The sequence below is a fragment of the Acinonyx jubatus genome, chromosome D1 (assembly GCF_027475565.1).
Source record: "Acinonyx jubatus isolate Ajub_Pintada_27869175 chromosome D1, VMU_Ajub_asm_v1.0, whole genome shotgun sequence".
NCBI lineage: Eukaryota > Metazoa > Chordata > Mammalia > Carnivora > Felidae > Acinonyx > Acinonyx jubatus.
The window spans coordinates 19,122,658-19,411,015 of record NC_069390.1 but is presented as its reverse complement, the minus strand read 5'-3'; the positions used below and the strand labels follow the sequence as shown (position 1 = coordinate 19,411,015).

General features: G+C 40.8%; 2 protein-coding genes and 1 long non-coding RNA gene across 6 annotated transcripts; 2 read left to right on the top strand and 1 right to left on the bottom strand.

Annotated features, from left to right (window-relative positions):
* The first annotated feature begins 64,813 nt into the window (after positions 1–64,813).
* Positions 64,814–91,534, top strand: API5 (apoptosis inhibitor 5). Of its 2 annotated transcripts, none has more exons than XM_015075705.3 (14): positions 64,814–65,030; positions 72,007–72,168; positions 73,320–73,413; positions 73,891–73,956; positions 74,881–75,032; positions 76,415–76,621; positions 77,323–77,427; positions 78,337–78,426; positions 79,737–79,918; positions 81,090–81,183; positions 82,154–82,210; positions 84,363–84,439; positions 84,946–85,082; positions 89,398–91,534. In XM_015075705.3, the coding sequence occupies exons 1-14, from the start codon at positions 64,962–64,964 to the stop codon at positions 89,478–89,480; spliced, it is 1,575 nt and encodes a 524-aa protein (XP_014931191.1). In that variant the 5' UTR covers positions 64,814–64,961; the 3' UTR covers positions 89,481–91,534. The 2 variants fall into 2 exon arrangements, with proteins under 2 accessions (XP_014931191.1, XP_014931192.1); XM_015075706.3 differs by having other exon boundaries at positions 64,815–65,030; positions 89,403–91,534.
* An 8,846-nt stretch (positions 91,535–100,380) lies between these two features.
* On the top strand, positions 100,381–225,626 carry TTC17 (tetratricopeptide repeat domain 17). 3 transcript variants are annotated; one of them, XM_027072856.2, is made up of 25 exons: positions 100,381–100,573; positions 123,555–123,644; positions 129,333–129,502; positions 130,153–130,264; positions 130,516–130,647; positions 132,699–132,808; positions 133,442–133,586; positions 134,066–134,205; positions 135,618–135,778; positions 137,696–137,808; positions 139,605–139,751; positions 141,819–141,934; positions 142,091–142,256; positions 143,449–143,526; positions 143,662–143,886; positions 154,185–154,371; positions 174,009–174,179; positions 184,914–185,173; positions 185,618–185,771; positions 192,498–192,618; positions 194,784–194,943; positions 196,091–196,174; positions 220,214–220,333; positions 222,202–222,345; positions 224,458–225,626. In XM_027072856.2, exons 1-25 carry the CDS (start codon positions 100,415–100,417, stop codon positions 224,587–224,589), a joined length of 3,597 nt encoding a protein of 1,198 aa, XP_026928657.1. In that variant the 5' UTR covers positions 100,381–100,414; the 3' UTR covers positions 224,590–225,626. The 3 variants fall into 3 exon arrangements, with proteins under 3 accessions (XP_026928657.1, XP_026928658.1, XP_053059255.1); XM_027072857.2 differs by lacking the exon at positions 174,009–174,179; XM_053203280.1 differs by lacking the exons at positions 220,214–220,333; positions 222,202–222,345; positions 224,458–225,626 and adding an exon at positions 197,406–199,627.
* Positions 225,627–236,787: 11,161 nt separating this feature from the next.
* Positions 236,788–245,292, bottom strand: LOC113603493 (uncharacterized). Its single transcript, XR_003425094.2, has 3 exons — positions 245,106–245,292; positions 241,806–241,875; positions 236,788–239,155 (listed from the first exon to the last, which is right to left on the bottom strand). It is a non-coding gene; the product is annotated as an uncharacterized LOC113603493 (long non-coding RNA).
* Positions 245,293–288,358: the final 43,066 nt, after the last annotated feature.

Below are 288,358 nucleotides of genomic sequence, written 5' to 3'. Positions count from 1 at the left end.
TGTACCACCATCTGCCATGTGTACCTTATTTTATTTTTTATTTATTTTCTAACTCCTCCCTGCTTCCAACTTGAATATAAATTCTATGGAGGCAGAATTTTCTGTAAATTTTGTTTATGCCTGTATCTCTAGAGCTAGAACAGTACCTATGACATAGTAAATGTTCAATGACTATTTGTTGAATGAATAAACTAATCATCTATCAGTGAATAAATAAATGAATGATATATTTGGTGTAAATTGGTCTGAGGATTTTTTTTAATGGAATACCAGGCAGAATAGGAGTCTGGAAACCTGGGAGAAATGATTGGAGAAAGAATCTGAAAAGTAGAAAAGAGAGCTAAAAAGCTCTATTCTCATCTTAAGTGAGGTTTTTTTTCCCCAACATTTTGTAAAATCACCTGAAAAAAAAATCAGTCTTGATACATTAGGGAAAATATATAACTATCTTCAAAAGACATGACCTATTACAACTGAATTGTCTCCTCTCAAGTATGGGACTGGATGAGTGTATTTTAACATTGTTTCCTTCAAGTGATACATGCATTAATCATTTTCTCTCCCCACTACTTCCTCTAGATTTGTATGTTTGCCTATGAATGTGTCCCCTTGCTCATTTAATTTTCCATTTTTATTCCTTTCTTCTGCTTTCCTAAGTCTTCCCTTCAACCTCTCAAGCCAAAGACACCCACCCAGACCTAAAATTATGAAGGTTCCACAGAAAGCACAACCAAAACAGCCAACAAATAAAAGAAGTCTGTGTATTCTATTTATAGAATTTTGGAAGAGGGTCATTAGAAGCATAAAAACCCTTTAATCCAAGACATTATTTTCAGCAAAGCTGTCACTGTTTCAAAACTTTTAGCTCCCAAATTAAATTTAAAAACACTGTGGGGAGCCTGGGTGGTTCAGTCAGTTGAGCGTCCGACTTCGGCTCAGGTCATGATCTCATCGTTCATGAGTTTGAGCCCTGCATGGGGCTCTGTGCTGACAGCTCAGAGCCTGGAGCCTGCTTCGGATTCTGTGTCTCCCTCTCTCTCTGCCCCTTCCCTGTTCATGCTCTGTCTCTCTCAAAGGTGAATAAACGTTAAAAAAAATTTTTTTTAATTTAAAAACACTGAATACTTCCTATGGCTTTATGTAAATTCATATTATTTAGGTCAATTTTCAAGTTTTAAAATAATAATATATTCCCCATATGTGTGTGTTTTAAAGCTTTCCATGTTATTTAATGTAATTTTATTATGCCTTAGAGTCATGTGTTTCCCACGGGTGTTCCAGGTTCAGGCTCAGCCCTCATCGCTTTATCTATGCTTCAGAGAGTGCTATGGCATTAGAAAAACCTTATATGCTAATATCAAAGACTGGAATGGAGGTTATCGGACTAAGGGGGAGGGGAAAATGGGGAGTTATTAAATAGCAGGCATAAAGTTCCCATTGAGTAAGATCTAGACACCAGCTGTACAATACTGCACCTATAGTCAACAATAATGTACATGTAACTTTTGTTAAAAGGATAGGTCCCAGGTTAAGTACTTTTATCACAATAAAAAATTTTAAATTTTTTTTAATGTTTTTATTTATTTTTGAGACAGAGACAGAGCATGAGCAGGGGAAGGGGCAGAGAGAGAGGGAGACACAGAATCTGAAACAGGATCCAGGCTCTGAGCTGTCAGCACAGAGCCCAACATGGGGCAGGAACTCACAGACCGTGAGATCATGACCTGAGCTGAAGTCGGATGCTCAACAAACTGAGCCACCCAGGTGCCCCACAATAAAAAATTTTAAAAGAAGATATCCATACACTGATTAATTCCCTAACATTTAACTCTAAATCTGACCTCTACCTCTGAGTGCCTGGCTCATATCTCCTTGCCCCCTGGACATCTTCACTCAAATATGTATGTAATAAACAGATTAAATTTTTTTATGTTTTATTTGTTTTTGAGAAAGAGTGAGACAGAATGTGAGCAGGAGAGCGGCAGAGAGAGAAGGAGACACAAATCTGAGCAGGCTCCAGACTCCCAACTGTCAGCACAGAGCCCCACGCAGGGCTCAAACCCACAAACTATGAGATCATGACCTGAGCTGAAGTTGGACACTCAACTGGCTGAGCCACTTAGTCGCCTCATTATGTAATAAGCAACTTATCAACCCCCATCAAAATAACACCAGCATTCTCCACAGAGCTAGAACAAATAATCCTAGAATTTATATGGAACCAGAAAAGACCCCGAATAGCCAAAGCATCTTGAAAAAGAAAACCAAAGCTGGAGGCCTCACAATTCCAGACTTCAAGCTGTATTGCAAAGCTGTAATCATCAAGACAATATGGTACTGGCACAAAAACAGACACTCAGATCAATGGAACAGAATAGAGAACCCAGAAAGGGACCCACAATTGTATGGTCAACTAATCTTTGACAAAGCAGGAAAGAATATCCAATGGGATAAAGACAGTCTCCTCAGCAAATGGAGTTGGGAAAACTAGACAACAACATGCAGAAGAATAAATCTGGACCACTTTCATACACCATACACAAAAATAAACTCAAAATGGATGAAAGATGTAAATACAAGACAGGAGGCCACCAAAAGACAGAAGAAAAAACAGGCAAAATCCTCTTTGACTTTGGCCACAGCAACTTCTTATTTGACATGTCTCCAGAGGCAAGGGAAACAAAAGCAAAATGAACTATTGGGACCTCATCAAGATAAAAAGCTTCTGTACAGGGTATTTATCCAAAGGATACAAGAGTGCTGTTTCAAAGGGGCACACACACCCCAATGTTTATAGCATCACTATTGACAATAACCAAAGTATGGAAAAAGCCCAAATGTCTATCAGCTGATGAATGGCTAAAGAAGATGTGGCATATATATACAATGGAATATTACTTGGCAATTTTAAAAAATGAAATCCTGCCATTTACAACAACATGGATGGCCCTAGAATGTATTGTGCTGAGCAAATAAGTCATTCAGAGAAAGAGAAATACCATATGATCTCACTCATATGTGGAATTTAAGATACAGAACAGATGGACATAAGGGAAGGGAAGCAAAAATAATACAAAAACAGAGAGGAGGATTCCTGGGCGGCTCAATCAGTTGAGCATCCAACTCCAGCTCAGGTCATGATCTCATGGTTCACGATTTCAAGCCCTGCATTAAGCTCTCTGCTGACAGCTCAGAGCCTGGACCCCGCTTCTAATTCTGTGTCTCCCTCTTTCTCTGCCCCTCCCCCATTCATGCTCTGTCTCTCTCTCTCTCAAAAATAAATTTTAAAAAAATATTAAAATTAAAAAAAAAACAGAGAGGAAAACAAACCATTAGAGACTCTTAAATACAAAGAACAAAATGAAGGTTGCTGGAGGGGTGTTGGGTGGGGGGATGGGCTAAATGGGCAAGAGGTATTAAGGAGGACATTTGTTGGGATGAGCACTGGGGGTTATAAGTACGTGATGAATCACTAAATTCTATTCCTGAAATCATTATTACACTACATGTTAACTAACTTGGATTTAAATTAAAACTAAATAAATAAATCTATAAATCCATCCCATGGTATACTTTTAAGGTTTTACCGTCTTAATATTTACTACATTTTGGGTCCTGCAGGAAACTGCCTCCTAAAAGCAGAAAAGAAGATTTATAATCTGAATAGATTAGAGTTTCATAAAGCACAATGAAGCATGCAAGGGGCTCTATCAAAAACCATAAATAAGCCACCATGCTTGTATTATGCAGTCAATTCCCTGTTTTTCATGTAAGGAAGGAAACAGAAGGAGACAGTCCAAAAGAGTGAGTAATCTAAAAAAAAAAAAAAAAAAAAAAAAAAAAAAAACCCAACAACAAAAAACCCTTAGATTTATCTTGACATTTGCACTGAATTCAATTGTATATGATAGCCAGAGAAAGGGATTTTTAATGTATTTTTCATATAAAAATCAGATTCTGGACAATCAGCCTGACCATGGCCCTTTTCTGTATCATTTCCCACACAAAGACTAAGCAGACCCTCAATGAGGTTGATTCAAAAAGAGCAGTGTAAAGCTTCACTCATTCAAAATTTCCCAACAACAGATACAATTTCATGCATTGATAAAATCTGCATGCAAAAGGTGAAAATGGAGTGAATATGGAAATATCAATAGAGCAACTAATTGGACCACCTCAGATAAATTAAAACATATGTAACTAAAACATATATAGTGAAGATTTGGGTACGTTGTGCTTTGGTGATAATTCACAGTATTAGTTTTGCAAAGACAGAAGGCCTAGCAACAAAAATCATGTTAGTATGGTCTAAAACCCAAAAAGAATGTCCATGAGAACACAGCCCCATGAAGTACTTACATTGGGCATTGCATTGATAACTGGAGACAGAGGGCATTTCAGTCAGCCCCATGGAGACCTCTAAATTCTAGACCTATATTTGGAAATTCCTAAAAAATACAGTCTAATGTTTTCTTCAGACTCGCAGAAACTAAGGCTCCATAACCCAAAAAATCTATCCCAAGTAAAACACAAGCCATCTTCAGGCTGTAGAATATTGCTTGTAAAATATGGTCTCAATTATTCCCTTCCCTGTATCCACATTTCTTGCAATGTCACTTTGCAGATCCTTCTATCAAGAGGTAGAATTTATTTCCTCACCCCCTCCAATCAGGACTGCCCTTGTGACTTGCTTTGAGCAACAGAATGTGGCAGAAAAGACTATTTACAAGTTACAGAGCCTAAACCTTAAGAAGCCTTGTAGCTTCCATACTGTCTCAAAATCTTGTCCACTAGTCATGTGAACAAACCTAGGATTGGATACTATAGGATGACAGTCCACATGAAGCAGAGATAAACTATCCCCACTGAGCCAATGCTAGCTAACCAGCCACAGGACAATCTGAAGTTAATTAAAATAAAAGATTGAGGGGCGCCTGGGTGGCGCAGTCGGTTAAGCGTCCGGCTTCAGCCAGGTCACGATCTCGCGGTCCATGAGTTCGAGCCCCGCGTCAGGCTCTGGGCTGATGGCTCGGGGCCTGGAGCCTGTTTCCGATTCTGTGTCTCCCTCTCTCTCTGCCCCTCCCCCGTTCATGCTCTGTCTCTCTCTGTCCCAAAAATAAATAAAAACGTGAAAAAAAAATTTAAAAAAATAAAAAAAATAAAAGATTGAGCCCATCAGAGAACAGAAAAGCCTAGCCCAAATTTCCAACCAACGGAATTATAAGGCAAATAAATGATTGTTGTTTTAAGGCAGTATGTTTTGGGATCATTTGTTACACAGCAAAAGCTAACTGATACACCATCCCAGGAATAGATGTTTGAAATACAAGCTTCAACTGGCAACATCAATGACCCTGGGTTTGGAGGAGGATTTCTGGTGAAGGACTGACCCTTGAGATTAAAGCAAGGGAGTTCTTAAGGTGGGGTGAGTAACACCAAGGTCTACCATCACTTTCTGAGCCTCCATATAGCACTTCACCTCATAACATAGTAATCATCACAGGGCACCAGATTTTTACAGTTTTCCTACATTCATTAAATGGCTACAGTGAACAGCTATTGTGCTTTTACCAAGAGATAGAGCCCAAATTCTGTCATCTCCAGCAAAGTGGCTTCTCCCACTTCAAAATACTTCACAGGCTTGTAGAAATTTCCAAAGCAAGACTTGACTGACCCACAGCTAACAGCATACTCAAAGGTGAAAAACTGAGAGCTTTCTCCCTAAGATCAAGAACAAGACAATATCTACTCTGACCGCTTTTGTTCAACATAGTACTGGAAGTCCTAGCCACAGTAATCAGACAACAACAAAATACAGCTACATTGAACAAAATACAGCTACTTTATAAGGAATAAGTAAAGGAATAAGTAAAGGAATAAGTAAAGGAATAAGTAAAACTTTCATTCTTTGCATATGATGTGATACCATATATAAAGGTCTAAAAACTCCACCAAAAAACTACTAGAACTGATAAATGAATTCAGTAAGGTCACAGGATACAAAACCAATGTACAGAAATTCATTGCATTTCTATACACTCATAATGAAGTAAAAGAAAGACAAATTAAGAAAGTAATCAATCCCATTTACAACTGCATCAAAAATAATAAAATACCTGGGAATATATATAACCAAGGAATTGAAAGACCAGTACTCTGAAACTATAAAACACTGATGAAAAGAATTGAAGACAATACAAACAAATGGAAAGATATTGCATGCTTGTGCATTGAAAAAACAACTATTGTTAACATGCCCATACTACCCAAAGCAATCTATACATTCAATGTTTTTCCTATCAAAAAGCAGCAGCATTTTTCATAGAGCTAGAACAAACAATCCTAAAAGTTTTATGGAACCACAAAAGACCCCGAATAGTCAAAACAATCTAGTAAAAGAAAAAGTTGGATGTATGGCAATTACAGACTTCAAGTTATATTACAAAGCTGTACTAATCAAAACAGAATGGTACCGGCACAAAAGTAGATACATAGATCAGTAGAACAGAATAGAAAATCTGGAAATGAACCTAAAACTATATGGTCAATTAATCTTTGACAAAGCAGGAAAGAATATCCAATGGGAAAAAGACTGTCTCTTCAACAAATGGTATTAGGAAAACTGGACAGCAATGAATGAAAGAATGAAATTGGACCACTTTATTACACCATACACAAAAATAAATTCAAATGTATTAAAGACTTAAATATGAGACGTGAAAACATAAAAATCCTGGGTGAGAACACAGGCAGTAACTTCTTTGACATAGGTCATAGCAACTTCTAGTTACGTCTCCTGAGACAAGGGAAACAAAACATATGTAAACTACTGGGACTACATCAAAATAAAATCTTCTGCATAGCAAAGGAAACAATAAAACTAAAAAGCAACCTATGTAATGGGATAAAATATTTGCAAATGACATATCCAATGAAGGATTAGTGTCCAAAATATATAAGAACTTATCAAGCTCAACACCCAAAGAAACAACCCAATTAAAAATGGGCAGAAGACATGAACAGACATTTCTCCAAAGAAGACATACAGATGGCCAACACATTACAAGATCCTCAACATCATTTATCATCAAGGAAATGCAAATCAAAACTACAATGAGATATCACCTCACAGCTGTCAGAATGGCTAAAATCAACAGCACAAGAAACACTATGTGTTGGTGAGGATGTGCAGAAAGGGGAGCCCTCTTGTACTACTGGTGGGCATACAAACTGGCGCAGCCATTCTGGAAAATAGTATGGAGGTTCCTCAAAAAATTAAAAATAGAACTACCCTATAATCCAGCAATTGTACTACTAGGTATTTACCCAAAGAATACAAAAATACTAATTCAAAGGGATACATGCACCCCGAGGTTTATAGCAGCATTATCTACAATAGCCAAATTATAGAAACCACTCAAGTGTCCATCAGCTGATGAATGGATAGAAAAGATGTGGTTTATATATACAATGGAATATCACTCAGCCATAAAAGAATGAAATCTTATCATTTCCAACAACATGGATGCAGCTAAAGAGTATAATGCCAACTGAAATGAGTCAGAGAAAAAAATACCATATGATTTCACTCAAATGTGGAATTTAAGAAATGAAACAAATGAACAAAGGGGGAAAAAAACCAAGATTGACAAACCAAGAAACAGACTCCTAACTGTAGAGAACAAATTGATGGTTACCAGAGGGGAGGTGGCGGGGCAGGGTGGGGGGGGAGGTGGGGGAATAGGTGAAGGGGATTAAGAGCACACTTATCATGATGAGCACTCAGCAATGTATAGAATTGTTGAATCACTATATTATACACTTGAAACTAATATAACACTGTATGCTAATTACACTAGAATTAAAATAAAAATGTAATAATATTTTTTAAAAAGACTGAAGACCTCTGGGTCTCCCACATATCAGTCTCTCTCACATTGCGACTAATTTCCTTACTCTTTAGATTTGAGGGCAACAAGTACCAGGAAATATGTGAGGACCCAGAATTACCTCTGGGAATTGATCTAAAATGACCAAATTGTTGGGGTGCCTGGGTGGCCCAGTCGGTTAAGCATCCAACTTTAGTTCAGGTCATGAACTCATGGTCCATGAGTTCGAGCCCCATGTTGGGCTCTGTGTCTGAGCCTAGAGCCTGCTCCCGATTCTGGATTCTGTGTCTCCCTCTCTCTCTGCCCCTCCCCCACTCATGCTCGCTCTCGCTCTCTCTCTCTCTCTCTCTCTCTCTCTCAAATAAATAAATAAATAAATAAATGGATATTTTAAAAAAACTTTTTTAATGACCAAATTGTTTTCATCTTTACTTAAATCTTCATCTGTAGATTCCATCAAGAGACTGAAATTTAGTATGACAGTAGTGACACTTCACAAAACCATTTCTTACAGCAATATATTTGTCTTTTAAGTTACAATTAAAAAAGAACCATCAGAGGCCAACAAAAGCCTTTGCCACCTCTTATAGGCAGCAGACCACACAAAAGTACAAGACATTGTTTCTGTTTATTTAAAAAGAAAATTGGGACTCCTGGGTGGCTCAGTTGGTTAAGCATCCAACTTTGGCTCAGGTCATGGTCTCAGTTTGTGGGTCTGAGCCCTGCATTGAGCTCTGTGCTGGCAGCTCAGAGCCTGGAGACTGCTTCCAATTCTGTGTCTCCCTCCCTGTCTCTCTCTGTCCCTCCCTTACTGTGCTCTCTCTCTCAAAAATAAACATTTTATAAATAAATACTCTGGATCCATTGAGAACTGCTGGACTTAATATTCAGTATCAGAGGACCTAGGCAAAAACGAGCTGATGCTCGCAAAGGGATACCAGGAAGCAGTATCCTGAGAGGAAAGAGAATTCACTTTGGTTTAGAAGTGATCCTTGGAGGGGTGGGGCACAGAAGTTTGGGGGAAAGTACTGAATGGAGCAAATGCCCAGAAAGATAAGCTTAGAGGAGACTTAACACAGGAACATGTAGGATGAGGCACAATTGTTAGAACAAAAATCAGTTCAACCAAAAGTTCTGGGTTGGTCATTTCTAGTCTAGTTTCACAAGCAGAGGAAAAAAAAAATGGACAGCTGAAGGAAGAAGTAAGACTCTTTCTCTTTTAGTCCTTAAAAAAAGGAATACACCATATCCCTCTCCCCTCAGACATGACAGTGGTTAGGGCTTTGCTCCCCTCTCTCCAGTCCTCATGCTCCAGAGACAATGGACACAAAAGCCACCATTCCCAAGGCTACCTGCAACCTCCAGCCCACTCTGGTCCTGGACCTGCCAGGAGAGAAAGAGCTTAAAGCTAATAGTTCTTGGATAAAAGCAGTTTGATGAAAAGGAGGAAACAGCAAGGGGGCTCTGTGGTCAATATCAGGCCTTTGGAGACATAAAGACAATGTGCACTTGACCTTTGGGTGGTTGTCCCAGCTCCTTCCTTATCTGAGCACTAGGTCTCACCTGCTGCCTCCCAGTTAATACATCATAAGAGCTCTCTGCTCAGGAGAGACAATAAAAACAGTCATCTCCTCTCGACAGTATTCTTTCTATCTTGCACTCCTCTGTCGGTATTCTCTCTCCTGCTGCTCCCTCTGAGGCACAAGAGTTTAATTTTGGGGGCTGAAGAGAGAAATTCCCATTTTATGGGAATACCTACACAGAACCTGAGGGCAACACAATACATACCATGACCAGTTAACTCAGTTGATTAGCTGAGTTTTGTGGTTAGATCCCAGGGATAACGAACACCAAGGAATAGAGGGTAGTCCCCCAGACAGGCTGGCACATACTATCACCCCAGCACTTACCTTGGGGGTGTTAGTGTAGGAGACCCAGTGCTCATCCAACCTAACGGTGAGAAAGTGAATCAACCAACATGTCGCAGGGACAGCAAGCCCGGTGTGCCATCCACTTGAAGAACAGCTTGCTGTTACAAGGTATCATATTTCTTTTCCCCATTCAGAAATCATACCCTTCTCTACCAATGAGAAAGTTGTGAGACTTTACCCAATTGGAGACCTGATTTACTTCTACCTATTATTTTCTGAAAAATTCCCCTTAGAAGCCTTGAGAATGTGTCACTACAAACAGCATACTTTCAAAACAGCAATACTGGTCTTGCCTGCAAATCCAACATGAGAAGCCCACAGAAATAGGTCTCCTTGGGGATATTCTCTCAGAAAGGAAGTTGAAGAAGCTCTCAGATCATTTCCTTCCAATGCAAGCCACGTGGGTATGGCAACAGCACTAAGTGCCCAGATGTGGGTGTGGCTGTGTGCTTAAAGCTCTTTTTTTTTTCTTATTTATTTTGAGAGAGAGAGAGAGAGAGAGCACATGAGCAGGGGAGGGGCAAATAAAGAAGGAGAGAGAGAATCCCAGGTAGGCTCCGCACTGTCAGTGCATGGAGCCAGATGTGGGGCTCAAACTCACAAACCACAAGATCATGACATGTGCCGAAACCAAGAGTCAACTGCTTGACCGACTGAGCCACCCTAGTGCCCCAAAGCTCTTTTTTTAAACCCACATTTCTATATCCATTGGCTACTTGTCTTAACTTTTCCCTCTGTGATTTTATATATATTGCAAAAGTCAGCCACAATTTTCTAAGTACTAGTCCCTGTTTGTTGCATTTGGCCAGACCTCCCTGATGTTCTCTCCATCTATCTAACAGCTCCCTATGCAGCACCTACTGTATACCTCCTAGTGCACTAAGGCTTTATTTATAGTTATCGCATTTAATCCACAAATCGTTATAGCACACGAAATTATCCACTTTTCACAAAAGAGTTCAGAGAGGATGAGTGGCTTGCCTGAGGTCATAGAGTAAGAAAGAATGGAGGTCAGGACTCAAAACTGGATCCTGAGCCAAATGCTTAATGACTGTGCTCTATAATTCTTTAATTCTTTCACCTGCTAAATGAATCTATCCTATCCCTGAAGGCTTCCAGAGCCCACTGCCTGCCTCTGTCAAGACTGGCTATTGTCATCCCAGGAAATCACGATGGCAGCACTTGCTAAAAGGTATTACCTCTCGTTCAAAGTCTTCTAAGCTACTCTGACATGATGTCCAGGAACAGAAATCAAATGTGTCCTCTCTTCCTAATGTCCACTACTCTCCTATGAGAGTAGCACCTACTAATAGGTACACCAGTTGGGGTCTGGATCATTCAGTGGTCAGGATTAAAATAGCAATGCCACCATTTACTTATGTGGCTTTGGGCAGGCTCTTTTGCTCTGTTTCCTTATATGGAAAGGGGACAATTACATTGCCCCACTTCCTGCAAGGACAGTTTAAGGTGATTAAAGGAAACAATACAGATGAGGTGTTTAGTTGAGATAGCACCTGACACTAAGGTTTAGTAAATGGAACTCAGGTACTTTTGTACTGGGGTTAGGAGGCAATATTTTTACATACAGCAAATCAGATGTGCAGAAAAAAGACATTAGTTCACTTTCCTTTACTGGATATTAAGTACCCTCATCTGACCCCACACCATTTATGACTGAGGAGATAATAGTGCAGGAGTTTCTGCCATCTCTGTTTTCTCCTTTTTAATCTCTGTTAAAGTATGGAAATAGAAATATAGAACGAGATCCATTTTGGGGTGGCTGGGTGGCTCAGTTGGTTAAATGTCCAACTCCAGCTCAGGTCATGATCTCACAGTCCAAGAGCTCGGGCCCCATGTCAGGCTCTGTGCCGACAGCTCGGAGCCTGGAGCCTGCTTCAGATTCGGTGTCTCTCTCTCTCTCTCTGCCCTTCCTCACTCACACTCTGTTTCTGTTTCTCTCTTTCTCAAAAATAAAATACCATTAACAAATTTTTTTAAAGAAATGAGATCGATTTCATTTTTGTCAGATTGGCAAACTTTCAGCATTATGGGTACCACAAGCATTATGGAAGATGTGGGAAAATGGAAACCCCCTTTCATGGCTGAAAAAAGTATAAATTGGTAAAATAACCATGAAGAGTAACCCTCCCCCATGTCATTCCAACCCAACTCTTCTTGAATCTGTTTGAGCATCACTCGTCTTCAACACTTAGAATGTACCTGGAGTTATTCTATAAATGTATATACAAAAGTTCTACTATTCATTCTATCACACAATTTTTATCCATTATAATTCACTGGATGGTAATTTGTAACACGATGGATGATCGTCGGATTTAATCCAACACTGGATTACAAGTGTAATCTAAAATTACATTGAACTTTTAAATCTTAGTTCCTTAGAAGTTTGGTGTTTAATTTTTAAATCTAAGAATGACTAACCTTTTGGAAATAACTTCTAATACATATTAGCAAAGATTCAAATAGATGAATTAATTTCTCAATACAATGCCTACATTCTCTCACAAAATTGTATGCCATTGCCTGTAAGAGACTCTAGACAGCTGATCAAGTTCTCAAATAACCCTTCTTTGGGTCCTTGTTGAATGTCAGTGGTATAGGCAGAGTAGTAACTTCAATATAGTCATGACTTGCTACGTTTTGTGAAACAGAGCCGGTAAAAGTGAATTCTAGCAGAAGAAAGTCTTTAAGCTCCCTCTCCCAGGCTCCAGGGAACTAAGCAGCAGAGTTATCATTTAATATAAAATGCCAAAATGAGCAACATTAAATACTTTCTCATCCACACAGTATAGTATAATGTTTAAGAGCGTGAGCTCTGGGGCAAGACAGCCTGAGTTCAAATGCTGACTACATCCATTACTAGCTCTGTGAACATGGGGTAAATTACACCCCTGTGGTTCAGTATCTCAAAATGAAGGTATTAATGGTACCAACCTCATAGGATCTTTAAGAAGTAATCAGGATGACCATGAAAAGCACTTAGGGCAGTGGCTGACTAGCAATTAATGGTAGCTATTTTTACTATCCATACCTTCTTCCTGATATTTTTCTGAGGAGGTGAACTGCTCATGAATTATGAAGCAAGCTGGCCTCAAATAAGAACCCACAAAAGTAAAAGAACTGAATGCTTAAGAAAAGTTTCAGGAAAGGGGCACCTAGGTGGTTCAGGTGGCTAAGCATCCAACTCTTGGCTTCAGCTCAGGTCATGATCTCACAGTTCATGAGTTCAAGCCCTATATCAGGTTCCATGTTGCCAGTGCGGAGTCTGCTTCTGATTCTCTCTCTGTCTCTCTCTCTCTCTCCCTCTCTCTCTGTCCCTCCCCTGCTCACACTCTCTCTCTCAAAATAAATAAATAAAATTTTTTAAAGTTTCAGGAAATATAAACTACATGTAAGTAGGCATTTGAATCACTTCATTGATACTTACTATGTAGTTTAAAATACTGCTATTGGGGCGCCTGGGTGGCTCAGTCGGTTGAGCGTCCGACTTCAGCTCAGGTCACAATCTCGCGGCCCATGAGTTCGAGCCCCACGTCAGGCTCTGGGCTGATGGCCCAGAGCCTGGAGCCTGCTGCCGACTCTGTGTCTCCCTCTCTCTCTGCCCTCCCCCGTTCATGCTCTGTCTCTCTCTGTCTCAAAAATAAATAAATGTTAAAAAAAATTTTTTAAATAAATAAATAAAAATAAAATATTGCTATTGAAGTCTAGAAAAAGCAAAATTCTAGACTACAGCTCCAGTTTGAAAAATTCTAAGCAAGTAGTTCTGGGATTCTAAATGTGGTCAAAGTAAAAAGAATACTGGACTAAGAGCTCAAAAAACAATATTCTTGTTCTAGATCTACCATTACCTTCCGTATATCCTTGAATAAACTGTTTTAACTCTTGGAATCTCAGCTGCCTCATCTAGGACATGAGAATAATAATAATAATCCAAGTATTATATACTGCATATCTATGTACATGTATGTATAACTTTGTTGTTGTACAGGTAAAAGAGATACTGTGTGTAAAAGGTTAATACATTGCAAAATGCTATGCAAATTTGAGTTATTCATTACTATTTACTCTTAGAATCTTTCTTTGCCTGGGTTTCCCCCTTAAAAAACCTAGAGCTAAGGTTTATTTGTGTGCACAGTTTACTTGGAAATATTATCCCCAGGAAGAGGAAGAAATCATGGATAGAGGAAATGAAGTAAAATTAAAAGAAAGATTAAGGGTGTGTTATTGAGTTGGCCACCAACTGGATCCACCAGGACCTTCCTGGATACCTACCAAGGTGCATCTCAGGACCATACACCAGGAAAATAAAGAGGATTTTATTTATCAGTTTCTGTTTCCCATTGCTCATGGGAGGTGCCACGGGGCATTGAATACTTCAATTTGATAGTTGCATCTGTTCTGATTGGTGACCACCATCATGATGTCAAAGAGGTCCATGGCAAGAAGTGAGGGGTGGGGAGTGCTTGAGTTGGCTCTACCTAACCTGGTCTATGTCTGCACAGAACTGGTTGCCACACAATGGTTGGAATAAAAGGCTTGGGATAATTTGAAGTGGTGTGTACACAAGGGATGTGCTGCAGAGCCCTATGGAAAGATGGTAGCCCTTATTATCCCTCTCTTAGGATAACAAAGAAAAGCAAGCATAGTCACTCTGCAGTTTGGAGGGCAGAGTTCTAAATTACTTTTGTTTCTTGTCTTGCAGCCAGATAGATGTTCACCTGATCCCGTTTTACCAAATCTCTGCTGACCTCCCTCACTTCTTCTCTTCCCGGTGCCCCAACCTAAAGCTACAAGATAAAAACTTAATGTATAATCCATAGTTCAAAAATTTTTACAAAGGAGCTCAAAGCTGGATGGCTTGTGTATGCATAATGAAATGAAAAATATAATTGGAAGGTTTGATGGCTGCATGGGCACAATTTCTTATCTTCCCAACTGTGATGGGGAGATAATTCAGCCATTTTGAACTGCCATTCTGATGTAGTCAATCTTGATCTATAGTCAGATAAGTGATACACAAATTGGTATTTAGATGGCTTTGCTCGCCACATTTGAAAAACATTCTCAATGGACAGTGTCACAGAAAGGAAAAGAGTACCAAATTCCCTTGTTGTCAGGTACGCAAGCGTTCCTTTTCTTGCTCTGGCACATATAGCTAAGAGATCTTAATCTCGCTAAGCCTATATTTTCTCATCTGTAAGAACGGAGTATTGAAATTTATGCCACAGAGTCATAGCAAAGATTAGAAATTAAAGATGATGTATATTCTCAACTAAAACTATGCCTAGAAAATAGGAAACATTCAATACATAGCCATTATTATTATCAATACCATTTATTGTTATTAATCTTTACATTTCTGATGCTTCTTACAGAAAATGCTTCCAGCTCCAAATTTGAGAGCAGTGGCAAGCCAGAGGGAAAAGTCATATCTATCCACCAAAGAGACCCTCCAGCTCAGTGGTGTATTTGCCAGGCACAGAATTCAGTCCATTCAAGACACATTTATTGAGCAACTACTCTGGGCTACACACTGTGCTAAGTGCTGTGGAAAATACAGATATGGCTAAGGTTCACATTTGATGAGCAGACACCCAGTCTTATCTCTCTTATTGTTTACTTAATTTTTCCTTTCAATTTACCCTCTTAGTTTTTCTATTTTAGCTACATTCTAAGAAATGATAATCATGAAATAATAAATTTGATACAACAGTTACACATTTTTATAACACAGTTTACCCTATTAATAAGTAGTGCTCAGCTTTGCGCTATGTTAAAAAGAGAGCATTATAAAAACCACATATTTGGAAACATGAACCTAGTATGTTGCCAAGCAGACAGATTTGCCAACTGGAAACCAGGTGAATAGATGAATGAATACATCAATCTATCACCTCTGAGTTTGACTCTAGTAAGAACCTAGCCAGGAGATGGAGGGTCTCGGCCTGGCTTCTGAAATTCCTTCCTGCGCTAATTATTTTGTTCATTAAACGAATCAATCAATCGATCCCATGCCTGCATCCAGAGCAAGCTGCAAGAAAAGAATAGAACTGGCTTCTGAAATTCCTGATGTGGTCACATGGACAAACTGTTTGAAAGGAAAGAGACATTTGTAATCCCCAGGCAGTAGTTTAAGAGTGCCTTTTTTGGCTGCATCTAGAGTTGCAAGAACATCCCTCCCCTCATGGCCCATTAGATTCCAAGAAACGTTGAAGAGTCTGGCAACTGCCTTTCACTTGATCTTTGCTTCCCTCAAAGGAAGGAAAGTGCTTTTAGGCTGAGCTCTAATGGAACTGGAATCCATCTCTGCTTTGGTCATTTTAGTTACTACCCCTTACTGAACTCTCTCAAATCCAACCATTGCCTGAGCTGTGGGCTGAGCATTCACACAGGAGAGGAGGGGGTGGGGGCGGGTGTAGGGATACAGATTCATTACTTCCTGCACAACACATTCCATGTCATGTATACTGTCAGTCTCAGTGTTAAAATTACATGGTGGGTTTTTTTTTTCCTTTTGCTCACAATGTATGTTTATTACTTAGGGCCAGATCTAAAAACTGCATGTTCTAGTACAGTGGAAATATCATGATTGTTAGAATTCAGGAAAAAAAAACAAAATTTTAATTCACATTTTGCCACTTACTCCTTGTGAGATCTTCAGTAAACAATGAATCTAAGCGAACTTCGATTTTACCTGCATAAAAGGAGCACAGCAGGATTTAATCACCCAACATGTTTCAATGTGAAAACCTAAGTCTGGGAATTTTTCCTCCTTTATTTTGTTTCATTAATAGTGGCACAGCCCAATCAAGAGATGAGGCTAATCATGGTCAATAGACACATGAAAAGATGTTCAGCATCACTCATCATCAGGGAAATGCAAATCAAAACTACAACAAGATACCACTCACACCTGTCAGAATGACTAAAATCAAAAACACAAGAAACAACAAATGTTGGCGAGGAGAAAACGGAACCCTCTTGCACTCTTGGTGGGAATGCAAACTGGCGCAGCCACTGTGGAAGACGGTATGGAGGTTTTTCAAAAAATCAAAAGTAGAACTACCCTACAATCCAATAATCACACTACTGTCTATTTACTCAACGAATACAAAAACATGAATTCAAAAGGATATATCCTCCCATATGTTTATTGCAACATTATTATAGCCACATTATGGAAGCAGCCCAAGAGTCCATAAACAGATGAACAGATAAAGAAGATGTGGTATATAAATGCAATGGAATATTACTCAGTCATAAAAAAAGAATGAAATCTTGCCATTTGCAACAATATGGATGGATCTACAGAGTATAATGCTAAGTGAAATAAGCCAGTCAAAGAAGGAAAAATACCATATGATTTCACTCACATGTGGAATTTAAGAAACAAACGAACAAAAGAAAAAAAAAAAAGAGACAAGCCAAAAAACAGACTCTTAAATATAGAGAACAGATGGTTACCAAAGGGGGTGGGAGAAGGTGGGGAGATGTGTGAAATAGGTGAAGGGTATTAAGAATACACTTGTCATGATGAACACTGAGTAATGTATGGCTGAAACTAATACAACACTGTATGCTAACTACACTGGAATCAAAATTTTGAAAAAACTAAAAGCCAAAAAAAAAGAGAAGAAAGGACAACCCACTCCCTCTCTAAATCCTATCTTCTCCAGAAAAAAATAATATCTTTCATCTAGGGGAGATGACAAAGAGTCTAGGTTGTTTTGCTTTTTTTTAAGATTGAAGGGTTTCCCCCCGCCCGCCTAGGTATTAATGATTTGGGATGCTCACAATTGTGCATGAAATTGGAAGAGAGAGAATGTGTGTTTTTCCCATTGGGGAATGGTGAGAACTTGGAGGGAGATGAGAGAGGGAACACACTGGATATGGGTAGTTTGCTGTGGCTGGATCTGATACTGAAGAGTTTTCCAAAAAGCTTCTCCTGCATTCCCACTACCCATCCCAATACACAAACAAGGGGTATGGTCTGAAAGCCCAGGAGCCATATTGGATTCAGTATTTGCCAGGCAACCCCCTCACTTTTACTCAACAGAGAGCTTCTCATTATGTGCACACCAAAGCCAGCCTCTAAGGAGGAGGAATTTTGTTCCATCTGTAGCAGCCCCTTGCCTGGTGACCACCCAATAGGAATGATGGATGACCATTTCCACATGAATTTATTCTGCAGGTGTCCACATATCCTCTGCAGGTAGACGGCTCTTCACAAAGTTTTAATAGTGCCAAGTGTATTAGAAAGGAAACTCACCTTAGTTTTATGAGAATCGTTAGTAAACATTATTACTGCAACATGTGGATAATGCTAAAGTTTAAATAAGTTAATTAGACAAGGCATACAAGATCTGTTCGATGGCTCTTCTTCCTTTTTATCTGCCCGTTTTCTATTCTGAGTTTTTCCATGGCCAAGGAAACTATTAAATTCAACACATCTATCTCCCCAATAGTAAGTGATTTCAGATAACCAATACCTTTTTCTCTTTAGTTGGAGAAAAGCCAACCCTAGTAATCTCAGGAGTGAAACTCTAGCATAGTTTGTTTACAAAGGTGAAAGTAAAGTATGTCCAAGAAATTTTTTTCCATTTTTGATTCATTAGAATATAATAGCAACACTTCAAACTGTGTTGGTGTTAGGACAGAGTGCATCCTCCAGGAGGAAAAAATGGAGTATGTTTAAATATTCATTGAAATCTTCCCAAACTACTCTTGACTTTCTTCATTACAAAGGGATGGGAGAAGTATAGGAGTTTGGGGGATGGCTCAAATGAGAAAAAACACACAGTAAGACTCTGGATTTAATATTTGAGGATAATACAGAAGGTCCTGAACGTGTAATAACTCTTATGGCCATTCAGCAGAATGTGAATCATGGGTCACAAAGCTGGTGTTCTGGACCAAGTCATTTAGTGGGTGAGCTTAATTGATCATCTAGCCTCTGCATCTCAAGGCCACCACTCTTTTTTTCTGTATTCAGTGACTGATGGAGCTATAAAAGAAAAATATTGCTTGGTGACAAGAAAGCCAACTACTAGTGTTGATGCTGGAAAGAGAAACCTGAGAAAGCAATGAATGAGTCAGAAAGTAGAACCTGTGAACAAATTTAAAAGTAAGCGAAGCTGGTATCAATTGCAAACCAGAGATTCAGGTATTCTAGAAATGTGATTTTAAAACTTAATTTCTGGAGCACCAGGGTGGCTCAGTTGGTTAAGTGTCTGAGTTTGGCTCAGGTAACGATCTCACAGTTCATGAGTTCAAGCCCCATGACATGCTGAGGTCTTTCCATCTCTTTGGGTTCTACTCAGAAGAGAGGAGCATGGTCCATTGTACAATTGGCTTGGTTCTTCATATCCCCCTGTAGTCATGCCTTTTGCAGTTCCTCCAGTAGACTGTATTTCTCTGCCCTTTGATTATGATTTGGTCACATGACTTTTCTTAAATAATTGAATGAGATAAAAGGGACATTGTGTCCATTCCAAGCATAGGCTTTAAGAGGCTTTGCATGTTTCCATTCATTCTCTTACACCTCTGCTATAGCCCTAAGTATATACCCAGGCTAGACCACTGGCCTGAGGAGGAAGAGAAACATGAGGAGCAGAGTCAAGCTTCTCCAGTGAGCCCAGGCTAGATCATCTGATCCCAGCCAACACCCAAACACTGAGTAAAAAGCCCCAGCTGAAATCAACACAACCACCTAACCAAAACAAATCCATATCACCCACTTCCCAGCCAACCCACAGATGCATGAGGTAAGTAAATTCTCATTATTTGGGGGTACTTTGTCACAATATTAGTTAACAAATATAATACTAGATTTCCTCTCACTGGACACAACTCTTATCTTACCTACAGGATTTTTTTGCCCCAGAACTCAGCAAAGGGTGCACAAGGTGCAGTGTCCCCCAAAATGCCATTTTCTATCCGCTTCTCTCCAACCTTCTTTCTCTATTTCCAGAGGTCTTGTCTAGGCTGTGGCCAGAAGTTTTGCCCTCACTCATTATTTAGTTCCCTCAAGACTTAGATTCTGTTTTAACTGCATTCTGTTGGATCAGTCCTTCACTAAGGTAATAAGCATCAAGTACATTATCTGAATGCAAGGGGGGGACGAGTGACAGGGAGGGACATCTAGGGATATAAGAAATGAAAGATGAAGGGGAAAATCTCTCTTAATATTTCAAAATAGTGCCAAATCACATTTGCAATGATAGAATTTGCCAGTATGGGACTTTTACAATGGCTTAGAGCCCTCAAAGTGTCCATACGTATTGAACTTCTGAAAAGATGGTCCCCTCTTTCATACCAGGCAAACTTAGAGGCTCTCTCATTTTAAAAGATTCCTCCCTCACCAAGAGATAGCAGACAGAGCTTAATTTCAGAGACACTGGAAGTGTCCTCAGTCCAGAAATATCCTCCCACTCACTATATTTAGAGCCTGAAATTTCTTGATTATACTTTCATCCTTTTGTGTCTCTATTATATTTTTTTCCTTCAAGAATCTTAGGGTAATGATAATGTCTCAAGCCTTTAGGAAAGAGTAAACCCCGCTGTAGTACTAGACAGGGCATTGTCTGAGGTCAAGAGACCCCGTTGTGGGTCTGTAACTGACCAGCAGGACAATATACCTGATGTCAGTCCATTTTTGGGGTCTCAGATTCCCTATCTATAAAATGAAGGGCAAGGATTACTGCTCCTTATAATTCTAAACACCACTGAGTTCTAAAACACGGTGACTCACAAGACAACTGAAGAGCAATGCCTTTGAGAGAAGAAAACAGGATAGGTGAAAAAGAGGGGGCAGTGCAGGGAGTATGGGACAAGAGAAGGCAGGATTCAGGAAGGCTTTGTGAAAAGGGAAGCCAGAAGGCCTCCACAGTCAAGCTTTGTCTATTTCCTGATTTCGTCAAGGCTGCTTCACCTCTCCCGTATCCATTCCCTGTCTCTAGCTGCAAAAACAGGTGCAACCAGAGACCCAGATGGATGGCTTTACATGTGCCACCTATTCTACTGGCATCTCCAACTCCCCTGCACCCGCCTTTCCACCGCACCCTGGCCACTCTCATATCCTCTGTGGCCTGTATATCATCTTTATAGGCTCAGGTACTAAAAACCAGGAAGTTATTAAAGCCTACGTCTGGCAATTCCACTGAACTTGACAGATCATTAAGAAGATTCATTCTAAATACATTCAGATCAGCTCTGGCACCTTCCCCAGGACTGAAAGATAGGCTATAGTCACACAGGGCAGAGGAAAGCCAGCTATGTCATATCAGCCCCACTTTGCCTCTAAGACTGTCAGGGACCTCAGTTGGGTTTCTTTGGCATACAATTCCAAGAGCAAGGAGTGGAACTGTAAATCCTGGTAGCCAGCCCTCTCATCATGGTGCATTTCTTTTCCAAAGATGACTTTGAAGTTATGTGTATTTTCATATGGCTTATTTCTTTTTTGCCCATAATTGACATTAATTTGCTGTCAGTTCTATGTCATTTCTCAAATTGATGTTTTAGTACTATTTTTCTTTTGAGAGTGTGTCTTGATTTCTCATATAAACCCCTTTATATCAAATGTAAACAGAAGTCAAGATGATGAGCAAAGCCAATAGGTTTTAAAAACCATCTATTCCAGTGGTGTTCTGCCTGATATATATAGGGCACTCAATATTTTTTGAATGAATGAATGAATGAATGAACAAATGGACATTTACTCTGAGTGAGATCTTAGGTAGACATTCCTATCAGTTACTACTGCATTAGAAGCAACTGCAAACATATCAGTGTCATACAATTAAACATTTATTGTTCACATGTGTCTGGCTATGCCTCATGTGTCTCACTCTGGAGAGTGGAGAGTGGAAGCTTGAGGAGCAGCAGCTTCCTGGCACATATTATTCCTGTGGCTGACTTTGAAAGCTCCCAGTGGGGTGAGCAGAAAAAGCAATGCCTCACCTCTGCTCAGACATGGCACCTTGTTACTTGTGCTCGTATCTGATCAGTCAGAGTAAATTATACAACCAAGCTCAACATCAGTGTGTGGGTAAGTCTTCTCCACTGGGGGCAGAAAAAGAAAGGAAAGGAATGCTTACCTCCCACCAAATCATCTAAGCTATCAGAGACTCCAAATATAAAATAGAAGCAACTATGGCTGCCCTAGTTGGTGGTCAGGACAAGCCAGCCCAGATCTTCTCTGGAAACCTTGGTTTCTCTCTCCTGCCTTCCATGGTGGTTTCTGGGGTATTTCATCAGGAATCAAGACTCCACAGGGGGTGCCTGGGTGGCTCAGTCGGTTAAGCATCCAACTTCAGCTCAGGTCATGATCTCACGGTTCATGAGTTGTAGCCTCACATTGGGCTCTCTATCAGTGTGAAGCCAACTTTGGATCCTCTGTCTCCTTCTTTCTGTCCCTCCCCCTCTCATCCTCACTCTCTCTCTCAAAAATAAATAAATGTTAAAAAAATTTTAATAGACTCTACAGGACACAACCTTAAAATAAAAGCAAGTGCTTACATTTGTCCTAGAAATGATACCAAAGTACCAGGTTCATAAGTGGAAAGGAAATTCTAGAATGAGACAAGAGAATAAGCAAAAGACGGTTTCTAGTGTGTGTGTTTTATTTTTAGCATTTGTCCCTAATACCAATTACCATCCTTAGTCCATGGTAGGTGCTCATTAATTAATGTTTGACAAAAATGAATAAAAATCATAGTGAAGACACAGACTCAGCCTAGCTGAACAGAATGGTATGTAAAATATTCAGCTGGGTTTCAACTTAAATTTATCATCAAACACCTTTGGTACTTCATCCCAAAGGCTGTCAATGGAGTCAATGTAAGTAGGACTCTCAAGATACAGGTGGATTGAATCTTACACAGGAACCATGACTTGGAAGGCAAGAACCTCATACCTAGTTTGTCTGGCAAGAGCAGAGCTGGTTTCCAGGATCCTGAAATGCACTGAGAAATTGCTAAAAAGATGCTGAGGCACAAGTGAAAGACATAAACATACCCATTATACATTTCATCCTTATGAAGCAACTAACCCAGATCCGAAATCTTAATCCAACCCTTCCACCATTCCAGATATTGCCTTTTGACCTCAGGGCTCCTGGGCTGGCTGACCCACTTTCTAAACTACTTAGCAACTGCTCAGGAAAGTGTTCATGTAAGCAGACCAAAGGGCCATAAACTTCATGATCAGCCCACTCTTCCTAGGTATAATAACTAGTAGCAATGAGGCTGGCTAAATTTACTACTATTGAGATGATTTCCAGGTAAGAGGAGTCATTGCTATAGAATTTCCCTCCTGGTTGCACCGATGCAGCTTTTAAAATCTGGACTATTTCCCCGCATCCAAATGGGGCCACTTATAGTTTATCATCCGCTGATAGGAAAAGTTATCTGCACAGCTGTGGATCCACATTAGTTATGCTCTGAGCAGGACAACACTGTAAATTATTTGCAATATGCTGGAACTCAACACAGACTGAGTTTATAAATATGATATTAAACTCTTAAGAGGGAGTTTCAGACCTTTTATAAAGCCATTAATTTTTAAAGTGGTTTAGAAGTCCAAATTAGCAGCTGAGGGTGAGTGCCAGCTTCCAAAAACAGATGGCAATGGCTTTTCTAAAAGCAACAAGATCCTGAGATCAAATAGGAAGATCAGGACTGGGATGCCTTTTGGAAATCTATTTCAAAGTTCTGAATAATGAGTAAGATTCAAAGTCCTTCTCCTGGAGGCTTCCCTGACTGCCCTCAGTCCAGTCTGAAATTCCTTCTGAACCTCTATTACACTTGCCGCATGCTGACTCATTTTAAAACTAATCACATACAACGTTGCATTATATATAGCATTTCATTTCTCTTATTTATATCTTATTATATTCCCTGACTGCATACTAAAATACCACATGACTAAGATGCTTCTGCTTACTATAAAATCTTCAAGAAATATATTACCTGGAAAGAAAAGTCCCCCATAGTTTGACCTCACAATGGTAACCACTGTTAACCAGTTGGTACAGAGTTTTTCCAATATTATTTTTGGTCCACGTAGTGAAATATATGCATTTTTAAGCAGAAATAATAAAATTGATACTATATTATGACTTTCTTTTTTCATGTTTCCCCACAATACATACATTGGAAACTCCCTGAAGGCAGAGATTAGTAAATTATTTATTCCACACTTATTAAACATCTACTATATTTAGGGGCTACCATATGGAAAAATGAATAAAGCAAAATGACTCAAATTGAAGGAGTTTGCCTAACTTGCCAAAAAAAAAAAAAAAGCATGAAAAATAATTACTATAAAACAATGTCACATGGGCAGTAATGTAGGTTTCCATAAAGTGCCATGAAGAATGCTTTTGGTCTACCTACAGCAAGAAAGGACATACCTCTGTCTAATTTGACCACCTACAAAGAGACTTATTTGGATCAGGACTCAGCTCTGGACTCCTCTCTACATGCCCATACCTGGAAATATCAGCTCTAACTGATTTCTTGGAGACAGTTGGTGTACAGTTCATTGAACCCTTCTCTTGTCCTCTTGGCTGACCACACTGGCATGAAAGTGGAATATATCACTACACACCTGAATCTAATTTTGTGGGATTCCAGGATTCTGAAGGTGAATGCATTTCAACAAGAAGGATATCACTGAAACCACATCCTGCGCTTCCCTGCCACCAGCCTACCATCCAACCCTTCCTAGACGTGTGATCTGGTCAGGTTACTTCCAATCTCCAAGCCTCAGCTTCCTCCTGTAAAGTGAGACTAATCATGCCACTTCACACCCTAAGAGAAAAATATATGCTCGCCTTAATTCTGATGGTTAAATAAGAGAATATATATGACAGCTCACAGCTTTTATAATGCTTGCTCAGTAACTGCTAAGGTAATGGGTATATAAAATAGGCAGGACCCAGGGAATGTAATCAGCAACTTTATTTTATTGTTCATCCCAATATCCTTTTAGAAAGCTCTGGATAAAATTTCAAGTAGATCCCATGACACTCCTGCTTACTCCAGGGAGTCCTAGGGTTATATTAAGCTGTAAACACAGTCTCAACTCAATAATTCTAAAGTGGAATATTCTAAACTCCAAACCCAATTTAATGATGAATCTCCCTTCCTCAGCTGGGCTGAATGCAAACTACCCACTTTCAGTGAAAAGGGGTTGTGGTCTTTTTTTTTTTTTTTTAACGTTTATTTATTTTTGAGACAGAGACAGACAGAGCAAGAACAGGGAGGGGCAGAGAGAGAGGGAGACACAGAATCGGAAACAGGCTCTGAGCTGTCAGCACAGAGCCTGACGCAGGGCTGGAACTCACAGACCGCGAGATCGTGACCTGAGCCGAAGTCGGACGCTTAACCGACTGAGCCACCCAGGCGCCCCTGGGTTGTGGTCTTTCTTATCACCTTCTCTACACTGCACTTCCAACCTATTTCTTCTTGATCATTAAGGTTTCCGGCTTCCCCACAGTGGTGCTGGAGGGTTGGGAGGTGGAGGGTAGAAGCAGGGAAGCTGGGAGATGTTAGTGGAGGGTAGGCATGCTTCCACGTGACTGGCATGTGTACTTCAGATAGTTCTGTTCTCTTGGAGCCTTTAAACCTGGCTTTCTCTTGTAGGTGCTTTTCACTCATTCTTTAGAGACCCCCAATATCACCTTGATCTACACCAGAGCTCTCAACCTTAGCACTATTGACATTTGGGTCTGAATAAGTCATTGTTGTGGAAAGCTTCTCTATGCATCAGACTATGTTTAGCAACCTCCTTGCCCTCTGGACCCTAAATGCCAGTAGCATCTCCCCCCAGCTGTAAACAAGGATGTCTCCAGACATTGCTAAATGTCTGCTGGAAAGCAAAATCACCCCTGGTTGAGAACCACTGATCTAGGCAAATATACTCTATCCAAGCAGTCTGAAATGCTCCCTGTGCTATCCCACGAATCCAGCAACCACTTCAGCTTCCTTTCCATCAAAGCACAGTTGCCCTTGAGGGGGCCTTTTTTTTTTTGGCTAGATCTAAGGTGACTCTTGTACCTGCTCTCTTGCATGCAAAGTCCACATTCAGTCCATGGGGTGGACACTCCTACATGGTTTTCTTTTTAAAACTTCCAGATTATATGCCAGTCACAAAGTACAACAAGTTTCCAGACTACATTATCAAAGCACTCACTGCTTAACCTCTCATACTCTGAATTTGCTGGGTAAGATTGAGGCAGACTTTAATCCAGTGTGCCCTCCAACCATGGAAAACACGTACCAAGCTCCTCCAGATGGTCCCATTGAAGTCTCCTGCCCTAGAAGCAGGCACTCCACTATAGTCTCTACTTTGGAGAACATGCTCTAAGAAAACAATCCTTAGAAAGTATTTTCCCATCTTTATTCAATATCCTTGTATGCCCTCAATCTGGTGATATCTAAATTATCTTCTAGGACCTCTACTTTGAACTTTCTACTGTTTGCTCTATATCACAACCTATTTTGGTGACAGAAGGCTATCTTATCTCATTACTCCGATCAGAACTCCCAGTTTAACATCCTTTTGTATTGGTATCATGTCTTCCATCTTTCTTTTCTAATCAACCCCAGAGGCTGCATAATGATGGTAAGAAAATACCTAAATCTGTATTAGTTATCTCTTGCTGAACTAACAAACCACCCAAAGCCAATGGCTAAAAACGGTAAGCATTTATTATTGCTCATGGGTCTATTGGTCAGCTGAGTAGCCCTTTTGGCCCCAGTTGGACACACTAATGTATCCATGGATAGCTATGGGCTGGGTATGCAGCTCTGTGGATCCTGGCTTTGGTTTCTCACACATTTGGGGAATCAACCAAATATCAGAACTTGTCAAGGATAGCCTTGGTTGTGGAGGCAGGGGTCCAGGAGGGCACACAAGCTCTCTTGAGGCCCAGGCTTGGATCAGCACACTGTCACATCTCTGTTCTATTGACTAAAGCAAAGCACAAGACCAGCCCAAATTCAAGGGATGGGAAAACAGACTCCATCTCTTGATGAGAGGAGTTTCCTGGTCTCATTGCAAAGGGTATAGATGTAAGGATATGTAAAGAATTGGAGCCATTTCCAATGTGTATGGTGGAGAATCTTAACTATCCATCTACTCTCCATTCTTCCATAGTAATAGAACTGCAGCCAGCCACATAGATTCTATTTCTCAGTCTCTTCTTACAGATATATGTAGCACGGGTGACTAAATTCTTGCCATGGACTGAGTTTTCACCAATGTAATGTGAACAGAAGTGATGTATGCCACTTAAGGTATCTGGAAATGTTTGCTGGGAGGCCCTATTCCACCTTCTCATCAGCTGCAATCTCAATGTAGCAACAACCTAGCATCATTTATGCAGCTGATGACAATGTCTCAGGGGGTAAAGGAGTAATGACTTGCAAGAAGCTTGGGATTTCAAATGACCAAGATAAGCAGAACTTTCTCCCTGACCTGAATTATTCACATCAGGAATGTTGTATGAAGGAGGAATAGACTTTTTTTGTTCTTTTAACTGCTCTGTCAGATCTCTTGGTTATAGCAGCCTACCCTCTCCTAACCAACACACTGGGGCAACTGAAGTTATGGTCTCCATTCATTTAGAAAACTGGGTCAAAAGACACTTCACTCTGGTATTTTGTAGAAAGGACCCAAAGTCAGTCCTAAGACCCTCCATGACCCAAGGCTTAAGGGAGGAAAATAAAAACGATCTGAATATTTTTTAGGTTGATTTGGGTTAGGAAGGCATCAAGGAGTAAATACCTCTGTCAAAACTTTATAATTATATCCATTTATATAGAAGCTGGTATTTTTCTCATCTGATGAATCCATAGCATGGATCTTTAACCTTTGCCTGAAGTATTTTTGATTATGATTGCTAGGGCTTCATAGCACTACAGCATTGAAATTCTGACATCATAAATCACTGGTGCAGGGTCTGCCGTTCGCTATACTTTCCTCCCAGCTGGAATCTCGGAAACTGACTTCAAGAGTGATCAAATAGAGCTTCCAAATTAAGAGGTACATCATTATTGAGCTTGAGGGGAGCCTGGCAACTAAAGAGTAGGATCACGTTGTTCCTATATTTTTAAAATCTTCAAATAACTCCTAATCTAAAATCTTGAACAAGGGCTACCAGGTCCTGAGTGATCTAGCTCTTTGCTGTCACAGTCTCATCTCATCCACCTGCCCCCTTACTTGCTTCCTGCCTTTGTTCCTGCCTCACCGGCATTTTCCCTATCTCTCTACTGCACTAGATTTTCTTCTAGACTTCTCTCTGCCTGGATGGTCCTGTTCGTACTTCAGATCAAAGCTGCAGTGTCCATTCCTCAGGGAAGTGTTCCTTGAACCTGAGACTAGAATAGAGACCTCATTTTACACTCTCATGGGACCCTTCATAGCGCTACCACAATTATAGCTAAACAGGTATCTCTTTAATGTTGAATACTGGATTAACGGTCCCTAGCGGGCAGGAAATGCATCCGCTTTCTTTACATGCTATCCCAGCATGTAACATAGTACTGCAGACCCTCAATAAATATTGAATGGGTGAAGACATAAATAAATGAATGGGGGGGGGGGTGTCAGGAAGAGAAGGAAAGAGAAGAGAAATAGACAGATATGGAAAGGGGGATAGGCAGAGAGGATCAGCCTGTATGAGTGATACTCATATCAATGAGAATGGGGAGGTGGGGGGATACACCCTCCTCTCCCAGTTCCCAGAACAGTCATAACACCTCCTCTCCATGTCCAACTAGTAATTTCAGATGTCAGGCAACTCAATTCATTCTCTGTGGAGAGACACAGCCTTGATGAATGGGAATATACCTCACCGCACATTCCCTTGTAATAGCAAACACAGTGAATTGAATCAGCAGCCTGGGCTTAGGGACAAATTGCATTTGGAAATTGTATTTATGTATCAAAAAACTAATTACTGCCAAGTTCCACCTCAATAGTACTTGATGATTTCATTATTGGATCTAATTGCACTTCTATTCAGGGTAAGAGTTTACTGTCTTTTAATTGATAATGGAAATTGAAGATACAAAAATGTGAATGGCTACAAGGCCTCTTTCTTTAGCTAATTTCTGGCCCATGGAAAACAAAATAGCCTTTTCCACTCTCAGGCCAAAAATGCAAATATTTATTTTCAGTTTATCCATGTTTGGTGGTCTTTTAAGGTCTCCTGACCTTGAAAGATTAGACCTAACAGTTTGTACCCACATTTAGGAATACAAGTAAATGGTATAGCTTTCAAATCTGAGGTACTCATTTTCACAAAACCACAAATGGCTTATCCCTACAAACATCTACCATTCTTCCTCTGATATAAGAGGTGAGGCAATGGTGGACACATTTCTTTATAACCACTTGGAGAGTGGGTTGGAGCCACTGACCCCAGACTCAGGGCTGCTCTATCCTCAGCTAGGATGGAAGAAGCTCTTGGCTAGTCCCATGGGGTCCCCAGCAGGAGAGCTGAGACAGGATACTTCACCAAACCTGGGAGTTGCAGGGTCTCCTGTGTCCCATTTGGTCCTGCCACATTTGAATGAAGTAAAGCACTAGATTTTCTCTGCTTACCTTGTTTCTGATTTGTCATTTTATCGAGTAGCAAAGAAGGCTGCCAGTTAGTAGCCTGAAGCAGAAGAAAGAACCTGAACTCTCAAAATTTGACAGGAATGTCCTCATCTTGGCCTATACCCAGAAAGAACGAACTTCTCTGTCTCAATGATGGATTTTGATTTAAAAAAAAAAAACAGAAGAAGAAGAAAAGAACCAAGGCATCATCACACAAGACTCTGGGGGTATTTTCAAGATGGTGGCCTTCCTGTCACCTCCATCCAAGGAGCAAATGTTTTGCTGTTGTGTTTCTCTGTTATAACCAAGGCCCTCGATTATTCCCTGACTTCTCACCTCTTTACCTCTTATGAGTGCCTCTATTTGGCTTGTGTCTCTTCAGCCCGAGGAGAATGCATTCAGTCAGTTAGAGAATGAGAGTGTGTGACCACAGTGTGTGGAGACCCAAGGACCCACAGGCAGCTAGAGGACAAGGGCAAGCTCCTCATTAGGAAGTGGCGTTTTGTGGGGCTTCCACTCATTAGACAAGTGTTTAATATGCTGTACTTCCTGGTTCCATCCCATGCTTCTCTCTCAGCAGAGCAACTGAAGTGTTCTCGGACTCTAACTGTGTCTCTCTCTCAGTCTTGGTTGTTTTCTGTTTTAAATTTCTTCCTTATTCTCATTTTTCCTCCCCATCTCCCTGTCCCCACTCTCTCTGTCTCTATCTCTTTTTGTCTCTCTTGGTCTGTGATTCTCCCATCTCTCTTCCTGTCTCCATCTGTGTCTCTACTTGCCTCTCTTACACTTGCCTCTCTTACACTTCTCTCAAGCAGTGGAAAACCGAAGCCCAGACCTTCTTGCCAGTTCCTGCGGAGCTGCCTTTCCCCAGCCCCTGACATCTCCACAAGTTAATGCTTGTGGCCCCACCTCCCCCTTCTCCCTAGAAATCTCCCAGAACCAGCTCCCATCTTCCCTGGGCCCACTCCACCCCTGCTCCACAAATTTCTAGCTTTTCATAATGGTTGCTCCCTATGACCTTTATTGGTCCCTCCTGATGGCTACTGCCCAGCGGCTCGCACTTCCTCTGCTAATCTTCCCGCACAACCTCTCCAACATTCCCTTCTTTACCTACTTCATGGAGTAACTCACCCAGGTGCCCAGTGCTCAGCCTTTCTCAAGAAGACTGAGCAAAACATGGAGCAACACGAAATCATTCCAGTGCAAGGTAAATATGTGCATGTCTAACCTCCATTTTTAGTAAGATTGCTCCATTGCTCTTGGCCAATTCAAATAAGGAACTGCCAAAAGCCATACCCATTTTGTAAAGGAGAGATTACGCTGCACAATCCCTGCAGTGCCTATTTGAAAACATCTCCTTTGCACTTTTGTAAAAAGGATGTATTCATTCATCCTACAGACTTTTACTGAAGACTACAGCTACATACTTGTACACAGTACCATTGACGTAAAAATAAAAAACCAGGCTCCCTGACCTCAACAGGCCATGATCCATCACACCCACCCCTTATTTAATGATTCCAATTCACTCCTGAAAATCCTGCACTACATGAAGAATCACTAAATAAAACAATACCTTTATTCATTTCAATGGAAAAAATTGAAAATATTTCATTCTGACCGATGATATCCAAACAATTTACACAGAATAAATCATTTGAGGGACACCTGGAAGCTCAGTCAGTTAAGCATCTGACTCTTGGTTTTGGCTCAGGTCATGGTCTCACGGTTTGTGGATTTGAACCCTGCACTGGGTTCTGTGCTGATGTTGCAGGGCCTGCTTGGAATTCATTCTCATTCTCATTCCCTCTCTCTCTCTCTCTCTCTCTCTCTCTCTCTCTCTCTCTTTCTCTCTGTCTTGTGTTAATTCTCTCTCTCTTTCTCAAAATAAATAAATAAACCTTTAAAAAAGAATAATATATCAGTTGAAACAATAAAATGGTACATCTTTGCCTGTAATGCTGGAATATCACTCCATATAGCATTTGTTAGTGTGTTTTAAGATTTAAAAAAAAGAGTCATTATACCAAAAACAAGAATCAGTGTTCAAAAAGCAGAGTAACATTTCAAGAGCTGTTATAGTAAACAGTCTCCAGCTGAACAGCTTTCTTGTGACATGAGCCTAAGGGCTAGTAGCTCTGAAGCAGAGTGGGGGATACGAGGAGAAATGGGCAGTGACGGATATGCAGGTCAAGCTCCAACTTACCTGAAAAGTAGGCTCATCCCAACTAAGACAAATTGCTTCACAAAGGCAGGAACATCATTAGCCCCAGAAAGTTGAGTACCAAACCACAAAAAAATAAAGAATACCCCTGCCCCAAGAGACCTGTCAGCCACACTCACCTATTTCATTTGGCCTACCCAGGATCACATGTTGTAGCCCTAATCCTACACAATTAAGTATCAAATGAAACCATCAGTCATAAGGAAGACTGGATGAGAAAGTGTGCACAACACTGGAACTCTATTTCTCCTAAAGTAAATGGTATTGCATCCTTGCATAAGATACAATAAGTTGCATTACTGTTCTAGAGTCAAATGTATTTGTCTCAGAAATGAGGACCTCTGCTAGCCTATGAGGTGCTTTGGGGAAATTTTGAGAATGTTGTCCAGTTTGGGAAAATCAAGGTAAATCTATAGTTCATGATATAGAACAATGACCAACATGTAGTGTTGAATGAAGAATAAAAAACAAGCTGTGGAAATAGAGGACAAGCATGACTTATGCACACATAAATATACGCTTGCTTTTACTTAAAGTGATCTTGGATAGGTAACACAAGAAATTGTTCACAGTTGTTAGTCCTAAAGGGTACGATGGACAGTTAAGGGGTAAGAAGGAAGTCTTGCTTTTTTCTTAATAAGCTACCTTTACATCAGAGACACTTTTTCTTTTAAAGTTTATTTATCTATTTTGAGACAGTGTATGTGTGGATGGCACAGAGAGAGAGAGACAAAGACAGAGACAGAGAGAGAATCCCAAGCAGGCTCTGCACTGTCCATGCAGGGCCCGATGCAGGGCTCGATCTCATGAACCATGAGGTAATGACCCCAGCCAAGATCAATGGTTGGATGCTTAACTGACTGAGCCACCCAGGCACCCCAGGAGAAAGTCTTTTACTTTTATTTTATATCCCCTGCAACTGTTTGAATTTTATCAGAAGCATTGCTTACTTTTAGGATAAAAAGGAGATTTAAAACATTTGAATTCAGCTCAAAATATAGAGGAAATTCTGTTAATCCTGAAAATTCCAGGCCATTCTCTAGATATGTGGTTATTTCAGGGTCCACAGCAATGCTGGGAGCGTTCCCATTGGGGTCCCTTTTACACTTGGGATTTTCCTCGGTGCTCTCCCCTCTATGTTCCAGCTTTGTCCATCCTCCTCAGCTTTGCCTGGTGAAAGGGGCATCCAGATTTACCCTGTCTGTGAAATCACTTGAGGGTTTTTCCAAATAACAGCTCTCTCTCCTAGATATTAATTAAGAAGCCCTGCTGCGGTTTCACTATTATAATGTCCAAACAGAAAAGCCGAACTTCTTTGACTCCACAGACACCAATAAAAGCGTCTCTGAGGAGATTTAACATAAGCAAAGAAAATTCATTTGGAAAGGTGAAGCCCATCAGTCAGCAGGAAGCTCCAAATCCCACAGCTGGTACATGTCAGTTGCTGACCTCCACAGTAATACTATCTGTTTCTGTTAAAGGTGAACTAAAATCCATCAGGCTGGGCTCTCAGGGCCTCAGTTCACATCAGTGACCTGTGCTGATGCCTCTCAAGGTGAATCTGTTTTTTCATCATCCCCTCTATTCCAGTGTCTCCATCTCCGAAATGGGGGTGCCTATTTTTGCCTCTGCTGCCTCTAGGGTGAGAAAAAAATCGATCAAGGATGACCAAAACCAATATAATACAACAAAGTAATCCCAGCTATTATAACTTGAAAACTCAGCAGGGCCTCCACATCACTTGAGAAAACTATTTTATATGTTTATACAAATCACAACATCTGTCACACTCCCCTAATTTTTAAATCAGATCACTGTCAAATCCAAACAGCAAAGATATTTTTTTTAAATAAGACCATTTTGGGGGCACCTGGGTGGCTCAGTTGGTTGAGCATCCGACTTCAGCTCAGGTCATGATCTCACACTCCGTGAGTTCAAGCCCTGCATCGGGCTCTGTGCTGACACCTCAGAGCCTGGAGCCTGTTTCAGATTCTGTGTCTCCCTCTCTCTCTGCCCCTCCACTGCTCATGCTCTGTCTCTCTGTCTCTCTCTCTGTCTCTCTCTGTCTCTGTCTCTCTCTCTCTCTCACACACACACACACAAACATAAAAATGTTTTAAAAATAAAATAAAATAAGACCATTTTTAGCTTTATCATACCTTGGGGTCTCTTTACCTCATAGTAGTTCAGTTTTTCCTTCAAAGACCTCAGTCTTCCCTGAGGATATTCATTCAGATCAACTTCAAATTGATTGACCTTTTTTAAATGTATACATTACACACACACACACACACACACACACACACACACACACTGGAAGGCCCTCTCCAAATACTGAAAAGAATTGGATTTAGATTATCATGTAGGAAAGAAAAAAGAGGTTTTAGAAATTACCCAAACTAGAGATCTAGTTCTGAAAAAGTTGACGAAATAGACTAGGAAGGACCACCCTCACATGCAAATACATGTAGCCTAGCTCCAACTCCAACTGATATTAGCCACCTACAGGAAAGAGTGGAAAGAGCACAGGCTTTGGCAAAGGAATGAAGCTGGTTCTACTACTTGTTAGTTCTTTGGTTTGGGGCAAGTGCTTCATCTCCCATCTTTAGATTTCTCTTTCATTAAATGGGGATTTTAATATCTCCTTTACAGACCTGTCTTGAGAATTAATAAAACATACATAATGGGTACTAAGGAGGACACTTGTTGGGGTGAGCACTGGGTGTTACATGTAAGTGACAAATGGCTAAATTCTACTCCTGAAACCAATATTATGCTATATGTTAACTAACTAGAATTTAAATAAAAATTTTGGGGGAAAAATGAAATAAAACATATGTAAAGTACTTAGCACAGTCCCTAGCATAAGGGAGACACTCAGGATGTGTTAACTATTCTCATTCTCTGTCCTGTGCAATGGCAAGAGAAGAAAAGAATAAAAATAGTCCTGGCCCTCAGAGGTCTCACCACTTATAAGAGAAACTTCCTCCCCAGTCCTTTCTGGTATAAGGAAATAGTAAGTCACACCTAGATCACCTAGATTGGGGACGTTAACATCTCATCTGCTTCCAGCTCACAAACACAGCGAAATCAGACACGCACAAGAGAGGATCAGAAAACAAGGAAAGCTTTTCCAAGGAAAACTGGGGCCAGCCCTGAAAGGCAAAACTGCATTACACCAATTATTCCTGATCCAGGCTGAGGTGTCTGGGTGCACTGAATAATTAGAGGCTGCCCCAGTCTTTGCACTGACATGACTGGTGCTATTTAATGTAATTACATTACAGTAAAATGATGAGTTTTCCCATAATTGGTAGTTACAGCATAATTGTGACTACACAGAATATTAACACCCTAATTGCCAGAGCCTTCCAAAAATTGTTAGCTAAGTAAATGTTTCCCTTCTCTCTGGGCAGCGAAATGAGAGAACTGGTACTTCCTAGGATAGCCTATCACATCTGCCCTTTTGTTTCTTCCTACACCAGTCCCCTCAGACCCTTCCAGGGATCCTCCTTCTCCTCCGGCAAGGACACAAAGTGATGCAACCTTCTACCTTCCTTCTGTATTAAAATAAGCTCTGCCAACTGGCAAACATCTGATAAGAGTCATTTCATTGACAAGGATTACAGCAAGCACCTAAACTCATTGGGAGGCAGGCCTAGTTCAGTCCCAGCTTGCCCACCTTATCTCCGTGTGCCTTTGGCAATCATGTGACCTAACTAAGTCTTAGTTTCCTCACCTGTAAAATAGAGATTATGCCACCTACCTCCTGGTACTCATGTAGCGAGTAAATGAGTTAGAGCACATAGCATGCACTTATGAAATGATAATTGAACTTGAGGGTGATTTACCAATCAAAACTAATAGGATGTTGGTCCAGGATTATTTCCACTTTTTTGTGGTAAAACAGATACCTTGAATTAAATCAGTCAATCATTATTCAACAAGCAGGTAAAGTATTTGAGGAAGTAGAACAATTTTTCCAAAACTTCATAAGTCCCATAATAGTTTCTGGCCACGTAAGAGGTGGGACAGCATGACACATTAATGCACATACCACAAACCCATAAATCTCAACGCTGCCAATTTCTAGCCGTGTGACCTTGGGTAAGCGACTTAACTCATCTGTGTTACTATACATCTCCACCTGCAAAAGAGAAATACTAACTGTACTGAACTCCTAGGGTTGTTATGAGGATCATGTATATTAAAACATATAAAACTAACAGTCGCTGGCACCTTGTAAGCACCAAGTGTTGATGTTACTATGATTATTATTCTATTGACTGCTGATCAAATTGTGCATTCTTCGATGAATGGGATAAAATAATCACTGGCACCAGAACATCCCCTTGCATAGGGGGCTTATAACCATAACTGGGTGGTAATACGCACAAAGGATGAACAAACTCAGCAGTAAAGAATATATTTTTTTAATTTTTTAAGTGTTTATTTATTTTTGAGAGACAGAGAGACAGAGTACAGGCAGGGGAGGGGCAGAGAGAGAAGGAGACACAGAATCTGAAGCGGGCTCCAGGCTCTGAGCAGTCAGCACAGAGCCTGATGCAGGGCTCGAACCCACAAACCACAAGATCACAACCTGAGCTGAAGTCAGACGCTTAACCGACTGAGCCACGCAGGCATCACAAGAGTATATTATTATTTTTAAATTCAAGGATTGGATTAATCAGGCTGTAGTAGGGTATATATATTTATGCTTCTTCCTTTGAAATTTGACCAGTCCTATGAGATGCTTTCAACTGGAATTTTTCTTTTTGCCTTATATTTTTGTCAACTTCTATTGCCTTGTATTTTGAAAGGAGGTTGGAAATACTGAAAAAAACAGAAATTTGTTTCATGTCATCTCAGAATGAATATTGAGGGGAAGATCCACATGAAATAGAATTCATTACATAAGAGGGTGATCCCTAATAGTGAGATTGCTATCATTTCACCTACATAGCACTGGCTTCCTGGTGGGAACGTTATTCCCTGCCCATCCTCCCCACATAAAAGCTCTAACCATGAGGTTTATATAAGAATAGCCACATTCTTCCAGATCCCAACCCCACAACCACTAATATTTGGTCCTGGATCAGGCCCTGACCTAAGCAGGGTCAATAATAGTACCTTATCCACTGGCTACAGCTGATTGGCTCAAGAGAGGCCATCTGACTCTCCCATCACCCCAATCAGGCACCCTTCTAATGACTGAGGTCAGAGATTGTGTGATTATGTCCTGTCCAAAAGTAAGAGCTATAAGACACAAAACAGAGCTATTGGTAACAAAGGTTCCCTTCCATGTGGAGGAAAAAAAAAGAGGAAAAAGAAGCAGTCTCCAGTGGGAAAAAATGCAGGAGACACCATGAAAAGCAGTGAAAGAGCTAGTGATGTTCTGGTCCTTCTTCTAGTCCTCCCCATATCCCAGATTTCTAAGACCTGGTGAGCCAATCTCCCTTAGATTCCATGGGCTAATGAACTTTCCTTCCTGACAAGTTGTATTTCTGTCTCTTGCATCCAAAAGAGCTCTGATATGCCCCTAAATCCTGGGAAAAAGCATATTGGCATCTTTAAAAATCGCAAGTAGCTGAGCTTTGACACCCACACCAAAAACCTTTGCAATTTCTTTCACAAAGGGAAAGAAGAGACGGGTTGTGTGGTGTAGTGAATAAAGCAAGAAACAGGAAGAGTCGCAGTCTTTGGAGACCTTTCTCTACCATTACCTAGGTATAGACCTGTTAGCCTTTTTAAGTGAGAACTTCCCATTTACAAAATAAGAGGGTTGGATTACAAGATTTCTAAGACCCATCCAAACCCCTAAATCCTAGTTTTCAGTTTTGTTTCTCTAAATTAATTGCATCTAAACTGTCAGGATTTACTAGTGTTTGTCTAGCAGAAGTTGTTTTTCAAAACTTCTTTTCATTCTCCTTTTGGTAGTCTGGAAGCTTATGTTATCATTTGAGCCACTAAATTTCCCCGCTCTCAACCTTTCTTCAGTGAAGTCCAACACTTCTTGGAAGCTGACTGGAAGGTTACAGCTAGGAAAGCTGAGAAAGAGGATTAACAACAGTTGCTCATTGGTGCGGTAAGGCTAATGAAGAAACAGTGTGTGGTGATCATTTCTCTGAAGAGCAGTTTAACCTTGGGGAGGATTGCACCAATGGTGGCTGAAGACACTGGTCCATTTGAGAAAGGGTTGCAGGAATTAGCCTAGGGTTACACTCACTGACAGAGAGACCCTTAAGTAAAGGCACTTGGAATTTGTTCAAGCCAATCTGTGGGGAGCAGATGTCACCAGGAGCTCAGGGCTGGGATGTGAGCCAAGGTCAGGGAAGAAGTCAGGAAAACCCTACCTAGCAACAGATCTGCAGAGCCAGTGGCCATGTCTGTTGTAAGCATGGAGCGCTTCCTTCCATCCACTGCTGCCAGCTTTGCTGTATCGGAGAAGAATTGGAAGCTAGATGATCAGATAAAAAATGCCTACCAAGCTGATAGCAGCCTTGCCTGCCGTGTCTGAGATGGCATGCTCAGTCACTGTGGCGTATTTTCTCGAGCCTCCTAATGACAGAAGGAAGTTCCTAATGAAGTTATTGCTCTGCTGACTGAATTAATGATTTCCAGTTCCAGTGCATGTAAACACACCGTATTCAAAGCGCTCACATGTGAACTGAGGCAGCACTGTGGAGACATTGAGTCCACAGTGAACTCTTCACAGGTAGCAAAGTGCTGGGAGAAAACAGGGCTAACCAAGGGGAACCGGCTACGGTTGCCGGAACACTCTAAGCCCGGTGAAGTTATTTCTGATTGGGAAAAGGGAGAAGGGAAAGAAGAGGATGAGAACTACATTTAAAGACAGGAAGGAAGGTAATAGGGGCAAATAAAGCCATCCACGTCCCCAGTGGGCAGCCCCTTCCATCTCCTACACCCAATGTCATCCCTTCGGCCACCTTCAGCTCCACTCTTTTTTTAAAATGTTTGTTTATTTTGAGAGAGAGAAAGAGAGGAAGAGAGAATCCCTAGCAGGTTCTGCACTGGCAGTGCAGGGCCAGATGCGGGCTTGAACTCATGAGCTGTGAGATCATGACCCAAGCTGAAATCAAGAGTCAGACGCCTAAACGACTGATCTACCCAGGTGCCTCTCAGCTCCACTCTTCATCACAAATCCCAAATGTTAAAGTTATACCGGTTGCCCAGGGGAGAGCCTCATACTATGATAAAATATGTTGGAGAGAGAGGAAAAAAAATAATCTTTTTTCTGAATGTGCTTTTTAAAGCCATCACAGGGCAGGCATCTTTAGAGGTGACAAGCTCACCTGCAGCCTCGCAGGGTTCACAGCGAGGATGACACACACAAGCCAGTCTCGGAGGTGACAGGCTGCATCCCACTTCCTGTGGCTGCCGCTGCTGTCATCTGCATCTGAGTTAGTCAGGGACCCAGTGCGCAGCGGGTCCCCGGAGCAGAACGGCTGCCAAATTACAGAGCAAGGAGCACTCGGGTGGTGGGAGGGGGAGGAAGGAGGAAGCTAACTAATAGCTTGCAAGCATACCTTCTAAAAAGCGTGTTAACCAAACAAGCTGCCATCCCTTAATCCCTCCCACTCCTGACTGAATGTACACTAATTGAAAATTAAGTTTTCAATTTGAAGCCATTTTCTAATTCTGTCTCATTCAGGAGCAGTTAGAGCCCCGGTGTTTTGCTCAATTCCCAGTGTGCTTTTCATGAGTTCCTTCAGGAAGCTGACAAAGGAGTCTTGTCAAACACGTTACTGACAGCAGCGGGTGGGAAGGTTTGTATACAAGGAGTCATCTTGGAAGCTAAAGAAAGCCAGGCCAGGGCCAGGCTAAAGATTCTGCCAAGTGAAAGACACTTTCCCCTGCCTTTCCCCTCTCCTTCTTCCTACAGTTAAACTGTACTTGCAACCTGGCAAAGGGGACCTTCCCACTAACCACTGTCCTGTCCCCAGTGTGTTAGGAAAGCCTCCCAATAAGACCAGAAGCTCCCTGAGGGCAAGTTCTCCAAACTCCAAGGGCCATTGACCTTGATCTCCACGGAGGAACAGAATGAACCTACGTTTATAAAAGGAGAGCAAATTGTCATAGTAAATAGTGAAAAACAGGTTTGTCAGCGGCGTTCTGTAAAAAATTGAAGTTATAAAACTTGATTTATTTTTTGCTTATATTTAACAAAATTGAGGTCATTATTATTCCATAGCAAATAATAAATCATGTATTGATTCCTGTTGCATGATTTTCCCCACATAATCGTATGCTTGCACAATAGGGTATTCTTGATTTCATGTTTAACTTTCACAACAAGAGCAAAGAGAGTCATTTTTGGAAAACACAAAGTGGTCCTCAGTTTTCCAAGGGACTCTCTTAAGCATTTGATATGCTAAGCATTCTCTCTTGAAGAACCTCAGGCATTCTTACCTTTGTCTCCGGCTTCAATTTTTTTTTTTTTTTAACATTTTTGAGAGAGAGAGAGAGACAGAGTGCAAACAGGGGAGGGGCAGAGAGGAAGACACAGAATCAGAGCAGGCTCCAGGCGAGCTATCAGCACAGAGCCCAACGCGGGCCCCTAACCCACAAACCGTGAGATCATGACCTGAGCTGAAGTCGGACGCTCAGACGAGTCACCCAGGTGCCCCAACCACTGCAGTTTTTCCGTGGTTCTTCCCAGTCCTGTTTTGCCAAACAGCATGCATGAGATTCAGACAGCCTTCCAAAATCGATTCCATTGACTTCACAAAATCCTACATCTTTTGCAGTATTTCCAGTTTCACTTTGCAACTGATTTACATTGAATTGCAGTTATCAGATGTTTACCCTTCGTAAATCATCAGGAGCCTGACAACCACCCACAAGGACGCCGGGTGATATAAGGGGATAGAGGCTAGGGCTAATAGGGAAGGATGCCTGCCTGGGAACTGCTTTCAGAGGTGAGTTCATTCGTGGATATTTTCACTCACAAAGCCTTTTCCATGCAATTTCATAGGACAGGACCCCATGATTTCCTAAGAAACTCAGATATCTGCCATGGATTTCTACCAAGCAATGATTTGAAAATAATCCGATTCTAATGAATGATTGGGCTACAAGGAAGAAGGAAGGAGGCTTTGTTTGGGAGCTTAATTAATGAAATCTTCCCAAAGCATCAGTATAGGTAAACTATGTTAAATGACATAATCTTTATACCCCTTTCTCAAAGTCTTGGGCAAGTAAAAATCACATATGCCTTGATTTAAATGTAGGTCTGAAATGTAAATGTTGTGATTAATTGGGACTTGAGTGACAAAATGGAATGCAGGAGAAGATGGAATCTTGGGGACAGAAGGAAATGAGAGAATAACATGCATGAATTTGCAAGCCTGGGGCTTGAGTAATTTGGGGATGGATCAGGGATGCTCGGTGCAGTAGCTCAAAAAAGCATGAGATAAAAGTAAAAAGAGAGGAGGAAATTATAAGCCCAGACTGGAGAAAAAAAGGAAAACAAAGATTCAAGGAGTTAAGATATCAATTCACCTTGCCAGGCAGGGACTAGGACCCCAGCTATTAAAAGTGCTATCACAGGGAGAAAATCAGTGGTTTGTGGTCTGAGTGCTTTAGAGAACGTACTTTCAACAAGGAACTTGAGAGTTACACTTGCTTCCCCACCAGATCATTGTGGTTCAGAGACTGACTTAACCATTGCCATGGCCACAAATAAGTGATCCAATTGTCTGACCTTCTGCACCTTGGTAACAAAATGAGGGTGTCACTCTGCATTTCAAAGAGTTTTTGAGGGCTACAATTAATTTTATGTTATTTTATACACACACACACAATCATACCCTAGTCTTTCACTACGTGTAGCTAGTTATAATGATAATAATAGGGATGGGGCCAAGGTGTACCCAACCAACCTGAAGACAGGCAGGTGGAACTGTGTTAGGCTAATGGAACAACAGTTACTAATCCCTGATCCTGTGAGAGAGCAGACTTTGCTGTCTATACAAATGACTGAGTAACAAGCACTGAGACATGGGCTGTCACCGTGAAAGCAAAAAGAGCCTGTAGCAGTCCAGAGTGGAGGCAGAATGAAGCATTCCAGGTCTGCATACACTCTGAGAGGTGTCCAGTAGCAATGAAGGAGCAGCTTCCCCTGGGTGTGGCCAAGACGGTCCCAGTCCAGGAACAGTCAGTGTGTATGGGAAAAACTTGGACATTCTTGACAAGATTAATGGCAGGAAAAATAAGACCTAATTGCAGTACCAAATCAAGGAAAAGGCAGGAGGACTGGGAGATTAATTCCTGGCTCCTTGAAAATAATAACAACATCAATCCAATACATGGGCACTCATGTCAAATAGGGTCCCCTAGAAGCAGAACCTGAGGCAGGACTTCAGATGCATTGGACACATTAAGGCCATGCTCTCAGGAAGGACCTGTAAGGGACTAAACATTAGGAAAAAGCTGAGATAAAGTCTCAGATAAAGTCTAGCCTTGGTCAGCGACCCAGGGAGATCAACGTCCCAGGCATCTCCAACAAGGCGGTTCCTACAGCCAGGAGAACTCTCCATAGAAGGCCACTGGTGTAAGCTGTTAACAACGGATGAGAATGGGTGCACCAGCTGGCAAAGGGATCCAGGAAGAACAATAGTTTCTACTATAATATCATTCTAGGTGGGTGCTTTAGGTGCATTGATTCATGATAATCTCCTAGGAGAGTCATCTGGCTTACAGAGGAGAAAGGGGAGGCTCAGTTACTCTAAGTAACTTGCTTTAAGTCACCCAGCTTATATAAACAGAGCCAGGATTTGAACTCTGGCACTTTAATTCTGGAACCCACATGCCTAGCCACTATTCTATCTTACGAGATGCTGTTATAGAATGAATTACATCCCCCCCGCCCCAAGAAAAAGATGTTGAAGTCCTAACCCCCCAGTGCCTTAGAATGTAACCTTAGAATGGATAAGGGAGCATTGCAGATGAAATTAGTTAAGATGAGATCATACTAGAGTAGGGTGGGCCCTTTATCCAAAATGACTGATGCCCTTGTAAGAAGAGAAAACACAGACACATGTGGAAAGAATGCTAAGTGAAGACAGAGGCAGACATTGGAAATGTGCAGCCAAGGAATGCCAAGGATTACCGGCAAACCACCAGAAGTGGGGAAAACGTGATGAATTCTCCCTGACAGGTTTCAGAGGGAGTATGGCCCTGAGGATGCCTTGATTTTATACTTTGAGCCTCCAGAACTAGGAAAGAATGCATTCCTGTTGTTTTAAGCCTTCTGGTTTGTGGACCCTGTGGCCACCCCGGAAACTAATACAGACACGAAGAGAAGAAAGCAAACGTTGGGGAAGAAACTGTTCTGATATAATTACTAATTTTAGCTCAAAAAATGATTTACTCAAGAGTACATTATAAGTACAAGCAACTGTTTTTAAATGATGCATATACAAGGAATTTACACAACCCTCGAGAAATTAAGCTATAGTATTTAAGCTCTCCAGCTTGGAGTCATACTGGTTTGTGTTACAATTCCAGATCAGTCATGCATTTAGCAGGGGCACGACCGTGGGCCAGTGCACTGACCTCTCTGCTCTTCGGTTATTCATTTGTGAATGGTGACAATGATAGTACCCTCTCCTAGAATTACCAGGAGGATTTCATGAGATGACACATTTAATAAAGCACATGATCTGATACATGGTGAGGACCGAACATTAGCTCTTATTTCTATTACAGTAATCCTTTCCTTATCCGTGGAAGATACATTCCAAGACCCCCAGCAGATGCCTAAAACCGTGGATGTATCCAACCGTATGTAGACCATGTTTTTTCCTATATGTACATACCTATGATAACTTTTAACTTATAAATTAGTCACAGTAAGGAATGAAAAACAATGACTAATACAAAAATAGGACAATTTTGACAATATACAGTTGACTCTTGAAAAACATGGGGGTTAGGGGTGCCAATCCCTGCACAGTGGAAAATCCACGTATAACTTTTGAACACTCCAAAACCTAACTAGTAATAAATAGCTACTGTTGACCAGAAGCCTTACTGGTAACACAGTCACTTAGCACATATTCTGCATGTTTTCTGTATTATATACTATATTCTTATAATAAAGCAAGCTACAGAAAAGAAAATGTTAAGAAAATTATAAGGAAGAGAACATACATTTACGGTACTGTACTTATAAAAAAAAAATAAAATTGCCTGCATGTGGACCCAGGCAGTTCAAATTCGTGTTGTTCAAGGGTCAACTATACTGTAATAAAACTTATATGAGTGTGGTCTCTCTCTCTCCCAAAATCTTTTTTTAATGTTTTACTTTTTTGTATTTATTTTTTTTAACATACAATTTGTTGTCAAATTGTTTTCCATACAACACCCAGTGATCATCCCAACAGGTGCCTTCCTCAATGTGTTTTATTTATTTTTGAGAGAGAGAGAGAGAGACAGAGCGTGAGTCGGGGAGGGGCAGAGAGACGGAGACAAAATCAGAGGCAAGCTCCAAGCACAGCGGTACTCGAACCCGTGAACCGCAAATCATGGCCTGAGCTGAAGTCGGCCCGCTTAACCGACCGAGCCACCCAGGCGCCCCTCCCAATATTTTATCTTACATACTCACCCTTCTTGGGATGCTGTGAGATGAAAAAAGGTCTACGTGATAAGAAGTGAGGGGAAGGATATGGCCTGTGACGCGGTGTTAGGCTGCTATTAACCTTCTGATGATTGGTCAGAAGGAGGACCACGTGCTTCCGGACTGCCCTTTGACCCCAGGGAATGGAATCTGCAGAAAGCGAAACCGCAGATAAGGCGGAACTGCTGGTGCCTTGAAATCCAATCACCGTGGGCTCGGGACACCTGAGCTCCCGTCTCATCTCGGTTCTACTCGTGGATACACGGGCACCGCTCGGGCTCCTTCCCTCAGCTGTACGTGGAGTTCAGCTGAAGTACTGTTGGAAAAGTAAAGCAATCAAATAGGACGATACATATAAATGTCCTTTGGGAGTAATAACCCTCTTTGTAAATATGACACATGATGAAAATGCTAGCTAATTATTCTCCCCTGAATTAAAGAGAACTAATTATGGGCTGGCAGGAGGAATCCTTTTCTTCTCAAACTTGAATGAGTGTAGAGTTACCTGCATTGCTTGTTAAAATGCAGATTCTGGGGGCGCCTGGTTGGCTCAGGTCATGATCTTACTGTTCCTCAGTTTGAGCCCAGCATCGGGCTCTATGCTGACAGCTCAGAGCCTGGAGTCTGCTTCGGATTCTGTGCCTCCCTCTCTCTCCACCCCTCCCCTGTTCACACTGTCTCTCTCTCTCTCCAAAATAAATACACTTTAAAAAAAAATTTTTTTTTTTTAATGCAGATTCTGATTCACCAGGTCTGGGATGAGGCCTGACATTCTGCATTTCTAAGAAGCTTCCAGGGGGTGCCCATGGTGCGCATCCAAAGTTCATGGAGATAGAAAGATGCCTTGCAAAATACCATGAGATTTGCCAGTCAGGTGGGGTTCACCGCTTAACCATTAGGACTTCCAGTCTGCTGGAAGATAATTTACCCTCTTTCTGGTAACAAGATAGAAGGTCTTTTGTTACAAATATAAATTTTGTACGTGTACTTGCTGTATTGGGGATAAAAATCACCAGAAGAGCTCTAGAGAAGTCCCTCTGGGGTGAAGATGAAAGCCTGTTTGTGCCCTGAGGGGTGCTTAATGCTTCCCAAGGGAGGCCCCAAAGTCTGGATTGTTTCAACCACTCCCAACGGCCCCTTCCACAACGCAGCCTGTACTAGGGATGAGGAGTAAATGCTGGATAAAGAACAATGATGGAGGTTTATTGCCACCTACTGGATTAAGAAAGAAAAGAATATAGCAAAATATTTCATTGATTCCAGTTCTCACACCTGATCTGAAAAGGGCCAAAAAGAGGGGTGTATTGTAGAACTGCAAAAGACCTTGGAGACTGTAGGTTCAACCCTCTGATCCCTGAGTTCAACCCTGAAGCATAAACCATGTAGGACTGAGGACTGTTTCCTCAGTCTCTTTGCCAGGTCCCAGAACAATAACAGCCATAATTCAGGGAGGGCTTAATATGGGCATCCAGGGGCATTATTTATATTATCTCAATCCTTACAACAGCCTTCAAGTTAAAGAGTATTGTTATCACCACTTATGCAGAGGCAGAAACTGAGGCTTGGGGAAGTTGAATTTATTTAAAATCACCAGTATTAGTAGGAGACTGGACGTAAACCAGGTCTATTTGCCTACAAAGGCTGAAAACCTTAACTGGTAAGCTAAAGTCGGGCACAGGGCCAACTGGCACTCAGCCTTCCTGATTGTGTGAGAAACACGCAGTCATTAAAGTAAAGAGACAGGCTGCCTCTTCTGTTCTCCTGCATGTTCCCCCATCATCCACAAAACACGTCCTCCACCTTTGTTCTTAGAAAGACTTCAAAGTTTAGGCTCCTTTGTGCTGATCAGCTAGCCACCGAATCATCCATTCTTTCTCTATCCTAGAATGCATACTCCACTGTATTAGTTTCCTAGGGTAGTCAGAACAAAGTACCATGACCTGGATGGCTTAAACAACAGAAATTTGTTTTCTCTAAGTTCTGGAGCCTAGAGGTCTGACATCAAGGCACCAGCAGGACCACGCTCCCTCTGAAACTGTAGGGGAGAATCCTTCTCCACTCTTTGCTAGCTCCTGGTTTTGCAGGCAACTGTTGGCATACCTTTGCTCACAGATCTGTCACTCCAATGTGTGCCTCCACCTTCACATGACCATCTTCCCTGTGCATCTGTGTGTCTCTTCTCCTTTTCTTCCTTATAAGGATAGCAGTCACACCAGATTGAGGGCCCATACTACTCTAGTATAACTTCATCTTAACCAATTACATCTGCCACAACTTATTTCCAAATAAGATCACATTCTGAGGTTCTGAGAAGGACATGAATGGGAGATGGGGGGGACACTATTCAACCCAGTATTTCAACCCTAGTGGTTTTTGAGTATGACCACTGAAGTCCAACCTCCTGAATTCAAATCCTGGCTCCAGCCCTAACTACTTGTGTGACTGGGGACAAGCTACCTAACCTTGTTAAACCTCAGTTTCCTCACCTATAAAATGGGCATGATAATTATCTCCATCTCATAGAGTTATTATGAAGATTAAGAGTTAATACATATATGGTAACTCTCAGAACCTGACAGCGTGATATAATTTCTAGAGCCCAGTTGCCCGGGACTTAAACTTTGGCTTTGCTGCTTACTAGCTGTATAAGTCTTGGGCAAGTTATTCAGCCCCTCTATTCACAGCATCCTCATTTGTAAATTGAGTGGTGCTGATGGTGATGATAATTGTACCTACCCATGTAGAGGGGAGAGGTTACAAATACTTAAAGAGTTAGAATACTTGGCATATAATAAATGCTCAGGAAATGTTACCTAGCTAGGATCATCTCCCTCAGAGTTCTGTTGAAGGATTAAATTATGTAATTCAGTTAGATCCTGGGTTTCAGTATATGCTCAATGAATCATGATGATGATGATGATGATGATGATGATGGTAAGAAGGAGGAGGAGAAGAATTATTTACACTAGGTCCATAGGAAAGAGAGAGAGAGAGAGCTGGAGCCTTAGGGCAGAGAGACTCCATGGGAAAATGGGAAGATCTCAGTTCTCTGATTTTAACTCAAAGGTAAGGATTATGAATGTAACTGAGTTTATACCTGGTGGCCTAATTGAGTCTCCAGACTGTTAACTTCCTAGGGTGACATCTCTGTTCCCTTCCCTCCAATATAAGCCCAAGAGCCCTGCCATGTTCCTGCCTCCTGGTCTACCTCCTGGGTTCTCTCTCCTTTGTGTAATGAGTGATACAATCTCTCCAGCTCCTCCATTCTTTGGGGTCCTTGCCATAAAGCCCAGTTTCCTTCCCAATTTGAGAGCTGATTCCTAACCACTGGGGAAAAAAAGTAAAATGCAACAAGTTAGGATAGTGACAAGTGTTCCTTATTTTTCTACATTACCCCAGACACAGTCCAATGTCTTTTGTTTCAGATTCTGACTCCCCCTCTTAGACGATGCCTGCAAATCTAATTGTCTCTTTTCCTCTCTTTCCTGAAGATGGCACTCACCAAACCTCTGGCTAGCCCAGACCCCAAGACTTCCTATATGCATAGGCCCACTGGTGCATTCATTCATTTGAAACATATTTATCCAGCCCTTTCCAAGGGCACATGCTATGCCAGGCTCTGAGGATGCAGCAGTGAACACTGAACCATCTAGAGCTCTGCTGCCTAATAAGACAGCCAATAACTAAATGTGGCTGTTTCAATTTAAAGTAATTAAAATGAAATAAAATTTAGAATTTAATTCTCAGTTTCACTAGTCACATTTCAAGTACTCAAAAACTACAAGTGACTCTTGGCTACCATATTGGACAGTATGGATATAGTACATTTCCATCATTGCAAAAAGTTCTATTGGCAGATGCTGGTCTAGAAGAGGAGAGAGACACTGAACTAATGTACAAATAAATGAATTAAATAATTGCTTCTCTCAGCATCTCCAGAAAAGAGGACATAAATCTTAAATAGCCTCTGACTTAATACTTAAGTTGTGCCCAATGCTCCTCCTGGGCCTTCTTAAGCCATGGGGATTCTGAGAGGGAGTAGAAGGGGGTGCCATTTCTTGCATGCCTCTTCCCTGCCTGGACTGTGAACCTACAGAAATGTGACAGTACTATGACAATAATGTCTGCATGCTTACAACCAAGGCAGCAAAAACTGAGAGAAGTCATACTGGAGAGAAGTCAAACAGAGCTAGTAAACATTGGAGCCAAGATTTGGACACGAATTCGACTCAGACCTTAGGCTGCCTCCAGAAGGGTAAGGCCACCAAGAAGAGGCAGAAGGCACATGCACAGAGAATCCTGGGGTGACTCTGGAATCCAGTCGTCCAATATTCTCATTTTTTGCGATCCATCAGAGGGCAAACCTTCTCGGGATTCACAGCCTAGGAAATCTGAATTCTAGTAACTGTAACTTGGCAATTCTTTAGCCTTTCTATCCCTATCCCTCAGTCTTCTCGGTTTTATTTTATTGTTTTTAGCGAGGTAGAATTGATGTATACAACATTACATTTGTTTCAGCTGTACAACATAATAAATCAATACTTAATAGTCAATGGCATTGCAATAGCATTGTAAAGTGACAGATGGTAGCTGCAGAGCATGATGTGTGGACTTATCAAATCACAATGTTGTACACCTGAAACTAATGTAACATTGGGTGTCAACTCTACCTCAATAAAAATATATATATCTGTATACATTGAGAAATGATCACCACAATAATTCTACTTAACATCTGTCACCATACATGGTGACACATTTTTTTCTCGTGATGAGAACATTTAAGATCCACTCTCTTAGCAACTTTCAAATATGCAATACAGTATTATTAACTACAGTCACAACGCTGTACATGTTATATGTCCCCAGGACTTATTTATTTTATAACTGGAAGTTTGTACCTTTTGAAAACAACGCTTCACCTATTTTGCCTCACCCTCTAACCCCTGCCTCTGACAGTCACCAATCTGTTATCTGTAGGTATGAACTTTATTTCTTAGATTTCACATATAAGTCAGATCATATGATATTTGTCTTTCACCATCTCATTTTTCAAATGAAGGAGAATAGTACTGCTTATGTTACCGGGTCTTATGAGTTCTTTTAAACTGAGTTATAATTGACAAGACATTGAAAGTGTACAATGTGATCATTTGTGTACATATGTATTGTGAAAGGATTGTCCCTATAAAGGTAATTAACACATCCATCACCTCACATATTTACTTGTGTGTGTATGTGTGTGTGTGTGTGTGTGTGTGTGTGTGTGTGAGAGAGAGAGAGAGAGAGAGAACATTATGGGTTTTAAATGAAGCAAACTTTACAAATCACTTAGCACACTATCTGGCACACAGTAAGCACTCAGTTGTCATTATTACATAATGATCGGGGAGCCAGTAGAATGTGGAGGTCAAAGCTCTAAGCCAGACAACCTGATCTAAATAGCTGGTTTGCCCAGCCAGCACTAGCTTGTAACTGGGGAAATTGCTTATCCTCATTTGTAAATTAGGGATAACAATACCTTTTTTAAAGGGTTGTGGTAAGGATAATGAGATAATTTATGTAAAGAACTTGGCATAGTAACTTCCTGGGCACACAGTAACTTCTCAATAACTGGTAGGTATTAATACTGTTAATACAGGACAGAGGAAAGAAGGGAAAGAGGCCATCAGCCCCCCTAGCAGCAGGAGCCTCAAGAATAGAGGGTGAGCGCCATCTAGTGGTCTCCAACTAAAAGCCAGCACAGCAAACAGTCAAGCCAAAGGCACCAGACTTCATTTCTAACTTCCTATTCCCAGGTAAGATCTTCTAGCCTCTCCCCACCACCTTCTGAAAGTCGTGGCCATGTCCTAGGGACTGATACAGGAGTGGAGGGGGTGGGGGGAAAGCAAAGCAAAACAGAGAGTTTGCTAAAGCCTTCTGGGCCACCATAGTGAAATGCTCAAAGCCCATGAACTGTGGCTGTCAGGAAGCTTCTGAAAGCACTTGCAGCATCAGGGATGAAGTTAACAGAGTTCAGAAGTTAAGCTGCATCTCAGCTGCCTTCTTTGTCCCACAATGTCGTGGTCTTGCTCCTTTTTCCCAATGTACAACTTCCTCATTCCTGCAAAGCAGCATCCTGCCTGGGAAAGAGCACCCCACAGACCTGAGTTCAAGCCCCAACTCTGCCCTCAACTAGCTCTGAACTTCAGGAAAGTCACTTAATCTCACTACACATCAAGTTCCTACTCTGGAAAATGGATCGGTACTTCCCAGTGGGATGGGCATCGGCTCTGATAGGAAACAGAGCTGGGTTCGTGTACTGAGCACCAACGTGGCTTTTCTGAACTTCCAATTTTCTCTTCTGAACTTTCTCTTCCACCAGATGCAACAAATAATTCCAGCCCTGATGAGCTGCTAAGAACATTACATGAACTAAAAGCTTGACATATAGAAGGCACTACACGTATCACAGCGGTCTTCATTTGTTATTCTATAGATTTGTTGTGAGGTTTGAATGAAGTGATGTACATGACAGTCCGTAGCAGTATGCCTGGCACACAATAGAAGCTGTATGTTGTAGACATTGATGTGTTGTAGACCCAAATCACCCCCAAAACCTTCAGCACAGAGTGGCGACAGCCGAATAGCCCCTGAAATATGTTCTCAACCAAAGATGGCAGCCTTGCCCAAAGTCACACCCCTTACTGGGGGTGGCCCCCACCCAGTGACAGCCAATTGGTCGGATGCCCCAGACCTTTGTTGCAGCTGAACCACACCCCAACTTCTCCCTCTGTGTGCTCTTGTTTCCTCCTGTCCCCACAACTGTGGAGCCAGGGAACACTTTCCAGTGAACTTGTGTCATGTAAATCTTCTCAGTACGCTTCTTGGGGATTTGCCTGCAACACTTAAATGTTAGTTATTTCTTATACTCCTCATGCCCCTGCCTCTTCCTTCCAGACATGTAAACTGAGGATATGGAACAAGGATGGAGACAAGGGTACTTGTCTCTCACCACTTCATTGGGCAAGAATGAAGAAAACTGGGACATTAAAAGAATACCTAATACCTCAAACTCACTTCCCCCTTAAATTGAAATTAATTATTACTGAGTTACGTAGTCCCCAAATTTTTAGGCAAATAACTGAGTTAGAGAGGTGAGAACTCTTCAGAAAATAATATAAATATTCCACAAAAATTTATAGAATGCAGAAACGCTGTTGAATTGACTGACAGTGAGTTAATAATTATAGTAGCTACAATTTACTGAATATTTAGTACGTACCAGGCACTGTGATAAATATTTTACCTGGATTATGTCATTTAATCATCACAAAAATCATAAAGGTAAATGCCATTATTATCACCATTTTATAACCGAGTTAACTTGGGCTTAGAGTATTAAATGATTTGCCCAAGGTCATGTAGTTATTAAATGGATGGGAGGCAGGATTTGCTTCTGGGCAGCTTGACTCCAGAATCAGCACTCTTAAATGCCAGATACACTGCCAACTAGCACTGAAATAATAACAGGACAGCTTTTCTATTTCCTTGATGGTTAACCCTTCGTTACGCAATAATTCTGATTTTTGAAAACCATTACTTAGAGTTCTAGGAATTCTAGCAGAAATTCCAGGAAATCTGAGGGCTTCTGAGCAATGTGTGGATTGTGGGTCAGAAGCCACCATTTTAAGGGGACAGCTGAGTCTTTCTAATGACAAGAGGAGACTATGAGGCTAGGACACTTCTATTATATTACCTTCAGCTGCCTCTGATTCAGCTTGAAGTCATTTTGCTCAGACTTGATGGGGCCTTGGGGGCCCGGGGCAGGGAGAGAGTCTGCTCCACTCATTTGGAACTTAGGAGCCGGCACCTTCCACAACCATTTCTTTTTAGCCCTCTTATAAACCTTTCAACAGGGAAGCTAAAAACACAGCTTGCTGACTTTCTAATTTTCCAAGGTCCAGGCCTGAGAAATGAGGGCATTCCACCCCATGGAGCCATCAGGAATGAAGTCATAGCAGTGGAATGTTCCCAGGAACAAGGACACCTGGAAGAAGGAGAAGAGTATGGGGGGGGGGGGGGGGGAGGGTTGTTTCCGTTATTTACTGCAGCAAAACAAACTGTCCCAAACCGAGTGGCCAAAAACAGGGCCAGTAAACCATAGTCCACGGGCCAAATTCAGCTTGCCACATGTTTTTGAAAATAAAGTTTTCGTGGAAGACAGCCACATCTCTTTGATTATATATTTTCTGTGGCTGCTTTCGCACTGTAAAGGCAGAGTTGAGCCATTGTGCCAGAAATTGTATGAAATCCTAAACTACTTACTATCTGGCCCTTTCCAGGAAAGGTTTGCTGACTACTGACCTACCATAATAATTTTCTACATCTCACAATTCTATGCTTCATGTCATTCTGCTGCTGCTGTCCTGGGCTCACTCAGGCAACATCATTCAGCTCCAGGGTGAGCTGGGGGTTGGGCTCAGCTGACACAGCCATGATAACTGAGCTTTTCTCTGACTGTGGTCCTTCAGCCTGAAGAAGGCTGGACTACGTTCCCCCATGTGCTGGTGGAACTAGCCTGGTGCATAAGTGCTCATCAAACCTCTGCTCTGCTCGCCTCGTGCCCGTTGGTGTTCCTTCAGACACAGCAAGTCACGTGAGCAAGCCCAGGGTTAATGTGGAAGGTCATTATCCAGGGTGTGAATACTGGAAGGCATGTTCCTTGGGAGCCACCAAGGTAATCATGTATCACATTGGCATTCAATATTTTTTGTCAAAGAAATAAGTGCAGTAGGGCTGGCTGGAGGATAGAGTTTATTCACCCACTCATTCCACAAAGATTTAATAGGCCCCTACCATTTGCCAAGCCTGATCTGAGTGATTGCATGTGCCTGACAATTTGTCTAGGAGTCAGTTGCTGATATATTTTTCACAAAAGCCAAACTTGTGTTGATTCTTATGAAGTGAAGATATATTGAGCTTTTATGTTTTATACAGCATGGAAGCATTTTAATGTACCCCATGAATATTCAGTTCAGTGTAGATAAAATGCCCCCCCCCAAAAGGAACTCAAAATAATTATACCTTTATTGTGTCCAGTTTGTGAAATGAAACCACAGGTAAGGCGAGTGAAGTGTGAGTTTCTCCGCTTGCTTCCATGAGGTATAGCCTGGGTCGTATTGATCTCAGAACACAAGCTCTTGATAGGGGTTTAGTTTCCCTTATGGTAGTGCCCCTCCAGAGGGAAGGGTCCCAGACTGGATGGCCAGAGTTCTAGATTCTCATCCTGTTCTACCAGCCCCTCACTTGGTCTTAAGGTAATGAAGTCAAGATCAATTTTTCACCAAACACGAACGCGGTTTGCCAATATCTGCTTTGGGGCACAAGCAAAGTTTGTACTTCTCTGCTCCTTGTGGTTAGATATAGCCATGTCACTTGCTCTAGCCAATGAAATATGAGAGGAAGTGACTGTCCCTTCTGGGTGGAAGTATTAAATTTCCAGGGCTCAATTCCACCACACTCTTATCCTGCTGCGGCGACTTTTGACAGCACATATAGAGTGAAACACTGAACCATCATATGCAGGCTGAACACCCTAAAAAGTCATCCAAACCTACATCATATAGGCAATGATACTGGAATAGTGTTGTATGGTGACAGATGGTAGCTACACGTGTGGTGAGCATAACACACAGAGATCTTGAATCACGATGTTGTACACCTGAAACTAACACAACACTGGGTGTCATCTACACTCCAATAAAAAGTTACCCAAACCCTCAAAAGACATTGTACGGGCAACCAATCTGTCTTTCCTGTTTTAAGCCAGGGAGATCCCAGAGATGTTTGTTGTTACAACATAATAAGACCTCCCCTAACAAAACCAGGCTTCTTAATAATAGCACCGCCTCTGTTTGGGAAACATATTCCTAATGTGCTGTTGGTGCACAGGAGGAGAATTTATTAGACGCTCAAGCAACAAAAGATAAGCTAAACATCTATGCGTGAGATGGGGAAAGAAACTCTTTTGCTCTAGAGAGTGAGATACAGGAAAGGAAGGAAAGCAGTAACTTATAAGATGATGGAACTCTGAGTGCTAATGTCACCCCTCCTTGTGATCTCCAAGTCTTCAATAAGGTGGACTTTAAATCTCTATGAATGCTTCATAAGAATGGAATGGTTCTTATCACTTATTAGTATGCTTTTGTTTATTGTTCATTTGTTTGCTTGTGGGTTTTTGTTTGTTTTTGTGAAAGCCAGTGAAGGGCTGAGTTTCAAGACACAGGCTGACACAGGGAAGGATAGACAGCCCGGTCCATCACTACACACAGACTAGAGGCAGAGAGGGCCATACAGTAAAAATACAAGCCTCCGGGAATCCAAAGAACTCCCAGCACTTCAGCAACAATAGCTAACACGAAGTGCTCACCACATGTCAGGCAAGGATGTAAGCATTTTACACTGAGCTGTTTAAATCCCCATAATATTACCTTTAAGTTCAGAACTATTGTTATCCTCATTTTACAAAGAAACTGAGACACTGAAAAGTTAAAGTCGGCATGCAAATAGCTCCCCCTTCTGGACCACTCTCCAAACGACTGGCCCCTTCTCCTGTAGATCTTAAGACAAATGTTTTGTCTTCACCGGCACTATCCCCAAGCACAATATCTGCCTATGTCATTCCATATCACAGCACCTGTCACAATCTGTGGCAATTTTTATTTGTGTTTTTAATTTATGTATTGTTTTCCTCCCTTCATCTCTTTGCACATAGTAGGCCTGTTTTGATTAATGAATGGAGAACATGGAGGAAATAGAGAAGCACAGAATCTGCTCATTCTCCATGAAGGGAAAGCAAATGGAGGGAAGAGTTTTTCTCATCAGCTTCAGTCGGTTGCTGCAATGGCAAAAGGTGGGGAAGACACAAGACTGCAGAATCTAAGAACTTACGTTCTGAAGTCAGATGGATCTGAGCTTGAATCTCACTTCTGTCACCAATCAAGGTGAGTAAACTTGGAAATTCATGTAACCTCCTGATTTCTCTGATATGGCACAGAATTAAGCGTATACTTCACAAACCAGGAGGGAAAAAGGGAGATCCCACGTGGAAAGCACTCAGCATAAAGCATAGAGAAAACACTTAATATGTGAGGTGTCACTTTTGTCATTGTCACTACCATTATTATGAAAAGCACTTGCTGCGTCATCTCAGCTACTCTCCTTCCCTCTCTCACATGCTCTCCATCCTCTGAGACCCCACAGGGCTAACAATCAATCCAAGCTAGGAAGGTGGGATCAGCCCTAGGCTCCACTACACCTTTATCACTGTTAATTCACAAACTGTTAAATGTCCTAATGATCAAGAATAAAATGCCATATGATCCAATAATTCCACTACTGGGTATTTACCCAGAGAAAATGAAACACTAATTCGAAAAGATATATGCAGGGTACCTGGGTGGCTTAGTTAGTTAAGTGTCTGACTCTTGATTTCAGCTCAGGTCATAATCTCGTGGTTCGTGAGATTAAGCCCCACCCACATCATGCTCTGGGCTGACAGCATGGAGCCTGCTTGGGATTCTCTCTCCCTTTCTCTCTGCCCCTCCCCGACTGGCACTCTATCTCAAAATAAATAAATAAACTTTTAAAAAAAAGAAAATAGGGGCACCTGGGTGGCTCAGTCAGTTGAGCTTCTGACTTCAGCTCAGGTTCATGGTTCGAGCCCCACATTTTATTCAGCACTGACAGCTCAGAGCCTGGAGCCTGCTTTGGATTCCATCTCTCTCTCTCTCTCTCTCTCTCTCTCTCTCTCTCTCTCACACACACAAATAAACGTTTTTTTTTAAAAAAAGAAAACATATATGCACCATTTTGTTTATTGCAGCGTTGTGTGTGTGTGTGTGTGTATATATATATATATGTATATATATATATATATACACCCATATATAAAATTGAATATTACTCAGCCATAATAAAGGATGAGATCTTGCCATTTGTGACAACATGGATGGACCTAGAGGGTATTATGCTTACTGAAATAAGTCAGACTGAGCAAGGCAAATACTACATGATTTCACTAATGTGTGCAATCTAAAAAACAAAACAAATAAACAAAAAGCAGAATCATATCTATAACTTCAGAGAACAACCTGTTGATTCCCAATGGGAAGGGGGAAGGGGATAAGTAAAATGGGCAAAAGGGAGCAGGAGATGTAGGCTTCCAGTTATGGAACAAATTAGTCATGGGAATAAAGGACACAGCATAGGGAATATAGTCAATGATACTGTAATAGCACCATGTGATGACAGACAGATGACAGCTACACTTGTGATGAGAATACAACGGTATAAAGATGTCGAATCACTATGTCATACTCCTGAAACTAATGGAAGCTTATGTAACTAATATCAACTATATTCAAATGAAAAAAAATTTTTAACTTAAAAAAAAAGAGTGGACTCTATTTATGAAACATTTCGTACTGTATAAAGTGCATACAAAGTCTTTTGAAGAAGGTGCCATACTTCAGACAAAATGAACTTTCTTTAGCATAGGGAAAAATTCTCAATTGTTTTCACAAACTCCACATTTAAGAAATCTAGAGCAAATTTCCAGAGCTTGTAGCACTTTGCAACACAAAGGGTTCAAATGGAAGGCTTTTTCAAAAGTATAAAATAGGTAGAGCCAGCTGTTAACAACTTAAGCATAGGCTGAAATTCCTTAAAATAAAACAAGTTGTTCATCCTCACAGTACTTTTTTGTCTTTTCAGTCTTCACAACACATTAATGTAGGAATTCCTCTTACCTTAAGATAGAAAAAGAAGGCTGAGGCAGTAAAATTAACTGAGTGATTGGCCAAGAAGATTTAATAATAAAAACTGCTGCCATTAACCTCTCTTGGTCTTACTTAACTTAAGCCTCAACACCTTCATTTAGGAGTGAAATGCCCGGGGGCACGTTACAGAGAAACACTCAAAATATGGTACCAGTTATTATTAGCATTATTATTATTAGGCTGTCTTTATGTGACAGGTTCTGGGCAATATGCTTTCATTTTAACCTCACAGCAACCCTCTGATGTGGAATAATTATTATTCCCATTTCAAGATGAGAACACTGAGTTTTGTAACAGTTTAGTAACTTGCTGAAACTCACAGGGGTAGAAATGTTATTGGTCCCCTCTGTCCAGTTTCCTATCCAGGGCAGTTAACCCCTTTTGGTGTCTCCTTCTCAATTGCCCTTCTATAGCAGGGATCATATTGGGCAACATCTGGGCCTGCAATGGATGGCAGACAGTGGAAGGAAGTGAGTTGACCCTCAGCAGATTGCCCATCCACAACTTTTTTCCAGGTAAACAACCCAACATTTTCCTCTGGCTGTTATCTCCCTCTTGGTTAGTGCTTAGGAACCCAGTCTGAGTTCCTGGGCTTTGTCACACAATGGGTCCTCAACTAATGTTTGCATAATCAACTGGGTAAGTCCTGTGATGGTTAATTTCACTTGTCAACTTGACTGAGTCAAGAGGTGCCCAGATATTTATTTAGTCAAACTTTATTCTGGGTGTATCTGCAAGGGTGTTTTTGAATGAGATTAACATTGTAATCAACAGAATAAGGTAGATTGCCCTCCACAATATGGATGGGCCTCATCTAATCAGTTAAAGGCCTGAACAGAAGTAAAAAAAAAAAAAATTCCTACCTCAAGTAAGAAAAAATTTCTCCAGCAGACTGCTTCAGGACTGGAGCTGCACTGTTAGCTCCCCCGAGCCTCCGTCTGCCAGGCAACACTGCAGAGTTGGGCTTGCCAGCCTCTGTAACCGCATGAGCCAATTCCTTATAACACATCTCTTTCTATGTGTACATATTCTATTGTTCCTGTTTCTCTGGAGAATTCTGACTAATACAAGCTCACCACAGTTCTAGGAAAAGGAAGTCACCTTTGGTTGTCATCCTCTCAACATGAGGACAGAGAGAAAAAGAACCACTGACCCATGACTTACAGGAAGAAAAAACACCTTTATTGACTATCACTTTAAGAATCCCCTCCATATTGGGGGTGCCTGGGTGGCTCAGTTGGTTAAGCATCTGACTTCAGCTCAGGTCATGATCCCCCGGTTCATGGGTTCAAGTCCTTCATCCGGCTCTGTGCTGACAGCTCAGAGCCTGGAGCCTGCTTTGGATTGTATCTCCCTCTGTCTCTCTGTCCCTCCCGTGCTCATGCTCTGTCTCTCTCTGTCTCTTTCCGTCTCTCTCTCTCCCAAAAATAAATAAACATTAACAAAAAAATTTTTTAAAGAATCACTTATGCACTGGGGCACCTGGGTGACTCAGTTAGTTGAGAATCCAACTCTTTTTTTTTTTAAGTTTATTTACTTATTTTGATAGCTAATGGGGGAGGGGCAGAGAAAGAGGAAGAGAGAGGATCCCAAACAGGCTCCACACTGTCAGCACAGGGCTTGAACTCAAAAGCCATGAGATCATGACATGAGTCAAAACCAAGAGTCGAATGCTTAACTTACTGAGCTACCCAGGTGCCCTGAACATCTGACTCTTGATTTCAGCTCAGGTCATAATCTCATGGTCATGGGATCAAGCTCCATGTCGTGCTCCATGCTGACTATGAAGCCTGCTTGAGATTCTCTCTCTCCCTCTGCCCCCTCCCCCATGTGTGCTCTCTCTCTCTCTCTCTCTCTCAAATAAAAATAAATAAATACAAGCATCTCTTACTCATCGAGCAAGCAGCCCAGACAGAACCAGGGCTGTCTGACTCCCAGGCATCTGTTCTTAACCCCTTATAGTGGGTCGAATGGTGGTTCCCAAAATGGTATGTCCACTTCCTAATCCCCAGAACCTGTGCATGTGATTTTATTTGGAAAAGAGGGTCTTTGTAGATGTAATGAAGTTAAGGATCTCAAGATGAGATAACCCTGGATTATCTGGGTGGGCCCTAAATCCCATAACAAGTGCCTTATAAGGGACACACAGGAGAGATTTGATAAGCAACAGAAAGTCTTGTCTATTATTTTAAGCCACCAAGTTTATGGTCATTTATTAATACAGTCACAGGAAACTAATACACACTTGTTTCTAATATTGGGAATATAATCACAGGGAGCAAATTGACCTCCAGAGAGCAACTTGCAGTGACCAAGGATCATCCATTCTTGAAACATAAATGAAGAGATCTTAAAATGGTACAAGGGAAGGGGGCTAACATTGACTGGGTACATCCTGTTGGCCTGGCACCGTGCTAGGCACTGACCTCTATCTTGCATTTAATCTTGACCACAACCTTATAAAGTAGATTTTACTAATAAGTATGCAAATCTTCCCTGACAGGGCCCAAACTGGATTAGGAGGATGTGCTTTGATAAAGAACTGTAAGACTCTAGACATACCTTAACACATCTAAGAAATAAACACATTTAACCAAGAGGCAGTTAGGTGTCGTAGTTAGGGGTACAGCTATTAGAGCCAGAATGTCTGGATATAAACCTCAAAACTCCTACTCACCATCTATGTGACCCTGCTCAGGTATTTAACCTCTCTGTGCATTGGTTTCTGCACCTCTTAAATCAGGATAATGCTGGAAGCTGCCTTAAATAATGTTGCTGTAAGTTAAAGCATGTAAAGCATTTAGAATGAAGTCTGGCAGATAGCAGCCACTCCATAAGGTTTCACTATTACTGTAGCACACACGCTATTAAGCACGCAGTAAACACTCAATGGATATTTGCTATTATTATCATCATGAGTTCAATTAAGACCTCGCTAGACCCTAATCTTTCTCTGATATTTTGAGGGAACCATGATCCTTTTTTCTGCGAGAATTAAAAAGACCTCCTTGGAGATGGAAATTGGATTAAAATAAAAGCTCTCAGAACATAGGCTCTCAGACAGATCCAAAGTACAAGGCATATAAAGTAATAGCAGGGGAGGGGGGCGGTTCTTTAAGCCTTTCAACATATATTTAATAGAGAATTACACCCAACCGCAAAATTACAGAATAAAGAGATTCAAACATAGTCTCAGCACTGGCAATGTCACATCTCACTAGAGCAAATGCGCTGATTGTTAGGTAGGTAGGTGAGGGAAGGGGTAGGTAAGCAGAAAGAGTGAACAGTTTTCCTAAAAATAAAATAAAATAATGAAAATAAAAACAAAGTAAAAAACTCCTACTGCCAAGAAATATGTAGGCGCACTTGCCATACTATGATAAACTGGTCAGAAAAGTTTGAATTCATTTGTTTATTCCTTAGCCCATTCCTTCAGTTATTTAACATTTACTGCCCAATAATAAATAGTTTCAAGTTTTATTGTCTCATGGTAGTGTATGCAAACAACTGCAATACAGGCTGGAAAGAATTGAGTGTTGTAGAGGAACAATAAAAGGAAAGAGATGTTCACCGCAAATTTGCAGGCGAAGTGTTAAATCAGACAACTGTCCACATCTCTTTGCGTCCCTCTAAGGCTAATTTCAGACTGTGTCATCAGTCACATGCCACAGTGTCAGCCTATGAAAACCTTCCCTTGGCTGGTTGTGCTGTACATTGATGTTATTGCTTTGTTGTAAACCAAATGCATTTTATTTATGTGTTTTGTTTATCATTTCTCTCCCTCTACCAGAATGTAAGCTTCCTGCCTGCTTGACTTGGTTGCATTCTAAAACAGTACTGGCTCATAAGAGGCGTTCGATAAATACTTGCAGAACAGTAAGCCGAAAAAACACAACCTCTATTCAAGCGCTCAGCTTGATAGAATGGAATGCAGATGGCCTTCAAACATTCCCATTGATAGAGGATGCCATTGCAAGTCCCCCAAAAGGAGATCAGCACCCTCCTCACCTCTCCCTTCTCTGGGAAAAATCCCAGCCTCCTCCATCTGTACATATGGGCCCCTGGAAACTGTGTTTCCTTTGTATGACGTTGCATTCTTGGTCTTAACCGATTGGACCAAAGCAGATATGTCACCTAAGCTGAGCCAATTCAATTTTCTTTTCTGGGACTTATTTTGCCTTTGTAAGAAGAGAGGGAGTTCAACAAAATGACCTCTGAACCCACTAACAGATCCCATGGCAAAGAGAGAGAGTATATGTAAAATTACAAAACTCATTTTAGAAAAGCTGGACATGATAGAAAAGCATAAAGAAAGAAATAAAAATCACCCATTTATGAGAGTTTATAGTAATGAAAACTGGGAAACAGCCTAGATTCCCCCAAAGAAATAGATAAATAAACTATGGTACATCAATACTAGGTGCTACTCTCATGGAAAGATCTACAGAACATATGTTAAATAACTAAAACAAGGCACAGAACAAAATTTGCAATGTATTACTATTTACATATATATATATATATTTAGAACTATGTATTATACATAAAGGTATATAAGAATATAAACCATACTGGTAGCCATAATTTTCTCTGGAGAAGAGAGATGTGAAGAGGAACTTCCAGTTTTCATGTGAAATATTTTTGTAGTATTTGAATGTAGTATGACAGTACCCTATTCTTATATTACCTTGTTTAAAGGACAAAACTTAAAATTATGAAAAGATACTCAGTAAGCAGAGTCAACTGAGACTGGAGACAAGGAAATCTTTTAGGAAGCTGTGCTTCTAAACTTGAATGTGAGGTGATGGGGCCTGAATTTGGGCAGAAGGAATGATGAGAGGGGTGCCTGGGTCGCTCAGCGGGTTGAGTGTCTGACTCTCAGTTCTGGCTCAGGTCATGATCTCACAGTGCGTGAGTTCAAGCCCCATGTCCTGCTCTGCACTGACAGCGTGGAGGCTCCTTGGGATTCTCAGTCTCCCTCTCTCTCTGCCTCTCTCTCACGAGCTCTCTCTCTCTCTCAAAATAAATAAACTAACATTAAAAAAAAAGAAATGGTGAGAGAGATAAATCTGTGACAGATTTCAGGTGTAGAGGTGAGACTTCTGATTGGTTGAATATAGTGGGGTGGGGGAGGGAGAGTGTTTGGGAATGAGTGGCAATGAGTGGCAATATACTTTTTTTTTTTTAACGTTTATTTTTGAGACAGAGAGAGACAGAGCATGAATGGGGGAGGGGCAGAGAGAGAGGGAGACACAGAATCTGAAACAGGCTCCAGGCTCTGAGCTGTCAGCACAGGGCCCGAAGCAGGGCTCGAATTCACGGACGGCGAGATCATGACCTGAGCCGAAGTCAGATGGATACTTAACTGACTGAGCCATCCAGGCACCCCATGCAATATACTTTCATGTAAAGAGCATGGGCTTTGGAATTCGGCCATCAAGGCCCAAAGCTCAACTCAGCCCTTTACCAACTTAAGGGACATTGGACGACTTAGTTCACATCTCAGTGTCTCAGTTTGCCCCTTTGTAAACGGAGATGATGATACTATTTCCTAGCTCATAGGGCTTTTGTCAATCAGTTCATGTAAAGTGCTTAGAACCTTGTCATTGCTCGGTATATGTTGGCTATTATTAGAATGACTCCTGTTAGTATCATCACCACCATTATCATCAACATTTTCTTCATTAGGGCCAATTCCAGGCCTTAGCTCAGGGGACTAGCTGGAAATAGGGGAAAATACAAAATGATTTAAAGCATTCTCCAAGAGTGAGAGTCAGAGAGGAATAAGGAAACCAAGAAGAGCTCACAAGCCTGATTACTGTGTCTTGCGAATAGGCTGCACTGGGAAGGGAAAGACATCGTGCTGAATAAAACTGCCAGGAAAGTTAGATAAGATTAGGTTTGAAGAAACTTATATGATTAGCTATATTTTAAAGCAGAGGACCACTGATTGAATCTCTTTTTCTTTTTTTTTTTTTTTGCTTTATGTTTAAAATCTTAGATATGCAAAAAACTAGAGACATAGAAATACACATCATGTATATATTAGCATATTCTAATTGTAATGAATTAAAGCATGAAGCCAAAGCAAAACATGAACATGCATAGCCTCACTTCCTGCCCCTGACCCCTTTCTCTACTTTTACACATATACCCAACACTACAGCGAATACTTAACTTGAAGGATGTCATCAAAATACACTTTTATTATTGTCTTCCATTATCTCTTCAAAATTTATTTTTGAGGTGGAGTAATCTCTGGCCCTAGAAAGAAATTCTGGCAGACCCATGACTTTTCTGCTCACTCTTAGTTAAGAGATACTCCTCAGTTCAAAAATTAAAATGTCCATTCCAACACGTGAACCCAACTCCAAGTCTAATTTGCAATCACATCTTCTCTGTCCCACATGGGGCCTCCTTCCTATCTTGCCCTTCTGCTTCTCATCCCTGACTAAAGGGAAGGTGGTTTCTGAGCCCTCCTGGGCAAAGGGGGAGTGAGAAGAGGGGAGAAATTAGTACATGAGAAACATCTTGAATTGTGCAGTACTCCAGACATTCTCTGGCCTGGTAGAGACCAGGTCTTCCACATGGGCCACTTTGTGGGACGCCCATGAGGTGCTAAGCTGTTCTCAATCACCACCTACTTTCTGCCGCCCCTGACTCTTGTCATGGGGCTTTCTCACCCTCAGGCAGAAGACCCCTGGAGCAGGACTTTGAATGGATCTATTATCTCTCTCTGTTATGGCCCACAGTTGGTACAAGGAATCACTCCAACCCCCTTCCTCCATCCAGCAAAATCTGGGAATGTTACACGTGTAGGTCCCAACATGGACACCTCCACTCTGCTGCCACAGGAAACTCAAACTTTTTCAGGCATGCTCAGGCACCGCTCTTTTGCGTCTCCCAACTACAGGCACCACATCTCAGGCTCCTGAGAATAGACCCAGGCTTCAGGGAAGGAGGTAACAACTTCCTTAAGCTACTCACATTGCTAAGTACACCTCTACCAGAAACAAAACAAAACCTCACCAATTCCTCTCCTTTACTCCATAATCCTTTTTTTTTTTTTCTTAATGTCTATTCACTTTTCAGAAAGAGAGTGTGAGCGGGGGAGGGGCAGAGAGAAAGAGGGGGATTGAGGATCAAAAGCAGGCTCTGCACTGACGGAGCCAGATGTGGGGCTCGCACTCATGAACCATGAGATCACCACCTGAGCTGATGTCAGATGCTCAACTGACTGAGCCACTCAGGCGCAGGCGCCCCTCCTTTTAGATATGCTTTATCTGAGTCGGAGTAAAAGAGCCAGGGAATGTTTTGTAACCATTGGCTGTGTATATTCTGCACCAATTGATCTGGCTTTGAAATTTACTGTCTATTATAGTTTAATGTTTCAACCCTGAAGCTCTCCCATCCCTCATTCTACTTTTCTCCCTTTAAGATCAATTTTCTGGATGATGGGAGATCTTTTAAGAACAGAAACGCACCTTTCTGTTTTCCTCTGTTCCCCGCCAAGAGCTCCTCGCCAGGCACAATCCTTCAAAGGAGCCCGAGCTAATTTAATCATCATTGCCGCTTTTTGCACCGCCAAGCGTTAGAGGGCGCTAGAATCTCAGACTGTGATTGGCGCTCAATGAAGGCCGCTCCCGGCGCGCAGATCTTTACGTAAACGTTGGGGGCGGAGCCGCCCTGAGCGCGGTGACTGGCGGCGGCACTGGCGGCAGCTGGAGGCGTAATAGTGCGGGTCGCGGGCTTGGAGAAGTTAAGAGGCGGCGGTGGCGCCGGGGACGACGACGACAGTAGGAGCGGGCCCTGGGCTTGTCGCTCACCATGCCGACCGTAGAAGAGCTTTATCGCAACTATGGCATCCTAGCCGACGCTACGGAGCAAGTTGGCCAGGTAAGTCCCCGAGAGGCCTGCAGGGCCCGGCGCTCCGCGGCCTCTCGAAGGCGCTCCCCGGGCCGGGCGGGGGCTCCTGCTTCGCCCTCCCGCGGACTCCCAGCGGCGCCCGCTGTTTGGTCTCGATGGGCCCCAGTGGGAGTGTAGACGCCCGCTTCGCCGGGGAGAGCGCGGGTCCCGGTCCCAGGTTATTTCTCTGCCTCCCTTGACCAGCCTTTTCTCACCGTGGCGTTTCCTAACTCAGCCTCGCCAGCCCCCCGTTAATTGTCGTCCCGAGCCTTGCCCCGCATATTGCTTTAAGTCTTTCTTCTTTGCGGTGGACTTCAGCCCGTCGGAAGATTAAGATTGAGAGTTCTCGAGAGGTTAGAAATGTCTTTCTCGAAGCAAAACAAACAAACAAACAAAAAACTTGCTATTAATTTAGGAAGAGTGTTTAGCGGACAGAAGTTTGTGAAAACAGAAGAGGGGCCCTTTTACCCAGATTTTAACAAGGACTTACGATTTCGTTTATTCAGTACATTTTTGAGCGCCAGGTGCTGTGCCGGGCGCTGGAGGTACAAGACAGAAAGTTACTGGTGCTCTCCGGAATGTATCTTTAGTGAGGTAGACTACGGATAAATAAGAAAGATAGGTCCGCCACCACCCCCAGCCCCCCCCCCCCATTGAAAAGTGTAGTACAGAAAATATAACAGAATCGTGCAGTGGCAGTGGGGAGGGGCGGGGAAGAGTGCAGCTTTAAATAGAGTTGTCTGGCAAGAGCTCTCCGCAGTGTTTGCCTCAAGACACACAGTTTCCGCAGTGTTGAATTTTTATGCAGGCTTCTTTGTGAGTTTTCAAGTACTGGAGTACATTGAACTTAAGGAGTTGGGGGTTGTGTGTGTGTTTTCTTAGGAAAAGAACCAGGCTCTCCCAGAAGTAATCTTGGTCATTGTCGTTAGAAATTCTATGCGTATCTTTTCAGTACTTAGAACTTAATGTTATTCATCTGCTTACCCATCCCATGGAGTAAGAAGTGGAAGATCCTGTATATAGTCTACTAACGTTATCAAGGCTGTGGCAGCCCCTCCCAGCCCCTTTTTCTGGACATGTGTAATTCAGGTAAATCTTTTTAGAGCTAAACAACAATAAAGTTGTGCTGTCAGGACCTTAGTTAATCTTTATCTAGAATTGTAAATTTACCAGTTTGAAGTACTAGATCATTTTCCTTCGGTACATATTTCCATTTCAGTAGCAAATTTTGACATCATCAGTCAGTGAGAAATATACTGTGTGTTGTAGACAAATATAGAGTGGGTGTTAGGTCAATACTGAGGGAGAAATTTTCTACTGGTTAAGACAAGATTGGGAAAACTATGATCAGTCATATTTTGATTTTGTTGTTCCTAGAAAGATGTGGTAGTGAAGATACTCTCATTCATTGTGACGGAGTTGAGGGAGATTGTAGCAAATTGTTGTCCCAAAAACTGATTTTGTTGCAGATCAGCAGAGGAGATGGGGTAAAACCTACAACAGTGATTCTCAGTTTGTAGAAGCTGCTCTCCCAAAGAGGTATATCAGGAATTTTTTAGGGAAACTTAGAAACTATATACACAGTCCAGTCCCGTTCCCCCAGCCTCATTCTTTGCTGGTAGCAAACAGTTGACCGCCATCTACTATGCTAGGGCAAACAGAAGTCAAACTGGAATTTATATATTCGCTGTGAATGATTGAGAGTTGCTCACATTTTTCTCTTAATGCCATCTTTAATCTCTTAAATATATGTACATATTTATTTATTTTGAGAGACAGCACATGGGGAGGTGGGGGACAGGGGCAGAGAGATAGGATCCCAAGCAGGCTCTGTGCTCACAGCACAGGCTTGATCACCTGACATGTGGCTTGATCCCAGGAACGGTGAGGTCATGACCTGAACTGAAATCAAGAGTCAGACCCTTAACCAACTGAGCCACCCAGGCGCCCCTAATGTCATCTGTAGTTTTAAATACCAGGTAAGATTGAGAGTTCTCCCTCAAGAGGTCAAAAATGTCTTTCTCAAAGTAAAAGTCTGCTTTTAATTTAGGAAGAGTGCTTAGGAGACAGAAGTTTGTGAAAAACAGAAGAGGGGTTTTTTTTTTTTCATGCAGACTTTAATGAACGCCCACAGTCTCATTTATTCAGTACATTTTTTCAGTGCCTACCATGTACCAAAAACACTGTGCCAGGTGCTAAAATTTTAGCAGGATTCCTTAGCACAGTGGGAGCTCAGTACCTTCATGACACTGTAGTGACAGCTGTCAGGCAGCTATTTGAGACGAAAAGCCCTGTGCATAATTAGGTGTAGGGATTTTCTCAGCCTCAAATAGTGAATTCTGGAAGGACTGAAGCTCGACTGAACCATAATGGCTACTAAGTCTGCTCTACTGTATAATAACTTCAACCTTTAGAGAAAATTCCTAAAACTTCTCACCAAAAAAGATAGTGGGTTTCACGACCCTGCATGTGAATTTTAACTAAAAGCAAGAGGCAACTTAATGGAAGGAACACCACTGACAGTTCTTTAAGGAGAGAAAGTCTTTACATTCTTAATGTAGCAAAGCCTGACTTTCATGTTAACTTAGGAGGTTTACAGTCAAGGGTTAAGGTATGCTGGCAGGTACCTATGTGGACATTTCGGAGACCATATATGAGTTTTTAGTCTAGAAATTCCTTCTAACATTTATGTTCGTTTTCATCCTTTGCCAAAGAGCTGAGAACCATAGTTGCTTTTGCTGCTGCCGCTGAGGGGAGTACCCTCTTCTCTACTGTCAGAGAGTAATGCTCTCTGAATACATCAGGAAAAACACAAGTCCTCCGAGGTTTTCAGCTAATTTTCTCCAAACAGATTATTCTCTTGATGAACCTCCTTGGCACTGTGTATTCATTTATAGTACTTCATATTTGTATTTTATTTCATGTGAGGGCTTTTCTTATTCCCTTATTAAATTATAAAGTCTTGAGGTTAAGGGTTAAATTGTCTTTATTTTTTTTTTCTCCTTGCACTGTACCTTCTACTTCAGTAGACATTTTTTCTTTAAAGTTGAAGAAATACATTAAAAGAGAGAACAGATCTAATTAATTGTATATAACTGTATAATTATATAAGGTTAATAATTATACAACTAATATATGTCCTACAATCACATATAAATGTAATTATTGTTATGTGTGTATATATACATGAAACAAAAACCTGTTTACAAGGATTATCTCTTGGGAATGAAGGTGAGAACTTTATACACTCACACATCATATATGTGAACCATGAGCATGTGTTTTCTAATAAGCAAACTTCAAGTGAGAAATTCTAAGTGATGTATTATTTAACACCTGAAAACATTTCCCTCCTTTTTTGTACCTGCTATTCAGCTTCCCTTCCCCCCACTCTGCCTCTGCTACTCCTTCAGGTCTCCTTGCTCTGCTGAGTGTTCCTCTACCTCCCTAACCCCCTTTCCACTGTGCTCTGGCCATAATAAAGTAAGGTGTTGTCCATTAGTATTTTACATTTGTTTCTAATTTTTCCGAATTTACTTAATTTTTAAATGTAGATATTTAGTTTTGTATTATGTAGTCAAAAACTTTTTTAAGTTAAAAAAATACCAAATATCTGTGAAGGGACTGGGGCGGTTAGGCTGAGCTAATAAGATCAATATAATGCCTGAACCCTGATTTCTCCTTTGTTCTCTTAAACGGGAGTACACTGGCTCTACAGAGTGGAAAAGCATAAGCTTGATTGACTTCTATTTCATGAAATACCACTCTTTTGGTGCCTTTTTTCCCTATGATTAAGCTAAAAAACACAGACCAAGTTCATACTCCTTCAAAAATCTGTAAAAAGTTGGGTGATGACAGATGGTGACTACACCTATTGTCATGAGCATTGAGTGATACGTAGAATTGTCGAATCACTGTGTTGTACATCTATCTGTCAACTATACTTCAATAAGAAAGTGTTAATTTTGTGTTACAAACTAGATTTATTCATTGAGGAAGAAGTAATAATATAGCTTTGCATATCCATTTTATTTTTATGTCATACTTGAGAAATATGTTTGTTGAAACTATAAACTTCTCTAAAATAATTCTTTCTTGCTTAGAAGCTGCATCCTGGTCCCAAACAAACATGGCTTTACCTGGCATGTAACTGATCACTTACATATATTGGTTGTGTTTTGACAATCACTATCACAGACTTTTTATTTTAGAAGGTATATGCTGAATGTGGGTCTACCTGTAGCCTTTTATTTTTACTTGAAAATATTGTAGTTTGCTTTTTTTTAATTGTATATTAAAGGCATACACAAATGGTTTTAGGAATGTATTCAAACATTTACAATTAAAACTTGTTAGTATCACAGTTATCTAGCAGAACTATGCAGTTGTAGTGGAAGAGAAAAAATAAGCCGTGGTGTGTAGTACTTGGAATACTTTATTATGGTTACAGTCCACCTGTCACTGAATCACTGCGATCACTGAGAACATCGCTTCTATTGTGTTTCCTACTTTGAAAACCAGAAGTAATAACTACTTTAGGGAGATTCTGTAAAAAGTCTTGTCCCTATGCTACAGTTAAAAGACAAAGAGCTGGCAGTAGAACATTTTATTTTGTATTACATAAAGGGTAATGAGTTTGAAGTCTATTAGTAACGTTTATAGAAATTATTTGATATGGGGCGCCTGGGTGGCTCAGTCGGTTAAGTGTCCATCCTCAGCCAGATCATGATCTCATAGCTCGTGGGTTTGAGCCCTGCGTCGGGCTCTGTGCTGACAGCTCAGAGCCTGGAGCCTGCTTTGGATTCTGTGTTTCCCTCTCTCTCTGCCCCTGAGCCGAAGTCAGCCGCTTAACCAACTGAGCCACCCAGGCGCCCCGGTAGATTTGATTTCTAATTTGAATTTGTAAAAATATTTTAACTTTCCAAAGAACTTTCTCTGTTTGGGATGCTGCATCTCCATTAACATGCCTATATGGAGCCTATATTTAGGACTCAAATTTTGCCTTTGGTGGTCCTAAATCTGGCAAACTTTCTTTCTCTCTTGCTTTCTTGACTAAGATCTCAGAACTTAAAGAAGCTTCATATTAGGCACAGATCTTGACTTTAGAGCCTGTCAGAACTGTGTTCAAGTCTGGATCTGCTACTTGTCTAGCTATGAAGCTCTGGGCAAATTATTTCACTTTCTGAGCCTTGGTTTCCTCGTCTGAAAAATAGGCATAGTGGTAACCCACAGTACCCCACTCACTGGTTTACTGTGAGGCATGCACACAAGGCATTTCTCAGTACCTGGTAGGCTTTCAGTAAATGTCGCTAATGATTCCTTTTTATTCTATTCCAGATGCTTTTTTTCCTTGACAAAAGGATGGTTTGAAGTAAGGTTTCTTCATTTAATTTCAGACAATGTAAGGAGTTTCCTCAAAAGTCTTTAGAAGTAAAGCTTTGTTTGAGTTAAAGGAAATTGGACTGTGATACCCTGTAAAAAGTAAGGATGTCAGAACTGTTTAAAACTTTGATTTTATGAAGTCTGTCTAGAAGACATGAGGCAAACCACAGGAATGTGAATGGTAGAGAAGTTAGCCATAATTTTTCAAACCTTTGCAATAAAAAGTATGTAATATACTTTTGAAGTAGTAACTCCTGAAGACTGATTTTGTTCCTGCATTTTATGAGGAAACGAACCTAATTCAGAGAAATTTTTTTTATTTAGGAGTTGGTGTTATGTTTAAGATACTAAAATTTGTCAATCACTTGATGGAATTTTATGTTTTTTAGAACTAATTTTTAGAATTTATGTTTTTTAGATAGGTGGCAATTTATGAACTTCTAAAGTTACCTAGTATTTTTTGTAGAATATATTAAAACCCGTACCTTTAAAAGATCTAATCGTGACCATAGCCTTTTGACATGAGAACACTTTTAAAAGTCCTTGGGATTCTACTGTACCTTAATAACTTTGTATTTTGCTTTATTTATTTTAACGTAGTATTGTCCATAAAAAAGAGTTACTATAGAACTAAAGTTTATTGGATGTTTATTGGCTATTCTACTTTTGAAGGCATGAGGTATCTGAAGCACTTCGAGCATTGCTGTGAACAGAGTAAACACTATGCCATATACACATTAGGTGTCATTACTATAATGTTTACTGTTGTGCAGTAATTAGAAGTTTTACCCGTATGTCCAAACAGAAGATGTATCTAGAGTCTCAGTGTTTATTACTCTCATTTGCCAGTTTGTTCACTGTCATTTAATAAAAGAACTGGTTTGAAGGCAAGTGTGTTAGGGGGATTGGGAACTTGTTGACTCTTCAATGATGAGTATCTGAGGGAGAGCGCTTCTGAAGTTTTTGGTTTTTTGTTTTTAATAAGGAAACAAATGAGCTTTGAATGTATTGTTGTAGTAAAAAGTTAAATATGTGACATTAGAATCTGTCTTAATCCAAAATTGACTATCTAGAATGAATTACTGTTTTCATATCATAAAAATATGAGGCTAGGGAAAAAAAAGCTTCCTAACCTTTCTGTTACTGCTTAATTTTCAAGATTGTATTCTCTCCCTATTCACCAAGGTGCTAATTGAAAACATAAGTATGATTATGTAAATGTAACACAATTCTTTGAAAATTCTACAATATTCATTATAGTTTCTAGCCATGATACAGTCACAAGATTGGGGTCAGTAATCACTAGAGTGAAGTTGATGCATCTACAGACTTACTTGCTTTTTCTATTTAAAATTCAAGTTGTCAGTCTCTCTTCCCCAACTGATGAATAATGCGTGGGGGGTGGGGGGGGGGCAGGGAAGAAGATGTTAGAAAAGTAGGTGTCCAATTTAAGCAGTAAAACTGCAAAAATAAGTCCAATTTTTTAGCCTGAGTAAAATTTTAGTAATATAAAGCAGACTTGAACAAGTTTGTTTAGCTTCCCATCTTTAAAAAATTGTTTCTTCTGTTTTATTCTTTCTTTCAGCATAAAGATGCCTATCAAGTGATACTAGATGGTGTGAAAGGTGGTACGAAGGAAAAAAGATTAGCAGCTCAGTTTATTCCGAAATTCTTTAAGCATTTTCCAGAATTGGCTGATTCTGCTATCAATGCACAGTTGGATCTCTGTGAGGATGAAGACGTATCAGTGAGTGTATGATTGATGCTTTTCAGCGAGCTTTCAGATGTCTCACTTGCCGTTCTCAGACACTTTCTGTGTGTAGCTAATGGAACTGACGTAGCGGTGGTATCAGTGCCCAGGAAGTCCTGCAGTGTGTTTTGGTGTGATGCCATGCTGAGGCTTAAGCCTACGTGTGAGAAAATATTTTCTCTCTTTCACCAACTTTCAACTGTGAAAAATGCGTAGAATCAGGAAATATTTTGTTTTGCTTATCGTTATCCACTGTAAAAATGGGTTGTGGCTCACATTTTTTCATAGATTGTTATACATTGTGCACATGAAATTAGACTAATGTTAGTTTTTAATCAATTTATACTTGCTTAGATATTTAAAATATTAAGTATTAGATCGTATAGTTTGAACACCCCTAAATCTGGTGCATAGCAGAAAAATAATTGGTCTGTGTAATAATTACATATGATTACTAGAATAAGAAAAAATAGTTTTTCCTTGGAACGGAATTATATTAGCATATCTGGCTGCTGATACAGATTCCTAAGAACTTTCAACTATTACCTCCTGGCTTTTCAGATGCAGTTAGTGAATCGCCAACATTCCATGCACAATTTGCTACATATAACTCCTCCATTTTTTTTAAACTACGCGCCCCCCCCAAAATACAACTAAAACTTAAAGTAATAAACAAGCCAAGACCACATATTTGGAATTAAGTACGTAGTATATATTCACAAATGTTGTGTTAAGTAGTCAGTAGGGAAATTTTAAAGTAAATAGAGGTACTGGATATGACTTTGCCTCTCCAGGGTACTGCAGTATATGCCCAAAGGTAGTAAAAATGCAACAGTTAACATGTAATCAGTGTATAAACTGTTGTTTATGATCTCAGATCTGTCTGCTCCAGTCAGTTAATTGTACTTAGCATCCCTTTTACTTAGCATCCCTTTTCACCACATTTTGTTTTAGTGATTCTGTGAAGCTCGAATATTAAATTGGAGCAAATTATTTCTAAAACTGCAAGAAGCCTCATGTTTTATATTTTGGTGACTCATGCCCCTAATTATGGTTTCTCTCCAGTTTTAGTTTTCTTTAAAGATTGGGGTTGTTGTTTTTATTGATGATAGTATTTGGTTAATTTTTTTGTTTGAAATCATATTCAGATTCGACGGCAAGCAATTAAAGAGCTGCCTCAGTTTGCCACCGGAGAAAATCTTCCCAGAGTGGCAGATATACTAACCCAACTTCTGCAGACAGGTAAGAAATTTTATTATTACCCTCTTATCTAAATGTAACTTCCCTTTGAAATTTAGCTTTTTTGTTTTCCTTTTTGGCTGAAGGTACTACTTTTGATAGAAATTAAAATTCTTCTTTTCATTCAGTAGTTTGAAGCTTATTGTGATTATCTAATTCCTGGTGTTGTTTTGTTTTTAATTCTGTTCATAAAGACATAGTGACTGGATTCTTTTGGGAATTTTGATGCATTGTGATTTTTTGCCCCAGTTTCCTGTAGCTTTTTAATTGTACTATCTTAATGTAAAAGCTTTCCTGGTGTGAGATCAGGTTTTTCTACCTTTATAGGGAAGATGTATTTTCTTGGTAGTTGAGAAGAATGCTTAGTTATATGTCTCCTCTCAATGTAATCTGTGAGAAACTACGTTGAATCTTAGGTTTGAAAATGCAGCAAATATTTTTCATTCCTTTTATACATTGTACTATTTTTTCTCCATCCAGATGATTCTGCGGAATTTAACTTAGTGAACAATGCCCTGTTAAGTATATTTAAGATGGATGCAAAAGGTAAGCCCACCACTTGTTCTGAATTGTGCTTGATGTGTTAAAAAAAAAAAAAAAAAGTTGGGGAGCGTGGCATTCCTTATTAAGGATAAAATCAGATTCATCCAGAGATCTATTTCATAAAAGTTCTGAGTGTTCTTTAAAAAAGCTGCTTAGCACAAGATATTTGTGACGTGAAAAACCTAGCAGAAGTAATTGCAAAAACACATCAGACTTTTCCATTAGAAATCTGTTGGAGGGGTGCTTGGTGGCTTAGGCAGTTAAGTTGTCCGACTTCGACTCAGGTCTTGATCTCATGGTTTGTGGGTTCAAGCCTCATGTCGGGCTCTTCGTTGACAGTGCAGAGCCTGCTTGGGATTCTCTCTCTCTCTTTCTCCCTCTCTTTCTCTCTCAAAAATAAATTAATACATAAAATTTAAAAAGTTGTTGAAAACTCCCTTTGCCACATTAAAGAAATTCTCCAAAATGCCTGGGTTTATTATTAATGATTAAAAAGTCATTCTTTTTTTTTTTTTTTTTAATGTTTATTTTTGAGAGAGAGAGAGAGTGTACACACAAGTCGGGTAGGGCCAGAGAAAGAGGGAGACACAGAATCTGAAGCAGGCTGTCAGCACAGAGCCTGACACCGGGCTCGAACCCACGAACCATGAGAATATGACCTGAGCCAAAGTCGGATGCTCAACCAACTGAGCCACTCAGGAGCCCCCAGAAAAGAAAGTCATTCTTAAACGGATTCTGAGTCCATGAACAAAGCATCTGATTACTGTTACGGTTGGGGTATAGAAATTTCAAACTAATTTAGCCAGAAACAGTCATATTCAGGATGCTTATTAACTCACTGGAAAATAAATACTGTTAAATGAGTTAAACAGAGAAACTTCATTACAATATAGAATTGATTTGCTACACAACTATTTTGTTTTGCAGGGACTTTAGGTGGCTTGTTTAGCCAAATACTTCAGGGAGAGGACATTGTTAGAGAACGAGCAATCAAATTCCTTTCTACAAAACTTAAGACTTTACCAGATGAGGTTTTAACAAAGGAAGTAGAGGAACTTATACTAACTGAATCCAAAAAGGTAAGCTTCAGTCATCATTTAACAGGACTCCTGTAAAGCAAAAGAACATATTTCAAATTGTAGTATTCATTAATGTCTGTAGCTTTTGTATAAAATGATACATCCCATTAGAACCACTAAAGAATGTCAAGCTTTTCTTATATTGTATTTTGCACTTTGGTCACCAGTAATGATGAATTGGCATATTGATTTAAAGGGATGTGGTCACAGTTAAATCTTTCATGGGGTATCCTCAAAATTTATGCATTCTTCAGGACTCTGTACAAGTAATTTCTTTCAGGAAATTTTACCTAATTTTTACCCCCTCCCCAATTTTAGGATATTCTCCTCTAGTGTTCTGGATCATTTCAAAATGAAAGTGAAACACATTGAAGTGCCTGTTTTCTCATCTTACCCCATGACACTGTAAGCTCAGGAGACCATGTTTATTTGTGCTCCTGGCGTCTAGCATAGTTAGAGACGCTAAGATTCACAAGATGTGTCATAGCTAACTTTGCACTCATAAAGTGCCAAAGTTTGGAGATCATTATTTTTATATATATGTTGAGGAAAATTCAAATTTTTCTCTAACAGCACCACTCCCTTGCTTACTGATGAGATTTCTTCAGTGAGAGCGAAAGGAGCAGCTCTCCAGCTGGGAATATCAGTATCTGCTCCAGCTAGTAATCTGGTGGAGTATGTAAGGATTGCTTGTTTCTTCAGTCAGTGAACATAAAGACTTAGACCCACTCATATGGAGCACTCAAGACTTGCATGGTCTCAGATTTTGTATACAGTTGCCATATTAATGTGAGCGAGCTGCTTTTATTTATTTATTTTTAAAGATTTTATTTTTTTAAGTAATCTCTACACCCAGAATGGGGCTCAAACTTACAACCCCAAGATCAAGAGTCGCATGCTCTACTGGCTGAGCCAGCCAGGTGCGCCAAGCTGCTTTTAAATTCAGGAAACTGAATCTGATTTGACAGCTGACTATAGAATTTTCAGGGTTTTTTTCCCTCTTACCACCCCACCCCCTGCCCCGGTGAAGAGCCTTTTTAGATATTCTTTTCTTAGCTATTCTCCTATGAAATTTTAATGCCACAGATATACTATATCTATTTATGCACTGTTTGTATATCTGTGCTTCGTACATAAAGAAGAAAAATTTTCCGAGAACCACATTTTGCCCCTCTGGAGACAGTGTTGTGCCCTGTTGAGAATGCATGATGTATTCTAAAGCTAAATTTGACTGAAGCTAGAAGCTGTCCTCTCATCAGTATTTCAGAAATATTAGCAATCCAACTTTAGTAACTGAAATAAATTTGCTACAGTTTCAATATTGATCTTTCTTTCCCATTCAAGTGATAACAATACTGTTATTCTGAATTGTCTCTTTGCAGGTCCTAGAAGATGTTACTGGTGAAGAATTTGTCCTGTTTATGAAGATACTATCTGGGTTAAAAAGCTTACAGACAGTGAGTGGAAGACAGCAACTCGTAGAGTTGGTGGCTGAACAGGCTGACCTGGAACAAACCTTCAATCCCTCCGATCCTGACTGTGTGGACAGGCTCTTACAGTGCACTCGGCAGGCAGTACCCCTCTTCTCTGTGAGCTCTTTGTTTTACATAGTTGATATTTTGATTACTCTATTAGCGTATATTTCTATGGATTCTCACTTGAGGGTTCTCCTCAAACCTTTGCATATAAGTAGTAACAGTGGAGTGAATATTTACTGGGTGGGGTTGATGAGAGCCCCGAACAGCCAGAAATTTCTTTAAAGTCTTGCTTAGAGACTTTTTAAAGGTCGAGAGCATTTTGCGTCATAGTTTATGGTTTGGCTGAGTTTCTAAACCATTTGGTTTAGTAATTTAGCTTTTTTTTTTTCTTAAATTTTGTAACAGATTGTTGTTATAGGTAAATACGCTCTTTATCTCTGGCTTTGTGCTTCTCTGCTCATGAGTCTTCTAGGATGTGCATAGAGTAGTTTGAAAAACACAATTTAAAGGACTCTTCCTTTTTTGCAAAATGTACAGTCTGAAATTCAACACTAAAATATCCCCTAAAATTTGACCTGAGCATTAAGGAAGAGTTTGAAAGTCTGCAGATGTCCCAGTGCTCCAGATGACTTGGTTACGAAGTGTGTATTGTCACAAGGTTATTCCTGGAGTGCTCTGGGGTGTGCACTGTGTTGTAACTACACTGCTTGATGCTGTGGTGCTCAGCATTTTTTGAATGACATTCTGTTATTACATTTGAAGGAATATTCCCCCCCTTCTTTGACAACTCCGTGTTCTTTGTATTTTTGCAGAAAAATGTGCATTCCACAAGGTTTGTGACTTATTTCTGTGAGCAGGTTCTCCCTAACCTCAGTTCCTTGACTACCCCAGTGGAGGGCCTCGATATACAGTTGGAGGTAGGAGAAAATGTCTGCTGTTAGTACTGAAAAGACATTCTCATATTCTAACATAAATATAAACCACTAACTTCGAGATCTGATTTCTAAGAGAGTAAAGTTGTGATGGCTAGCTAGTAATCTATACCAGGATTAATCACTTAGGAATGCTTTATGGATTTAATGAAAGTTTGCTGCATTGGGAAAGCACTGCCTATAATGTTCATGATACTATCTTTGTAGCCTTAATACTTTTAAATAAGGTATTTAATTCATGATTGCTCCTCTCTGTATCTATAATCGATAGAGCCAGATTTAAACAGACTAACACAAAATATCTTTTATCCCTTCTCCAATATAATTGACAGCTCTCTCCTTTGTATCTCAACTGTAATGTACATTCATATTTTTTTCCCCACAACACATATAACATTTACATTTATTTATCTCTCCACATTTAACTGATGCTTCTCTATATCCCCAGAATCTGTTGTGGAGTCTGATTCTGGAAGGCACTTAATAATTGTTGAATTAAGCTGAAATAATGGAAATGTATATGCCATTCTCCTCTTAGGTTTTTAGGCTAGAGAACAGTCCTACTGTGTACTGTCACTATCATTTGCTTCAGATGTCCTGGGTTTGGCTTATTAGACTGAGATGGAGTACAAGACAGGTGGACCCCAAGAATAGTGGCAACTACCAGTGCTTTGAGTTAGTGTCCAGAGACTAAATTTCATAGCAAACAGGGCCCACTCTAAATATTCGTAAGTAATTCTTTGCTGTTAAGAGTTCTTCCTCGGTGTTTCTTCATAGTACAATATTAAGCTGTAACAGAAAGCAGCCTTAAAAGTTACCTAGAATCATTCTTACTTTACAGCCCTTGCCCATTCAAAAAAAATAATACTAATAGCAGTGAATTGTGTGTTTTAGGTATTGAAACTATTGGCAGAGATGAGTTCATTTTGTGGTGACATGGAAAAACTAGAAACAAATTTAAGGAAACTGTTTGACAAGTTATTGGTAAGAGCTTTTTTCTTTCTTTATGGCGTAGTCAGTATATAGTGTGGTGTAATTTCTAGAGAATCAGCTTTTGAAATTCAGATTAGGTAGAATAATTCTAGCAAGTGTTTTTTAGTTGCTCAGGCCACATGTTATCTACTTTTAAAAGAAAATCTTTGACATCTCTTCTGTTGTTGATATTTTGCATAAAAGATAATACAGGATTTATATAGTAGGTCTTTCTGTTATTCCTTTATCAAAATTTTTTCACATTTGCTCCAGGTCACCATCCAGGTCGCTGCCCAAGGCCAAGTAGCTTTAGCAGCCAGGAAGTAAGGTCATTTAAGTCATAATTGTGGAGAAAATAGGCCACCTGATAAAATCATTATCAGCATCACCAAGTGATTTTCTTGTTGGATGTGAACAATTGTGTAACTGACACAGTGAGTGATAAACATCAGACGTGTAGTATAAATGGACTCATCCCACATCCCGTGCTCTCTCTTCCAGACCTGTAACACCTGCTGGGGTGTTATAGCACTCATATTGAATGCCTTTGGCAGTACTTGGAATGTGAGAGTCAAACAGTGTGGGATAATGTTCAGAAAAGATTTTTGGAATTAGCATAGTAAAGTGATTAAAAACATCAATTTTGTGAGGCACCTGGGTGGCTCGGTTGAGTGTCCAACTCAATTTCAGCTCAGGTCATGATCTCACGATTCCTAAGTTCGAGCCCTGCATCAGGCTCTGTGTTGACATTGTGGAGCCTGCTTGGGATTCTTCCTCTCTCTTTGCCCCTCCCCTGCCTGTGCTCTCTCTGTCTCTCAAAATAAATAAATAACTTAAAAAATATATCAATTTTCAGTGGCAAACTTAGATTGAATCCTGACTCTTCAGCTGACTATTTCATCATAGAAAAATTATCTAAGCTCTCAGAATTTCATTTCCTTCATTAGCATAAGTGCCTAATAAATGTTAGCTACTTCATTGTCAGCAGTAACAGCAGCAGCTATGACAGGTTAACATAGAGAGTTGACAGGCTGGATCATTGATCTAATAGGTAAAAGGGATATCTTACCTAAATTTCTGATGTTGGCAGTTTTTAACACTTCATGCCTTAAAAGGGTGCAGCTATGACAGGTTAACATGGAGAGTTGACAAGCTGGATCATTGATCTAAAAGGTAAAAGGGACATCTTAACCTAAATTTTTGATCTTGGCAGTTTTTAATGCTTCATGCCTTAAAAGCATGCCCTTCATTTACCTCATTATATGTTAATAATTAGAGCATTTCCAGTAGATTGCAAACATGTTTGTATTTCCATCTCTTAGGAATACATGCCTCTCCCTCCGGAAGAAGCAGAAAACGGGGAGAATGCTGGTAATGAAGAACCCAAGCTACAGTTCAGTTATGTGGAGTGTTTGTTGTACAGCTTCCACCAGTTGGGCCGAAAACTTCCAGATTTCTTAACAGCCAAATTGAATGCAGAAAAGCTCAAAGATTTCAAAATTAGGTGATGTATGATTGAAGTGGTCCAATCCCTGGCAAAAATGATAGCTATCTTGACACTCCCTTGGTTTTGTTTTTGTTTTACAAGAGTTCTCTCTCCACCCTGCTTTACCCCAGTAGAACAAAATAAAACAGGAATGTATACAAACCGGTGGCATAACATATCCACATAGGAGGAAAGAACTTTTTCTAAAACGGACTCTAGGTATCCTTACTTGCTTTATGATCCCCAGCAGATTCCCAGTCTCTCTAACTGCCCACATTTTCCTCAGCAGTTACATTAAATGATAAAGCACCTGCCTTGTGGAGTTGTGGGAATATTAGACAGTGAATGGAAACCTTGGCACACGCGGGTACCCCATAACCTGGAGCTGCTATTGTTGATGTCTTAGAGTGTTCCGGAGGAGCACCACCGGAGAAATCTTAAGTGATTATCATGAAGACACTTTGTATTGAATCATTTTATTAACAGCTTCACATCTTATAATTTGAAATGCTTGTCCACTGTATCATCTGTTACTGTCCTCTACTCTTGGGTAAGGCAGAGGTTTAGTACTTGGTGAAGCATTTGAGAAGCAGCAACATGTTAAGAAATTACTCCGAAAATTAAATAATGCCAAGTTGTTAAGTGGAGTTCCTAGAAGTCAGCAGGTGGGGCTACGTACTGCCTCTCTCCATGTATTTGGGAACAAACTTGAAAAGGGAGTTACTTAGGACCCTTTGAGATTTACATGAGTTTGTAATAAATTCTCAGATCTGCAGTTTTGTTATACTTTTAACTGGACCTTGAGGTGTAAACAGGTCAAACACTGTCCCTTGTTTGCAGATAAAAACATAGAGATTAAGTGATTTGTCTAAGGTCACTTGACCTTCAGTTGGCCAGTGAAAGAGTAGAACCCAGGCCACCTGATCCTAATCCATGCTCCTGAATGGTTCACTGACCATGCCTTGCAGGTAACATAAAGAGCACAGTGCTACAAATCTTACTCTTGCCAGGTTGAGTGTGGATTTATTACCATTTTTGATAAAGGAGGACTGCTTTTATTTCACTTATTTATGTATCTTTTGGGATCATGTATTGATAACTTAAAAATTAGCTATAGTGTAAGATTCTATGAGTTTAAAAACAAAGTTGAAGTTGTGATTTGCTAAGTAACCAGTACTTCTTTATTTAGGCTGCAGTACTTTGCCCGGGGTCTGCAGGTTTATATCAGACAACTTCGCTTGGCTCTGCAGGGTAAAACAGGCGAAGCCTTAAAAACAGAAGAGGTAAGAAGAGTGGATCACATCTTATAAGGAAATTTTTTTATTATAGCCAGAATGTATTACAAATTCAGGCTCAGGGGCACCTGGGTGGCCTAGTCGGTTGAGCATCTGACTCTATTTTGGCTCCGGTCATGATCCCAGGGTTGTGGGATTGAGCCTCGCGTTAGGCTCTGCTTAAGATCCTGTCACTCTCCCCTCTGCCCTGCATGCGCGCGTGCGCGCACACACACACACACACACACACGCTCTCTAAAAAAAAAAATTCAGACTCAATTCATATGTTGAAATGTAACAGGTAATACAAGTCTATGTTGAAGATCCCATGTTAGAAGATTGTCTGCAGATTCAGTTATTTACTAAGTTATATTTTCATATGTTTATCCTTGTTGAAATGTTTTGTTGAACGTTTCCAAGTTTGTGAACAGTGCTACCAAACTTAGATACATACCAGTCTTTTGCTAGGGTCTCATTAGCACATTTTGTTCAAATATTTGATTGACATTTGTGATATTTAAAATTTTACCTTTTTGATAACCAAATACCAATTTACATTGAAAAAAAGATTAAATTGCCAGTTCTACCCCAGACTGTATGTGTATGTGGCGGGGATTTTTGGATTTCTCTGATTTCACCTATTTTGATAAATCTTCACCCCAATCCTAATGAAATATTTTAAGTTTTCATTATGTTTTCATCTAACTTAAACTGATGATTTTTAAAACAACTCCTATGCACATATGACCTGCCCCTCACTCATTTTTTCAGATAAATGGTAGAAAACACTTCAGTGTTCTAACCTATAAAGGGAATATAAAGATTATTTGCTTTCTTTGCCATCTCTGCACTGGTTTAGATTAAAAAAAAACAGGAATGAGAAGAAATGATTCTGAAAGAGAATTGCTCTAGTTCTATATGGGAATGGAATATACATCATAAAAGTTATTGGCACTTTAATTTTGTTTTCCTTTTGCAGAACAAGATTAAAGTTGTTGCATTGAAAATAACCAATAATATCAATGTTTTAATCAAGGTAAGTCTTCCTTTCTTACCCAGTCCTCCACTAGAAAGCTAGTGCAAGAGGTTTTATCCATCTGTCTTTAGGTCTATTATGGTACACTGTTAAAGGGAAATGCCATTGTGTTCTAGATATTTGGTCTTTTAAAACTTTACGCTTTTTACAATACCAAGTGACATTTCTATAACTATTATGAAGTCATACATCGTTTTATTTAAAAGCTACTGCAGAGGAAGACGTGCAGATTTTCTCTGGCCCAAAGCATTGGAGCAAATACATTTAGATTTAGAAACTTCACTGACTTAAGTTCTGGTGGTCTTAATGTTGTGTCCTTTCACATGGCCAGTAAAATTCTGCTTTGCTTATTCTAAGCATGGACAAGTCTGTGTGGCACCTGAGATGTTTCCCTATGGTTCTTTTCTGTTAACTTATCTATGCAATAAATTAAGAGCTGTCTGTACTGTAGACTAAGGTGTACCTTACCATTAAGCCATAAATACCCTTCAGTCCTATTTACCCTCCCCAAGCATCCATAAACCTAAACAAAAGACAACCTGAGAAAAAAAAAGAATCACAACAAAGTAACCATCATTTGTTCCTACAAGTTAACTTTCTTGTTAGCCAGCTGGGAAAAAGAAATATTTGTTAACAGAGCACAAACCTGACAGTAACAAATTAAGACTAGTGGTATACCTTAACACCAATCTGGTAAAGATCTCATGGAATAAATACTTTTTTATCAGAGGAGAGGGAAACTTTTCAGAGAAAGCAACAGGGAGACATTGAAGGATGAGTATCATGGTGTCAACACTCTCATCTCCTAAGGAAATTATTATAACAGCCACCACTTATTTCGAACCTTAAATACAAATAATAATTTCAAATAGTGAATTCATATATTAAATGTGAGACTTTTGAGAAGTAATTTATATACATCTCTGTAAGTTTAAGGTATACAGTATGGTTGGTAGACCTGTATGGTGAAATGATGACCACGGATAGATTCAGCCAACATCCATTTTCTCATATGGATTACAGCAAAATCCCTTTCTTATGCTAAATCATATGCTAAATTGGTCCAGCTAGAAATCTCAGGCATTTTTAATTCAAAGGACTTTACATTGACTAATTCCTTACATTTACCTGGCGTGGTGGATTTAAGGTTTATATAGTAGGATGTGGTCTTTTGTAGTATATTTAACTATGGAAGTAAGTCAATTTACTTTTATCATATTTTACCTACATATAAAATATGTAGGTAAAAAATAAATTAAAAAATGATTTTGACACGTAAAAATCAGAGTAAAGCTGGTAAGAAATGTTAGGTAAAATACTAAGAATAAATATATTTAGAAATGTATCCAAGTTACGTGAGGGTATCATGAGGTTAGATTATTTCAGTTCTGGATTGCTTTAACATTTAAATTCAGCAAACATTTGCATTATTACATGTTGATAATTTCGTATTTAAATCTTGGGGGTTTTTCCTTCATTGGTAATTTGGAGACATTTAAGAAGAAAAACATGGGGCGCCTGGGTGGCTCAATCGGTTGGGCGTCCGACTTCGGCTCAGGTCACGATCTCACGGTCCATGAGTTCGAGCCCCGCATCGGGCTCTGGGCTGATGGCTCAGAGCCTGGAGCCTGTTTCAGATTCTGTGTCTCCCTCTCTCTGACCCTCCCCCATTCATGCTCTGTCTCTCTCTGTCTCAAAAATAAACGTTAAAAAAAAAAAAAGGAAAACATGATTAGCCAGGCCTTTAGTTTTGTTCTAATTTTGAAATGTATAAAAGTCTGCAAAAGCAAATGCAGGCTGTACCATTTTTTTCCATGAAAGCACCTTGGTGACTGCCTCTGTGCAAAAGAAGTGCTTATTTATTTACTTTGTTTATTAGAGTTGATAACATTTTATTCTAGAACTCAAAATAATCATCATTTAGAAAAGACTTAGCTACAGTTTCTGAAGTGATGTACACAAAATAACATTAATGAAGTGTAATAGATGGAATTTTAAAAAATTGTTTACTTTTTCTGTTGCAGCTTTTCTTAGGTAAGCAAGAAGGATAGATTAAAGTTTCCTCTCCTCAGTTGTGTCTTTAAGATATCTCCACATTACTTACCCTCACCACCAAATATGTTACAAATCTTGTCTCATTTTGTCTTTTCAGGATCTCTTCCACATTCCTCCTTCTTATAAAAGCACAGTAACATTATCCTGGAAACCTGTACAGAAGGTGGAAATTGGGTAAGATATATTTAAAAGAGATTTGAGTGTTCTAATATTTATGATTTATAAATATGAAAATCTCTGACTTTGGATATTATATTTACTGTACAAAATGGTACCTTATTAAACAATCTTAGTAAGATGTTAAAATATGACAATTAGAAGCATGACTTAAAATATAAAGTCTGATTGCAGTATAAACTGGTGGAATACATCGCTGGAATGTTCAGGCTTCTCTGTACTCCTGTGGCATAACGAGACTTCTGACAAGTTTTATAAACTGAGTCCCTTGCCTGTATAGTTCTTGAAGCTACATATTCCAGATTATTTTAAAGCCTTGTAAATGCCTTTTGCCATTGTTGCATAATTAAGGCACAATTAATTTGATGACATCAGAACATTATATCCCTTTTTCTGATGTGACTATCATCTTTAGGATGTCTTTTGACCAATATGCTAAATTACATGTGTGTTAATGGCCTCTGGTAATAGAATTTTTTTTATTGCCCTTCTTACTGTTACAGGCAGAAGAGAGCCAATGAAGATACAACTTCTGGTTCACCACCGAAGAAATCTCCAGCAGGACCAAAAAGGGATGCCAGGCAGATTTATAATCCTCCTAGTGGGAAATATAGCAGCAATTTGAGCAACTTTAATTATGGTGAGCGTTTCCGTTTGGGTACAAGTAATATGAGAAGTTAGGCAGAAATTGTGTTGTACTTGGTTTTACTTATTAATTGTATGTAGTAATATATATAATGGCTCTTTCCAGTGACTTTTCTGAGTTAGCTTGGGGAACTAGAGCTACTGGGGAAACGAGCTACCCCATTCCTTTATAACTCTCTCTTGTAGACTTACTGAATTAAGCATACAACACTAAGAACTTGGAAAAGAAAAATATTCCTCTTGTATTCAGAGGAGGGAACCAAAAAAAAGGAAGTTGACATGAACCATCCATTCCTCGTTTTCCCTGTTGTAACTTCAGGGCAAGACATTCTGTGCATTCTCCCTCAAGGGTAGATACAGCTTCTAGCAGATATGATGATATTAATGATCCTTCTTGGACCTTATCTGCCTACTGCTTGTCCTTCCCATCTTCTTAACTACTATGGAAGAAGTCCTAGTAGTGGAGTCAGATGTTAATGTATCACCGGCAAGGAAGATGTGTCCCATTGTGGTCTCTCCCCACTGCCCAGGGTGCAGTTTCCCTGTTAGCTTTAGCCACTGGTGCCAGGAGAGCTTCCCTCTAGTCCATTCTCTCCCAGTGCTGTGGAAGAAGAGCAGTCTGTTCCATATTGACTTGTATCCTCATAGATCCTTTCAAAGAAGAATGGATGAAAACATTCACTGAGTCACCTCCTTAATCTTGTTTAAGAAGACGAATCTTAATAATACTGGCAACCAAATGTAATTAGGATTGGTCTTATTTACCAGTCAGAATTAATTCTGCAGTAATTATCTTTAAAAAAGTACATTGTGAAACATGTAACTCTATAATTGTTTCCAAGGTGAGATAATTCTGACATTAAAGTCTTCCCACAGTAGCTAAATTCCTTTGAGCAAACAGCTTACAGAAAGGTGTTTTTTTTAGACTGTGAAATGAACCCTTCTATTTGTCAGACTCCGGCAAATTTAGTGTAGGAAAGATCACTGAACTCTTACTACGTAAATGTGCATCTCTTAGCCTCTTCTCTTACTAGAAAACTAGGGATAACAGAGCTCTTAAAAACTTCAAATAAGAGGGGGAAAATACCCTCAAGAATATTTGTGCAGACATTTTGTAAATGGAAAGGATTCTGTTACTTCATCGCAACAAAGATCGTCTTCTATTGTTTGTATGATTTGTGGTGTCTTTCAGAATTATTCTTAAAATCCACTGTTACCTCAGATACTATCTTCATTTGACTTAAATGAAAGTAATCAAGAGCTATGGCAATACATAGAGAATTGTATTCCTTTTCACTTGGGCAAATGAGTTACTCTTGAGTTGCTTTGAGGATTCTGCCCTGTGAAACTCACTGCCTGTTTGATGGGGAGAATCAGATGACATAATGCATGTGGAAAAGAGATGTGAAAAATGCAGAGCCTTAGATTATGATTTTTTTTTCACTATCAGTGTGAAAAAAGTCTCTGAGTCACTTACAACCTCAGTTGTACCATAGTCCTCAGAGTAATATGGGCAAAACAAGCATTCCTGTTAATTGTGTTTTGTGTCTGGTATTATAGCCCCTGAATGTTCCTAAAGGGGTCAACCTTGTCGTTGGGGTGCTGGTCATAAACAGAACTACAAAGAAACTAAACTCTCATCTTTTTTTAGAAAGTAGTAGCCAAATTTCTGCCAGCATTTTAGATTTCAAGAGTTGAATGTTAACAGGTTATAGGTATTCTCGTAGTAGCAATTTCAAGAGTTTTCTTGGCTTTCTTTCACCCATTCCATTGAAAACAGTTCTTGATACTACAGATGAGATTTGGTGGGCCTATCTACCTCAAGTTTTTTCCCACCTTTTTTATGTCCTTCCCTTAGGGAACTGAAAAAAGAAGCATGTTGTATTTTTTTTTTTTCTGGGATGTCACTGTTGCCTCAGAATTGGAGGGGAGAACATGTTTTATTTTCTTAATGCCTTCTAATACATAGTTTGTTAACCACCATAATTCCACTTTCCTGTGTCAGCCACACTCTTGTTTTATTTTTCGAAAGGCTGGTTAGATGGCTTTTTTTTAAGTCATGTATGCTGAGGGGTTAGGAAATTGACTCCTTTTGGTTATTAGAGAACCAAGTAGTATTAATACTTATTACCTTATTACATTGAAAGAAATAGGCTGTGATAGGCCTGAACTTGTTCATCATAGAAGAGGAACCAGAATTGCAATTGTTCTTTGAGTCTAGGCAGGAATATGTAGCCATTTTTTTCCTTATCCAAGTTTATCACTTTACTAACCAAGGTCTCTTATTTGCTTTATAAACATTAACTCAATTCAACTTCTTGGTGCATTTTTTAATCAAATTATTTATAAACACCTGCCCACGTTTGGTTTTCCCTCCTGGACATATTTGCTCCGTAACCTAGAAGTACTAAGCATGATATATTTTGTGACTTGTGTCCTGCATATTTTACATTTTTAGAATGTAAAAATAACTTTTAAATCATAATTGTAGCTGGGAGCAGTGGTTTTTTTAAGTTAGTAATGTAAGCTTGAAACCACTTAAGAAATCATGCAAATGCAGAATGGTGCCTCAGGATAAAGCTCTTCAAAAAAAAAAAAAAAAAAACAACCTTTTTTTTTTTTTTTTTTTTGGAGCCTCTGAACTGTGTAGAAATGGCTACATCCATTGCAGGTCAAAAAGAAATAGTATAGACAAGATAACCATGTCAAACAGTATCTTCATACAATGTATGTAATATCCTCATTAGATACGGCTGAATAACAGAGGGCAAGTAACCTAGTTCTGCACATTAAAATTGATTGAAAAACAGTTGAAAGGGTGAGTTTTAGTAGTCAGTTTACACGGAATAATGATACCTATGAAGATAATTTCTTAAGTGTGTTGTTAAATTAACTGAGAAATGAAGGTTTTATAATGAGCACGATAGGGGGAAAATGTGCCTACATCTGCATAGATGAGGCCAAGTCTTAGAAATGCTGGAGTTACAGCATACATAAGGGTTGCTATACAACCTGATGCACTCGTTGCATTTCTGGGAGAGTCTTACTTACCCCCAGACCACCTCTGATTTTCTCAGTATGTTCAGGGAATAACCAACATGGTGGTTTCATTTAAATGGCTTTCAAACTGATCAGCTCAGAAAAATGGGTTGGGGCAGGAAAGATGACTTTGAAACAGATTCCATGCTATTACACATGTAAATGTTGGCTAAGCTGGGGAATGATCCAGTTAGTTTTCTAACTCAGAGAGTTGCTGGAGGAAAAAAAAAGACATCAAAACATTACCCAAATAAGGTATCTATATTTCTAGCCTTAATAGCAAAAAAAAAAAAAAAAAAAAAAATGGATTGCAATATAGACTTAATAGGAATTTTTCAAGCATCCATCCAACATTATGGATCCAAAATGGCAACACCTGGTGGTTTTCATTGCTCCTAACAAGACTGCTGCAGTGAGGAAGTTTGAAGGTTCAGTGAAGAGATTTGATTTCTGGAATTAGAAGTTTGAGACTCATGACTCATTTATGTATAATCTAAAGTTCAACCTTGCTGATAACTTCAATCAGTTTTCTTCACTAGAGGATTCCTTTAAGGATTATTTCTCTGGAACTATAAAAGAGACTAACCAATGAATCAAAGACTCATTCTACTGTATGACACAAGTGACTTGATTTTTTAGCAAGATAAGCTTAATTTACATTAATAATCTGAATACTGTATACAAATCACCTTTTGGGCAGCTCATGTTAGCTGATAAAGTAGTGAGAAAAGCTGTTGGCATTTATATCAGCATTTTTGTGAGTCCAGGTGCTTGAAATACCGCAACCAAAACAAATTGCCTGTCCACTGCATTTCAAAGGTACATTTTTCAGTCTAGGTTAATTTGTCAAAATTGATCATTGATAACTTAAGCTATTTTGTTTGCACTCATGGCACTAGCTTTTGAAGGCCAGTGGCATTTTTGTTAATTCCATATTAAGTATAGAATTTTTAATAGTTTAATTATCTTCAGTAGTGATAGGCACACCAATAACTAAGAAATGTAGTTACAACATTATCACTTTGAAATATCTAGTTTTTGGGTACATTTAACTGAGTACCTACTTTGGATAGATTTGGCACCTTGCCATCGTGCATTAGTATGTATGTTGCTCTGGTTTATGTACACATTGAATTTGTAGATGAGCAGAATACCAGCGCTGCTTTTATAGAGTCTGCTGCTACACACAGAGCTACGAGCTACATTTCTTCTGCATTTGCTGTACCATGAAGTCCTGAGCAAGACCTAAACCCTTGTTCGCTTTTTCGTAGAGCAGAGAGGAGCCTTCAGGGGAAGTAGAGGTGGCCGAGGTTGGGGAGCACGAGGAAATCGTAGTCGGGGAAGACTCTACTGAATAAGACATCACATTCTTCAGCATTGTCATGAGCTTAATATACTTAAATTCTACTACTCATTGGATTGCCGGGGATGTCCCTTTAAAAGGACTGCTGCCTTCAGCTAAAAACTTAATGTTCTTTATACCTTTGTATGTATGATCTACTTTTGTAACAGACCATGGTTGTGTCCAAGGTAAAAACCACAGTGATATTTTTGGATGCTTTGTTCACAATCTTGACTTGTTTTTGCAATATCATTATTACTCAAAATTCATATTGTGAATCTTTTACTTTTAACATCTTGGTAATTTGTTATTGAAAGCTATTCGAGTCTAAAATGTAATGAAATTCAGTCCATTTCTGGTAACTGGTAAAGATGATCAGTTGAAAGTTTACGGATTTCCTCTACCCTCTGTCTTTTTTTTTTCTTTTGCCCAATATATGGAGAAGAATAATGGTCAATCTTAACATTTTATTTTCATTGTTTTTTTAAATAAAGCTGCTAGGCATTTCCTACCTAGTGTTATAAAAGCAAAATACTTAACAGCTTTCTTAAAATGTAAAAATGACATTACATTTTTAGGAGGAAGTAAGTTACTTTGCACTGCTTACTTAACTCTTCTCCATATGTTGCGATACTAACTTTTGACTATGGGATCTTACTATTTGAATAGAAATGTGTATGTATAATATACATACATACATAAGCATATGTGTGTGTGTGTATATATGTATATACACACACATGCTGTGAAACTTGACTACGCAACATAAATCATTTTTTAAAATTCCTGGAACGGGTAGTCTTTGACACGGTGATGATCCTTTTAAGAATGAATCCATTATTAACTTGTTACCTAGGTTTTCCTCCCAGTAGTGAGGGATTTTGAGTCAGTTGCACTTACATGATTATTGTTATTTAAAACTAAAAATAAACAAAGGCTGCATTTTCAAAGATAAATTTGGAGATCCCTGCTGGAGAAATACAGCCAAAATATTGAATCAGATGTACATATAGGTTTCTACAGGATGAGACAGAATAATTTAGAATTGGGGGATTTAATAACCAGGGCAACCCAGGAAAAGTGACTTGAAAACATGGTGTACCAATAAGTAAGGGATGCTCTCTCGGTTTGCTTTTGCCACTTTCAAGATTTTAACTTCTCAGGTTATTAATCAAAATTATTGTATAAGTTAGCTAATAGAATCTTTAGGTTAAAACAACAGACGGGGGGTTTGTGGAGTGTTTAATGTCATGGGCATTTTTAGTAGCATAGGCCCTTTGCTCTGCATTTGAATGTTTTATATCTTTTTGTTCCACAGTTAATCTTCCCTCCCCCAAGCTTGCTATTCAGATTCAATGCCTGAATGACATTTTCTAGTAGTTTGACATATTTTTTGAGGAATAGTTTGTGATTCCAATGCAGGTGTCTTCATTATTGTTACCTCTACATTGGGGAAAAGGCAAAACCCCTTTGTTAGAATTACTGCACATGTTTATGGGAAAAATATTTTTTTTAAAGACTAGAATGATACAAGTGAGCAAAAGAAGTTGGTCAGCTTGACTATGGAGTGGTGGCAATAATCTCTAAAACATTCCAAAAGACTCTGAGCTGAACCTAAGCTCCCTTGGAATCTGAACAGACATAGGAACAAGGAATTGCATTTGAAAACTGTGACCAGATAGTCTGGACCTCAGAGGCATCAGCCAGTGGCCTAAAGCCATTTCAAGTACAGAAACTATTGGGACTACAGCTATATAAATTTGAACATTAAGTGTAACTTTTCCTCTTTTTCTTTTTTAAAGCATATTTGTAAACTCAAAGCTGAGCAGAAATAACTTTACTTTCTCAAGTTTGACACCGAGTCGATTATGTTCCTTCCTTTGCCACCTCATTGTTCCCTTACCTTTCCTAAGGCAATAGTGCACAACATAGGTTATTTTTGCTTCAGAAATTGAATGAAAAACTTCATGCCATGAATTTTTTTCTTTTGCAAGACACCTGTTATCACCCTGTTCAAATGTAAATGTTCCCTTATGCTTTTGAAATAAATTTCCTTTTGTAATTTTGTTTTGTGTCTTGATGTGTTATGATTATGTAACTTAAGATTCCTGGATATCCATTATTGATTGCTTTTATTTTGCCAAGCAATCAATACTGCCAAGCAGTGTGTTAGACTGAAAATACAAAGATGGACAAGTTGGCTCTGCCTTCAAGGAGTTCAGTCTTGCAAGTTATCTTTAATTTTCATCCTTTGAGGTTTATGTTTAAGAACTCACATACTTCTGAAAAAAAAGGATTTGGTCATTTTTATTGAAGTAAAACAGATACATTCTTGCCAAAACATTGTGAAATAACTAATTATCATCTTCAAGTTAATATGTAAAGTAAGTCAGAATGGCTTCATTTGACGGCCAGCCTTTAGTAAAAGTCTTCCTGAAGTAGAATGGTTAGGAGTGTTTTTTTTTTTTTTTTTTTTTTTTTAACATTTATTCATTTTTGAAAGGCAGAGAGAGAGCGCAAATGGGGGAGGGGCAGAGAGAGAGGGAGACACAGAAACAGAAGCAGGCTCCATGCTCCAAGCAATCAGCACAGAGCCTGACACAGGGCTTTAACTCACAAACCATGAGATCATGACCTGAGCCGAAGTCGGCCACTTAACCGACTGAGCCACCCAGACGCCCCTGTTAGGAGTGTTTTAAAGCCAAAATTTAAATGGATCAGAACGAGATATCTAAATTCCCTTGATGATCACAGCCAGTCCTGTAGCTTTAGTACCACCTACATGCTGAGGACTGCCAAATTTCTTTGTCCATCATTTCTTGCCTGGAGTTTCATGGTAGCCTTCTAACTGATCTCCCTGCTCTTACACTGGATTCTTGACAGCCTGTTCTAAACATGACAGCAGAGATCCACTCCTACTTGAAGCTGTTCAGTGGCTCATTTCAGAATACAAATTTTAAAAATGCCATGGCTTTTCATCCCTGACCTCAGCTGCTGTCCTTCCTCTCCATCACTCTGCCCCAGTCACCTAGCTTCCTGCAGCCTAGGCAGACACACCTGCCTTAGGATTTTTGCACTAGCTACTCTTTCCCTTCTATCTGCTTGTCTAATTCCATCTCCTTCAAATCCTCAAAAGATCACCTTCTCAAGGAACATGATATATTGCAATGCCCCTTTTCTATCCTGCCAAGACTCCAAATCCCACTTAACCCTGCTGCATGTTCTTTAGAGCATTTGCCAACTTCTAACATACTATATAGTTTACTTGCATGTTGTTTACTCTGTCTTCTCCTGATAGAATGGAATGTGGCTAAAATGCCACAAAGGGAAAGATTTTTGCATTTTGCTCACTGATAATCACGACTACCTAAAACAGTGCTTGGCACATGGTAAGCTTTCGATAAAAAGTCAAAGGCAGTGTTTCAGGCTCTGGAACATAGTAATGAACAAGAGAGGCAAACTGCTGGGAGTTCACATTCTAGTACACAGAGCCTGATAAATAGGCTGATTTCAGAGATTAGTAGTATGAAAATGCTGAAGCATTCTAATGTGACAATGTGTAAGAGCTAACATGGAAAGAATGGTTAGGAAAAGTCTGTAAAGAATTAATTTGAGCCAAGACCTGGGTGATGATTTGGAGCCAGGCTAGTGAAGATCTCAAGGAAAAGCATTTGAGATGGAGGCAACAAAAACCACAGAACACTTGGCTTTAAGAATGCCAGGCTGTGCTAAAAACAAAAAAGTGGGTTGGGTGCTATCCCAAAGCTTTTAGTTCCTAGTTTCAATCCCTGGGCTCCTAAATTCCTCATCTATGATAATGAACTACTTTCAATGACTCAGAGGGCACCGTACTCTTTCTGATACTGAGGCATGTTTCCCCGGTCAAGAAAATCATTGTTACCCACCCCCCACTCCACCCCTATTCATCCAGTTAATGGATTCATCCTTCAGACCCCACTAGATTCCATTCTGCTTTGGAAGCCTTTCCTCCCAAGGTGTGTACAGGACCATGCACCTGTGTGCTCCCTAAGCACACTATCTTCTCCCGTGTTAGAAACTATAGGAGGAACTCAAAGCAGTTCTGGTCAGGTGGGAAAAAATGAGATTCAATTCTAGCAAGTGTGATGGAAACTAAAACTTAGACCAATGAAATCTAATTTATCAAAAAACCTAAGAAATTGTAGATTGATTCCTAGTTGTACATTTATTAGGTAAAACTAATGCAATCAGAAGTAAGAAAATCCAGTAAAATTCTGGTCATAGAGAGTTGATAATAGAAACAAGATTTCAGGGGCGCCTGTGTGGCCCAGTCGGCTGAGCCATCCAACTTTGGCCAAGGTCACGATCTCACAGTTCATGGGTTTGAGCCCCGTGTCGGGCTCTGTGCCAACAGCTCAGAGCCTGGAGCCTGCTTCAGATTCTGTGTCTCCCTCACTCTGCCCCTCCCCTGTTTGTGCTCTGTCTCTCTCTGTAAAAATAAATAAACATTAAAAAAAAAAAATCTGAGATAAGGCCTAGATACACAGATACTAGATGTAGCTCCAGTTAGTATTCCTCAAGAAATTTATCAGAAAAGGAACAGAGAACAAATAAAAAATGAGGAAATGGTATTCCAATGAGGAAAAACTAAAATTTAACTTTCTATAAAGTGATAAGATCAAAAAGCCCAAACTCACAAAAGGTTTTAATAGAATGAACTTGAGTTTCATCATAAAATGAGGATATTAATTGTATGGAACCAGAAAAACCCCAAATAGCCAAAAGCAATCCTGAAAAAGAAAACCAAAGCTGCAAGCATCACAATTCTGGACCTCAAGCTGTATTACAAAGCTGTAATCAAGACAGTATGGTACTGGCACAAAAACAGACACTCAGATCAATGGAACAGAATAGAAAACCGAGAAATGGCCCCATAAACGTATGGCCAACTAATCTTTGACAAAGCAGGAAAGAATATCCAGTGGAATGAAGACAGTCTCTTCAGCAAATGGTGGGAAAACTAGACAGCGACATGCAGAAGAATGAACCTGGCCCACTTTCTTACACCATACACAAAAATAAACTCAAAATGGATGAAAGACCTAGACGTAAGACAGGAAACCATCAAAATCCTCGAGGAGAAAGCAGGCAAAAACCTCTTTGACCGCGACTGCAGTAAGTGTCTTACTCAACATGTTTCTGGAGGCAAGGGAAACAAAAGCAAAAGTGAACTATTGTAACTTCATCAAGATAAAAAGCTGCACAGCAAAGGAAACAATCAGCAAAACTAAAAGGCAACCTATGAAATGGGAGAAGATATTTGCAAATGACATATCAGATAAAGCGTTAGTATCCAAAATGTATAAAGAACTTATCAAACTCAACTCCCCAAAAAACAAATAATCCAGTGAAGAAATGGGCAAAAGACATGAATAGACACTAACAGACACATGAAAAAATGCTCAACATCACTCATCATCAGGGATGATGTATGATGATCACATACTAATCAGTGATCAAAAAGAATGAAATCTTGCCATCTGCAACAACATGGATGGAACCAGAGTGTATTATATGCTAAGCGAAATTAGAGAAAGACAAATATCATGACTTCACTCATATGTGGAATTTAAGATACAAGACAGATGAACATAAAGGAAAGGTAGCAAAAATAATATAAAAACAGGGAGGGGGACAAAACATAAGAGACTGTTAAATACAGAAAATAAACTGAGGGTGCTGGAGGGGCTTGGGGTGGGGGGATGGACTAAATGGGCAAGGGGCATTAAGGAGGACACTTGTTGGGATGAGCACTGGATATTATATATAGGGGATGAGTCACTGGATTCTACTCCTGAAATCATTTTTGCACTATATGGTAACTAACTTGGATGTAAATTAAAATAAAAATAAATTTTAAAAAATGAGGATATTGAAATTTGAGTGTATGTGGTAGTAAAAACGGGGGGTGGGGACAGGTATGACCTTTAGCTACTTACAGAATGAATAGACAATACAGTTACTCCACAGAAACTGTCCTCCCCAAATATATTAACAGCTGTAAGGCTTTTGATAAATTAATGTCTGGGAAGTCTGTATCTGGAAAATTCTTTTGGGGCTGACCATCATGCTATCCTCAGAGCAGCCCTGGTGTCACTGTGAATTAGAATCCTTGGCTGACTAGACATTTGGTCTCATCCATAGTAGTCCTCATGCTTCAGACTGCTTGATCTACTTGGCAAACTATTTCTAAATGAAATTATTATATTTAGTTACTCTCTGCTTTCCCTTTGTAAACTGTGTTCACTTTGCATATAGCTGTTGGAAAGATATACCTCCACAGCCCTCCCTGCCATAACTAGCCTCCCTCCCTATCCACCTTTTCAACTTCTGTCAATTCAAAATCCCTCTAAAGGAATTAACTATATGCAAAGTAAGCTGCCAATAATTCCTTCCATATCTGCTTGAACATAATGCTTCACTTATCAAGATGAGTCTATTTCCTTTTCCCTTCGAATCTGAGCTACCCTTATTCCCTTCTCTGACCAGTAGAATGCAGAAGAGACACTTCCCAGTTCTGGGTCTGGCCCTCAAGGAGCCTGGCCACCATGTCAGAAGCCTCTCTAACTATCCTGAGAGACAACCCAGCCACTCCAAGCCATTTCAGCCACTCCAGCTAAAGCACTAGATATGTATGTGGAGTCATTCTGGGACAGCCCCCGCTGAGGTCCCAGCTGAGTGCAGTCTTATGAGTGACCCCAGCCAAGCAGGAGAAGAAACACCCAGATGAGTCTACCCAACAAACTATGAAATATAATAAATCATGTTTTAAAGTTAAACATTTAAGCCACTACAATTTAAGTTGGTTTTCCATGAAGCAAAAGATAATTAACAGAATTTAAACCAGAATGTTAATTCTCTCAGTTATATTTATATTCTATATTTTCTCTAAGGAATAAACAGTATGGAGATTCTCTGCAACTTTCAGTTAAAATGGCCCAAAGGAGGAAATGATCCAGAAAGTTCATTTTATCACTGTCCAATTCCTGGCTTCAAAAATTCTATAGAGATAATAAATAAAAGTCAAACTAACCAAGGGTTTTGGAAGATAAAAATATATTTGTACAGGAAATGCTTCCTGCTATCGTATGCTAAGAATGTATAATTAATTGAACAAAGAATTACTCGCAAGTTTAGCTGTTCAAAATTTACAAAGTACCACCAAAACAAACATACAGGCAAGTATCTCTGGTGAACATAGATGCAAAAATCCTCAACAAAATGCAAGCTGCATTCAAAAATACATTAAAAGAATCATTCACCTTGGTCAAGTGGCATTTATTCCAGGGATGCAAGGATGGTTCAATATTTGCACATCAATCAATGTGATACACCACAATGACAAAAGAAAGGATAAAAATCATATGACATCTCAATAAATACAGAAAAAGCATTTGACAAAATTTAACATCTATTCATGATAACTCTCAACAAGGTGGATTTAGAGGGAACACACCTCAACATAATAACAGCCATATATGAAAAATCCACAGCTAACATCATATTCAATGGTGAAAAACAGAGCTTTTCCTCTATGATCAGGAACAAGAACAAGGATATCCACTCTCACCACTTTTATTCAACATAGTACTGGAAGTCCTAGCCACAGCACTCAGACAAAAAAAATAAATGCATCCAAATTGTTAAGGAAGAAGTTAAACTGTCACTATTTGCAGATGACATGATACTATACATAGGAAACCCTAAGGACTCCACCAAAAAACTATTAGAAGTAAAAAATGAAGTCAGTAAAGTTGCAGGATACATAAAAAACCAATTGTGTTTCAATTGCTAATAATTAAATAGCAGGAAGAGATATTAAGAAAACAATTCCATTTTACAATTGCTCCAAAAAGAATAAAATACCAAGGAATAAACTTAATCAAGGAAGTGAAAGACCTTACTCTAAAAACTATAAAACACTGATGAAAGAAATTGAAAATGACACAAACAAATGGCAAGATATTCCATGCTTAGGGACTGGAAGAACAAATATTGTTAAAATGTCCATACTACCCAAAGCAATCTACAGATTCAATGCAATCCCTATCAAAACACCAACAATCTTCTTCACAGAACTAAAACAATTAATACTAAAATTTATGTGGAACCACAAAAGACCTCAAGTAGCCAAAGAAATCTTGAGAAAGAAGAACAAAACTGGAGGTATCACAACCCCAAATATCAAGATATACTACAAAGCTGCAGTAATTAAAACCATATGACACTAGCACAAAAATAGACATATAGATCAACAGAACAAAACAGAGAGCCCAGAAACAAAGCCATGCTTATCTGGTCAAGTAATCTACAACAAAGGAAGCAAGAATATACAATGGGGAAAGTACAGTCTCTTCAATAAATGGTGCTGGGAAAACTGGACAGCTACATGCAAAAGAATGAAACTGGAGCACTATTTAGTTAGTTGGTTAGTTAGTTAGTCAGTCAGTCAGTCAGTCAGTCAGTTAGTTAGTTAGTTAGACACAGCAAGAGCGAGTGCTAGTGGGGGAGAGAGAGAGAGAGAGAAAATTCCAAGCAGGATCTGCACTGTCAGTGCATGGGGCTCGAACTCACAAATCATGAGATCATAACCTGAGCTGAAGGCAGACACTTAACCAACTGAGCCACCCAGGTGCCCCTGGACCACTTTCCTACATAGAAACAAACTCAGAATGGATTAAAAACCTAAATATAAGACCTAAAACTATAAAACTCCTAGAAGAAAATATAGGCAGTAATTTCTTGGACATTGGTCTTATCAATATTTTTCTAGATACGTCTCCTAAGGCAAGGGAAATAAAGCAAAAATAAAGTACTGGGATTGCACCCAAAAAAACCCCAAAAAACAAAAAAAAAAAAACAAAAAAAAATTGTGCACAGTAAAGGAACCATCAACAAAATGAAAAGGCAGCCTGAATGAGAGAAGATATTTGCAAGTGATATATCTGATAAGGCATTAATAGCCAAAATATACAAATAACTTACACAACTCAACACCAGAAAACCCCAAAATAAATAATCTGATTTTAAAATGAGCAGAGGACTTGAATAGACATTTTTCTTCCAAAAAGACATACAGATGACCAACAGACACATAAAAAGATGCTCAACATTACTAATTATCAGGGAAATGTAAATCAAAACTACAATGAGATACTACATTACACCTGTCAGAATGACTAGAATCAAAAAGACAACAAGTGTTGGCAAGGATGTGGAGCAAAAGGAACACTTGTGCACTGTTGTTGGGAATGTAAATTGGTGCATCCACACATGGAAGTTCCTCAAAAAATTAAAAATAGAAATAGCATACAATCCAGTAATTTCACTACTGGGAAATTATCCAAAGAAAACAAAAACACAAATTTGAAAAGATATATGTACCCTTATGTTCTATTGCTGTATTATTTACAATAGCCAAGATACAAAAGCAACCCGAATGTCCATGGATAGATGAACAGATAAAGAGATAAAGAATATGTAGTACACACACACACACACACACACACACACACACACAGGAATACTCAGGAATAATACATCCTGTATTTCAATTGTTAACCTGTCAATATTCCACTAGCTTGCACATTGCTCAGTGGTCAGATCTCCATGCCCACTGTCTAGCAGAGTACTAGACAAAAAAGCAGATAAGCCACACATTTTTAGGGAGATGCATGTTCATTACTGCAACCGTCTAAGAAAACCTACTTTCAGAAGGAACTAAAAACCAATGCTGTGGTCATTGCTTCCATAGTATGAAGTTATATTTAAACACTTGGCAATTATTTTTGTTTTCCAGCAATATGCCAAAGTAGGGAAGTGGTCAGGCAAAATTCTCACCCTCCTTTTCCCAAAGAGAAAACCGAAAGCTTAATGAACCTACAAAGCTAGAAGGCAGCCCTGAAATACCTAAAACAACATATCTAACTAGAAGCGAGAAGGCAGGCTAGTCGCTTGGCCCCACGTTGGTTCACTAGTGGGAAGTGCTTCTTAACGTACATACCAGTGCCCTGGGACTCTTGCTGAAAGGTAGAATCTGATGGGGAGGGGTGGAAGAGCCAAGAATGTGCATTTCTAATAAACTGCCCGGTGATGCCAATGCTGTTTGGGTCTCCAGATCTCGACTTCCAGCCTAGACCTGAGGTAGCCACTACCCACATATGGCTCTTAAGCCCCGAAATCTCGCTAGCCTGAAATTACCTGAGCTCTAGATCTAAAATACACACCTATTCCCACGACTAAGTAGAAAAAATATCTCAGTAACTTGTACAGATTTCATATTGAACTAATACTATATTACATATAATGGGTTAAATAAAATGTGTTATTTCACTGTCTTTGTTTAAAAATTTGTATGTGGCTTGAGGCTTACGTACTTATACTGAAGAGCGCTGCCCTTGACTGACAACCAGTCCCAACTCTGAAGCTTCTACTGTTAAGAGACTTGAAGAATAAAAGAGAATCCATCTCTTCCCTTAGGCGTTTTCAAAGCATACCTTTTATTTCCCAACTATATTGCACAACCAGGAATTAAAATGAAATAAAGCGAAAACCAAGATTTTATTAAGAATATAGATCAATATATACACACAGACATACACACTCTGTACGTATTCTCTGAATCCTGTTATTTCAATTCAGACTCCACCTAGAACACTACTTTTATCTCCCTCTGGTTCCCACCCCACGAGATCGTATCGCGTACAGGAAAACAATAACAAAAACGCGGTCTCCGACCTAAAGCCAAACCCGGCTGCCCCGGTAGCCCAAACCGAGGCTGAAAAAGCCGGTCGTCAGCGGGCAGCGCCCCCTGGGCTCCACCTCCTCCAGCGCCGACCTCCCCAAGATGGCGGGCGGCGGGGGCCCGCTTCCGCTTCCGGTGTGAGCAGCCGGGCCGGGGGGGCAAGATGGCGGCGGCAGTAGGGGTCCGCGGCCGGTGCGAGCTGCCGCCTTGCTCCGGCCCAGGCTGGCTCCTCAGTCTTTCCGCCTTGCTGAGTGTGGCGGCTCGAGGGGCCTTCGCCACCACGCACTGGGTCGTCACGGAGGACGGGAAGATCCAGCAGCAGGTAGCGGCCATAGGCGTCCCTCTCCGCCCGCGCCCGCCCTCGCCCCGGGGGATTCCCAGGTCCGGCCCCTGGCTATTTGGCTCCACGCGGCCCCGCCCCCAGCCTACCTTCCCACGGTCCGGGCGCTAGGGCCCGAGCGACCCCGACGCTGAGACCCGGCGTCGCCCCCCTCCCCATTTGTTCTCTGGCCCTCGCCTCAGACGCCTGCAAGTTCTCAGCCTTCCACCCCTGGGGCAGCGTGCCGCGTGGGAAGAGTCGCCCGGCTGTGGGGGTCGGACTCTGGGGACATCTTGTTGTGCTTGGGCTTTAGAAACCGCAGATTCATTATCCTTGCCTCTGGTTCCTCTCGGGCCCACCACGCGTCACCAGCCCTCCCTGAAGAAGTAGAAAGCAGGTGGCAGCGCCCGGCTGTGCGCGAGTCCCAGGGCGGTGACAGCTTCGGCACCCCTAGGCAGTGGGTCATCTAATGCTTCCTACCCCAGTCTCCTCTTGCAGTGCTGGAATTCGTGTCGGGACGAGGTGGTTTCAGCTTGTACCGTTACCCAGGTCAACAGGGGCTCTTTAGGGACAACATACACCTTCCTTCCGAAGGAATGCTTGAAGATGCCTCTGGTGGCGTTGCCTGCATCTTTTCGGCTGTAACTGCCCTCGTTTCCCAGTGTACTTTGCATTGTTTCTTTACCTAGTTCCTGTAACCCGGCCCCGCAAGGAGGATGTGCGATTTCCTGGATTCTTGTGTGTCCGTCCGAACTAATTCCTCAGAGGAGGGACTGCTTTTCTTACATAACTTTATGATTGCCTACATTTTGTGAATGCCGCTGATCCCTAAACAGTACGTGCGTGTGCTCGGCTGCAGAATCTTGGTAAACTTAATGACTTCCAACACTTGAGAGCAATCCTGAAAAGTCCAGCAAACATTTAGGAAGTGAATTGTGTGCCCCATGCAGTCTGGCCCCTTGATCTCAAGTGTATTAACCGTCATCGTGTGAAATTATGGACCTTTCGATTGTGTGTCATGAATGATGATAGGAACACAGCGCAAGGTTTACCTTTGTATGAAGTGGGGTTCTCGTTTAGATTTGCCTTGTGATGGCAAATTTTACCTCGTGTAACGAGTGAGTAAAACAATGTAAAATCGGCGTTGGTATTGTTCAGTGGTTTTTAAGTATGTCTGAGAAAAGACTAACTTCTTATTGGGCACTCTTTTTCTCTACACCAACTTACATTGGAAAAGATTTCCTTTTCATGGCCATACCATTTGAGATTTAAAAGATAGGTGTGCATTTCAGAAACTCTAGAAAGCACTGCAAGTTTATTTCTTTCACAAAAGATCAGAAATCTTATGGGAGTCCTGGCTGCTACCCCCACCCCCTTTTATTTCCTGATGATAATTTTCCTTGAGGCCCTCATGAAGGGATACATGGAATTAAGTCACTCCTGCCGCAATTTGGGGAGCCCATCTCCTATTGGCTCTTCTGCAATATTGTTTTTGGCCACAGCTATTTATACACTATGACATTGACTTCTCCTTCCCATTTTGGTGTCCTGCCTCTCAGCCTAGGAAGTGGCCCATCTGAAAAGTGAAAGCTGGTAGAAATGCATTATTTGCTGAACATTGCAATGTGAAAGTAGCACCTGATTTGTTTTTTTAACAACAAAAAAACCCCAAATTCTTTCTTTTTTGCACATTGGATACTTATGTTTCAGTGGGGGAAAGGTAGAGGTTTCTGTAACTTGCCTCAGAAAGGGACAAATTTGAACAGTCTTTTGGAAATTTGCCAAGTCACTCCTGCAGTAAGCAGTAAGCTTAAGGTTAGGAAAGCAAGATTTCTTTACTATAAGCTTTTAACAGTTGTCTTTTTCAGTGAATTTGTCCAATACTTTGCTACATAACATTTACAATGTTAAGTTCATACAACCACAAAATTTTATACCAGAAGACATAAAGCTGGTGTCTTCAGCGTAACAAGAAGAGGCTAGGGAAGGAAAGTTGGATTTAATCTGAAGGAAAAGCAACATTTATAAGTAAAGTAAGAGAGTTGAATACATGATCATCTTCTGAGTGCCACTCGGATAGCTGGGTATATTACCTATGCTTTCCTTCCTGGCAATATTTCAAATGCGGGCAGAATCCAAAACTCAATTTAGATTGTGATGAATTATCACATTTGCATATGCTTATTAAAGAACTGAAAGATCCCTTTAGTATATGGATTTGGGTGTACTGCAGATCTATTCATATGTTCAGCAACAATTAATTAAAAGCTTAATATATATATATATTATATTGTGTCCTAACTGACATACCATATTCCTTGCTACTTGTTTTTGGTTATAATATCTAAATGAGAGCAGAAGTGTGATTTTAGCTTTAAAGTGGTCTAATATCAGGGAGAGGGCTAAGGGTAAACTGAAATGGCAACTTTAGAATATTAGCATGGCGAATACCTTTTGAAACTCTGCCTGATATTTAAACTTGTCCAAATTAGATAGGTCATTGTTTTCCATAGTGAACGTGGAGAAGTACTTATGAATTAAAAATCTGAATTGCCCCAAATACAGACTTACATAGGGATATTTTCCATCACTGTAAAATTGTAAGTACAGTAAGCAGGTCTTCCCAGGAGAAGAGAACAGTTGTTTGGTTTTTCTATTTCAAGCCTTAGCAAATGATAAAGATAGACACCCACAAGTTACAACTACAAACTTGTGAACACACAAATACATTGGAAGACCTGGCCCTGAAAAGGGATTGAAATGGGGCTTCAGTCACAGCAAGGAGGCAGCCATTCTTCCAGGCAGGGTCCTCCCAGTCAGAACTGTGGTCACTTCTGGCAGGAGCAAGTGGTGAGCTCTCAGCATGGCATGTTAGGGAATCATTCCTTTCCACAATCCCTGTCTCAGCTGGGAAGCATACCTTATATGTTTTTAGGTTCCATGTTTACTGAGCTGCCACTAAATTCCAGGAGCATTGCTCAGGGAATCCTTAGCTGGGATGTGAAGAGAATGTTCTAGAGTCTGAGTTCCTTTCCCACTGCAGTTGGGATAGTTAAGAAGAGGTGCTCCTCTTCTCTTCACCTTTATGCTTTTCTCCCAGCTTTGGGCTTTGGCATACCTCTGATCCCCTTGTGTCCCCTGTACCTGAAAATTTTTCTTTATTTAAGCAAGAGTACTTGGGGTCCATGGACTTAAGGAGTGGGCTGTTATAATCTCATTACTTGGAGCATCTACAGAGTAATCAGGTCAATGGATCCTTTGGTTGGCTTCACTGTGAAGAATAGGCTTTGAGATAAATTTGTGGTTTTTTTCATTTCCTTTTTTTAAAAAAATTTTTTTAACATTTATTTTTGAGAGAGAGAGTGCGTGCACGCGAGAGCATGGAAGGGGCAGAGAGAGAGACAGACACAGAATCCAAAGCAGGCTCCAGGCTCTGAGCTGTCACCACAGAGCCTGACATGGGGCTCAAACTCACAAACTGCAAGATCATGACCTGAGCCGAAGTTGGGTGTTTAACTGACTGAGCCACCCAGGTGCCTCTCTTTTTTTTGTTTTTTTTTTCCTAGTATGGCAATATTTATTTTTCTGATTTTGTCAAAATTGTCTGGAGAGTCACTTGAAGATTAAATTCAATTTTGTGAATTAGCCTAAGAGCCTAACCATAATGTATCACATCATTACTGTGGAAAAACCAATATTCCATGTTCTGAATTACCAGCTAACAAATGAACTCCTGAAATGTTACCAGTTTGTCTTAGACTTATTAAATCAAGAAGTTGTACTTCTAAAAATAGGTGGGGGAGGGGAAAGGGGCACCCAGGTGTCTCAGTCGACTCTTGACTTCAGCTTAGGTCTTGATCTCAGGGTCATGACTTCAAGCCCCACATTGGTCTCCATGTATGAAGCCTACTTAACAAAAAAAAAAAAAAGAAGTTGTACTTCTAGCACTGGGGTTCATGGCCCCTGGATATTCTCTGTCTTCATAAGTGGAGGTCTAAAACTTTAAGTAAATGAAGAGTATAATTGTTATCAACTCTCATAACATTATAATATTTCTTAGCTACCGACTGTTTCCTTCTCAAATCTTAGAACAATAGTACTTTAGGAAAAAATTCTTAAAGGGTATATGGTACAACTCATAGGAGAGAAAGTTACCCACAGTCACATAACTGATGAGTGGCATTTAGTGATAGCAGTAAGTAAAAATCTGCAGTAACATGCAAGTGAGCACTTTGTACTCGGTAAGTTTGAAGTGCTTTCCCCCCCCTTTCATAATACCTACCAATGAAGAAATAGAAAGAAAAGTAAAAAATGGGAATAATGAAGTAAAAGTCTTCTCTTTTCCAGTTTGCTTTACCTCTGCAGAATGTTTTGTGATGACTTTAAATTGGGGGTGGGTGGAGAAGCGTCAAAAATAGTTGTGATGTAATTTGGGGGTTATTTCATCATTTTGCCTTCTATCAAGCAAATGCTTTAAAGTACAGATCCTTTTAACTGCTTAGAACAAATGAAGTTTCTGACAAAGCTGACGATCTGAAACCTAGCAACTTTGGCATAAGAAGTGTTTGATAAGCAGTAATATTTCAGCAACTATGACCTGAGCAAGAGCTGTCAGGTTTAGTTGGACAAACAGACTAAATCTTTATCTATTGGTCTTTAATAGCTTATAAGTGAAGGAGTGGCTTGATTTGGGTATTAAGTAATTGGTTAGTCTGGGAGAGGGCATCTGGATGATACTATGAAGCTGACAGGTTTATTTCAGTGCTTTTCAACACTGAGCCCATCTTTTTATCATAGAGCTTTGCTTCTGTGTTTATATACTTCAGGAATTTACTTGGATCTGAGAGGTCATGGTTGTTTCTTCACTAACTTGCTAGGTACCTGCTAAACCTTTGTAATTTGTCCTAGACGTTGACATCAAAGTGATTCTCACTCAATCCTTTTTTTTTCCACTTCCTACTATTCTATTATCTTATAAATTCCCAGGGGTTAACTCTGTTTATACTATAGAGTAGGTAATAGCTTATAAGTATACAGAGGTAAATTATAACTTTAAATACTTTTCCCAATTACTTATTAAACAAGTATTTACTGACAGCTTATTTTTCACCAGCCCACTGTGCTTTGATGGATAGGCTGTTTTCCAATGGCTACCGTGACACGAAATTCTCATTTTTCATTGGGGGTCAGCAGAGTACAGCTCCTTCTTAACCTTTTTTTTTTTTTTTTTCTTTTCTTTTTTCCAGCTTTTCTTCCTCCACTCATCTTCTAGATCAGTGGTTCTCAAACTTTACCTTACACAAAAATAATCTGGGGTACTTGCTTAAAATACAGGTTCCTAGGCCACTAAAGTGTCTGAACCAGTAAAGCCAAGAATTCCACATTTTTACCAAATCCCTCAGGAGATCGTGATACAGATGGATCACAGATCATTCTGAGAAGTTCAACTTTATTGCTTTACCTCCAGCTTCTGTTTCCGCATTCTCTTTTTACTCTTTACATATACCTGGGCAATCCTATCTTTTCTCAGGACTTAAGTTACCACATATGTGCTGAGAATAGCCACATTTCTTTTTGTAAGTCAGATTTTTTCCTCCAGGGTTATAGATTCAGGACCTCTAATAAGCTTTGAATTCCATGTGAATGTCCTCTAGGTACTTCAAGCTTAATATGATCAAATCTAAACTCATTTTTACCCTACCTAAAACTGTGACATGCCCTGTTTTCCCAAACTGAACAAAAGACCCCACCATTCACCATCCACCCATTTGCCCATGTCAGAAATCTAGTTGTTTCCTATATTCTTTACCAAAATCTTTCCATTTTACTTTCTAATTATATCTTCTTCCCATAGTCACTGCTGTGACTCCAATTCAAGCCACCTGATTCTTGCCACAGCTTTCTAACTGCTCTCCTTTCTCTAGTCTTGTCCTGCTTCCAACCCATTCTCCCCAGTGCAGTTAGACTCAGCTTTTAAAACTTTCTTTGTTTTGGGGCACCTGGGTGTTTTGGGGCACCTGGGGCTCAGTTGGTTGAGCATCTAACTCTTGATCTCAGCTCAGGTCATGATCCTAGAGTCGTGGGATCAAGCCCTGCATCCAGCTTTGTGCTGAGCATAGAGCCTGCTTGATTCTCTGTCTGTCCTTCCCTCTCTCTTCCTCTCTGCCCCCTCTCCTTTGTGTGTATGCTCTCAATCGCTCTAAAGTAAAAATAAATAAAACTTTTGTTTAATTAAAAATTTGAATTACAGAAGGAATGCATGGCATTCTCAAAAGTAAATGTCTAACATTATGGGGGTATTTAAAATAATAAAGTGAAGTCTTCCCACCTCTCCCCATTCTCACTTCTCAAGGAAAATTGCCTTTAAATCGTTTGGTGCATATCCCAGGACATGGTCTTTCTTTAATGTGTCTTGTGATCTGGCCCCTCCTTCTCTCTAGCTTATCTTTGTTCATTCTTCAGTGCCCCACTTTCACCCCCAGAATACACATACATAACACTTGGCCATATTTAACTTTGGTCAGTGCCCTCAGATGTGCTCTGTTCTCACTTGCTTCTGGGCCTTTGCACATGTTCTTTCCCTGAAATGCTGACTGTCCTAATCTGGCTAACTCAGTACTCTTCACAACTTAAACATCACTTCCACAGGGAAGCTTCTAATGCCCAAATTTAAACAAGCTGTTCTTTCTATGTGCTTTTATAGTGTCTGGTATTCCCTTATGAAGGCATTTACCATGCCATATTGTGTCCATTTACTAATGTAAATACCCTACTAGACTCCTACATGCCCCATGAAGGGAGAAGCCATACCCATTTTCTCTGCACCTCCTGCATCTCTCATGCTAAATCCCATAGGCTGCAATAGTATCTATTGAATGGATGACATAAGGAAGTATGAAAACTGGTTCCTGCCTCTCAGGAATTTACCACTGTCCGAATGAAGCCTCACACTGCTTACTAATGTGATAGTCATTTTGGAAGCTAACCTACAGGAGGCCTCAGACTCCTGGAAGATCTTTATTTATTTATTAATACTTATTCATATTTGAGAGACAGAGAGCATGAGCAGGGAAGGGGCAGAGAGAGGGAGACATAGAATCTGAAGCAGGCTCCAGGCTCTGAGTTGTCAGCACAGAGCCCGAGCCCGACGCAGGGCTTGAACTCACAAACTGCGAGATCATGACCTGAGCCAAAGTCGGACGCTCAACTGACTGAGCCACCCAGGTGCCCCTCCTGGAAGATCTTTAAAGCTCCGAATAACCCATCAGTGAGTCAGCCATTGGGCCTTCAGATAAAGTGCTATATGCACATGAGAAGAGCCTTACTCAGAGATCACTGTTGGCCTGTCTTCTCTGGTCAGGTTGTGTATGCAAAGGAAATCATCCTCTTTGTCACTGATGTTACATCTAAAAGGTCAGCTTTATTTTTCAGGCACTGAGAAGTATGGAGAAGTGACAAGAGACAAGGAAGAAAAAACAAGAAAAATCATCAGGAAGGGCAGAGGCAAGATGGATGAGAAATGGCAGCTGCATTGTTGAGGGGGGATTAGGGTCAGCTGTGGGGTTTGGCAGTTGTTGCAGTTTAGAAGCAGCTTGGGTGGAAATGGACAGAAGGGACCCTGACAGTGAGGAATAGGAGGGCTTGCCAGCAGGTCAGGTCAAAAATGAGAACAGCTTTGCGCTCCAGTGTGTAGGGGCATGTGTGAGCCCTACCTGCATCTCCGTGAGACTCTGTGATGGCAAAAGCAAGGGGAATTCTGTAGGGTGGCTCTTTACAGCCAGGCACTTCATTTGGTTTTTTTTTCTTTGTTTTATTTTTTAACATAATATAATTTATTGTCAAATTGGTTTCCATACAACACTCAGTGCTCATCCCAAGAAGCGCCCTCCTCCCTGCCCATCACCCACTTTCCCCTCTCCCCCACCCCCCATCTACCCTTAGTTTGTTCTCAGTCCTTAAGTGTCTCTTAGGGTTTGCCTCCCTCCCTCTCTGTATCTCAGTGTGGTTTTGATTTGTATTTCCATGATGAGGAGGGACGTTGAGCATCTTTTCATGTGCTTGTTGGCCATCTGGATATCTTCTTTAGAAAAGTGTCTATTCATGTCTTCTGCCCATTTCTTCACTGTATTATTTGTTTTTCAGGTGTGGAGTTTGGTGAGTTCTTTATAGATTTTAGATGCTAGCCCTTTATTTGATATGTCATTTGCAAATATCTTTTCCCATTCCAGTTGATTGTTTTGTTGATTGTTTCCTTTGCAGTGCAGAAGCTTTTTATCTTGATGAGGTCCCATAGTTCATTTTTGCTGATAATTCCCTTGCCTTTGGAGATGTGTCAAGTAAGAAATTGCTGCAGCTGAGGTCAGAGAGGTTTTTTTCCTGCTTTCTCCTCTAGGGTTTTGATGGTTTCCTGTCTCACATTCAGGTCCTTCATCCATTTTGAGTTTATTTTTGTGTATGGTGTATTAAAGTGGTCTAGTTTCATTCTTCTGCATGTTGTACAGCCAGGCACTTCTTGAAAATTGTGCTCATGGGCTTCCCCCCCCCCTTTTTTTTAAGTTTGTTTATTTGTTCGAGAGAGACAGACACAGTGTGAGAGGGGAAGAGGCAGAGAGAGAGAGAGAGTGACAGAGAATCCCAAGCAGGCTCCATGCTGCCAGCACAGAGCCCAGTGTGGGGCTCAAACTCACGAACTGTGAGATGACTTGAGCTGAAACCAACAGTTGGAAAGCAAGAGTTGGACGCTTAACTGACTGAGCCACCCAGGTGTCCCTCTCTTCCCTCTCTTTGTATAGGTCTCTTCAAGCCACTCCAGTCAGTCCTTCATCCCCACAAGTCTTGTCAAAATATACCAGAGCCTGCCTTATTGCCAAATTTGGTGCTCAGCTTGAAGTTGTCTCTCTCACCCTCTTTGCTCCCCAGCCAGCACTTGTCCTCTGACCTTATCAAACTGTTTTCCTCCATGGCTTCCAGGACATTCATTCCTGGCTTTCCCTCTAAATCCCTCGCCATGACTTCTCATTCTCTTCCGCTGAATTCCTCTTTTCTTAATGAGTCTTAAATACTGATGTGCTCATCAGATGGTCTTATGCCCTGTCATGGCATAAAATATGACATCTATTCTGAGGATTCTCTTAAATCATATCTGCACTCTCCCTCAACTCCAGACTCTTGTATCCAATTGCCCACTCAACATCTCCACTTAGCTGTCTTACAGACATCACAAATACATCATGTCCTAAACTGAACTCTTTATTTCCCACCCCACCACACTGGTTAACCAGATTGCTCAGGTCCAGAGTCTTCCTCGACTCTTGGGTCGCATACCTAATCTATCAATAACCTGTCAACTTTACTTCCAAAATGTCTCTTGCATCAAGCCATGTCTTTCCACCTCTACTTCTACAGCCCTAGTCCAGTGGTCTTCATCTCCCTTTTAAACCTATGCACAGTAGCCTCCTGACCAGTGTCCTTGCTTCTACTTTTGCCCCATAGAGTCTACTCGCCACACTTTTTTTTTTTACATGAAATTTATTGTCAAATTGGTTTCCATACAACACCCAGTGCTCATCCCAACAGGTGCCCTCCTCAGTGCCCATCACCCACTTTCCCCTGCCCCCCCCACCAACCCTCAGTTTATTCTCAGTATTTAAGAGTCTCTTATGATTTGCCTCCTCCCTCTCTGTAACTTTTTTTTTCCCCCTTCTCCTCCCCCATGGTCTTCTGTTGAGTTTCTCAGGATCCGCATATGAGTGAAAACATATGGTATCTGTCTTTCTCTACCTGACTTATTTCACTTAGCATAACACTCTCCAGTTCCATCCACAGTGCTGCACATGGCCAGATTTCATTCTTTCTCATTGCCAAGTAGTATTCCATTGTATATATAAACCACATCTTCTTTATCCATTCATCAGTTAATGGACATTTAGGTTCTTTCCATAATTTGGCTATTGCTGAAAGTGCTGCTATAAACATTGGGGTACAAGTGCCCCTATGCATCAGCACTCCTGTATCCCTTGGGTAAATTCCTAGCAGTGCTATTGCTGGGTCATGGGGTAGTTCTATTTTTAATTTTTTGAGGAACCTGCACACTGTTTTCTAGAGCGGCTGCACCAGTTTGCATTCCCATCAACAATGCAAGAGGGTTCCCGTTTCTCCACATCCTCTCCAGCATCTATAGTCTCCTGATTTGTTCATTTTAGCCGCTCTGACTGGCGTGAGGTGGTATCTCAGTGTGGTTTTGGTTTGTATTTCCCTGATGAGGAGTGATGTTGAGCATCTTTTTATGTGCCTGTTGGCCATCTGGATGTCTTCTTTAGAAAAGTGTCTATTCATGTCTTCAGCCCATTTCTTCACTGGATTATTTGTTTTTTGGGTATTCTCTACACTTTTAAAGATCATAAGTCTGGTCGTGTCACTCTTTTAAGGGTTGTAGGGGGAAGAGATCCAAAGAGCATCAGAAAACCTTCAGTGGTTTCCCATCATACTTTTAAGAAAAAAATTTTGGACTTTGTACCATGGCCTATAAGGCAGGCCCTTGTAAGATCTGGGACCTGGCCCCTGGCCACCTCTCTACCGCAAATACCACTTTGCTTCTTGTATTCTGTGATTCGGCCATACTGGCCTTTGGGGTGGGTCTTGAGAGAACCAACTTTGTTCTTGGTCTTTCTGTTGCTTGAAAAATTTCTGCAGACATTCTCATGGCTCTCTTTCAAATCTGTTCACATGTCACCTATCTTCTGACCACACTATCTAAAACAGCATCTCCTTCCATCATTCTGTCTTCTTACTTTGCTTTAGTTTTCTTCATAGCACCTATTACTCTATTGTAATGTATTACTGGTCTTCCTACAAGAACATTAACTTTTTCGTTGACCTTTGTTATATTCAGTGAGGTAACCCCCATGCCAAAAATGGTCCCTGACACATCGTACACACTCGGAAGTATTGCATACGAAAGAGAAAGGGAGGGTACCTGCATGTATGTGTTCAGGCAGTTGCTTACACTTGTAAAAGCTCTTGCATATTAGCACAGTGAAGGGCCACCATCGTTTTAGTAGTCTGGAGAAAGCGCAGTGCATTTACTTTAAAGGGGGCAAGCCAATTTATGCGTTCTCCCTGCTAACAATAAAAGCTCTAGATAAACCAAGACTTCTCTAAGAATGTAGTATCTCTGAACCAGAGTTGTAAAATGGTGTCTCAGATAACCTACATTCCGATTGGCTGTTTGGAAATACTATCCCTTCAACATACCTTAAATGATATGCTCAAAGAACTTTGAGATTGAAACATTACTGAAATTAATTGATTACTATACAAATTTAGGTAAGTCCTTAACGTTCAGACATTTAACATACACAAAAGAAACATTTGTTAAAAATCTATACCGTCATGACACTTTTAAATAAGCTAAAGTATATGTTTGCTTTCAAGGCCTACTACCAGGAATTCACACTAGCCAGATCAGATTGTGTCTCCCATATTTATTTAGTCAGCAGTAACTACTTCATGAGTCTGACTTTTGAAAAGAATTCATTTATGTATTTTTATTACTAACATCTCACCTCATTCTTCACTTACCCTCTGAGGCACTTAGCTATTTAAATTAAAATCAGGTGACCAGCAGGAGCGCCCTCCTCACCTTGTGCCCTCATGATCTGCCCTTTCCTCTTTTAGTCTAATTGCTTGGTCGGGAGATGAGATGGATAGTTAATCTTTAGTAAAGCTTTAGAGAGTGGTACATGCCCAAAATGGTCAAATGGAGTTGGGAACGTTTTATTTGAGCAAATATTTGCTGAGAGCTTTTTGTGTGCCATTACATTTGACAGGCTTAGTTTGCTCGTTAAACACATATTGGAATCCTTTCTGTGTTAGGTACGTGGAATACAGCTGTGATTGAGATTGTCCTTGCCTTCACAGAGTTTGCATTTTATAGTCATACATGGAAGGGACTCTAATTTAGGATAATGTCAGCAGGTAGCTTTTATAGCAATAAAAATTTAATGTCAATTCCACTGAGCACTTTACCAAGTGTTTTCAATATTCATTTCTCATTTTATGGTCATATAGACCCAGTAAGATGTGGGTATTGATATCTCAATTAAATAAAGAAATTTAGGCCGAGTGTGGTTAAACTCCTTGCCCAAGGCCATGCAGGTAGGAAGTGGCTGTGTATAAATTCCAGCTTAGATCCCATTCTAAACTGTTCTCTGTACTGCTAAACATTACTACCAATATAAAGAAAAATATTTCTGTTGTTTTGTATATAAAACATCAATATTTTCTCTATTTTTAAATTGAATTTGATTTTTTTTTAAGTGGGTTCCATGCCCAATGTGGGAGCTGAACTCAGGACCCTGAGATCAAGAGTCAGATACTCTACTGACTGAGCCACCCAGGCATCCTATAATTGAATTTGAAAGTATAAAATACGTGATCATTGTTCAAAAAAATATTTTCAAGCTACTTAGTAGGACATAAAATGAAAAGTGAAAGTTTCATAACCACTCATAGTTCTTCCTGGAAGTAATCACAGAATTATTTGTGTATTCTTCCAAAAAGTTCCCATGCGTTTGCAAACCCTCATGTGGATTTTTAAAAAACACAACTGGGGGCGCCTGGGTGGCTCAGTCGGTTGAGCGTCCGACTTCGGCTCAGGTCACGATCTCGCGGTCCGTGAGTTCGAGCCCCGCGTCGGGCTCTGGGCTGATGGCTCAGAGCCTGGAGCCTGCTTCCAATTCTGTGTCTCCCTCTCTCTCTGCCCCTCCCCCGTTCATGCTCTGTCTCTCTCAGTCTCAAAAATAAATAAATGATAAAAAAAAATTTAAAAAAAACACAACTGGAAACATTTTGTCTCACCACTACTTTTTATTAATAGAGTTAGACATCTGTCAGAAATGAAAAGCTACTCTCTTTGCCCTTAAAATTGCATAGTATTTGATTGTATGGCTATTCTGTAATTTATGTAACCAGTTCCCTAATGGCAGGCATTTAGATTGTTTCCAGGTTTTTACTGCTGTGAGTGTGTGTGCCCATTCATGTGTCTTCACATGCTCCTGTGAGCATATTGAGTAGATCTGTAAGAATTCTTTGAAGTGGAATTTACCTGTTTGAAGAATGCATATTTAATTTTCTTATTGCCGAGTCGTCCTTTTAAAGGATTGCATCAGGAGTGTTTAAAATGCCCAACAGTGTTTGGGATGTATGTCAAATCTTTGTTTATATAATCTGCTTCTAGTCAGACAGCCCATATCCCATCCATTGCCCTTAGCGAAACAGTGTTACGGCTGTCAGTGGAAGTATGAACAAAAAGGAACTTTCAGTTTGGTTTGGTTATCTTCATAGAAAAATTAAACCTTTGTCGTTAACGCTTACTTCACACTTGTTGGGATTGCAGTAAAAGAAATTAGTCAAGCTGACCCCCCCACCCAGAGTTAATACTACTACTGTTTGATGAGTAATAAAGTTGAACTTTATTCAATGGTGTAGTACAGCAGTGATTTCTAGCGTGAAATAGCAAAGTTATTTCCTGGCTGTTGAGTTGCCGTCACCTGAGTAATGATAAAAATTAAGGTTCAATTTCTGGCACTCATTTCCGTGTCCCTTTTCCAATATTTGATTAACAAACCTCAGTAACAAAATCCTATAAACTGAGTAACTTAAGCACCAAAGTTTTTCTCACAGTTGTGGAGGCCAGAAGTCTAAGGTCAGAGTGCCAGAGTGATCAGGTTCTGGTGAAAGCTCTGTTTCTGGCTTGCAGACCCGCTGCATTCTTGCTGTGTCCTCAGGTGGCAGAGAGAAAGAGAAAGCAAGCTTTCAGTGTCTCCTCTTGTAAGGGCACCAATCCCGTCATAAGGCCCCAACCTCATGACCTCATCTAAACCAAATTACCCTCCAAAGGGCTACTCTCCAATTACCATGATATTGGAGGTTACAGCTTCAACGTAAAATTTTTGGGGAGACACAGTTCAGTCTATAGCACCCAACTAAGAATTTTTATGCTTACATATATTGTACTTATCACCTTTAAGCCTGGCATTGTGTCTGGAACTTAGCGGGTGCTTATATTCGTTTTCTGTTTGCTGCTGTAAAAAATTACCACAGTTTATGTCTTAAAACAACAGAGATTTATCATCTTACAGTTGTGTAGGTTAGCAGTTCAACCCGTGTTGCGCTGGGGCTAAAATCAAGGGGACAGTAATGCTGCACATCTTCCTGGAGATATTAGGAGAGAGTCCATTTCCTTACCTCTTTGTAGTTTCCAGAGGCCACGCACATTCCTTGCTTCTTGGCCCCCTTTCATTGTATCACAAAGCTAGCAACATTGCATTTCTCTGACCTTTCTTAGCAGCATCTCTCTCTTTGACCTCCCTATTCCACTTTTAAGGACCCTTGTGATTACATTAGGCCCACGTGGAAAATCCAGGTTATATTCTGTCTTAATTAAAGTAATCTGAATAGCAACCTTAACTCCATCAGCTACTTTAATTTCCCTTTGCCACATAACCTAACTAGTCACAGGTTCTGGGGATTAGGACATGACCATCTTTGGGGGCCATTATTCCATGCTCAATAAATATTAGCTGCTGGAATGAGAGTCACTTCTGAGTTACATATAAAATAGCTCTAATTGCACAGCGACATTGTTCTGTATATGTTTACAAGAATATCATAAATATGCAAATGAGAAATATCCGTGACTCTCGTGTCCCGATCCAGCATTTCATTTTCTTTCCTTGTAAAGTTGTAAATTGTCTACTTTATTCATTATGTTATTTGTATATTTCCTGGTGATACAAATCAGAACGTGTAGCCTGGTAGCACGCGTGTATAAGAAGTTGTTCATTTGTTGTTTATGTTGAAAATGGTTATTAACTTGCTTATTTATCACTTTGGAAAATGGTGCTTGTTTGATATGATTGCTCTCATAAAATTGGCTGCAACACTGCACATGGTCAAATCTAGACTATAGCTATATAATATACTTCAGATACCTAGATTGTTTTCTGTGTGTTTAAGCATTTACGACTTTGTCTTCCAAGAACTGTGAACATGGGAATGTAAATCTAATTGAGAGTAAAACTTTAGGAAATAGAGATACGAAGCCACAAAAATTCATGCGATGGTCAAGATTCAGTATTTTTGTTTATTTAAAGTTTATATTTAGCTTCAGTAGTTTATATTTAGTTTCAATAACCTGATATCCTACAAAATTGAAGTCCATGTTTTAAAACATTAAAATACCATATTGTACAAGTACACTAATGGCAAAAAAAAAAAAAGTCTTCTTTAACAAAAATATTTCCGGGTCCTGACAGTTCATAATAATAGTGTTTTATTGATCTGAAACAATTAAATGTTTCCAGTGAAAGATCTGCTTCTCTATTAAAGTTTTGAAAGTTATTATAGTCAGGAGCCCATGAAAGTCCCTTTCCAGAGCTGAGGCTGGACTGGTATTTTGTTTGTGAATTTGCACTTCTCTCGACCTGGAGGAAAGTCCAGGTCCATGATGGTCAGACTTGAATCCTAAAGAAAGAATTACATGCAAAGTCAGGCAACAGACTTCTGCCTCCCTCATTCCATCCCTATCCACTCATCTTGCTTGCCCCTGTATTCACCTGCCAGGGGTCACAAAGGTGAGGGTTCTTTGGTCAGTCATTTGAAAATGGTAGTGAATTAGATTTGAGATAAGGATAAAAATCTGAGGAGACTAAGGTAACAAACAAAAAATACAAAAGATGTTACCTTTTAGAAGTGTTTTGACTGGCCCCACATCTGAGAGAGGAACTTTTTTCTCTATGAATATATAAGGAAAAGCGACAGGGTTGTTCCTCAGACCTAAGTTGTCATCACAACTCATATTTTGTTTAAAAATACATACCACATAACATTCTGAGGTTTCACTTTAACAAGACCTGTAGGTAGTACTTAAAAAGAGAGATATATTTTATCAACATAAGTAATATATGTTTGCTGTAGAAAAAGTCAGAAAACACAACCAAGAAGATAATCATGTTGAGTCTCACCAACTGGAAACCACCATTCATAAAATTGTGTTGTAAAGTATCAGTGGGTTTAAAGGGAGGCAATGAGGAAGATTTTTTATAAGCACACAAAAGAAGAAACACATGTGGCCAACAAAGAGATTAAAATGTGTTCACTCTTTTCCCTTTGTTCTTAAGAGTGTGGAAAAACTCAGTGACTGTTGGTAGGAATTAAAGTTGATTCAGCTATTCTGGAAAAAAGCCAGCAAAAAATATAAATTTAAAAGTGTAGTCCCTTTAACCTAGTAATTCTTTTCTAGGAAAAAAATAAGTAAGCAGCAATAAAAAAAATTTAAGTGTAAGGATATTCATCTCAATACCATTAAAAAGGGAGAAGAACTAAAAGCCCAAATTTTAATTAGCAGTAACCTGGATAAATAACTTTAATGTAATATTACCCACTAAATATGATGACATAGATCTGTAATTCCTGAGAAAACAAGCTGATAAAATTTAGGAAACAGTGGGGAAGGGAAGGATGCAGTATAGTAAATATGATCCCGTTTTTGTAAAAATGTTTTATCTACATAGCAGTGTGTGTGTATACATATGCAGAGAAGTTATTCTGACATAATTAACTAGGTCTGACAGCAGAGTTTTCAAGTAATTTTAATTTTTTTAATATTGTCCATAATGTGTTTGTTTTTATTGTAAACTATATATTTAGCTTATGATCAAAGAAAAATTTCTTTTCCAGTTGAACTTTGTTAGAATTAAGTGGCATAAGGACAGGGAGAGCTAATTTTGCCTGTGACACAGTGAACAACTTAACTGCTCAGAAATAAATAGCCACTGCTAATTGGAACCTTGGTTTAATTTGACAAATTGACAGTTTAAAAAATGCTTTCAGCTGCAGCTTTGGAAAGAGTCCCTACCTAGAGCAAGTACAAATTTATACCGGCAAATTGAAAGAATGATCATTTCATTCATTTGAATATTAGATTCCTTCGGTGGCACCTGAAACTGATAAAAATGTGACACTTTCACCATAGTGTTAAATCTTTTATGGGGGTAGGATATGAAGAACATATGGAACTTTAAAAGTCATCAGGCTGGGTCCCCTCAGCTTATAGATGAGGAAATGGAAGCCCATGCAGAGAAGGTGATTTGCTTAAGGTTGCACAGCTAGTCATAGACCTGTGAAGGACTTACTTTTCACAATCCCTGGAAGCCTAGACCTGTGAAGGACTTACTTTTCACGATCCTTTGAGGCCTAGCCACTTTACCTCCTGTACAGGTAGTCATCAATGAATGATAGTCTTGGTGGAGATGGATATTCTACCAAATGTGACGTCAGACAACTTCATCAAACAACCAGCAGCATATTAAGTGCTTGACATGTTCCTGAAAGCATATGAACTACTGGAGGTAGAACAAGGAATACAAAAAATTTTTTTCTGGAGAGACAGACATACAATAATTAAACAATGTAATAAGCACTATTAAAGGAGTGTGTAAAAAGTACTATGGGAGCTCAAGAGAGGAATGGCTTCACAAAAGAAATGTCATTTGAGCCCAGTCATTTGGCCTTCAGCAAAAGCATCAGGATAGAAGTGTGTTCCAGGTAGGAGAATTAGCATGTGCAAAGGGACAGAAGATCTGAAAAGAGCCACTAGGGTAAGAAGAGGCCCTAGGCAGAGGGTTTAGAAGAAATTTTGGCAGATGTTTGGAAATAGCATCAAGACTTCTGTAGAAAATTTTTATTGGAATATTTGGACAGATTCTAAGTGCTGCAGATACAGTTTGATCCAGGGCTGATAAAACAGTATAACCACAATAGGTTGCTCTCTGTCTTCATTTCTCTGCTTCCTTAACCCCATTCTCAGGCTCCCTGTGAATACAAGATGGCTGGTCCCCGTAGCTCAAACAAAAAGTTCTGGATTAGAGTCTCTTTAGTACCAGCTGACCACTTGGTTAATGTCCCTTCTCAAAGATTACCATGACCAAGGGAAAGGGATCTACTGATCAGGACTTCCCATGTAGGGAAGGATGCTTCCAGCTAAGCAGGGCAGGTGCTTTTGCCACAAGAAGGGGATTCCAGATACTAGATAGCAAACATTGTACCCACAAAATGGGATCACTTCAGGTAGCAGTAAAATCTTCATCGCTTTGAAGATCTTTATTTATGTTTTCCATCATATTGTCTCAATAAATAATCTAAAATTTTGAATAAAAAATTTAAAATATTCCATCCCTAGTTTCTAATTAAGGGGAAATTTTTTAATTTTAGTATATGTGCTGCCGAAGCAACCACAAGGGGAAATTTTTTAAAATGGGTATAGCATGGAGCATACCCATTTGGTTGGTTAAGTGTCCAACTTCGGCTCAGGTCATGATCTCACAGTTCGTGGGTTCGAGCCCCATGTCGGGCTCTGTGCTGACAGCTCAGAGCCTGGAGCCTGCTTCGGATTCTGTGTCTCTGTCTCTGCCCCTTCCCCAGTCACACCTCTGTTTCTCTCTTTCTCTCTCAAAAATAAACATTAAAAAATATATTAAAAAGATAAAAGTGGATATGGCATAATAAAAGATTTCAGTATGGGCACCTGGGTGGCTCAGTCGGTTAAGTGTCTGACTTCTGCTAAGGCCATGATCTCTCAGTTCGTGAGTTCCAGCCCTGTGTTGGGCTTTGTGCTGACAGCTCAGAGCCTGGAGCCTGTTTCGGATTCTTTGTTTCCCTCTGTTACTGCCCCTCCCCCACTCTCACTCTGTGTGTGTCTGTCTCTCTCTCTCTCTCACAAATAAAGATTAAAAAAAAATTAAAAAAAAAAAGATTTCAGTAATGCTGCTCTCATGTACTCATTTGAATACCATTAAAAATAATAGGTAAGAATGTTTAGCATATGTGAAGAATAAGTTGCATATGAGGGCTGGAATTAATATTATAATATAGAAGTATTCAATTTCCTGTCATAAAGGACCAGTGGAAAGTGATTGCCTCTCTCTTGCTTTTGTAGAACTCAAAAATGTTTATACCCTTCAAATGGTTATTTTAAGTTTAAAATAGTCACCTTTTATAGATTTGGCAGTGAAGTAATTATCCTTATATAGTGACATTTCCCTCCGTGACCCTGTGAATTTACTGAGGTAGGGTTCCAGATTAGAGAGGTAGTTATTAACAATATTTCGGTTAGAGAGACCAGCAGCAAATGAAATATATGAAAATGAACTTGATATGAGTCAGATATTTACTGCTGTTCTATATAATTGGACACATGTACTTATATAATGTAATGAATTCAAAGGAAAATAAAATTGAATTGAGAACTCTTAGAGAATGAATCATTCTGTATAATAGAAGTCTGTTTAGCTAATTTCCAAATATTTGGTCAGTTTTTCCTTGCAGTATAAACTTTGCTGTAAAAGATATTTCATACTTTTTTAACCATCTTAAGTAGAACAAATTTGAAAATAATTCCCTTTTTATGATTCAAGTCATTACAAGCATCATTTATTATGCTGTGAAGTAATGGAATTTTGTAGGGTTGCTTGTCCCTTGTGAAAAAGCCACAAGGTGCTTTGAGATCTTACATAGGAGTCATGTCCTTTTTAACCTACCTCTCTAATTGCTGTCACCTTTTGCTCCTGGGCTGATAGCAGACTCTTCTAAATGCTAAAGATTTTGAAGGCATTCAGATTGTGAATAAAATTGGAGCACGTAGGTTTCCCATATTGACATGGTGGGCCTGGTTTACGGAGGCTTAAGAAACGTTTATTGGCTGAGTGGATGTTGTACCTTTACAAACATACTCTTGTAACCTGAGGAGGAGAGGCGTTTGAAAGGAGAGAAATTCAAGCTGATTAGCATTTGTCAAAGATATTATAAAGCCTTAAATTTTAAGAACTTGAAGTTACCTCAATAAAAATATACACCAGGCATAAATCTGCAACCAACCCTTATCTGGCAAAGAGCCATGCCATTTGCTGCCGTGTCCAGAGGGGAAGCACAGCTGTCAGTACACTCCCTTCCTTCTGTGATAATTTTATCTTTGTGTCTCTTCTAGTTGTTGTATCTGTGTTGAACTTAATGAAACTTCAGGAAATGAAAAGTACTTCCTTACAAAGGAACGTCGGCCAAACCCTTGCTATACAAATAGGATAAAGCCCTGATTAGCTAGTATCTTTTTAATCTGAAACTAAGATTGTGCTTTCAGTCTCTCTTCAGTGTAAGTCTTCATTCTTTTGTTCCTCATGCAGTTCTCCAGGTGACCAGAACGTTTAGGTATTTTGGAATCCCTGTTTTTGGTTTTGTTTTCTTGTCTTTTTCTAAAAACCTTGTTTAAAAATACCGATACAGTCATGTACTGAATAGCTACCTCTTGAAGTATGGATGAAGTAGCAAAGTAAGCAGATTTTCTCTGGCCTCCTTATGTAAAGCTCTTTTGCACTCTGACCACTGGCTATAGCTTTTACATTTTCTTCTGTAAAAATTTTGGTGTCCTATAATGTATCACAAATAATATATCACAATGTCATAAAAAAAGGTTGATGGGCCTTGGGAGTTAAATCAGTCCATATTCAATCCATTATATAGTAGCTTTCCCTGCCCTATATGCATTTGACTGTTGGGAATATGTTCAAATACTTCTAAAGAGAAGCAAAATTTTCTATGTCTTATTGAGATAAACCTAACGTTTTGCTTGCAGGCTTTTGTTAGCTTTGATTGATAGAGGAGATTTACGTCTCAGGTGGTCAAGTACTATAGGACTTGCTATTATATTTTTAGTGCCTTTTAAGTACAGAGTGCAGTTTTGATATAAATTCCAATATAGTGGAAAGGCCAGGGGAAGCAGTGAATGAATCTCATCTTAAAAGCAAGACCATGGGCAATGATTATCCATAATGATACAATAGTAATTATACATCCAGATAATTACAAGGGAAGTTATTCTGGACTAGCGTCTCTTTCCTCTGGCATCTCTGAAATGATAGAATGAGCAAGGGCACATGAGTTTTATCTGTAGTCACTTAACATTGTCCAATTTAATGCATATTATTAAAGCAAGCATCCAACTTTATTTCATGTTGTTTTTTTTTTTTTAATTTTTTAAAATTTACTTATTTATTTTGAGAGAGTAGAGAGATCACTAGCAGGGGAAGGGCAGAGAGAAAGAGAGAGGTTGAGAATCCCAAGCAGGCTCTGCAGGATCAGCGCAGAGCCCGATGTGGGGCTTGAACCCACAAAACAGTGAGATCATGACCTGAGCCGAAATCAAGAGTCAGACCCTTAACCAAGTGAGCCACCCAGGCACCCCTATTTCATGTTGTTCTTATTTCTTCTTTTAAAATATTTTTTAGATTGTTTGTTTGTTTATTTATTTATTTATTTTGAGAGAGAGAGAGAGTTGGGTAGAGGCAGAAAGGGAGAGAGAGAAAATCCCAAGCAGGCTCCATGTTGTCCAATGTTGGTGTAGAACCCGATGTGGGGCTCGATCTCATGAGCTGTTAGATCATGAGCTGAGCTGAGATCAAGAGTTGGACACTTAACCAACTGAGCCACCCAGGCACCCCTAAAATCTTTTTTAATAGGCCGTTGTATTCACCAAGATCTATGTAAGTCTACCTTCTGCACTTAAAAAGCTAGCTCTAAATTCAATTAGTTGAGCTGATACCAGTTTCTTAAAGATTACAAAAAGATAGTTTTTTCTCAAAGTGGAACTTCCTGAAGAGCTTGTATATAATTTGATAACTCCAGTCTAGCACCATGTGATAGCAGGAACTTTATCTTATCCCTTAGGCGCCAAGAACGCTGTCAGATTTTTCTGGAATTCAAAAACCGTGTGTGTGTGTGTGTGTGTGTGTGTGTGTGTGTGTGTGTGGTTTTTTTCTTTATTATAAATGTAATATGTGTACATGATAAACAGTTTTAAAATGTACAAATATAAATAAAGAGAGTGTGCCTCTCTTCTTAATCCCACTTCCCAAAAGAAACCACTGTAAACTTACTTGGTTTTGTGCATGTAGAAACATGTATACATTTATAAAAATATATGCACGTAATTTCTTAAAAATATCGTAGTATACATATTCTTTATTTTTAGTTAATTATACATTGTGAACATCCTCCCATGACAGTATGTCTAGTCTTTTTGTATCCTATTTTAGACTGTGGATTTCCCCATTCTCTTATTGGTGGGCTTAGGTTGTGTCTAATTTTTTTGGCAGCTTAAAGTGTTGTAGTGAGCTTTGTTGTGTGTGTATATATATTTTTTTTATCCTTGTGTATATTTTTGCCTATTTGCTTAATAACGTCTGTAGGATAGTTTTCCTAGAGTTAATATTGCCAGATCAAAAGATAGGCACTTTTAACATTTTGATACATGTTGTCAAATGACCCTCCATTCAACCGGAACAAATTTATAAGCCTCCTTTTAGCATAGGAGGGCTCATTTTTCCTACATCTTCAACCACATGGTCACTTGTTTATGATCCAGAGAACATGAGCTGTAAATAAGAGATCTCAAGATTATTTTATATTAACTTTGATTTATGGATTCTACAAATAGCCTTCAAAAATAGGTGCTTTTAGTGTTTTCCTTTTATCACTCCAAACCTGTTCGGATATGGAATATTCTGTCAAGACAAGACAATTCCTTTTTTATTGTTACAAGCATGAATTATCTTTTAAGCAATTTACTTTATCACTCATTGCCAAATACTTCTCTTCTCGCATATTTCTTCTATGAGTGACCAAGTTAGAATACTCACTTCAAAAGCTTAGTCTTTCAAGTTGGAATTCAAGGGACAGCTATTGAACATGATATTCTCTTTGCTGAAATTTATGTGCGATCACTTTTGAAATAGTCCTTGGGTTTTAGTAAGCACCTAACACTGATTATAGTGGTAGTTGAAGAGTAATTTAAAGCATATTAAAGGGAACTTTATATGAATCCAAACAAATGTTAATGAAATCTGAGCTTTATTTATCACTTACTTGCTTGCAGGTGGATTCGCCGATGAACTTGAAGCATCCCCATGACTTAGTCATATTAATGAGACAAGAAACAACCGTTAACTACCTCAAAGAATTGGAGGTGAGGCAATGGGCATGTGATATGCAGCTGAAACTTGTTGTATTTCATGGGGAGCTATTGTATTCAAAGAAAAATGAGAGCGAATTATTTCTTAAGCTCAATTCTTCTCAGTTTTATAGGAATATATTACTTTCATTTTTAACTTTTTAAAAAACATTTTATTTATTTTTGAGAGACAGAGACAGACCATGAGCTGGGGAGGGGCAGAGAAAGAGACAGAATTCGAAGCAGTCTCCAGGCTCTGAGCTGTCAGCACCTAGCCTGATGCGGGGCTCAAACCCACAAACCATGAGATCATGACCTGAGCCGAAGTCCAGTCCGATGCTTAACTGCCTGAGCCACCTTGGCACCCTGAATATATTACCTTTAAATCCTGATTTTAAAAATAACCTCTAATTAGAGGACATTTGAGCAATAGTAAGAGAAACAGACTAACTTGGGTTTTGCTTGATTCTTGACTCCTATCCTTGTTCAGGGTTTCCATGTATAAGTTTTTCCATCAAGTATGAAAAGGAACAGTCTCTATACATATGTTTAGGAGAGTTTGGGTAAAATACAAAAAGGAAGAATGGTTTCAATACTCTATAAAAATGTAATTTTTATTAATTTCCAAGTAATTTCTAAGGTCTTGTTATTATGTGTTCTTACGATGAGATGAAAGCGTTAATCACTTTGCACCTTGAAAACTTGAAACCTATTGGTGATAATAAAATCTGACCTTTTTGTTTCTATCATTTGATTTCCATAAACTGATTTTGCTTAATTACACACAATATTAATTATTTGAAAAACTGGGAATAAGACAGTAGGTATATTTATACAGCTTCGTGCTTGGAAGCTTTATATGTTTTTTTTTTAAACACAGTGTTCAAAAAGTGCATCGGTGCAGAAAATAGTTTTTATTTTCAAATGCATATACACATTGTATATGTTTATTTCCATTCTTTTTTTTAAGAGGCAGTATGATATAAAGAGAAAGAGACTTAGAGTATGTGAAGGGGGAAAATGCCATTCATCATGTCAATGAAAACGAAAATGAAAAATGTTGACTCCATCAGTTTTTGATTAAGGTACAGGCTGGAGATAAAAATTTGTTACTCACTGAAATGTAGACTTAATGCCATGACACTAAACAATATCATTTTTCTACAAAGTAGTGACAACTAAATGAACTTCATAAGGTGCCAGAAGACAGTGGAGGAATAACCTCAAAGTGCTAAGGGGAAAACCAGTCAAACTAGAATTTTATGTTCTTTTAAACCATCATTCAAGAGTGAGGGTAAAGCAAAGATGTTTTCTGACATACAGAGTTTATTTACCAGACTCTCACTTTAAAGAAAATTAAAGATGTACTTCAGCACAAAGAAAAGTACACCCAGTAGACACGCGTAGGATATACAATGATGAGTAAAAATACTAATGAAGAAGTTGCTAACCTTATTTAATTATTTTTTTGTGCTTTGAAAGGTAAAACTAGATTAAATTAATATGTAGTTGTGTTGAGGTATGTTCAGTGATTAGTTAAGGCTTGTTAGACTCTTCTGTCCTGTTTATGAGAAGGTGAAAGTAACAAAATCCTATTGGAAAACTTATGGGCATACATACTAAAAATTTAAGAGTCTTGCTACCTTTCAAGTAGTATTGCCAAAAGAAATAGGAATTCAATCAAACCACTGTATTTTCCAGTGTCATTTGTTTTCAATGACGTTTCCTTTACCATTCTATATTTTTTATGTATTTAAAAGATCATTCTGAGAAGGGAGTCTGCAGATTTCATCAGACTGCCAAAGAAGTCTATGACACAAAAAAGTTAAGAACCCCTGGATCCTGCTGTCAATATTTAGGAAATGTACAAGACAAAGAAAGGGACACGTGAAATGAACCTAGGAGATGCAGTCAACAAAATCGTATAGAGTGGCAAGCTTTGCAGGACAAATGACCCAACTTTTTAAACAAATTATAAAGATTAAAAAAGGTGGGGAGGGGAACTGGAGGAATTACCAGTAGATTAACAGATTTATAGACAAATCAGCCATTGCAGTGTGTGGGTCTCATTGGATTTTGATTCAAACAAACTGTATGTTTGTTTGTTTGTTTGTTTATTTTAAGTTCTTTGTTTTATTTATTTTTTTATTTGAGAGAGAGAGCACGAGCAGGGGAAGGAGCAGAGTGGAGGGGGTGGGGAGAGAGAATCTTAAGCAGCCTCCACACCCAGCGCAGAGCTCAAAGGAGGGCTTAATCCCACCACCCCAGGATCATGACCTGAGCGGAAACCAAGACTTGGATGTAAACCACTGAGCCATCCAGGCACCCTCCCTTTTTTTTTAAAGAGATTTTTTTGTGTGTTTTGTGTGTGTGCGTGAGTGTGTGTGTGTGTGTGTGTTCCAGAGAGAGAGAGCAAGAGCAAAGGAACGGCAGTGGGAGAGGGAGAGAAAATCTTAAGCAGGCTCCGTGCCCAGCATGGAGCATGATATGGGGCTTAATCCCACAGCATTGGGATCATGACGTCAACCGAAATCAGGAGTCAGACACTCAACCAACTGAGCCACCCGGGCACCCAAACAAACTGTATTTAAGGAGTATCTTTCAGAAATACATTAAAATATTTACTGATGAAAAACTTAACCAAAAATAAAGTAGAGGCAAGGACTAAAATAATGGAACTGCAATCTGTAGTTTCCAAACCTACAAGTTAAGAGAAAATACAGGAGGAGAGGAGGGAACATAGAAAGTGTTGACAAGCACATGACAGGCAGGAAAAGAGAAAACAGCAGCAAAGAAAAAGAATGATAAACATACCTGAAACTAATACAACATTTTGTGTCAGCTACACTTCAATAATCTAAAAAAAAAAAAAAAAAATTTAACAGAAAATCCAAAATAACATGTTTAAAATAAATTCAGATAGATCAGCAATCACAGTAAATATATCAGATTAAACTTGCTGATTGAAACTCAGACTATCAGATTGGATTTCTTACTTAGTCCAGCTGTATGTGACGTGTAAGAAATACACCTAACACAAAGCCAGTGTGGTGATAAATGGATGGAAAAAGTTTTCACTATGTAAATACTAAGCAGAAAAAAGCTGTGATGGCAGTATTTATACAAATTCACCGTCCCTCATCTGAAATCACCAGGGCTATATATGGTTAGAATACAGCTTTTCACTTTTTTTTTTTCTTTTAGAACTGTTATAGGTACAGATATCTAGTATTACATTGTACTGCCAGCAGGTTCTGGTCCCAAACTCCATATTCAAAGACATTAATATTTCTTTAGCGAAATGTGTGAATATTCACACCAAGAGGATAAAAAGTGTAAAATGGCTTTTCATCAGGTTTTGCTACCACATGAATATTAGTGCAAAATTCTATTTTCCATGGACAGCAACCTCATGACCTAAGCACCTCTGAAAAGCTCCACATCCTAATACCATTTTCAGGGGTTATGATTTCAACATATAAATTTTTAAGGGTGGAAGGGACACAAATGTTCAGACAATAGCACTAAATGTGAAAAAGTAAAGCTTTAAAACTTAAAAATAAGAATATATTAATATGTTTATGACATTGGGATAAAGAAGGGCTCCTTAAATAACACAAATCACAATTAAGAAAATTAATTGATAGTTTTGTCCATCTTAAAATTGTCTCGCAAGTGACACCATGAACAAAATTAAAACATAAGTTATAAGCTGGGAGAATACTGTTATAACTGAAGAATGAGTTTACAGAATCACTCTTCACAAATGTCTACAAATCAGTGAAGAATCACTAGGGAAAAATAGGCAGACTCAATCAAGCTACAAAATATCTCATAAATATTTGAAAATATGTTTAATCACATTAAGGATTGCATTAGTTAAGATAGTCTAAATTTTGCAATGTATGTCAACTTTTGCATTGGCAACAAACAGTCCCAAAAATCTCAGTGCTGTTTCACAGAGGAAGGTGGAGGCTCAAGGAAGACTAACCAAATATACAAGCCTGTTTAAACTTTCTACTTAGAAGTGACATCATTTCGGGGCACCTGGATGGCTTAGTCGGTTGAGTATCTAACTCTTGATTTCAGCTCATTTCGTGATCTGAGCCCCATGTTGGGCTCTGCTCTAACAGTGCAGAACCTAGTTGAGATTCTCTCCCTCTCTCTCTGCCCTCACTCATGCTGTCTCTCTCTCTTAAAATAAATAAAGTAAAAAAAAAAAAATTCTACTCACGTTCCATTGTCCAGATCAAGTCACATGGCCAAGCTTGAAGTCATAGGGCAGTATAGTATAGTTTACCTACAGGAGGAGAGTGGGGAGGGAGTAAGTGGAAACATCATTTAGTAACATCCCAGTAATCTTAATGGTTTAAAACAATAAGATCATATTAAATGTCACTCTGGTCCAAAAGCCAGAACTCAAGATGACAGAACAGCTACTGTCTGGAATATTGCTGTTCTCAGTACCTGAGGGAAAAGAACATACACTGGCTGTAAAAATGCGTCCCTCCAGAGGATTTAATGGCACCTCTCATGTTACATTTGTCAAAATAGTCATACTGGCCACATATGAGTCCAGCAGAACAATGGTGTAGAGTCCTTTGTAAGGAGTCCTTTGTAAGGCCACAAGTTCATTGATAGTAATACAGTCTACTCCAATAATTAAAACATTTCATACCCATTATTTTTTTTATTTATTTTTTGAGAGAGACAGAGTATGAGTAGGGGAGGGGCAGAGAGAGAGGAGACACAGAATCCGAAGCAGGCTCCAGGCTCTACGCTGTCAGCAGAGCGCCCGACGCGGGGCTTGAATTCATGAACTCTAAGATCGTGACCTGAGCCGAAGTCAGATGCTTAAAGGACTGAGCCATCCAGGTGCCCCGAGTTTTTATTTTAAAGTAGGCTCCACACCCATTGTGGGGCTTGAACTCCCATCCCTGAGATCAAGAGCTGTACACTCTACCAACTGAGCCAGCCAGCACTCCAATAGATGCAGTTTCATAGGTGGTCAGATATCATATTATGGAGGTATTCAGGTGCCATTAGTGTGAATGTCATTTTCTGTTACTTTCTGTCCATGAATACCTGTTTAGAGACGCTTATTTAGTTGTCAACTAATTAATCCCCCTTTATCCACAGTTTTACTTTCTGTGGTTTCAGTTACCCATGAATTAACTGTGGTCCAGAAGCAGATGATCCTCCTCCTGACCTATCGTCAGAAGGTCACTAATAGTCTAACACTGTGTCACAGTGCGTATGTTGTTCACCTCACTTACCACTTACATCTTACATCTTACTATGTAGGCATTTTATTATCTCACATTATCATGAGGATGAATACAGTACAAGAAGATACTTTGAGAGACTACGTTCACATAACTTTTATTACAGTATATTGTTATAACTTGCATTTTATTATTAGTTATTGTTATCTGTTACTGTGCTTAATTTATACATTAAACTTTATTATAGGTATATATGTATGGGAAAAAACATAACATATATAGGGTTGGTACTGTTCACAGTTTGGGGTATCCACTGGGAATCTTAGAACATTCTTCTGCAGATAAGGGGGCACTAGTGTGCTCAGAATCCTTGTCTGTATAGAGGATTCTAACTTCAACACAGTAAATTCTCCTCTTATGTGGTATCTAGACTGAAATAACAGAAAGATTCATTATGTTCTTATTGTCTTCTCAACAGAAGCAATTAGTTGCTCAAAAAATTCACATAGAAGAGAATGAGGACAGAGATACAGGACTGGAACAGAGACATAATAAAGAAGATCCAGACTGCATCAAAGCCAAGGTGCCCTTAGGAGACCTGGATCTCTATGATGGCACATACATAACTTTGGAAAGCAAAGACATCAGGTAAAAGAAAATCTCTCTCCAAAAATAAAATTAACGTGTTCCCGAACAGAACTTTCTCAAATCAGTAAATTATCTAATGAGAATAGGCTTCAATCACGAATGAGTTTATTGAAATTTGAAATTTCAAAATAACTCACATGTAGAATTCTTAAAGATTGACTTAAAATGTTGAATACTACAGTAGAAGATTGAACAGTTTATAGTAAAAGAAATACAAATGGTCCATAAACATGTGGAAAACGTATTTCTCAGTAAGGATCAAATAAGTACAAATTAAACCATTTAAATTGTTTTCACCTATCAAACTGGAAAAAAATATTTAAAAATCAGTAACTGGTAAAAATGTAGAGAGGCTGTCAATAGAAGTGTAAAGTGGTTTAATATTTCTAGAAAGAATTGCAAAAAGCTTTTAAAACAGTCCCATGATCTTAACATTCTTTGATACACCTACTATTTTCTAACTCTCGAATTATCTCCTTTAAGTTGAACTCTCAAAATATTGACTCCAGCAGTAGCAATGTGAAAAAGGTTGAATGTTGACTAATACTGGTTGTAAAGTAGAGATGCTATGAAAATATGGTTCCATTAGGGGAAAATTAGACATTTTTTCACCTTTCATTCATTCATTGCTCCCGGCTTCTTAATTTTAGCCCTGAAGATTATATCGACACAGAATCTCCTGTCCCTCCAGACCCTGAGCAACCTGATTGTACCAAAATTCTAGAACTTCCATATAGTATACATGCTTTTCAGCACCTGCGAGTAAGTAGAGAGATTTAGGATCTTGTTTTCTACATTTTTTTCTGTAATTTACTCTCTTGCTTGTAAATAGTCTTTATATTTCCTCTCCTCCTCTTTCAAACAGCTTTATAATTTTACAAATATCTCCTATTTCTTAATATGCCTTTAAAATAAAGGCATTAAGATACTGAGTTACTTGTGAGCTTTTGTCTTATGATCTCCTTTTTCTGTTTTGTTTTAGTTTTTTTCACTTTTTTTCTTCTTTTCTTCAGGGTGTACAAGAGAGAGTTAATCTTTCTGCACCTCTATTACCTAAAGAAGATCCAATCTTCACATATTTATCTAAACGACTAGGAAGAAGTATAGATGACATAGGCCATCTCATTCATGAAGGCCTACAGAAGGTAAGTCATCAGTGATTGAAAGAGTCAGGGGCGCCTGGGTGGCTCAGTCAGTTGAGCGTCCGACTTCGGCTCAGGTCACGATCTCATAGTTTGTGGGTTCGAGCCCCGCGTCAGTTTCTGTGCTGACAGCTCAAAGCCTGGAGCCTGCTTCGGATTTTGTGTCTCCGTCTCTCTCTGCCCTTCCCCCGCTCAAAAATAAATAAAAATGTTTAAAAAAATTAAAAAAGAAAAAAAGAAAAAGCCAGAGACTGTGCTCACAGAAGGTCTTTTGTTCTCAGAAAATAACCTGCCTAGATTGTTTTTGTCTAGAGAGTGATTTTTTTTTTATTTTAAAGATTTTTTTTAATGTTTTTTATTTACTTAGAGAGAGACTAAGCACCCCCAAAATAACTACTTTAAAAAAAATTTTTTTAATGTGTATTTATTTTAGAGAGAGAGCGCGTGAGCTGGGGAGGGGCAAAGAGATGGAGACACAGAATCTGAAGCAGGCTCTTGGCTCTGAGCTGTCAGCACAGAGCCAGATGCAGGGCTCGAACTCATGAGATGGGATATCATGACTTAAGGTGCTTAACTGACTGAGCCACGCAGGCACCGCAAAAACAACTACTTTTTAAATAACTATTTTTAAAAGAAAACAATTTGTCATTATAAAAAAATTCAGAGTTTATAAAAGTCTATAAAAGAGAATGAAAAAAAACCTCAGTTAATTAGTGTTTTATAATAAAATCTTCTGGATCTTTATTTTTATGCACCTTTATAGTTAAAACACTTATTTTCATAAAATAAATTTTTAATAGTGGAATTTTGGGCATCAAAGTGTAATCATATTTTTAAGGCCCTTTATATAAATGTTGTCATACTGTCCCTCAGAAATGCTGTACTTACGTAACTTTTCTACAGTTAATATCTGAAGTTATTATACAGTGCAGCCAACCATGAGTGTTGGCATTCTATTTAATCTGTGCCAATTTGTAAAAGGAAAATTTGTGTCTCTTTTATTTCTATTCTTTGATTATTAGCCATTGTTTCCTATTTCTGAATTGTCTGTTCATGTTTTTGGCCCATTTTCTCATGCATTTTTGTCTTTCTTTTTAGATTTCTTAGGACCTCTTTATATATTAAAGATATTAAACAATGGGTGTCATATGTATGTTTCTGTTTATCTTAAACTTTATGACTGTTTTAAAAAACTTAATTTGACTGTTTTGCACTGCTGAGTTTGAATTTTCTCTACATGGGCTTAAACTTATTTACACTGAGTTGTTTGTAGTGGTCCAGTATAGTATTTTGGCCTCTGTGTGGTTAAAATTTAGGACATGTTATGAGATGAAAATCCAAGCCACAGAAGGAATCTGAATTTCTGTTTAACTTCAGTAACTGATCCACCTATTACTCTGTACTGAAGACATAATTTTTTAGCAGTATTGGTTTGCATTACATTGTGAACACACATGACTAAAGAACGAAATAAAAGGGGCACCTGGCTGGCTGAATTGGTAAAGCATGTGACTCTTGATCTTGTGACTGTGGGTTCAAGCCCCGCATTGGGTGTAGACATTACTTGAAAATAAAAAATCTTTAAGAAAAAATTCATCTTTTACAAAAGCATAAGCTTGTCATTTGCTTACATATGTACCTTCATTCAGATATTAAATTTGTTAACTTCAGGAATTTCACATTAGAACAACTGGCATTTCTAAGTAGGTTAGGTCCTAACTTCTGAAATCCTGAAATAGGAACCAACCAGTTGGGGCCATTGGCGGGCTTTCAGCATAATTCACCCCTTGGAGTGATAATTTGGAGTTGAATAGTCTCTCTGTGGAGATGACACCTTAATGCACTTTGCTCCTGATGATGATCAGGAGGCTTTTTTGGCAGGTGTAGTTTATTTGTCCTTTGTCCCCTGCTTTATCACTGCTGTAATGTCATGTTCTTCTTCATATGAAGTTTCAGAAGAGACAGAATAGTAAAGGTGCTCACTTTGAACATTCTAAGTCGAAGAAAGTGTGTCGAGTTGTGTTTGATTGTCATTTTATTTGTTTCATCTCTAGAATTCTTCCTCATGGGTACTGTATAACATGGCTTCATTTTACTGGAGAATAAAGAATGAGCCATATCAGGTAGTGGAATGTGCCATGCGAGCACTTCACTTCTCTTCCAGGTAAGGTTTCTCCCTTTCTGGACTGCCTGAGTCTCCATATAACTCAGGACTGTTAAAGAAACAATGCATAAGAAAACAGTATGAAGAAGCATTCTTTTGTACTTAACACTCTCCTCTATCCCTGTTCAAAGAATTTAGTCCCATCACAAAAAAAAAAAAAAAAAAAAAAAGACCAGTGTCAGAAAGCTCAAAGTTCAAATACATTATTTGTTCAGAGTTCAAAATGCAAAGTTTAATAATGTTCTTCTAATTTCCATTAAGGAAAAAATATATAATATAGACATGCTCTGATTCACTTGAGACTTGAATATAAGAAACTTGCCTGGAGGAATTAGCATAAATTAAATTTTTCTCAAAACAATTAATAAGCCCTAAATATATTTTAAAATCATAAAATGTCTGCAAGACCTTATTTTTGTGGCAAAATTTGTAGCTATCAGATTGAATAAGCACCATCAGTTATGTAAAAATGAAACAGTATGATTTTCTTAAGTTATTTTCTCCATCTATCGGTATACTCAAAGTTAAGTTCAATAACTTCAGATGTAATTTTCCCTTGTCAAGTAGTTATGTAATCATATAGAGCACATGCTTCTTTCCTAACATCTAATTACGCCTCTCCTTCTCTTTTAGGCACAATAAAGACATTGCCCTGGTCAACTTGGCAAATGTTCTGCACAGAGCTCACTTCTCTGCAGATGCTGCTGTTGTGGTCCATGCAGCTCTGGATGACAGTGACTTCTTCACCAGCTATTACACTTTGGGAAACATATACGCAGTAAATACAACGTTTTTGTTTTCATGAGCCAAACCAGTTGCTCTTTTCCTTTCTTTTTTAAATAATTTATTTCCAGTTAAAAATTACCTTTTTTCCTTCCTCTTTTGGTCTGAACAAGAAAAAGGGAATGGAAATGAAGAAATTAGGATGAAAAACCTCAACACAATAATGTATCATAATTGTCTTAGCCTCTTGACAAAAAAGAAAAATAATTAAATTGATAGTAATATTAAATTCCTGCAGAGTGCACCTCTTAAGCTAGTTATACTTTCTAGTTATCTTATACCATATCTTATGTTGTAGATTTGGTCACTGATCAAAAATAACGTTCACTGTAGAGTAAGATGTAAGTGTGAGCTCATAAATCATTAGGAGATTTGGACAGATCCAGCCAGTTCGTGGCTGACGTTTTTCCGTGTGTGTGTGTGTGTGTGTGTGTGTGTGTGTGTGTGTGTGTGTGTTTGTTTTTGTCTCTTCAGATGCTGGGGGAGTATAACCACTCAGTGCTCTGTTATGACCATGCTTTGCAAGCCAAACCTGGGTTTGAGCAAGCTATAAAGAGGAAGCATGCTGTCCTGTGTCAGCAAAAACTCGAGCAGAAATTGGAAGCTCAACATAGGTAATTGGAAAAGACAATTTCCCTGAAGCCCTAAGTTAGACCTGTGTAGGGTGATGTCAATGTTAATTTGTTCATTAGAATTAAGAAAAACCTCTTCATTACTGCTAGTCCTGTCCCTTTTCTCTAGGTGTAGGAAGCTCAGCACAATTCAGAAGAGTCTTTAATAGCATGGATTCCAGGAACTAGAGAATCTTTGCCGTAAATTCTGTCATTTTAGATCTTTACACTTCTGACCATCGATTGCTTTTATGAAGTCAGATGGATTGGGGTGCTCTTGAACACTAACTCTATTATGTTTTCATTTCCATAGAATGCATTGTCAGTAAAATCACTTGCATGTGCTATATTTGATCTTTCTCCCCTTTAGCTGCCTTGTTGGGTTATTGTTAAGTTAGTTAAGTGATGTTGAGAAACATTATTTGGTGCATATTTTAATCAGATTTCTATAAATTGTACAGTAATGAAATTCTGTTGTAGTTGGCCCTTGCAGTATGCTTAATTTAAAAAATGTATTTGATTCCATAAATAGTAGGGCCAGTTACGAAACTTCACATAACTCAAAGTGAATTGTTCTTCTCTTATGAAAGAGAACATTGAGGCTACTTTGATTATCAGAGAACTAAATGGACATTTGGAACTCCTTAGATTACTGTATTTGGTTATTTTCCAGTCAATTTAAAGCATAATGTGGTGAAAAGGAAGGAATGACCACTTACTTGTTTATACCTGACTTCTGTTACACCTGATCAGAACTTGTCCTGGCTGAGTGAATTGGTTCTCTGTGTAAGCACAGTCTGTACAGCTCCTAAATCTCCATATGTTACAATGTAATAGGTAGAAAGGATTTTATGACTAAAAATAATCAGGCAGCTGATCTATTGATACCAGGTGGTAGAAAATATTCCTTTCTAAGCCAGGCTTCTATGGTTTTTCCCAAAATCACAAACCCAGGGAGCTAGAGTTCAAGGGCTAGGTACTATTGGCCTTTTCTGTTAACCTTGTCTTTACGCAGAATCAAAAGAAAAGATGGAAAGGAGGCTTTGAATGTCAATGGAACTAACACAAACTTTGTGGAGGCAAATAGTTGTTGAGATGCAAAATGTTATAGTATATTGTTTTATATCTTTCGGGTACCTGAACCATCCCAACACACCATTTAAAGTCAGGATAGTTGTACTTAAGGGGAAGAATTTTGCATCCATCTTTTTTACCCCCAAGTTAACAAACGACAGGTTTATTTTACCCCATTATTTTGAACTTGTGGTACAGTGGTTGTAGCTTAAAAGGAAAAAAAAAAATTTTTAAGGAAAATAGTAATCATTGCTGATGACCACAAAATCTATGCAGTAAGTGTGTTTAAAAATTCAATTTTAAAGCTCTATAACTTTTTCCTCGTGTTGAAAAATGTTAAGATCCCTCCAGCGAACACTGAATGAGTTGAAAGAATACCAAAAACAGCATGACCACTACTTGAGACAGCAGGAGATCCTAGAGAAACATAAGCTGATTCAGGAGGAGCAAATCTTAAGAAATATCATCCATGAGACACAGATGGCAAAAGAAGCACAATTAGGTAAGTATTGATTCCAAATAATTGAAAACAGGTTAGGAAGTTCACTTCTAGCATGTTCTACGTTCATAACTTTTGTGTAGCCTTAAAGTAGTATAAAGTTGTGGTTTACGACTCCCCTCAGTCTTAAAAGTGAGTCCTCATAGTGGGTATACCAACAGACCTGGGGAGCTGGTTTCTAAAAAAGCTGGTCTCTAGCTTTTTTAAAATGCACATTTTAATGTAAAAAATTTTTTAGATCCTAGAAGTCTTAACAACAGTTGTTTGGCCAAGTGCATGCCAGTCTCTTGGAGATCTTTTTGAAATGCAGGTTCTGATCAGTAGGTCTGAGGTAGGACTGAAGATTCTGTATTTCTAACAAGCTCCTCCTATTGGATGTCTGTTGCTGCTGGTCTGAAAACACTGTGAGTAATGTGGCCCGGGCCATATATCAAGTAAACACAAGCCAGACATACCCTAGAAACAAAGCATCCACACACTCCAGCCAACACAAACTAACTCTTATTTTCTTGCTCCCTTAAAAACAAGTATTTTATTTTAAAAGATTTTAGACTGGGGGGCGCCTGGGTGGCGCAGTCGGTTAAGCGTCCGACTTCAGCCAGGTCATGATCTCGCGGTCCGTGAGTTCGAGCCCCGCGTCGGGCTCTGGGCTGATGGCTCAGAGCCTGGAGCCTGTTTCCGATTCTGTGTCTCCCTCTCTCTCTGCCCTTCTCCCGTTCTTGCTCTGTCTCTCTCTGTCCCAAAAATAAATAAAAAATGTTGAAAAAAAAATTAAAAAAAAAAAAAGATTTTAGACTGGTATTTGTCTCAAGCAGGAATTCTTAACCTGGTTAGTTTCAGGAGGTTCTAAATCCTCCCCAAAATTATATGCAGTAATGTGTGTGTGTACAATTTTTTTTTTTTTTCCCTGGGAAGAGGGCATATAGATTTTATTAAAACTTCTTAGAGTCCAGGGGCACCTAGGTGGTTCAGTCGGTTGAGCATCCAACTCTTGATTTCGGCTCAGGTCATGATCTCGGTTTGTGATTTTGAGTCCCTCATCAGGCTCTGTACTAACTGTGCGGAGCCTGCTTGGGATTCTCTCTCCCCCTATCTCTCTCTGCCCTGCCCCTCTCCCATGAACGCTCATGCCTGCGTGTGTCCGCATGCATGGTCTCTCTAAATAAATAAACAAACAAACAAACAAACTTAAAAAAATAAGAATTATTAAAACACAAAACAAAACAAAAACCTTTTTAAAGCCCATGACCCAATAGATCCACTGTCTTAAGGGCACTTGGGTTGACAGGATATCAGTGACTTGGTTATATCCAGAATGTCTCATTTCTGATAAAACCCATTGGGAGTAGATCTAACAGCTAGACACCAAAGAATAAATTAATAGAATCCCTTATATTATATACTTCTCCCTTGATAAATATATTGATCTGGGAGGCCTCTTAATCTTTAAACCTTAGCTGTGACCATTTAAAGTCCATTATACAATCCATCTAACAAGTTTTCTTTGCTTTTTTGCGTGTAAGGAGTATGTTCAGTCCTTGGGGTTATTCACTGCTTGCTCTGTATTGCAATACAACCAGAGCTCTTAAACATATAAATTTAAAACAAAAATATGAAGTAAATAAAGCAGACTGTCTCCAGAGAGATGGCAAAAGTCCCTTAAAACAGTGTAATTAATGATTTTACAGCCATAGAATGTAATTGCCACAAGATACTTTGGTGATTTAGCCCCTTTGTTTTTACAGGTGGAGAAACACCCTTCTTTAGAATGATTTAATTTAGTTAACCATTAGTTTCCCTGTGTAAGCACACCCTGTGTAGGTACTCTACCAGGCACTGACACCAAATGGCTTAGACTGAGGAAACCGTGTTGGCATTGCTGATCTTTCTCCACAATGGTAATTTCCTTTCTTATTCCAGGAAATCATCAGATATGCCGGCTGGTCAACCAGCAGCATAGTTTACACTGCCAGTGGGACCAACCTGTGCGCTACCATCGTGGAGACATTTTTGAAAATGTGGACTATGTTCAGGTCTTTTTCTTGGTCTCTTCTAGTTCTTATAACTTTGCATATCTAAGAGTAATATTGCTTCCCCCGACGCTTGATTCCTTGTATATTCGATCCTGAAAATTTGTGAATAATTTAAGGTTTGAGTATGTTTATGAAGTCAGATTTTATAGATAATACTCATTTGCTTCATGCATGACATTTCCAGATCCCCCAAGTACTAGCTGTAATGTCTATTCGTGTGTCTTTATTTCTTTTCTCCTTTACCATGAGAGCTTCACTGGATTGTTATTAGTATTTAACTCAAAGCCTTCATCTCCCCCGTTTAACTTATTCGAGTAATACCAGTAATTTAAAATTTGGGAAAGAGTAGCTGTGGTCTTTCCTGAAGTCATCAGTCCAGTTATGTTGCTTCAACTAAAAACTTTAACAAAATGACCATTATCAATAGAAAATTTTTATTAAGCCGTATTTCTTCATGCATGTGTGTTTTCTCTTTCTGTTTCTGTTTCTATGTATATCCATACGTATACGTGTACTTATATGCATACATATATGTGTAGTCATACACACACATACAATCCTAGCCTATCTAATTGGGAAAAAATAGTACATAATTATAATGATTCCAAATAGCATCTAATTGGTGCTGTTATAGATAGCAAACACAACCAGAGTTCCAAGTATCATCCACAAGGATGTTGGGAATAAAGTAACACGTTATCTTATCCTATCAAAATCTTATGTCTTTAATCATAGATCTAGGAATTTCCAGAGAGAAGCAGTTAAATAATTAAAAGATTAAAACAGCTTCTAGGGGAAGACAAACTGTGAAGAATTAATACACTTTAATCTGAAAAACTCCAGACCTCATTGAAAAAAAGAAGCAAAAATTAAGAGGCCATTTAGGGGAGAAGTAGTATAGGGACCACAAGCTTCCTGTGATTTGTCAAGTAGGTACTAGCAGTATCCCAGGTTTTATTTTCAAAGGACGATAAGACTTACACCTCTGAGATTATAGCTCCCAGCCTTGAATCCAAGCATTATTTTAAGGGGAAAAAAGGGAATATTTATAAATCAAATAGACTAAAACCCAGGTAACTTTGGGGACATACCATTGGAAGACTCCCCTGTACCAGTGTAGCGTTCAGTCTTATATATCCATAGGTTACATCTCTACTATATAGTGAAAGAATCCATTCTTTTCTACTCCCTCCCATACTGGTCCCATTTTCTTATCTAACAAGGTTTTAGAAATAAACAGAAGCTGTGGTATCCTGTAATAATATCAAACATTGATTTACCTTGGTTTGGAGGAAGACTGTATTTATATTTGGAGTTGATTGTGTAATAGTTATAATGCCTAAATCATAGCTATATTAAACTCTTGAGCCCTTTTTTAAGTTCCGTTGTTTCTACCACAGCACACGAATTTTATAGAGTAGCAATCATTTTAGTCTAGGTAGAGGAGGGGAATAATGAGCCAAACCTCTAGATAATAAGCTCATCATTAAACCTAAAAGAGACTAAATCATGAAAAGGAAGTAATGGGACAATAAAGAAGGGAAGTAAAGAATCCATGCCATTTTCCTCATATCCCAAGGGCATAGTTGATTGAGAATCGCTAACTATGCATTTTCTAAGAGAATGGTGTTGGGACCTAGTTCTGAAAATACAAACATCTGATTGCTTTGATACTAACCTACTTTCAGATTTCCTACTGGGTTTGAGTATTCACTAATATTTTGGGTTAGGTTAAATCTTAGTCATAACTTCTTTCCTGCTTCCAATTTGATTGAACTGTTCTTTTCATTTTCTAGTTTGGCGAGGATTCATCAACCTCCAGTATGATGTCTGTGAATTTTGATGTTCAGGCAAATCAGAGTGATATCAGTGATTTGGTCAAGTCTTCTCCTGTAGCCCATTCCATTCTCTGGATCTGGGGCAGGGATTCTGATGCATATAGGGTAAGAGAATGATAAAGGAGTTTTCTCAGATAAGATTTTTTAAAGCTGTGACCCTCACCTTCATTGATTAATATGGTCCCTATCACTGTTCAGCTTAGTTCCACAAACACTTATTAAACTTCTATTAAACAGAAGCCATTCTGCTAGGTAGCAGTTTAGCAAGACACAGGGTATGTCTTGAAGTCTTCTTCCAATCAAATGGGGCATATAGACACCCTGATTTTAGTTTAAAACTTTGGGCTCTGAGTATAATTACCAACCCTAGAAAGTTTCTAAATTTGACCTAAGTATATGTTCACATATACAGTTGACCCTCAAACAACATGGGGGCTAAAGGGGCCAAACCCCCATGCAGTCAAAAATCTGTGTATAACTTTTGATTCCCCCACAACTTAAGTACTGACAGTCTACTGTTGACTGAAGCCGTACTGACAACATAAACAGTAGATTAACATGTATTTTTTGTTGTAAGTATTATATACTATATTCTTACAATAAAGTAAGTGAGAGAAAAAAGATTAAGAAAGTCATGAGGAAGAGAAAATACAGTTTTAATACTTGCGCTGCATTTATCAAAAAAATCCACGTGTAAATAGACCTGCATAGTTCAAACCTGTTATTCAAGAGTCAACTGTATTTCACTTTAAAAAAATTTTTTTTTATTTTTTAGGGAGAGAGAGACAGCATGAGCATGGGAGAGGGGTAGAAAGGGAGAGAGACAGATGGAGGGAGGGAGGGAGGGAGGGAGGGAGAGAGAGAGAGAGAGAGAATGAGAGAATCTTAAGCAAGCTCCTTGCTCAGTGCAGAGGCCAATGCAGGACTCAATCCCACGACCCTGGGATTATGACCTGAGCCGAAATCAAGAGTGGGATGCTCAACTGACTGAGCCACCCTGGTGCCCCTGTATTTCAGTTTTTAATCAGCATTCTTGTATCAAGCTCCCAACTGTGTGTCAGGTTAGGACTATGAATACAGTACACAAGCTCTTTGCTGGAGCTTACATTCTGCCAGATGATATAGGTAATAAGTCAATAAGTGTCTTTCTAAGCTAGCTAAGAAATAAATAATCTGAGGACAGATACCATATATTTTTTATTCACTATTAAATTTTCAGAATTTAATCAGGTTTTTGTTCTAACAATTAATATGACCACTTAGATTTAGTTATAGGTAATACAAATTCTCCAGAGTTTCATAGCTTCAAGATTTAAGTTTAGTGGGACGCCTGGTGACTCAGTTAAGCATTGGACTTCAGCTCAGGTCATGATCTCAAGGTTCATGAGTTTGAGCACAGAGCCTGCAGATCCTCTGTCCCCCTCTCTCTCTGCCCCCTCCCCCACTTGTGCGCTCACTCTCTCTGAAAAATAAATAAACATTAAAAAAAAACAGATATAAGTTTAGTAAGCCTCTGATGTATGTTATTTATATTTAGAAAAATGAACATTTTACAAATCAAAAAATTGTTAAACTTTGGCATTGGCAAAGAAAAGGTCTTAGTTCAGAGGAAGTAGTTTTCTGTGCCAGTTTTATAAGCTTATATATGCTTTCAGTTACAAATCATAAACTCTACTTCAAATTGGCTTAAAAGATAATACGCCTCATATTATAGGACGTCCATAGATTAGAGCAAACTTTGGTTGGTTCAGCCCAGTGATATCATCAATTACCCATTTCTTTCCCTTTCAATTTACCATCCATAGTATTGGTTTCATCCTAAAGCTTGTCTTCCTCATGGTCATGAGGTGACAGCCAGCAGCAACTGGAGTAACATGTTCTTTGCTCCTATGTGGCTAAGAGACTTAGACCGGCTTTTCTTTCCCAGAAGCCCCAAGCAAGCGTCTCCTTGTATCTCATCGGGCTCAGCTGACTTAGCCCAACCCTGAACCAGTCTTAAGACCAACACTCTTCAATATAAAGAATTTTACAGTCTACCACTGTGTCTACGATTATCTTAAAATACTAAATTGTTCAAACTATCCTAGTATATTTATGTTCTTTTGAAAGTTTATTTAGCCTGTTGAAATACTGAATCCAAAGAAATTTATGAGAACTTTCTCTCTTCATTAGGACAAACAGCATATTCTGTGGCCTAAAAGAGCAGATTGTGTAGAAAGTTATCCGAGAGTCCCTATTGGTGGGGAATTGCCAACGTATTTTCTGCCTCCGGAAAACAAAGGACTCAGGCAAGTGCTGATGGATTTGGCAAAGCACTTGATTCTGCATGATTGTCATCTGGCAGTTCTTTGAGAGCACCATCCTTGGACTTGAAAGGTTAAGTCTTTATCTTGAAATCACCCAAACTTTGAAAATATGAATCTTGTTCCTTTTTCTTGTGCCAGGATCCACGAACTCAACAGTGATGATTATTCTTCAGAAGAAGAGGCCCAAACCCCTGACTGTTCCATAACTGACTTCAGAAAAAGCCAGACTCTGTCCTACTTAGTCAAAGAATTAGAGGTCCGCATGGATCTGAAAGCCAAAATGCCAGATGACCATGCACGAAAAGTAAGGCTCACTTAGGCTGGTGTTTATTGCCGTCCATACTGGGTGACTTCACAAGCCTCTTAGGCAGAACAAAAAATTGGTAGTTGTTGAACTTAAAAGTTTTTAAAACTAGAGATAGAGTTACAGAATTGGTGAAATCATTAAGAAGACAATCATGCCGTTGAAGGTGCTTCAGGGCTGCTGTTTACACAGACCACATAAGCACTCTCTCTAAGAGTGCTACAAAGATGAGCAACACAGAACTCTGTTTAGTTAAATGAAGCTCATCTACTGGAGGCCATTCTGACCACTTCAATTTAATGGTCAAGCCTCCATGAATTTATATAAATTGAAAGCTTGAAGATTCTCTTTCTGGCCTTATCAACCTGCTCTGGCCTTATATGAGGTCCTTAGAAGTTTGTATGAATTACAGCTACCTTACAGACATTATAGAGAAGTTCTGTTAAGCTTTGTTCTTTAATTCCTACTAGTTAATGTATAACTAGGAATGTTTTATTACTGAATATAAATTCTACATTCGATACCATACCATTCCATAGATACAAATGAAAAAATTACTTTTTTGACAGAGAAAACACACCATCACAATAACCTTTTTAAAAAGTCAATTTTAAAACTGAACAGTTACTACTTACAGTCAACAAACATTTACTGAGGCAGAAAACATTATGTGCCAGGCACTGTTTGGAATACTAGGAAAGGTAAATAGACCATGATCCCTACCATACAGTTGCTCACAGTTGCACAGATGTTACAGGACCATAGAGCAATTGAGATCCAGTGCTTTTCCCACTAGAAAAGATAGAAGATTTTTTATTGTATCAAGTATTAGATGCTATTGTCTTTTGAAAAATTTCTCTTTTGATTTTGGACACTTATGTTGACTTTAATGGGATATGGTATATCACCTTAATAATGTATGTGGTATACATCTCTTAACATGTTTTAGTTAAAGGAAACTAGGGTATTCATATAAGCAGGTCAACACCTGTTGGTATGCTGATGACCTCATGTTTTTATATATGTATGTGTGTATATATATGTGTGTGTGTGTGTATATCTATATATATGTTTATAAACATCTATTCAAATTAGCTGTTCCTGAGGAGCTCAAGACTGCTATCTGTAGAATTCTTTCAAATGTCTTCCCTGTTATTTTCAATTGAGTCAGTCTTCCTTTTGATGTTTTCAGATTTTGCTTTCCCGTATTAATAACTATACTATCCCAGAAGAAGAAATTGGGTCTTTCTTATTTCATGCTATTAATAAGGTAAGTCACCTACTTTAGACATCTGAAATTTAAATGCTTAGTAATTGTAATTAAAAGTTAAACTGCATGCACTAAAAATCTGTCAGAACAAGTACTATATTCTTGCATTAACTGAGGTATTTTGGGTTTTTTCAGCCAAATGCTCCTGTCTGGCTGATACTCAATGAAGCTGGACTCTACTGGAGAGCAGTAGGAAACAGCACTTTTGCTATTGCTTGTCTTCAGAGGGCTTTGAATTTGGCTCCACTTCAGTACCAGGACATTCCTCTTGTGAACTTGGCCAACCTTTTGATTCACTATGGCCTCCATCTTGATGCCACTAAGCTGCTACTTCAAGCTTTGGCCATCAATAGCTCTGAGGTGAGGTTTTATGTTTGTAGCTCCATGTACTGTGTCGTGGTAGCTCAAATTCAGAGCACAATTTGTATTTTTCTGGGGAGGGCATAAAAAAAAAAAATCTCGCATATTTTTCAGAGCAGAATTTGCATATTTTGAGATGACATAAAACAGATTTTGTTTCATTTTATTTCTGATGTATTCATTTATTTTTTTGTATTGATTTGTTTTATTTTGTACAAATGTAGAATCATGCTAATTATATTTTTCTGTATCTTGCCATTACAGCAATATATCCCTGATATATTTTAGATGTATTTAATTTCTTTTTTCTTAATTTTAATTCCAATGAAGTTAACATGCAGTGTTATATTAGCTGTACAATGTAGTGATTCAACAATTCCATACATCACCAGTGTTCATCACAAGTGCACTCCTTTTGTTTTTTTAATGTTTATTTACTTATTTTGAGAGAGAGTGTGAGAGCATGAGCGAGCACAGGCGAGCATGGGGCAGAGAGATTGGGGAGTGGGGGAGAGCACATGCATACTTGTGAGAGCACAAGGGAGGGGCAGAGAGAGGGAGAGAATCTCAGGCTCCATGCTGTCAGTGCAGAGCCCCATGCAGGGTTCCATCTCCCTAACTGTGAGATCATGACCTGAGCCAAAATCCAGAGTCAGGTGCTCAACCGAGTCACCCAGGCGCCCCTCAAGTATGCTCCTTAATCCCCATCATCTATTTCACCCATCATCCCCCTGCCCACCTCCCTTCTGGTAACCATCAGGTTGTTCTCTATAGTTAAGAGTCTGTTTCTCGGTTTGTCTCTCTCTCTCTCTCTTTTTTTTCTTTTGCCTGTTTGTTTTGTTCCTCAAATTTTACATTTGAGTTAAATCATATGGTATTTGTCTTTCTGTGTCTTATTTCACTTAGCATTATATTCTCTGTCTCCATCCATCTCATTGCAAATGGCAAGATTTCACCCTTTCTTATGACTGGTTAATATTTCATTGTGTATATACACCTCATTTTCTTTGTCCATTCATCAATCAATGGATATTTGGGCTGCTTCCATATCTTGGCTATTGTAAACATCAACATAGGGGTTCATATACCCCTTTGAATCCCTTTGAATTAGTGTTTTTTTTATTCTTTGGATAAATATCCAGTAGTGTGATTACTGGATCATAGGGTAAGGGTTTTTTTTTGGTTTTTGTTTTTTTAAGGTTTTAAGGAACTTACTATTTTCCGCAGTGGTTGCACCAGTTTGCATTCCCACCAACAGTGTACAAGGGTTCCTTTTCTCCACATCCTTGCCAACACTTGATGTTTCTTGTGTTTTTCATTTTAGCCATTCTGATAAGTGTGAGGTGATACCTCATTGTGGTTTTGATTTGCATTTCCCTGATGATGAGTGAGGTTGAATATCTTTTCATGTGTCTGTTGCCCATCTGGATGTCTTCTTTGGAGAAATGTCTGTTCATGTCTTCTGCCCATTTTTTAACTGGATTATTTGTTTTTTGGGTGTTGAGTTGTATCAGTTCTTTATATATTTTGAATACTAACCCTTTACCAGATATGTCATTTGCAAATATGTTAATTGTTTGTTAATTGTTTTGTTAATTGTTTCCTTCACTGTGCAGAAACTTTTTATTTTGAAGTAGTCCCAATAGTTTATCTTTGCTTTTATTTCCCTTGCCTCAGAGACATATCTAGAAAAATGTTGCTATGGCAGGTGTCAGAGAAATTGCTGCCTGTGCTCTCTTCTAGGAGTTTTATGGTTTCAGGTCTCACATTTAGGTCTTTAATCCATTTTGAGTTTATTTTTCTGTATGATTTAGAAGGTGGTCCAATTTTATTATTTTGCATATACCTGACCAGTTTTCCCAATACCATTTGTTGAAGAAATATTGGATATTCTTCCCTGCTTTGTCAAATATTAATTGACCATACAATTGTGGGTTTATTCCTGGGTTTTCTATCCTGTTCCGTTGTGTATCTCTTTTTGTGCCAATACCATACTGTTTGGATTAGTACAGCTTCATAATATAATTTGAAGTCCAGAATTGTGATTCCTCTAGCTTTGCTTTGCTTTTTCAAAATTGCTCTGGCTATTTGGGGTCTTTTGTGGTTACATATTAATCTTAGGATTTTTCTAATTCTGCGAAAAATGCTGTTGGTGTTTTGATAAGGATTGCATTAAATGGGTAGATTGCTTTGAGTAGCATAGACATCTTAATAATATTTGTTGTACCAATTCATGACTATGGAATGTCTTTCCATTTCTTTTTGTCATCTTCAGTTTCTTCCTTCAGTGTTTTATAGTTTTCAGAGTACAGGTCTTTCACCTCTTCAGTTAGGTTTATTCCTAAGTATCTTATTATTTTCGATGCAACTGTAAATGGGGTTGTTTGCTTAATTTCTCTTTCTGCTGGTTCATTATAGTGTATAGAAGTGCAACAGATTTCTGCACATTGATTTTGTATACTACAACTTTACTGAATTCATTTATCAGTTCTAGTTGTTTCTTGTGGAGACTTTAGACTTTTTATTTTATTTTATTTTTTAATTTACATCCAAATTAGTTAGCTAGACTTTTCTATATATGGTATCACGTCATCTGCAGATAGTGAAAGTTTTACTTCTTCCATACTAGTTTGGATGCCTTTTGTTTCTTTTTGTTGTCTGGCTGCTATGGCTAGAACAGCTAGTACTATGTTGAATAAAAGTGGTGAGAGTGGACATCCTCATCTTGTTCCTAACATTAGAGAAGAAGCTCTGATTTTTCCCATTGAGTATTATGTTTCCTGTGGGTTTTTCATATATGGCCTTTATTATATTGAGGTATGTTCCCTCTAAACCTACTTTGTTGAGGGCTCTGATTGTCAATGGATATTATACCTTGTCAAATGCTTTTTCTATGTTTATCGATCATATGGTTTTTATTCTTTCTCACTGATGTGATGTGATGTATCATATTGATTGACTTGCAAATACCGAACCACCCTTGCATCCCAGAAATAAATCTCACTTGATTGTGGTGAATGACTTTTTTAATGTATTGTTGGATTGAGTTTGCTGGTATTTTTTGTATCTATGTTCGTCAGAGATCTTGGCCTATAGTTGTCTTTTGTGTGTGTGTGTGTGTGTGTGTGTGTGATTTATTTTAAATGACTGAAATTTATAATTACGTGGTTAATTTACTTGTAAGAACTGATGTTTAAATAAGAATGATCTAGCTACTGGGGCGCCTGGTGACTCAGCTAAGCGTCCAACTTCTGCTTAGGTCATGATCTCACCGTTAATGAGTTCAAGCCCAACGTGGAGCTCTGTGCTGACAGCTCAGAGCCTAAAGCCTGCTTAGGATTCTGTGTCTCCCTCTCTCTCTCTGTCCCTCCCCCACTCATGCTCTGTCTTTCTTGCCTTCAAAAATAAATAAACATTAAAAAAAATTTTTTTTAAAGAATGATATAGCTACTAAAGATATACTGCTACTTTTTTGTCAATCTGAAACATCTGGTTCTTTTTTTATCCTTCTCATCACAGCATGCATTCTGCTTAATATTATACTGTTTTACAACTTTAATTTATAGATGTCTTTTTACCAACTAAGCCAGAGCACAGTTTAAAGGTTGTATTGATAAGAATAGGTAAATGGATGATATTCATGCCCTGAACTTTCCACATGCAGGCCATGGAGTTAATCACTCCTGTGCAGTTAGTTACTTTTGTTTATAGTTTCTAAGATACCACTTCTTTTTCCATATTTTAACATCTCTGAAATAAGGATGCATGTTACAATTGATGACATCTTCGTTTGATAAAATACAGTTATAATAAATACATAGTTAAACTGCTTTTATACCCAGTGTTTAACTCTTTGTAAATTTTATATCCAAAGAAACTTTTAGAAAAAATGTGCCCGAGTGGTTTAAGTTTATCTGTGGTATTATTAGAACTAATTTTTTTTTTGAGTATGAGAAGAAAGTATTGCCTGTTAAGAATTTCCTTTTAAATATACAAATTCACAAGTGGATTTTAAGTGAAGGTTTACAATTGCTATACTATACAACAGGCCAAGTGCCAAAAAAGTATAGCAAATATTTATCAAATGTTTGCTGTGTGCCAGGTGCAGGTACAGTGAGAACAGATGCTATATAAAAGGGATGTGATGATTGGGCACCCAAAGGAAGGCTAACACAGTTGTATTCCCCAATACTTGTTTCGCTTTCTACTGCCACCAGCTAAGGCAATCAGTATTCTTCTAAAGAAAAAAGAGCTCCCTTAGAGATTAGTTGTGGTACTACAGTAATAATAAAAAGATAAATCAGTGGATCAGAGTAGATATCACAGAAATATACCTTAATCAGCACCCCACCCCCAAATGTCAACATTTGGAAATAATTCCTGTATTTCTTCTAACCAAATATTTCATAGTGTTGCAACACTATTGTACTGGTGATCGTTAAAGATTATTATATAAAAAAGTTTTAGTACCAGACAGTTTTTATTAGCCATCAATAATGACTCTATATGAATTTATATATCACAGCTTACTCCTCACTTGTTGGATATTTAGGTTCCACAGTGCATAGCTGTTATCAATAATAATTTTCTGCATAAGGCCTTTTCTGTATTCCAGATAATTTTCTTAGGAAAGATTGCTAGCAGTGGAATTACTAAGTCAATGAGAGAATGAATGTTATGATGGCTTTGATACAAAATGCCAAACATCTACCAAAAGATTTGGGCCAATATATATTGCCATAATCAAGGTTGGAAAATATTCATTTCCTGTGTATCTTCACCGAATTGGGCACATGAATTAACTGGTAACTTTTAATTGATTGCTTATTAGAGCCAGGCACCATAACGATCAATTGACATGTGATAACTCATTTAATCCTCAACAACAACCCTGTATGTACGATTTACCCATTTGATAGATAAACTCAAAAGGATTTACCAGAAGTCACAGAGCTTGGATTTGAACTCAGGGAGATTAGCCACAGAACTCATGCTCTTTCGCATGTATTGCCTCTGAGTAAACATTTGTAAAACAAGTTTACTTTAAAAAATTTCACTTCTATTTTGTAACATAAATTTCTTTATCCTTTAATTGTATTGTTGTTTTTGTTGTTTCCTAAAGACTTTATGTTTTTTAAGTAATCTCTACAGTCAGTGTGGGGCTCAAACCTACAACCCTGAGATCAAGTGTCGCATGATCCACTGAGTCAGCCAGGCACCCCTTTAATTGTATTTTTTTTTAGATACTTTTCTTCCTTTTTTTTTTTTAGTTTTTTTTTAGTTTTTTTAAGTTTATTTATTGATTTTGAGAGAGAAAGAGAGACAGCATGAGCAGGGTAGCAACAGAGAGAGAGGGAGAGAGAGAGAATCCCAAGCAGGCTCTGCATTGTCAGTGTAGAACCCCATGTAGGGCCTGGACCCACAAACCGTGAGATCATGACCCTAGCAGAAATCAAAAGTCAGACACTTGGGGCACATGAGTGGCTCAGTTGGTTAAGCATCCCACTTTGGTTCAGGTCACGTTCACGTGGTTCATGAGTTCAAACCCCACGTCATCGGGCTCTGTGCTGACAGCTCAGAGCCTGGAGCCTGCTTCGAATTCTGTCTCCCTCTCTCTCTGCCCCTCTTCTGCTCACACTCTGTCTCTCTCTCAAAAATAATAAAAATTAAAAAATAAAAAAGAGATGCCACGCAGGTGCCCCAATTATATTTTTAAAGTAAAAGTTGTGTATGCATTTTGCTCATTTTCTTTTGATTTTTATTATTAGATTTAAGGTGTTTTCACAAGATGTGTGAAAACAAGTAGTTCTATTTTAGTTTTGCTATTACTTGTCTTCAAATAGTTGACTCTCGGGGCACCTGGGTGGCTCAGTTGGTTAAGTGTCCGACTTCAGCTCAGGTCATGATCTCTCGGTCTATGAGTTCGAGCCCCATGTCAGGCTCTGTGCTGACAGCTCAGAGTCTGGAACCTGCTTCGGATCCTATGTCTCCCTCTCTCTCTGCCCCACTTCTGCTCATGCTTTGTCTCTTCATCTTTCAAAACTGAATAAATGCTGGGGCGCCTGGGTGGCTCAGTCGGTTGAGCGTCCGACTTCAGCTCAGGTCACGATCTCGCGGTCCGCGAGTTCAAGCCCCGCGTCGGGCTCTGGGCTGATGGCTCAGAGCCTGGAGCCTGCTTCCGATTCTGTGTCTCCCTCTCTCTCTCTGCCCCTCCCCCATTCATGCTGTGTCTCTCTCTGTCTCAAAAATAAATAAATGTTAAAAAAAAAAATTTATAAAAAATAAAAAAACTGAATAAATGCTAAAAAAAATTATAAATAAATAAACAGTTAACTCTACAATATGCTAAAATATTTCCCTATGTTGTCTTCAAGACGATTTGTAGCTTTAGGTTTTACATTTAGGTTTGTAATCCATTTCAAGTTAAATTTTTTTTTGTACTGGGAGGTAGAGATCAAAGTTCATTCATCAGAGTTCATATCACATAGATATCCGGTTGTTCTAGCACCATATCTTGATAACTCTATCATTTCCCGCTGAATCACCTATCACCTTTGCTCCGAACTGCAGACTTCTTTATCCGACAGCTTACTTGACATCTCCATGTGGATGTCTAAAACACACTTTAAAACTAAAGGCCCAAACTAAGCTCCTTAACATCGTTCCAATCTTTACTGCTCAGTCTTTCCCATTTCAGGAAACAGTAAAGCCTATAGCTCAGGACAAAAGCTTGGAGCCGTCCTTCACACTTTTTTCTCTCTCAGGGTAATTAACCTTGCTAATATTTTCAAAATATTTCACTATTTATCATCATCTCCATTGCCAGGCTGTCTGATCCAAACCACCATTATCTTTTATCTGGATTATTTCATTAGCCTCCTAACAGTGTCTTTGCTTTTGGCCTTTGTCCCCTTACAGTCTCTTCACAATACAGCAACCAGTGAATCCTTATAAAAAGTCAGATGTTGTCATTTTGTCTGTTCAGATCTCTGCAGTGGTACTCCATATAACTCATAGTAAAAGACAAGAATTTATAATAGTGTAGAAGATCCTACATGACCTTATTACTTTTCTGACCTCATCCCCATGAAATCATTCCTTTGCTCATTCTGTTTTAACTACTTGGCCTGTCTGCAGTTCCTTGAGCATACTAGGCATGCTCCCACCTCAGTGCCTTTATACTTTATATTCTCTCTGGAATACTCCACCAAGATTCTTGAGAGCTTGCTTCATCTCCTTAAAATCCTTTAAAATACTAACTTCTCAGTAAGTCTTTCCCTTACTACTCTATTAAAAATGGCACTCCACACCCCACTGTGGTCTACTTAATGCCTCTTCCCTGCTGTGCTCTTCTCCATCACATTTTTCTCATACTTGCGTGATACCCTCATGGTTTCGTGACACTTGACTATTAGGTCTTCTAAGGCAGTGACTTATGTTTCTTATTTTCTGCTGTATCCCCAGTGTCCAAAACAATGTCTAAAACATTAGTAAACACTCAGTAATTATTTTCTAGATGAAATGATGAAAATTCTTTTTTTTTTTCTTTTTTTTTTTTTTACAAAATGGTAATTAGTTTATCTCAGTGTAAGATATTTGCACAACCATCATTCTGGTCATAGGAATAGACATTTGTTTCCCTATGTAAAAATATAAAGACACTTTGAAATCTAAGTCTAAATTAGAAATCTAAGTCTAAATTTGAGTTTGTATCTGGGTATGAACCATTAAGTAAGATTTTAAACGTAATCTGAGAGCTACTTTGATTATACCTCTGTAATCTGGAATATTTTATACATCTTGGCTTGGTTATAGTGAGACATTTTGGATGACCTTAACAGCCTGAATCAAAAGCAAGTAGTTGTATAAATCATAGGTATTGCTTTTCATAGGGGTATATTGCACAACTTGAGAACAAAACATTCTTAGATCCTTTAAAATATTTTTAATGATAAAGTAAGTGTAGAATAAATGGTTTGTACACAAGCAAATACAAATTACCTGGCATTAGGTGTATTTCAACTGAAATGACCTAAACCGAATACTTTGGGTTGCTTATGAAAACAGTAACAACAAACATTTGAAAAAGAGAATACAAAAACTATTTATAATAGCATCAAAATATCATATATCTAGAAATAAATTCAAAGGGAAGCTGTATAAGGTTTCTATACCGGATTGTAAAACATTACTAAGAAAAAGAAGCCCTAAATAAGTGGAAAGAGACACTATGTTCATGGATGGGAAGATTCAGTATTGTTAAGATGTAAAATCTCTCCAGATTGATTTATAAATTCAATCCCAAGCTCCTGGCACTTAATGCATATGTATGCGTAAATGGATAAGTTGATTCTAAAATCTATGCAGAAATGGATCTAGAATAGCCAAAATATTTGTGAGTGAGGGGGAGAAAAAACAGAGTTGGAAGACTTCTATGACTAGATTTCAAGACTTGCCGTAATTAAGTCAGTATGGCATTGGCCCAAGGATACTCAAATATATCAATGGAACACATTAAAAAATTTGAAATAGGCCCCTACATATATGGTCACCTGACATATGACAAAGGCACACTAGTAGTTTAGGGGGATGGGGGCACCTTTTGGTTTTACAGTAAGTAGTGCTGGAATACTTACTTGGATATCCCTATGGAAAAAGGAATGAACCTTGACTCCTCTCTCACTTTGTACACAGAATTAAATTGAAGTGGATCATGCACCAAAATGTGAAAGATGAAGCAATAAAGCTTCTTAATGAAAACATAAAAGAAGGTCTTCATGATGTTACAGTAGGCAAAGATTTTTAAAAGCACTAACTGAAAAAAGAAGCACAAACTGTAAAATACATATTTTTATAAATATGTAATATTTTATATATATGCATATATGCGAAAATTGAACTTCATTAAAATTAAGAAGTCCTGTTTATCAGAGATACCAGTAAGAGAATAAAAAGGCAAACCCCAGATTGGGAGAAGATACTTGCAATAAATATTTCCAATGAAGGACTCATATCTAGTGCATATATAAAGAACTCTTTCAAATTACGAAGAAAAACACAGCTTACTTTTTTTTAATGGGGAAAACAACAGGCACTTCAGAAATGAGGAAATTCAAATGACCAATAAGCACATGAAAAAATATTCAACATCATTACTGATACAAGTTAAAAACCACATTGAGATGATACTTGATCATCTCACTAAACCAGCTAAATTTAAAAGACTGGGACAATACCAACTCAGTAAATTCTCCTACTTGCCGGTAGGAATGTAAATTTGTACGTCTGCTTTAGAAAACTGTTTGTTTGTAGCCCATAAAACTAAATATATGCCTACCTTAAGACCCACTGCAAAGTATATAGCCAAGGAAAATTAGTACGTACGTCTGTCAAAAGATAGTTGCAAGAATGTTCATAGTAGCTTTATTCATAATGGCCCCAAATTGGAAACAATCCAAATCTTATCAGAAGGAGAAGGGATAAGCAAACTATGTATACTCACATGGTAAATATTGCATATCAGTTTTTTAAAAAAATAAACTGATAACCCAAAAAACACTCCGTTTCTTAAGCCTTAGATATTGTACTGACTGAAAGAATCTACAAAAGGGTACAAGATTATATACACATAAAAGGGGAATATGCTGTTTGATTCCATTTATATGAAGTTTAAGAACAGGCAGAGCTAATCTATGGTGATAGAACATCACCACAGTAGTTACCTCTAGGATTAGGGTTGGGTTGCCTAAGGGAATCTTTTTTATCTTAAGTTTATTTATTTATTTTGAGGGGGGGAGGGGCAGAGAGAGAAGGAGGGAGAAAGAATCCCAAACAAGGCTCCACACTGTCAGCACTATCACACGGGGCTTGAACTCACAAACTGCGAGATCATGACCTGAGCTGAAATCGAGATGGATGCTTAACCGACTGAGCCACCCAGGTGCCCCTTCCCAAGGGAATCTTTTGAGGTATTAGAAACATTCTAAATGTTTTATATCTTGAGATGAGTGCTGGTTACAGGGATATATATGCATATAAAAATTCATTGAACTGTACACTTAAGACTAGTATATATTACACTATGTATTTTTTATCATAGTAAAAAGGTAAAAAAATAAATTTACATTTGTTACAGTGTAGATTTGACTGGTGTAATTAAAATAGGTAGTTAGCCATTAACTTTTATGGGATAACCTAAAAGAAGCTAAAAGACATATACTGTGAAAGTTTTATAACTCTCAGAAAATATTAATTCACTAACATTTAAATTTTTTTTTTTTTTTTTTTTGTCTTTTCAGCCCCTGACCTTTTTGAGCCTGGGAAATGCTTACCTTGCTCTGAAGAATATCAGTGGGGCACTTGAGGCCTTTAGACAGGCTTTGAAATTAACTACCAAATGCCCAGAATGTGAAAACAGCCTGAAGCTGATTCGCTGTATGCAGTTTTATCCTTTTCTGTACAACATCACCTCTTCTGTTTGCAGTGGTAAGCAGCTTATATTAAGTGCCGACAAAATGATGAACACAACCAAGGTTCCTATTCTGATCAGCAGAACACAAAATGATTTTCTCGGTTTTTCCCAAGGATTTTATGTAACTAGTATATTCTGTATACATAGGAAAGAAGTTAATTCATTCCTTACTATATAGAGCCTTGGGGTAATTCCCAGAACCCTAGATGAGAAAGGCCAGCTAAAGTATATTTGACTAAAATTGATAGACTTCTCTCCACAAAATCTATGATTTTTTTAATGATCGATATTAATGGTAAAGGGTACATTTTCTGTCCATAAAGACAATCTGCAATACAATTTAAGTGGTTTTTCTGTCTTCTTTCACTGAAATACACCCCCTTGCCTTCCAGTGAAAGTGATCCAGATCTTGACTACACCTCTAAAGCAGTCACGTGACATTAATTGGTATCTTCTTGCATTCTTCCCCTTTCTCACACAGCCACCAAAATATATGCATGTGCATAAGTGTGTCCACCTGGGTAATGGTTTGAGTTAATATCTGAACTACTGTAAATTCATTAGTTAGAACTCCCTAGGAGTTCGATTATGTTTACTTATTTAACTTTGACTTCAAGAAAAAAGAGTCTGACTTGAATTATGAGGGGTGAGGTTTATATACATATGGATCCTCAGAACCTCACTGTTGTAGAACACACAGTAGGTGCTTTGTCAATGTGGAAATTAGATCATAATATTCAAGCAGAGGGCTATCAGTCCATCACCTTCACCTAAGGAAAAAAAAATCCCTAATGCTCACTTGGTTAAGTGATTTATCTAAAAGACATCAACAATTTACCGGTAGATTTAGCACTTCAAACTGGTTTTCCAGATTCACCTGTACAAGACTGCCTTAGGATTTTAATGAAATGACAGGCAGTAAGTTGTATTTACATTTTTAAGTATCAGAAGCCAGTTTTTTATTTTTATTTATTTTTTTTTAATCTGGTTGCTTTTTTATTTTATTTATTTATTTATTTATTTATTTATTTATTTATTTATTTATTTTTTAAATATATGAAATTTATTGTCAGATTGGTTTCCATACAACACCCAGTGCTCATCCCAACAGGTGCCCTCCTCAATACCCATCACCCACCCTCCCCTCCCTCCCGCCCCCCATCAGCCCTCAGCTTGTTCTCATTTTTTAAGAGTCTCTCATGCTTTGGCTCTCTCCCAGTCTAACCTCTGTTTTTAGAAGCCAGTTTTTTAGTGAAGAAACCAAAAATCCCGCAGCTCCGTAACTCCATAGCTCAGCTGTGGCTCAGTACTGAGCACGGTGTAAACTGGAGTTCTTGCATGAAGGCTGAAGGCCTAAGACAGTGTTGATGGTGCAGCAGTGGAGGGACCCGTGCCAGAGTCCTACAGATTCGTGTGTGAGCCCTAACTCTTCCATTACCATGTTTCTCATCCCAGCAAAGAAACTTGTGTCCTCATGTGTAAAATGAAAGGCAAGATCTGTCTCATAGACTTGTTGGTAGGAGTAAATAAGACCTTATCACATAATAGGTGTTGGGTAAAAGTGAGCCATGAGGAATTCATAATAAATACAGAATATTCAGACCTTAATGGATCTTACGGGTCTTACTTAATCATAGAAAACATGTCGTGGACTTTTAAATTCCTTAGATTACTAACAACAGCCTTGAAAACAGAATTTCACTTTTTTCAGTGAGCTGCTTTTACTAATAGTCTCTCTCTCTCTCTCTCTCTCTCTTTTTTCCCCTGCTATCATCTCCCTTGCCTCTCTTGACTTCTTTGTTATCAGAAAGAAGAATTTTGTAGGTATATAGTGCCCCCTTTTCTAAAAAGCCTTTTCCTTAGTATTAGTTTTACATGCTTTTGCTTAGGATTTTAGTTTGTTGAAATTTATTATTATTTTATGTCACTCATGTCAAGAAAGGAAATTCCGTTGTCTGGAGGTTTTTCCCCAGAGTATAACTTCAACTAGCCCAGGAAACTAATAACCTGAAACAAATCTACAAAGTTGTAGTATCATAGTATTTAGTAGTCCAGATATCCCGCAAATGTTACTAGATCCAATACAATAAAAGTTCTTTCAGAGAGAGCTCACTAATAAAAACAATTTTTTTTTTAGTTTAGCCCCTGTTACATTGTGATTAGTTATCTTAGAAGAGAATCTGCCATCTAGTAACACCTCCATAAATAGTGGTACCCCTGATGAAATGTATGCTATAGCATTTTCTAAGTTTAAAACCTCATGGATAATACTGACTTCATTCAGTATTGATTTTTTTTTTTGACAATGTTTTTGCATTACTTGTTTCCACAGTAACAAGTAATGCTTTGCTGAGTTCCAGCTTTGAAAGGCTGAAACTTCATAGAAACAAATATCTCTTACAGATACCATGAATTTCTTATATTTGAAAACCCAAACAGTTTCTCCTCCGTAACTATCTCTGAGCTTTACTAAATGGTTGATGAAAAATAGACAAAAACCTCTGAATAATGATTATCATTTCTGTACCTTCACATGATTGTCTACCTTTGGCTTTTTCTTTTTTGCAATATTGAAATAAGCTTCATAAGTTCTCTTTACTTGTCTGCCATGTTATCTGTCTGAGATTTTTATTATGACGATATGAAGTTTTCAAGATACCAACAAAGCTTATGATTCTTTTTCCATATAATAATCAAGGAATTCATATTGGTTTTTATTAGAGAAGAACTTAAGCTGCCCTTCCCCACCCCTTCCCCAGCCTAAGTCATTCTCTTAGGAAGGTCTCTTTGAAAGCTACCATTTTTAAAAACTCTGAGATAAGCTTTTGAAGACCAAAAATTGTTAAACTCTTAGAAAACCTATCTTAAATACTGTTTCTGGCCACTGTTATTCTTTGACAAATTATTTTCTTTACAAATACATATTGGTAACTATTTTTATAGCAGCTATAATATAGTATAATCTCTTGGGTAGTATGAACTTAATGGTAAAATTGTAGGCAGTGTGTTAACATGAGTAAGTATTTTATTGCTTTCAATATGTAATCATGGAATTTTTCACACGGATTTTCAGTTTATGTTTCTTGGTATGTCTGCACAGGTATTGTATTCTGGTACCTCTCAGTACCAATTAGTTCAGTTTAAAAAATACATAATCACTATGCTTACAAAAGTTTTCGACTTGTGAAGGATACATCAGTGCTTAATTACTTATCTGACATTTTTCCCAAACTTTTATTAATCTGGAAATCATTTTATTGACTGCCGTGTATTAGGTGTGTATGTTCTTATATAGAAAGTGCTTGACATCGTCTCTCTCTCTCTCTTTCACTCCCTCCTTTGAATAGCATTTAATAAATCCTTGTCTTTTATAGGTAGTTTTATATTACCACCCCAATTTCAAGAATGCTGGGAAGGAAAACTTAATAGATTGCTTTATACATTGTCGGCACTCGAGTTGACTGTTACAAGAGAAGCTAGTGCTTTCAGTTTTGATTAAGCCTTTATCTTGGCAGTTTTGAAATACATACTCTTTTACCATATTTTATTGGTTTGTTATTTTACAATCTGATTTAAACGTAGACCTGAGTAAGTAGAACTGAGTGTGCCGCTTCAGCAAGCCCATTCTTAAATAACAACATACTTGGCCCTTTTTAAAGTAAAATGGAATCTGTTAAATAAACTTCCAGTGCTTTTGAGTATAAGTAAGTTCTTTTCAGTGCTCAACATTAAACAAAAGGACTTTTCTTTTTAATTGGAAAAAATAAAGGTCTCACAAAGAATGAAACCTCATGAAGTAATGATTATCTTCTGTAAGGACCAAAAATGGAAAATAAGTTTCAATAACCATCTAAACAGAATAATTAAATATTAAATCTGAAGAGAAGTCCAGAAATACATGTAGTGGATTTTCCAAGCATTCATTGCTCCATAACATTTTCTAAATGCTATTTCCTTCAACTTCACTAATTTGCAAATCAAAAAGCTACATGTAGTGAAGATATTTTCTACTTAAGCAGTCTAGATTGTTTTATTATTATGTCTCTGATATGCATGGTTTTATTTTTAGTATATTTCATCCAGTATTATTTTACTTTTATTAGAAAATGTAAGACCAATTGTAGGTCATATTTATTAGACTTCATTTACATCAGATGCCTACAGGTATGCCACTGATAGTGGCATTGATATTTGCTGAATAAAATTAAACACCTAACCAGGATTTCTCTGGTCTTGTCTTAATTCACTGAGACACATGTCCATTTAAAAATATTGACCACCCCCCCCCAAAAAAAATATTGACCCAGATCTTTAGAAATGATGGGTAAATGTTATATGTAGAACTCAGACTTAACATCTAGGTATGCTTAGAATTTTATGCATGTTTTTCTTTAATATGTATTTGAAAGCTTTCACCTACAGACAAAAATAATAAAAGAATTTCCAAATCATGTACATGAGCCTTAATATCTGTTGCAGTGTGCAGAAGGATTATCCTGCGTCATCACAGTGTTTCTGTATTTATAGTTACCTGTTTACCTAGATCATAGCTCCTTTTATAATTAGTTTCATTACCTGTGGTTTTAATCTGTGTTCTTCAACCTAAATTTCTGTAGATTTATAACTTGTAGCTTAAAGCAATCTTACCTGGAGTTCAGATTTTGAAGAAAAAGAAATCTTGGACTTTGCTGCCCTCCTGTGGACTATCCAGCATATGCTACCTGCAGTTAGGGACTTTTGTTTTATGACATTCTTCCTAAAAGTTAATGAAGATGTCGGCTTAAAAAAAAAAAAAAAAGATACATTCATAAAGATCCGGTTTTTTATACCTTTTTGAATATGCTACTAGTTAGCTTCCCTCCATTTATTCCTGTAAGAAGAATTAAAACGTTGGTTAATTTACTACAGGTCTCGAAATCCTAAAATTTCAAGCATATTGTGCCACAGAGCCAAATGTAACTCTTGATAATGTAATCTGTCTAGATTTTGTATTTCTTTATTAAAAAGGGCTTTAGTTATGTGGTTAACAAATAATCCTTTGACAAATATCTATGTGGTAGAGGGGGAATAAGGAGAGTCCTCTTTTTATGAATCTAGAAGCAAAGATCATGGGTTACTCAGTTCAAGTGTCACTCAGTGGTAGAGCTAAGACTGAAATCTGAGTCCTCTGCCTTCCAAGGCCAGTGTGGTTCCTGTGCACAGTTCTCTTACTCCAGCAAGTATAATTTATCCCACTGCTGTGATTGAAATAATTCATATTTATAAATTCCTGAGACATTTTTATGAAAATGGTATATTCACCATACTTTTTATGTCATCACTCAAAAGAGATACCTACATCCCTGTATAAAATCTGAATCTGAACTAGATTATGAGGCAGTCCTAACCCTAAAAGCACACCTGAAACGGTCCCTTTCAGTTTAGCACCTTTGTCTTTTCCGAATTTTGCATGATTAGATTGCCACGTGGCCTTGGGTTGCACACAGATCTGGTGGCTGTACTTGCATTATTATCTCAGTAGGTAATATTTATCTTTTGGGATTCCCAGCATTTAGCTTTCATGAACAAAATGGTTACCTTGGGTTTTCATAAGAACTTAGGACAGTAGGTCAAATTCTGATAACCAGTGGTTTTACACTTCAGCCTCCAAAAGACATTGAATATGTGTATACATATTTTAATACTTTTTGGTTTTTTGATGTGAACTTTTCTACATGCAAAAAAGCATTACTTTTCTTTTGAGGAATGAGCCTATTGGTCCCTGCTTACGATCTTCCACAACTATCCTCCAGTTATTACAGATTGTTAGTCTGGCCAAATAATATTTAAGAAAAAATGAAATTTAATGGTGGATATAACCTTCTAAAGCATCAGAATGTTTTCTTTTAACTAAAGGAAATGGAGTGTGGCTTAGTTATTCATCTATTCAACTAATACCTCTCATGTGCCAGGCATTAGTCTAGGAACTGGAAACCAAACAGAAGAAGAATTCTGTTTTATGGAGCTTCGTTTTAGTGAAGAGAAACAGAGCAGATGATAAATATAATAAAGTATTTAGTATGTTAGAAGATAGTGCTAAGGGGAAAATAGATTAAGAGGTTGGGTGAGATTCAAACTGTGTTTAAAGAGGCCCCACTGAGGAAGTGCCAGTTGAGGAAAGACTTGAAGGAGGTAAGGATTTAGGCCATGCAGGCATACAGCATAAGAGCATGTCAGGCAGAGAGAATAGTTGTTCTAACAGCTTTTGCAAGGAACAGCAAGAAGGCCTCTATGGTTGCACTCGCTTGTAAGAGATGAAAGCTGAGATGAGTGGGAGGAGGAAAGAGCCATATCTTTACTGCCTTGCAGACCATTCTAATAATTTGGGCTCTTACTCTAAGAGAAAGATGTATGATTTGGAAGATTTTAAGCAGAAAAGAAGAATGATCTGATTTACATATCAACAGTTTTCCTCTGGCTGCTCTATTGGAAATAGATTGTAGTAAGGTAAGGGCAGAAACCGGGAGACCCATTAGGATACTGTTGCAAAAATATAGGTGAAAGAGAATATTGGCTTGAACCAGCCAGGTGAGGTGGGAGGAGAAGGTGAGAAGCCATCATTGTATTGGGGATACATTTTTGAAGATAGAACTAACAAGACACCACCAGAGACAGGGTAGGAAATGAAGGACAGAGAGGTCATGGATAACTCCTAAGTTTGGGACCTAAGCAACTGGTGCTATTTTTAATGAGATTTGTAATCACCATTGGTGCTGTTTAATAAGATAGTAAAATCTGAGAAGGAGCAGGTTTAGGGAGAAAAATAAGTTTGGTTTTGTGAATGTGAAGTTTGCGTTGCTTATTAAATGTTTAAATGCAAGTATTAGGCAGGCAATTAGATATATGAGTGTCATGATGGTCAGGGAAGAGGCCCAGGCTAGAGATGCTAATCTGTGAGCTATGGGCTTATGAGTGGTTTTTTAAGTCTTGAGCATGGACGAAGTCACCTCAGTGGTTAGTATAAAAAGGAAAGTAGGTCAGCAATTAATTACTAGGGCATTCTAGTACACATTAAGAGGCTGAGAAGAGAAAGAACAATAAGGAAACAGCCAGCTAGACAGTAGGAATATCGGGCAAGTATTTTGTCCCAGAAACGAAGAAAGTGTTTTGAGAAGTGATAGATTGTATCATTATTGCTGCACCACACGGTTGCATCCTAAGAGGCTGAGTTGGATGAGGACAGCGAATAAATCGTTGGATTTAGGAACCTGGAAGTCGCTGGCAGTTTCTAAAAGTTTGTATGAAATGGGTTGTGAAGGAGGTGAGGAAGTGGAGATGGCTAGCAACTCTTCCAAAGAGTTTCGCTGTAGTGAGGAGCAGAAAAATGGGATGGTAGTTAGAGAGGGATGTGGGATTAAAGATAAATTTGGTTTGGATTTTGTTCTAAAAATAGAAAAATTTGCAGTATGTTTGCATAGGACTGATCTAGTAAAAAAGGAGAAATTAAAGATGCAAAAAAGAGAAACTAACTGTAGAAGCAAAGTTCTTGAATAGATGGCGGGGAGGGGGGTGGAATCCAAGGCACAAATGTAGGGTAGGAATGGTCTTTAGATAGGAGCAGGGACAATATATAGGTATCGAAGTGGGACTTTTGATTACTTCTCAGTGAAACGAGAGGCTAGTTGTGAGATCAGAGTGAAGAGAGGCAGAGGGTGTTGGAGACAATGTTGAGACAGGAAAGGGTGAAAACAGCAGACTCAGGATGTGAGTTAACAGGGAGATCTCTAACTTTGGTAACTGCCTAAATGTCAGTATCATTAATTAAGAGAGAAAATATGGGAAAGACATAATTTATGCATCGATGTAAGGCTGGAAAATAAGTTGTGATAGACCTGTTCGTTTGGAGATGCCTCTGGCTCCCTCAGAATATGCAAGGTGAGAAGAAAAGACCAGAATGGAATCTTAGAAAATACTAGTATTTAAGGAGCAGAGCCAGTGAAGGAATAGAATGGTATTGGGAAACCAAGGGGAAGCTAGGTCCTGAAAGTCAGAAGAACAGAGGGTTTGAGAAGAAGAAATCAATAGTACCCTGTTCCGTATTGGTTCCCAAAGTATGGTACATATATCACGAGAGGTGCGTAAGCTTTCAAGTGGTACTTAGGTTAACATTTTTTAATAATTTCAATGTTTATGGTTAATTCTAATGGGCATTAATATATCACTAGCACATCAAACCTGTGATTTATGAAAAGCGGTACTAACTTACCCTTTTAACATAATGTAAGATTAACCAGCGAAGCCATTTAAAGGAGAACGTCACATAAATAATCATAGTGGTACCTACAGGAAAATCATGACTGTAGTTGGCAAATGAACAGTGTGGACGCTCTGGCTTTAACAGTGTAGAAAGTCATTGGTGACTTCATTTTATCAAAAGTATTTTCTGTAAAATGGGGAGGTACCTACACTAAAACAACAAGAATAAATCTTAGGATAACAGAAGTGTTAAAATGAGCTCTGTATGTATAGTTGAACTACTTTTGAAGCTATTGGCATAGTTTCTAAACTAAAGCTCATGTTTCAGCTGTCATTCAGTGACTAAAATATCTTTAAAGCAAATAGATAATGATACCAAGAAACATATTAATGATAGGATACAAATAAGGAAGATTTTTTTTAACTCACCTTTTAGAAATATGAAAATGTCACTATGTTTGAAATAAAATAGAAAATTTGGTGAGTGAAGAAAGAGGATATTTATCAGGAGGATATTCTAAGCCTCAGGATCTAGTACACAAGAGCAAGTAGTTTTATTCTCTGTCAATGGACTGTTGCAACTGTATCACTATAGTCTTGGCTGTGATGCTCCAGATGGACTGAGACCAAGGGTAGCAAGTGACTGTCACTATAGACATTTCAGTAGCACTTCTTGAAGTCCTCTAGGATGCGATGGCACTGGATGTTGTTATTACTCAGTTATGGAATACTTTTCTTCATTAATCTAAAAATAAATTTGTAGTCTCTCGGAATTACAGAGCTTAACACTTAAGGTGTGCAAATGGTCCTCGCCAGTATTAGGGTTACTATCTTGAGTCTCCAAAAGGAAGTCAGTTATGTTTTTAGGCACTAAACTAAGTTTAAATCACAGTTCTGCTTCCTTTCTGCTCTGAAGGTAGTATGAGGATAGCTACTGGATGGCATCATCAATCATATTTCGTGATCACTTATCTACAGATAGGGTTGGAAAGGTATGTTTAGACATCTTTCTTTGTATGTAGGCTCTATTCTGCATCAGGAGCCTACTGTGATTCCCTACACTCATAGCACTGTAGACAAAGTGATTGTACACCAAGAAACTGTGAAGGGTGAACAAGGTGGGGTCTGTTTATGGGGGCACCTTGGTGGCTTGGTCAGTTAAACATCTGACTTTGGCTCAGGTCATGATCTCGCAGTTCACGGGGTCGAGCCCTGTGTCGGACTCTGTGCTGGCAGCTCAGAGCCTGGAGCCTACTTTGAATTCTGTGTCTCCCTCTCTCTCTGTCTCTCCCCTGCTCATGCTCCATCTCTCTCTGTCTCCCCAAAACAAATAAACATTAAAAAAAATTTTTTTTAAAAGATGGGGTCTGTTTTATCTAGCTCTCATTAACTATTCAACAAGATACTTTTAATATGGTTTGTCACTGCAGTCGTACATCAGCCTTCTGAAAGGAACTGCAGGCGGCTAACTCTAGTTGTATGGACTTTGTGTGTAGTGAGTTAGGCAAGTTCATTGGCTGTTGCCCTTTTATTTATTTATTTATTTATTTATTTTTATGTTTATTTATTTTGAGAGAGAGAGAACGTGAACGGGGGTGGAGCAGAGGGAGAGAGAGAATCCCAAGCAGGCCCTGTGCTGTCAATGCAGAGCCCAATGTAGGGCTCAATCTCATGAACTGATGCGAGATCATGACCTGAGCCAAAATCAAGAGTTGGATGCTTAACTGACTGAACCATCCATGCGCCCCTCTTCCTTTTTAAGTCTTCAACTTCTATTCATTGTTGCCGATGCTTTCAGAGATATTTTGACTTATGTTAAGTTTTGCCATTTCTTTTAACAAGGCTTTGCATGACTCTTCCCCGTTCAAAAAGATTATTCTAATTGCAGAACTCATACACACGCATACACACATGTACACACACACACGCACACACACACGCACACACGAAGTCCATTCTACATTGGTAGAACGAGCTCTTTTTTTTTAAGTGATTTGTGCCTAGGTAAGTTCTTTAGTGCACTGTGAGCCAACTAGTTGAAATGAATTCCCAGTTTTAAAATTTTTGTTTAACACAGTGAGCACTGAGTCTTTAAACCCTTTTACAAATATGATCATTGAATGAGTTCTACTCGGTTTCATGGCCTGATTGAAATAAAGCAGTTGAGCCTGATAATCACTAGAACAGAAAATTAGTTTTAACGTGCATAACTGAGAATACGTGGCATATATCTGTGAATGTGGAATGCTAGCTTGGGGCTTTTCCCCCCTTTTTTCTTTCAGTGTTGTTATTACTAGTAGTCAGATGTTCTTCCTACTAAATTACTGTGCTCTTTGACCAAGAACATTTCAGTAATCTGTTACTTTTTCTTAACCACCAAGGTTTATTTTTGTGGTTTATCTTGAATATGTAGGAGAAATTTAAATCAAATTTCATAGCTGCTGAAAAGAGCACAGCTTTGGATTTGTTTTTTCTCACTTAGTTGCTTTTTATAACAACTAAGCCTAAATTTGCTGACCTCAAAGCAACTTAAACCTCTTTGGCTACCAGGCATTGCTTAATAATCCAGTCAGATCACAGATATCCAAAGTGATTATTATAAAAAATAACAAGCATATCAAATTTCAGGAAAAAGGGCTGGAAGTCAGTAGCAATTGATAGAGTACCCACTGTTGATCAAACGTTCTGCTTCCTGCTGCACCTGTAATAACAGAGTCATGTTTCCCTTGACAGTGTGAAATATAGCTAGGGAAAAACCTAACATGAACAACAACAACAACAACAACAAATAATTCACCACTTCTCTGACTGCCTAAAAAGCATAAATGCTAAAAGTTGGGGGAGAGTAAGGTCTTAGAAGTGATGTTTTCAGGAGCAAAGTGGCCACCGAAGTGAATGCCTCCAGGTAACTGACTTGCATTTGGTGACATAAAACAAAAGGAAACAGTATAATGCCACCATTTATTTCTCTTAGCTTTTTTACTTGATTTAGTGCACTGGCTATATGTACTTCCATAGATGCTCAAATCAGACTGCTTGTTTTAATTCCATACATATGAAGTGAGGTTTGCATCTAGGGAAGTGAACCTTGAAGTGAAGTCAGTCATCACATCACTTGAAGTGAAGTCAGTCATCTAGGGAACTTTGTTTCTGAAATCCATAAGGCCTTACTCAAAATGTTGTGTGGTAGAGGGACTTAAGTATCCTTTAAAAATAAAACAAAACCTTGGTTTAAATATCATACTCAGTACCCATGCCAATGAAAAGGACAGTTGTTAACACTCTTTTCATATCTGAGCCATATGAGCTATTACTAGGTTCAAACCCTTATCGATTCTGGAAATACTAGGGTCTTGGGTTCTCATTTAAATACATCTGGATAATTCACTTAATCTGAGAAATAAAAAAGACCAGGTAGCCTTTGAGATCTTATTAGCTCTGACCTAGCATAATACACTTGCAGTAGGAAAAAGGCAAGCTTGATAATGCCCAACAAGTGCTTCTGATGGTAGGTCCCTTCCCCACCAAGCATATGTCTGTGGCTCCATTAATAGCTCGAGGAAGAGAACTAGAGTTAAGGTCTATTGATTTTCCCATTAATAGCTCAAGGAAGAGAACTAGAGTTAAGGTCTATTGATTTTCCCCACTAGATTCCTTTCCTCGACATCACCAGGTGACCATTCACTTGCAGCAGGAGAAAAGAGAGGCAAATGATAAACCCCTAAGTTGTGGGTAGCTAGGAAATCTAAGTCCTTCCCCCTGTCTCCTGTTTGTAGGCTTATTCTAAGTATTAAGACTTGAGTAAGACCAACTCAACTGTGTGTGGTTAACTCAAATAGATGTGCTGAATTTAAACTCTCTGACCACATAAAAACTAATATCATTCTTTGCCTTTGGCAAAGGCAGTGAAAATTGTAACAAACTGTAATATATGGTGATGATACTGTGGATAGCCTGTTTTCTTTACTACCCACATCCTGCTTTCCTGGATCCATGTGTTTGCTCATGTTTTTTGCAGCTTTCCCTTCACAAAAATCCTAATCTTACCCTTCCTTCAGAGCCCAATCCTACCATATGCTTTACCTGATTCCTTAATTATAAGTAATCTGTAACCGATCATTCTCCCTGTTCCTCTCCTTCAGCTCCTGTGTCTTGCCATCATAGTTGTGTACAAGACAGTGCTCACCTACAAGACTTCTTCAGCTCATTGGGAGCAGGGACCAATCCTTTTTTCATTTTCATACTCTGGCCCACCATGCATTCTACACCCTCCTTCCACTGTTTAGCTCATAGAATGTACTTAAGTGACAAATTAGCTAGTGATATTTCAAGTTTGAACTCCTGAGAATACCTAGTAATAAAGAGTAATTTAACTTGTTTCCACCCACTGTTTACCCAGAATGCTTTACGCCAAACCTTCACTCAATACCCATATATAAATATAGATCTGCTTTTCAGGTCTGCAGCCCCCACACCAGAGGAGGGAGAAGATGGAAGGAATTATATTGTCTGTCTTGTCCAGGAGAAGCTGATACATCTTACAGCCTGCATTCTCTCAGCCCCTGCATGCACTGTTTTTAATGAAAGTTGCAAACAGGTGTCCTTGTTGACCCTCATTGGAAAACTATCATTTATGGGTAAATCACTACGTCTGAGAAAATCTGTTGGGCTTATTTCCCCAGCATACTTGCTTGAAACAAATTTTCCTCTCCTGAGGTAAACCAGAGAGGAGTGCTGCTGCTGCTACTCCTACTACTATTACTACTGCTAGAGCTTTGGCAGTTAATTTTCTTTCTTCTTCAGTATACTTTCTGCATGGGAAAATGTTTTGTAGTAAACTTCTGGTGAATGTTTAAAGTCCCTTGTTTGGAGGTCAACTGTGATCTTTCACGTTTCTAGAGGAAACAGTAGCTGCTGAGAGTTTGGATTCCATCACTGGCGTCATTTCTTCCACAGACTGCAGGTCATGGTGTCTGTGTGTCAACTGGCCCTGACTTTGCCCTCCATGCCACAGTCACTTAAGAGAAGGCCACATGGGAAGACAGGCCAGATTTACACCCAGCTCTCCCTTTTTCTCCTGTAAACGGAGGCAGGGAGCATAAGTCTACAGAAACCAGTGCATTTCAATCCCTAGACAAAGCAGATTGCCCTGCCATATGTAGACCAAGTGGTCCCCAGGTGAGAGTTCAACTCTGTAATATATAGTAAAAGGAAAACACACACACACGCACACACGTACACACACCTGTATTTGAGGTCACAGAGGTTTCTTTCTTAGTCTTTTTTTCTTTTATGTTTTATTTTTGAGAGAGAGAGAGAGAAGGCAAGGGCGGGGGAGGTGCAGAATGAGAGAGGGAGACATAGAATCTGAGGCAGGCTCCAGGCTCCCGAGCTGTCAACCCAGAGCCCAAAGCAGGGCTCAGACTTGCGAATCATGAGATCACGACCTGAGCCAAAGTCAGACACTTAACCCACTGAGCCACCCTAGGCGCCCCCTCTTAGTTTTTCTTTTTTAAACTTACTTCTGACTCATTCACCTCACCAGGAGGGAATGCCTATGTAATTCTGAAATTGCTGATTTCAAGTCTTTAATATGGTCTGTTTTCTATCTGGCATTGCACTTTTAAGGTCAGTCCGTACATAACCATTACTTTAAACCTCCTGCGAAGAATTCATTTGGCAGTAATTGCTGAATGAGAACAAGTCTAAGGAGCCGATACTTCTGTTGAAATGATTTCTCTTGTGTTTTTCTAAGGAGAGGGCAGCGGAGGCCAAAGGAGGTGAGGCAGTCTCACCCATCTCTTAGGTGTGGTCATCAGCAAGCTAGGTCTCACCCAGACCCAGGAGCTCTGAGTGCTCCTGTTCACAGTGGTTTCACTAAGGCAGTTTCCCAGGAATCCTCTCATTTCAGATAAAGAATCTAGACACAGAGAAGTAAGTTAATTTCCTCAAGTTCGTACGAAAGGCTGCAGCTAAGGCTGGATTTGAATTTATACTGCGGAATGTTCCTTTTGGAACCAGGTCTACAGGACCTCTGTCACAACTTCTGGAGGTGGAAATCATAAAGGTACCTGTTCCCAGAAAGGTTTCTTTCTTCATCAAATATACCTATTAACTGTGTGTGGTGCCAAGCCCCACCTACCACCCACAGTTAATGTTTCCTGCTAATATTTTAAAGTAATTTTGCATAGCAGTGGTGAGCAACTTAAAGATATACTTCTGTTCACCTCATGATTTATCTTACTACCTTTTCTAAAAGATTAGTAGGGAAATATAATGAAATTATGAGGCAGCTAAAATTATAATAAAACATTCACAGTGTGTCTCTAAATTACATATATACAGAAAAAAAATGGCTACAAAGCTGCATAATTTGAGTGCAGTTGAGTAGAAAGGTAAGGAGAAAGACAAATACTATAAAAAGTCACTCGTATCTGTTTAGAGGACAGTGTTACCTGTATTTTCCACCCAGGTAGCTTACATTTAGTGGTATACACCAGAATGCCTCCTATAAGGTACCTTTTCCTATAGGCACAAGAAAGGCGCCTTTAGAGTATAATATAACCCTATTAGAACAGGGATGGTAGGAATATCTTTAGAATATTCCATTATTCACAAAGGCCATCTTTCTAACATCTGTTACTTTGTGTTTAGCAATGTCAAATTCAAAGTCAAATTCTAGTTCCCATTAGAAATCAGTTTATTTATGTCTTAGAAATTCATTGTATATAATAGGAAGCATAGAAGTATTACACTTACTTGTACGGGGGAAAAGAAAGTACATTAGAACCAGAACAATTTGGGGCAAGTAGAGCAAGCCTTTAAGGTGTCACAACCTAACACAAGCTGTGGAGCAGCAGAGAGGTGGTAAGCTTTGATTGAACAGAACATAGGATCTACAGTCTGTTCTCATACTGTAAGGCCATGAATTCAGAGAGCACAGAGCAGACTGAGGCAAATGTCTAAATGTACTAAATATTTTGGGATTCAGATATGCCAAGCAGTGTAATCTGGATTAATTGCTCTCTTCTTCTAAAAGCCCAGTGGAAATCAACTCTGCCTACCTTCAACATCTCCTACACACACATGTGTGCACACACACACACGTGCACATATGTTGGCAGTTGAAATTAGGCAGATACCCTGATAACTTCTCGAGCCAGTTGTTCATATCAGAGATTCTGAGTTAGGCTGTAGCTAAAAGGCCATGGTGAAAGAGATGACATTGGGATAATTTATTCCTTTGCAGCTTTTCGGAGAGCCAACAATAATAGCTTACCATGTGCTAGGCCATGGTCTCACTTCTTATATTTCAATCTCAACAACTTAGTGAAGTGGACACTATTATGAAACTCAGTTTGCAGATGAAGAAACTAATACACAAAAAGAATAAAAGTAACGTGCCCTGCTTTATACAGCTAGAAAGTAGGAGAAATAGGATCGGAACTCAGTCTGGCTACAGTCTGTGCTCTTACCCACTATGGTCTAAGGCTAAGAGAATTACATGAGCCTTTATTCTATTTGACTAGCTCTAGTTATGTGGCTCTTCCAAAGTTCTGCTGCCTTTCAATTATTTGTGGCATTTCTTTATTATAACTCATCCTGAAGGATCCTAAGGTACCCAACCAAGAATCCCCTGCCAACTTATGAGATTCTTCTTTTTTTTAAGAAGTCAGTGGCTACCTAACTCTGGAAAATATTCTTCTGAGACCTTTGTAAATAGAATTATGAGAAAAATAAGAGATTTCCTTAGCTTTACTAATGATAAGAGTTCCTGAGAACTTAGTTTACTCTGAAAACCATTTTAGCCACTGGATAAGTTGTGCCTTTGCCTTTGGAGACTTATACTTTGACAAGACCTATTAAATATTTAGTTGTTGTCCAGAACACCCTTGTAGGGTAGGTTAATATTAATCCAGTTTATACAGGTGACACTCTAACCGCAGAAAAGGATGTTGACATGTCTGAGATCGCCTAGCAATTCTAGAATCAGAAATACCCTACTTGGAGTTTTGTGCTTCCTTAGTATTGCCTTGTACTCATCCACTTCCAAGAAAAACCAAACTGCCAAGATTTGAATTAGATGCTAAACACTTTGTAAGCAAGGATAGAGCATTAAGCGCAGAAAAGTGTTTCCATTTTCACCTGGGACCTTGTTATCTAAAACACTTTCTTTAAATCATGCAGTTCCTTAAAAAAAAAAGAAAAAGAAAGAAAAAGAAATGCTACCTCTCAAGGTTAGTTTAAGCTACACAATCTCCTTATTTTTGCCTCAGCAAAAAATAATAGTACTATGCACGGAAGATGACGTGTTCCTTCTTAGGTATCTTTCCATTTTTCCTTCTCCAATATTCTCTTGTGTTTCTTTAATGAGGACATCATGTCCACCTCTGCTAGGAAGACAGCTGACATTTTCCCCTGTGGACAACTTTTTCTTCAGTTCCCCTTTGAGCTAGGGCAGACCTATACCAGCCCAACAAGTCGAAGCTTTCCTTCTTTCCAAAATGCTTCAGTTCTCCTTCAGACAACTGGAAGGAACAATTTAAAAAACAGGCAATTTGACTTTGTATTGTTAGCCTAGATAATTATGTAAATCACACCAGAACACTGAGCCACCCTGCTTTTAACTGTCAGCCTAAGAAAATTAATATGAACAGCTCTAACCTTAAAGCATTTAGTTTTTACTTGATCATTTTGATTCTGCCTACTTCCAACAAATATTATAACATCAACTTCTTATTCTGCCTTTTTATTCCCAGTTCTCCCCGGTCCCCTCTTCGGCCCTCTCTCTCTCTCTCCCTCAGATGTTGGCCCCAATTTCTTGAATTGGAGGACAAGACATTCTTAGAATGCACAAGGCTTGCTTCAAGAGGGTGTCTGGGTTTGAGGTCATGCAGGAGGACTAATTTTAGATTCATGCACATCATATCTTATAAATTACCTATGAGGCATTTTTAAATATTGCAGACATTTAAAAAGATGAAACCAATTAAATTTTTATAATGGGAAGAGAGTGGGAGAGAAAAATAAGAGATGCAAAGGTTAGAGGAGGAAGTCAACTGCAGAAAACACAGAATTTCGCTGGGTTCCAGTGTTAAAGGTTTGTCCTTTGTTTTTGTAACAGTGTTTCACTTAACCTGTGTCAAGGTGAAAGATGCTTTAGAGGCAAATTCACCAAAGCTGAAAGCAGAGAATGTACACTAGGAATAACATGTTTTAAAATTATCAGCATCACTGTCATCATTTTCTGTCTGTTTTTAATAGTCATGCTTATTTATATCCCAATTAAGAGTTGTCTCTAAGAAGCATGACGTTCTTCATAGTAAATTGTAGTCAGTTGGGTGTGTACAGTTGTTTGTTGTAATTTCTTTATTTTAATGCTCTTATGCTTCACCTCCCCATATCTAATCTGCACATACTAGATGGTGAAGACAGAAGTGGAGACAAATCCACTACCTCTGTCCTCTCACAGGAGAATTTGGAGGAAAAAAGTGACTATCATTGATCATAGCATCTTTCCTATCAGCCTTACATGGGCACACACACACACACACATACCCAACACCTTCCACCTCTCAAATTGTACTTCTCATCGCCTCCCAAACACAAATGAGAATTCCTGTTCCTGTTGCTTTGCTTAACGCATCATTATTCACTGCGTAGAATGCCACCTTCTCTTTTCTGCTAAAGAGGTAGCATTGGCTGGTAGAGAGCCAGGAAGCTTTCTACTAAGAGAGAACTGATTAAAATCTTAGATCTACCAGTCACTTACTATTTGACCATAGGCAAGTTGTTTGATTTCACTGAGACTCAGTTTCCCTATCTTTAAAATAAAAGTTAATATTTCACAAGGCATTTTTGAGGGTAAGTAGGAGAAAACATACAAAACATTTAACAGATATTGGCTCTCCTTGTATTTCCCCGTTTAAGTCCTATCTATTCTTCAAAATTCAAGTTCTGCCTGCTCCAAGTCTATTCTCTGAAGCACTTATGTTGCACACCATGCTGCCTCATTATTGTTCGTTGTCTTCTATTTACTGTCTTCCCAAGTTGCTTGCAAGTTTCTGGACAGCTAAAGCTCCTCTGAAACAAAAAAAAATTGGTTTCTGACATGACCTTGTTAAATATGGTAGCCTCAAATGTGTGATAGTGTAGAGTTGGAAAATGGAAGAGACTCCTTAAGCATGCAGACCCTTTACTCCAAAGTCAGTAGGTTGGGAAAGGTTTTGAGTCCATTATGCTTTTTTGGCACAACAGAAAAGGCATGAGAGGTGCTTTCCTAAATTATGGAATCTAAAAGGGAGTCTTCAAATCCAGAAAGAGACTGTACTTCCATTGCTGCAGAGAGAGCTTAATTGGATACATACATCTCTTTGTGACAGTGTTCTATTAAAAATAAACCTTTAGAAAAAGATAAGCAAACCTTTAGAGTATGTTTGAATGTTCTGGTAAAGGAGGGAAGTTACTTAGATACTCTTACCCAAAGACTTGTCCTGTGAGAAGAAAGTTGCAGGCTTCCACTGAACATATATCTTTAGGGACAGTGCCCATCAAACATAAGAGAGGAAGTGGAGTCCTATTCAGATAGCCTGATCACTGCCACATCAGACACAACAACCTCGTAATAGATTCCCTAGAGAATGACCATCAGGCAGAGCAGGATGGTTGCTCTTTATCCGTATAAACACACAGTCCCTAATAGGGTCAGAGCCCTTCAACTTACTGGCAAAATTGTAGTAAGAAGTCAGACTCACTATACATTTCAGACAGTATCAGAGAGTGCTATGATTGCATTCAAGATGTGACATTTTATACTAAAGTAAATCTTTACACGACCAGAATTTGTTTTCCAAAAGAAAAATCAGCATCTTTGTGATATTACAGTCTTGAACATGGATTCTCTGCCACCACCATCCCTCTTTAAGTCCTTGGTTTTTAATTTATAATCTGTTGCCTTTTGATGTATCTTTCATTTTAAGCTGTAATGCAAGAACGGTATTATTTCTGTGCTATAGTTCATCTACCTCCAGACTTATCCGGGTACTAATCTGTCATTTCTCACCTTTGAAAAGCAAATAGAAGGAAAACTACTTTTTTGTGATGTTTTTGACTTTCAAAGAAATGTTTCTAAGTTATTCATTATAAATGGAATGAGATCTTTGGGATGTGATCTTTGTTGTCATAACTTTTTATCCCCCAAGTACTTGGTTCTTACAATAGCCTTGCAGGTGAAACGATCTTGAGTCGCAATCATGACCTGGCTCAGGGTGCCAGCTCACGGATTTTTGTGTGTTCTGCTGGAGAAGAACTGACACTATCATCTTTTTGTTCTTCCTGATACTTGAAGACCTTGAGCCATGGGACTACCTAAGAGAGATGTTTCTAATGTGCTGTCTTTGTGTCTCTTGTCATTGAGGTAATTGTCATGAGAAAACCCTGGACAACAGCCATGACAAACAGAAATATTTTGACAACTCACAGTCACTGGATGCTGCTGAAGAAGAGCCCTCTGAGACAGGAACAGAGGAGGACCCTGTACTCTCTGTTGAGAATTCAGGGAGGGACTCAGATGCCCTTAGACTTGAAAGTAAGTTGATTTGACCTGAGCTGTGCTTCTGGGATAAAATCAACTCACAAGCTTCGAGTTTAGGCTTTTCTCTACTCTCAGCAGTTTCCTTCTTTTAATAGCCACTCATTATATTGTAGAATTATGAGGTGACCCACAGGTGGTGAGGTAGAGGTTTTTATCATGTAAAAAAGCTCTTCATACTTCTTTTTCCTTCCACCTCAGTGTTGTCTTTTGCTAGAACAAACTTGCTTCATTTATATACCAGTCTTTCTTCTTAGTATCAGTAGGCTACTGAGTAAGTCATTGAAAAAAAGCAAGATCACTTGTATTTACACTAACCCAATAACATTTAAAGATTTGGAATAAGAGACATACCAGGGCCTCTCCTAAAATTCTGTGGCCACATTTTGAGCTATGCTATACTGACCAGTTCTTAACATTATCAGTCAATGCATAATTGCCAAATTGAATGACTTTTTAGTACTCATCCTGCTTAACCACTTTGCTGCATTTGGATCTATGCACAGCTCCCCACTCATTGAAACTCTCTTCCTTTTCCTCTTGGCTTCTGGGGTATCAGTTGCTCTTGGCTCTCTTCCTGTCCTCAGGACATCTGCAATTTCTTTCACTTATTTCACTTAATTTCTTTACCCCTTATTTGTTAGGTTACACAGGATCTCAACCTTGGCCTTTTTTTCTTATCCCTCTTCTTATCCCTCTGTGTTATCTCTTGTATCTCTTGTATCTGGTGTCTCAGATACTTCGGAATATATCAGTGACTCCAACTCTGTATTTTCAGCTAGGACATTCTCTACAACTCTAGATCTTAGTTCCACTTTTTTAGTGGTCTCTATCTAGATGTACAATAAGCACTTCAAATTTCATATATCCAAAATTGAGCTTGTTCTCATTTTCACCCTATTTCTTGAACTGCATCTAATTCCTATATCCCTGCTGTCTGTTAATGGCATCACAACTCACCAGTCACCACTGTATCCAAGACCTGTTGCATCTGTTTGTCTCTTCATCTATTCTTCCTGCCACTGCCTGAATTCAGACTTTTTTCATTTCTGCTTGGGCTATTGCAATAGCTTCATAATTGAGTTCCCAGTATCTAGTCCTTTACTTTAGTCTGTGTATGGAGTGTGTGTGTGTGTGTGTGTGTGTGTGTGTGTGTGTGTGTGTAGGAGAGAGATAATACATGTAAATGTTACCAATGTATTGTGTGTCCAAAGAGTTGTTTCTAAAATAAGAGCTGATTGGGACACCTGGGTGGCTCAGTTGGTTAAGTGTCCAACTTTGGCTCAGGTCATGATCTCACAGTTCGTGAGTTTGAGCCCTGCTTCGGGCTCTGTGCTGACAGCTCAGAGCCTGGAGCCTGCTTTAGATTCTGTGTCCCCCTCTCTCTCTGCCCCTCCCCACTCATGCTCTGTCTCTCTGTCTTAAAAATAAATAAAACATTTAAAAAAAAAAAAAAAAGATCTGATCAGGTAAGTTGCCTGTGTTTAAATTTTTCAGTGGTTCTCTATTACCTATAGGAAGAGTCCAGGTACCATAGTGAGGGATAGGAAGCAGTTTGGTCCTTAGTTTTGTCTTCAAGATTACCATCTACTAGTATTCTACATAGCAGGATGTACAGTCCTTTTACCATTTCCCTCACATGCCATGCTTTGGAGTCTCCATGTCTGCACAGGCTGGGAATGGCCCCTGTGTATTTTTTGCTTTATATGGATGACTGTTGCGCATCTCCAAGATCCAGCTTAAATGTCACCTCTTCGGTGAAGCATTCACAAGGGTCTCCAAGCACTTAGCTGCTCCATGTGCTGTCTTGTTCCCACTTTTTTTTCAGGGTACATTTCATACAATACGATGCTTGTGTGTCTTATCTCCCATCAGACTATGAAATTCTTATATGTCATGTCCTATATTACTGTTACTTCTGTGTACAATAAATATATTCAAGTAATGAGATGTGGCATTTGCCTTCCTGTGTAGGTTGGATTAACATATTTAGCAATTACAAAATCTGTGTTTCCTTATAAGTGGTATTTTATATATATACACACACACACACACACACACATATATATACATATGTGTATATATGTGTATATATATACACACATATGTGTATATATATGTATACATATGTGTATATATATATATACACATGTGTGCATATATATATATATATATATATATATATGTGTGTATATATATATAAAGGATGTCTACAAGAAGCAAGCTCGACCTTAAAAGAGAAGTCGTGACCTTCCCCTTTGCAGGTTTAGAAAATTAATTGCATCAGTTCTGTCAGAAATCATTGGGCTTTAAGGAAACAAATTTCTATTTACCAATTCAGAAGAGATGGATTCTTAAACTGGGTAGTTGTTTTGTTAATTTGCAAGGGAGCTACTCCTCTCTGGTGCCTGACAGCCTCATGTCTCCTTCTGGCATCAGGTACCCACATAACCAAATGGACATCATGAAGTTGCTTGATAAACTCAGAATCACCAGAAATGAAACTGAGTGATGTTAAGGGGTATTTTATTCAATTTATACAAACTGTTCCTATTCCAATATAATATAACTCCCTAGTGACCAGAATACTCATGACTACCAAATTAGTCTTTTTTCCTAGGATAATTCAGAATAAAACCCAACCAGAACCTTACTGTTTGTCTCCCCATTTTCTGGGTAGTACATCATTGCTTGAGACAGATTATAACCTAGTGCCTAAGTTTCTTTAGTCTCATGTTCCCCATGGAGTTGTCCCATCCCTGTCCTGGAAAGGCAGTATGGTTGCCCTGGCTGAGATGGGAGCTTTTCCACGTCCCTTCAACATCAGGCAGACTATCTCTTAGGGTGGATTCCTTTTCAGATTGCTAATTCAATCCATAGTGTGATGATGACTCTTACTAGTTTCACTCTCAGGTACTGACTTTTCTTTGCTATATGTCTAAATTCTGGGAGTACTTTCTTCTTTTCCCTAGATACTAACAAGTCCACCGGGACTTCATTCGTGGTATGTTAGTATATTCATGCCAGCAGGCTTCTTATAATGTGGTTAGCAGAGTGAGAAAAACTCCCATTTTTTAGTGCAAGTAGTGTGTTGTAATAAAAGCCAAGCATAGAGTTAAAGAATTTTTGAAAATTCTGTTTTTGGAGGAAAATTTAAAGAAGTACAAATAAATTTATTATAAACATAAGTAACCATAAACGTATGAAAATGACTGCCTTTCTGTGATACTTTATAATTTACAAAATTTATGTGCTCACTTTGGCAGCACAGATCTATAATTGGCAGACTTACGAATTATGTATTAACCATGTGAAATAGGTATTATTATCAAGCCCATCTTATAGATGAGAAAATTGAAACTCAGAGAAGGTGAGTCCCTTGCCCAAGATCATCCTCGGGTCTTCTGATCCCATACATTTGCCTGTGGGTCTCAGAAATCGGGGGTTGGTGCATTAGAACTTATTTTTCAGTTGGTGAGGTCATTTTTAAAGAAAACTAGCATGTGCTGTTACCATTATTTTATAGAATAAAATTTTAATGTCAAAAAGTAACAAAGACGATCTCAGAATAAAGGTCAGTCTTTTTCAAAAATGGACAGTTGGCAACCTTACAACAAAAACTTGTGTCTGGATGGATGTGTGTGTGTGTGTGTGTGTGTGTGTGTGTGTGTGTTATAACTCTATGTACGTACCCTTTTTCTGTTTCTCATTTTACTAAGGATTGGTACAAACTGTGTCACTGATTAACATTTGGGAACCACTGCTTTAATACTTCATCATCTAGTACAAAATTCCTCCCCATAAACCTTAGCTGTAGAAGGAAGAACATAGGTTTTGTAGTTGGAAATAATGCTACCATGTCCTTTCTCCACCACCAACTAGTTGATAAATCTTGGGCAAGTTACTTATCTTTCTGAGCTTCCCTTACCTCTTTAATTTAAAACTAAACCAAAAAATGCCTCAAGTGATTAGTATTTAAATGAAATAACAGGGAAACATTTATTTTAGAGCCCGGTACACAGTTGGAAGTCAGTAAACGTTCACTTCTGTACACATAGGTATGGCTCTATTGCATCTGTTAGAGGCTGCTTGTGAGCCACAGTCCTCACAAGTACATATACACAGTATCTGCTCGGAAAACATCTGTGCAGTTAAAGGGAGCCCTGGCATTTGCACAAGAGTTGTTCCAGGAAAGATTATATGCTTTTCTGAGGTATCCTCTTGAAATTCCTAGTTTTCTCGTGCTATACTGACCCCGCTCAAAGAAGGAAGAACATCATTGGTGCAAATCAAAACTGATGACTTGGTGTCGTCTTCTCAGAAGTGAATCATTTTCTTACCTACCGAGTCTGAGTGATTTCATTTAAACCTTTTGTGCTTTGTGATTACTGGCTTTAAGTATTACACCATTGTTTATGCGTTAAATCTTAAGGTAGTCTGCAGCTTTACACTATGACTTCAGAAGCAGACCACTGCCTTTTTTTTTTTAAGTTTATTCATTTATTTTGAGAGAGATTGAGAGAGAGAGAGAGTATGAGCAGGGGAGGGGCAGTGAGAGAGGGGGAGAGAGAATCCCAAGCCGGCTCTGTGCTGTCGGCGTAGAGCTGGACGCAGGGCTCAATCTCACGAACCCAGAGATCATGACCTGAGCCGAAATCCAGAGTCAGATGCTCAACCAGCTGAGCCACCCAGGCGCCCCCAGATCACTGCCTTTTAAAGAAAATTCTAGAACTCCAAGACAGAATTGCCCAAGGTCTTATGGTGGTGGAGTCCTTATTTAAAAACAAATGTGTCTAATTCCACAGTATACTCTTCTTATTTTGTGAAACAGAGGGATGTATTTCTCTCTGGTATCATTTTCAAAGGTAGAATGTGCCCTGGGTGGCTTCAGAAACCACAGTCTAGTACTCCAGCCTGTTGGTATTAATCATGCAAGATTTTCTAGAAGAGATGTTTTGAGTCAGATTTTGAGGGAGGGACTTTTTTGTTGCTGGTCATCTCTTTGAATGTGTGATCTTTACCTCTGTGTACTGTCAATCTGTTCTGTTTTGAATGTAGAACTCACCTTTTCATCCTCTGCTCCCTAAAACTTTTCTTGAAATGAATCTCCCTTCCAAGATTATTAATACTGTTTCTCACCCAATACAGTCACTTTCTTTTACTCCTCTTCTGATGTCCCACTCCCTCTCAATGATTCATTGTGGGGCTTCAGCTTCTGCTCCAGTCAAAGGGAGCTCAGTCTCCCCTTGGCAGCCCATTCCATTTTCTGGTTGTTCGAAAGTCTTTCCTAATATTGAGCTAAAATGTGGCTTCTCATCTCTGGTCCTGAAGCTCACAAAGTCAGTCTTGTGTCTCATCAATATCACATTTAAAGATGATTCTTTTCCTACCTACCCTGCCCCTCCATGTTTTTGTTTCCTTCAGCTAAATGTCCTCATTTCCTTGAACAGCTCCTGTTAGGGCTTTTAGTACCTTACCACTCTCAAAGTAATCTCTCCAAAATTAAAAAAAAAAAATGTTTCTAGCAAAATATTTTTCAAGCTTGATTTTTTTGTGTGCAGTATATCAGCTACTGTTCCTTTGATGGGATCACCTTTGGTTTCTTTAGTCTTTCATTTAATATGATTTTGGGTACTCTCACCAAGTCGCTTTTCTGTGAATGTGCTGTGCTTTGAAAATCTCTTAAACTGAGGCGCTCACACTTAACCCTGAATCTCCAGGTGTATCTGGAACATTGCAAGATTATGCTGGACTTCTTTTTCTTCTCCTTCCACCTCCTTTTCCTCTTTCTCCTCTTCCTCTTCTTCCTCCCCTTCCTCTTTCCCTCCCTCTCCCTTCCTCCCCCCCCCCCACTTCTCGTTCTTTTTCTTTTTATCAGAATTTTTTTTCCTTTTAAATTCAGGACTACATATGCTTCTCTCCATCTCTCAACACTTCTGCTAGTCCCTGTGATTCTTAACAGATTACCTGACATGGCTCAAACTCAACTCTAAATTTTCCTAATATTCTGAGATAGGATTTCTCAAGTGAGAAAACATGAACTCATCTGAGCCTCACTGTGGGTGCTTGCAGTCTCTTCACTTCATAATATTTATTCTCCTTTTTCCAATATGAAAATGGTACATGTTAAAGAAGGTAAAGAAAATAATAGAGATATTGATCTCAATTTCTCTGTTTTCAGTTTATAACATACCATCTGTCCCATAAGCAGAAATCCTAATATTTACTTTTTATTCTTACTTTCAAGTATAATTTAAAACGTTCTGAGATCCCACTATAGTCCAGACCTCTCTCCAGACCTGCATTCTGTATTTCCAGCTGCTTATTAGACAATGCCTGGAGCTATGCTCCTCCATCCATTCTAACCTAGACCATAAGCTACATGAGATGTTATATTCCGAGCTCTCAGCACATTTTTGGACACAAGCAACAAATGCTTAAATGAATTTATTAGTAAGTGTCTGAAATCCCAACATGTTGTATCCTGTTGCCCTTTCCTAATTCCATAGTCTTTGTAAACAGCATTGTTTACATTTTCACAGATTCTAAAACTTCATATAGTAGGAGCGCCTGGGTGGCTCAGTCGGTTGAGAGTCAGACTATTGGTTTTTGGCTCAGGTCATGATCTTGCAGATTCGTGAGATAGAGCCTTGTGTCGGGCTTTGCACCAACAACATGGAACCTGCTTGGGATTCTCTCTCTCCCTTTCTCTCGCACCGCCCCCCCCCCGCCCCGCTTATGCTCTCTCTCTCTCAAAATAAATAAGTAATAATTTTTTTTAGAAACTTCACATAGTAAAAAAATATCATTATTTCACATTAGGCTTTGAAATCCTGAAATCATCTTTGAACTTATGCTATTCTTTGTTATGATATCCATTTAACCACCAAATTCCATTTTTCTCCACTGAAATATCAAGTACCTCTTTCCCCTCCCTTTTTAACTTTTCCCTTTTACAGGGGTACCTGGGTGGCTTAGTCTGTTAAGTGTCTGACTTAGGCTCAGGTTATGATCTCACGGTTTATGACTTCAAGTCCTGAATCGGCTCTGTGCTGACAGGTCAGAGCCTGGAGCCTGCTTCAGGTTCTGTCTGTCTGTCTGTCTCTCTCTCTCAAAAAATAAACATTGAAAAAAATTGTTTTAATTCCCCTTTTACAAACCTCACCCTAAGCCAGTTTCCCTTTAAATAACTTTATATATAGATTGTTGAAATGCCTTTCTAATTGGTCTCTTTGTCCTCTGTCTTCCTTCTCCACCCCCAGTTATGCCAAGTGATTTACCACTCTAACCTTCACAAACTATGGCTCTCGTCTTGTTATTCTTCTGCTAGACAAACAAGAGGCTCCCTTTACGCTTAGTCTTGCTCCCGACTTTCCCAGATATCCTCAGTATTCACCTACCTTCCCTAAGTATCTTGTTTGCTGAGATCATCTGTATACATTCTTTGTTCTAATTCTTGTGAAAGTAGTAATGCCTTCACATACGTTCTTCCTTACACCTGCAGTATTTGTACATATGGGTGTGAGAGTATATATATTCATATGCTCCTCCCTCTGGGGAGTGCCCTCCCCAGGCCTCTCTCTGTCTAAATCCCGCCTCACTAGCCTGCCTTCCTCTAAGAAGCATGTTGTGACCACATTCAATTATGCTTTTCCTCTGGAAAAAAAATATTTAAATGTAATTGTTCTCTGTTTAATGTATGTAGTTTTGTGTCTCCAAATAGATTATACAGTTGATCCTTGAACAACACAGCTTTGAACTGCATACATCCACTTACACACAGACTTTCTTTTCAATAAATACAATATAGTACTGTAAATGTATTTTTCCCTTACTAAGTTCTTAATAACATTTTTAGCTTACTTTATTATAAGAATATAGTATATGACACCCATAACATACAAAATACATGTTAATCAACTGTTTATGTTATCAGTAAGACTTCCTTCCGGTCAGCAGTAGACTATTTGTAGTTAAGTTTTTGGAGAGTCAAGTTATATGTGGATTTTCGACTGTGCAGGGGTCAGCACTCCTAATCCCCATGTTGTTCAACTGTATTTAATACCTCAGAGTCAGATTCTCTATCTCATAGCATGGAAATAGGCACATAGTAGGCTCTAAATAAATAAAGATTGATTTATTGTTTAAAACTCATAGCACATTTTGATCTCCCCATTCCTCACCTTTATTTAGCACTGTTCTTTAGGAATTGCTACTACCCCAACCCCTGCAGCCTTTGAAAAGGATTAATGGCTGCCAGCAGGGAAAGCCTGCAGCAAGTTCCATAGTCTCTCTTGACTGGAATACTGATCTCCATCAATGAAAGGCCCTTTCTCTAAGAACTTTTTAATAATGATAGATATTACCGTATGGTATGGGCGTAGGGGAGCATTAGCCTTTGGACCTGGGCTTGCAGAGCTCTTTGCAACTGAACAACTTCATTTATTTAGAATGCTTTCTAAATAGCAGTAGTGGAAATAATGGAAATGGAAATAAGGCTTCCAAACACAGCATCCCTATGCAGCTCTAACTATACACTGGGGAATTAGTTACCTGCAGTCTACCTTTGGCCAGAAGCCACTTTTCTTTAAGCCCATACTCTTGGCTGCAGCCAAATCTATCAAAAACCCTTTCCTGTCTCAGGACCAGGTACAAGGAATCCCATGATAGCCATAGGAGAAGGAAGGAGAGGAAGCTAAAATAACATGAGGAATACTTAGAATTCTGTTGCTACAAGTCAGACGGCAGGCCATTCTTCTAATTAAGTTGCTTTTTAGGGTCCCTACAATAACCCTGTCCAACTGCTTTTCTGAGTTAGCTACTGAGAAATTTGTAAATCATATAGTATGCCAGACTCTGTTAGAGACATGGCGCCTGCTTTTAACCCATGACAAGGTAAACCTTAGACTTTAAAAAGTCTTTAATTGCCAGCAGGACAAGACAAAAGTAGGAGCAGCAGATCCTCAAGAACCTCACAAACCAAAATTATTCCTGAATTCCATTCGTTCATCCTACAACCGCACCTATTAAGTGTCAGGTACAATGTTGGACATTCAGGATACAGTAGCAAACAAGATAGAAACTGAAAAGTAGAACTCTTTGTCAACCCTACATTTATACTACTTGCTACATAATTTAGACAAGTTACCAACCATTTTTATCTGAATATCCCAAAGAAAATGCTTTTACAAACCCCTATTTTACTTCATGCTTTTTTCAGAACTTCATTAATAATAATGATAATAACAAGCAATAAAAACCAGCAGATTGGTTCAAAAAACATAAAAGACACTTACCTGAAAGGAGAGCAGTGTATTTCCAAGTCACTTGTTAAATAGAAAAGCGGTAAACTTTTTCAAGAAAGAATAACAGATTTCTAGTGGGATTCCCAGCCTGACAACAGACCTTCCTACTTTCCGGAATAGAAAGTGGGATGGAAGATAGAGATGCCACCAGAGCCAAGGTTGACACTGCAGACCTCATGTGAGTAGGGCTCAAAGCTTTACATTGCTTTTAGCCTTGTGGTCAGACATCTTTCTCACCCCACGCCTCCTCAGAGACTAATACTATACATTTCTCATGTGGGTTACTCACTATGAGTATAGGTCTGGTCAATATGGATATGAGATTCCTGACCTTGGCCTTATTAATACCATGTTCTAAATCACTGAACAAGCCAGAATTACCACCTAAGGTTATTGGGGTAACTTAACCAGAATAACATAGACTGGCATTTTGTAAGCAATCAACCCCAAGCTCTCAGGTCGTCCAGTGACCTTACAAAAGGAGGCATTCCGTTTTATTTGTTTTTGTACCCTATCTATTTCCAGAAAGGAATGGAAATGGCTTTCATGGAGCACACAATATAAGAGTCAGCCATTAATTCAAAATAACAAAAGTTAAATACTAAGGTTTACTTATTTTATTACAAAAGGAAAGCATTATGTTAAGAAACTCAGATGAATTTTTGCCCTGAGCTTTCTAGTTATCTAGGTACAGAGGGGGACCTATAGGGTTGTGTAACCTTTAATGTAGAACAGTGGACACAATGACTTCTCAGGAGAGAGAAGTTTTCTAGGCCATTGCACTGGGGAGCATCCATGGAAGTCTTTACGTAAGAAACTTGAGCAACATAACAAATAATGTCTTGATAACCATTTTACAAAAAAAAAAAAAAAATTACACTAGTTTATTATTATTTCTTATACATAGCCATTAGTGAAAATGGGACTCTGAAATGTGGAATTAGGATAATTTCCCATTAAATCATCATTCACTTAAGGCAATTAGACTGTATGGCCTGGATATACATCTATGATATTTCATATGCTATTTGAATAAAGCTTCAATAATCCCACCTATTCAATAAATAACATCATAACAAACTTCATCTTTGCCATCTGTGTCTTATATCTAAAGCAAGTTGGTCTTTTTTTTTTTAAATACATATATAAAATAGCCATCCTCATGCTCACTAGTGACATATTCTATGCCTCTCTGCCATCTTGCTGCTGCTGTTGTTTTCATCCAGCCTTTTGACGAAGCTACACAACAAAGATGGTGTTTTATTATGAATTTTGAAGATGATGAATGGTATTTTTATTATGAGGGTGGGCTATAGAAGTTCCTCCAGGCAGGACCAAAACTTCTCAAAAAGCGAGGTTGGAGTCATTCAAGTACTTTAGTGAGTACTATCTAATTTTTAATAACATGTGGGCACTTGAATTTCAGGTACAGTGGTTGAGGAGAGCAATGGTTCTGATGAGATGGAGAATTCAGATGAAACAAAAATGTCTGAAGAGATACTGGCTCTGGTGGACGAATTTCAACAGGCATGGCCTCTGGAAGGCTTTGGGGGAGCACTGGAGATGAAAGGGCGGCGTCTAGACTTGCAGGGGATACGCGTACTGAAGAAGGGTCCCCAGGATGGAGTGGCCAGAAGCTCTTGCTATGGAGACTGTAGAAGTGAAGATGATGAAGCAACAGAATGGGTGAGGTTTGCCAACTCCAGTCAGACCAAACTGTACCCCAGGTCTTGGTAGGGGTTTGCAAAGTGTGATGAAGCTCTTGGGGTGTGGCACTGCTTTATTCCACTCTCCAGTCAGCCTTCACACTGGCATCGTGCTGCAAGAAGCATTTCACAGTACTTCTGTATTGCCAACTCCTTCAGGAGGCAGAGGGAGTGCAAGGGCATCGAGCTGCACTCAAAGCCTGCAGACTTGGAACTGCCCAGTTCAGGCATCTTAATTTTCAGTTTCCTTTATATGCCCTTCAGGGCTAAGTTATTTTGTTTATTTTACTAAACATTTTTCATTTATACCTTTAAGAATTAAACAGAAGGAGAGAATCCTCTCTAGCACAGGACTGGTTACTCTTAAAGCCACCAGTATTTGATAATTGGTCTAATTTGTCCCCAACATGTTTCCATTTTCCAGATCACATTCCAGGTCAAACGTGTAAAGAAACCCAAAGGAGAGCAAAAGAAAACCCCTGGCAAAAAGGTAGAACCAAATCAAGCAGAAAATGTGCATTGTTACCAATCAAACCTGGAGATCACTGGCCCAAAGGTAGCATCTCCTGGGCCACAAGGTAAATTTGAATGTACAGTATGCCAGTTTCTTTTTTCAGATTTCACTGTGTCAGTTCTCACTGAGAATGCGTTTGTGACTTGAAGGAGATCAGATGAGAAGGTAATGGGGCTAAGTGAACAAGAAACCAGACGTTGGTATAAAAAGTTTGTTTTGACATTTACTTGATTTTTTTTACCCATTGGCTATTGGGCTTATATTCTTTTTGTTTTTTATTTTTTTAATGTTTGTTTATTATTTTTGAGAGAGAGAGAGACAGAGACAGAGCATAAGTGGGGCAAGGGCAGAGAGAGAGGGAGATACAGAATCTGAAGCAGGCTCCAGGCTCTGAGCTGTCAGCACAGAGCCCCATGCAGGGCTTGAACTCACTGACTGCAAGATCATGACCTGACCCAAAGTCAGACGCTTAACTGACTGAGCCACCCAGGCGTCCCTATTGGGCTTATATTCTTATCATCTTGAGCTTAAGTATCCTATTGATTCTTGATAGTCTAGTTTAATATGGGGATAATGATCACATCTATCTTACAGGGTGGTTGTGAGGACTATAGGAGTTATATGTGTAAAGTGCTGTAAATGAACTGGCCACATAAGGCTCGATGAATATTTATTTAAACATTTAATCTTTTTGTGTGTCTGATATCTCTTTTAAGTATTGCATAAATGCTTTGGAGCCACTCCCAGGAAAAATGCATATACATCAAAATTTGTCATATACTTTTAGGGTTCATAATTGTCCTGAAGTGCATCTCTGAACCCCAGGTTCAGGCCCATTGCCATGGGTCCACTTGACTTTCTTTTCCAGCAATGAAATAGTGGTGATCAAATGTCCTTTTAAAAAAAAATTTTTTAAGGACATTGTCACTGTCTTAGACATCAAAATCCAAGGTAACTTCATGAAAACATGTCTTATTTAATTTGGTGTACTTACCAACTGAAAGCAGAGGGCACATAATAAAATATAAAGAATGAGATCATGTTGGCTATATTCCAGAGTGAACTGTTACTTGTGAAAAATACTAAGGGCCCAAAAAGGACATCTTGTCATGACTGGAGTTGAAAACATGCAGTAGCTTTACTGTTTAAGGATGGCAGTATGTGTGAACAGGTTACAGAAAGAAAGCAACACTTCCTCTACTAGGTCTGTCTTCTGTAACAAGAAAAGGGTGTTCAAAATGTAAAACATCATTATGGAAGTGAAAATTCCAATCAGTTATATAGTAAATGTAATGAAATGATAAAAGTAGAAAATTTAGGGAATAAAAAAGGAGGGGACACCTGGGTGGCTCACTTGGTTAAGCATCCGACTTCAGCTCAGATCATGATCTCATAGTTTCACGAGTTCAAGTCCCACGTTGGACTCTGTGCTGACAGCTCAGAGCCTGGAGCCTGCGTCGGATTATGTGTCTAACTCTCTCTCTGTCCCTTCCTCGCTCTCTCTCTCTCTCTCTCTCTCTCTCACTCACAAAAATACATTTAAAAAATTTTTTACAAAAAATAGTAGAAAATTTAGGTGAATATATACTTTCAGGTGTAATAGGACTTTCTAAGGCAGAGAGAAAAAGAAAAAATCTGGCACCAGAAAACACCATAAAATACAAGGGCAAAGGACTGAAACAAATTATTTTTGCAGAATATTTGTGTATCTTTTACATAATATGTGATAAGCAAAGGATATCAATATCATTTAAAGGGCAATTACAAATCAGTATGAAAAATACAGCATTTCTATAAGATGTGCAAATATATAGATTGTTCACCAAATATACACACATAAGTTGGCAAGTGAACATGTTGGAAAATGTTCATCCTCACTAGCAATCAAAGATGTGCAAACAAACAGCAACATTCCATCTTTGTTTATCAAACTGTCTTTAAATGTGCAATACACAGACTTAATGAAATGAATTTGGGGATCATTTGACCATAGGTATCAGAAAATTTAAAAATATACCAACAATTTTACTTCCAGTAATGTATCCCAGGTAAATCATCTTACAGGTGCCAAAGACAGAAGTACAAAGATTGACCTGAGTTGCTTATCGTAATAAAAAATTGTAAACAACCTAAATGTTAATTGCCTAAATAAATTACAGCATGCCGATGCTATGTACTGTGCAGCCAGGATGTTTGTAATTTAGTAAGTGAACAAAAGCAGTTTATTAAATAGCATAGAGAATACTTTAATTTTTGTAAAATAGTAAATATACTATACTTTGACTACACTTGTTCACATTTCTGTATCTCTGCAATTGAGATGTATCTTACAATTGATAATTTAAATAATTGGCAGTGTTTCTCCCTTTTTTTTTTTATGTTTATTTTTGAGAGAGAGAGAGAGACCGTGTGCGAGTGGGGGAGGAGCAGAGAGAGAGAGGGAGGCACAGAATCCAAAGCAGGCTCCAGGCTGCAAGCTGTCACCACAGAACCCGATGTGGGGCTTGGGCTCATGAACTGCGAGATCATGACCTGAGCCGATATCGGACGTTTAACTGACTGATCCACCCAGGCGCCCCGTGTTTCTGTTTCTTAAACCATATAAAATAATGTACACATTACAGTTTATGACCTCATGGGTTTGATGAAAGAAGCTAAAATAAACAAGTACATAGAAATAAGTATAAGAGAGAATAAATACACCAAAATGTTGTGAGTGATCATCTCTGGGTGCTGATAGGGATATGGGTGATTTTTTATTTTCTTCTACATGCTTTTCCATTTTCTAAATATTTTATAATAAGCCTATGTTACTTGTACAAACAAAAAACTAAAAATTTCCTGTAAAAATGAAACTTTAAAGTTCAATATGGTTGAGATGCTGGGAAAACACTTAAGCAGTTTTAAATGGATTCAAGTGTGTAGGCCCAGGTAGTACATTGAATGTACTTGCAAATGACATCATGGAACTACTTAGTGTCACTAACGTGAAAAGTTCTAAAGCTTGGCAGAGATGCCAGACATCTAGAGAGGTTCATTATCCCAGTTTCCAAATAAATACGGATTCTCCTCACTACCAAGAGATAAGCTTCACGATAAATCCTGACAGAGTTCTAAAGCAAATTATAAAACAGTTTGTGAGCCCATGGGGAAAAGTGGAGATCAATAAGGACCACTGTAGATTTACTAAGAACTAGTAAAACTAATAATGCGTAACTAATTTCATTTCCTTTTTTTGGCGAGGGCTACTAGACTGGAAGACCAGGGAGGTGCTATAAACACAGTGTAACTAGATTTCAGCAGCACATTTAACAGAGCCTCTTAGAATATTTCTGTGAACCAGATGGAGAGATGTGGGCTCAGAGGCTCCTCATTGCCTACAGAATAAAGTCCAAACTTCTCAGTGTGGTGTACAGGACCCTGTATAAGCCAGCCTCTTTCTACCCTTCATGCTGTTATTTTTCTAAACTAAACATGCTCTTATTTTACCACTTGCCTTTGCACGTGCTGTTCCCTCTGCCTGGAATGCCCTTCTGCCACCTCAGCAGTACTAAAATATCACTGATCCATAAACTTCAGACTCACATGCCATCCGTTCCTTGGTACTTGTGCACAATTAGTTGCTCTCACCCGTTGTACCCTAAGGATTTGTTTCTGTTTACCTACCTTGCTAGACTGTGAACTCAAGGACAGGCACCTTCTGTACTATTCCCCTCTGTACCCCTGGTGTCTCAACATGGTTCCCAGTCCCTTGTGATAGATGCTCAATAATATTTTTCAAGTGAATTTCTTAACCATAAAAGAAAAATAAGGTTTATTGTGAAATTTATGGTTTAATTATTTCAGTTATTCATTTAAACAGGGTTCATTTGAAATTCTTCCAAACTATTATTTTCTGTTTTATTTAAATCTAAAGCCCTGCCTACACCTCAAACAGTATTCCGTTGTTGGTAAATTCCTACATTATAAAAAAAGTTATATAGAACCAAAGTTCTCCTTCCTGTCCATTCATTCGATTGTAATTCCTCCAGAAGACCCCTTCCCCAACAAGACTTAGTTCTCTTCTTTTCTTGGCCGGTCAGTCTAAGTACAGATTCTGCGCACACAAAGTACCTGTGAAGGGTATCCATTAACAGAGCTTTGAAAGCTCAGTATAGGGGCGCCTGGGTGGCTCAGTCAGTTAAGCATCCGACTTTAGCTCAGGTCTTGATTTCATGGTTTGTGGGTTCAAGCCCCACATCAGGCTCTGCGCTCCAGCTCAGAGCCTGGAGCCTGCTTCAGATTCTGTGTCTCCCTCTGTCCTCCCCTGCTCGCAAGCTCCCTGTCTCTGTTTCTCTCTCTCTCAAAAATAAATAAACAAAAATAAAATCTTAAAAGCTCAGTATAGCTTTAAATGGCGTGGTGATATCTCAGTGTGGTTTTGATTTGTATTTCCCTGATGAGGAGTGATGTTGAGCATCTTTTCATGTGTCTGTTGGCCATCTGGATGCCTTCTTTAGAAAAGTGTCTATTCATGTCTTCTGCCCATTTCTTCGCTGGATTATTTGTTTTTTGGATGTGGAGTTTGGTGAGTTCTTTGTAGATTTTGGATACTAGCCCTTTGTCTGATATGTCATTTGCAAATATCTCTTCCCATTCCATTGGTTGCCTTTTAGTTTTGTTGATTGTTTCCTTTGTAGTGCAGAAGGTTTTTATCTTGATGAGGTCCCAATAGTTCATTTTGCTTTTAATTCCCTTGCCTTTAGAGATGTGTCAAGTAAGAAATTGCTGCGGCTGAGGTCAGAGTGGTTTTTTCCTGCTTTCTCCTCTAGGGTTTTGATGGTTTCCTGTCTCACTTTCAGGCCCTTCATCCATCTTGAGTTTATTTTTGTGAATGGTGTAACAAAGTGGTCTAGTTTCATTCTTCTGCATGTTGCTGTCCAGTTCTCCCAGCACCATTTGTTAAAGAGACTGTCTTTTTTCCATTGGATACTGTTTCCTGCTTTGTCAAAGATTAGTTACCCTTACATTTGTGGGTCCAGTTCTGGGGCCTCTATTCCATTCCATTGGTCTATGTGTCTGTTTTTGTGCCAAGACCATACTGTCTTGATGATTACAGCTTTGTAGTAGAGGCTAAAGTTTGGGATTGTGATGCCTCCTGCTTTGGTCTTCTTCAATATTACTTTGGCTATTCAGGGTCTTTTTGGTTCCATACAAATTTTAGGATTGTTTGTTCTAGCTTTGAGAAGAATGCCGGTATCACACCGGTCAGAGTGGCTAAAACGAACCAATCAGGAAACTATAGATGCTGGTGAGGATGTGGAGAAACAGGAACCCTCTTGCACTGTTGGTGGTAATGCAAACTGGTGCAGCCGCTCTGGAAAACAGTGTGGAGGTTCCTCAAAAAATTAAAAATAGAACTACCCTATGACCCAGCAATAGCACTGCTAGGAATTTACCCAAGGGATGCAGGAGTGCTGATGCATAGGGGCACGTGAACCCCAGTGTTTATAGGAGCACTTTCAACAATAGCCAAATTATGGAAAGAGCCTAAATGTCCATCACTTGATGAATGGGTAAAGAAGATGTGGTTTATATATACAATGGAATACTACTTGGCAGTGAGAAAGAGTGAAATCATGCCATTTGCAGAAATGTGGATGGGACTGGAGGGTATTATGCTAAGTGAAATAAGTCACTTTCTCACATCTGGAGAAAGTTAACAGAAGACCATGAGGAGAAAAAAAAATTATAGAGAGGGAGGGAGGCAAACCATAAGAGACTCTTAAATACTGAGAACAAACTGCGGGTTGATGGGGGGTGGGGGAGAGAGGAAAGTGGGTGATGGACATTGAGGAGGGCACCTGTTGGGATGAGCACTGGGTGTTGTATAGAAACCAATTTGACAATAAATTATATTTCATAAAGAAATAAATAATATATATAAATAAATAAATAAATAAATAAATAAATAAATAGCATGGTGATTGGGAGCATACATGTTAGACTCAAGCAGACCTGGATCTGGATCCTAGCCCTGCCATCTACTAGCCTGGTCACCTTGGGCAAGTCACTTGATCTCTCTGTGCCTCCATTTTCTCATCTGAGAAATGAGGACTGAAACCTACCTTAGCAGATTGTGGATGTAGAGCACTTAGCACAGGGCCTGAACACATAGTAAGTGCTCTGGAAATAAATGATAACTTCTCATCATCGCATTATTCTCCATCTGCTGCTGTTCTTTACAACTGTGGTTCTCTACCAAAAGTGATTTTGTCTTCCCAAGGGTCATTTGCCAGTCCCCGGAGACATTTTCATCGTCACATGTTGGGGAGGGTGCTACTGGGCTTTATAGAGTAGAAGCCAGGGGTGGTGCTAAACATCCTCCAGTGCACAGGACAACCCCCAGCAGAGCTCTGTCCAGCCTACAGTGTCAGTAGTGCCAGATCGAGAAACCTGGCTTTAGCGATAAATACTTCTCCTAAGTTGTAGTTGCCTTTATAAAATAAAAATGTAGAGGAGTAAAACTGAAATTTGGTGAAATGTATTCTTAGCTCTTATCTCATGTTGATCAGTCTTAAATCCAGTGAAGGACTCGTTTATTTTTACTTCGTCACCCGTCTTTGAGAACAAGACTTAACTCACTTGATCTTTATAGTCTCTTTGCCGTGCGCGACAAGATTTTCATTCTCTAAAAGAATAACTGGCACCTCCAATGACACCAGCCGGGGTGAAGTAATCACCGGGCAGAAGACACTGTGGGTTCTGTTTGGTTCTAGTTGTGTCAAGTGATGCCATGCTTTCCTTCTAGGGAAAAAACGTGACTACCAGAGTCTGGGATGGCCCAGCCCGGACGAGTGCCTCAAACTCCGCTGGGTAGAGCTGACTGCCATCGTGAGCACCTGGCTCGCGGTTTCTTCAAAAAACATTGAGTGAGTATCTTAAACTGCTTCATCCTTCAAGGCGTTTGTGTACCAGTGAACCCACTGAGCCTCTGTTGACTACAGGGGTGCCCTTCTTTGTCAGCAACTATTTGAAGAGTAGTCCTTTTTAGGGTTGGTGGTTCTGAGGAGCACTGTTGCTGACCACAGGCCACAGATGGACTCAGCCCATTTTGCTGAGACAGTGAACATGCCCTCTCTTCTTAGTGCCTTCATCCGTACTTTGTAAGCCCCCCAGAAGTTTTTATGACTTACTTAGGTTGAGTTGAAGACTGGATCCCTCTTTATAGAAAACCCTGTGTTCTCTCACTGACATAATGCACTTAAAGAGGGAGCCAGAGCACATCCAGATTTACAAACACCTACCAAGACACAAGCTGAACAAGGTTGCCTCTCTGATAATTGCTTTTGCCTCCTTGAATGCTCATTCTCTTTTGCTGGCCCTTTTCCTACCGTTTAAGTGTTGGAGTTCCCCAACATTTGCCTCTAAGCCTTCTTTTCTTAGAATCTCTCCTGGTCAGACTGACGTACTCACAGAACTTCTGTCACCACCAATATATTGACCGCTCTTGAATTGGAATATCCAGACCCCATTTTTCTTCACATTCCTCAATCCATAGGAATTTACCCAGTTGTCTACCTGTCCCCTCTGCCTAGATACCTCTGAGACACCACAAGCTTAAGAAAACCAAACTCATAATTTTCTTGTCCACTCTCCTTGCAAAAAACCATTGTTCTGTGTGTTTTCTGTTTCTTATTCTTAGTAAATAGCTCCAGCAGTACTTAAGCCAGAAACCTGGGAGTCATCCTTAACAATTCCTCTCCCTTCACCCTCGGATCCAGTCTGTTACCCATTCTCACCACTTTCACCTTCTGATTATTTTTCAAAGCCATCAGCTTTTCTCTATCTCCATTGCTGCCCCTTTAAACAAGATCACTGTCATCTCCACTGGGATTCACTCAGTAGCCTACTAGCTGGTCTTTGGGCTTTATTCACTCTTGACTCTGTTCAGCCCCTTCTCTCTACGGTAATCTGTACAGAATCCTTCCTCAAAGACAAGTCAAATAATTCTTAAAATGCTCTAGTAACTTCTTATTGCTCTTTACCATTCTTTGCAAAGCCCTTGGTGATCTGCTGCTACATGTCTTTCCATCCTCAACTCCACCCTCCCTCTTGTCAGGCCCTTCACACATGGTGTCCCTTTGCATGTGGTGATGTTCTCACCACCTTCTTCCTGCATGATTCGTTCACACTCATCCTCCTGGTCTTGACTTAAATCTTCCTCAGGGAATCTTGCACTAACCAGCTCCTTCCTCCATCAGCAGAGAAGAAATATATAACCCCCTGTTGCATACTGACATTGTACCATGTTTTCATCTTCTGTAACATCTGTAATAATTCAGTCACTTGTGAGACCACGAACACCATAACAACAGGGATTGGGTATGTCTTGTCAATTATTATAGCTCTGATGTGTGACATGTAGTAGACCCTGAATAAATAATGAATGAGTGTTTGCCTAATATGTATTAAACCTTTTAAATAGCTAGAAATAAAATTTGGGAATGCCAACTTGCCGTATCAGCATATACATGATAACGTATAACATTTAGCCTGTTAGGAAAATGACCACTTTGGGACTACAAAGGGAGTTACATCTTGTGCATTTATACATTGAACAGTTATATCTGTGTAAAATATACTATCTGAACTTTAGGTAACTTTTTCTGTGGGATATGCTTCTGTGCATAAAGAGAAAATAAAAGGAACCACTTGCGGGCAATTGTCGCTGTCTATATCCTGAAAAAAGAAATCCCATAATAAAACCTGTCTGGTTTAAAACTTCCCCAGGAGAAAAAGTGGCCAATGGCGGTGACCAAACCAGACACTATGGTCCATAGAAAGGACACAGCTTGAGTAGATTGGGAAATCAACGGAGTTTAGGACTCAGATTCCAACACTGCTCCTATTGCCGAGCACTGGAGTCCTTGCACCTGTAAAATGAGGGATCAGACTTCTGAGGTCTCTTCAGTCTGAGATTCTGTGGTTCCAGAAAGTCCGGGTAACACATTGAAGTTACAATCAGCTGATTAATACTCTTGCTCCCCACCCACTCAGATTTTCCCTGGCTAACGTGGTAATCTCCCTTTTTCAGCATCACAGAACACATAGACTTTGCCACTCCAATACAGCAGCCAGCAATGGAGCCTCTTTGCAATGGCAATCTTCCTACGAGCATGCACACCCTGGACCACTTGCAGGGGGTCTCCAACCGGGCCAGCCTGCACTACACGGGTGAGAGCCAGTTAACAGAGGTGAGTGCTCAGCTCTCTTCAGCCCATCTGTAGTTTTTGGCCCCACAATTATGATAGCAGAAAACTCAGTGGCCAGGCCATATTTTTTTGCCTTTTTTTAGCCGGCTGTCATCTGGGTGGCTTTAGGCCACGCCTGATTTCTTTCAGGCCCTGGAATTGAGCTAATACCTTTTTTTTAATGACCAGGAGACGTTAATTCTGATTTATTCTTCGAGGTAGGAAACATTCTGCTTGCCACCAGAGAGAGGCTTTTGTAAGAAATGTTAAGGTCAGCTTATTCTCCTGCTGGCATTCTCAAGAAGGAAAGGAAGGCGAGTACAGCCATCATATACCTAGCAAACAGTACACCAAGAAGAGAAATTGGAGAAACATAGCACAAATGTCCAAGAATAGAGGATTTGTTAAAGAAATGTTATATAGATATAACATAGTATACAGTGGAGCTGCCAAGAAAAATGTAGAAATACGTTTACTGGCATGAAGGAATCTCCAGACTATGCGACAATGTGGATGGCAATGTACAGAATGACCCTATATTCTGTGAGAGATGTAATATGTACATACACATGTTATTTCAGAAAAATATCTGAAAGATACATATAAAGATATTAAGGGGCACCTGGGTGGCTCAGTCGGTTGGGCGTCTAACTTCAGCTCAGGTCATGATCTCATGGCTTGTGAGTTCAAGCCCTGCGTCAGGCTCTATGCTGACAGCTCCGAGCCTGGAGCCTGCTTTAGATTCTGTGTCTCCCTCTCTCTCTGCCCCTCCCCTGCTCATGCTCTATCTCTTGCTGTCTCAAAAATAAAAAAAATATTTTAAAAAATTTTTTAAAAAAAGATACTAACAGTGGTTGCCCCTGGGTGACAGAATTATAGACCGTTTTTTTCTTTATTTACTGTTTTCCAGCGTTGCTGTAATGAATGTGCTATACATGTCTGTAGTTTCTGTTAAGTGGGAGGGGAATAAGGAACAGTACAGTGGTTTACATATGTCTTCCATAAAATGCCTTACCTACCAGCAGGGCCACAGCGTGTACCCCAGAGCAACAGTTTGGTTTTGTGCTGTAGTGCCCAACTCAGCATCAACAGTATCACCTAGATCCTGCTCCTTTTCGTTGCTGTAACCTGCCATTTTCCCCTACACCAGGTATTGCAAAATCTTGGCAAAGACCAATATCCACAGCAATCACTTGAACAAATCGGCACCAGAATTGCCAAAGTTTTGGAAAAGGTAAGTCACCCTGTAGGGAAGCTGGAAACTGCTGCCCACCTTCTAACTTTCCTAGATTATTTGTCACCAAGTGGCTCTAACCTCTTCTGTTAGTTACCCAGCACTTACCAGCTAAAGGGACAACGTGAAATAATCCCACACTGAATGTTTCCATTACTTTTTCCATCACTTGGTTGGTACTCATTTTTGCTGCTTTGCTTACCTTCTGTGGTGAAGCCTACCTTATCCGTTTTGTCTCCTTTACTCCAGCACGGGTACATAGAGGTGGTGGTACTGGGAGCCATGGAATCTCGGTAGATGATAAAGTCAGGTGTTCTTCTGGTGGTGAAGAATATTTGGCATTCCAGATTGTGGATGGGAAACACAACTTTAAATATCTTCTTCTCTTGAAATCATGAAACAAAATATCTGCAAAACTACATTTTCATAGAGCCTACAGAATATATAACAGAGTTTCTAAGACCATTCATCTGTTTCTGTGTGATATTTATGTGAAGAGGAGTTTTTTTTAATTAAGATTAATTACTTTGTGGTTAGGTGTCTCTCCATACAATGTTAAAGTGGTAGTATAGAGATTGAGAGAATCAACCCCGCTTCCAGCATGACACTAAAGTATGGTAGGAATAGGGCAATCGCGTCAGTTTTAAAGAGAGGAAATGGGAAAGGCATTGCAGTCACTGTTCCCTCTCGATTCTGAAACCCACCTGGCCATGTCACCAGTTCCCCTGATTACATGCATTACAAGGAATATTCCTTGATTATGACCCATTTTGGTTTTCTGGGTTTGGTTCCCTAATCTCTTTCTCAGCTCTTGACCCTTCTCTCTGAGCAGTGTGTCCTTTTCCATAAGGAAGGCCTCTGTTTGCAGCCGAAGAGCAATGTCAGCTTGCTTCCCCCCATCTTTCTCCCTTTGAGTCCAGACTGGCGCAACGCCTTTAAAACAACTTTGTAGACCTTCACATTGTAAGTCACTCCATCACACAGAACCCACACTTCAAATCTCTTCAAGAAGTTCCTGTCTACCTTGAATATGAGCCCAGGACATAAATACTCTTAAGACTTCTAGACGCCTTTTGTCCGAGAGAGTCTTCTGAGGCTTACATCTAGAATTAACATCCTTCTGAGGAGGAGTAACAAAGGGTCCTACTGCCATGCTTTTGATTTGAGCTTGACCCTGAGGCCATAGTTTCACTGGTAACATTCTGGATTTTTAATTATTTATTTTTTTTAGGTTCTTTAAAACCTCATGCTGATTGGAGAAGCTGGCAATTGAGAAAGTTTCATTTTCTAACCCTGCAAGTCCCAGCATGAAAGCATTTTTTTTCTAAATTCTGCTTGAAAACTGTACTGTTTCTTGTTTAAGTTCTCTCTTTTAATATCTTACTATAGAGGATTTTTCAAAAACTCTTTGTCCTTTTCAGTATTATTCTTGGAAGTCTTCCTAGCCAGATCCACAACTCTGTGAGGTATTTTATTTATATTCCAAGAAACAGGCTCACCATTTGTTTTGCCAGTAGATGAGCCTGCCCCTTCTCCAGCCTCCAACAGCGATGGCCTCCATGCTTGTCCAGTCTCACTGCTGCGCTCAGCAGACGTACTCAACCCATTCCCAGAGCTAACGCCATAGGCTCTGAGTTTCTATTATGGCAACACTCCATTCTGAATACCAGACACTATTTCAGTTACCCATTTCTACCTCAGAGACCACCCCAAAATCTACTGGCTTTAAACATAACTTATTTGCTCATGATTGTGTAGTCTGAGCTGGACTCAGCTGGGCATTTCTTCTGGTCTCACTTGGAGTCGTTCACGCAACTGCAAGACATGTGGAGACTCATCTGGGGCTGGCCACCAGAAGGTTCTACTCATGTGTCTGATCCATCAGCTGGAGTGGTTGGAATAGCTGGGGCACAGTCTCTCCAGCTGGGTAGATGGGCCTTTTTGCAAGGGGGCTCAGCACTCCACAAGGCTGAGAGCAGACGCACACAGGCCTCTTAGAGCCTGTGCAGAGAAACAGAACTGCTGTGGCACCACTTCTTTCCAAGCAGGTGTAGGGCCTGCTCAAAATCAAAGGCAGGGGAACGTCCTCCCTCTGCTAGCAGTGACAGAGAGCGCACAGCCTGCCTTTAAAGCACCATGGGTCCCTCCAGAGGAGCAACGAGACTGACAGCATCTCCCCAGGGATGGTAGAATCCAGAAGCCAGTGTAACAACATGTTTAAAACTAGAGGGAAAAAACTGCAAGCCTTGAATTTTATACCAGCAAAAACATCCTTCCGATATTAAGGAAGAAACGGAAGAGACAAAAACTCAGAGAATTTGGCACCAGTGGGCCTGCACTGAAATAATAATTAAAGAAAGTTCTCAGGAAAATATCCCAGTTAGAAATATCGACATGCAAGAAGGAAGGAAGAACACCAGGACGGTAGCTGCACAAAATAATAACCGGTAGCTGTACAAAATAATAACCCCAAAACCCTGAGGCGCTTTACTTTTCTATATAACTAAAATCCATGGTAACAATAACAAATTATGGGAGCGATGGAAATGGAGTTTAAATGTTCTAAGGTTTAATTGGTATCAGCCAAGTACTAAAAGTAATAATTTGCATTGGTCTGTGATAAGTAACAATGCAGTTTTAGGCTCTAGGCTAACTACTAACAGTGGTTTGGAAATGTAATTTAATAGATGGGAAATAGAATAATAGAAAACATTTGATTAATCTATAGAAAGTCAGAAAAGGAGAGGCACATAAAAGTAGACACAAATGGTAAAATAGTAAGTATAGACCCAAGTATATCCGTAGTTAAGCAAAAAAGATTATATAATTTGAGCATTTAGTATGGAATGTTTTTTTTTAATCCAGCTATATACAGCTTATAAGAGAAGCACTTTAAATATTAGGTACAAAAGTGTTGAAGTGTAAAGATGGAAAATAATATACCATGCAAACAAAAAAAAAAAGCTAAAAGACAGGTGATATAGCTGCCCTCTTATCAGAAAAAATAGTATGGGGAGCCTTGGCGGCTCAGTTGGTTGAACATCCAACTTCAGCTCAGGTCATTATCTTGCATTTGTGAGTTTGAGCCCCACATTGGGCTCTGTGCTCACAGCTCACAGCCTAGAGCTTTGGATTCTGTGTCTCCCTCTCTCTCTGTACCTGCCCTGCTCGCACACTGCCCCTCTCTCTCTCTCTCTTTCTCTCTCTCTCTCTCTCTCAAAAACTAAAACTTTAAAAAAATTTGGGGGGTTTTAAATGAAAAGAAAAAAGTTTGAAGCAGGAAGCACTACTAGCATTAGAAGGCCTAAAATGAGGGACGCTTGGGTGGCTCAGTCATGATCTCATGACTTCAGCTCAGGTCATGATCTCATGGTTTGTGAGTTTGAGCCCTGCATCGGGCTCTGTGCTGACAGCCTGGAGCCTGCTTCGGATTCTGTGTCTCCTTCTCTCTCTGCCCCTCCCCTACTTGCACTCTGTTTCTCTCTCTCTCTCTCTCTCTCTCTCTCTCTCTCTCTCTCTCAAAAGTAAATAAACATTTAGAAAAGAAAGGCCTAAAATGAAAAAGATCAGTAATGACAAATGTTGAAGATGGTATAGAGCAACCAGAACTCTCTTATGTTGCTCATTGGAATATAACATAGTACAGTCATTTTCAAGATCATTTGGTAGTCTATTAAAAAGTTAAGCATATATGATCCAGGAACTTTACCACTTGATGTTTATTAAAGAAACACGAACGTATATGTCCACAAAATGCTTGTTAAAAAATATTCACAGCAGATTTATTCATAACAGCCAAAAAACAATGATGTGCCAACCAATAGAATGGATGAACGATGGTGTATTTACACAGTGGATATTAATTATACTAATGGATTCATCAAGAAAGATCCAACATCCATATTGATGAATCTCAAATTCATTTTATGCTAATAAAAGAAATTGGGCACAAAAAAGTGCATAGTGTATGATCCCAACTATATGAAATTCTAGAACAGGCAAAACTCACTTATGGTGATAAAAATAAGATCAGTGGTGGCTTTGTGGGGGAAGGGGATGACTGAGAAGCAGCTTGAAAGGACTTTCTGTAGTGTTGGAAATTTTCTCTGTGTTTAGTAGTCAAAAATGAACGTTTTACTTAAGATCTGAGCATTTCTCTCTATGTAAATAAAATCTATTTTTTAAAATGAAGGTTAAATAAAGATTTTAGACCACCAGAAACTGAGAGATGTACGTTACCAACGGACTTGCACTAAAACTCACTGAAGGAATTTCTTCAGGCAGAAAGAAAACTATCCCAGATGCAAACAGGAAAGAACAAAGAGCAAGAGAAAGTGTAAATATTAAATACAAATGGGTATGACTGTACAAAATAATAACAGTAGTATCTTCTGATAGGAAACTATAACAGTGTTAGTCGTGTACCTCCAGAGTGAGCCCTCCCTTAGGCCAGGGACCATTCTCTGCCCACCACCCTTTCCTGCCAGGTGACAGTTCAGATGCAAGGGAACAAGTCAGTTGATGTATTGTGGGAATTATCCTGGCTTAGATGTCCCAAATTCCATATGAAAACCAGTATCTTTTGTGATAGCCCCTTGAACACAGAGTCCTGGAAAGGGCATAGCTATTTATAAGAACCACGGCACTCGGAAGCTCCAAACTGGCTTTCCATGAGGTGTTTATAGTTTATTTCCAGTCCTCCTAGTCCACATACAATTTACCAACTGAGGTCATTTTTACTAAAAGCTATCTTGCCTGGTAATGGCTAACATTCCCCCTTTATTAGGTTTTCAGGGAAATAGAGCTAGAAGGTTGATCTAGTAACCACTTCCATTGTGGGCTCACAGACCAACGTCCATGACCTTGAGTTACTAACTTAAATAAAATAACTCTCAGACTTTAGAGTACATTAGAATCCTCATTGCTGAGCTTCCTGATTTAGTGGGACTAGGATCGCCTGAGGATGTACATTTCTGGAAAGCTCCTGGGTGATACTCCTGGTATGAATATCACATTTTGAAACCACTGCCTTAGAAAATGGCAGCGATGACAAAGCAGAATGCCCCTTTTCTATTTATCATTCACAGAAGAACAAGCATCTCCATATCCTCTTTGCTTTAGCTTTTAGAATAGTCATTATCCTTTGTTATTTCTTCAAAAGCCCATCTATACTCGTCCCCTTAGGGAGTTAGTTTACATTGCCATTAGTTATCACTGAGTGTTAGCAGATGACATAGGTCAGTCCCCATTTTAGGATTGAATCTGTATGCACCGTCACAACTCTTGGAACACTGCCCCAGGTTGTAGCCGAGGTCGCTCCCACTGTGATACTCAGAAGCCTCTGCCACCCCAGATGTACACCACGCAGCTGCCATTGCCAGTGCAGCCAGTTTGTGTGCCAGGTTGCCACATAGCCCTTTCTGACCTGTGCCCTGGTGCAGAGTAGTTCTCCCACTTATGTCCCCTGCTTCCCCAGCTAAGGGCCTGTGGGCGCCATGTCTTGCTGATTAGATCTATGGAGAAGAGCCAACCCCACTGCTCCACCCTCATGTCTAGTCTAGCCCCAGTCACAAACACGGAGTCAAGCTCGTATCTCCTTCCCACCCCCTGCCAGGTATCAATGCCTAGTTTCACCTAGCTGCATCAACTACCCCAAGACAGTGTCATTCTTGCCAGCCAGCCCACTTGCAGCTGTGCTTCTGTTCAGTTCCATTTCATGGACGGTGGGAAGGGGAGGGGTGGGCAGTTTCTGTCAGCATAAGTTTGTCTCCAGCTTTTATCTAGTCCCACAAGGGAAAGATTTATCCCCTATCACACAATGTCAGTTTTTTTTTTTTTTCTTTTCTTAAGTGGGCTCCACACAGGGCTTGAACTCACTGAGATCAAGACCTGAGCTGAGATCAGGAGTCAGACGCTTAACCGACTGAGCCACCCAGGCACCCCTCACAATATCAGACTTTTGCCATCAGACTCTGGGAAAGTTGGCCCCCACTGAGGCTTCAGTTTCATCTCAGTTTCATCTGCATCTCCCTGGACATTCTTTTATGTCACAGTGCCTTGGCCATATTGAACCAAGGATATGAAAGTCCATTCTGCAGTACCCACTGCCAGGGGATTTAGAGCCAGTTAGATAAATATGTTATGCTCGCACAACTCAATAGGGCACTTACGGTCTTGCCTTCACTCAGGAGGACAGAATAGGAAACCCAGTAAGCCAGCAGTGCAGCTCTTTGTGTGTTTTTCCGAGTCCCCATAGCTTTCTGGCAGCAGTCTCAGCGACAGTTATCTGCCCCTTCCCCTAGGTGATAGCTCAGGGATAAAGGATTAGGACCACATGAGTGAATATGGGAACAACTCTGGCTTAGAACTCTCAAGTTGCACATAGGAATCAGTATCTTTTGCAATAGTCTTGTGCGCCTAGAGTCCAAGAGTTCCCACAAGGGATAAGAAATGACACACTCAGGAAAGGTCATAGTCCTCCGAGTCTGCTGCAGTTTAGTCAGGTCATCTTTGCCATAACCATGTTGCCTGGTAACATGGCTGGCATTGTACCTTTATTAGGTGTCCAGGGGAACACAGCTAAAAGGTTAACATGAGATTAGTTTCCCATGAATACACATGGGCAGGGTGTTAGGTTTTAGCATTATCAGGAAAGTAGTAAAATCAAAGTAAGAATTTATATTTTTAGTCTGGAGTAATTCAAGATGCATATTGCAATTTTTAGGCTAATTGTTAAAAGAACAGTTAAAGAATATATAGTTAAGGAAAAATGGAACAATAAAAAACATTTGATCAATGAAGAAGCAAGAAAGGAAGACAAAAGGAATATCAAATAGAAATCTATAATATGTAAAATGTAAAAATGCATAAAATAAAATATAAATAGTAAAGTGATAAAGATAAGCCCAGTGTGTCAGTAATCATGGTAAGTACAAAAGGACTACATATTCCAACTAGAGTACTAACATCAAACTGGGTTAAAATATTGAACGCGATTATGTGCTATTCACAAGTAGCACACTTTTTAAATATTTTTTATTTTATTTTTTAACAAGTAATATGCTTTAATATATGAAATGGTTGAAATTGAAAGATGGAAAAAAGGTATACAAACACTACACAAAAAATGCTGGTATAACTACACTATCATCAGAACATGTGGAATTTAAGGCAAGAATCATTGCTACAGATAAAAACAATTCATAATGATAAAGTGGTCAGTCCACCAGGAATATAGAAAACTGTATGTGTAACCAGTAGTATATTTCAAGTTATATAAGACAAGCATTAAACACTGGCAGATCTAAATGGAGAAACAGATGAGTCTACAATCATAACAGACTTCAACCTCCCTCTCAGTAGGTGGTAGAACTGAGCAGACAAAAAAATTAAAAATATAGACCATCTTGCTAATAAACAAATTTGACCCAATATATTTATATAATTTATTTAATAAACAAATCTGAGGCAGTATAATATATATAATATATGTATATATTTATATTTAATTTACATTAAATTGTGACAGAATTCTCATTTTTTTAAATACTTATTTTGAGAGAGAGAAGGAGACCGGGGGAGAGGCATAGAGAGAGGGGGGGGAGAGAGAGAGAGAGAGAGAGAGAGAGAGAGAGAGAGAGAGAGAATCCCAAGCAGGCTCTACACTGTCAGCGCAGAACCCAATGCAGGGCTTAAGCTCACAAACTGTGAGATCATGACCTGAGCCAAAATCAAGAGGCAGACACTTAACCAACTGAGCCACCCAGGCGCCCCAGAATTCTCATTTTAAAAAATGCATGGGGACCAGGCACCTGGTTGGCTTAGTTGGTATAGAATGAGACTCTTGGTCTCAGGTTCATGAGTTTCAGCCCCACATTGGGATGGAGCCTACTTAAAATAAATTTTTAAAAAATGCATATGGATCATTTACCATGTTGGTCATAAGCTGAGTTATAAATTAAGCCTCAATTAAAATTTAAAATATTGAAATAATTTAGAGCATATTTTCCAAACATAATTGAATTAAGTTAAAAAAAAAATAAAGATCAGGGGCACCTGGGTGGCTCAGTTGGTCAAGTGTCCATTTAACTCTTTGGTTTCAGCTCAGGTCATAATCTCATAGTTTGTGGGTCAAGCGCCACATCAGGCACTGCATTGATGGTGTAGAGCCCGCCTGGGATTCTATCTCTCTTTGCCCTCTCTCTGTCTCTCTCTTTCTCTCTCTCTCTCTCTCTCTCTCTCTCTCTCTCTCTCAGTATAAACTAAAAAAACAAACAAACAAACAAAAGAATAGATGGAAAATCCTCAGCTATTTTGGTGACATTAAACAGTACACCTTTACATAACCCATGCGTCAGTGAAGAAAGCCCAAGCAAAATTAGAAAATGTTTTGAAATGAATGATAACAAAGCATATCAAATCTTGTGGGATGCAGCTAAAGCAGTGCTTGAGGGAAGTTTATAGCCCTTAAATGGATATATTAGTTAAATAAAAAAGACTGAAAATCAATGATCTATGTTTCTATCTCAAAAACAGAAAAAAAGAAAAGAACAAGTTAAAACTACAGTGAGATATTTCTTGCCATGACATTGGCAGAAATCCAGAAGTTTGATAGACTCAGTGAGACTGTGGGGAAATTGGTATGGCCATGCATACATTGCTGGTGGAAATGTAAAATGGAATAACCTTTATGGAGAGACAAATTGTATCTAGCAAAATTATACATTCATTTACCTATGTAGCCAGCTTTTGGGAATCTTTTCTAAAAGTACACTGGCAAAAAAAATGTATACAAAAATGCCTATGATAAGGCTCTTGATTATAGCCTGATTTGTAATAGCAGACTGGCAACAACCCAAATGTCCAGCAGGAGACTGAATGAATAAAAAGTCCTCTGTGGATGTTTATTGGGTGTGAACATCCACACAATGGAGTCTTCTACAGCTGTCAAAAATAATGAAGACAATTTCTTTCTTTCTTTCTTTTCTTTCTTTCTTTCTTTCTTTCTTTCGAGGAAGAGAGAGCACGTGTATGCATGCAAAGCAGGAAGGGGCAGAGGGAGAGAGAATCTTAAGTAGGCTCCACACTCAGCATGGAGTCCAGTGTGGGGCTCGATCTCACAACTGTGAGATTATGACCTGCGCCAAAATCAAGAGTCAGATGCTTAACTGACTGAGGCTCCAAGGTGCCCCAAAGACAATTTCTGTTAAATCTCTGTGAAATAATCTCCAGGATATAGGCAGTGAAAAAGAAAAAAAAGTGGAAAAAATCATATCTTCAATTACTATTTTGCTTTTTAAATAATGGTGAGGTGGGGGATGTATGCAGATATTTTAAAATGGAAGAGTAACTTTTAAAAATACTTTTCAATGGTTTTCCATAGAAGGAAGGTGGAAATAGGATAAGAAAGACTGAGCATGAAGCTAGATTTCCTTGAATCTACATTGTCTTTTCAATATGACTTTGGAAACAAATATTTTGTATAATTACAGAACAGATTTTAATAAGGCAATTCCTAATTAAAAGTAAAATTAAGTGAGCCCAACTATGTATTCAATTGGTAGTATAACCACATCAAGAGAAACTATCCCAAGTGACTTTAAAAGACCCATTATTTGACTACCTCCCTAATGGGATTTACCCTAAACACAAAAGAAAACCTTATTCCGTTTTCAGTAATACATTTGTTAATAATATTGATATTGTCCTGAGATTGTAGGTGTATGCAATGCAAGATAAATGAGTAGTTTTGTTGATGTTGAGAACTGGAGCTTGGGTTTGGGGGAAGGACATAAAAGTGTGAACATCTGTAGTCATGTTAAGTAAACATCTGTAGTCGTGAATTAGAAATACTAGCAAGACTTTTTTGTATATTTGCACATTTTCTAACTTTATTTGCTGAAAAGACTAATATCATTGAGTAACCCAGTAGTAGTAAGCACACTTTGTACCTACATATTGATCTTTAGATACCATTTTCTACTAAAAGGAACCAGAATTCCTTGGAGAAATGGCTTCTACCAAGTCAGGGAAAGCAAAGAAGCTCCCATAGTCAACAAAGGTTGTGTCTGAAGAACTCAGAACCAGCTGGAATGTGTATCTCCTGTTAGCCAAAGATGGAACGCAGCACTTTGAGCAGCAAAAATCAACAAAGCAACTGCAGTAGATAAGACACATCACGTTTATTAAGCTATATCTAAACTCCTGAATTCACCAGGAGGATTTTGTCTTAGACGATGCATGGGAACAGCTTGTTTTTGTAAAGTAAAAAGAAAGTAATAAGCATATTTCCTTCCCTTCTAAGTGAACTATACTTTGGGGTAAATGATTAATTGATGAGAAAAGGTCTTTTTATAGGAATATTCTAACTAGTAAACCAGAGTTGATAAAATTAGAATATTACAGTTTTGCTGCTCCTAGTTAATTTATGGCAGTGAACATCACTGGCTACTCAATTCACAGATAGACGGTATGTGGGTAGCATTGGAAGTTCATGTTACCACCTGTGAAATGTTTTGCCCCCATTCCCTCCCCAGTAACTCAAATCTGAATCCAGTCAAGCCTCTAACTGCCAACTACTGGGAAATACAGAAGACAAAGGAGCATGTTAAATGGGTCCTTGAGGATACAATCAGCAGAGTCCAGTCAGTGGGAAACTACAGGATAAATAACCCTACTTCTTCTTCAAAAATTTTAAAAATTAGATGAAGATGAACCCTAGAGATCAAAAGAGATTTAACGAACACATTAACCAGTTGCACCATATGGACTTTATTTAGATTGTGATTCAAACTATAAAAGCAAAACGCACTTTTGTAAGACAACCAGGGGAAATAGGAGTACAAGCTGCATGCTGATGATCTTAAAAAATAATTTTCAGTATTTTAGGTGAACTTTATTAATCTTATATTTTAAACGTGGTTTTTAAGAGGTACACACTGGAAAATTTACTGATGAAGTTATATGAAGTCAGGGATTTCCTTCGAATTAATATGGATGAGGGTTTAGATGAAATAAAGAGTGGCCGTGAGTTGATAAGCGTTGAAGCTGGCTGATAGACGAGTGCATGGAAGTTCTACATTGTATTTTATTTGAAATTTTTCATTATAAAACATTTAGGGGCACCTGGGTGGCTTAGTCAGTAAGCGTCCACCTTCAGGTCAGGTCACGATCTCGGGGTTCATGAGTTTTGAACCCCATGTCAGGCTCCACACTTACGGTGCAGCGTCCCCTTGGTATTCCTTCTCTCCTCTCTCTGTCCCTCCCCTGCTTGTGCTTCTTTCTCTCTCAAAATAAATGAATAAACCTTAAAAAAAAAAAACTTTTAAGAATGTTATCTCATAATGGGAGCAAACATTGTATCAGAAATGAGTTTGTATAAGTTGAAAAAAAAAAAACCCTAAACTAAAAATATACTTATTTAGGTCAAATACTCAAGTGAGTGAATTAGATACCATTAAATAACCAGTGAATTGCAAGCTTTGTGTAAAAAATTACCTAAAATATTACAGAGACAGGAAGATGAGTGAATCAGCAGATTCAGGAAATAATGCTGTATTCCAAGCTGGCTAAATAAAAGACATCCATGCACAGCTACATTATATATAGTAAAACAGCAAAGGCAAAGATCATCTTAAAAAAATGTATTTCAGTCAGGGTACTATGAGGAAACTGGAAACAACATTAGGTATTTCAGAAGAGCCAATTTAATTTAGAGAATTGATTACGTTTTTGTGGAAGGGTGAAAAAGAAAAAAGGAAACACCTCCTGGGGTAAGCCAGAGATACCAACTGCTGGGCCTGGCTCCCAGGCAGGCAGTGAGGTTTTCCAAAATCTAGGAGTTCACAGGAATTCTGGCAAGTGGAGCTTCTGCTTCTGAAGAGGGAGCACAGCCCGACTGTGAAAGGGTGTAGTGAGGCTGGGTCTTCAAGTGCAAAGTGCTGCTGCTGCTAAAATGACACTGATGGGAGCAACACGCAAACAGGAAGAAAAAAGTCCTTTCTCCCTCTTGCCTGCCAATTTCCCAGTGTGCACATCTGCAGAACCTAACAAGCTTCTAGCAAAGGAGAGATATGGTTTGCAGAGTTCCAGTCACAGTACCACAAAGCAGGCTAAAAAATTTGGCATTTACATCTGATCACCTCATATGTATCACAGCATGCGTGCATGAATTTATTCATTCAAAAAATATGTAGTAAAGTTCCACTGTGTGCCAAATACTTTTTAAGTGCTTGGGATACATAAGTGAAGAACAATTTAGACAGAGATATCTGCCATACAGAGGAATGGTGTTTCAAATGACAGCCTGTCATAGCAACATTCTAAGCCAGATGATAGGTTTTTTTTTTAAGTTTGTGTATTTATTTTGAGAGAGAAAGAGTGTGAGGGAGAGGGGCAGACAGAGAGGAAGAGGGAATCCCAAGTAGACTCTACACCACCAGCAAAGAGCCTGACACAGGGCTTGAACTCACAAGCCGTGAGATCATGACCTGAGCCAAAATCAAGAGTCAGATACTGAACCGACTGAGCCACCCAGGCGCCCCCAGATGATAGTTTTGAAAGGATACTGTGCCCCCCCTAGAATTGTGTGCCTTACAGTGATAGAATAAGAAAGGTATTTCAAAATAAAAAACTGGTAATAGTTTACTACCAAGAGTCCTACCTCAGGGAACTTCTCTGTATGAAAGCCAAAGAAGGATTGTCTCAGGCAAGATTTGCTAAGCAAATAAAATGATGTAGGCATGCAAACCCAGACAGACTCTGTCTGTAGAAAAGGATAATTTGTGGGATTTTAAGAGAAATGACTAAACTAAAATACTGGACAAAACAGAACATACATTTGAAGGTGGAGTAACCAGAGTCAAGGTGTTCAAAGGCTCTCTTAATGTTGAGGAGTGAGTTAATATATTGCTTGGACTTTAAGTTAAATAGAGTGAAGATTTATGGTTAACTATTAAAAAGAATGCACAAATCCCAAACCTGTGAGGATACAATTATGAAGGTAGAAAGGGGAGGACCAAAAAAAAAAAAAAAAACTTATGCAAGAAATGACAAAATGGAGGAGAAAAGGCGCAATAAGGAATCAGAACAAGAGCAACAAAAAATTGATAAGAACCAATAGAATCCAAGAAGTAAACAATCTTAAAATCTGTAATGGAAGTCACAATAATGTCAAATTGGAAATTTTTAAAGGAGCTACATGTTTTAATAAGAGCCATACCTAAAACATAAATGTTGGAAGAAATGGGAAAATATATACCAGATACATACTAATCAAAAGTGAGTAGATACATTAATTACCTGAAAAAAACATATTTCAAAACAAAAAATTATTAGGGGCAGAGGAAATGACTATGTAATGATAAAAGATTTAGTTCACCAGAAAGATAATAGCAATTCTAAACTTAGCATACCCAATAACCTCAAAATACATAAAGCAAAAAAAGATTGCTCTACTGAAAGAAATTGACAAATCCCAGCATAAATACCTTTCTCCACTATTGATGAGCCCATCAGTGTCAGAATCTATATTCATGAAGTGTGTTAATCTGTGGTTTTCTTTGCTTGTAATACTTTGTTTAATTTTGTTCTTAGGTTAATAATGACTTTGTATAATGAATTGGGAAGTGCTCCCTTCACCTCATTTTTCCAGAACAGTTTATAGAGAAGTGCTATTATTTCTTCCTTAAATATTTGATAGAATTCAGCAGTGAAACCATCTTGGCCAGGATTATTTGTGAGAGATTTCTAACAAATTCAACCTCTTTAGTAAAAGTATTCAATTATCTCTTGAGTGAGTTTTATTAGTTGTGTCCTTAAAGAAATTTTTCCACTTCATCTAAGTTGAATTTATGGGCATATAGATGTTCGTAATATTTTTTTCTCAATTTCTTAGTATCTATGGGATCTGTAGTAACATACTACTCTTAATTCTGATATTGGTACTTAGTGTCTTTTCCCTTTTTTTTTTTCCTGATCAGACTGACTAGAAATTTATCAATTTTATTGATCTTCTCAAAGAACCAAGAACTCAAGGTTTTGGAGCCATTGATTTTTCTCTGTTGTTTTTTATTTTCTCTTTCATTGATGTCTGTTCTGTATTATTTCCTGTCTTCTGCTTGCTTAGGATTTAATTTGCTGGGGTTTTTTTAGTTTCTTGATGTGGAAGCTTAGGTTATTGGTTTGAGCCCTTGCTTTTCTAATGTAGGTGTCTGCTTTAGCTGCACATCACAAATTTTGTCATATTTCATTTTCATTCAGTTTTACATAGTTTATAATTTTCCTCCTAATTTCTTCTCTGATCTGTAAGTTAGTATGTTCTTTGGGTTTCCAACTATTGGGCATTTTCCAGATCTCTTTCTTTAATTGATTTCTAATTTAATCCCATTGCAGTAAATGAACATAGTTTGTGTGACTTAAATTCTTTTTAACTTATTCAGACTTGTATGACCCAGAATATGATCTCTTGGTAAATGTTCCATGTGCATCAGAAAAGAATACTACTGTTAGAGTATGCTAGAAATGTCATTTAGGTCAAGTTGTTTGATAATATTGTTTGTGTCTTCTTTATCTTTACTGATCTTTTTGTGTAATTCTTCTATCAGTTTTTGAGAAGCATGTTGAAATCTACAACTATAATTCTGAATTTGTCTTCTCTCAGTTTTTTATTCTTGCATTTTCAAGTTCTTTTTTTTTTAAGTTTTTATTTAAATTCCAGCTAGTTAACTTATAAGATAGTATTAGTTTCAGGTGTACAACGTAGTGATTCAACACTTGCATGCATCACCTAGAGCTCATTGCAACAAGTGCCCTCCTTAATACTCAACACCTATTTTCCCCATCTTCCCACCCACCTCCCCTCTGGTAACCATCACTTTGTCTCTATAGTTCAGAGTCTATTTCTTGATTTGCTTCTCTCCCTCTTTTCTTTTCCCTTTGCTCTTTTGTTTTGTTTCTGAAATTCCACATACGATTGAAATTATATGGTATTTGTCTTTCTCTTTCTTATTTTGCTTAGCACAGTATACTCTAGCTCCATCCTTTTTGTTGCACTCTAACATTTATTTATTATTGTGAAAGCAGAACTGCACAGAGTGTTTACATGACTCACTATATGCTATCAGAATCAGCTGTTGATTTATCGACCTTGTAGAACCGAGGTCTCATTGTTATTCAACATAGTAGTAGAAGTCCTAACCTCAGTAATCAGACAACACAAAGAAATAAAAGACATCCAAATCAGCAAGGAAGAAGTCAAACTTGCACTCTTTGCAAATGACATGATACTCTCAATGGAAAACCCAAAAGATCCACCAAAAAACCTGCTAGAACTGATCCGTGAATTCAGCAAAGTTGCAGGATATAAAAATCAATGTACAGAAGTCAGTTGCATTTCTATCAACCAATAATGAAACATCAGAAAGAGAAATCAAGGAATTGATCCTATTTACAAGTGCACCAAAAACCATAAAATACCTATGAATAAACCTAACCAAAGAGGTGAAAAATCTATACACTGAAAAAGTATGGGAAGCTTATTAGAAATTGAATAAGACACAAAAAGTGGAAAAATATTCCATGCTCATGGATTGGAAGAACAAATGCTTTTAAAATAGTGATACTACCCAAAGCAATCTACATATTCAGTGCAATCTCTATCAAAATAACACCAGCATTCTTCACAGAGCTAGAACAAACAATCCTAAACTTTGTATGGAACCAGCATAAGACCCTGAATAGCCAAAGCAATCCTGAAAAAGCAAACTAAAGCTGGAGGCATCACAGTTTCAGACTTTAAGCTGTATTACTAAGCTGTAATCATCAATACAGTATGGTACTGGCACTAAAAACAGGCACATAGATCAGTGGAACAGAATAGAGAACCCAGTAATGGACCCACAAACATATGGCCAACTAATTTTTGACAGAGCAAGAAAGAATATACAATGGAAAAAAGACCGTCTCTTCAGCAAATGATGTTGGGAAAACTGGACAGTGACATGCAGAAGAATGAACCTGGATCACTGTCTTGCACCACACACAAAAATAAACTCAAAATGGATGAAAGACCTAAACACAATACAGGAAGCCATCAAAATCCTAGAGGTGAAAGCAGGCAAAAACCTCTTTGACTTCAACTGCAGCAACTTCTTACTCAACATGTCTCTGTAGGCAAGGGAAACAAAAGCAAAAATGAACTAATGGGACCTCATCAAGATAAATAAAACTTCTGCACGGCAAAGGAAACAATCAGCAGAACTAAAAGGCAACTTATGGAATGGGAGAATATATTTGCAAATGACATATCAGATAAAGGGTTAGTATCCAAAATCTATAAAGAACTTCTCAAACTCAACACCCAAAAAAATAATCCAGTGAAGAAACGGGCAAAAGACATGAATAGATACTTTTCCAAAGAAGACATCCAGATGGCTAACAGACACATGAAAAAGTGCTCAACTTCACTCATCATCAGGAAAATACAAATCAAAACTTCACTGAGATACCACCTCACATCTATCAGAATGACTAACAACTCAGGCAGCAATGACAGATGTTGGTGAGGATGTGAAGAAAGAGGATCTCTTTTGCACTGCTGGTGGGAATGCAAACTGGTACAGCCACTCTGGAAAACAGTATGGAGGTTCCTCAAAAAAGTAAAAATAGAACTACCCTACGACCCAGCAATTGGACTACTAAGTATTTATCCAAGGGACACAGGTGTGCTGTTTCGAAGGGGCACGTGCACCCCAGTGTTTACAGCAGCACTATCAATAGTAGCCAAAGTATGGAAAGAGCCCAAATGTCCATTGATGGATGAATGGATAAAGAAGATGTGGTATATATATACAATAGAGTATTACTTGGCAATCAAGAAGAATGAAATCCTGTCATTTGCAACAATGTGGATGGAACTAGAGTGTATTATGCTAAGCAAAATTAGTGAGAGAAAGACAAATATCATGACTTCCCTCATATGTGGAATTTAAGATGCAAAACAGATGAACATAAGGGAAGGGAAGCAAAAATAATATAAAAACAGGGAGGGGGACAAAACATAAGAGACTTAAAATATAGAGAACAAACTGAGGGTAGCTGGAAGGGTTGCAGGTCGGGGGAAGGGCTAAACAGGCAAGGGGCATTAAGAAGAACACTTGTTGGGATGAGCATGGGGTATTCTATGTAGGAGATGAATCACTGGATTCTACTCCTGAAATCATTATTGCGCTATATGCTAACTAGGACGTAAATTAAAAAATAATAATAAAAATAAATTTAAAAATTTTTGAAAAGTACCAAGTTCTCAAAATATGCTATCTTACCCATAGTAAGGTCTTACCCATATCTTACTATATAAGAAATACACTGTTTTACCCTCAGTACTAAGCTATAAGCGTCCTATGTTTTTACTAAAACATCCAACTTAGACTTCTTCTGATTTAAGCTGTGTGTGTGTGTGTGTGTGTGTGTGTGTGTGTGTGTGTGTGTGTGTGTATCAATGGCTATTTGGTATCCATGGTATGCTTTTTTTTTTTAATTTATATATATGTATTTTTAAGTTTTTATTTAAATGCAAGTTAACATGTAGGGTAATAATGATTTCAGGAGTAGAATTTAGTGATTATGTAAGTATTTTTAAGTTCTATTATTAGGTGCATAAATCAATGAAATAGAAATCAACAGTCCAAAAGTTGTTTCTTTGAAGCACTGTTCGGGCGAAATTAATCAAGAAAAAATAAAGCATAAATAACCAAGATTGAGGTAAAAGGGAAGCATAGCAACAGCTAAAAAGATAAGACAGTGATACAATTACCAATTTTATGCCAACAAATTTGAAAACAATTGTAAAGAAGACAAATTTCTAGAAAAATGTAATTACCCAAATTGATTTGGGTATTATAACTCAAATGAAAGCAGTGTCTTTAAAAAATCTTCCCACAAAGAACACAGCAAGGTCTATTGATTTTATATGTGAATTCTACCAAACTTTTGAGAATTACACTCTCTCAATATAAACAGACTCTTCTGGACAGCAGAAAAGGGAACAATTTCCCAATTCCTTGAGATGAGACTACTGTAACCTTGAAAGCAAAACTAGGCAAAGACATTATGCAAAAGAAAAGTAATACACTAAGGTCACTTATAAACATAGGTATCAAAACCATAAGCCAAATATTAACAGACTAAATCCAATTGCGTATGTTTTTCTTTAACAAGGTGCACCTTGATCAAGTTGGGTTTACCCCAGAAATACAAAACTGGTCTAACTTTAGGCAAACCTTGTATTTCATCAACCAAATTAAAGAATTATGAAATTATTTCAATAGATTGCATTTCTGCAATACCATCCATGATGTAAAGCTAATGCAAATTAAGAATAGACCAGGACTTCCTTAATCTGATGAGAAGAATCAACAAAATATCTACAGCAAAGATGAATCTTAATGGGGGAAATATTTAAAATAATTCTTTGAAAAGAGAAAAGAGAATGCCACCATCACCACTGTTTTTTCAAACTTGTATCAAAAGTCCTAGTGGGGCACCTGGATGGCTTAGTCAGTTAAACATCTGACTTCAGCTCAGGTCCTGATCCCGCGGTTCGTGAGTTCAAGCCCTACATCCAGCTCTGTGCTGACAGCTCAGATCCTGAAGCCTGCTTCAAATTATATATCTCCCTCTCTCTCGCTCTCAAAAATAAATAAACATTAAAAAAATTTAAAAAGTCCTAGCAAGTACAGTAAATCAAGAAAAAGAAATTAATGGCATAAATATTAGGAAGAAAAAACCCAAAATCTTATTGAGAAATGATGTGATTATCTACATAGCAAACCCAGAAGAAGCTACAGACAAATTTTTAGAACTAACAGCATTTTTGGGATGCCTGGGTGGCTCAGTTGGTTAAGTCTCCAACTTTGGCTCAGGTCATGATCTCGCGGTTTGTGAGTTCAAGCCCCGCATCAGGCTCTGTGCTGACAGCTGTGCCTGTGTCTTGCCCCTCCCATGCTCATGCTCTGTCTCTCTCTGTCTCTCAATAATAAATAAGCATTAAAAAAATTTTTTTAAAGAAATAACAGCATTTTTGTCAAGATGGCTGCCTATAAAGTCGATTAAAAAACTGCATTTCTATATAGCAGCACAAAGTATTAGAAAACATAATTTTCAGAATGTATTTCCATTGTTACAAAAATATAAACCTCCCAGTAGTAAATCTAACAAAAATTTGTATGCCTTGTCTGCACAAAGTGATAAAACTTTATTGAAAGGCATTTTAAAAGACCTAAATAAGCAGAGAGATATATAATGTTCATGGATAAGACAACACACATCATAAACATGTCACTTTTCCCCAGTTTGATTTATAGAGTCAATGCTGTTATAATCAAAATAACAAGCTTTTTTTTTTATGACACTTGAAAAGCAGACCTTTATATTTATATGGAAGGGTAAAGGAATAGACATGACACTCAAAAAAATTAGGGTGTGAGAATTGCCTCACCTTTATGAAAAATTATAAAGCAAGACCTAATGCCATGTGCTCAAGGATAAACAGAAATAATGACCAGGAGGAACTAAATAGAAAGCCCAGAAGTCGACTCTGACATACATGGGACCGTGGAGGATCAATAGGGAGAGAGGGGGTTTTGCAGGAAGCTGTGCTGGGCAGTGCTGAGCTAATTCCATCCTCACCTCATCACTTAACAAAGGAATCCCATGAGTATCAAGGACAGAACTTTAAAATTTAGAGTAAAATGGGGCACCTGAGGGGCGCCTGAGTGGCTCAGTCAGTTGGGCATCCGACTTCGGCTCAGGTCATGATCTCACGGTTTGTGGGTTCGATCCCCATGTTGGGCTCTGTGCTGACACCTCGGAGCCTGGAGCCTGCTTTAGATTCTGTCTCCCTCACTCTCTGCCCCTCCCCCACTTGTGCTCTGTCAAAAATAAATAAACATTAAAAAAAAATTTTTTTTAATTAGAGTAAATTGTAGGAGGTGATCTTTCTGGCCTTGGAATATAAGATGATTTCTTAAGATATAAAAGCACAAACTAGAAGAGAAAATATGAATAAGTTCAACTATTTTTAAAGTTTACATTTTTGTAAATTGAAGACATTTTTTTTTAATTTTTTTATAAAAATTTTTTTTCAACGTTTATTTATTTTTGGGACAGAGAGAGACAGAGCATGAACGGGGGAGGGGCAGAGAGAGAGGGAGACACAGAATCGGAAACAGGCTCCAGGCTCTGAGCCATCAGCCCAGAGCCTGACGCGGGGCTCGAACTCACGGACCGCGAGATCGTGACCAGGCTGAAGGCGGACGCTTAACCGACTGCGCCACCCAGGCGCCCCTGAAGACATTTTTTAAATTAGAAGACAGAGAGAAAAAATGTATAACATATTCAACCTACAAGGACTGATATGCAGAACATATAAATAAATTGATGAGAAAGATAAATAATAAAATGGAAAGATATATAAAAGATATTAGCAGACATTTCACTGAAAAAAAGATGTGTACGGCCAATAAACACCAAGAAACAATTTTTAGTCTCACTAATGATCAGTAAATGCAAACTAAGACCACAGTAAGATGCTATTTTACCCCCACTGATGATACCAAGAATTAGAAAGGATATAAAGCAAGAAGCACTCTTAAACATTGCTGATGGGATTATAGATCGTATAACACCTTTAGGGAACACTTTCACATTCTCATGTTATGTTGGACATTTGCATATCTTGTGAACCAACAATCCTACTCCTGGATATCTACTCTACACTGGAGAAATTCTGCACTTTTATTTGCAACAGGAAACGTAAAAACAGGAAGTAACTCAGAGCCCTCATCTACAGAAAATGGATAAATACATTCCAGTATATTCACCTAGTGGACATTTAACCATGCAGCAAAGCTGTTGAATGAGCTACAAGCTATACACAACATGGATGAATTTTAGAAATAGTGTTGAGTAGAAACTTCAAGTCCCAGAAGACTCCTTACAGTATTATACCACTGTTATAATGCACAGGAAGAAGCACACTAAGTATTAAATATTGTTGAAGCGTGTGTGTGTGTGTGAGTGATGGGACAGTGTTTAAAACAGCAATGGAATAACAGACCCAGCATTTAGGATAGTGTGTGCCTCTGAAGAAAAGGCAAGAGGATGGAATAGGGAAGGCACACACAGGTAGATGCAAGTTCATTCTTCACTAGGGTGGTAGCTTCTGGGATATTCGTTATTTTATGCTTTATAGCATAAGTATATATTTTTATATGATTACTATGTATACATGTAATTATATAAGTATGTTCTTTTGTATGTGTGAAATATTGGCATTAAAGAAAGATCATTTTAGTTTTAAAAAAAGAATCCTTTCGAGGAGCCAGTCAACAGGATCAAATCACTGCGGGGAGAATAAATCAGGCAGCTTCAGATTTCTCTGCAGCAGTCATCCAAGCCAAGTAGCAATGGAGGAATGCCAACACATTATTCAAGGAAAGAAGGAGCCATGGTTTTGTATCCAACCAGCTGTCCTTCAGGTATGAAGGCTGCAGACAGAAAGTTTTGAACACATATGATTATATTAACTTGCTAGGGCTACCGTAACAAAGCACCACAGACTGGGTGCCTTAAACAGTTGAAATGTGTTTTCTCACATTCCTGGAGGCCACAGGTCCAGGATCCAGGTGCTGACAGGGTCGGTTTCCTCTGAGGCCTCCCCCCTTGACTTCAGATGGCTAGCCTCTCACCGCCCCTCCACAGGGTCATCCCCCTGTGCACACGACCCTGATGTATCTCTTCCTCTTCTACAAATCCTTCATAGAAACCCAGTGGTGTTGGATTAAGGCCTCACACTGACGGCCTCATTTTAACTTAATTACCTCCTTAAAGACCTTCTGTCCAAATACAGTTATATTTTGAGGTACGAAAGGTTGAGATTTCAACATGAATTTTGGTGGAGCACGATTCAGCCCATAACAAAAATTGCAAAGAATATTGTTCCCATCAACAGTATTGGGCTGAACCTCAGCCAACCACAAGATGATTGGGGAAGCCACACAAAAGTAATGTCAATGATCAATGAATATATTTAACTGCAGAACCAATTGGAAAACAAAAGTGGGAAATGGAGTGATAGAACAGAATATAAATACTATATGCCCTGACAATGAAGAATGATAAAATTACCAAAAAATTAGACTGGAAGAAAGAAAGAAAGTAGAAAGCAGGGTAAGTTTTCTGATTGCTTCATCTGTATTGGCTGAGAGTCCATCCATCAAAAGGAAAATCCAAAATGAGACCTAAATTAAGTACTGAAATTTTGTGTATGGTAGAGGTAGCATCTTGGTGTGGGAGGAGGGATGAAGTATTCATTAAATATTATTGGGACAACTTAGTAGCCATCTGGAAAAAAATAAAATTGGAGCCATATCTTTTCTTTAACACCAAGTTAAATTTCAAATGGATCAAAGATTTAAATGTGAAAAATAAGGGGCACCTGGGTAGCTCAGTCGGTTAAGCATCTGACTTTGGCTCAGGCCATGATCTCAGGGTTTGTGAGTATAAGCCCTGGGTCAGGCTCTTTGCTGACGGCTCAGAGCCTGGAGCCTGCTCAGATTCTGTCTCCCTCTCTCTGCCCCTCCCCTGCTCACTCGCTCTCTCTCTGTCTCTGTCTCAAAAATAAATAAACATTAAAAAAAATTTTAATGTGAAAAATAAAACTATAAAAGTTCTGGGGAAAAAAACATGGTAAAATTTATTGATAATCTGAGGCCTTCTCAGCAACAACTGAAAATCCAGAGACCATCCAAATTAATAAGCTGAGCTACGCAGAAATCAAAATCTATATCACAAAAAGCACCATAGGTCCAAAAGTGGACTTCAGAAAACTGAGAGAATGTATCTGTAATTCATATCATAGGCAGGGAACTAATTTCTCTAATAAATAAAGAGCTTTTTCAAATAGAGAAGATAAAGACCTCTTAACAAAATATAAGAGCAGCTACTTCACAGAAAGGAAATACAAAGGGCTGTCAAACATGAAAGGATGGTCAGTTCCATTCATAAGAAGGGAAATGCAGATTTAAACCCCATTCTTTACCTCTCAAAGAGTCCAAGAGTTTAATAACAGACTGTGGTGAGGCTATAACAAAACAGGGACACATGTATTTCTGGTGAGGAATTGTTACAGTCCTATGGAGGGCAGTGTGATGGTATCTATCAAAATGACATGTGTATTCCCTTGTCCACATCTGGAAATGTATCCTACAAATTCACGGGCACAAATGCAAAACTATACCTAAGGTTATTTTTTCAGTGATGTTTGTAATAGTAAAAAATTGGGGGAGAGAGGAGTATTCATTCATAAGGATCTAGTTAAATAAATAATGGAACATCCATACAATGAATAATAATGCAGCTGATAATAAAAGAACGAGGAGGCTTTCCATACACTGATGTGGCAAGAACTCCAAGGTGTATTGTTTAGTGAAGAAAACAAAGTGCAAGTGAATGTTACCTTTTATATAAGTAATACGTGACCTCATATGAAAAGATGGGAGTATCAGCCTGTATTCGTATTTGCTTATATAAAGCGTAAAGAAACCCTGGAAAGTTACATAGGAAACTAAAAATACTGTTTACTTGTATACAATAGAGACAAGAATGGGAAGGAGACTTTTCACTGTATAACTTTGCATACCTTCTGGTCTTTGAAACATGTAAATGAGTTACCTGTTCAAAAACTTAAGTAAATTTAATTCCAAAAGATCATGGGCATGAAACATAGTTCTGCTATTTAATAGTTGAGCGGATTGGGACAAGACAATCTCTTTGAGTCATAGTTTTCTTATCTATAAAAGGCTGTAATATCAGTATCAAGCCCGTAGGATTGCTGTTAGGGTTACTGAGGATGCACATGTGTGGCTGCCTCCAGCACCTAGTAAGTACTCAGTGGTCATGAATGCATGTTACTGTTCTGAGTCTTGGTGGTAAATTCGTATGTTTAAGAGACGCCAGCTTCAACTGACCATTCTTTTGTAGAACCAGACATCCTGGGTCCTTTCCAGCATGGCAGCCCTCTACTGGAGAGTAAAAGGCCAAGGAAAGAAGGCAATTGACTGCCTCCGCCAGGCCCTCCACTATGCTCCACACCAGATGAAGGTGAGTGGGACTCAGAAGGTGTGAATTTCTGTCTCTTGGTCCTTTCCATTGTTTATTCTGAGGTTTCAACTAGCCGTCCTCATTCTTAGCCAGTAAGAAAGTGGCAAAATAGCATAGGCTGGAAGAACCTATGACCCCACTTATGCTACCACAAGCCTGGACGTTATACCCACCGCCATGCCTTCCTGCCTCAGCAAATGGGAACTTGGGGGAAGGTCTTCAGGATCACTGGAAGGTGTTTCTTTCTATTCAGAGCCACCTGGCATAAAACATACTGGCCTAGGCAGCCTGTCACCCTGCAAGTCGTTCTGGGTTTAGCTCATCCCCAGAGGCCTGGAAGCCTGTTACACTTGTTTTGCTTAGACTGCTGACTTAAGCTTGCTTCCAGACACAGAAACTGAACCAGTTTCCATCTCTTCTTATATATCGGCCAGTTCCTGGTCTTCATCTGACTTCACCTTTTCCACAAAAACGAAAACTTCAAAAAGCCCTGCTAACTCAGTGTAACATCAGTCTTTTCAAAAATGCCAGTTGTAGTTATGATGACTGAGAATGTTCAGCTTTTTAATTTTTTTTCAACGTTTTTTATTTATTTTTGGGACAGAGAGAGACAGAGCATGAACGGGGGAGGGGCAGAGAGAGAGGGAGACACAGAATCGGAAACAGGCTCCAGGCTCCGAGCCATCAGCCCAGAGCCTGACGCGGGGCTCGAACTCACGGACCGCGAGATCGTGACCTGGCTGAAGTCGGACGCTTAACCGACTGCGCCACCCAGGCGCCCCGCGAATGTTCAGCTTTTTAACAGCACATTTGTGTCCACATGTGCTGAGTTCTGCATTAATCTCCACATCTCCTACTTCCTGATGACATGGCTCATGTCTTCATGAGTGGTGGAAGGAGCTCACCTTTCCTTTTAGGCACTGTTGAGTTCCAAATGCAGCTGGGCCCCTTGCTAGCTTTGTGACCTTGGGCAGGTTATGAGACCTCTGTGGCCTCACGTAATGCCCTGCACTCTGCGAGTGTCCAGTAAGGACAGAGGGGTTCTCCCTTCCTGTGTCTTCTGTATCTCCTATAGAACTCCAGACTGTGTGATTCAGGTGGTAATTGCTTGGGTAACACATTTAAAGGACATAAATATTTGTGATGATAAAAATGTCGCTACTTATTCAGCCTATCATCCTGTGCTCTGTACTGCTAGACAGCAGCAAGGGCCAACACTCTAGGTCAGGGGTCAAAGAATGTTTTCTGTAAAGGACCACATGCTAAGAAATTTAGGCTGTGTAGGTCAGACAGCCTCTGTTCTTGCCACTCGGTTCTGCCATGGTAGCATAAAACAGCCACAGAAATACGTAAAAGAATGGGAATGGTTACATTACAGTAAAACCTTACAAAAACAGGCAGCCAGCTAGATTTGGCCTGTAGGCCAAAGTTCACCAGCCCCTGCTTCAAGCAGATGATGCTGTGGACCTTGCAGAAGGCACTTTGACTCTGTGACAGCATGACTCAGAGTGTGTGGTCTATGGTCAGGTGTCAGTCCATGAGCCGTTTATTACCAATCTGCAACAAGATGGGAGCCTATACCGGAACGTAAACCACCAACTTCACTAAGCAGATTGTTTACTCAGTTGACATTTCTGCTTCGTGTTTTGAGGCTAGACTTTCCTAATGAAAGAAGTAATGCATTGGTTTATATTCTCTCGCAATCGCCTCATCTATCACAGGCCAGTAGCAAATAGAAGACCAGCAGGTTCAGTTGCATTACTCAGTCATTGACCAGGAAAAACCTACTGCATTATTTATGAACAACTAAGAATGAAAGCTCAAAAACCAGTATCTTTCCCTTCTCGCCATTCTCCTTCTGTTCCCAGGATGTGCCCCTGATTAGCCTGGCTAATATCTTGCACAATGCCAAGCTCTGGAACGACGCTGTCATAGTAGCCACCATGGCAGTAGAGATCGCGCCGCACTTTGCTGTGAACCACTTCACGCTGGGCAACGTCTACGTGGCAATGGTGAGATTGGTAGTGGGGCCAGAGCACACCCTCTCTCTGCCCCTCTCTCCCGGGCACACCTTTGATTGCAAAACTTTCTTGACTATCAGTGTCCTCCAGTTTCCTGTACATTTTGTGTCTGAAATTGCTAGGTCCACCAAAGGTATATTTTATGGCTAAAGGGTTTGTGCATTAAAAAGACAGTACATAGGGGCACCTGGGTGGCTCAGTCGGTTGAGCATACGACTTCAGCTCAGGTCATGATCTCACGGTCCATGGGTTCGAGCCCCGCGTCGGGCTCTGTGCTGACAGCTCAGAGCCTGGAGCCTACTTCGGATTCTGTCTCCCTCTCTCTCTGCCCCTCCCCTGCTCATGCTCTGTCTCTCTCTGTCTCAAAAATAAATAAAAACATTTGAAAAATTAAAAAAAAAATACAGTACAAAAGGGGCCCCCAGGTGGCTCAGTCAGCTAAGCCTTTGACTCTTTGATTTCGGCTCAGGTCATGGATCTCATGGTTCATGAGTTCAAGCCCCTCATCAGGCTCTATACTGACAGCATGGAACTTGCTTGGGATTCTAGGTCTCCCTCTCTGTCTGCCCCTCCCCTGTTCTCTCTCCCTCTCTCTCCCTCTCCCTCTCTCTCTCTCTCTCTCTCTCTCTCTCTCTCTCTCAAAATAAATAGATAAGCATTTTTAAAAATAAGATAAAAATATAGTACATGAAACTCACCTAAGTATTTGCACTGTGTAGCTCCTCCGCATGAATTTAACACTAACAATGGTGTCAGAGTTACCTACAGTTTTCTGGAGCCAGAAAAACTTACCTAATGCTCACATGGACATAAACACTCATATTCTCTTGCCTTCAGGTTGGGCTAGGTACCTGTCATTGCACTCATGATGCCCTGTGCATGTTTTTCTTGCCACATTTTCACCTTGTTTTATAATCTTTTTTAAGTGTCCGTCTCTCCCCCTAGACGAGGAGCTCTTTGGAGAAGAGACTCCTCTTCATCTTTCCGTTCCTAGCACTTCACAGTGTTTGGCACATACCAGGTCTCTTCAAATGTTTAATGAATGCTGGAGTGCCACTGGTTACATGGGATCCCATTTACAGAGAAAATACCAAAGCCATCATCCGGAACCCTTGTTCTGGTCAGAAACAAGGACCAATTTCAGAACTTAAAATCCCAGGGGTCCTCTAGAAGCTGCCATAGCTGAATTTAACATTAGGATCATGCCTTGCACTTGCATCTAAAGCTGGGTGTCTCACATGGGGCAACACCCAAGGTATTCTCAGTAAAGGCTAATAGAATAAGCAGCTTAAAGCTCTAAGTTTTATGTGTCATCCTTGACTGGAAAGGCGGCAAGTATAATTTGGCCAGGTAGGTATTGCTGAATGTGCAGATTTCCCTCTCTGCTTCTTAAAAATCAAAGTATCTATTTTTGTCCCCAGTAAATGTGAAATTTGCTACTATGAATGAGAAATTCTGCCTCTCACTTGCCTAGGAGGCGTCATTCAACCAGTTGGTTTGGGCTCTTCTTTGAGAGTGTTGGTCTACGTAAAAGATTAATGCCTTCAAAATGGCCGTGATCATTTCCAAACAATGTTTGTATTTTTAAACACTAGAGAGAACAAAAAAGCTGTTTGAAAATCTACAATACCTGACTTTGAGATACCTGACTTTACTTCCATCTCTCTAGCTGTAGTAAAAAAACTTCAGGCAGATGCATAAGGAGCATTTGCCAGGCATAGTTCTAGAAGTTTCTGTGAGGATTAAATGGAGGGATTTTGTAAAGCACCCAGCACAGGGCCCGGCACAGGGCAGGTACTCAGGAATGATGGCTCTCACTGTTACCTCCAGGATGCCTCCCAGTGTTGGGTCAGACTTTTGTAAAGGTGATCTCCCCTTCCATTTTGGCTCTTGGGCTCTGCCTTCATTTTCTTTGTGATATTGTACCTTGGGGGTGGAGGTAGTTGTTTCCTTCCAGACCTCGGAGTTTTCCTCAGAGATGTAGACCTATTGAGAAATACAGCAGGATTGCGACTGGCACAGAGGCGCTTCTCGAGAAGAAACCAGTGATGACACATATTTAGCTGGGTATCCCTCTCACGTCTGTCCCTTTGCCTCTCACAGGAAGAGTTTGAAAAAGCACTGGTGTGGTATGAATCGACACTGAAGCTGCAGCCTGAGTTTGTTCCGGCCAAGAACCGAATCCAGACTATCCAGTGTCACTTAATGCTGAAGAAGGGACGGCGCTCTCCCTAATGCATCCCTCCTCTCTCTCTTTCTCTCTTTCTCTCTCTCTCCCTTCATGCTCTTAAAAAAAAAAAAAAATAAGAAAAGAAACCAATCATTGTCAGTATCTACTTTTAATGATGTGTGTGAGAATAACTGAGTAAGACTTAAAACAGGACTTTTACATATGTGGGAATTGGTTTTGTTTTGTTTTTAAGTTCCTTCTTTCCCCCAGCCAACCTCCGCAACACAGATTTCTCAAAAGGAAAATGCAGCCGAAAGATACCGTGTAAATACTGAGCCAAGACGTTTCTGGAGCTGCGCTCTGTCTCCAAAACCTCGATGCCTTTAGGGCTTTCTTCAGTGGTCCAGCCAGCCTCCTCCTCTCTCTCGGGCGGAGGATGAAACCGCGTTGCACATTCTCTGCTTCCTGTCGTAGCCTCTGTTGTCAGTGGAAACGCAAAAGCCCATCTGGTGCCAGTGAGAAGCAACGTTGTGCGCTCTCCCCATTAGATCCATGCTGTCCTCGGTCGTGTCCGTTCCATGCTGCTATGTTACAAACTCTCAGAGGTAGTTTGCAGGGGAGGAAGGGGAAATGATTTTTAAAACAAAATATTTACAACAACAGAAACTCTTAGGATCACCTGACCTTTGTGATGTTATTTATGTTGGGGAGGGAGGGGGGCTGAGAAGGGGAAATCAGCCGTGTACACCATCTATATCATTTGTACTTTACTTACAAATCACAAGGAAACCAATAAGTTGAAATCCTATATAACAGGTTTATATATATAGAATATGTATATTTGAAGCCCTCTACAGACCGAGTCTATGTTTTACTAATTCTTTGTTCACTGTGTTACCCGCCTTGGAATAAGGTGTGAGTGTGTGCTCCCTCTCTCTGAGGCCTTCAGACTTAGCTCCTCAGGAGAGAGCGACGCACCAAGGTTGAGTATTTCCGTACAGTGCTCTTCCCTCTGGTCCCAGGAGAGTCAGAAACTCCAGACATTTTGGAATCTTCAAGGGCACATACTGAGAACAAAAATAAAAGTTGTTTATGAGCAAAATAGGTCTGTAGCGTGTTTTTTCTTCAAAACCAGACTAACGTGGACAGCTCTGAAGCCAATGATAACTCTGGATCTGATCCTCTCAAGTCCTGGGTCATCTTTATCTTTCTTTCCACAACAGCAAGGTGAGGAGAGAGATAATCCATCGCTAGATTGTATGGCTGATGAACTTATCAGCGTGATACATTTGACCGGCAAAGATGCACAATCAGCAAGTGTTCAGAGTTGGGTATATAATTGACCTTCCCGGGAAAGGAAGAATAATCTAAGTCACAAAGTCACATCCCCTCAGGGTGAGCACTGATCCTGAAGTTCATCCATGTAAGCGTCATGGAGAACCTTGGTGAGGGTCATGTCGTGGGCGGGCACACACTACGCAGCCAGTGAACATTAGCTCTTCTTGTTGGCAGAGGTCTTCAGGCCTGCCACCAAATCTTTTCCCAGTTCTAGAAATAAATGATTTTTCCTTCACGTTAAAGAGTTTTGTTCCATTTCTGGACCCTGATCCAAAAGCTTGGTGGCTGCTTGGGGAGCCTGGGGCCTCAGTTGGTTAAGTGTATGACTCTTGGTTTTGGCTCAGGTCATGATCTCACCGTTCATGAGTTCGAGCCCCATGTCAGGCTCTGTGCTGACAGCATGGAGCCTGTTTAGGATTCTCTCCTCTCTCTGCCCCTCCCCCACTCACTCGTTCTCTGAAATAAACAAACTTTAAAAAAAAAAAAAAAAAACTGCTTCCAACAGTGATTCCTAGCTGGAAGGTGAGGAGCTTGAGAGTATTTAATAGAAATGCCACCCGAAGAAATTTTGATCTTTCTGTTTTTCACTCCGGTGGGTTTCTTCGATTCTGTCTTCCAATCCACTAACTCGTCAGCTGTGTCTAGTCTACTGTTTACCCATTGAGATTTTTATTGCAATGATATTTTTCACTCTTAGGATTTCTGGGTGGCTCTTTTTATCATATCTGCTTGCTCATGTTTCATGATCTCTCCTTGTTTGGTGGATGCTAGTCTTTGTTTTAACGACTTGAACATTTTCAGTATTCTTTTCAAATCGCACAATGATTTCTTGTTCATCAGGAATGAATTCTGTTTGTTGGGCATGTGGACTGGTGACCCCATAATGCTTGAATTCCCTGGTCCTCAGTGTTTACATCTCTGCTCCCCTCTGTGTTCTTTCCCATCCTTAGTGATCTCATCCAGTTACATGGTTTCGGATTCTGTCTCCGTGCTTATGACTTCCACATTCATACCTCAGGCATGGATAGATGCCTATTAGCCCTAAACTCATTTGTCCAACTGTCTACTCCATATTTTCACGTGGTCCAAAACTGAATTCCTTATCCTTCCCAAGGAGTCTTGTCTAACTTTGGTCTTCCCATCTGAGTTTCCTGTTTCCAATTAATCAAGTCAAAACAAACAAACAAACAAAAATCCTAGAGTAATCCTGACACCTGTTAAAACAGAAGTCAGATTGTGTCATTTCTGTCCTTAAAACTAGTGACTTGAAAGGACATATAAAGCCTTACCAAACACACACACACACACACACACACACACACACACTGGCTCACCTCTTGGGCTTTATCTATTATTCTCCCTCTTCCTTTTTTTTTAAATATGAAATTTATCGTCAAATTGGTTTCCATACAACATCCCAACACGTGCCCGCCTCAATACCCACCACCCATACTCCACTCCCTCCCACCCCCCATCAACCCTCAGTTTGTTCTGTTTTTAAGAGTCTCTCATGTTTTGCCTCCCTCCCTCTCTAACCTTTTTTTTTTTTTCCTTCCCCTCCCCATGGTCTTCTGTTAAGTTTCTCAGGATCCACATAAAAGTGAAAACATATGGTATCTTTCTCTGTATGACTTATTTCACTTATTTCACTCTCCAGTTCCATCCACGTTGCTACAAAAGGCCGTATTTCATTCTTTCTCATTGCCATGTAGTATACCATTGTGTACATAAACCACATTTCTTTATCCATTCATCAGTTGATGGACATTTAGGCTCTTCCCATAATTTGGCTATTGTTGAAAGTGCTCCTATAAACATTGGGGTACACGTGCCCCTATGCATCAGTACTCCTGTATCCCTTGGGTAAATTCCTAGCAGTACTATTGCTGGGTCATAGGGTAGATCTATTTTTAATTTTTTGAGGAACCTCCACACTTTTCCAGAGTGGCTGCACCAGTTTGCATTACCACCAACAGTGCAAGAGGGTTCCCATTTCTCCACATCCTCACCAGCATCTATAGTCTCCTGATTTGTTCATTTTAGCCACTCTGACTGGCGTGAGGTGGTATCTGAGTGTGGTTTTGATTTGTATTTCCCTGATGAGGAGTGACGTTGAGCATCTTTTCATGTGCCTGTTGGCCATCTGAATGTCTTCTTTGGAGAAGTGTCTATTCATGTTTTCTGCCCATTACTTCACCGGATTATTTTTGGGGGTGGGGGTGTGGAGTTTGGTGAGTTTTTTATAGATTTTGGATACTAGCCCTTCAAAAACAGACACATAGACCAATGGAATAGAATAGAAATCCCAGAATTAGACCCAGAAAAGTATGGCCAACTAATCTTTGACAAAGCAGGAAAGCATATCCAACGGAAACAAGTCTCTTTAACAAATGGTGCTGGGAGAACTGGACAGCAACATGCAGAAGGATGAAACTAGACCACTTTCTTACACCATTCACACACACACAAAAAAACCTCAAAATGGTTTTGGTTTTACTCAGGTAAAGGACCTGAGTGTGAGATAGGAAACCATCAAAACCCTAGAGGAGAAAGCAGGAAAAAACCTCTCTGACCTCAGCCACTGCAATTTCTTACTTGACACATCCCCAAAGGCAAGGGAATTAAAAGCAAAAATGAACTACTGGGACCTCATGAAGATAAAAAGCTTCTGCACTGCAAAGGGAACAATCAACAACACTAAAAGGCAACCAACGGAATTGGAAAAGATATTTGCAAATGACCTATCGGACAAAGGGCTAGTATCTTCCTCCTTTTCAGCCAAACTAGCCTACTGACTGTGTTTTGAAACTTCCCACCTGCTCCTGCCTCAGGACGTCCGCATTTGCTGTTGGCTTTATCTGAAATGCTCCTCCCCAAAACCCACTTGGCTTACCTCCTCACCACCTCTGTGGGGCTTCCCTGATCATGAGATTTTACATTATGGCACCCGCCATCACAGTGTCCTAACCCCCTTGCCTGTTTACTTCTCTCCATAAAGAATCATCATTGAGTCTACCAGCATATTTATTGTCACTCCCAACCTAAAAGGAAGCTCTAACTGCGAAGTTTTTATCTGTTTTGTACCCTGATGTGCCTCTAGCCCCTGGTACACAGTAGGTATCCAGAGAAAACTGTTGAGTGAATTAATTCATTAGTGGAGCTGGATGCCTCCCTATGAAGGAAGTTTTTGAGGTGGTCTCTCCTGGGATCTCTACAAGGTCAAACATGTTTGTATGTTACTTTCTGTGGGGTTTCTGCACTGTATGGAGAGTGAATTAGGGCCCCACCTTCCCAAAGGCAGGAGACTGAGGGTCCCAATATTTTACCTACTGGACAAAAATGTCTCATCCCTGGCTCCTGGCCTTATGCAGACCCATTTACATCTCTCAGTTGTCCATGAGTCCTGATTCCTGTCCCTGTGTGGAGCCTATGACCACAGTTCCTCAGCCCATAGTGATTCTCAGGCCTTGTGGATTGTTGCAGTGAGTTCCCACACCATTGCTGGCACGTGGTGATTTCTCTTTCTTGACTTTACATTAGCTCAGTATTTAAAATTGTGTGTTGAAGTTGAGAGTAGGGGATTCCAGAGTGTGTGCCCCATGTGCTTTCATGACTGGAAGTTTGGAAAGGCCAGTTCTATACCACATATGACCTTTCCCCCAAGAAATCTGGAACTTCCCCTGGGGATACTGATAAACATGAATTATATTCTTCATAAGGGCTCAAATGGAAAAAGACATTCAGACCCACTAGCTTCAGATCAGAGCATACTCTGACTTTGTCTAGAATTTACCTTCTCCAGAGTTACGCCATGGCCTTCAACCCCAAAATCTCTGCAGGGGCCTATTACAGAAAGCCCAGCTACTCTGAAAATGTCCAGCTCCTTTGGGGAAGTACTCCTTACCATGTGAAAACAAGCTCAGGCCCTTCTGGAAATAAGGCCTGGCCAGACCCTTACCACATTAGCTTCATTAAAATGGCAGATGGGAGCCTGGGGCTTCTCCATTAAGGCATCTCCAAGAGTTTTGAGAATGTGTCCAGAGTCATTCTCAGCAGCCATTTTCTCTATAGTCAGGTAAGGCTAGTGAGGACTAGGGGCCCCAGGGAAAAAGGACCAGGCCAACTTCTGCCCATTACTCTCCAAATCCTGCAGGTGGCAGCTGGACACCAGGCTGAGCTTCTGAGGACCAAACTTGGTAACTAAGGGGCAGACTACATGGCATTCCAAGTGCAGAGATGTTCACAATCCAGGGAGATCCCAGCGGCTAGCTATAAAGGATGAAAAGGCAGAAGGGAGGTGAAGGGAGTAGTGTCTAACCAATCTGCCTGCCAACATTCACGTTTATGAGGTAGAATGGGATGCAATTACAAATTCACTCCCTCGTGTTAGGGAATGTCATCCAAAAGAGGTGACCACCAATTGACCCAGGAACTGGATCCAGGCACTCTGAGGCTCCTCACCCACTCCCCTGTCCTTGGAACATGGGTTCTGCTTGCCTTTCCCACTTGCAGAGGCTCTTCCTGGGACCAGTGAGCTAGCCCAGAATATTCTTCTCGTGGCAATGGCAGAAGCACTAGAGAACAAGCCCAGTCATGTAAGCACTTTCAGGTACCTGCTGTGTCACGTGTGCTAATATCCATTGTCCAGGGATAGGAATTACAACCCGGCATTCAGTGAGAGAGTGCTGCAAAGTCACATGGCAATGGGCATGGGCACAGGGAGGAAAGAGGGATGGAGGCCATTCACGTAATCAACCACAGCCTTCTAAGTCTTGCCCTTCCTAGCCCCTTGTCTGATCTCTGCTGTGACACTTTAATCACATTCTCCCTTCTCTGTATTTATATTTCTATCATCTCCTCTACTAGACATCAAGCTTTTTAAGAGATTTTACTTGCCGTAGCACTTTGAACATGATAGATGGTAGGTGCTCGGTAATATTTATTGCACGGTGAGTGAATTTCCTTTATGAGCAGTGCCGGTCCTTCCAGATATCTATACAAGGTAAAGGTACTGAAATCTCTAATAAAGGGCTTTTGTATCCCTGGACAGTGGGTATTAGCACATGTGACACGAGCAGGGTCTATCTCCTTTATCTACAGGGAGCGCTTATCTTATTCACCTAGGGTCCAGAGTGGACATTGATAAATATCTCTTTTTTTAATGTTTATTTATTTATTTTGAGAGAGACAGAGAGAGCGCACTAGTGGGGGGAGAGCCAGAGAGAGAAGGAGAAAGAGAATCCTAATCAGGCTCCCGACTGTCAGCACAGAGCCTGACTCGGGACTCGACCCCACAAACTTTGTGAGATCGTGACCTGAGCTGAAACAAAGAGTCGGACGCTTAACCAACTGAGCCACCCAGGCACCCCAGTAAATTTCTCTTGAATGCTGTACGAATGATGGCCACCACAACTTTTCCATTCTCTGACTGCCTCTACACATTCTTTGGCCCTTTGTCTCACCTTCTGGATATTGCTAATTAATGTTATGCTTACGATCCATCATTACAGAGTCACATCGCCAAGTTTTTACTGACCTAGCAGACCCTCCAAAGTAGTCACCTCAATAGACTATATAGCTTCACATACTCTTTTCCCATTCTGCGTTTGGAAGGAAGTTTCAGGAACTCATGCAGTAGTGCTTCTGTCATGTTCACTTGAATACTCTTGAGGGTGACAGATCTTTGCCTTGTTAAGGTAGGTAGCATTTTTGGAAAGAGCTGACAGTCATTTGGATCCAGAGCCAGTGACTGAAGTGGGTGATCAAGCTGGGTCATTCTGGGGACAAAAGCCAGATGTGGTCGGGGAGGAATGAGCCTCTTTCATAGTTGTAAAGCTGTCCCCGAGGACAGCCTAAAGGAACCCCAGAAGGAAGCAGATAGTACCATTTGAGCACGTCTACCTCCCGACAGGGTGACGATTTTGAAGGGGCCCGTACAGCATTGGATGAGAAAGTTCTGGTCTCATTTACTTTAGCTGTGGTTCTTGTTCCTGGACATCCTTTGAGAAGCTGATGAAAGTTCTGGACCCTCTCCAGGAAAAGGCTCATGAGCCCATATTTTACATATAATTTGAGGGGCCCGTGGACCTTCCTGAGGCTGCTCCCAGTCTCCCAGGTAACTTCTGTCTGGAATGAACACACTAACTAGGGTTAGGGCTCTACAGAGCTACAAGTGTGTTTTTCTTAGTTCCTTCATTTCTGCCCACACACCCCACAAGCGCAGCCCAGGACTATGACATAACAGATGTGAACTACTTGTCCAATCTGCTTTGATCTGAGACAGACAGCTGCAGCCAGCTTGTCCCCTCAGCACCCCCCACCCCCATCTCTGGCTCCTCTCAGAAGGAGTGAGTTTCAGCCTCCACAAGCTTCTCGCTTGGGAAGAAGTAAGGAAAAGTCTTGCTGCTCCAGTTCGACTCGGGGAGCCAGGCCAGGATGAACTTGACTTTGGGACCCGAGAGCCAGGCCAGACCAGGTCCAGAATCCTTGGTGCCCCTCCCTCCAGGCACCTGTCTGAGCGCAGCGAGGGCACAGGCGTGGGAAGCGGCTGCCATGAGGCCTAGTGGCCACAAGAGGGCCCCATTTGTTCTGAAAGGACGAGGCATCCTCCGGCTGGCATCGTGACTCCCGACTTCATCCTCCAACACCCACGCAGGCTCCCGGGTCGTGTTGGGTGCTGACTGCGGAGGGGGATAGGGCATGGCGCTACAAGGCCTCCGCTCTGGGGTCTCTTGTTCAGGTGGCCACCAGCTGAGGCAGGTTCCCCCTCAGCCAGCCACCTGCTTCTCTTCAGGCAAGTGCTATGGGCATTAGGCCCAGGACACATTCAGGGCCTGGCAAGGCCACTTCCCGTGCCTCTAAGTGCTCAGGCCTTTTATAAGGTATGTTTCATCTCCTTTTAACGTTTTCTTTATGGCAAAAGCAACCCACGTTCAAAGGGGAAAAGGAGAAAATTCAGAAAGGCCAGGTGCACTTGTAACTAGCCATTCTCAAAGACAACTCTGTTCACCACGACAGGGTTACGTCCTGCCCAGAACCCTCACAGACTGTGCTCCTCAGGAGGCTAATAAAACAGGGGAGCCAGTCAGGGAGAATGGGGATGTGTTTGTGTTGCTGGGGTACCTCAGTACTTTGTGTACAGCTGAGGCCATCGATCCCTCCAGGGTTCCAAGCCACAGGTGCGTGGAGGGAGAAACGAGTGGCTGAGGGCAGAAAGGGATGGGAAGCTCACCCACACTGAGCCACTCTGTGCCCTCACTATGCATCCCAGGGGCCGTCTCCTCCATCCAATACCAACATGCCAAGGCCAGTATCATTCCTGCTTTACAGCTGGGGAAACCCAGCCTCCCACAAAACCATTTCCTCGGGTGGGGGTGTGCCACTGGTGAGCAATGGAGCTGGATCTGAAGCCAGAACTGTCTTGCTCCGGAAGCTAATGCCTTTACACATCCTTGGGACCTCTCAGGGCAGGGGTCTGCCTTCAGGCTTGGAGAACGTGGTCCTTTCCCTCCCACCGCAAGGGCACACTCTTCACCTGCACCGACAGCATGCACACACACCCCAGAGTTTGCAGGACAGACCCAAGTTGGTGCCACTGACCCTGGGCCCTGGTTCCATGGCCCCTGCCCCGAAAGCAGCCATCAGGAGGCCTGAGAAGTGGAGAGGTGGGCATCAGGGGAGAGTCCTCATCAGATGCTGCAGTGAAGCGTCCCCCACCCACTCAGCATCATCTCCACTCTGCACGCTGGAGACTGCTCTCACCCGGTCTCCCTCTGAGGCTCTGGAGAATGGTCCACAGAGACTCCGATCATCTTCTCTGGAAAGGGGCCCCTGCCCCTTCCTGGGGGTACAGACAGCTCTGAGAACAGGCACTCCCCTCCTCTGTTCCCAACGTCCCTTTCTTAGGACACCTCTTCCCAGACTCAGCTTTGAGCCCCAGGGAGAGGCTTCCCCTGGTTGCCAGGGCAACGGCTCCATTGTTCCTGCTGCTGGAGTTTAGCAGGCAGGCCCCCTCAGTTTCTGGACCCTGCTCTCCCTACCATTCTTGAGCCAGTGGAGCCTGCAGTGCCCCCATTCTACTCCTCAGGGCCTCTTTGTCGTCAGGATGCAGAGGAGGGGGAGACAGGCTGACTGGTCACCATGCCAACATCGCATGGCCCACATCCCTGCAGGGAGGGGATGGGTTGGGTGGTTGGATATTGAGCAGTGGAGGGAGCAGTTAATCTGACTCTTGGGTCACCTGCCCAAGGGCCCCTGCTGCTGGCTCAGGGTTCATTTTGGAAGAGGATTTCACTACCTCTCTGCTTTTTCACCCAGTTTGTTCCATTTTTGTTTGGTTAAGCAAAACTTGAGGCTTAGGCTTTCTCTTACCCATCTGAATTTTCAGGCAGCACATGGACTGAGAGAGGAGCCAGGCTGTGGCCCACCCAGCCTAAGTGGGACGATAATCCTTCCTTCCTTCCTTCCTTCCTTCCTTCCTTCCTTCCTTCCTCTTTCCTTTCTTCCTTCCTTCCTTCCTTCCTTCCTTCTTCTTTCCTTCCTTCCTTCCTTCCTTCCTTCCTTCCTCCCTCCCTTTCTTCCATCCCTCCCTCCCTCCCTCCTTCCTTCCTTCACTCCATCTCATTCATTCAACAACATTCACTGAAGCTGACTCAGAACCATCCTGCAAGTTAAATATTATTAAAACCACTTTCCAGAAGGAGAAACTCTTACTCAAAAAGGTAAATTACCCAAGGTTCCTAAAATATTGTCAGAGGCAGGATTCAATCTCAGTTCTGCCTGGCTCCAATATCACTGCTTTAAAGTCAAGAACAGATTATATTCTCCCTACCACTGACAGTATCTTGACTACCCTGTGCACAGTAAGCTGATTTATTATTGACTAAAAGCAAGCCCTTACAAGGATGTTAAGGGCCAGGTGTCTTGCACAAAGTAGCTGCTTAATAAGTATGCGATGAATGGATGGACGGATGAAGGGACATATTCAGGGTAACTACTCAGAGTATTAAGGGCAACAACCTGGAAGACAACTCTTGATTCCCTCCTTTATTGTTTCATTTGTACATTCATTCAGTAAATAAGTCCTGAGGACTTCCGTATGCCAGGCACCTTGCTGGGCACTGGGGACATAAGAAAAACACCTCTCTCTGGTGAGAGAGGCAGACAGGTAAAACAGCCCATCACAATTTGTGGGATGAGAGCTCCATCAGGAGAGTCCAGGCACTGGGAAAGACCAGCTGACCTCAATGGCATTTCTCATGTTCTAAGTCACTGAGTCACAGACCCTCTGAGCTCAAACTGATGCTGTATCCACACTGCACGTCAGCCAGACAGAGGTAAAACCACACCTGGAGCTTAGGACAATGATTAGGAAAGACCAGAGTCTAAAAATTTAGAATAGTGATATTTAGGAGAACCTAGTTCAGTCTGAAGACCCTGAATCCCATGACTCCACCAGGCTTCTCTCACCAGTAGAAACAGCCCCTGCTACCTTGCCTAAGGAGACTGGGCCTGCCTTGCTTGAAGACTCTATGACTATCCCTTACCCATAGCCTCACCTGCCCCCAGAGCCATGGGAAAGACAATCTCTGTGTGCCCAAGGAGCCAATTATACAGGCGAGTCTAATAGACGCTTAAATGCCCAAATGTGCAAATTTACATATCAATGAAAACCTGAGGAATATTCATAAGAATGGGTTCCACCCATGCTAGAGTAGGGAGAAAAGAATGTAGTTGTAAATCCAGCTGAGTTACCAGAGATTCTGAGGCTGGTGTGCCAGCTCAAGAACGTGATAAAAGTTCCAGTGTTACTTCACTTGGTAAACTGAAGCCTGTACTCGATGAAACTGACATGCCAACGTTGTTCTAGGTACAGTGGAGAAGAAATCCAAGGACTTAGGGAGATAGACACGTGGAAGCAGGTTTGCCATCCGCGACTGCCTTTTCTGTGCTTTATATCCCCTGAGGGGGACCAAAGGACCCTCCCTTCCCCAAGACAGTGAGAAACATGTTGCTAAGGAGATAGTGTTACTGTTGCAGGGCACCACATGCTGGGGATGTTGACGGAAGATACTGCCACTGAAACGTGTCCCTGAGCTTTAATGGGAAGAGTGAGATCCCAGCATTGGCAATTCACTGACACTTAGTGATCAGAAGCAAAGTGGACACAGAAGGCAGCAGGGCCAGGGTGACAGACAGAACAGACTGACATATAGGGATCTTTGGTGGTGGCCAATTAATCATGGGTGCCAAGGGGTAAAATACATGAGGCATTGCATTCACATCCTACTTGATCTGTAGAGTTAAAAGACAAACAAACTAGAGATCTGACAAGCAAAAATCTCAGGACATCAGCAAGTCTTAGATTTTCACTAAATTCCCAACCTAAGTCAAGAGAATAGAAAAACGTACTCTGTACCATATGACGTTGCAAATTTATATTGTCCATCTCCCTCCCAATTTTTCTGTGGTCATTAAGTACAGTGGGTGTGCACTGGGAAAAGAGAAATGCCGGGCTCTTCAGGATTTATTACTGGCTCTGAGCTAATCTTAATCCCGGGTCATGGGTTGAGTGAGCATTAATGGAAGTCAGGAAATAAATGGAGTTTGGGCCCAAACTAGTTCATAGTGGGCCCAGTAGATTCATATCCACCCTGTGGTTGTTTCTTCAGGTCCTGAATGTATAGTTGGAATATATGTATACATATACATATACATATGTACACACACATATATGTACACACACATATATATTTATTTGTTTATACGTATATATACATAAGTATATATATTATTTATACATATATACATATATATTTATTTATACATACATATATATATATAAAATCAGATATACACAAAATCTCCTGCCTGACCTATGGCAGATACAGACTGACATGATAGGAAGGACTAAGTGAGAACTCCTGCCAGCCTTCTCCCTAACAATAGAGTAAATCAAAACCAATGCCACATTTCTAGGAGAATCACAGAGAATAGTGCCACCACAGAACACTTAAAAAAAATGCAAGGTTGGTGACCCAGTGGTGTGCTAGAATCACTTCGTGCAAGCCCACAAGAACTGTTGACATTATTCTCATTTATTCATAACAATTGTTCTGATTGTTAACATTACCTCCCAACTGCATTTTCAGTGACGTTACTTTGGTAGCTTAAAATTGGCCATGTTGGGACTATTTAAACCAGAGAAATTGGGAAACATTACAAATCAGGCTTTCTTTTTTTTTTCTTTTCTGAAAACCAGTTTATCAGCAAACTACCTGTGGCCCCTATCATATCTTCATTTAACTTACCTGTTTGGCTTGAGCAGATGTATCTTGGAGTTGGAGAATGATGGCAAATTATGTTACAGAAATCAGACTGTCATTTCAATTTCAGCTGCCATTCTGGATCTGGTCTACTTACTGTATCATATCAGCCCAACTTCTGATGTCTACTATGGTCAGAAAGGTGGATGGATGGATGGATGGATGAATGGATGGATGGATGCAAGGTGAACACATATTTTTCACAATGGCTAATTTATGGAAACAACCTAAATGACAAGAAATGAATGGTTAAGGAAATGCAGTACACACAATGGAATATTAATCAGCCATAAAAAGAAGAAAATCCTGCTATCTATGACAATATGGATAGACCTGGAGGGTATTGTGCTAAGTGAAATAAGGCAAACACAAGAAAGATAAATACCGTATGATTTCAATTATATGTGGAATCTAACATAGTCCAAATCGGGGGTGCCTGGGTGGCTCAGTCAGTTAAGCATCTGACCCTTGATTTTGGCTCAGGTCACGATCTCCTGGTTCGTGGGATCAAGCCCTGAGTCAAGCTCTGTACTTACTGACAGCATGGAGCCTGCTTGGGATTCTCTCTCTGTGTGTCCCTCCCCCCTTCTCTCTCTCAAAATAAATGAATAAACATTTAAAAAAAACACAGTCAAAATAATAGAAGCAGAGAGTAGAGTGGTGGTTGCCAGGAGCCAGGGGTGGGGGGAATAGGAAGATGTCGGTCAAAGGGTACAAAGTTTCAATCATACAGGATAAATAAGTTCTGGAGATGTAAAGTACAGCATGGTGACTGTACTTAACAATATTATATTGGGTATCTGAAATCAGCTAAGAGAGCATATCTGAAGTGTTCTCACAAAAAAGAAAGAAGAAAATTATAGCTATGTGAGGTGATGGATATGTTAATTAACTTGATTGTGGTGATCATTTTATAATGCATGCATATGTCAAAACATCAAGTCGAACACGTTAACCGTATACAATTCTCATTTCTCACCTATACCTCAGTAAAGCTGAAAAAAAGAAAATTATTAACTAGGCTAAGGTAATTGCTTACCGTCTCTTCTAAACAGATGAGCGCACTGTCCAATGGGACGAAATTGACACATAACCTGTATTGTTTATCATGCAAGTAGCATTACTGAGCGTAATACACAACCTCTTTCTCTTTGATGGGCTATAAATACATTTGGATACTAAAGGATTTTGCAATTAATATAAATATAGCTAAAATTTATAGAATGCATTTATAGAGTGAGACTTTTATCTCAACTATAAAATGAAAACAGTAGCCCCTATGTATGTCCAGTTCACCAAATGATGTGATAATCAAATGAAGTTGTATGTGTAAAACAGCATTGTAAATTTTAGTGCCCTGCCTTAAAACATGGCGAGGTAAATAGCTACTAGGCTGTTTCTATATTCAAGATTGAATGGGAGATTCTTGGCAATTATCTATTATTCAAGGATGAAAGTCTGTGGCTACTAATCAGCTTTGTCAAAATCTGTAATTGTATATTCGGCATAAGTCTGATTTTAACAGAAAAAAGATGGATGGATGAGTGGATTGTTTGTATGAAGGGATGGTTATATTGGGTAGGAGCATGATGCTGTTGCTGTTGTTTTTTTTTTTTATTATTATTAGAATTTAAGAGTGGGAATAAAGGTGTGCACTCCTAGACTGCTGAGAATGAAAACCCAAAAACTTCCCAGAATCGCTTTCACCAGTTTAGAGCATGACACGGGTCCTGTCAATGAGAAACATTCAGTGAATGTGGAGTTTGTAACCAAAGTTTCAGTCTCCACTTCCTGATTCCTTTATCCCAGCTGAAGAGCGTGTTTCTTGATTCAACATTGTAGCAGTGGCTTCCAGACTCCTCAAGTTCTTGACTGCTGTAGAGGTGGCAAGTTCTCTGGAAGGTCAGTGATGAGAGGCCTGGGGTTCATTCCTGGAGTCTCAAATTAGGGTTTGGCCTTCCAGTCCTTCCTGTGATTTTGTAAGCACCAAATTCACGTTATGAAATCCCTTTGTCCTTAAGAGAGCTGCAATGGATTTTGTTAGCTGCAGCTGCACTCTGACTGATATGATCCCCCCACCTTTTTCTATATGCCCCCTTTTCAAGTTTTTCTTCCCCTCATCAGTTTTCATATCTACTATCCAACCGCTTCCCATTTCATTCCCCAGAGGTGAATCACCTCTTACATTTGAGGGGAGAAAAACATAGACAATATTATTGAGGAATTTCTCAACTTCCTGCCTATCCTTCTATGGTTCCTGGACCCACCATACCTTCATGATGTCTTTCCTACAAGGATAACCCATTTGCTTTTTCTGTGAATTCCATCCTTTTCATCTCCAGAAATCTTCTTCCCTCCTGTACCTTTGCCCTGTCCCTCTTGTTACTCTGTTCATTCATGGTAGACACTGCCAAGCCTTTCTCGTGGAGAAGAACCCCCAACAACTCCCAGTCTCCCATGACCCTCTAGCTAAGGTCTCCCTCCCTTCACTGCCAAGCTTTCTAAGAGAATTATCTACACTATTCATCTCCACTTTCTCCCCTTTTGTTCACTCCTCTCCAAGCCACTTAGCCTTTATTGTCCTCATTCCACTGAAATTAACCTCAGTGAAGTAACCAATGGTCACCAAATAGCCTAATCCAGTGGTTCCTTTTCATTTGTTTTCCTCCCTGATCTCTCAGGGGCATCTGCCAATCTTAACTTTCTCCTCTATGATATTGTGAGGACACGTTCATTGCACTTTTCTCCAGGATCATCTGGTTGGTCTTTCACAATCTCCTTTGGGGGCTCCTCATTTTATGGACATGTGGAATGCTCTTTTCCAAAAGTTTTTGTCCCTGAGCCCTACATTTCTTTCCATTCTAGTGCATTCCATCCTAGTGCATGACTTCAACTACTGACAATTCCCAGGAATATACCTTGAACCCAGACCTCTCTCCTGACTTCCATTGTATATACAGTAACTTTCTACTCCATATTTCTACCTGTCTCACAGACATCTCAATCTCAACATGTCCAAAACAGAACTAATCTTCCCCAACATCCATTCTTCCTCCTAAATTCCCTGTCCTGTGAGGGGCACCACAGTCCACTCAGACCCTCAAATCGGACATCCAGGAATCATCCTAAATTCCCTTGTCCCTTGTCCTTCACAATTAAGTTGTCACTAACAGATTTGAATTCTACCCCTAGTGCTCTGTGTGATGGTTTCTCTCCTCTCCATTTGCCCTGGTCCAGCCCTGTGTAATCTCTCTCTCTCTCTCTCTCTCTCTCTCTCCCTTCCACCCTCCCTCTCTCTCGCTTGCTCTCGCTGTCTCATTTCTGCTTCTGCTCACTCACTAGCCTTCCAACTCCTTCACAGCTGCTTCAATCCATTCTCCACACAAAAGCCAAATCTAATCATATCACTCCCTTCCTTAAATCCCCTAGATGGTGTCCCCACACACTTGCACAGTTTTCAGGATAAAGTTCACATTCTTTATCCTAAACCTAAGACCCTTCATTATCTGACTTCTCTAACCTCATCTCCCTCCACTGACCCTGAAGCTATGCTGCCACCCCCATGAACATGCTGCATTCACTCACTCCATGCATTCCTCTCTGTGTGGAACCACCTTGCACTTCACCTGGGCCACTTATTTGTCATCCTTGGTGACTCAGCTCATGTTACCTCTTCCAAGAAACTTTTCCCAACCATCCTTTTTACTGTGCTTTGTATACACTGTGCTTACCTCTAATTTTACATTAAACTGTATCATATATATCATATATCATACATCAGGGCTATAAATACATTTGTCATAGGACTTGCTAACCTGTCTGATATGTTTTCACATGCCAGTATCCTACCACAAGCCCAAGTGTTTCCTTGGGAGCAAAACCATACTTAGCAGTGTGCCTGGGACAGAATAAGCTCCCAAGTCATGTTTGATAGATGAATTAGTTTAATTTCTGCTTGAATTTTATCGGGTAATTGTTGTGGATTGGATTGTGTCCCCTAAAAATAGATACGCTGGAATCCTAACACTCACTACTTCTGAATGTGACCTTATTTGGAGAGAGGGTCTTTACAGAAATATTCAGGTTGAAATAAGGTCACCAGGGTGGGCCCTAATCTAATAGGACTAGTGTCCTTATTAAAAAAAAAAAAAAGGAAAATTTGGACACAGAGACTGATGCGAATAGAAGGAAGACAGCATGAAGAGACACAGGCAGAAGATGGCCATCCACAAGCCAAGCAGGGAGGCCTGGGTCAGATTCTCCCTCACAGCTCACCCCTTGATTTTGAGCTTCTGGCCTCAGAACTGTGAGATAATTAATTTCTTTCACTTAAGCCACCAGTCTGTGGTACTTCATTATGGAAACCCCAAAAAACTCATGCAGTAGAATTTCCTGTGCCTTTTAAGCCTTTATTTCTTTGAATCTCTAGCCATAAGTTGTTTTCTTTCTGAAGTATTCTTTCTGAAGGTTTGCTTTTCTAGCATATCTGTCTCTCTTACTATCTCTCTCTCTCTCTCTTTCACACACACACACACACACACACACACACACACACACACACTAAAATCACATGTCTCTTTCAAGAACTTCCCCCTTTCCTCCAGATACTTCCACCTTACCAACAAGTTCTGCCTTGTGGGTCAGAATTAGGTCCCAAGTAAAAGCTCCCCTCATTGCTTTCTCATCTTTCTGAAAGAGAAAATCAGGTCAAGAATGTAATCCACTGCAATGTTTATGACAGAACAGGGCATCCAATGGTTGTGCCCATGAGCCCAGTTTGCATCTTGCCCCCATGCTAGATTCAGAATTCTCTAGGCAAGGAAAGTATCACAAGACTGTCAGCCAAACCAGTAGTCAGGACATCCCACAGCAACATCACCTGATCATCCTTTCATCTCACCTGTGCTCCCTTGGTACTACCACCAAGCTTTTATGACATCAAATCATGCTACTCTCTTGCTCAAAACTGTCTAATGCTTCCCCATTGCATTTAAAGCCAATTTCAACTTGCTATAGAGGTCTCTCCTAGATTTACTGAACATTTGTAAAACCTTTCTGGCCTCAGAATTTTGAACATGTTCCTTCCTCTACTTACAGTGCTTTTCTCCCCCTTTCTTGCCCTTTGCCTGGCTAAGTTTAGTGTCAATTCCCCAAAGGAGGTTACCCTGTATTAGCCTCCTATTAGATGCTCTCAAAGAAACTTGAATTATCTTGCCAAGGATTTGTCATAGTTTCTACCTATATGTTTATATTTATGGCTATGTGATTAATGTCTTTCTCCTCCACTACACTGAAAACACCACAAGAACTGGACATTTGTCTGTTTTGCCCACCACTGACTCCCCAGTCCCTAATGTGGTCAATGGCATAGAGTAGATACTCAACAAAAATTTCTTTAAATGAATGAACTGAGTCCTACTCCTTGGCCCATTTCAATGAGACAAATTTATTCGGATGAAGGACATTCCTACCACCATAGAATTCATATCCTAAGCCTCATCCAAATCTTGGTGATGGCTTTGAGCTTATAATAACATCACATCACAATTTCAACTTTATGTCACTTATTAGACTATTACACTGGCCAGGGTCCCCATAGGAAGTGGCTGGCACTCTCAGATGGGGCAATTGAGAGTTTGATAAAGAGGCTGGTTAAATGGTATGGGCAGGGTTAAGGGAAACCAGCAAAGAATGAAGTTAGCAACAGTGCGTACCTGTTACCATTCCAAGCTCCAGAAGAGCAAAGGGAGGGGTAGATACCAGAATCTGAAAATTGCCACCTAACAAGAGCTGTGATCATTAGAGAGGGATGTAACCAGTGCATGGAGTCACAAAATAAATATCCCAACTCCACTCTCCTCCCACTTTCCAGTCTCCTGCTGGTTGACTCTTTTTTTTTTTTTTTAATGGAAGCACTGAAGTATAGTTGACACACTCCCCTTGGTTGACTCTTGTTTGGCTGAACCTAATAGAAGCCTACCTCTGAGACCATGTAAACATCATTACTTAACTGAGGACTTCTTTGCTTTTCTGTTTTTCACTGATGCCAAGCTTATTCTCCACAATATCCAGTTTTCACTACAGATGGATATTTTACCTCCCTCTTTCCCTAAAATTTCAGGTTTTTTTTAAAGTTTATTTATTTCTTGGCGGGGGGTAGTAGAGAGAGAGGGAGAGAGAGAACCTCAAGCAGGCTGTCACTGCATACTGTCAGCGTGGAGCCCGAGGTGAGGCTTGAACTCACAAACCATGAGATCTTGACCTGAGCCAAAACCAAGAGTCTGACACTTAACCGACTGAGCCATCAAGTGCCCCTCAAATTTCAGTTTGAAGTTATGTTCATCAGGTGGCAGATTTTCCCACCAAGCACCATTGTCATGATCACATTCAGATGTACTCTGTCCTGGGTAGAAAGTCCATTTTTATCATGTAAATCTTAGTTCAGGAAATCCAGTTCTGATTTTTAACACTAGCTCACCATTTCCCATGGCTTGTTTTCTCTATCAGAGCTACTACGTGCCAGAGCAAGAGAGATGCAAATGTTATTTAGTCCTGCCTTTTGAGCCCCCTTTTCACCCCTTTCGATTTCTGCAGCTTTCCAGGGCTTCCAAGGTACAAGGTTCCATTGGGAAGTAGCTATTTTCCATTCCCTAGTCATCTCTCTAGGGCCTGAAGTGTACAAACTGACCGGATGCCTCCATCTCAAACATGTGGGCCAACACAATTCTTGCTCTGGGGAGCAAGGTCCCTCCAGATAATACCTTCATGCATTCTTTTCATCCCTGGGATCCTGGAGCTTAATAGCTCTGCCTCCTCATTTCTGTCTCAATTTCCAGCTCCATGGTGCTACACCCAGGCCACCTTATCTTCCTCTCACCTGACCTTAGTGCTCAGCACCTTTTGCCTCAGACTAATAGCTCTGACATGAAGCCTGCTGACTTCAGAAAGTTCTGGTCCAAAGAGCCGTAGGCTGAATATGCCCTCCCTACCCAAGTTTTAACATTTCCTTTTATAAATATCTTATAAATGTCATCTAAGAAGCTCTAAAGTGTCATTGAGTAACCCATGCCACTTCTTCCCTCACTTCTGGAACCTGATCTCCATTTTCTTTTCCTTCCCTTTCAGGGAGATTGTGTCCTTCTCCCTCATGCCCTTCCCCACTGGGTCAGCAGACGAGGAAAGATAAGGATGCCGGACTAAACCGAGGGATCACCTTGCCTCCCAGCCCAGCAGAGGCTCGGACTGCTGTACCGAGGATGTGTCTGGGAGGGGGGAGGAGCGCCCATGGGACGGGATGATGGACCCTATTAATCACAGCTGTCATAGCAGACGAGTGGAAGATGGGTCTTCAAAGCTGGAAGCCCCTCTGCCCAAGTGTCGGTCTTTGGGGCTCAGTGGAGTGCCCTTCCTCTGACCCAGGACTCCCGATGGCTCCTCCCCAATCCCTAACCCCCCTCAACCCCGTCCTGCGGCGCTTCCCATCCTTTCACTGCGATGAATTTTCTTCTCCCTCTAAATATTTTAAACGTTCAAAAGAAAAAGCCAAATCCCGAAATCCAAACACAATGACAGGCAAAAACGTGAGGAAAAATAACAAGGGTATAATAGCTCTCTATCCCAACCGCGGACCCGAGCCGGTCCGAGGTCCTCGGGAGCCGGGAGGGGTTAACCCTCTGCGGCGCGGGGACGGGGCGGGGGTGGGGGTGGGTAGGGGGCCGCTCCGCCCCCTTCCAGCCGAAGGGGAGGGGCGGAGGGGCGGAGGGGCGGAGGGGCGGGGAGGGGCGGGGAGGGGCGGGGGGGGCGGGGGGGGGCGCTCCAGTCTGGCTATACATAGATGCATTCAGTTCTCTACATTTTGCCAAACCTGCACAAGCTCATCTCCACCCCATCCCCCACCCGCACCCCGGTCCCCACCAAACCTTTTGTCTCGGCGCCTCCCTCCTACACTAGAGTCCACGAAATATCCCTGGTGACACTGAACCCCAGGCCAGACTGCTCTGGGGGCCTGAAATGGATGCCTTGCGCGTGCTTCTCACCAACACCTGCCTCCTTTCTTACACAGCCTCCTCCTTTAACGAGAGACAGTCAGGGGCGCCCCGTGCCTCCCGTCTTTGTGTGGTTAAGGACAGCTTTTGTTGTGCTGTAGGCAGGAAGCAGTGGACAAAGGACCCCAGATGATGTAAGCCACACCCCTTACCTCCCCCTCGGGAGCCAGAGGCCAGGCTCCTCCAAGGTGGAGGGAGCGGGGAATCCTTTTGGAGCCCCCATTTTATAAAGCAAATGCCAAGCCGCCCAAGCCGTTTACCGAGAGCAGCTTGCTTATCACCCCATTAAGATGGCATTTGTCTCCATTTTTAAACAAAAGGGAATTTAGGCTGACGGTCCCGAATCCCAAGAGCGCACAGTGGGATAAGAGGACCCGCAATCATGCAGCAGCCTGGAAACCCTCTGACAAAACCGGGCTCTAAGGCGTCCAACCCCCACCCCCACCCCGCCCATGCCAGAGGCACCCCCAGTGGGTTTCCTACACCAGCCAGGACCCAGTTGAGCCCAGCATCGCAGCGGACTCAGGGGTGGGGCTCAAATGAAGCCACAGGCGGGATGGAGGCAAAGTTGCACTCCTGGAACTGTGGACAGAGCACTCTGGAAAGCCACCTTTCTCCGGCTGCACTGAAGCTGAAGTTGTCATCATTTGAGACATGGATGGGCACAGGCTTTTTTGTCCAAGTCCCTGGGATGGGGGAGTGTCTTCATAGGGAGATCAGGGAAAGGAGAAGAGTACACGTCCTAGACACGGGGAACTTCTAGAGACTTTGTTAGTGGGAAAAGCACAAAAAAAGATTCATTTATTCTTTCAAAACACATTGGCTGCATCCTAGTCACTTGTCCTGGGGATACATCAGTGATTAACAGACATGGCCCTTGTCCTGGGGGATGTTAGTCTAGTGTGAAAGGCTACACACCAGGGATGGAGCTTCTGTTCTAGTTCCCAGTCCTGAGCTCCTGCTCAGTTTCTGTATCTGTAAAACGGAAGTACCTATTTCTTCATTGCCTTATGGAACAATGAGAAGAAAGAGCTGGATGTTTACTGTTTAATTGGAATTAAAATATAACAGGATCGTAGACACCCCCAAAGAATTGAAAGCAGGGATTCCAACAGACACTGCTGCACCAATGTTCATAGTGGCGCCATCCATGGTAGCCAAAAGCTGGGAGTAACCCAAGTGTCCATCAACACATGAATGGATGAACAAAATGTATACCGCTACAATTACATATCATTTAGCTATAGAAAGGGATACAATTCTGCTAAATGCCACAACGTGGATGAACCCTGAAGACATTATGCTAAATAAAGCAAGTCCAACACAAAAGGACAGTGTATATGGTTTGTCTTATGTGAAGTTCCTGGAATAAAAAATTCATAGAAACAGAAAGTAGCACGGAGGGTATCAGGGGCTGAGGGGGAGGGAGGAATGCAGAGTTATTGTTTAATGAGTAAAGAGTTGGGCCGTCTGGGTGGCTCACTCTGACTTCGGCTCAAGTCATGATCTCGCAGTTCGTGGGTTTGAGCCCCACATCGGGCTCTGTGCTGACAGCTCAGAGCCTGGAGCCTGCTTCAGATTCTGTGTCTCCCTCTCCCTGGGCCCCTCCCCAGCTTGCAATCTCTTTCTCTCTCTCTCTCTCTCTCTCTCACACACACACAAATAAATAAACGTTAAAAATTAATGGGTGAAGAGTTTGGGATGAAAAAGTTTTGGAAATGGATAGTGGTGATGGTTGCACAACATTGTAAATGTTCTTAATGTCACTGAATTGTACACTTAAAAGTGGTTAAAATGATAAATTTTGCTATGTGTATTTTACAAAAATTCAAATATATGTGTGATAGTGTGATTTATGTTAAGAGATATAGATTTGAAGTTTTGGCACAGAACTCCTAAAACCCCTGGAATTTCCTAAGTGATAAAAGAATAAATGTAAAAGGAATGTCTTTATTCACAATAGGCCCCTTTAACCACACCTGAGCTTGTTAATGAGATGACTTTGGGAAAGTCCCTCTGGTGGAGGACTGGTTGCCAGGGGGACCAACCTTATATTCCAAAGGTTGGGACTTCCAGCCCCTGACCTGACTTCAAGAGAGTTTGGAGAGATTGGAGTTGGAGTTAATCACCTGTGGCCAATGATTTAACCCACCATGCCCCTGTAATGAAGCCACTATAAAAATCCCCAAAGTATGGGGTCCAGGAGCTTCCGGGTTGCTGACCAGATGGAGGTGCTGAAGGGCAGCACGGCTACACACCTTGCCTTGTGCAGCTCCTTCACCCGGCTCTTCCTACATCATCTATCCTTCTATAACAAACGAATTATCTAGTAAGTATACTGTTTTCCTGAGCTTTGTGAGCCATTCTAGCAAGTTATCAAACATAAGGAAAGGGATGTGGGAACTTCTGATTTATAGCTGGAAGATCATAACACACGTGACAACCTGGACATGCAATTGCCCTTTGAAAATGGGGGGTGGGGTGGTCTTATGGGACTCAGCCCTTCACCTGTGGGATCAGTGCTAACTACAAGAGTCAGTGTCAGAACCGAGCTGTATTGTGGGATACCCAGCTGGTGTCTGGAAAGTTGAAGAATTGCTTGCTGGGGAATCCCCGCCACACACACACACACACACACACACACACACACACACACACACACATTTGGTGTAGGAAGTATTCAGTGAATAGTGAATAAAGGAAACAAATGTTTTCCTTTCAGTATTTAATATAGGACCCCTTGAAGTATAGTTTAGTATTTTAGAGCTCCTAGTATGAATCACAGGGCTTAGCAAGGAGTAGGTGTGCAGAGCCTGCTTAATGAATGGTGCTGTGCTAAGGGTCAGATCTGTGTCCTAGAATACAAGTACAGGCTCTTAGAATTAGGAAGGAGTTCATGTGGGATCAGGCCATCCTAAAGGTGGTATCACCTGATCTAGCCTCCCACCCACTATGTAAACCTTCTGCCATAGATGTTGTAAATTCAAACATACACAGGAGCTGGGGCTCCTGGGTGGCTCAGTGGTTAAGCATTCATCCAACTCTTGATTTCAGTGCAGCTCATGATCTCATGGTTATGAGATCAAGCCCTGAGTTGGGCTCTTAAGATTTTTCTCTCTCCTTCTGTCCCTCTCCCACTTGTACTTTCTCTCTCTCTCAAAAAAAAAAAAAAAACACAGGGGCCAAGTGAGTCCCATAAATGAGAGAAGATGTCCTAGGAAAACGTATAAGACATACCTATTTGTAAAATGGGCTCTATCTTAAGGGAGCAGCCACAGCTTAGCTCCATTACTGACACGCAGGATTGTAAACTCAGTGTTGCCAGATCTTCCAACTCTGCAAAAACCCAAAAAGGTCAAAAATCTAGATTAACAGAAATCTCCTAATCTGTTGGCAACTCATTTAGCTTTTAAAATAATTCATTGCAGCCCAAACAGAACACCTTTGCAGGTGAGATCCAGCCCATGGACTAACCATTTGCAAAGTCTGTTCTTCAAATTCTAGGAGAATCTCATATACTATCCATCCATCTGGATGGGTATTCAGGATTTGCCTGAATGCTTCTTATGACAGAGGAGCTCATTATTTAACTAATTTTTTTGATAAATTCTAATTGTTAGGAATATCTTGTCTTAAATAAAAATCTACCTCCTTGTAACTTTTTCTCCCTGTATTCCTAAGCCGTTTGTATCCCCTCACCATCTTAGCCTAGAGAACAGCTATACCCCAGTGTGGTCAGTGCCATTTTCCTCACTGGAGTCTGGGTTCTTTGAGGACAATGGCTGAATCTTACATATCTAAGTAAGGATAATAATAGACAACACTTATTGAGCATGTATGTGCCAGATACTATTCTAAGCTCCTTGCACGTATGAACTCATTTATCTCTTTGGAGTACTCTGTGAGAGAGGTAGTATTATAATCACATTTTACATACAAGGAGACTATGGACAACAGGGCCTGAATAAGTTGTCCAAGGTCACATACCTAGTAAGTAGCAGAACCAGAACTGGAACAGACAGTCTGGTTCCAAAGGAAATGTTAGGATACAAGTGCTTATGGGGATGATCACACTCACTCAGTGATACTTTGTTGATATGAAATAAGAGAAAACAATGCCAGTTCTTTCTACCAGAACCACAAAATGAACAAGTCTCCATAAAACCAACATTAGAGATGGATTCCACCATATGCAAAGATGCAAAAGATGAGAAAGGAGAAAGGATGGTCTTTAACCATGGAGAAAAAAAGTTATATACTAAATAGAACTTCCTGGGTGTTGAGGGCTTCGAGCTCCTGGAATAGAGAATATAAAGTCATGCTTTCTTTCTTAGATAAATATATATTTTAAATTTATTTAAACAAAAATTTTTAATGTTTATTTCTTTTTTTTGAAAGAGAGGGAGAGAGAGTGAGCAGGGGAGGGGCAGAGAGAGAGGAGACACAGAATCCGAAGCAGACTCCAGGCTCTGAGCTGTCAGAACGGAGCCCAACGCAGGGCTCAAATCCATGAGCCTCAAGATCATGACCTAAGCTGAAGTCAGACACTCAACTGACACCCAGGGACCCCTATATTTTTAAAGAAAGGATGGGGAGACTAATGTTTCTGGAATCATTCTTCCACCTGAAGCTGTCCAGAGGCAAAGGGAGACATTATAAACAAATTGTGGATGCTGAGAAACTTACATTCTTCCAATTTCTATTCCTCATGGTTTCCCACAAGGCAGACAGAACAGTGGTTCTCTCAGTGTATCAGCCTACTGGACACTGGAAACAAAGAAACCTAAGATTCACAGATCAAATCCTGTGTCCCAAAATCAACTACATAGGTCAGAAATTAACATAGGATACCCAAAATCAGAGTATTTTAGAATGGGAAAGGGTTCAAGAAGTAATCTCCTCTTATCTAATCTTCTGCACACAGCAAAAATGCCTTCTGCAACATTACAAACATGTGGGCACTCACCTGTTGTGGATACCCACCAGCCATAGCTCTTGGGTCAGCCCTCACAGTCTCAAAAAGAGATGAAATGAATCACAGATAGTCGTAGAAAGATCTGGAGGAAGCCTGAAGGCTGGGGCCAAGGGAAAGGGAAGTTAGAAAGGAGGAAAACACTTGGTATGTGATTTTCTCAGCAGAACCTTTTCATGCATGTTCACATGAACATGGGCCATACAGGTGGAATTTTGGAAATTTGGAGTAGCCCTAATCCTATTGCTGATCTCACTTTTTGCAACACTGTGAAACGCTGGATTTTTTTTTTCCAGGGTATTTCTTTGCCCCACTGATGTTGGACTTGGCCTCAAAACCTATTGTGGCCAAAGGAATATAGGTGGAGCTAATAGCATGCCAGTTCTAGGCTAAGGTCTAACCACTACACAAGGCTTAATTAATAGTTCAAGAATCAATAACACATATTTACTCTTGCATAGCAGCATTTGAGGGGATGTTTGACACCTAGGCATCTTAGCCAAAAGGTGTCCTCTTTTAACACCTAAAACAGAATAGGAAGTAATAGAAGAGGGTGGGAATGAGGCCTTTATTGACCAAGCTCACCAGGAAAGAAAGGCTAGGTTGCTGAGATCCAGGTGGCCATCAGAACCATCTAGAGACATCTCCTGAAACTGTATTCCATAAACAAAGACTGAAATCTTAGAAGACTTGACATCTACAGTGGCCATTCTGGTAGCCCCCAGCCCCCATACATAAATGTCCAGACCCACCACTGTCCAGTCTCTAATGTCTCAGGAACCACACAGCAATGTGCTGAACATTTTGTCTGTTTTCCAGTATTTATGGAAAACAAGAGTCTTTTGGGGTAATTTGGGCTTATTTTCTCCTGGGAAGGTGTACAGCAATCAGCATCCTTCTCCGATGACAATCCTTGAAACAGAGCTGGGGGCAAGCCCCTAAAAAGAGATTCACACATGGGAAGGGAGGATAGATGAAGAATACTGCCCTACGTTCTGCAGATGTGGGAGGAAAAGTTGCTGAATGGGAGGTGACTGGCTTGTCCTGAATGTACCAGGAAGTTTTATAACTCTATGACTGTGGCCCATGAAGTTGCAGAATATTGTCCCCTGCCTTGTCTGCCCACCTGCTCCAGTTCTAATTTGCTTTTGCAATCAGCCAAAGTATCACCAACTCTGAGAGGCTATGGTACATTGTATAATTGGTCAATATATTCACTGCCCCTCCCCAATGGCCTGTGTGGAAAGATTGTATTTCTTGCTCCATTTAGTGCCAACTTAGTCACATGACTTGCTCTGGCCAATGAAGCGTGAGTGAAGATATGACACTTTGGAGCAGAAGCCATTACTTGGCTCTGCCATATTTATTTTCCCTCTGCCATTGAGATCAGCCAGTCCCACACAGGGACCACACCTTTACCTTTGGTTCCACATGGAGAGAGCATGAAGCAGATCTAACATCTCTGGTGGACCTTGACTGTTTTAGCTACTTAAAATGTTGCAGTAACTGGTTACTACAGGATAATGTAGCTCAAGCTGACTGATACATTCCCCAGAGCAGATTTCAACAATTTCTTCCCTTATTGCACCTCATGAGCAATCCAGTTGTATTAATGACCTCACTACTGTCGCATAATCATTCACTGTCTTTCCAGTGGACCTAAAACTCCCCACCATCAGAGCTCACGTCATTTAAACTAGGTTTCCCCAGTGCTTTGCGCAAGGCATGTGTAGGGGTAAAAGGTAGGCTGCTCCAAAATGTGCCACTTTGGCATGCAGATTATTTCAAGCTGCAAATAATTAAGGCCCAAAAGACTCAGGAAGAAACTTTGACCTTCCCCAAACTGCCTAAAAGAATTTAGGCAAAGACCCTGCTCTAAAAATACAGGTATTGCTGTAGATAACTATATTATAATATGAACTAGGTGTATCAGACAGGGAAGAATCCAGCAATGTCTGTTTTATCAAAGTACTGTCTATGTACCATTGTTTCTGAAGGGCCCAGCAATCATTTGCTTACCAAACATTTACTCTTTTTTACCTCCTTGCGAATTGCATTCCTTCCCTTTGAAGTTCCAGACCCCAACCCCCTTCTTAGCTCAAGATGACACATATACCATTTCATCTGTCTTTGAATCTCATGTCTGTGTGGATTCCCTGTATGTACAAAAGAAAATTTGATTTTCTCCTGTTCATCTGTCTCAGGTCAATTTGATTCTTAGACTAGGAAGAAGAACCTTAAAGAGTAAGGAAAAAATTTTCCTCCCCTACACATAGAACACAGTGAGCCCTCAAAAAATATGAATGAATAAATAAATGGCCAAAGGATCCTAAAGCCCTATGCTGCACTTTCCTCCCCAAACAGTGTAGCCCTCTCCTGAGGCGCTTTGCACATAAATCCCCACCTTCCAGCAGATAGATATCAGGTGACAAAATGAACTCAAATCAAAGAATAAGTTGCTATACTAACCAGAATTAACAGAAATCTGAGGAATGCAGCCTGGAGTGTGGCAGGCTTTCTGAAGGATGTCCTCAAGTTTCCAATGTTACAGGCAACCATATTCAAACATCTAGTAGGCTATGGCACAGGAGGCCCAGGGAAAACTGAGCCATCTGCTCAGACTTCTTTAGGGACTGATAAAGCTTGTCTGCAAGGCATTTTTAAAGAGCTTACCCAGGTCAAGCTGTTAAGATAGTGGCTATCCCTGGAACCTGGAATTCTCAAGGCCCAGATCAGCCCAGCCCTGTTGCCTCTCGGTGAAACTTCAGCCCGGGCAACTGCCATTTGGAAGCCCTGTCTCTCAGGGCTGCATCCAGAGTCAACCTCGGACTAGGAGAGGGCAACACAGTTTTCACACAGTCCCTTCCTCGGAAGAGGGGCCCACACTCTCCAGCGCAGGACGTTGCCAACCAGAGGGCACCAACTCTGATTTCTGAGTACCTCTTGCTTTTCATAGTATTTATTTCCTCCCCCTCTCCCTCTCTGTGTGTCCAACACACACCGCCTTATCTTGGACCCTGCGTCAGAAGCACCGCATCCCAGAAGAGCGCCCTGAGCAAGGCCTTGCTGCCCAGTTACCAGGGGCAGCGAGTGCGTCTTCTGGGTGCTGAGCGGAACCAAACCACAATATTTACCCTGGGGGTGGACACACGTGCTCAGGAATCAAGACGTGGAGGGTGGGAAAGATGGAGGTTTTGGCTCCCTCTCCCCCTGCAGAGTTCCTGTTTGTTTTTCCACTGCTCTGTTCCAAAAGGGTGTACCTCGAAGGGGCTGCTTGGAGAGTCTTGTGTGTTGCCCCACTCCCCTCCGCGGCCTGCACCCATGTGGATACCGGAAGTGGGGGGGTTGAGGGCCCAGAAGAGATGGCTGCCTTCTCTGCCCTTGAGGAGGGGCAACGAGGTGCAATATAGAGACAAAAGACGGTCCTGTGGAGTGGATGGGGCCACAGGGGCTGGGCTTGGGAATGACCTGGTGTGTGAGGCCACGGTCTTTGGGGGCAGGGGCAGGTAAGCGGGATGTCTGGCAGGCCGCAGGGTGGGCCCTTAAAAGGGAACGCTAGGAGACACCCCCTCCCCCTCCCTTCCCCGCCCCCACCCCCACCCCCAAGTGCACGCCGTGGACTTCTGCCAGCACGAAGCAGAGTCACGAGCCAAGCCAGAGCAGCAGAGCGGCCAGGACATCATCAGCGCCGGGAGGGCGCGTGGGTGGAAGGGGGGAAAAGGAGGGGTTCTCGCATCTCACTGCACCCCTCGCCTCCTCCAGCCCACAACTCTATCCAGAAGCCCGGCTTCTCCTCGCCCCAAATCTACAAAATCCCTGGATTGTCCGGGAAAGTCTTCAGAGGGTTGGGGGAGGGGGCTTCCGGGGGCGGAGGGTGTCGCACAGCCGCGGGCACCCGCCCCTCCAGCCCGCGCGCCACCCCCCTTCCTTCTCCTTGCCGGCTCCCACTCCCCGGACTCCGCAGCCCGCCTCCGCGCGGGAGATCTCCGGGCGGAGGCGGCGCGCGCAGCGGCGCGGGGGCGGTGGCGACGGCGACGCCGGGCGGGGCGGTGCGGGGAGGGAGCGCGCGCGCGCGGGCGGGCGGGCGCCCGGCTCCTACGCAAGCAGCCGCAAGAGGGGATCCTGGGCGCAGGCCCCGCCCCCTCACGTGCCCGCGGCGCAGGGCCGCGTGCCGCCCGCGTGACCGGCAGGCCCAGCCCGGCAGCCACCTCCGCCGCCGCTCGGCTTCCACGCGTGGGAGGGAGGCCGAGGTGGCGGCGGCGGAGGCGGGCGGCCCAGGGGAGGCCGCAAGGAAAGTCTGCGCCCGATAGCCACCCCCGCCACGACCTTGGCACCCCCCCCCCCCCCCACTGCCTGGGAGTTGGGGGCTGGGAGTGCTAAGCCCAGTAGTGGTCTGGGTGTGGGGAGGAAGCTTGAACTCTCTGAAACCCCTTCCCTACCCACCCCGTCATCTGCCCCTGAGTTTCAGGTGGGACTCTTCCCCAAGTGAAAAGCCGGTTCTCAACTTAAGCCTAAGTTTGGCTTGCGGGGGGGAGGCAGAGAGAAAAGGTTTTGAAATGAGGGGATTCCCACAGACCTCTTTAATGTCCAGTAGTGCGCCAACGCCCTGGCAAATCCGCCTGGGTGGGTCAAGACCACCAGACTGTGCCCAGTTGGGTCAGTTTCCCGGACTTATTGGAGCCTGGGCCAACACCAAGTTCAAGCCATGAAAAAGAATCCGACCTCTCCATTCTTACTTGGTTGATGACCTCGCTGATTCCCCAGGGCCCTCAACCCCTCTCCGGGAAATGACAGATGGAGCATCTGGGAAGAGCCAGTGAGCAATGGAGGCCAAGGACAGGCCAAACACCAATTTGAGTGTCCACAGCAACAGAGAAGGAAACCCATCATCTGTGCCTTTGCAGTGTGTCCTTAAGTGACCCGTGTTCCTGCAAGGTGTCAGGTGCTGAGAGAGTTCACACGGCCCTGTTGCTGTCCTGAAACTTGTGTCTCACTGGTTGCTATTTCCAATGGCTGGTGAAGTGGGGAAGGCCACTACCAAGGGGGAAAACACTCTGGAGTAGAAGCCCCTAAGGTAAGTAAACCGGCTCCATGAAAAGCCATGCATGGTGTGGCATGGAGCCTGGGAGCCAGGAGCCAGAAAAGCCACCTGCCCACCAAATACTAAGTGCTGGTGGAAGGGGCAGGGGTGTGGCGAGGGGAGGACACTGAACCTGACTCAGGCCCACTTCCCTGTCTTCCTGTGGGAAATCATGGGCATGGGTATTCTCTAGAACGTGTCTCATATTCCCTAGAGCAAGGGTACTTCCCCCGGGACAGTTGTTCTGTGGAAGGCGAAACTCTAAGTGTCCAATTCTTAGTGTTGTCATTTCCAGTGTGGTGAGCTGGGGGATGGGTCCCCTTGGTTTGTATGTCTCGATAGCCATGTATATAGACAACTGCCTTTCTACCCTTGGCTCTTTGGGAGGCTACTTGGCTCTCAACACTCACTTTATTAGCTATGAGGGTGGTCAGTATATTTAAATAGCTATTGAGTGCCAGACACTGGAGAAAATGAAGGGAGTGCCAGGTAAGTTCTGTGACCAAAAGGAATTTCTATCTCATAGGGAAGTCTTACATTCTTGAAATACATACTTAAGGAAATGCAAGTGGGTATATGAGGTTAAGAGCCCACATGAGTGGTGTAGACAAGTGCTTGGGTAGAAGGGAGAGAGCAATAGAGGCCAAGGAGCCAGAGAAGAATGGGGAGGATTTTAATAAATGAACAGGAGCCAGGGAAGACACCCTAGGTGCTGAGAACAACACGAACAAAGACAAGGGGGAAGGGTTGGTTGTGGCCAGCCCACTGGTTATGGAGAAGGCTCATTTGGCTGGAATAAAAGGATCAGAGAAGGTCAGAGATCTCCTGAATAAATGAATCTACCAAGACCCAAAGCAGAAGCTTCCAGGTTCCCCTGAAGCCCTCTGGTTGTGCAGTATTCTCTAAATCTCAGCCCCGATCATATAAAACCCTCCTTAGGAATGTGCATTGGCTTTCCATTGCCAAACTCTATCATGGCAACCTGGGCCCTTTATGATTTCTCCCAAACCTGTCTGTTCAGCCCTGCCTCCTATCCACCCTTTCGTGCCCACCATAATCCAGAGAATTACTCCTGGTAATTCTGCCTTCTGCTTTCCCTCTGTGGTGCTTTCACTCGTAAGCTTTCCCTTTCTTTGGAATGTCCTCTCCTCCCTCACCATTTCTGCCCACTCATCCTTGAAGACACAGCTCAAGTGCCAGCTCATCCCACAGCCAGATGTAATTTTCATCTGAGTTCCCACAACATCGTGTACTCTATCTTGGCACCTCACGTTCTACGTTGTATTACAGTTATGTAGAGGCATCAACTTTCAAAGGGGGTACTGCTAATCCAGCCACTTCTCACCACCTCCATCCCTGTTGGCCTTGTCCTGGCTGCTGTCAGCTCTTGTCTGAACAGCTGAGTTAGCCTCCTGACTAGTCCCATTGCTTCCCTTTTGGCCTTTCCAGTCAGTTCTCCACACAGCAGCAAGAGCAATCCTTTTACAACATAAATCAGATCGTGTGACTTTCCTGCTCAAACCCCTGCAATGGTTTACCAGCACATTCAGATGTAAGTCAAGATTTAGCTTGACATTTTAGGACCCTGTGTCATCTGGCCCCATCTATCTCACATGCTCACTAAGGTCTAGCCACCCTGGCTTTCTTCCTGTTTCTGGAATTTCTGCCTCAGAGCCTTTATTTTTGTTGGCCCTTTTGATGGAGTGTATTTCTCTTAGAATTTACACGGCTCACTCCCTCGCTTCATGTCTCTGGTCAAATACTTTCTCCTTAGGGAAGTGTTCCCTGACCATTTTATCTAGAATAGGCTTTCCTACCAGTCACTCTTGCATTTCCTTGCTTTTTACTTAAGATTCATTACCACTATCTGAGCCTTATTACGTTTATTTGGTTATTTATTTGTTTATTGTCACTATCATAAGAAGATAAGCTTCAGAGGGTCAGGAATTTCTGTCTTGTTCACTGATGCAGAACAAAGCTTTCTCACACACAGTAGGTGCTCAGTTTGTTAAATGAATTAATCATTGTTACTCAACCAGAAGGTCCTTGAGTACAAGCATCATGTTTTGTACATTTGGATCCCCTTCCCTGTCTCCTAGTTTCTTACACATAAGATCACTCAAATACTCTTTGAGTGAATTTCACATTCTGTACAGTTTCTCCAACTGATGTTTTCCCATTCATGTGGCTACACCCGTTTAGAAGATAGCAGGAAATGGTCTTTATTTATTCTGTCACCTTCAAGGATGTCCTCATTACATAGATCCCTGGAAGGTCCACTAGATTACTGTTTCCCCTTAATTGGTTGTGACCTACACTTTTTTTTTTTTATGAAATAGAGCAAATGAAATATCAAAGTGCACTGCAAGCTGTAAGGCCAAATATCTTTCAGTTTGTGCATGTGCATGTGTGGGTGTATGTGTGTGTATGTGTCTGTCTGTCTGTCTTTGGGTCATGGTATAAAATGAATATCTTATTGCTGGCCCTGATTCGAAAACTATGTAAGTTCTAGATACCCCATAGATGGCCACTTGTAGAATGCATGATTATACTCTTAGTAGTTAAATAGCTGTATTTACTGTGCATTAAACCAGGCACTATATTACACATTTTCACATAGATTATTTCATACACTCTTTGTAACAACTCCAAGAGTGGGGTGCTATTATTATGATTCCCATTTTACAGAGGGTAAACTGAGGCTTAGAGAAATTAAGTAACTTGGCCATGATCACAGAGCTGGTACACAGTTAACCAGGTGGTCCACTTTCAGGGCTCTCCTTAAGCACTCCCCTGCAGTATCTCCAGCAGTATCTAGTCTTTTAATTTTGTGTATTTCACTGAAAAAGCTCACCTTGTTTTATGCATATACAACAAACACTACTTACTGAGAATTCTGGTAGATGACCAAGTAGGAGCCAATGAGGTATATGTATTTGGAACTTTTGTGCTGCTGAAGAGTTCTACACCCTTAGTCTAAGAATCTCTGGTCTAGATGCATCCATACACACACACACACACACGCACGCACACAACTTAGAGCTGTAACTGTATAACTGTAGCTGACAGGAACTGTGGCTTTTAGTAGTAGGACATAGCCACAGAGAACCCATAAGAGGGAGATAAGGGACTAAATACCCTACTGTGTTCCCTTCCTGTCCTCAGTTTCCATGCCAGGGATCCCCATTGGCTGAGCCAGAGATCAAAAGTCTGTTAATGTAGTCCATAGAGGTCAACCTCGTAGCAGGGCACAGAACAGAGTGGAGAGAGTGCAAAGTGGTTCTGGGGGGAAGGCAAATGAGCATCCCCAGCTCCCTGTTCTTGGACCAACAAGAATCTCGTTGTAGACCAACAAGACTTTCCAGTGCCTCGAAACGCCGAGTCTTGGCTCCAGCAGTGCTTGACAGCTCTCCATAATGCTTACCTCTTCCCAAAGGACAAGAACTGAACCAGCCAACTGGGGCACTGTGCAGTCTTGGGACATGCTGCAAGCCCCTCCCTTGGCCCTCATTGTATTCATTGGGCTGCCAAGGGAGAAAAACCAGGCCAGGAAAAGGACTGGCCCCCCTCATCCACCTAGGCATTTGCAGCTCTGCCAGCACTTGGGCATCTCATCCATGACTTAATCATGGATGAGGTCAGTAGGTCTTTATACAGGCTAGAGATGCCACTATCTGAATGGTGGAAATTTATTCCTGCCAGGATTTTGCACACTTCAGAGTTGAATCCCATCTCTGGGAGAAGGAAGCAGCAAGTAAACTGGTGTGTGTGTGTGTGTGTGTGTGTGTGTGTGTGTGTGTGTGTGTGTAAGAGGGGAGGAGTAGAATGCAGTCTTATAAAGAGATGTTCTTTCTGTGTACACTTGCCCAGCCTTTGCAGGCAAATGCGTGGCTGCAGTTGTGGCTAAAATATGAATGAATATGGTTGTGTGCAGGTGCATGAATGACTGTATGTTTCTGTGAATGAATGCATTTGAGATGAAGTGTGTATGGAAGCCCTTGCAAGCTGGGATAGTGGTTTGCAGGTGCTTGGCAGTCTGGAAGCATCCACCAATCAGTGTCTATACCTCAGTCTGTAAGTGCTGGGTTAGGGGACAGGGGAAACACTCAATTTGCTCAGAGCACCTCCCTTTTGCTGCTGCTGCTGTGGCAGCATAAACCATTGACAATTGCCTTGTCTTCCCTTAATCCTCAGGAAAGAAAGGCAGGGAAAGACAAGGGAAACCATGTGGTCAGTCTGTTACCAGTTGAAGTTTCCTCCAAACACCAGAAATTGTCCTTAGATCAACTCTAGCCCCACAGCCTCCTGACTTGCCCACAGTGCTCCTCCTTGGGGCTGAGAAAGGGGCAGATGAGTAATAGCTGGGGGTATGATTCTTCTCTGACCTCCACTTCCCTGACCTACTAGCCCAGCATGGTAGAATTATGCATATTCTGTCCTTGTCTGAAAACCTTGAGGTCGAAAACATGTTACCCCCTTCTCGCTCTCTCAGCTAGACTTCAGGGATTGAAAGGAAGGTCCTCATTCTGTTAGGGAATCGTGATAAACATAGATGATCGGGTAATTGTGAAATGGAAACTTGACATCATAGATGTATCAAAAAAGATTTTAAGGCCCACTTAATTTTAAGTCAGATGATTTAAATATATCTTGGGCACTCCTTCTCCTCCACCCAAGGCCCCCCACATCCCTTGTCATCCAAGTGGCCTCCTGAGAGGGCCCTTGTACACAATGGCCCTAATTAGTCCCCTCATTAACAGTCTCTGCAGAGGCCAAAGACTGAATGGGTCAGAGAAACCAAATTCTTTTATCACAGAGAGACACAAGTGCAGCACATTTGGGGAGAGTGGGTTAGAGAGAGAAGGTCGGGGAGCAAGAAGTATGGGGAATGAAAACTCTACAGAACTGCCTCCTCTGGAAATAGAATAATCTAATATCCACCCCCCCCCCCCCGCCCCGCCAAAGCTTTGAGAGTCACTATATAGCATCTATCTTGCTTCCATTGGAGGGCACCCTTTATATTTATGTATATAATTCATAGGTATGTATAAAAATGTATGCTTGTAAAATAGATGGATGAAAACTACTGTTAGCTATGTGAAGGGGCTCCCCATAAAAGTCTAATAAATGCAGATTTTAACAATACAAGATAATTATCAGATTGCATACTTAAATCCCCCAGATTAAACCTAATCCTATTTTGGTGGGTTACTATGCCTTTTCTGCCAAGCAGCCATGAGAGGAAGGAACATCGCACAGCCTTTGCTTATGAATGTACTGTCTCTGCTAAGTGTGAATGCGCTGGTGCTTTGTGTTTGTATGAATGGGGGTTGCATGTGCTGGTCAGAGGCCACGTGAGACACGTGGGGTGGGAATTATATCTTAAAAAGATGAATTGAAAAAATGAAACGGGAAAGTGTGAATGGCATAAATCTCTCCCATGGTGCCCCTTCTTCTCTATTACCCACTGCCACCAAAAGGCACACCTGTTTTATTAAAATTAATTCCTGGCTTTGCAAATAACAATAGATCAATATCTGTACTTGAGTTCTACCCTTCACTGGGACCACACTGCTAAAAACAGAGAGCTGCAACACAAAAGATACCGCAGTCAGCTCAAGCAAAGGGTTATTTTTAGATCAGAAAAAAGAAGGGAAAGGAAAAAAAAGCAGTTCTGGGTTTTGCAATCTAATTTGGTCCCTTTTCTTAAGGGAAAAAAAATCCCATCAATGGCATTTTCCATACAATCTGATTTCTGTTTGGCTCCTAGAAAAAGAAGAAGAGATCTAGGGCTGAAAATTCTGGAGTTTTATGGCTGATTCCAGCTAGTAGCCTTTCTTCACCAGGCTCCAACTGAATTAATTTGATACTATTTTTGAAAGTCAGTGTTTCTAAGGGAGACCTAATGACGCACTGACGTCAATGCAGGTCAATAGCACACACTGCTGGAACTGGGCGTGCTACACCGAGCCAGAGCTGGAGCCTTTTCAAACAGCCCCAACTCTGCAAATATCCCAGCTTTGCAGGGGGAAAAAAGACAGGGTTTTATTAGCATTGAGACCCCCACCACTCCCCCCCAACACCTTCAAAATTGATGCATGTTTTCCTGATGCAAAAAAGGAAAGAAGAAAATCCAAACAGATACAATCAGACCGCACTGCAGTGCCAAAAAAAAAAAAAAAAAAAATCATACCTGTCAAAGGAACTGTATGTAATCCGTGCACACACATTTACGTTCAGAATGCAATGCATATTATTAGGGTCTGTCTATAAATAGATCCCGAGAGTGTATGCATGGAGACTTAGTCCTCAAACGGGCTTTTTGAACGTGGGTGATGAGTTCTTTGCTCTGATCAGTTACTCAGGAGGTGCCTGAATGTGTGGGGGTGGGAACGTGGGAGGGGGGCTGCCTCCTCTCTCTCCTTTCCTCTGGCTCTCCCCCTCCTTTCTTCTCTTTTTCTCTCTCCCCCTCCTTCCTCGCTCACCTCCCCTCGCATCTCCCTCTATCCCTCTCTCATTTCCTCTTTCTCTTCTTCTCTCTCCTTCAGCCTTCCCCCTCTCCTTCTTTCTCTCCACCTCCCTCTCTTCTCTCCTTCTCTCCCCCTCCCTGTCTCCCCCTCCCTCTCTCTTCTCCCTCTCCCTCCAAGTCTGGCACTGAACGCGAACTGTTTTGCTTTGCTCCGGGAAGAGTGCAGACACATAACGTGAAATCCCGAGCTTTTTGCGTGGTGCATTTAAAATGCTTCCTTATTTATATTACCCTCATTCCCTCACCTCTCCCACCCCCTCACCAGTCCTTCCAAATTTCCCTAGAAATCTATGTAAAGCGTGTGGAGGGGAAACATTTGCACAAAAAGTGAAGGAGCTCGCCAAGGTAGGTTATACCGTGCACTGTCTTGTGTTTGGCTTTTGCAAAGTTTATGATGTCAGTTGGTGGATGTTTGGAGGAGTAGATCTGTGTGACTGGCCATGATTACTGTCTTTTTCACTGAACAATTATATTTGTACAAATTGCCTAGACTTCTTAAGCAGGCTTTCCGTGGTGGTGTGTGTGTGATTTGTGCAGGAGTCATGCCAGTTGGAAGATGATCCTGTGGTGTTAAGCTGGGGGGAGGATGCTGCCTCGCCTCCCCCCACCCTGATGTTTTTTTGGAGGGGGGATTCTGTAGTGGGCAAGTGCTTCCTCCACTCTGTCATATTTTGGATTGGTTCTCATTCACTAAGTGTCTTCATTCTTGTAATTATTTTGCACATGAAAATTTAGTTGCAAAAAGGCTTCATGAAGTCAGAGCAAAGTGGGGAGTGTGGGGAGATAAAGAGTCAGAGCATGGTGGTGGTGATGGTAGTGGTAACATTTCTTGCACAGAGAATTTAATCTTCTCTCTTCTTGGGATTTGGAGGAAATGCTGACCCTTTGTGGGTACAATCAAAATAATTTTTTAAAAACCCTATTAGTGGGTAAAATGAAATTAAACACACAGACACACACACACACACACACACACACGCACACACACACTTCCATTGCAAAAGCAAAAACTGCTACAGCTCACAACCACCTGTAGAGGGAAATCTTTATGCATGATTTCTTAGGGCTGGTTGTGTAGAGGAAAACCGCCTGAAAAGGCTCCTGGCAAACTTTGCAGCAAGAAGACAAGGGAGGCTGAACTCAGCAGGGTGGAGGGTTATATCGCGGGGGCGGCAGAGGAGGGAAAGGCTGGCGCCCGGCCACGGTCTCTCACAGCCTGGGAAGCTGCAGAGTTGGCCTCCTTGCTTTGGGAACCTGATCCGAAGAGGGGTCCAGTTTGGAGTGGAAAAGCTGCAAGGGGACAGGGGCTTGCAGGGCATATGTGACTGCGGGGGGAGGCAGTGTTCCGTGAGGTCAGGGGCTGTGTGGTGCCTGGTGCCTGGTGGAGATGGCGAGGGCAGAGGCCAGCTTTTCCAGCGGGGCCCTGGTTTCCCTGCTGCCACGCAAAGCAAGGTGGTTATCAACAAGTGTTTCTCCTGAGAAGATTAGTTTTGACAGAGACTTCAAGGGGTTCTCTAATCTGGGTAAATCCACCAGGGCTTTATTGTGTGTAGCAAAGAGAGTCATTCTTTGTTAGGAAGGAGCTTGGGGAAGAGAGGTGGAGCGCCAGAGAGGGGGGACTTTTGAACATCAGCCATTTGACCTTGGGGGCCAGAGTTCAAATCCTCCAGAGAGTTGAAAAGGCTGAAAAGAAGGTTACCCCTTTTGCTGCCCCCATACCGTTGATACTGAGCTTTATGTTTAATGTGAAAATTCAGTGCCTGGTGCTGGCCGGACCTCGTCAGTGGGAAGTCCATGTGTCTGAGAGCAGGGTTTGTTTTTTTTTTAATCTAGGGAAGCAGGCAGCACTCTCAGCAGTAGTACTGTATTTTTTTTTCCCTGCAAATGATCTTCTAGGAAAGCTGAATCACCTCCACTCTGAAGAGCAGCCACTCCAGGAAGTGGAATACAAGTCTCTAGAGGAGGGAATACCCCCCACACACGGCCTTTAAATATAGACGTGGGGGTACCATTTGAACGTGAAGTTAAAATGCACTTGGAAATATGGGGAAGGTAACAGGCCATGGTTCTCTGGATGGGGCTGGGCTAGTAGTAGTGAAGACCACCAGGATGAGGATGTGATTCTGAAGCGGTGAGTTAGTATCTTTTTGACTTGGGAGGGGATGGCTGTGGGGGGGGGGGCGGGTGCTGGGTTACCAAATTCACATGAGAAGTGAATCTCTTTCAGCAGGTTTGGGGGTTGGGAGATTTGAGGGGGGTGCTTGGAAGTTAGAATCAGCAACATCTGTTGTCACAGCAAGGCAGAGAATATTCTAGCTCTCCAAGCTAGAATAACCCGAAGGCAATGAGTACAGACATAGAAACAGAACTGGAAGTGAGATGTGGGCACAGTCCGGACTAAGCCTGCTCTTAGTGTGAAGCGTTGTCCATCCTTATGGATTTGCTGGTGTGGAGTAAAACCAGGCCAGCATGCCCAACATCCAGTGTCCGCATCACTTGAAGTCCCAGGTCAGGGAACTGCCCCCTCAGTTTTTGTCCAGAGGTGGAGGAGGGGTAGGCTTTCCTAGCCTTGGAAGGGAAACTGTCACTCCTCTCAGAAGGAAATTGTTTCTGTTCTATACCTAAGTCAACAGGTGTTTGTCCCCTCAATATAGAGGGAGAGGAGAGTGGTTATAAGAAAAATCTGGTCCGGGTGCCTGGGTGGCTCAGTCAGTTAAGCGTCTGACTTCAGCTCAAGTCATGATCTCACAGTTCATGGGTTCAAGCCCCATGTTGGGCTCTGTGCTGACAGCTCAGAGCCTGGAGCCTGCTTTGGATTCTGTGTCTGCCTCTCTTTCTGTCTCTCCCCTGCTCTCTCTCTCTCTCTCTCTCTCTCAAAAATAAACATTAAAAATTTTTTTTAAAAACAAAAGTCTGGTCCTAGGAATATAGCCACATGTCCTCCATAGCCCCCCCAGACTCATCAGTATCACTCTCTACTCTGCTGTGATCTCCTGAGGACCAAGTTCCAGAAGGACACCGTTTTCACCCTAGCCTTAACGGTGTTTCATGTCTGGCAGCCACTCCCCCAAGATCCATGTAAAGACCACTTCTCTCAAGTTCTCCCAGGTGCTCAAGCACACATCACATGCAAGTATATATGCGCAAAGTACATGCACATATGCGCGCCAAGACCACAACGATGCACAAGTATGTGCACTTATGCAGAGCTCTCTCCACATTTGAGCTCACAGGCAACCCACAAAAGAGCGGACCTTCTTCATCTTCTGTCCCACCTGGTTTAGGGGTGGATCTGACATCCCTGAGTGTATGTGGTGAACCTGAATTTGTCTTGGGTTTCCTCATACTCATTCAGGAGTGTCAGTTCCCCCTTCATGCGACGCTGGAGAGCATTACCACAAGCAGATGTCTACCCACTTAGGAGAAGAAGGAAGTCCACCTTTCCCCTTCATCTGAGCCTGGGTGCTTCACCTTTGTTTCTCAAAAGAAAAATAAGGGTAGGAACAGGACCAACTACATAATTTGTAGGGCCCAGCATGAAACAAAAATGGAGGGGCTCCTTGTTCAAAAAGTAGGAAAAAAGTGCTGTTAGAGATACTAAAATGTAAAACTTTTTTCCTTGAGTGTTTCTCTCAACTTGTCATGATGTTTTTTATTTGATGTTTCATGTGCTAAATAAAAATAAAAATTTCAAATTATTAGCATGAATTTTACCACCCATCTTTATATTGTTCAATGCTATAGAAGAGCATTTCATTCATTTGCAGAATCACCAAAATTACACAATTCACATTTCATGGGTCATACGTGCATAGGTATTTTGTTCTTACCTGAGCAAGGGAAACATGGAACAAAATGTACTCAACTAGTTTTGTTTCACTTTTTATATGCAAACATTCTCCCAGCTCTCTCTGACTTCAGCTTAATGATAAGGAAGGACTGAAAGGAAAAAGAACTATTAGCTGTCCTATGCTTCCCTTTCCTCCTATATCATCATTTTCAGCATAGATGGTTGGCAAATACAGGGAAGGAATGAGAATAAGAAACTGTACAATAGGGTTCCTTGTTCATTAGTATTTCAAAGAACCCCACTGCCTTCTTTCTGCATTTGAAGCAAGTTCTGGTTCAAATAGCACTACCTCTTGGTACTGTCAATCCCCCATTTACTCACAGACTTACCTTTTACTTGCTTTGAGTCTTGTTGAGCTCCCACTGGAATTTTGTACTCTTGGGGGAGTACCAACCCCATGGGGCAGCAAGGAATGGTGAGCACATCCGTGGCACAGATCTTCTCTTCTGACACATTCTCCACTGTCCAACAGACTTTACTTACACAAGTCCAAAGGCAAAATTATTATGAATTTCAAGACAGTAACATCAGAGTATTAAACCAAGCATGAGGCCCTTCTGAGCACAGGGCTATGTGTGACTATACAAGTTGCACACCCATGAAGTTGCACAGCAGGAGGAGGCTAGAAGTAACCCAGATCCCAGACTGAGAACACTGTTGCTCATCTTCTCTCATCAAGCCAATAATCCTATCTGCAGCATAAAAATTCAGCGGCCTCCATTTTTTATCCATTGGGGTTTTCTTCTAACCAAGTCCCACTCTGTGAAAAGTCCACCACTTCCTGATGACGGTGTTAAAAGTCATCTGCTGGTCGCTTCTGGGTCTGCTGAAGCCTTGGGTTAGAGCCCAGGCCTGGAAAGGAAGTATCCATCCAGTCCCTACCCACCACTTCCAAGCTTGGCTCCATCAAGCAGAACTTCTGCCTCATATATATACTTAGGTTTCGCCACCTACAAATGAATAAAATAAAACTTAGCTTGCTTCATGAATAATTGTGCTAATTATTTAATGACAGGTTCTCAAAAATGACTTTGGCAGTAAGTTCAATTGATGTTGATATAGAAGAAGTAGGACTTAAGGCTCAAAAAGTCAAGAGAAAGACAGTCCTATATTCTGATGGACCCCAACGGGAAGGGAATTTTCCTTTCCTTCATCCGTTGCCTCCTTACTCCTTACCCTCTAAGGAGCAAAGCTAGAGGGGACCTCAGAAATGTGAGGTGGACTAGGGTGGAAATCAGATGGCATTAAAAATGCATCCAACCTACAGAATTAAGACACTATTGACCCTCCATCATTGGTTCAGGGACTTTGAGAATTGTGTTTTCAGCTTTAATCTAGTTTTTCTTCCTTGCCTGGTTCTTTAGGTGACAGAACACCCTTTTGTGAAACATTTAACTTAGACTAAGCTACTAAGAGTACCAAGAGAAAAGAGGGAAAGGAATTACTCTTATTCTTTTATATAACCTTTACTGGACTTGGAGGCTGCTGCTGCAACAGCCCAGTTAGTAGACTGGAAGACCAATTGATAAATAATTACTTACTGCTTGTGAATGAGGTTAGCACAGTGCTTGACCCGTGGTGGATGTTTAATAAATGCTAGCTGACTCTGGTAGGGCTTATTATTGTGGCAATATGCTATAGTTGAAAGAGCCATGGATTTGGGGGGCACCTGGGTGGTTCAGTCAGTTAAGCATCTGACTTCTGCTCATGTCATGATCTCACAGTTCATGAGTTCAAGCCCCACATGGGGCTCTCTGCTGTCAGCACAGAGCCTGCTTCAGATCCTCTATCCCCCTCTCTCTCTGCCCCTCCCTTTTGTATTCTCTCCTTCTCTAAAATAAACATTAAAAATTAAAAAAAAAAAGAGCCATGGATTTGGCCTCAAACCACATAGATTCAAGGAGCCAAGGAGATATATGATCTTAGACAAATTACTTAGCTTCTTTGTGACCTGCTTTCCTCACCTGAACAGTAGGAGTATTCACATTATAATACCTACCCCATTAAGAATGAAATGAGAAATTAGATGGCTTATCCAAAAGCACTCTAGAATATTCTACGTATGTGACACATGTGTTGCACCTGTGTGTGTGTGCACATAGGCAGATGTTTAAAAAATTTTAAATCATGCTTTCCTCTTTCCCATCTCAATTAGCAATAGAGGTCGACATAGGTCTCTGATTGGCTGGACTCAAAACAGTTTCCTGAATACAGTATAATGGTGGATAATTCAGGGTTTGCAGCCAAACAGACCTGGGTTCAAATCTTGGCTCCTGTATTTGGTTGGTTATGTGAGTTATGACAAGTTATTTAAACTCTCTAAGCCTTGGTTTCTTGACACTTAAAATTAGAGTAATAATAGTACCTACCTCAAAGACTAATGATGATGATGTATTGAGTTATTTGTAAAGGACTTGGCACAGTGCTTGGAATATACCAAGTATTTGATACTATTATTTTTATTAACATACTTCTGACCACTGATGGAGCCAAGGAAACATCAGAGAAGTAGTGGGAGAATCTTCTTATGGTATGTTGTGGGGTGGCATTTCTACCATATGCCTGCCTTTCCTGGGTAGATTCTTTATTTTCTGAAGATAGCAGGGCTGTTCTTAGACCTTTCCATATACACTGGGACTCCTCTTCTATCTCCCCCCTACCTTACTCTCTGATAGCCAAAGGATGTTCTCCATTGACCCTGCCAAGCCAGGAACAGGCCTGGGAAACTTCCCTGGACCTTTCACTCCAGCTCAGGGCCCATAAGCTCTTTTTTCCCAGTAGCTCCCAGTCCTGAGAGAGAGGCATCCAAGTAGGGAGAAATGGACTCAGTCTGTACTTTGCGCAAGTCTGGATCTCATGAGTATAAATGTGAGAAGATCATCTGTGTTTGACTCACTGGAGCCCGGAGGCTAGGCTTGAGTCTCCTCCTTTCCACTGGGGCAAATGTTCCAAGTCCTCCTTGGACATTGTAAGAGTCTCTCAGGGATTCCTTGGAGGCAAGTACGACTGTCTACTCCTCATCTAGATCTAGAGTTTCAATGACTTCATTCCCTAGTGGAGAACAGAAGAAAGTAATCCCTTACCCAGTCCTTCTGGCCTCATGACAAATTGGGAACGCAACAAAAATTTATGGAGAGTCCACTAGATTAGCAGGCCATATAGTAGGCTCTGAAGATCCAGAGATAATGAAGAGATGGATCCTGAGAGCCATCATGGCACTCATAGTTCAGAAGGTGAAAGAGGCCTTTAGCAACTCACATTCTTCCTTTGGTACGACCCTTGCCAACCCTAAGTTCTTAGGAACTTATAAAGCCCTTGCTTGACCAATAATCCACCAAAAGTTTCCTTTCCCTGTTCCAAAATTATCTGTCCTGTGTCCCATTCTATCAGGAATCCTTTCACCCATGAGTTTATGTGAGCATGTTAATTGGTGTGGATATATCAGTTGGAAAAGAAGTTCCATCAATTAAAGTCCAGATTTTTAGTTCTAAAGACTTGGTAATATTTAGTGAGGAGGCCAGGCTTTTGTGGCAGTTCATCCTACTGGAAGCTTGTGGGATGATTACATTAGGGTTCAAGGGTATCAGACCTATAGGATTTACCCTTAATACCCATATCTTGGGTGTTAAAAACCACTGATCTTGGGAAGATCTGATTTCCAAGGAGTGGCCTCAACCTAGCCTCAGTCTGGGGCAGGAGTTAGGATCCCAATTCACTACAAGGGTTATTTGCTTCTACTTACTTTTCTATATTCACACAGACTTGGAAAACAAATCATTTGGGGAGGTGATGTTTAAAAAAAGGAATAGCAAAATAGCCTTTATCCCTCCCTTTCACTCCTTTGTTAGTCATTTCCATCAAGGCAAAAGGATTTCTCCTACTCTACATTAAGCTACTATTTATAAACTCTCAGATTTGAAAAGCTTTACCATCTATATTATGTTCAAGGAATCTGGTGAGCTGAATATTTGGGTACAGAAATTGATGAGCTCATTTCCAAACTTGGCCTGTGACCTGAGGCAAGCTGACTCTTCCTCCAGGCTTTATTTCCCTCACACAGATTAAAGGAATACCTTCCTTTTCTTTCCTAGTACTAGTAGCCTCCCTCATCAGCAACCACTACATTCTCTTACCTGTCCCCCCAGTATTCAGAGACCCTGTGATTAGATAGATGGGTTGAACCAGGTGTCAACTGGGTTCTAGCCCAGGCTCTGCTGACCTAACATAGTGAACGTAGGTGATTCACTTGGCCCCTCTTGACCTCATCTCTAAAGCAAGGGTCAGAGTCAACCAGCTCCATACTTTATGCAATATCCTGACTGTTGCTCAGAGCAAATTGAATTCTTGTCCTTAAGGAGCCCCTAAGGTGTTTGGAAGAGTGAGCATGTATGAGTTGAATGTAGTTGTCACTGTTACCAGTCTTCTATGGTCCTGGTATGGAGGGTTCAATGGTTGCTCAGGCCTTAGGCAATAGGTTTCGCTGGGCCCATTAGTCCCCATGGTGTCTGGCATTCCATAGACAATTCACAACAAATACAACACAAGACTGACTTTGGATTCCTTTTCACCTGGGACCCATTCATGTCCAGCTCCTGCCAACACTTTGGAGATCTTTCCATTAAGAGGTGAGAATCTAACATGGGGCTCAGAGCAGAAATCAGGATAAAAATCTTTCCAACTTAAATACCTCAAAGGCCTCAGAAAAGTTCAGTAATCTCTATGTTTCCTCATCTATAAGATGGGAATAATAATAGTACCCCCCTCCCAGAGTTATGATGAGTAAATCAATACATAAGAAGTGCTTAGGACATTGCATGGTATATAAAAAGTGCTCAGTTAAATGCTTGCTGTTGTTATTAGCGTTTCCCCCATTCTTAAGGCATCTCTGTCCTTAATATGCCACCCTTTCAGGTCCCTTTTGGAAGACTGCTATGCATTTGAAGGGGATTTCAGGTAAAACATAAATGCTCTATAACTACTTTGGCTCTGGAGGGCTCTAAGCAGGATGCACATGAAGCAGGTTGCAGATGGTCCTTGCTGAGGGCTTGATGCATCCCTTTAGGGGCCTGGAACTTAACCAGACCATAAATCCCTAATCATAATGAGACCTTCATATGCATGAGTCTGAGATCCAATCAAAACATTAATAATTCTCCTGAGTTACAATACAGACCAAAGTTGTGTTTTGATTTGGCAACTGAACATATCCTTTTAAACTAATTAGAACCTATATTCACTAATACTGGTGGCCCACAACAGCAAGTTATTCCATGAGTCAAAGCATTTGGTGTCAGCCCTGAAGATTAGGGGATTAAAGGAAAGGACAAGACAGGACTGGGCCTGAGCCCTGTCTTCTTCCTGTGGCCAGTGGTTCTCAGGCTCTTCAAGGCAGTAGCTCCTTCATTTTGTCTCCTCCTTGTCATCAGAAGCCTACCTTCTCACTGGACAGCATCCCTCTGATGACTTCAAGAGGAGGATGAGAAGCAGCAGCTAAGCTTATGGGGTGACTGAAGGTAGAGTCTTTGTCATCTATGATTAAGGAAAAGTACTTCCTGTGATATTAGCTCTACAGCGTGTACTTTCCCTACCTAGTTCAAGCCTCCATGTCAAAGGAACCAGCAATGAGCTTTAACCAGAATTGGGTAAACAGAGCCCAGCAAAGTTACAGATCTAGATGGAGTCATGGTTTGAGAGCTGCTGATAAAATCCATATCCTATCCCTCTCCCGCAGATTATTCTTAATGGCAGTTCTCAAAGAGTCTTTTCTTTATAGACATGAGCCCTAAAGGATTCTATCCTTGGACTAGGTCTCCAGCTTTCAGTCATTTAGTTCATCCCAAATTATAAAAGTCCAGTGCATTTGCCAAATATGAGTAATGAGCTCCTTTTTTTTCCTCTACGGTTAGGTCCAGTGTCTAAGGGTTTATCTTAGAGAGGGAGAAGGAGGTGAACTGCTTCACCCTGGTGGTAGTTTTTCCTCTTGAGATAGGTCACACTTGCCCTGTAGTAATGAAATAATGGAATAAGAAGGAACACCAGGTATTTCCATCAGTCCTGTGACTTAAGGTGTGCCTAGGCTTCCCTTACCTGTGGAAACTTATAATGCTGAAGGGAACTCTACTAATGTCTGTTCTGGAAAACCCAGCTAGGGCTCAAAGAGGGACTGCTCTGTATCTCAGTATACCAGCTACTACACTTAACAGCTGTTTGACTTAGGGCAGGTTATTTAGCCTCTCAGAGTCCCAGCTTTTCAACTTAAAAATGGAAATTGTAATAGGAACCTTTTCACTTAGTTGCTGTAAGGATTGAATGGGATGGTACATACCTATTAGCACAGTACTTGAGATTACTAAATACTCAATAAATTACACTGTCAAATTTAACAAATTTGATACACTATCAAAATTAACGATAGTGATGCCAACAGGAGGGAGAGGAGCTCTCATATATTTTTAACCTTCCTGGATGGCAAGTGTTCACCTTATTCTGGGTTCCTCCTGAGCTATGTATCATCCTGTAAGTAGGTGAAGCACAGAGCCCCTTGGGTACCCTAAAAGAAATGAGGCCACTGCTAATCAAAATCAGGCTGTGAGCAAATGTTAATTGTAAGAAAGACTGGAAATATCTCCCACTATCTCTTGGGGCTCCTACTATTGCATTGATTAACTGTGAGCCAGAAAATAAGCGTGAGGAAAAGGTCTGTGCCCTGATGGCAGGCCACCTGGTTGACCTGAGCAATCTGAACAGAAAAGGAACTGTGGAAAAAGCTCCACTCAGATCCTCACTAAAATCCATCTTGCTACCCTTTGGCAGCCATTTCAGGTCTTTTATCCTAGACACATGCCGTGTCCATCATTTTGTTTCTCCTAACAGCAGGCAAGGACTCTTTCCTTCACTGTTCTGCTTAACAGTGGCCAGGCTCCATGACTGCCTTATAGCAAGTTTGTAAAAAAGATCCTTCAGTGACTATGAATCCAGATATTTGTCGGGAGAGGGTGACTGGAAAGCTAGAGCACATTCAAAATTTCAAGGGTCAAAGAAGGGTTACCTTCAAAGTCTAAGTCCCATATCTCCTCAGATCATCCCCCATAGAGGAACTGTCCTTTCTATTACAAGTTGCAAATGGAGCCCAAGAGTTGAACCTTGCCATGGGACTCAACCTGTCTCTAAAGTTCAAGAACACCTGGGTTCTCTGAAAGCAGGATTGGATCTAGGTCTTTTTCTGAGTGATCTGGTTTTCTCTAAGTAAAAAGGTCTCTGGTAGAATAAAAGTTTGTGGCCTCTGAGCATAGATTTGTTTTACAGAGAAATGAAGCAAAAGTGGACTAGAGAAGAGCAGTTTTACCTGGGAGCTCCCTCTACTGGCTCTTTGGTAGAAATTCCTTAGCAGTCATTTTGCCCTGCCCTGTGGGTATCAATTTGAGGCATCTGAGCTTCTTGGTGCCTTGAACCAGGGAGAAAATAAGGTATCCTAAGGCACCAAGGAAGATGAAACTCCAGAGGTTGGCCTCTTCTGCCTCCTTAATAATTTCATCTAACATTTATTGGATGCCAACACAGTGCTAGGCATCCTACTTGTATGATCTCATTTAATACACAACTGCATGTGGCAGGATTTTACAAACAAGACAGCCATGACCTGGAACATTAACTAAGTTCCTGGCATCACCAAAGCCTAGCAGACTTCCTCAGTGACCCTCATTGTTTTAGGATTCTCGTGAGTGAGAACTCAAGAGAAGAAACAACCAAGGGATGATGTGAAATTGGATGTGGAACTTGTTCTCACCACCCAACATATGTAGGTTATACCTGGCTCTGGGATTGCTCCATAAACCTCCTGGGTTCTAGAGCATTTCAACCTTGCTTTGTAAAAAATACAGCCCATGAGACAACTGATTACATGACAATGCTTGCCCAATCTGTGCTCTCACTGTGATGCTCAGACTGAAGAACGCAGAGTAACTACCACAGTGACTAAGAAGAATTTCCATTACAGAGGTGAGGCCTTTTTTAATTTGTGGAACATGTTCACACCTACGTTTTTAAAAATAAAATCTTGTGAGGTGGATAGGGCACATAGCAGTACACTCATTTGATAAGTTGGGAATTTAAGATATTGAGTGATGTGTTCCAGATTTTGGTTAGGAGCAAATAGCAAAGACCAGAATCTTCACTCACAGCTTAAATTCTGACTTTCTGGTTGGCATCGGTTGAAACTGAGGTCTAGATTGGGCTTTTTAACTGTAGCAAATAAAGACTGTGAAACCACCTCCTTGATCCTTAAATATAGACTCTGGCCTGAGTCATTCCTTTCCCTTTTTCAGGTTGGTTCATAATCGAGTACTCTTGATATTGAGTCATTTGGGAATTAGGAATTACACAGCCACTTATCTTTTCAAGGTTGATCTCTAACCAACCCACATTTCAAAGGTTATCTAGGTCCCTGAGAGAATCTGAAATATTATTTCAACTCTCCTATACCATGCAAAGATGTAAACTTTTTCACTTAATGCAGAAGAATTTCAAAGCATTTCCAAATGGGTTCTTTGTGGGGATTTGAGACATGGGTACATCACAGGATTCCCATTCCTCTTTGGGTTGGGTGCTAATCTCCAGTTTCTCTGTTGTGTCTCTAAATCTCCATAATGGGACATCAGCCACACCAGGTGTCACCTAGTTCCTCCACCCCTCCTCAAGATTTCCTGTGAGCTGCCCCTTCTCCTATAGGCAGAGTGATGTCATAATGGGATCAGAATGGTATCTGCTGATAATAACAAAACAGATACAAGGCTTTCTGCAGCACCTTCTGAGCAATTGGGCTGTCACTGTCCTAAACGGAGTAGCTGGGTTAAAAGTATTTGTCCATGACATAACTTCCTGGCCCTCAGCTACCAGTGGAAGCAGGTCTCTCTGGTTCGACCTGTTAATACCACAAACTCTACTTTGCCAGAAATGTGACTTCTTGATGAATAAGTTGGTCCATACCTGCCAATTTGAAGTGAACTCATATTTGGCAGTCTGCTGGTAAGGCTGAGGATCCCTTTATCTAACTGTAGCCTTGAACATCTGCCCTACCACCAACATTGTGTCCCTACCACCCTCAAGGAAGCCAAAATGATATCACTGAGGGAGGGACGGGAGAGTCTGGAACTGCATGCTCACAGAGAACTGTGAGTGATGGAATATAGGTTGCTGACACCATATCCCTTTCATTCTTGCTTGTTGTAGGAGCGCCAACGATCAAGAGGAGACCAGATGAGTTTTCAGAGCAGTCCTCAAACTCCCAGGACACACCTCATCCTTTGCCTCATGCTTTCTGCAATGTTGCTGCTCACATTCATCTTCCTATTAACGCTTGCCATAATTACCCCTTCCTGATCACCATTCTTCCTCCATTCACTACCCACTCGGCTCTTTCTCCAAGGTGCCCGTCTTATGGGCAGTGGCTTTGTTCTCTGGCAAGTTCCCCTCTGAGTTATGTCCAGATGGCTAACATTGGTTTCCCTCTTTCCTCATGCCCAACAGCCCCTGCCTCATGCCCAACAGCCCAGCATTCAGTCCCTAGGTGAGGAAAACCACAGCACATCCTACCTCTTCCAAAGTGAAGTTGCAAGACTCTGCCAGAGCAGTCACACTCAATGAAGATACTCGAGGTATCTGAGTGTGATGTAATTAAAACTAGATGGAAAGACCAGAAATCCCTTAGTCCCAGTCAGATATAGTGAAAGCGCTTACTCATGACTGTTTGGACTGATTAAGAATGTGGAGGTAGGAAGAAGAGAAAGAGAAGGATCCTCAGAATTGGACTGCCCCTGAATACAGGATGGAATCATCCAGACTTTTTTTCCTCCAATTAAATTTGCATTTCATTCTACCACATTGTGATGGCTTCACTCTAGACATTTTCATTTGAAACCCAAGGCTTTTCTTCATGGGTTCTGAACCACAGGTTCCTGGATGGTGAGGTAAGTGACATTTACCAGCACTGTCTAGGGTGATTTGTAGTGATCTCAGAAGCCCAGTATTCGTGAGCCAGAGTCACCCTCTTAGGCTCTAAGGTTCATCTTCTATCAGTTCCTATTGACCCACATGCCCTCCAGGGATCCCAGTCCAGCCATAGATGTTAGTCCAGCCTCACAATGTTAATCTCCGCCTCTACAAAATAAAACAGATCCCTCTACAAAATAAAACAGATCCCATATCAGAATTTGTTGAGGTCACAGTGAATGCTCTCCTTCTCAAAAACAATCACTACAAAAAGTGTGGTTCTTGGAAAACCCACTATCCCTAGAAATTGTATTTTCTACCCACCCACCCCTACCCTGCCATTTTATTTCCACTTTTGAGTGGTAAGCTAGAACTAATGGAAATTTGTCACATGTGAGCTGAAAATCTCTCTTCTCATGGCAAGATCCAGACCCAATTTGTTATTCAACTCCTAGCCTTGTCAATAAGTACAAAAAACTGGCCAATCCAGCAGATATGTTAGTCCATTCTTCCTCTGTTCCACAGCCTATATTTATTGGACTACCAATTAAAGAATGTGAGGCCCATTTTTTGCCGTTGGCCTAATAGTGATCCAAGCAGCTAGTTTCAAGGCATTTTTAATGGTGAAAAGATAAAAAGTTTAGCCAATTCAGACCTTCCACATGAACTCGTGATTGAGCTCTCCTTGCCCACTGAGTTCAGGTAGGGTAGACAACTGTCTACCAAGCATGAGATTAAGACCACACTCAGGCAGCCATCTTGAAGCACCCCTGAGATAGTTCTTTTCTCCCTGTGGTCCTTGTTTTTCAAGCTCTGATCCTTTTCTATATAGCCTCTGCTAAACTAAAGCATGCTGGCATCCCAAGCCCCAACCCACCCTACCCCTTTAGCTTCAGCCCCCTATCATGTGCTTGCTCTGGCTTCCTTGTCTTTGCTTAGATCCTCACCATGAAACCCACTCTAGATATTCCTGAGTGACCCTCTAAGTCCCTGTTCTCCCAAATGTGCCTTTCATCTGACAAGGCATGGGGAAACCTATCATCTGGTTCTCCAAGGTGTCAAGCAGAGTGGCATAGGGAGGGAGAAGGGCATTTAAAAGAGCTTGCTCCTTGATAGTGAAGGTATGCGAATAGCAGATACTGTCTTAATTGTTCTGAAGTTGAACACTGCAAATACTTGGAGGTAGTTGAGACTTGAATGCTGGTGGCAACAACAAGAAAAAAAGAGGGGGTGGAATTCTAGTCACTTTCTTCCAGCATGCACGTGGTCCTTAAAAATATACCCTCAAACCTCCAAATATGTTGGCTTCTAAGAAGTGTTTCCCAAGACCGAATGTACCTCTTGATCAGGGTAAGTGTTGAAAACATGTATTTAACAGGGGAATGGGATCATGGAATAGCTTGTATTGTGTATGTTGTGGCTCATCACCTCCATAGTGCTAATGCCTTAGTTTCTAAAGTTTTCAGAATCTGGAATATGATCAGGGATGCCAGTTTCTAAATGGGTGAAAGAAGACTTGGATGACTAGTCAACCCAAATGGAGATTTGCTGCTGTTTCCACCTTAAGACAGATTTTTAGAAGACTTTTACAAGAGGTTTTCAACCCCTCCCTAGTGCCACCCAATGTAAACGTGGCTAGGGCTAGGCATAGCAGCCTGAATGGACATAAAGTTTGCTGTATCTCCACTCCACACTGGCTGGCTTTGGATAGTTCTCCTGAGTTTGGGATGAGGCTGAGCCGGCTGGTGCTTTCTTTTCGTTTTTTTTTTTTAATTTTTTTAAATGTTTTATTTATTTTTGAGACACAGAGAGAGCATGAGCAGGGGAGGGGCAGAGAGAGAGGGAGACACAGAATCTGAAGCAGGCTCCAGGCTGAGCTGTCAGCACAGAGCCTGATGCGGGGCTCGAACTCACAAACTGTGAGATCATGACCTGAGCCGAAGTCGGACACTTAACCAACTGAGCCACCCAGGCGCCCCTGGTGCTTTCCTTGGTAGAAGATGGAGGGGGGTTCTTCTCGCAAGCAGATGGCCTGTTAGGAGGGTGGTTCTACTGGCCAAGGGGCTCCTTAGAAGGAATAAATCCGTTTCATTATTCAGGCCACTGCTGAGAAAGTTCCAGATGTCCGCAATTCTACATGATGGTCCCTAAAACTGGAATATAAAAGACCAGATATTTGAATAGAGGCAACATGATGGAGTGGTATAGGCATGAGGCTTAAAGCTACACAGATATGAATTTGATTGGATCCCAAATTTTACCAACTTCAAACTTTAAGACTTTTGGACAAGTCACTTAAGCTATCTGGTATCCATTTCCTTACCCTTAAAATAGGAAACATAATAACTAATATTCCTGGAGTGATTTCTGCACAAATAATCCAATGGGGTACGGAACATTGTTATTATGACACCCATACAATTGCGTTAAGTATTATGTGAGATTGTTTATGTAAAAGTGCCCAGCACAGTGTCTGTCACATGGTAGTTGTTGAAAAACTATTGGTTTCTTTCCCATCCCATCCTTTATTTAAGCCAAAATAGTTCTGCTCCCTAAAGGAGATGGCTTTAGGCAAAGAGGAATCTCTCTCCTGGACTCCCTGATACACTCCCTTTTGGTTGACTTCTGGGGAGCTGCATTTTTTATTCCCTTCTCCAAACCTAGTACTTTACCTACTGGCATTTTTCTTGGTGCTTGGAGAGGAGACAGGAGACACAGGCGGACATCCTGGGTTTCACTGACCCTGAAAGAAAGGAGATTCAGTTCTTGTCAAGGGCTTGGTGACAGTAGCTTACCCCCACAGGCGCTCTGGGGGAGCATTAGGGGAAACGAGTCCTCTTCATGCTTGGGATGGCCCAGGGATGGGTTGGCAGTGCAGAAGGCGGTTTTCATCTTGGACAGGTTCCATGTCAGTCTATTAATTCCCTAGGTGCTTAGCTTGAATGCTCAGACAGGAATTGGCCACCATGGCACTTAACAAAGAATGGTGAGACAGCTCAGAAAGCCAAGGACACCACCTCCAGGCCAATCATGTACCAAAAGACCTGACATGTAGGGGAGATGGAGATGGTGGCTACCAAGGACTAACTTTCTGCAAATGTTTCTCCTGAGCTTCCTAGGCAGCCCCCCCACCCCCCGCCCCAGCCCCGCAACAGCAATCTGACCAGTCAGCTTGATTACAGTAGCAAAACAGGGACATGGCAGAAGTATGTCCTCTTCTGGCAGGGGGAGAAGCAGAGACATTGAGTCTATCAGTCCACTAGAGTTAGATGAGTGTAATTTTGGCTGCGACCCTCAGCGTTTTGAGGTGCAGAGCACATTTATTCTATTTCCAACTCTACCTCATTTGTTAGAGCTAGATACAGGGTTTGCTGGAATATGTTAAGGGACCCCCACAGTGACCTCAAATGAACCTGCCTTGATCTCAGCATAGACACAATAGCATCTAACCAGCACAGAAGGCAGGCCACATTACTCTAAATGGTCTCTTCTCTACATAGTTTATGTAGTATATATAGGAACTATATGGTTTCTGTGAATGTGCCCCTATACCTGAATTTATGCTTACACACACCTAGTCACATATCATTAGAAACATACTTACTCTGTGCCTTTAGAAACATCCTTAGCCTGACATTTTCATTAATCCAAGAATACTGCATTGAAATGCTGCTGCCACATGATGGGGAAGCTTCCTGTCCATTAGGCCATATCTGATGATACCCTGCGATAAGCCATCTTTGGTGCAAAACCCAGGGCCGCCTATCTCCCATTGATATTTCTTCTGACTGCACACCTCCCCACTGCAGTCCCATTCTCACACACATCCATACATGCATTCACGGGGCTAAAAATAAGCAGCTACCGATGGGCTACCAGAGGGTGTCCTCCATGCTGAGCTGTCGTCCTCTGTCTCTGTTTAGTAGGCAAAACTTAAGCCACAGGCAGGAATTGAAGGTACAAGAAGGACATAAGCTTAAATCAAAATCTCTGAGGCAAGCTATGAAGCCTAGGAGGGCCTGAAGAGGGAGATGAGAGGGTATTAAAGATCACACTGATTAAAGATCACTCCCAGGCCTTGCACCCCAAATCTTAGTGGTAACCTCTGGAAAACTGTTTACTGGCATCAAGGAAAACCATTGTCAGGGAATGTTGAGGATGAGGGTTAATAAAAGAGATGAACCGTGCGTGAAGCCAGGCCTCAGTTTCCAGTCCCCCACCCTTTCTGGGCAGAGGTTATGTGAGGTGCATCTGTGATGCTGTGTGGATTTGGGAAGGATGGTCTCTGTGTGTGCGATCTTGTTCAGATCTTCCAATTTGTGGCAATTCTTCCCACATCTATCAGTCCAGCAAATCAATAAACCCTTTGTCATACTGAGGTGTGGAATGTCTTCTGCGGAAACACTCAGATTCAGATACAACAACACACTGAGGCATGTACGTGCCCACACACACACACTGTCACCCTCGTGAAGCAAGATCCATTCAAATTGGTTTAAAAATAGCACTAATTCACTGGGCCTATTTTTCAGGGATATTACTTCAAGAAGAAAAAATAAGAGATCTCTAGGTTTTTGAGAGGGAGAAAAGGTAAACCCTCACCTAGTCTTAAAAAGTTCTGGTAATGTCGCTAGATACTAAGCATTTGCAGTCTGTTGAATTTTCTCCTTCCTCTACCATTCAACAAAAGTAGTTTATTCGCTAACACCCTGCCATCATTATATTTATAGAGGTGGGTTTCGTTTCTGCGTGGTGAGGAGAGGGAAAAGCCTAAGCAGTGAGCCCTGTCCCTTGCCTCTCGGGATCCCCTCTCCCCCCAGCAGTGACTCCTCCGCGGCCTGTGGATTTGTGAATCAGCTTCTCCCTCCCCCCATTCAGGGGAGCCCCTAAACGCTGCTGGCCAATTACAAAGAAGTGTGTGTGTGTGTGTGTGTGTGTGTGTGTGTGTGCGCGCGCGCGCGTGCGTTAAACTGCAGGCTTATTTGTTCCTGCTCTGGGAGTCTGTCTGTCTGTAACTCGGATTATTGCTCTCTGGGAAGCTGTAGCTGACTGATTCCGTGGGAGACCAAGCAGGATGCGTGGGCAGAGGAAACAGAAGAGGGGAAAGGAGGGAGGGAGAAGAGGGGAGCAGGGGAGACAGCGGGAGCCGTTGAATCTGTTACTTGCGTCACTCGAGGAGCCGGGGCTATCTGCCCGACAAACACACAGAATTAATCCGAGTCATAGCCATAGCTGTCTTTGCTACAGTGGCCAGTTGCGAAAGGGCGGGGAAAGGACGCTCGCCCGAGTCAGTGCTGATCCGACTTTGCACTGGGCGGCGGAGGTCATTTGGGGAGGGGGCTGTCCTGAACGGCACGCCCGCGGGGCCCCGCACGCCTAGAGCAGACGCGGCGGCCGCAGCCTCCTCTGCAGCTGCCCAGCCCAAGCCTGGGGTGGCGCCTGCCTCAGCTGCCTCGTCTGCTCAGTGGCTGTACCGAACACAAAGCGCTGTCTCCGAGCAGAAGCCTCTTCTCGGCTGAACCAGACCCACCAAAGAGGAGAATCTGCACGTGACGTCAGTAGCTCATGACTGACGCAGGCTGGCAAAGGAGACTCAAGGCGGCTGCTCCGCGCTGCCTTCATGAGTCTATTTTCTCCAACCCTCTCGTAGTGAATTTACTAGAACGCAAAACACACACACACACACACACACACACACACACACACACACACAAATATACATTTCCAAAGGCGTTGTATTGCAAACACAGCGCGATTTTGCAAAGCATGGGTGGGAAACGTGGGAAGGGTACGGAAGATTTTTCCCCCCTCATTTGGGAATCTCCATCGTGAATAGCGTTAGACTCTAGAGCTTTCTTGAGAAGGTCTTCTGGGGAGGGGGCCTAAGTGCCCCCTCTCCCCCACCCCAATCCCCAGCATGCAGGGAATCTGGTCAATGGAGACATGCAGCTCTAAAAAATACAACCACTCCAAAGCCTTCTGCTGGGGAGACTGCGAGGAGCTTGCAACAGGCAGAGGCAGACGGGAGTTAATGGGAAGGAGGGAAAATATAATATGTGGGTATTTTTCTGCTTTAAAAAACATCACCTGCACTAACGCAAATGAGCCTGGTGGTGCAGAAAAAAGTGGGGAGGGGGCGCTTAATGCACATTTAATGTTTCGGACTTAAGGTTCCAGCAAAATGCCTTTGTGTGTGGAGGTTTTTTCAGTACTTGCTAAAAATAGCATCAGGGTTTGATCGTGTTCCAGAAATAGACCGAGGGCTGTACTGGATAAAAAGCCAGCGCGGGTGGAAGAAAACCTGGACATCACCGCATTGCCCCCCCCCCCCCCCAACTATGTCTGGAAATTAATTGTTGGATTTTTCCTCTCCTCTCCTGTCTCCCTCTCTCCACTTTCTCTTCCCTCCCCCTATGTTTCTCTTTTTCTCTTAAGGAGTTCCCGTTTGGGTAAGTAATATTATGTCATGTGCATGCCGCAGACTGTGAGTATGAGCCGAGGCTTACTTTGTGCATGCTCTGGGGTTCTTTTTCTGGCTGCCTTTCTACCCCTTTCTGAAGAAGAGGGTGGGACTGAGTGGAGGGTGAGGGGTACAGCTGTGAGTGTGCATAATGAATTTGGGGCTGCATGCAAAGGAACTGAAAGGGGGAATTCTTGCAGAGCCGGGAATCACCCTGACGAATCTCTGAATCAATAGCTGCTGCAACTCTCTTTCTCTTTATGGGTCGGCGCTGTTGAGCCCCGTTCTCTCCACTGCCCCCCTCCCCTCCACTGCCCCCCTCCCCTCCCCGTTTTCTCTGTCTTAAAGGGTGCCCAGATACCACTTAATGGACCATCTCTCTGCGAGATTAATGGAGGCAATGCGATATAGATTAAAATTGCATGGATAGGGCCGGGAGGTAAAGAAAGGGGAAAATCTGTCTTCCTTTGACAAACTTTACTCGTTCGGTTCCTGGAGCCCTTCTGGAGCCCGAGGACTGAGACCCTGGCCCTGGCTGGCTCAGGGCGCGGTAGCTGTCCATAGAAGGCAGGTGCTGAAAATTCCTTGGTCCTCCGCGAGTTCAGCTCCGAGCGCCAGGGGGCGGGGTTGGCGCCAGCTGCAGATAGACCCGCCCTGGATGCAGAGAGGGAGGCGGAGAGGAGGGGGTTAAGGATGTTCAAAGGGGAGAGTCGTGACTTCGGTGAGAGCTTTGGGGAAAAGGAGGGGTGAGTGGGAAGGAAAGGGAAAAAAAATTTAAAGGAGGGGGGAGCAAAGTGTTAGATTCCAGGATGAGCCAAGGCCCAGCGCTCCAGGAACCGAAAGCCGGTGGCTCACCGGCTTTCTCCGCAGAGGCCAGTCTCTATCTGGGTCTCCATTCCCAGGCTCCGGCACCTTCCCGCCAGTGGGTTTGAAAGATTTCTCTCCGGTGATGGTGACTCTCAAAATAAGAGGCTATAGGTTGCTTTATTCAGACCTTCATCGCCTCCCACTTCATGCCCCCACGCTCCCACATTCTGCAATTCCCGTGAGGTGTGTAAGGATGTGTCTGTGCATTATGGCATTTTTCTTACTATTCCCCCTTCCTTCGCGTCCTAGTCATAGGAGCCCCAAATGAGTTGTGGAATGAATGAATTAGAAACCAAAGCACAGGAGTTGCTGGTGCGATACGCAGAGAATCCAGGCTTGGGAACAACGCGAGGCGCTTTAAAGTCAAAAGCCAAAGGGTTTCTGAAAACCGGCTCCGAGGGAAACTGGGAGGGGGCGATTCTTCTCCAAGTTGCCAAATGTTACTGGAGAGACCGTCAACTTCCTGGGGTTATGGACTCGAACCGGAGTGAGATTCATTGCAATCAGCCCCAGACACTTTGGCCAAACCTGTAGCCAGACAGGTGAGGAGGGAGGAAGGTTATTAGAGGCCAGAAGGGGGATGAATATCACGCGCACACAAAGACATTCATACTGATTAACTCCTCCGCGAGGAATAATAGAAATGGATCCTCAAACTGGCCCACAAAGGTGGGCTGTGGACCGCAGGAGAAATGAATCTTGCAGATCTGCAATAAGCTTGTGTGCATAGAGATATTTTCTATATAATTAAAAAAATAAACTCAGGATGGTGAGGTAAGTATCTGAGGGGGACAGTCTTCAGGACAGAGATAAAGAGAGCCCAGGTATTCTCTGCTCCCTCTACCCCGTTCTAATCCAGCAGGAGCCTCTGGCTTTAGTGACCTGACCCCCACGCAGGGCACCCAACGCGCAGCCCTGGTTGGGGAGGGGCGAAGAGGGTGGGTCGAGTTATTTTTAGTTCAGAAGCAGTCCCTCTCTGGAAAGATTCCCTGGCTGAGACTGAGTATTCGTCAACTCATAATAGTAACAAGGGCTGTTACTGATGTTGTGGAGAATAACACAAATAACGCTGCAACCCACACTTTGTCTTGACAATTCAGCTCAAACCAAAGCTGCTCGCAGCCTCTCGGCCCACCCCTAGGCCTCCTCGTCATTCACCCGGACCTACTCGTTTCCCTTCCCAAGCCTCGCCCCTCTCAGCCCCGAAAGTTGCGTGGTTGTGTTTACAAATTCTGCCACATTTGCAAAGGAAATGGTTGGGACGGAGTGGGGGGGTGGGGAGCAGCCGGGCTGGGAGGGGTAGTAGCGCAATAAAACACTTGCAGCACGTGGAGTGGTGGTGGGGAAGGGTGGTCCAAGAGTCGAGAAGGGGGAAGGAAGATGCCCCTGTCCTCATCCCCCCCCCCCCCACCTCTCGTCCTCCGTCCCTTGGCACAATGCATAAGTTTACCCCCGAACTGGATCCTATTAAATAATTCAATGGTAGCGGTGTAATTTTGGTTGGAACCAGCACGGATTCCCAAGTCGTGACTGCAAAAAGTGAGTAATGCGCGCTGGCTGCGTCATGGCTCTAGTCACAGTTCATTCCGAACTGAGAAGGAATCGTGACTTTGCCTGGAGACGTCCCCTACATGGGAGACGGGGGGGGGGGGGTGCAGGCGGGGGGGACCAAGCCAGGGGAGACGGGGGTGGGGTGGGGGGAAGACCTATCCAATGAAAACCGCTGCCAGGGGGGCATTTGAACTCCGCCGCTCGCTGTCTCGCTCTCCCCTCTCTGCCCGGTGCACCTCTCTCCCCCCCTCCCGGCCGGCGCGCTCTCCAGCGCGCTCGCTCGCTCTCCCGCTACCCGACGAGTCCTCAACAAGTTGGAGGAAGGCAGGAACGCAGGGGTTAAGCTCGGAAAGCAGCAATTACCAAGATCGTGACCCTCCCACACAGTACAGTAACTTATATACTTACCTGGAACAGCCTGCTTTGCCGCTGGGCAAACACCCGTTGGGGGCAGGGAGGGGCAGGAGGGGAGCGGGCCGGTTGGAAAGGGACTCCTTCAAGCTGGCTGCAGTGCGGACGGGACCAGCGCGCTCTCGGGGCCTGCGGACCAAGGTAAGGAGGAGGGGGTTGGTACACTGGTCGGCCGGTGGTCTGTAGGCTCACTGGTCTGCTGAGCAGAACTTTTTTTTCCCAGTTGCCCCGCGCTGCAGCGGCGGCAGGCGCAGACTGTGGAGCCCCCTCTGGCGCGGCAGGCGCGCCGACGCTCGGGGGGAGTGTGCGTGCGTCTGTCGGTAGCCTAGCCGAGGGGATGCCGTGGGAGGGTGGGAGGGTCGCAGCTCTGCGGAGGGTGATGGATGGGCGGAGGGGGTGGGCCGACAGGCGCTCGGAGACAGTGACTACTTAGTCTAGATACGTTTTCTTCTGGCTTGCTTAGCTGGAGTGTGTGTGCGCCCGCGCCCGCCCGCACGTCGATTTCAGGGTGGCAGAGAACAAATATGGCAACTTTCTTGCAATGTTTGCAGCATCCCACCTTGGCTGAGTTTTTCCCCACTGGGGGACTACTGTTGGAGAGGGAGGTGGTCAGAACATTCTTTTGCCCACACCCTTCTTGGATACTGATGGGGTGGTTGGGGAGGGGGGGCAAGAGCGGATATGGGAAGGGTGGCCCTGCACTGGGAAGAATTAGGGCAACCCTCAAAGTTTGGATGGATGGGATGGCCGAGGGGGCCTAGAGGAAGAGAGGGGAGAGGGAAGGAGGGAGAACGAAAGAAAGATCACCCTCCTCCTTTCACCCTAGTCTCCCCTCCCTTCCTCTCCCCTCCCCTCTCTTCTCCTGAAGATGCTGGAATCTCCCGTCGTTGTGGGAGCCGGCGATCAATGAGGGGCTCGCCCCTTGTTGTTACCCTCAACAATCTGCAGAATGGGGAGGAAGGGGGGCTGCAGCAATGAGAGGGAACCTGAGACGAGTGGGCCATCAGACACCCAATATCTAGACGGGTTTGGGCGAGGGTGCAGAGGGAGGAGCTTCACCATTTCTCTTGAGCATTCAGAACTTTGGGGGGGGGGGATTAAGACATTCTCATTTTTCTAGAAATAGGCTGACTAGCGTGGAGTTTGGGTTTATTTTACGTTCATCTCTGCCTGTCGTTTTCTGTCTGAATCTTCTGGCTTGGGTCCCATTGGGAGAGGTCTCTGTCTTGAACCCTCCCTTGCTCAATATCTTGCACGCTTCCCCTCACTTGGACTGGAATGGAGGTAGGGGTCCTGGCAGCTTTTTTTGCAACAACAAGATTTTAACGTGTTCCAGTCTGGATTTTGTTGAATAATTAGAAATGGAAATATTTTTTTTCCTCCCTCCCCCTTCTGAAAAAAAAAAAAAAAAGGGAAAATGTGAGCTCTTTCCTGATTGGTGGGTGACGATTTTAGTCCGCACCAATGAGCTGGCGGCCTCGTCTGTATTTATTTAGTGCTCTGGGGGAGTTTTTCTCTTTACGCAGCGCCTGTAGTCACGGCTGGAACCTCGGCTGGGGGACTAGAAGGGACAAGAGCGGGTTCAGGGGAAATCCGAACTGTACCTGTTCAGAGATCCGCGACCTTGCAGCCAGGGCTGGCGGAACCCTGAGAGGGGAATGGGGGTGATAGGCCAGATAGGAGGGGAGGCTCAGGGTGCTGGGGCTACGGAAGAGGGGTGGAGGCAGGGCGCCGGGATCTCTGGTTCCCCTCCACGCTCCTCTTCTCGTCCTCCACACACCTCGCTCGCGTCTGTGCGGGCTGAGTTGGGGGATCGCGGACGGTGTGGAGAAATGCAAGGATGAGTCGGGGGGTGCGGGGAGGGGCGGCAGAGGGGCGGGCGGTGCGCGGGGTGGGAAGGCTGAGCCGCGATGGAGCGCGCTGGGGAGACCCAGCGGGCTCGGCTCCGGGGTTCGGAGACATCCTGGGCTGAAGGCGGCGGCGGCGGCGGACTGAAGAAGCCGGCAGACTCTGCCCTTCGCGAATCTTTTTGCGGTCTGGGCTTGCTGTACATAACTCAATAGCCGGAAGCCCTTACCCCAAAAAGCATTCGCGGAGGGCGCGCTCGTCGAGAAGACCGCAGCCAGCAGCGATAGCCGAAGCCCGCACCTTCCCGAAGCGGCTCGGTCCGAGCCTTTCCCAACCCTTTCCCCGTTTTCCACGGAAGAAGCAATCCTTTCCTTCTCGTCCTTCCCGCGCTCCCTGAGGCTTTGGTCACCCGCCTGTCCTCCGAGCGGCTCCCCCGCCCCCAACTTTTAAATCGACTTTGTATCACAGGGGGAATTGAAGCAGGCGGTGTGCGTGTGTTTCGAGGTGGAAAGAAGCTAAAATACAATAAAAGTTTACAGAAGTTGTGTCTCCCCCCACCCCGCCCCACACCCCGAGTAACCCCATTCACCCACTGCAAAAAAAGGGATCCGATCTTAAGGCCAAGCCAGTATTTGGAATATGAATCAGTTTAGGACATGTTCTGGTCATTTTTGACCCTGATGATCCAACTCTGCAGTCTAGGGGTGGGGAAGCCCTGGAGGGAGGGGCGAGAGGCCCTCAGCATTCTCTGTCCTAGCGTGGGGGACCTGGAGGTGAGGCGAGACGTGGTGAATTGGGGAGCTCCGAAAAAGAGGGAAACACGCAGGCACCGCCTGCTCCCCGGAGTACCTTCCCCCCCCGCACCTACTTCCAACCTAATTTGAGGCGTTTTGCAGCCTCAGGTCTCCCCCATCTTATCTTTTTCAAAACTAAGTAGCAAGGAAGGGGGTAAAACAGGCGAAACCTGGGGAAACCCCCGCGGAGAAGGAGCTTTTGAGAGATGTGGTTGTGCCCGACTCAGGAGCTCAGCAGTAGCAGAAGCCCAGTCCTGGCCTCTCCAGGCGCCCCGTCCTGGGGAGGGAGGCAAAGCTGCAGGACTGAGGATCGTCTGTGGGTCCCCCTCCTCCCCTTGCAGTCGTTACCGCTTCGGTTACAAGTGGCACAAATCAGGCCTTCACCATGCTTGGCGCCCCGTGCCCTTCGCCAGCTGGAAACAGTGCTAGACGCCTTCAGGGACAGGACTAGAAGGACACACAGACACACACAGGCGTCCACAGCGATGGACACAGATAGAGGATGAGTCTGGGAATATGAAAGCCCAGGACCCGAGCTCCAGGAAGCTTCCTGTTTTCGGGGAGGGCCTGAATTCTCCCCGCACCCCAGCCACCGTTCTTCCAGCAAACTAAATGCCCACCATCATTCCCCTCCCCGTTAGCCGAGCACCCAGACTCTACCCTCTGCCGAGTAAGAAAAGGGCTACGGAGCCCCAGAGAGCTGGACAGAGTCAGTCTTTTATAGCTCAGCCTTCAAGAAGGCACCGAGAAGGCACGGAAGGCGAGGACTCAAACCTCT

What these genes read in the sequence shown, in the direction of transcription:
- API5 (XM_015075705.3), top strand. Translation starts at nt 64,962, where the DNA reads ATGCCGACCGTAGAAGAGCTTTATCGCAACTATGGCATCCTAGCCGAC. An exon ending in ATTTAAGATGGATGCAAAAG is followed by an intron (nt 73,957 to 74,880) that starts GTAAGCCCACCA and finishes TTTGTTTTGCAG; the next exon opens with GGACTTTAGGTGGCTTGTTT. An exon ending in AACTGTTTGACAAGTTATTG is followed by an intron (nt 78,427 to 79,736) that starts GTAAGAGCTTTT and finishes TCCATCTCTTAG; the next exon opens with GAATACATGCCTCTCCCTCC.
- TTC17 (XM_027072856.2), top strand. Translation starts at nt 100,415, where the DNA reads ATGGCGGCGGCAGTAGGGGTCCGCGGCCGGTGCGAGCTGCCGCCTTGC. An exon ending in ACTACCTCAAAGAATTGGAG is followed by an intron (nt 123,645 to 129,332) that starts GTGAGGCAATGG and finishes TCTTCTCAACAG; the next exon opens with AAGCAATTAGTTGCTCAAAA. An exon ending in AGCATCTCCTGGGCCACAAG is followed by an intron (nt 185,772 to 192,497) that starts GTAAATTTGAAT and finishes CTTTCCTTCTAG; the next exon opens with GGAAAAAACGTGACTACCAG.